Source organism: Nycticebus coucang, chromosome 6, assembly GCF_027406575.1.
Source record: "Nycticebus coucang isolate mNycCou1 chromosome 6, mNycCou1.pri, whole genome shotgun sequence".
Classification (NCBI taxonomy): Eukaryota; Metazoa; Chordata; class Mammalia; order Primates; family Lorisidae; genus Nycticebus; species Nycticebus coucang.
This window is the reverse complement of record NC_069785.1, coordinates 81,297,901-81,586,258: the sequence shown is the minus strand read 5'-3', so window position 1 is coordinate 81,586,258 and position 288,358 is coordinate 81,297,901. Positions and strand designations below refer to the sequence as shown.

The following is a 288,358-nucleotide window of genomic DNA, read 5'->3' as shown; positions in this document are numbered from 1 at the left end:
CACAAACACCACCAGGAACCAGTTGAACGTTATGAGGGTGTAGTCGACTTTGTACTGCTCGAAGTGGGCGTGCAGTCGGGGCAGCTTCTCGCTCATGAGGTCTCGGAATACCCGCTGGTCTACCTGGAGAGAGAACGGGGAGAGGTGTGCAGGGTCTGCTGTGGCCTTGGGCAAGCAAACAAGCACAGATACTCAACCAAAGAGCAGTGTGCACCACAGCATGGCTGTCCCACGCAGCTGCTCTGTGTCCCAGAAGCGGCTGATTTCATGCACAGGAGGTACAACACAGGGCATGGGGGTGTGGGTGTCAGTGGCCTGAAACCAACTCCTCTACTCAAAATGCCCCGTGAAATAGTCATTTTCACAAGGAGCTGGCAGGACAGAGCTAGCCCTGCCAGTCTGCCTGTCCTCACTGGAGATGCTGGTACAGATGGCAAGCACCAGAGCCCTGTGTGGGTATGAGTCTCAAGCCAGGGAGGAAGTGTGCCATTTCCATGTCCATCCAACAGATATTTGGTGGCCCGTATGGGGCAGTGAGCCCCACAATGCTGAATCTGAATCTTAGCTCTACTGCTTAACAGCTGGGCAGCTTTCAGCAAACTCTATTTTAAACAAATCTGTGCCTCACATAGAAAATAGCTAATAATCTGTCTTCTACCAGCAGTGGAGGACTAAACCAGACTTCTGTGAGGCGCCAATGGTACAACAAACAAGCCATGTGGCTGCCCCTGGCTAGGCATGGCCGGTTCTAGGCAAAGGGTTAAATGAAGCTCAGTCCTGCCCTGGAGGACAGTAGGGGAAGCTGCACACATGGACCATCAGAGTAACTGTACTCAGACCCAGGGACAGGCCAGCCAAGTCCAGAGGACAGGCAGCTCCTGTGGCCAGAGCCCTGGCTTCCAGGTGGTGAGATGGCACAGCCTGGCTAAGCTAGTCACAGAGGTCCCTGTGTAGGAGTCAGATAGCATCCTACAGGCTAGAGCCTCTCTGGCCTCTGCCTATGACCCAGAAGAAAACACATCTCCTACTACTGCTCAGATAGCATGCTACTGTGCTCATGTGCATAAAACAGAAGCAGACGCTTCACGGAACAGTGCTTAACCTCACAAAGAAGATCATACTCTGATGCTTTCTAGTCTCATCAACTGGATTTAATGGGGAAGGGGAGCTGGTATCAACCCCTAAACCAATTTCTCTACTCAAAGTTTGAGAAACAACTACTATTGCCCATAGTTATATGTAGGGAACTTGTTCCAGAATGAACCCCCCTTGAGTATAACAAAATCTGAATGCTCAAGTCCCACAGTCCACCCTGCAGGGTCCACAGATACAAAGTCAGCCCTCCACACACCCAGGTTTATGTGCCAAGAATACTGTATTTTCGATTAGGTGGGAAAATTTTTTGTTTAGTTGGAACAAATTAGTATATGGTGGACCCATGCGGTTCACACCATGCTGCTCATACTTCCTGCCTGGCCTGCTGGGGATCGGAGACGACAGAAACCAGGTGCTGCCTTTAAGCAGCTGTAAGCGACTAAGGAGATGGACAGTTGACTGTAAGACATGATGACAATGACGACAATGGGACTCACTCTGCTGGGGGGTCTAACTGAAGGCACCTGAGAGGAAGGAACACACCAGCTGGCCTTGAAGTGGGAGAAGGTCCATGTACACGTCTCTTCTCCCAACCACGTGGTAGACTGTGGCTTCTTCTTGAGGCTGCCAGGGAGTACCCAGGCTTCTGTGTGAGCTGGGGAGGACACGGGAGGGCTGCCTTGTTCATCTTTGTGTCTTCAGTGCCCCACAAGGTCCTGGCACACAGGGTGCACTTGAAGGATTGAACAAACGGGAATGCAGGCAAGCACCTAGACCACAGGAGCCACAGGCGAGGGGCTGGGGCTGGTTCTGGCAGGGGCAGCCTGACGGTGGCCTGCATAGCATGGCACAAAGCTGTTCTCATTTTTGGAGCAGCCTTACACAGCGTTCACCAATAATTGGGAAAATGATTACATACATTACATGCACCCATGTGATGGAACAGTACAGCCACCAAAAATGATGGTTTGAAAAGTGTGTAATGATTATAGGATGGTGTGGTGGTCCATGTCTGTAATCCCAGCACTCTGGGAGGCCAAGGCAGGTAGATTGTCTGAGTTCAGGAGTTCCAGACCAGCCTGAGCAAGAGCAAGACCCCATCTCTACTAAAAATAGAAAAAATTAGCCAGGCGTTGTGGTGGGCACCTATAGTCCCAGCTCGGGAGGCTGAGGGAAGAGGATCACCTGAGCCCAAGAGTTTGAGGTTGCTGTGAGTTATGACGCCACGACACTCTACTGAGGGGAACAGAGTGAGACTCTATCTCAAAAAGAAAAATATATATACAATGAGAAAAAAGGTATGTACTGACATGGGGGAAGACCCATGCTGGACAACTCCATGCTCTCAGCCTGTACACTGCGTGTTCGGGGGAAGAGCATGAGGAAATCAAAATGCTGACTGTGGCTCTTTAGTTGGTGGGATGACAGGAGGCCTTCACCTTTGTCTTTCCGTACTGCTGGACTTTTCTTTGTGAGCATCTATTACTTGTACAGTAAGGGGGAAAGTCTCCTTAGAATTTATGTTTATGTAATAATACGATGCAAATTTTATCTTAAATCCACACAATTAAAATAGTTCTTCTCCTTTGGTCTATAATCACAATATTAGCCACTTTTATTGTCTTTGTAAAAATAAAAAAAATAAATGTTTTGAGCATTACTCTTTTGATGCACCATCTGAACTCAACCTCAAACAATCTGCATGACAGAGGCATTACCCTCACCTTACACATGGCAGCACAGACGTTATATGAAGTGTCCAAGCTCCACAGCTCATAGGAGGAAGGGCCTGGTTCTGACCCAACTGTAAGACCTCAGCCCAATCTCCTAACCAATGTGCTCAACTCCACCTCAGTGGAGTTAAGAAAGATCAATGCCCGGTGTTCTTTATTTGGAAACACTGACCACCTGAGAGTATGCATTGAGTCTTTAGAGCTGTTGGCTTCCAGGTACCCAGGGGTACACAGAACTTTCCCCAGTGACCCACCTGCTGTGACAGCTGCCTCCTCCCACCACAGCTCATTTTCTAGTGTACACACTGATACCACAGAAGAAGAGATGTCTTGGTTACTGAGCACATGAAGTGACTACAGGGAGGTCAGAAGAGCTTCTCCTGGGACACACTGACACCCATGACATTGTGAGGGTCATGGAGGAGGTGGCTGTGGGGAAGGCCTGCCCCTCACATCCACCTGCCATGCCTTGGGAGGTAGCAGAAAGAGAAGGGTGAGCTTGGGTCCAGAGCTGTGGAGGCCGCAGTCCAAGCCCTAGCTAGGCCCCTCAGCCATGGCCCCTCAGGTAAGGTGCTCATTAGTGTCCTTGAACCCAGTTTTCTCCCAAGCCACATGGGGATAATGGAGCCTCTGCCTTCCAGCTGCTGGCTGGGAGCTGGGGCTTGTTAAGTGCCCACTCCCTCTCCATAGTCAGAGTGGCTCATGCAGGTTCAAGCAATGGCTGTGTGGGGCCCTGAGCACACTCAACAGCAAGACAGGTCCTGTGGCCAGCCGCAGGACAAGCAGGCATGCAAGGACAATCCAGCTGGATGAGCACTGTCCTAGACGCCTGTTCTGTGTCTGAGTGGGGCAGCTCGCAGAGGGGACAAGGGTGTGTGTGTGCTGAGGCTGCTGAGCGGGAGCTTCCTGGGAGGGGGGCAGGGGATGGTGTCCTAGGTGGGGGCCTGCGTGTGTGGAAGTGCACAGGGGACGGGCAGATCATAGGACCGGCATCCTTTCAAAGACATGCCATGCTTTCAGGTGCCCAGTGGGAGACGGGCCATCTGGGCTCTACCTAGGACACCAGCAACAAAGAGACGTGACCGAACCCTGGGTGGAATGGAGGCAGAAGTGGAGAGCCAGTCAAGTGATGGCAGAAGGAAGGAGAGGAGGCAACTGCTATGAGGGAGGAGCAGGATGGCCAGCTGACAGCAGTGAGGAGACACATGGGGCACAGACGCAGCCTTCAGGCAGATGGCAGTGATAGAAATGGTAGTGATAAGACTGCAGGGAAAGGAGGTAAAAGTCCAAGGTAGCTTGATCTCTGGCCTGGGGAGCTAGAGCAGTGAGCTGGACAGGGGGACATAGGAGGCAGGAGTGAGCCTGTTCCCTCTGGGGCAGAAAAGCAAAATAAAGGAAAACTCAGTCAGGGCCCAACCAGTAAAACGGAAATCACTGTAGATATTTGTAACAGAAGGGATTTTATCCTGAGGGGTTACACCGGTGTTGAAAAGGCTGAGAAGCCAGACAGCTGGTAAGGCAGCCCACAGAGCATCAGGGCAAGAAGCTGATGGAGAGAGAAGGAAGAGGTGAGGCTGCCTGCCGGCACTGAGACCACCAGCTAGGAGCGGGCACCACACAGGAGACAGAGCCCCTGACAGAGGCAGAGCCTATGAGCAGAGAGGGGCAAATCTCAACCCCCACCCCCGCCATCCTCTAGCCTCCTGCCAGTGCCTCCGCACACGGGCAGATCATAGGACCGGCATCAGGTGGGGATAGGCTTCGTGACACTGAGCAGACTGGCAGAGGGCTCTGAGCAGGTAGAACAGGCATGGTGTGAACCAGAGAAGAGGCCTGTGTTGGAGCAGGCACACTGGGCACATATGCAGAAGGTGCTGAGGGTAGGACTGAGAGGGCCACCACAAAGCCAGGGTCAGCAGCAGCCTAGTCTGGCCTAAGGAGAGGCTGGCCACAGGGGCAAGGGCTGGGTCCAGAGTCGAACTGTCCCATGTGGAGACAGACACTCTGGGCTCTCTCAGGCATGTCATCCTCCCTAGATTGCTGGTGTCAGATTCCTGTAGAGGAGGGGAGCTGATCCTCTGGGTCCATCACTGCATTCAGTCCCAGATGCCAGTGGGCAAGCATGGTTAAACTTAATGCAGCCCTCTTCTGTGGGAGGCAGTGCCTCTAACAGCTGACCTTGGCCTGAGGAATCCCCTCTGGCCTGGCCAAAACTTTTGCACTGCACCATAGTCTAAGACACTTCCTCCCCATCCCTCCTTCCTTCCTCTGGGCTGGAGTTTCTCCCAGCCTTCCTCAGCTCCTGCCTCTGTCCCCAGAAGTCCCTGGCATATCTAGTCCTGCCTTGGCATCTGTTTCTTGAGGACCTGAGCTAACACACCAGGCATCCCATGCACCCTTGGATTACAAATTAGCCCCCTGGAAGGCCTGTGCCCAGGGGAGAGCAGGCAGAGTTGCGAACATGATGTCAGGTCCCCGGACGGCCACTTCAGCTGGTTTCCAGTGTCCTAAATGAGCCCAGCCCCACCTTGCTCACCAGCAGTGTGGTCTGGTCCAGTCTCTGAGACATGCCCTGCCACATCCAGGAAGCAACTGCTCAAGTCACCTACACAAAGTAGCCTCCCCTGACAAAGATTTAAATTGGTGCATATTTCAGCTTGGATTCTACAAATTGGTGACTGAAGCACAGAATTTTTAGAAGTACCTGGGATCCTAAAAGAGTCTTTGTGTAATAGTCTCGAGGCATGAAAACTTCCACTATGGTAACCAGACACCAGAAGGCATCTTCCTGTTCCAGGTACAGGAGGGCCACTGCCACCAACCTACAAGCAGATGGAGAACAAAGTGAATGAATTACTGCTACCACAGCCTCCATGGAGACATCTGCTTTCAACTGTCTTCTCTCTCATAGCTAAAACAATTTCTAGTTCTCTGATAAAGAGCAATAAATGTTTCTTTGCAAATGAGGCATTTCCTACCATCTGAGAAGCAAAGCTATACCCCTTCCCTTCATTTGGCTTTTGTTCAAAGATGTAATCATTTTCCAACGATCAGCCAATCTCACTTAAAAGAAATGTTTTCACTGTAAGATTTTTGCTAATTCAGTGAATTCTTTGAGTTCACTGTTGAAGAAGTTCCAACTAATCCTTTTATGCACACACACAAAAAAATCCAGATGTGAATATAAGTAACAAAGAAGACAAGATAGTTTAAAAGCAGCTTTCCTGATATCGTCCTACTTTCAGGCTGAAGGAATAAGATGGGGCTGCAGACAAGGACCTCTCTGAGGCCCTTCTTAACAGCGCCAGGCACCAGTGCACAGGGATGGGAAAGGAGTGTCACCCCTATGGCTCATAACAGAAGCCTGGGCTGACTACTCACATGCTGTCAGCCACCAAGAGGCTGCCTATCAGCAGCTCTAGGGATGGCTCAGAGGGGGCATTTGGAAGCAAGATAGGAAGGAAGAGGCAGAGAATTGTCCTGTGCTTGGCTGAAATCCAAAATCACTGAAAGCCTATGAGCATCATTCACGGGGAGCCCTGAAGCCCTTTCTCAGAATTTGCTTTTTTTTTTCTTGTCTTTCCTAGATAAAATAGTAATGAACTCATCTCAAATTAACAGAAAAAAAAAAAAAAAAGACCTGGGACAGGTGGGAAGGGGAGGCCTCAAGTAGGCATGAACAGGATGGAGAGGAGAAAGGTGACCAGAGGCAGAGGAGAGAAAAACAGAACCATCTAGAAAAGGGTAAATTTCTTCTAGTAAAGTTCTGGGTACTCTGAAGGCATGGGCATGCTCCAAATTTGAGAAAAGAATTCAATTAAAAGTTAAAATGCAGAGGATTACATGGTGATGGGGGGGTGGAGGTGCAGAGAAAAAGCTTCAATTTTCTGGAAGTGTCACTTGTATGGAAGAAATGATTTCATGACAATGCCAGAAAAACAGGGTGTCACTATATCCTAAACAGGCACTCTCAAGTCCTCACCCGACTCCTTTCATATCAGAGGTTTCTAGCCTCCAGGAATTTGTAGATTAAGTATACAATGTGAACTATGAATTTAAGCAAAACAAGACTCCTTTATTAAGCAAGTATCCTATTTGTAGGCATTATTTTTTTTAAGACAGAGTCTCACTATGCCACCCCCGTATAGTGCCATCGTGTCACAGCTCACAGCAACCTCAAACTCTTGGGCTTAAGCAGTCCTCTTGCCTCAACCTCCCAAGTAGCTGGGACTACAGGCACCAGCCACAATGCCCAGCTATTTTTTTTGTTGTTGTTGCAATTGTCATTGTTTAGCCAGCCTCAGTGCATATGGCTGGCACCGAAACCGCTGTGCTACAGGCACCAAGCCTGTAGGCATTTTCTTTTTTAATGGAGACTGCCTAGGAGTGGCTAAAGTCCTTCACACCTTCTGAGGGCACAGATAGCAGCTGCCCCAGGCTCACCACAGAGACAATGACTTCCTGGAGATCATTTGGTGACTTGGTCTTGACCAAGTAACATTCCAGTTTAAGAAGCTTTCCTCTTGCAATACTATAATTTCAGAGGCAATTAGCCCTTAAACTGGATCCTCGTGTCTGACAAATTTGGTTACATACTCTCACTACATGGACAGCAATGTGAATGGATGACACAATGACAGCAGTGAGCAGAAGGTGTGTCAGCCAGGTAAGCCACCATCACAAACTCAAGGCCCAAGAAGAGCCTCAGAGAGAGTGGACCTCTGTGTGTCCTGAGGCCTTAGCGTCCTCTGCACAGCTCAGAGAATGTACTTGCATCACTAAGAAAGGTGACAGGTTCTACCTGCGTCCTCCCTGTGGCAGCAAGAAGGTATGCAAGACCTGCTAGAAGATTCCAGTCCAAGGGCGGTGCCTGTGGCTCAGTGAGTAGGGCGCTGGCCCCATATACCGAGGATGGTGGGTTCGAAACTGGCCCCTGCCAAAATGCAACAAAAAATAGCCAGGAGTTGTGGGGAGCGCCTATAGTCCCAGCTACTCAGGAGACTGAGGCAAGAGGATCGCCTAAGCCCAGCAGTTGGAGGTTGCTGTGAGTTGACACCACAGCACTCTACCGAGGGGGACAGAGTGAAACTCTATCTCTAAAAAAAAAAGAAAAAAAGGATTCCAGGGTCTCATCAGCTGAAGAATTGTTTGGGACCAACTTCTTGACTCATAAAGATCTTGTGTCATGCGCAACAAGGAACAACCACCAGTTTTCACTCTGCATTATACACTAATGAAATCTAACTTCCTGCCAGTGTGGTGGCTCACACCTGTAATCCTAGTGCTCTGGGAGGCTAAGGTAGATGGACTGCTTGAGCTCAGGAGTTCAAGATCATGCTGAGCAAGAGTCAGACCCGGTCTCTAAAAATAGCCAGGTGTTGTGGTGGGCTCCTATAGTCCCACCTACTCAGGAGGCTGAGGCCAGAGGATCACTTGAGCCCAAAAGTTTGAGGTTGCTGTGAGCTATGACACTACAGCACTCTACACAGGGCAACACAGTGAGACTCTGTCTCAATAAAAAAGAAATCTAACTTCTGATCAAAACATGAGTACAATGAGAACAAAGAAAACAAAAAGAGAGAATCCAAGCCATTTCAAATGAATTTAACTTTCATGTTTTTAAAAGTTTCTGAAAGCATGTTTGTTTCCCTGTTATTCTAGAATTAGGAATGCTATGGCATTAAAACTACCTTGCTGCAATTACTTTTTTCCCTTAAAATATTAGCTTTTCTTGGCCAACCAGGAAGAGAGGAAGCAGCCAGGCAGAGCTGGTGCCAGGGAGCTCTCTAACGTTAGCTGTGGCTGAGCACCCACCTATTCAGGCCTTGGCAGTAGCCAATGTCTGGGTTGCGCCAGGAGAAGGCAAGCAGGACATTGCGCAGTTTCTGTATGCCTTCAGAGGTGGGGCAGGAGTAGTGCTTGTTGTTGGGTAGAGTCCGCAGCAGGTCCAGCTCAATCTGCTTGGAGGCCGGGTTCTGTTTCTCCAGTGCCTTTTGAAGCAAGGTCTGGAAGTGGCCAGGCTCGGTGCTATCTCTGAACTTCCTGGTGTGAAGGTCCACGCACCACTTCCATACCTTGGAGCGGTACTCATGAGGAATGCCTGCGCGGATCAGGTTTTTTAACTCCGGAGAGCACACCATCTCCCTGTTCACTGTGCTTGCAAAGTAGTTCTCCCACTTGACCCCTGTGGAGACCTCCTGGCTTTCTGTGAGGTGGAGCGTCTTCAGGTCCAACGCGCGGACCCTGGCGACCAGCTTCTCCTCCTCATCGTCCTCAGGTACAGTCCTAAATCCATAAATATCATATTCACTGTTGATTAAAACAAAAGGAAGAATTTAAATGACATGGTCTTGGCAAAAAAGGCCAACAAAACAGACTAGAGCACCTAGAAACCAACCATCTGTTGTGACACTTTGAAATATGGCCAGCCACTTCGGATCACTGAGAAAATAATACATTTTTCAGTATATAAAGCTGGGACAACTGGCTATCTATATGGAAAAATCAAATTAAATTATCATGCAGAAAAAAAGTCAACTCCAGATGATTTAAAACCCTGAAATGTGAAATGCACAGAAGAAAATGCATAGGAACACCTGAAACACAAGGTGGCAAATATGGCTACATAAATGTGTGTATATCATGTGCATGCTCATACATACAACTTCATGCTTCAAAAACCATCATTTTAAAAGAGAAGGAGGAAAGTATTTGTGAGATAGGTGTCCATGCCCCAATCCCTGGGACCTATGACCAAGTTATGTTAATGTGGCAAAAGGAACATGGTAGGTGGAGTTAAGACTACAGAATCTAAGACAAGATGATGTGGGTTACCCGAGTGGGCCTGGGTACCCACATGAGCCCTTCAAAGTGGAAGCAGAGGGCAAAAGATCTGGGGGCGAAATGGACGATGGAAGAAGAGGAGGCAGGAAAAATTTGAATGGTGAGAGAGGCTGGACCTGCGGCTGCCGCCTTAGAAGATGGGAGAAGGTGCCATGGCCAAGGAAGCTGGCAGCCTCCAAGCACTGGGAACGGCCACATCTGATAGCCGGCAAGGAAATGGGGGCCCAGTCCTACAACTGTTATATTCTTGAACTTGAAGAAGCAAGGAAAAGTACTGTCCCCTAGAAGATCAGAGGAATGCAGCCCTTGATTAACCTAAGGAGACTGGAGCAGGGCTAGCCCTACCTTAACTATAAGGTAATAAATCTCCATGTTTCAAGCCATTAAGTATGTGATAGTTTGTTAAGGCAGCAACAGAAACTAATAGAAAGAGGTCTTTCACACACTGCTGCTGAGGGTGTGAACATGTTCGAGCACTTTGGAAACTGGATCTAGCAGAGCTAAAAACAAACAATCCCACATGCCAGAATTATACTGACGGTCTGAACCCTGGAGAAACTCACTCTCATGTGTAACCTGCCCAGGATCACATGGCCTATTGGTGACAAGGACCAGATCCTGGCCGGGGCGGCAGATTTCCCAGGATGGTAAAGAGGCAGGAACAAGAGGAAGCTGGGAAGAGTGAATCTGCAGGTTTCGCTTAGTTCCAGTCATTTCTCGAGTCTCCTTTTTCACAAAACAGCTTGAGGACTCTTAATCCAAGATCTTAATTCCAGATTCATGGGCTTAGTGATTCCCCCAAAGATACACAGTATATGCAATATTTGTGTGCACATGTATGTTCACATGTATTTGGAGACAGTGTGCCCATGGTTTGTATCAGATCCTTAGTGGGTTCCAGACCACTGATTCGGGTTACCCAGGCACCTTCCCCTACAAAGGAAGCCCAGGTCCTGCTTAGGAGCTCCCTTTGCTTTTAAAACACCTGGGGGTACAATTATGACTCAAGAGAGGGCTCCTGTTCTTTGGAAGACTGGAAGTAAGGCCACCTTACCTGCACGAGAACAAGGCCTCACAATCAGAAGTTCTATCACTTGATTACTGGGGTGAAAGACAACACTTTCTCTCTGCTGACCTGACTGCACTCAACACAAGCATCAAATGAGACACACAGAGTTGTGTACAGTTCTGAGTGGCTGCGGCAACTGAAAAGGGGACTTCAAGAGTGGGATGCTCCCCCTCCGCCAGTCACTGGCACCTTTACCTCACAAGATGCGGCTTCACAAATGCTTGCTCTGGCTGCTCTTGGCTCTCTACCTGCAGAGCGTCTTCCAGCAACTGGGCTATGACCTCACGGGCAGGCCCCTGTTCTTCTGAGCACACTGGGGTCTTCATTTCTTGGAGCAGTATCAAGTATTTACTCTCTATCTGGCACAGCTTGGCTTCCAGGCTAGAATACTGCAGAGAATGTGGGGGTTACCTCCCCAACTCCAGAGACACAGGAAAGCAATCCTTAGGTACCTCAAATAATCACCAAATGACAAGCCCAAACCTATTAGGAAGTGAGGCAGAGACAGACTGTATCAAAGACAAGAGATTAATTTATGCCACAGGCCACCACATACTGTGTTTAAAATGTCTTGCCATGGGGTCTGGCAGAGAAGGGATGCTGATAATCAGACCTATGGGTGCCACTTCTTGTTGTGCCATCACCTCGACAGGTTAGGTGAGCAGCAAAAACCAGGCCACATCCCAGTTACTTAAGTCAAGCTTGGTGCCACTTAGAACAAGGGCCACTGAGTCACCACCTAGGACACTATGATGCTAGATTAGCTCCCACCTGCTACCTTATCACACAAATCAAATCCACCCTGGAAAACATGCAGGAATGCAGTTTGGGGAGATGCTTTGAGGTCTGTTCAAAAAAGTATATAAGGTACATAACCTATTCACAGTGTCATTTGATTGTAGCTCATTTAATTATAACCAAAATGTTTGAGGTCTCTTTATGGCTTGCAAATCCCTTTCTATCCACAATCATATCTGACTCTCACACAAGTCCTAGTGGGTTTACAGAGGAGGCACTAACCTCACCGTCCTCATTTTACAGATAGGAAACTCAATAGCATAAATCAAAATCCAAATAAACCTTAATTTAGGGGACCTTATAATTGTATAAGGTATAACAATTATGTAATTAGTTTTCCTGAAAACGACATTAAAAGTGCTTACGCACAAATGAAGCCACATCTCAGGGCATTTCTCTTTGTCTTCAACACAGACAAAGTGAAACTAAGTACACAGTTCCATGTACTATTTATACTTTGAATGTATTTTGATATCAGTAACCACAGATCTCCAAGACCAGGAGTTAAACCATTTTTAAAACATGTTCATTTTTAAGTGGTTTCCCAATCTTACATCCCACCAGGTAATAGAATACCACCATCCTGACTCACCTTTGCCATCAGATCCCTCTCTCTCCTTTCTGCATTTCTTCGTAGAGCTGAGAGTTCCAAAATCTCCTTATTTAGAAATTTGTTTTGGGCTTTGTACCCCTGTAGACTATCCTGTTAGAAAAAAAATCCATCAATTCAATTGCTGAACATTTACTAATTATCCTATATAATTAGCATCTTGCTGTCCTACAAATCAAATAGCCCTTCTAATTGTTAGAGCAGGTTCTAAGGGATTGAAGTTGTAACTTTCTGATTGTTTTGGCCACCTGTGGCAGCAGAAGGCAGGCAAAACTGCTGTAAAGGAGATAGAGAAGATACTTACTTAATGGTAGTGATTTTTCTCAACTGATGATAGGAGAAATAGTGTTTGTGTCATAAATACATACAAATATTTTATCTACCCATATTCATTGAGGTGGTACCAAAAAAAAAAAAGCAATACCTTACATTCACTTTTTTCTTTTTGTTTAGAGACAAGATCTCAATCTATTGCCCAAGCTACAGCAGTGTTGCCATCACAGCTCACTGCAATTCTGAACTCCTAGGCTCAAGTGATCCTGCTGCCTCAGCCTCATGAGTAGCTAGGACTAATGATGCGTACCCAGTTAATTTTTTTTTTTTTGTAGAGACAGAGTCTTGCTATGTTGCTCAGGCTAGTCTCAAACTCTTAGACTCAAGATGTCCTTTCACCTTAGCCTCCCGAAGTGCTGGGATTACAAATAGGGGCCACTGTGCTTGGCCCCCTTTTTTTTTAACCAGAGAAACTGAACACATTTTCTGTAAGTTGTAAGTTTTACTTATCCAGATTATATTTAAAAGGCTACATAGAGGTCTGATGATTAAGTTCATAAACTTGCCACTGTGCACTTATGCTGGCAGCACTGTACAAATAATTCAGTAAGGTTCGACAACCTTGGTATATTAGTGTCTCACAGCTGTGTTCATGTCAAAGTGTGGTGGTGTCTTGCTGAGCGGCATTCATTAGTGTTGCATGCTTTTGTGTGCCATCGTGAGAATGTCAGAGCTTAAATTAGAGCAGCGAACAAACATTACATTTCTTGTTAAACTTGGCAAGAGTAGAAGTGAAATCAGGGACATGTTAGTTCAAATTTACGGGGATAATCATGAAAAAAACATGCAGCGTACAAATGGATTAAACAGTCTTCTGAGGGGAGATAACCTGTCACTAATGCAGAGAGGTTAGGGCAGCCAGTAACAAGGAGACCGATGAAAACATTGCAAAAGCTTGTCAAATTATGTGTAAAACTCATCGGCTGACTGTGAGAAGCGCAGCAGACCAAGTAAATATTGACAGACAAATAGGAGAATCTTAACAGAAAACCTTGGCATGAGGAAGGTGTGTGCAAGAAGTGTTCTGAAGGACCTCACTGATAAACAAAAGCAAAGGAGAGTTGAAGTCTGCCAAGACCTTTTGAAGAGGCAGGATAATGTTTGGGGCCATGTTATCACTGGTGATGAAACATGGGTATACCAATATGACCCTGAAACAAATTGTCAAAGTGCACAATGGAAGTCAGCCAATTCTCCACAACCAAAAATCGAGAATCAGTCCAAATCAAGAATCAAAATGATGTTGCTAACCTCATTACCTCAAAAGTTGAATGCATTCTCTTAAGTGCCTCATACATTGTACTTTATAAATATTCTTTATTAAGTGTGATCTTAAGTGCTTTTGTATGAGTTTTAGCAGTTAAGTTTGTGAACTCATCCTAGAAAAGGTGCTATATACCCCATTGCTGAGTATCACTATGGTCACCTTTGAAGTGCTCCCTGTGGAAAGCTGTACACCAAAGCGAGTGCCTAATCCACCCTTCAAAGCAATTTTAGAATTCTTTTTCTGGAATGGCCATAGGGGCTGTCATCATACTACCCTTGATGTCTGGAGTGTCATCAAAATATCTTCTTTTCTGATATTGATATCTGAGTGATAATTCATTATGCATTTGTACCAACTGGAGAAGCCATTAACCAAGTTTACAGTTTGGAAGTGCTGAAAAGGCTGTGTGAAAAAGATGAAAACAACTTAAACTTTCACCATGGCTCTTGCATCACAACAATGCACCAGCTCACACAGCACTGTATGTGAGGGACTTTTTAGCCAGTAAACAAAAACTGTGTTAGAATACCCTTCCCACTCACCTGATCTGGCTCCCAGTGAATTTTTTCTTTACCCACAGATAAAGGAAAATATTGAAAAGAAGATATTTTGATGACACTCCAGACATCAAGGGTAGTATGATGACAGCCCCTATGGCCATTCCAGAAAAAAAATTCTAAAATTGCTTTGAAGGGTGGATTAGGCACTGGCTTTGGTGTACAGCTTTCCACAGGGAGCACTTCAAAGGTGACCATAGTGATACTCAGCAATGGGGTATATAGCACCTTTTCTAGGATGAGTTCACAAACTTAACTGCTAAAACTCATACAAAAGCACTTAAGATCACACTTAATAAAGAATATTTATAAAGTACAATGTATGAGGCACTTAAGAGAATGCATTCAACTTTTTTATATTGAAAAATTTCAGACTTATGAAAAAGTTGAAAGAAAGGTACAAGGAATATAGCCTTCACTTGAATTTGCCAAGTGTTAACTTTCGCCACATATGCTTTATGTCTTTAAGAGAACATAATAAGCCAGTGATAAGTTCTGCCAAGCCCAACCTAAAGTGCAGATCTGACGAGGCAGATGTCCTGCGTTAGCTTCAGTCTTGGAGCTCTGAACAAGAAAGGCGATAGGAGCCAACAACAACGGACAAGATAAAATGCTGGGAAAAGAAATTTCAGGCAACTTCTTTAGACCATCCTATTAATAAGAACAAACAATGAACTGAAGAAGATCCTAAAGATACTGATCAGAACCACATGTGAGGCAGTGATTTCTAAATGTTCTTTACCAAATTCAGTCTTTTATAAATGTGCCCTCTCCCCCGTTTTTCTTTATTTCTTTTATAACCTGACAGGCTGGTGCATGAGGTTCCTGAGAAATTTTTGATCCCCCCTCAATCACAGAAGAAATCAGTCTAAGACAGCGCAAAGGGCAGGCCAGTGTGGTCAAGACAGACTCAGGAAGGAGACCACTGCCACTCCCTAGAGATGAGCCTACAGATACCCCCCAATCTCCAATTCAGAAACCACCTGGGATTGTACAATTTCCCCACAAAATGCAGAAGAACTGATAATGTTTCAGTGTTTAATCACTAACATTTATGAAGCCCCTTCTATGGGGTTACAAGTGCCCCATGCTAGGCAGTGAGAGTCTTAATGCAATTGTTTTTTGAGACAGAGATGCACTGTTCCCCAGGCTAGAGTGCCATGGTGTCATAGCTCACAATGACCTCAAATTCCCACCTGGGCTCAAACAATCCTCCTCCCTCATCCTCCTGAGTTGCTGAGATTACAGGCATCTGCCACAATGCTCAGCTAACTTGTGTATTTTTGAGTAAAGATGGAGTCTCGCTCTTGCTCAGGCTGGTCTTGAACTCCTGACCTCAAGGGATCCCCTGCCTTGGCCTCCCAGAGTGCTAGGATTACAGGTGTGACCCACAGGGCCCATCTAGCAGTGGGATTCTTGATCTCATTTAAAACTCACAACTCTCATGTGGCCAATCTTGTCAATTCTATTTCATAAGTGAAGAGCAGTCACAGAGAGGCTGCCCAGCTACTAAGTGTCCAGGCTGTGAATCAGGCTCTGAAAGTCAGGCCTGGGGAGCTCTGAGCCCCTCCATTCCTACCAGAGGTCTGACGTGCATCACACCTACTCAGCCTCAGCAAGACCACACATCACAACAAATACTCGAAATGCAAATGTCAAACCCCAAAGGAGGCCCACAAACTTCTTTCTCTTTCCCGACCAAAGGCTTCTTCTTTCTCTCCTTTCTCCTGGCACCTCAAAGCTCTCGTATTTGGAAACAATGAACAAACCATGACTAGAAGTCAGATCAGCCAAAGGAAGGTGGGCTGGAGGGCAACTAGAGAATGTCCTTGGCAGTAATGGACTGAGACTGGGCGGTAAAAAGTGGGTTGGTAAAAGCAAGTAACTACCATCTACCAGGTCCACGACTTTAACTTTTGATTGTTTATCATAAGGATACTACTCAGGAATGACAGTATCAGCAAAAACAGCACCCAACAGTTAAGACCTCATGAGGTGCCAGGCACAGCACGAGGGCCTTATAACACCCCAAGAAGACAAGAACACTACTTCCCAGATGAGCAAGCTGGGGTAGAGAAGTGAAGGGCCCCTGCCCAAGTCTGAGTTTATAAGTTGGAAGGTGAGTTTGGACCCAGCCAGATCTGGCTGCAGGGTCCACGCTGAGTCTAAACCACCACCCCATACTATTCCACACACCCCCTCCTTCCAGGTGTTTGTGATAGCTGTGACTCTGCTTTTGCGTCTGTGCTCTCCAAATGAAACCGTGACCCCCAGGGGTGCATCCTGTATTCCTCCTGCAAAGTACAATGCCCAGTGCATAGCTGAATGCCAAAGAAGGAAAAGCTGTGTGCATGAAGATATCAAGAAATAGCAAGAGACAGAAAGGAGACAAACATGAAGTATAAAGTAAATAATAACATAAAGGACAGACAATTCTGAAAACATCAATGCTAGCCACATGGGAAGTGCTTAGGCTTTAATGGCTGAAAGAAACAGCCTGGATATCTGTATACTTCAACAATGGAAGGATTACATGAATGTGGAAAAATACAGGACTTAAATCACTGGGTGGCAAAATCCTAGGACCTGTTTCTTTAGTATTCTATTATGGGAATATTAGAATAAATAGCAACCATGTATTAGAATGACTCACACAAGAAAAGAAGATAGCAAATTCCAAAAAGCAGAAATCTTTATTGGCTACTCCACTAACAAGCAAGAAAACTAGTTAGTAAAAGCAGTAATAGAAAAGATACATGAACATATCTTTAAAATACAAAAGACATGGGGCGGCGCCTGTGGCTCAGTCGGTAAGGCACCGGCCCCATATACCGAGGGGGGCGGGTTCAAACCCAGCCCTGGCCAAACTGCAACCAAAAAATAGCCGGGCATTGTGGCGGGCGCCTGTGGTCCCAGCTACTTGGGAGGCTGAGGCAAGAGAATCGCTTAAGCCCAGGAGTTGGAGGTTGCTGTGAGGTGTGTGAGGCCACGGCACTCTACCGAGGGCCATAAAGTGAGACTCTGTCTCTACAAAAAAAAAAAAGAAAAAAAAGAAAAAGGAAAAAAATACAAAAGACACATAAGAATATTTTTAAGGATATATTTATTTTTATTTACATATAAAAATATAGGCCAGGGGTTCAGTGCCTGTAGCTCAGCGGCTAGGGTGCCAGCCACATACACGGGAGCCGGCAGGTTCGAATCCAGCCTGGGCCTGCCAAACGACAGTGACAACTATAACCAAAAAAAAAAAAAAAAAGAAAATAGCCAGGTGTTGTGGTGGGTACCTGTAGTCCTGCTACTTGGGAGGCTGAGGCAAGAGAATTGCTTAAGCTCAAGAGTTTGAGGTTGCTGTGAGCTGTGACGCCATAGCACTCTACAGAGGGCGACATAGTGAGACTCTGTCTCAGAAAAACAAAAAAAAAATGTAGGCCAGGCACAGTGGCTCATGCCTGTAGTCCTAGCAACTTGGGAAGTTGAGGTAGGAGGATAGATTAAGCCCAGGAGTTCAAGGCTGCAGTGAGCTAGGATCATGCCACTATACTCCAGCCTAGGTGACATAGCAAGACCTTATCTCTTAAAAAAAAAAAAAAAGTGTATGTATTTATATATAAAAATATATACACATATAGATTTATAAATACAAATATGTATTTATAAATGTATGTATGTAAAAAAATGTATATATGCATTTATATATAAATATAAATGTATTTTATATATGCATTTATATGTAAATATATACATACAATTTTGTAAATATGTAAATATTTACATATAAATATGTATTTATGTATATATATTTATATAAATAAAAAAGGACTTCTACTTGACAACACTAACCAAGACTTCTTTTTTTTTTAAAGACTATAGTTTATAGTATATAAGCATAAACTAATGAGATTGGGGGTTTTGTTGTTTGGGCTTTTTTCATTATTAAATCCTTTGGCTGACATATCCAGTGAGTACTGCCAATGAGAAGTCACTCTGGGAGACTGTGCTGCCATCATTCAGGTGATTTTATTTCTGTTTGGGGATTATCTTCAAGGTCACTATCACGCCCCTCTTTCCTTCACTCAGTTCACTGACAGTGCACGAAAGGTACTTCTAGGCATGAAGCAAACAGTAACAATGCCAGCAGTAGCAAACCTTTACCTTTCAAGGACAAACATCATTTGGGGAACCAAACACCCTTGGAGATAAATTATTTGCAAGAAGAAGGTGGCAAGCCGACGAACACTTTGGGGCTAGGTGGGACAGTAGCTCAGACTTGAAGGTTGCTGGCATCCCAATGCCCCGTGTCCACCTGAAACCTCTCCAATCGGTGGCAGTAAGAATTTTATGATCTTCTCTATGGCCTTACTGATATTGCCCAAGACCATCCAGCTCTCCCCTCTGGAGCTCCTCTACAGGCAGAGTCAGACTGCCCTTGCTCCCTGCAAATGCTGTGTGCTTCTCCTACTTCATCCACTGATCACTGCCCCAGGTACGACTGAGAGAGTCACTTCTCTTCAGGAACCAGCCTCCCCCGCCCCCACAGGGCTGGCCCACAGGGACACTTCTACTTTCTACTTTCATCAGGACCCTCTCCCAGGCCTGCTTGGAAGCTGGGCTCCACTTCCCCAGCCAACCTTATACTAGCTGCTGGAAACGACGCTCCCACCCAGGCCTGCACGGGGTCCTGCACCAGGGCGTGCAAAATAAGTACATTTGTACACAGAAACACTCACATACACAGGAGGGGTGAGAAACAGCTCTGTCTGCTATGTGGGGTAGTGAAGTCCTCTGGGTGGTATAAATAAAGAAGTCTCAGCTGCCCGAAAGTGACGGAAGGGGAAAGATTGGAAAGTGTTGTAGGCAATGGCAACATCTTTGGAGTAAGAATCTCATTTTCTAAGAAATCTCCTTTGAAGAATAAGAATTATCTCACTATATGTCCTATTATATTTGTCAAAAAAGGGGGGGTGCTCTGCTGTCACCAAATTAGCTCAGGGAGCCCAGAACCTCTAAGGTAACCTCAGCAAAGCTCATGGTTTGGGGTCTCTCATCCCAGGCCTCAGAGCCCACAGACTGTGCTTACTCTCAGCCTGTCCAGCTCCAGCTGGTCCCTGCTGGCGGGGGTGGCTGAGGGGGAGCTGGGCACCATGGTGGGGGAAGATGCAGTGCCCTCGCACTCGCTCAGCTTGATGATGACCTCGTCCTTGGCCTGGATGGTCTCCATCAGCATCCCCAGCTGCTCATTGAGCTCGCCCACTTTGCCCTTCAGTGTCCTCACTTCCTGCTGAAGACTCTCCTTTTCCAGGCTGACCCTCTCCAGCTGACTGGTGAGGCCCAGAATCTGGTCATCCTTCTGGTGCAGAAGCTCGAGCGTGTCCTTCGGGACCCCATCGCAGAGCCGGCTGCTCGTGAAGTACTTGTCATACTGGGATGACCGGACTGTCTGCTGGAGCAGTCGGACAAGCTCCTGGGAGCCAAAAGGAGGGTGGAGTAAGGGTGAGGAAAGCGAGGAAGAAGAGAAGCGGCAATCATGACAATACTGCATGGAGCAACCATCGGCATTTGAGGAAATGCAGAATCTTTACTGAAAACATTTTAATACTGAACTTCTTCTTGAATGATCTCGAAAATAGAGAGGAAAAATATTTTCTCTATTAGGACTATCTGCAGAGAACAATAACAGGAAACAGGAAATAACAGACATGTACATGGTAGCCTACCAGGAGTTACAAGCAGACGTTCATCGTATTAAAAAAATCTGTGCTCTGAGATTGACTGAACTTCTGAGCAATTAAGTGTAATCAGGTCTTGCTAGCTGAGAAGGAAACTGCTTAACAGGATGTAGAAACTCTTTTTAAACAACTGATAAAGAACTCTATGCTGAAGCTGTGTTTACAAGAGATTCAATCTGAGGGGCAGGACTGGGTGTGGGTACAGACAGCATCCTCTTCTGACCTTCCTTAAGAGATCTTCCAAATCCTGAAAAAAACAACCACACAGGGCAGCAGTGCCCAGGACAGAGGCTGTGACAACACTAAAGTTTTAAGGGGAAAAGCACATCCTGGGAAACAAAACTGTCCTCAGAAAGATTCAGGGAAACATACACCAGGCTTCAATCCTCTGGTCTTTAGCTGCTCATGTGGGATAAGACAGAAGTCAGGAGAAGAAAAATTACCTTCTGACTGGACAGGTCTTTCTTCAACCGTTCCAACTCTTCCTGCTGGCTCTGCACCTGCAGCTGCATTTCGGAGGCCAGCTTGTTGGTGCTGCCACTGCCTGATGTTCCCTCGATTGCAGGGTCACCACTGCTGTGACGGTTTTTGTACGATCCAATTATATCTTTCAAAGGGCGTTTTCCTTTGTAGGGGTTGCGTCCAAAATCAAAGGGGAATCCTGAGCCAGTTACTCCTACATAAAAAAAAGAACTTGTTTTTTCTTAAGTGCAGGTCTACATCTTCCCTTTGGAAACATCAATACGATAAAGCATTCTCACAAATCTTCCTCCAAAGAGCTCTGCCTTCATCACCTAGAGAATGCAGGGAGACACAGACGACTCTTTGCCCCTACCACATTCTAAACAAAACACTTACAACCAAACTTGATCCCCCCCGCCCCCCAGATCTTTCCTTGGAAGCTTCTATCCTGTAACCACTTTAAAGGAAAAGAAAAGCTGGGGAGCGGTGGCTCATGCCTGTAATCCTAGCACTCTGGGAGGCCGAGGCAGGTGGATTGCCTGAGCTCACAAGTTCGAGACCAGCCTGAACCAGAGCGAGACCCCATCTCTAAAAATAGCCAGGCATTGTGGCAGGTGCCTGTAGTCCCAGCTACACAGGAAGCTGAGGCAAGAGAATCACTTGAACCCAAGACTTTGAGATTGCTGTGAGCTATGACGCCATGGCACTCTACAAGGGTGACTAAGTGAGACTCTATCTCTAAATAAAGAAAGAAAGAAAAACAAAAAACTAAAATATGCCATCTTTGGCTTCCTATTCTTTTTTTTTTTTTTTTTTTTGTAGAGACAGAGTCTCACTTTACCGCCTTCAGTAGAGTGCCATGATGTCACAGGACTCACAGCAACCTCTAGCTCTTGGGCTTCAGCAATTCTCCTGCCTCAGCCTCCCGAGCAGCTGGGACTACAGGCACCCGCCACAATGCCCAGCTATGGCTTCCTATTCTTAAAAGCTAACCTGTCCTCAGTTAAAAAAAAATACTCAACTATATCTTTGTTCTTGTTTTTTTTAAATGTATGTAAACACATTGCTATAGTTTGAATGTGTCCTGCAAAGTTCATGTGTTGAAAACTAAATCCCCAGTGTAATAGTGTCAGGAGGTGGGGTCTAAAAAGAGGTGATTAGGTCAGCTGGCAGGGTGGCTCACATTGTAATCCTAGCACCCCAGAGGCTGAGGCAGGCAGATTGCTTGAGCTCACAAGGTCCAGACCAGCCTGAGCAAGAGTGAAATCCTTGTCTCTACCAAAAATTTAAAAAAAAAGTTACTAGGGCGTTGTGGCAGGTACCTGTACTCCTAGCTACTCAGAGGCAGAGGCAAGAGGATTGCTTCAACCCAAGAGTTTGATGTTGCTGTGAGCTACGATGATGCCATGGCACTCCACCCAGGGTGACAGAATGAGACTCAGTCTCAAAAAAACAAGAGGTGATTTGGTCAAGAGGGCTCTGCCCTAGCAAACAGACGAATGTCATTATCACCACAGTGGGTTAGTTATAAAAGCAAGTTCAGCCCTCTCTTGCTTTCCTGCCTTCCACCACAGGATGACACAACCTGAAGCTCTCACCAGATGCCAGTGCTGGCCTCTTGAACTCCCCAGGCTCCAGAACCGTGAGCCAGATAAATTTCTATTCACTATAATTGCTCAGTCTGTGGGATTCTGTTATAACAGAACTACAACACACATGTTTTGAAGCATGACTATATTCTCTTCCTTAAAAATGGGTATTCAAAAATATTCGTGTGGGATCCAGATAAGTTTTAGTGTGGATGAATTCAGATATATATTCAAAATACAAAGAGGAGACACAAAGGAGTATATCCCCAAACAGGAAAACGTCATCTACACTATTGGGAGCCAGCACCCTGCTCTCCTGGGGAGGAGACATTCACTGTGAGGGGCAAGGGAGAGCAGCTGCTTCCAGGGTGCTGGCGTTGTCTTCCTTCTTGACATGAGTGGGTGCTTGTTACCATCGGTGTGTTCACTTTGACAATTCCTTGAGCTATATATTCTGCATCTGGGGACTTTCTGAAGGTTATACTTCGATAAAATTTACTTAAAAATAGGGGGAAAAAATAAGAGGAAGGTAAGTTTACTTCCTGTGAATAACATGGAAACAAGCTGATAGGCTGAATCTTAGAGCAAGTTCAAGAAATACCCATGAATACCCATGAATCAAGCAAAATCTCCATGTCTTTCATATAAAGACACGGGGATAAGGGGTTGAGCAAAGGCTGAGAGGGCTGTTATCATTTAAGAAAATACTCTCTGGTGTTTCTAGGAGTTTCTCTCCCCCTCCCAGCTCACCAGGCCCTACTGATTCTTCCTTCCCAATATTGCCCACATTCACCCCTTCCATCTCATACTCTGTGTCTACTGAAGTCAGAGCCACCAGTGCTCACTTCCAATAATCCAACACCCTTTCCTTCCAGGAAGTCTTCCCAACTCACATTGAGCCCCTCTCCTTGGTATTACCATTGGCCACACCACTCACTTGGTGATTAAGCACACCCAGCCTGGCCACACTTCACATCACATCACATTGGACCAGTGGATTCCCACCATTATCCTATGGAACATAGGTCAGCTCCCTTTCAAAACCAATCATGACAGTCCTTTTCCAGGGGACAGAAAATATCTCCTTTACTAAGTATGTGATCTCCCAATAAAGATTTCCTAAAATCCTGCCTTCTATTGCTACTGGTCCATGCTAGAGTCAATTTTTAGGGTGGAATATTGAAATTCTTTGTTATTTTCAGTTTAAAACATCAATATTCCCTAGATGAATGAATGAATCTGGGATTGTTAATGATTGTTTAAAGCATTATGCAAAAGGCTGGAGAATTTTATGAATGCATCCGGCTGACAAACCTAACCTCATCAATCTGAACACACTTTGACCAGCAATTTTTGTACAGAAGCTACCCCATGCTACCAGCTATTATTCTGATTGAATATGAAAGTGAAACGAAGTTCTCTATGGCACCATTGCTTCATTGAGGGATAACTTCTGCTTAGGTATATACAAAGACTGAAATTATGGAATAAAGTAATCCAAAAGAGGCCTGATTTTATAAAACTTCACTTTCTGGAGCTTGTGAATTATCACTAAGATGAAGTAAGGATTTGCTCGAACCTCATTCTGGTCATAGTTTTAGGAAATGCTGGTGTTTAGAGCAAAGGGTCCGCTGACCAGTAATCTCTGCAATGTGGTATTTTCTTTGTCCCATCAATATCAACAAACCAAGTAACTTCTTTTTATCACTATTCGTAACTTCCAGCCACAATAAAGTTTTAGTAGACTTTTTATAAAATCGTTCCATTTGGTGAGGGTATAAATTAGTTTGAGAACCAACTAAATCAAAAACACATTATCAAAACGTGCTCGCTTCAGCAGAATATATACTAAAATTGTAACAATACAGAAAAAATTAGCATGGCCTCTATGCAAGGATGACACCCAAATTCATGAAGAGTTCCGTATTTTTTTTTTTTTATCTAAGGACATTTGCACCACACTGTTTATTACAGCTTAATTTACAATTGCCAAAATGTGGAAACAACCTAAATGGCCATCAACCCAGGAATAGATTAAAATGCTGTGGTATATGTATACCATGGCCATTAAAAAAAGATGGAGACTTACATCTTTTGTATGAACCTGGATGGAGGTGGAACATATAAAGCATCACAAAAATGGAGAAGCAAGAACCCAATGTACTCTATTCTAATATAAAGGCAGTAGATGAGCTAATACAAGGTGGGGGATAGAGGAATGAAGGAATGGGGGAAAGGGGAGTGGGGTCACAGTGTATGGCACGCCCCTTAGGGGCAGGACACAAGTATAAGAGGGACTTATTATCTAACAGATGCAATCAATGTAACCTAATTCTTTGTACCTTCAATGAATCCCAAACAATAAAAAAAAAGTAAATCCATCACTTCACTGATACTCTGTGTATCACTAAATTCAACAGTTTTACCCGAAATATTTGTACAATCCTCCAAAGTTGGTGTAATATTTTCAATCACTCTTCTTCAAAATCATTTTCACTTGAAACACATTCTTCTTGTTAATGTATCACAAGAATGGAAAAGCAAGTATCCAATGTACTCAATACCAACAAGGAAGCCAGTAGACGATCTAATACAGACCCACACAAGAGAAAAACTCAAGTCAGTTCAAGATGTGGGTAAAAGTGAGGAAGGAGGAGGAAGATTGGTATGTTCCCACTTAATGGGCACAATGTGGAGTATATGGCACATTTCCAGGGTGTGGGACACAATTACAACAGGGACCTCACCTAACAAATGCAAACACTGTAACCTAATTATTTATACCCTCATATTAATCTGAAGTAAAAAAAGTCACATACATATGAAAAAAACTAGAAACTATCTCTGTATAGTATGATTTATATACAACTCTTTAAAAATAAATCTCTTTTAAAAATTTTCCACAATATTCTTTGTGGAAAAGTATAAATGCTATTTTTAAAAATTAAAATATGAAATGTATTGTGAGGTGGCAGGTATCTCCTTTAAGATAGCTTGGGCAAGAGCCATAACCTACATGACCAATAAACTAAAAATTGGCTCAGACCTTACATTAATGGCTCAATAAAACTACTCAATCTACTGCACCAAAGTCCTCACAAACCAGCTCACCCCTAGATAACATCTGACAAGCCATGCGTTCCTGAGTCACCACTCATTCTAATCAGATGGCTTCTGTAGAAATCAAAATGCCTGGATACATTTCTGTTTGCTACTAGATTCTCACTAGTCCTCAAAAAGATAATTATTTTTAAAGTACAATGAACAGCAAATTCACTGAGTTTAAAAAACAAACAAACTCATTTTCACTATCAGATCCCATTACATTTCTTTTTTGGAATTTTGGTGGTCTAATATCAGTTTCATAACTGTCTTTCGATAAACTATCATTTTCTGGGTCACTACAAAACATTTCAAAATCACTCAGACAATCCGAGAAAGCAGGGGTCCTTAAACTTTTTAAACAGGGGCCAGTTCACTGTCCCTCAGACCGTTGGAGGGCCGGATTATAGTTTAAAAAAAACAACTATGAACAAATTCCTATGCACACTGCATATATCTTATTTCGAAGTAAAAAAACAAAACGGGAACAAATACAATCACATCGCTGCATGTGGCCCGCAGGCCGTAGTTTGAGGACCCCTGCCATAGATAGATGGCATAGATATAATTCTTTGAAAAATTCTTCGCCATCACAATCCATCACGGTTGAAATTTTTACAATACTAGAACTGTGATTAAAATCTTGAATATCTAAAAGATAATTTTTTTATTTTTTTTTGCAGTTTTTGGCTGGGGCTAGGTTTGAACCCGCCACCTCAGTGATATGGGGCCGGCGCCCTACCTCTTTGAGCCATAGGCACTGCCCCTGAAAGATAATTTTTTTATAATAAAGTGAACACAACTGAATATGATCAAGAAAGCTTTTACAATCTCCTATATTACACTGTGTTATAAACACTGCAATAGCTAACACAAGGGCAAACGCAAGTGAACTTGTGACTGGTCAACAACATGTTAAAACTGTAAGAGAGAACGACTGCCATGATGTGGCTCAGATGCGATGCAAAAGAATGTACAGCACCTCCCCTGACAAAAAGTATCCTTGTCAAACTTAACAGTCGGCGCTGAATCTAGGTAGCCTGAGAATCTAACTGCCATACACAGGAAACACAGTACAGGGAGGAAGTGCTAAATGACCCCACAGAAACACAATTAGCAAAATCCTGATGTGGGGAATTCCTCAGCATGAAGAGCTGGTTTGTTCAACACAGGTGGCAAGGGAAAGGGAAGGAAAAAACACAGGGAAGGGTCAGACTAAAGACCTAAGACGATTATCAATTAAATCCAATGTGTGGCCTTGTCTGGCTCTCTTCCGTTAACAAACTGACTATAAACAGACATCTATGAAACAATTAGGGAATTTAATGATACAAGAATTTAATGTCAACCAGTGTGATGAAAATGTGTCAAACTGTTTATAAAACCAGCGTATGGTGCTCCATGATCGCATTAATGTACACAGCTATGATTTAATATTAATAAAAAAAAGAATTTATTGTAACTGTTATTAGATATAATAATGAAGTTATGGCTAGTAAAAAAGAGTCATTATCTCTTAGAGACACATCATACAGCATTTGCAGAAGCAAAGAACTAATGTCTAGAATTTACTTTAAAATAATCCAGAGGATATTAAGTCCAGGGAGGGGTAGGCAATTAGAGGCGATACAGAGGGAAAAACTTCAACCATAAGTTCAAATTTGTGGAAGGAGGATGAGGTACAACAGAACTTATAGTACTATATTCTCTTTTGGGGGGTACATTTCAGATATCTATAAATAAAGTTTTCTTAAATCAGTATTTCCATGAAGAGGACTGTGACTTCTAGGTTCTCAATCTCCCAAGAAGGCTTATAAAATACCTATTAATAAAGAGACTCCCACTTCCTGATGTTAACAGATGGCAATGAAGAGAATGCAGATAAAAGGAACTACGTTTATACCTTTGTTTCCTTCAGGTGTTGGTTTCTTCTTTTCTTCCTGTACCATGGACTCTTCCAGGTCCTTCGGGGTTGGATCTAACAGTTCCCACTCTTCACTGGTATAAAACACAGTCCTTCGACTATCATTATGTCCTCTCCCAGGACGGAAAGAAGACATTGAATTTCTATTGGGAAAAAACATACATGTTATTTTCTTTTAAAAAACAGTAAAAATGTATATATATTTCATGTGTATAACATTGGCAAAAATTAACAGCACTGATAATATCAAATGTTGGTTGAGGATATGAAGAAATGAGAACTCTGCTGGTGGGGTACCATTACCAAGGAGAGAAATTCAGCAATGTAGTGTTAAGCTAAAGGGCTGTCTACCCAGAGAAGCAGCATTTCCTAAATGTAAACAAGTACACATGTACACAAGGAAACCCTCACAAGAACACTCACTACAGCCAAGAACTCCGCCTAAAGTACAACAGCCTAAACATCACCAAAGCAAGAATGTAGCACATCCACCCAATCAAGTACTAGATGGCCCTTAAAATGATTAATTTGTTCAACAAATATTTACTGAGTGCCTACTGTGCGCCAGACACTATTCCTAGATGCTTGAGATATCATGGTGAATGAAATCCACCAAGACCCTTGTCATTGTAGAACATATATTTCAGCTGAACTCCATGTATCATAGGAGTAAGTGTTAAATGTCAAATCAAAAAAGACAATTAAAGAATAACAGGTAAAGCATGATATTGTTTTAAATCTTCAAATGAAGATTAATAGAGATTATTTATGAATACACACATATACAGTAGAACTTTTTAAAAATACACACATGAATGATAATTGTTAAATATAGAATACTGGCTATCTCTATAAAGGGAAAGAGACATGGTGAGTTTGGGGAGGTAAGACTCCAGACATCTCTGGCTGGTGGGATCTGCCTATAATCATCCCCCTGAGAATACAGGAAGTCAGCAAGGGACTTCTGGACCCCAAGAGGAGGACAAAACCAGTGGGAAACTGGCAAGTGGTTGCGTGTGTTTGATCGACCTATCACTCCAGCAGCTGTAAGTACAAGCAGCAGCGAGACTGCAAACCGGAAAGGCCTTTCCTGTGAACTGTTTCAGTGTTTTTGGACATGGCACTCGGTTGAACTGCCTTGGGGAGAGCTTGAGCAGGAGTGTGGAGAACTTTGGGCATTGTCTGGGGCCCCGGACAGAGCTACTGAGCTGGGCTGCAGGGAGCCATTGTGTGAGAGAACTGCCCCAGCAAACTCTGTCCTTGGGGTCCCTGAGCAAGGATGGGGTGGGACCTAGTAACCTAGCGACTGAGCAGCCTAAAGGCGGGGACTGAGGTGCCTTACAGCCTTAACCCTTAGGGGCAGAGTGAGATGGTTTTGGGACACTGGAGGCTCGGGCTGTTGCCCTGGGTAGAGTGCCGTGGTGTCATAGCTCATAGCAACCTCAAATTCCTGGGCTTAGCACTGCCCAGACCTCTATAAGATCTGTGCCGTGACCAGGCACCAACCGGGCCTCCACATGACTGACCAGGAACTGCGGGAGCCGTGCAACCCTGCGTCCTCCCTCCTGTGTCCTCCCAACCTACACACAGGCCCACTCGTCTGGCCAGGAATACTGGTAGCTGTGTGCCTCTGCAGCCCTCCCTGCCCCTACACAGAGCCCTTCTCCTGGCCAAAGACTACTGGAGCCGTGAGCTCTCTGTGCCAAAGTCACTGGGTGCCAGGCACTCCCAGAACCATGCACACCACCTCCCACCCTATTGCTGGATCCGGGTGTGTCACACGCCAGAGCTGCTTCCACAACCAGAACTCCCTAGCAGGAGCAGCCCAAGAGGAACTACACAGGGTCACTCCCTACAAAGACCAAGCAATAATAGAGTGATCCCGCTGGGATCTAATCTTGGAAAGACACCTCCCCAACTCTGAGGACGGCCAGAAGTAACGGTGAAAAACAATCATGAGGTGAAATCAACACAGAAACTCTGGCAATATGAATAGTCAGAGTAGATCAACTCCCCCAAGGATCAATGGGGCAGACACAGCACAAGATCCCATGCACAAACAAATAGCTGAGACGTCAGAAATCGAATTCAGAATCTGGATAGTAAATAAGATTGAACTAGAACTCCAAGCAGTAAGCCAAAACATATCTCAAGAATTCAACAAATTCAAAGACCAAATGATCAAAGATTTTGACACATTGAGACAAGAAGTTGCATCCCTCAAAGACCTGAGAAACACAGTAGAATCCCTCAGTAACAGAAAGGAGCAAGCAGAACAAAGGATTTCTGACATTGAAGAAAAAGTTTTCAAACACTCCCAAACTGTCAAAGAGGATGAGAAATGGAGGTAAAAAGCAGATCACTCTCTCAGAGAGCTCTGGGATTCGAAGAAAACAAATATTCGTCTTATAGGAATCCCCGAAAGCAATGAAGTGGCTTCACAAGGTACAAGAGTCTCTTGTCCATGAGATTATGAAGAAGAACTTTCCAGACATGCCAAGAGATTCTGAAATTCAGATAGCAGACACTTTCAGAACTCCAGCACGACTCAACCCAAATAAGACATCCCTCAGACACATCATAATCAATTTCACTAAAGTTAATATGAAGGAGAAAATTCTGAAAGCTGCCAGACAAAAGAAAACCATTACCTACAAGGGGAAGAATATTAGAATAACTGCAGATCTCTCTGCTGAAACCTTTCAAGCTAGAAGAGGATGGTCATCGACTTTTAATCTCCTAAACCAAAATAACTTTCAACCCAGGATCCTATACCCAGCTAAACTGAGTTTCATTTATGACGGAGAAATTAAATGCTTCAATGACATTCACATGTTGGAGAAATTTGCCATAACTAAACCAGCTCCCTAGGATATTCTCAGAACTATCCTCCATAACCAGTGTAATCCTTCACCACAAAAGTAAACTCCCCCAGAAAATTTTGATCAAATTCGAACTTCCACAGTCGCAAAAGGATTAAAAATGTCCACTGGACTCTCAAAAGGCTTATCAATATTCTCAATTAATGTGAATGGTTTAAACTGTCCTCTAAAGAGGTACAAGGTTGGCTGACCAGATACAAAAACTCAAGCCAGATATCTGCTACATACAAGAATCGCATCTTACATTAAAAGACAAATGTAGACTCAAGTAAAGTGATGGTCATCTATATTCCAGGCAAATGGAAAGCAGAAAAAAGCAGGCGTTGCAATCCTGTTCACAGACGCAATAGGCTTTAAACCAACCAAAATAATTAACGATAAGGATGGACACTTCATAATACTCAATATGATGAGATCTCTATTATTAATATTTATGCACCCAACCACAACGCACCTCAATTTATAAGAGAAACTCTAACAGACATGAGCAACTCGATTTCCTCCACTTCCATAGTAGTTGGAGATTTTAACACCCTTTTAGCAGTGCTGGATAGATCCTCCAAAAAGAAGCTAAGCAAAGAAATTTTAGATTTAAACTTAACCATTCAACATCTGGACTTAACAGACATCTACAGAACATTTCATCCCAACAAAACTGAATACACATTCTTCTCATATGCCCACGGAACATACTCCAAAATTGACCACATCCTAGGCCACAAATCTAACCTCAGCAAATTTAAAAAAATAGAAATTATTCCTTGTATCTTCTCAATCACGGAATAAAAGTTGAACTCAATAACAACAGGAACCTGCATACCCATACAAAAGCATGGAAGCTAAACAACCTTATGCTGAAGGATAGATGGGTTATAGACGAGATTAAGAAGGAAATCATCAAATTTTTGGAACAAAACAACAATCAAGACACAAATTACCAGAACCTCTGTGATACTGCAAAGCCAGTCCTAAGAGGGAAATTTATAGCACAGCAAGCCTTCCTCAAGAAAACGGAAAGAGAGGAAGTTAATAACTTAATGGAACATCTCAAGCAACTGGAGAAGGAAGAACACTCCAACCCCAAACCCAGAGGAAGAAAAGAAATAACCAAAATCGAAGCAGAACTAAATGAAATTGAAAACAAAAGAATTATACAACAGATCAATAAATCCAAAAGTTGGTTTTTTGAAAAGATCAATAAAACAGATAAACCTTTGACCAACCTAACCAGGAAAAAAAGAGTTAAATCTCTAATTTCATCAATCAGAAATGGTAAAGATAAAATAACAACAGACCCCTCAGAAATTCAAAAAATCCTTAACGAATACTACAAGAAACTCTACTCTCAGAAATATGAAAATCTGAAAGAAAGTGATCAATACCTAGAAGTACGCCACCTACCAAGACTTAGCCAGAATGAAGTGGAAATGTTAAACAGGCCTGTATCAAGTTCTGAAATAGCATCAACTATACAAAATCTCCCTAAAAAGAAAAGCCCCAGGACCAGATTGCTTTACGTCAGAATTCTACCAAACGTTTAAAGAAGAACTAGTACCTATACTACTAAACCGTTTCCAAAATATAGAAAAAGAAGGAATATTGCCCAACACATTCTACAGCAAATATCACCTTGATCCTCAAACCAGGGAAAGACCCAACAAGAAAATTATAGACCAATATCACTAATGAATATTGATGCTAAAATACTCAATAAGATCCTAACAAACAGAATCCAACAACACATCAAAAAAATTATACACCATGACCCAGTGGGATTTATCCCAGGGTCTCAAGGCTGGTTCAATATACGTAAATCTATAAATGTAATTCAACACATAAACAAACTAAAAAGTAAGGACCATATGATTCTTTCAATTCATGCAGAAAAAGCTTTTAATATCCAACATCCCTTCATGATCAGAACACTTAAGAAAATTGGTATACAAGGGATATTTCTTAAACTAATAGAGGCCATCTACAGCAAACCCACAGCCAGTATCATATTGAATGGAGTTAAATTGAAATCATTTCCACTTAGATCAGGAACCAGGCAAGGTTGCCCATTGTCTCCATTGCTCTTTAACATTGTAATGGAAGTTTTAGCCATTGCAATCAGGGAAGAAAAGGCAATCAAGGGTATCCACATAGGTTAGAAGAGATCAAACTTTCACTCTTCGCAGATGATACGATCGTATATCTGGAAAACACTAAGGATTCTACTACAAAACTTTTAGAAGTGATCAAGGAATATAGCAATGTCTCAGGCTACAAAATCAACACCCATAAATCTGTAGCCTTTATATATACCAACAATAACCAAGCTGAAAAAACAGTCATGGACTCTATTCCCTTCACAGTAGTGCCAAAGAAGATGAAATATTTGGGAGTATACCTAACAAAGGATGTGAAAGATCTCTACAAAGAAAACTATGAAACTTTAAGAAAACAAATAGCTGAAGATGTTAACAGATGGAAAAACATACCATGCTCATGGCTGGGAAGAATCAACATTGTTAAAATGTCTATACCACCCAAAGCAATATATAATTTTAATGCAATTCCTATTAAAGATCCATTGTCATACTTTAAAGATTTGGAAAAAATAATACTTCGTTTTATATGGAATCAGAAAAAGCCTCGAATAGCCAAAACATTACTGAGCAATAAAAACAAAGCAGGAGGAATCACGCTACCAGACCTGAGACTGTACTATAAATTGATAGTGATCAAAACAGCATGGTACTGGCACAAAAGCAGAGTAGATGTCTGGAACAGAATAGAGAACCAAGAGATGAATCCAGCTACTTACCATTATCTGATCTTTGACAGGCCAATTAAAAACATTCAGTGGGGAAAAGATTCCCTATTTAACAAATGGTGCTGGATAAACGGCTGGCAACCTGTAGAAGATTGAAACTGGACCCACACCTTTCACCATTAACTAAGATAGACTCTCACTGGATAAAAGATTTAAACTTAAGACATGAAACTATAAAAATACTTGAAGAAAGTGCAGGGAAAACTCTTGAAGGAATCGGCCTAGGTGAATATTTTATGAGGAGGACTCCCCAGGCAATTGATGCAGTATCAAAAATACACTACTGGGACCCGATCAAACTAAAAAGCTTCTGCACAGCCAAGAGCATAGTAAGTAAAGCAAGCAGACAGCCCTCAGAATGGGAGAAAATATTTGCAGGTTATACCTCCAATAAAGGTTTAATAACCAGAATCCACAGAGAACTCAAACGTATTAGCAAGAAAACAATACGTGATCCCATCTCAGGGTGGGAAAGGGACTTGAAAAGAAACTTCTCTAAAGAAGACAGACACACAATCTACAAACACATAAAAAAAAGCTCATCATCCTTAATCATCGAGAAGTGCAAATCAAAACTACTTTGAGATATCACCTAACCCCAGTAAGAGTACTCCACATAACAAAATCCCAAAACCAGAGATGTTGGCGTCGATGTGGAGAAAAGGGCACACTTCTACACTGCTGGTGGGAATGCACACTAATACGTTCCTTCTGGAAGGATGTTTGGAGAATACTTAGAGACCTAAAAATAGACCTGCCATTCGATCCTATAATTCCTTTACTAGGTTTATACCCAGAAGACCAAAAGTCACAATATAACAAAGTCATCTGTACCAGAATATTTATTGCAGCCCAATTCATAATCGCTAAGTCATGGAAGAAGCCCAAGTGTCCATCGACCCACGAATGGACTAGCAAATTGTGGTTCATGTATACCATGGAATATTATGCAGCCTTAAAGAAAGATGGAGACTTTACCTCTTTCATGTTTACATGGATGGAGCTGGAACATATCCTTCTTAGCAAAGTATCTCAGGAGTGGAAGAAAAAGTATCCAATGTACTCAGCTCTACTATGAAGCTAAATTATAGCTTTCACATGAAGGCTATAACCCAACTATAGCACAAGACTATGGGGAAAGGGCCAAGGAAGGGGGCGGGAGGCAGGAGGTTTTGGTGGAGAGAGGGTAATGGGTGGGGCCACATCTACCGTGCATCTTAGAATGGGTACAGGCAAAACTTACTAAATGCAGAATACAAATGCCTACATACGGTAACTAAGAAAATGCCATGAAGGCTACGTTGAACAGTTTGATGAGAATATTTCAGATTGTATATAAAACCCGCACATTGTACCCCTTGATTGCACTAATGTACACAGCCATTTTATTTTAACAATAAAAATAAATAAATTTAAAAAAATAAAAAATAAAATAATAATAAAAAGAAATACAGGTTATAAAAAAAAAGGGAAAGAGAATATTAGGACCAAGATGAGAGGATTTTAACTGCATCTGTGATATTTTAAATTGTTTTTTTTTTTTTTTTTTTTTTTTTTTTCTGTAGAGACATAGTCTCACCTTATCACCCTTGGTAGAGTGTCGTGGCGTCACACAGCTCACAGGAACCTCCAAATCCTTGGGCTTAGGCAATTCTCTTGACTCAGCCTCCCAAGTAGCTGGGACTACGGGTGCCTGCCACAACACCCGGCTATTTTTTTGTTGCAGTTTGGCAGGGGTTGGGTTTGAACCCGCCACCCTCGGCATATGGGGCCAGCACCCTACCCGTTGAGCCACAGGCAGCAGAAATATTACAAAACTATAAAAATCAGCAGTCACTATCTGAGTAATGAATATACTACATAATTCCCTATGTGCTTAAGTATTTCATCACAAGTTTTAACAACAAGGTTGGGATTTCTGTTTCCAGTGAAGATGGAATAATAAACTTGGTTTACTTCCTCCTGAAAAGTAGGATACAGAAAACTGAATATATAGGAAACAATAGTTTTCAGATACTGCCCTCCAGGCAGCACAGGATAGCAATCCTGAGGGAGGGAAAGTAAATGCGCAGAGCCCCGTACTGACTAGAGGCAATTTCTAGGCCATAGGGAAGCAGAGGCAGCCAGAGGAGCCTGGCATCTCCTTGAGTTGAAAAGACAGAGCAAGGAGCCCCAGGTAGCTGCAGTCCACAGGACAGAGCAGTAGACAGCTGGGCAGAGAGGAGCTGCAGAGATCTCAGGTGGTCCCCCATGTCTGCAGGTAAGTACTGACCAGGGCTTGAATGTAGAAAAGCTACCTGAGAATGAGGAAAGAACCACTGAGAGAAGCAAAGGGAATAATCCCTGATGCTCACATAGAGCTAAGTATAGTGTTAGTCTCATTAATCAAGAGAGGTAAACCTGATAGCTCACAAGGCATCAGAAAGAATATTCAGAAAGGTTACTGACATTATCCCTAAAGTCTGCTCTCATCCTACCTAAAAAGCTTACAATCAAACTTCAAAAGGATCAAACTGTTTCTGAGTAATTTAACTACATCCAAGAATAAACCTCAAGAGTTTTATAGCAATACAAAAAAATTTAGCACACACAAAAATTTAGCGCACAAAAAGGTGAATCTGGTATCCAATAAAAAAATTACCAGTCATGTAAAAATTACTCATAATGAGGAGAAAAAACAATCAATAGAAAAAGGCCCAGAAATGACAAATGATAAAACCAGTAGACAAGGACTTTAAAAGTTATAACTGGAATTGGAGCAGTAGCTCACACCTATAATCCTCACACTTTGGACAGGCCAAGGCAGGAGGTTCACTTAAGCCCAGGAGATGGAGTTTGCAGTGAGCTAGGCTGATGCCAGCGTAATAGCCCAGGCAACAGAGCAAGATGTTCTCTGTCTCTCAAAAAAAAAGTTATAACTACATTCCTCATGTTCTAAAAGCTGGAAGAAGGAATGAACATGTTAGAGGTATAGACGGTGTTTAAAAAAAAGAATGCAAATCAAATTTCTAGAGATAAAAACAATAGTATCTGTGATGAAAAATACACTAAATGGGAATAAGAGAAGACTAAAGATTGTAGGAGGAAAAATGAATGAACTTAATGACACTACAATAGAAACAACTTACAATGAAACAAAAGAAAGAAAGGAAGGAAAGTCGGATGGATCAGGGAGCAATGAGACAATGTCAAGTGGTCTAATAGACATGTAAGGGAGTCCTCAAAGGAGAGAAGGGGAAGAGACGAAATAAAAGTATGTGAAGAAATAATGGCCTCAAGATTTGCAAATTTGATGAAAACTATAAACCCACAGATAAAAGAAGCTTAACAAACTTTAAGTACAAGAATCATGAAGAAAACTGTGTCAAGGCCCATCACAACCAAATTGTTTAAAAGAAAGAATTTAAAATAATTTAACTACAAACCTAATTTGCAAAAGAAAGGCATAATCAGATTTTTATTGCTAAACTGTCAAAAGTTAATAATGTGGCTGGGCACAGTGGCTCACACCTGTAATCCTAGCACTCTGGGGGTTTGAGGTGGGAGGATCAATTGAGCTCAGGAGTTCAAGATCAGCCTGAGCAAGAGTGAAACCCCATTTCCACTAAAAATAGAAAAACTAGCCAGGCATTTTGGTGGGCACCTATTGTCCCAACTAATCAGGAGACTGAGGCAGGAGGATTACTTGAACCTTGAGTTTGAGGTTGCTGTAAGCTAGTCTAAGGGCACAGCACAGCACTCTAGCCTGGGCAACAGAGTGAGACTCTGTCTCAAAAAAAAAAAAAAAAGTTAAGATGTATGTGTTTTTTATGAAAACACATCTCACAATAATTCAACTTTTAAACTAAAAATCATTTGAGTTGACATGAATCACCTTACTTATAGAGACATGTATTACTTAATATAGCCATACTTACTGAAGACCATAAAAGAAATGAAATATGAAATCACTCAATAATATAGAGAGGTCTCCAAAAGATCATGTTTAAGACAAATACAGAAGACTACATACAGCATGGCTTCATTTATGTGAAATTCTATTTTTTTTGAGATGGGGGGTCTCACTTTGTTGCCCACATTGGTCTCATTCTCCTTGTGGTCTTAAGTGATCCTTCCCTCTCAATCCCCTGACTAGCTGGAATTACAGGCACACTCTATTGTGTCTGGTTTATAGGATGAAATTCTTAAAAAGACAACACTACAGTCACAGAAATCATCAGATGGGAAGCTGGCCAGGGGCAGGGATTCAGAGGCGATGGGCTGCAAACGAACATGAGGGAAATTTTTAGGGTGATGAAAATGTTCATGTATTTTGATTATGGAGGTGTTTACACCATTGTGTATAATTCCTAAGATTCATCAACCTGTTCACCAAAAATAAGTGACTTCCTGTAGGTAAATTATACCTCAACAAGGTTGTTAAAATAAAGATGTGGACAAATACATAGCAGAGGGGGACATGTGCCCCATTTGGGGCCTCAGAGGGAGATTAACACTAAGTGGGATTAAGGTGGTTTCATCTCTAGTCTGAATCAGAATGATGATATTCTTTTGTAAAACAGTCATTTCTTGATGTTTGCATTTGCAGAAGCATGATCTTTTTGCCTTGTTTGAATTTCTTAAAGTACTTTAAAATTCAAAAGAGTGCCAAGAAATCCAACACCCTTATATCTCATCACGCTATCATAATGTGTGAATGCATGACCTTCTGCTAACTGCTTTACTAAGGAGTCACTACCAGGAACTCGGCAATCATCCCCATTCAGGCCTGATAATGTTTTCTCATAGTTTACTTGCTTAGAACTCAGAAGAAGCTGGTGGGGAAGCTGTACAAAGCAGCTAACGGGAGCTGTTCATTCCCTGAGTCCTAGCTCCTGGCATGCCGCTGCACATCTTTGGACAATCTCATGGAGGAATTCTAGTCAATTTCCCACAGTAAGCAAGACATTATGTAAAATCTACTTTGATAAAAATTACAAAATTTCACAACAGCTGCTTAGGAAGAAAAAGGAAATTCTTGATGTACTTCTGCTTATTTTCTGACACATCTGGTTCTTCACCTCACAGGGCAGTGGTACCTGGACCTACAACTCTATAAGATCCTATGGCAAGAATCACAGCAAGCAGCCTTCTCTTAGGTGGTTTGTTACTACTATATGGTTCTAGGAGCAGAATCTCCTTGCCTTTAACCCAGCCTTCCCTCTGTGCTCCTCAGCTCTTTGTAAAGGGGGAACACCGGAAAGAGGATGAAAGCAGGAACACCCACACTGCTCTGGGGGGAAAAGACAGAAATTTCGATGATTTCCACACATCCTCTTTCCCCCACTATGATTCTGCGTTCTTAGCCTATTGTAAGGCCCACTTGCAAAAAGCTATGCTTTCACCTGCAGCTGTAGGACAGCCTGTGGTGCCACCTGCCAGGCCTGGTAATGGAGAAATAGAATCAGGCTCAAAGTAAAAGTCTCTTGAAGCTGAAACTCTATAGCCAATCCTTGTTTTCACTCATATGTGATGAAACCCAATTCTGTGATTGTGCAACAAAGGGGTCATTACAGTACAGGCTTCTCAGACGCACTTGTCCTGTCCATGCTGGCCAACAGAGGCCTTGGCAACAGCCATGCATCCCACCTGTGCACCCTACCACAGGGCACATGGCCAGTTTCTTTCTTTCTTTTTTTTTTTTTTTTTTGGTTTAGCAGGCCTGGGCTGGGTTCAAATCGGCCACCCCTAGTGCCCTAACCATCGAGCAATGGGTGCCCAGCCACGGTCAGTTTCCATTGAGCAATGGGTGCCCAGCCACGGTCAGTTTCCATTGAGCAATGGGTGCCCAGCCACGGCCAGTTTCAATGAGGTTCTTTTGGCCAGTGTCAGAAGTTGTTCTTTGACACAACCTGCTGTTTAAAGAGCCCACTGCCATCTAACCTATCTTTAGGTGGGTTCTTCTGTGTTCCTACAGGCATTGTGCTAGGTGGCTGCTGCATTTCTAAATAAGCACTCAGCTGCTCAGTCATGCATGAAGTGGAAAGTCAGGCTCCACCACGTACCTGCACAGCTGTGGCCTTTAGCCTGAGTGCTTTTTAAACAAATACCAGCAATGTGCATCATCATTCCGAACACCTCTTTCCAAGTTTACATATTTCAGATGGAATTCTACACAGTTTAAAATACTCAGCTAAAACAGGAATAATTTATTCAACATTCTTTTGAATTCTGATAAGTTGGGAAATGTGCCATCAGATCTATCCACAGCTAATAGATCCACACACTCCCTGCATGTCAAATTTTGGGCAGCACCATGAGCTCTTCAGTAGCAGGATGCCACTGAGCCAGAATTTTGGGCTTGCTAGGACTTTGTGGGCACTGGGACTGCCTATCAGCTCCCTCCCTCCAGACGACAGACCACACTAGGAAAACAAAAGGGGAGTCTCTTTGATTGGCAATGGCTGCCCCAAGAAAGACCATTCAGCATTCCTTCCTTTGAGGAAGGAATATACTTCTTGTGGCCAGGCCAGTGGCTCATGCCTATAATCCTGGTGCTCTGTGAGGCTAAGGTGGATGGACTGCTTCAGCTCAGGAGCTGGAGACCAGCCTGACCAAGAGAGAGACCCTGTCTCTAAAAAACAAACACACAGGGGAGGGAGACAAGATGGTGGACTGAAGCCAGTTTTCAACAGAGGCTCCCGTCCAGAAGGAGAGTTAAGGAACAGGAATTTAGTAAGTATTCTGGTGGACTTGAGCCTCACCAAGAGAGAAGGTTGAAGAATGCACATCAACACCGCTGAGGCAAGCTGTGATCACAAGGACGCAAACAAAAGGTACAAAATCCACCACCAAGCGGATGGGAGTCCCCCTCCCCCATGAGACCGGCTCAAGAGCCCCACAATTAAACAAACGGGCAGAAATTAAAGGCCCTCCCACTACACTCCACGGGAGAGACCTTCTAAAAACTGGACCTACCTCCCCTACTGGGGTGCCGTGGCGTTCTCCTGCCGGGCATAAAACTGAATAAAACTTTAAAAATCCTTTGCCGGCAACCCTGAATCCCCAACACTCCCCTCCCGCCCACTGAGGTCTGGAGGCCTGTCCCCCAGGAGTTCGGATTCTTGAGTGATTTCTCAAGGGGAGTGGACAGTCCCCGAGTTGCGACTGGTCAGCATTGACTCTGAGGCATGCGAGTGAGGAGAGGGCACCGGGCTGAGGGGGAGTCACGCCTCGGTGGCACTTCCCTGTGGTGCGGTGCAGCAGCCCTCCCCATGCATCAATACGGCCAGGCATAAAACTGAATGAAACTCTAGCATCCACCCCACTCTCACTCAGGGTCTGGGAGCCTGTCCCCCAGGAGTTCGGATCCTTCGGTGATTGCTTGAGGGGAGCGCACAGTGCCCGAGCCACGACTGGTCAGCGCTGACTCTGAGACACGCGAGCGAGGAGAGGGCACCGGGCTGAGGGGGAGTCACGCCTCGGCAGCACTTCCCCGCGGTGCGGTGCAGCAGCCCTCCCCGGGCAACATTACTGCCGGGCACAAAACTGAATAAAACTCTAGCTTCCCCGCTGAGCGCCCCTACTCTCACTTGGGGTCTGGAGGCCTATCCCCCAGGAGTTCGGATCCTTGGGTGATTTCTCGAGGGGAGTGCACAGTGCCCGAGCTGCGTCAGGTCAGCGCTGACTCTGAGACACGTGAGCGAGGAGAGGGCATTCTGCTGAGGGGAAATCAAGCCTTGGTGGCACTTCCCTGCGGTGCGGTGCAGCAGCCCTCCCCGGGTGGGCAACAATACGGCCGGGCATAAAACTGAATGAAACTCTAGCTTCCCCCCACTCCCACTCGGGGTCTGGGGGCCTGTCCCCCAAGAGTTCGGATTCTTGGGGGATCTCTCGAGGGGTGTGGACCCAGCATAAACTGCGGCTGATCAGTGCTGACTCTGGGGCGCGAGACAGAGGAGAAAAGGGTCGGCTGAGTGCCCACACCAGAGAGGCAGTTCCCTGGAGGCAGAGCAACAGCCGTTTTTTCTTTAATGGCAGAACGGCTCACTTCTGGATATTCTGAGGCCACACCCCCTGTCACCCTGGGCAACCAGAGGAGGCCACCGGTGAGCGGGGGATTTCCTGACACTGCTCACAAACCCAGGAAGCTTCCAGGGCAGGGCCGACCCAGAGAGGTGATCGGACGCAAACCTCCAGTAGCAAAGAGGACACAAACCTCCAGCAGCAAAGACGTTTGAACTCAGAACAGCCCGTCTTCTGTAGGCGATTTCAGCAGGAACAGAGACAGAACCCCGCAAAGTTGTCCTGTTCTGTTCTGTTAGCAGCATCCATCAGGGACGGGGCTAAGCCTGAGTGAACACCCCGTTCCCATCACCTGCATCAAGCACTCAAAGATGTCAGGCCCCATCTCCTCCTGCTAAATAGCGGCAGTCTTCGGGGGCCTGGCAGACTTCCTTGCGATTCAGGCAGGTGCAAACCCCTGGAGTGTCTGTTCACTGCAGGCAACTGGGTTAGCCATCTGCAGAGATACCAGTGACTGGGTCCGACAGAGGGGCAAAGTGGGGAAGGAGACATCAACCTTCCCAGACTGCTCTGTTTGCTGGGTGGCTCCTGCTGACTCCACGCTGCACTGGGATGAGCCTGTCAGAGGAGTCACCAGGCTCCTGTGATCCAGTTCCCAGAGACCTCTTGAACTCTCCCACCCGAGACAGGTGCCAATTGAGACAGTTGATTTGGCCCTTTTGAACTGGGCTAATAGACTGAGGACTTTTCAGGCGGTGCCCTGGGTGTGCGGTTGTACGAAGGTTTGATTCTCCTTTTCCAACTGGGGCCAGAGGGGGGCAGGCAGAGTGACTTAATTGCTTATTTTTCCACACAGCTGAGACTTCAAGCCAGAGTAGAAGTTGCAATAGGATCGAACAGAAACCAGCTGAAAACAAGACAGAACCACTTAGCTCCACCACACAAGACAGGGCCCCAGTTTCTCAGGCCACAACACTGTACGGGCCCTTGATAAAGCCCCAGGGGAAAAATCAAAGGGAGTAAAATAACCATGGGGCGAAATCAGCGGAAAAACTCTGGTAACATGAATAACCAGAATAGATCAACCCCCCCCCCCCAAGAAAAGATACGGCAGATGTGATTGAAGATCCCATTCATAAACAACTGGCTGAGATGTCAGAAATCGAATTCAGAATTTGGATTGCAGACAAGATTAATAAAATGGAATTAGGAATTCGAGGAGAAATTCAAAAGTTGTCTCAAGAATTTAATGACTTTAAAGACAAAACCACCAAAGACTTAGACACACTGAAGCAAGAATTTACAGCCCTCAAAGATATGAAAAATACAGTAGAATCAGCAACAGAATGGAGCAAGCAGAAGAAAGGATTTCTGACATTGAAGATAAAGTCTTCGACCTCTCCCAATCTCTCAAAGAGGAAGAGAAATGGAGAGCAAAAACAGATCACTCACTCAGAGAGCTCTCAGATAATTCAAAAAAAAGCAATATAAGAATTATAGGGATTTCTGAGAATGATGAAGTGGCCTCGAAGGGCACAGAGGCCCTTCTGCATGAAATTATGAAAGAAAATTTTCCAGACATGCCTAGAGAATCTGAAATTCAGATAGCAGACAGCTTCAGAACCCCAGCACGATTCAACCCCAATAAGCCATCCCCCAGACATATCATAATTAGCTTCACTAAAGTTAACATGAAAGAGAAGATTCTCAAAGCAGCCCGGCGAAAGAAAACTATTACATACAAAGGTAAGAATATTAGAATAACTGCAGATCTCTCTGCTGAAACTTTTCAAGCCAGAAGAGAGTAGTCATCAACTTTTAATCTCCTAAAGCAAAATAACTTTCAACCCAGGATCTTGTATCCAGCTAAACTGAGTTTCATCTATGATGGAGAAATTAAATACTTCAATGACATTCATATGTTGAAAAAATTTGCCATAAGTAAACCAGCTCTTCAGGATGTTCTCAGACCTATCCTCCACAATGACCAACCCAATCCTATACCACAAAAGTAAACTCACTCAGAAACTGCGGATCAAACTCCAACTTCCACACTGGCGAAAGGATTAAAAATGTCCACTGGACCTTTGAAAAACTCGATACCCAAAATTCCACCAGACTTATCAATACTCTCCATCAATGTGAATGGCTTAAACTGTCCTCTAAAGAGGCATAGGTTAGCTGACTGGATACAAAAACTCAAGCCAGATATTTGTTGCATACAAGAGTCACATCTCAACTTAAAAGACAAATACAGACTCAGGGTGAAAGGATGGTCATCCATATTTCAGGCAAATGGTAATCAGAAAAAAGCAGGTGTTGCAATTTTATTTGCAGATACAGTAGGCTTTAAACAATCAAAAGTAAGGAAGGACAAGAATGGTCACTTCATATTTGTTAAGGGTAATACTCAACATGATGAGATCTCAATTATTAATATCTATGCACCCAACCAGAATGCACCTCAATTTATAAGAGAAACTCTAACAGACATGAGTAACTTGATTTCTTCCAGCTCCATAATCGTCGGAGATCTCAACACTCCTTTGGCAGTGTTGGATCGATCCTCCAGCAAGAAGCTGAGCAAAGAAGTCTTAGATTTAAACCTAACCATCCAATATTTAGATTTAGCAGACATCTACAGAACATTTCATCCCAACAAAACTGAATACACATATTTCTCATCAGCCCACGGAACTTACTCTAAAATTGACCACATTTTAGGTCACAAGTCTAACCTCAGTAAATTTAAAGGAATAGAAATTATTCCATGCATCTTCTCGGACCATCATGGAATAAAACTTGAATTGAGTAACAACAGGAATCTGCATACTCATACAAAAACATGGAAGTTAAATAACCTTATGCTGAATGATAGCTGGGTCAGAGATGAGATTAAGAAAGAAATCGCCAATTTTTTGGAACAAAACGACAATGAAGACACAAACTATCAGAACCTCTGGGACACTGCAAAGGCAGTTCTAAGAGGGAAATTTATAGCACTGCAAGCCTTCCTCAAGAGAACGGAAAGAGAGGAAGTTAACAACTTAATGGGACATCTCAAGCAACTGGAAAAGGAAGAACATTCCAACCCCAAACCCAGTAGAAGAAAAGAAATAACCAAAATTAGAGCAGAATTAAATGAAACTGAAAACAAAAGAATAATACAACAGAGCAATAAATCAAAAAGCTGGTTTTTTGAAAAGGTCAATAAAATAGATAAACCTCTGGCCAACCTAATCAGGAAAAAAAGAGTAAAATCTCTAATATCATCAATCAGAAACAACAAAGATGAAATAACAACAGACTCATCAGAAATCCAAAAAATCCTTAATGAATATTACAAGAAACTTTATTCTCAGAAATATGAAAATCTGAAGGAAATTGACCGATACTTGGAAGCACGCCACCTTCCAAGACTTAACCAGAATCAAGTGGAAATGTTGAACAGACCCATATCAAGTTCAGAAATAGCATCAACTATACAAAACCTCCCTAAAAAGAAAAGCCCGGGACCAGATGGTTTCACGTCAGAATTCTACCAAACCTTTAAAGAGGAATTAGTACCTATATTACTCAACCTGTTCCAAAAGGTAGAAAAAGAAGGAAGACTACCCAACATGTTCTATGAAGCAAACATCACCCTGATCCCCAAACCAGGAAAAGACCCAACAAGAAAAGAAAATTATAGACCAGTATCACTAATGAATATAGATGCAAAAATATTCAACAAGATCCTAACAAACAGAATCCAGCAACACATCAAACAAATTATACATCATGACCAAGTTGGTTTTATCCCAGGGTCTCAAGGCTGGTTCAATATATGTAAATCTATAAATGTAATCCAGCACATAAACAAATTAAAAAACAAAGACCATATGATTCTCTCAATTGATGCAGAAAAAGCTTTTGATAATATCCAGCATCCCTTCATGATCAGAACACTTACGAAAATCGGTATAGAAGGGACATTTCTTAAACTGATAGAGACCATCTACAGCAAACCCACAGCCAATATCATATTGAATGGAGTTAAATTGGAATCATTTCCACTCAGATCAGGAACCAGACAAGGCTGCCCATTGTCTCCATTGCTTTTTAACATTGTAATGGAAGTTTTAGCCACTGCAATTAGGGAAGAAAAGGCGATCAAGGGTATCTATATAGGGTCAGAAGAGATCAAACTTTCACTCTTCACAGATGATATGATAGTATATCTGGAAAACACTAGGGACTCTACTACAAAACTCTTAGAAGTGATCAAGGAATACGGCAACGTCTCAGGTTACAAAATCAACATTCATAAATCGGTAGTCTTTATATTGACCAACAATAGTCAAGTTGAAAAAACAGTTAAGGACTCTATCCCATTCACAGTAGTGCCAAAGAAGATGAAATATTTGGGAGTTTATCTAACAAAAGAACATGAAAGATCTATATAAAGAGAACTATGAAACTCTAAGAAAAGAAATAGCTGAAAATATTAACAAATGGAAAAACATACCATGCTCATGGCTGGGAAGAATCAACATTGTTAAAACGTCCATACTACCCAAAGCAATATATAATTTCAATGCAATCCCTATTAAAGCTCCACTGTCATACTTTAAAGATCTTGAAAAAACAATACTTCGTTTTATATGGAATGAGAAAAAACCTCGAATAGCCAAGACATCACTCAGAAATAAAAACAAAGCAGGAGAAATTATGCTACCAGACCTCAGACTACACTACAAATCAATAGTGATCAAAACAGCATGGTATTGGCACAAAAACAGAGAAGTAGATGTCTGGAACAGAACAGAGAACCAAGAGATGAATCCAGCTACTTACCGTTATTTAATCTTTGACAAGCCAATTAAAAACATTCAGTGGGGAAAAGATTCCCTATTTAACAAATGGTGCTGGGTGAACTGGCTGGCAACCTGTAGAAGACTCAAACTGGACCCACACCTTTCACCATTAACTAAGATAGACTCTCACTGGATCAAAGATTTAAACTTAAGACATGAAACTATAAAAATACTAGAGGAGAGTACAGGGAAAACCCTTGAAAAATTGGTCTGGGCGAGTATTTTATGAGGAGGACCCCCGGGGCAATTGAAGCAGCTTCAAAAATACACTACTGGGACTTGATCAAACTAAAAAGCTTCTGCACAGCTAAGAACACAGTAAGTAAAGCAAGCAAACAGCCCTCAGAATGGGAGAAGATATTTGCAGGTTATGTCTCCGACAAAGGTTTAATAACCAGAATCCACAGAGAACTCAAACGCATTAGCAAGAATAGAACAAGGGATCCCATCGCAGGCTGGGCAAGGGATTTGAAGAGAAACTTCTCTGAAGAAGACAGGCGCACAGCTTTCAGACATATAAAAAATGCTCATCATCTTTAATCATCAGAGAAATGCAAATCAAAACTACTCTGAGATACCATCTAACTCCAGTGAGACTAGACTATATCACAAAATACCAAGACCAGAGATGTTGGCGCAGATGTGGAGAAAAGGGAACACTTTTGCACTGCTGGTGGGAATGCAAATTAATACATTCCTTTTGGAAAGAGATATGGAGAACACTTAGAGATCTAAAAATAGATCTGCCATTCAATCCTGTAATCCCTCTACTGGGCATATACCCAGAAGACCAAAAATCACATCATAACAAAGATATTTGTACCAGAATGTTTACTGCAGCCCAATTCATAATTGCTAAGTCATGGAAAAAGCCCAAGTGCCCATCGATCCACAAATGGATTAATAAATTATGGTATATGTACACCATGGAATATTATACAGCCTTAAAGAAAGATGGAGACTTTACCTCTTTCATGTTTACATGGATGGAGCTGGAACATATTCTTCTTAGTAAAGTATCTCAAGAATGGAAGAAAAAGTACCCAATGTACTCAGCCCTACTATGAAACTAATTTAGGGTTTTCACATGAAAGCTATAACCCAGTTACAACCTAAGAATAGGGGGAAGGGGAAAAGGGAGGGGGGGGAGGTGGGTAGAGGGAAGGGAATTGGTGGGATTACACCTGCGGTGCATCTTACAAGGGTATATGTGAAACTTGGTAAACGGTCTGTGAAGCTAGTGAATGATGCCCCATGATTATATCAATGTACACAGCTATGATTTAATTAAAAAAAAAAAGACTTGATTTCTCTATCAATTTTAAAGCTTATCTTAGCAGGATATAGAATTCTGGGCTCAAAATTGTTTTGTTTAAGAAGGCTAAAGGTAGATAACCATTCTCTTCTGGCTTGAGAAGTTTCAGTTGAGAAGCCTGCAGTCACCCTGATGGATCTGCCCCAGTAAGTCAACTGGTGCTTACTCCTGACTTCTTGCAGAATTTTCTCTTTCGTCTTGACTTTGGACAAGTTCATGACAATGTCTCGGAGAAGCTCTGAGTTGACATGACTAGTTCACTATCCCTCTGAAAGGAGTGTATCAGAATCTTTGGTGATATTTGGGTGAAGGGGCACAGTCCCCGGCACCTTGTAAGGTGAATCAGTCTCATTTATGCTCCTTGAGGTATGAGGCTCTGAGAAGGAACATTTCCAGTACTTGGGCTAGATATGAGTTTTGGATGATATTCTCCTCCAGCTCACATAAGCAGCTTTGCTCAAAAATGCAGGCAGTCACGCCTTAAAGGAAAGAGTGTGCCGGAGGGCCCTCACCAAGTTGTAGCTAGAGATAGATCATCTGCCTGGGGAAATAGACCGCTGCACTTAATCCCCTACCTCTATTTACACAATAAATTTCAGTTAATCATATAGCGAAGTAGGCAAATAGAACAGACAACCCAGCCCTTTGTGGTTCTTCTCCATTGTTGTTTATCTCCAAACAGGATATTCTTGGTTTAGAAAGGTGTGTCCGTACTTTGCTGTATTAACGCTGATAAGGAATCTTTACCTTTTGTCTTCTTTATTTTTGGATTATTTTTATCTGATTATTTTGGGTATATAAGAAAGTGAATAAAGACAGCTGATTGCTGTTGTGCCTGAGAGAGCACCAGCCATCCCTTTAAATCAATCATTTCATCTGCGGTGCTGCCTCTGCATCATCGACTAGAAGCCCAGTGGACAGCAACACTTGGGAAATTATCATTTGTCATATCCTCTAGTAGGGCTTCCATTCCTCTGGGGCATTCTTCCCCTTCTGGGATACCTATAATTCATATATTAGAAGACTCTATGAAGTGCCATAATTCTCTGAGTGAATGTTCTGCTTTTTCTCTCTTCTTTTCTGTCTGTGTTAGCTCAAAAGCTTTATCTTCTACCTCTGAGATTCTTTCTTTTGCATAGTCTAATCTGTTACTGATATTTTCTACAGCATCTCTAAGTTCCCTGACTGACTGTTTTGATTCCTTAAGTTCTGCTATATCCTTTCTATATTCTTCATATCTTTCATCAGTTATTTGGTTCTGTTCTTGGATTTCCTTTTGGTTACTTTCTATTTTCTCAGCAATCTCCTTCATTGTTTTTACCATCCATATTTTAAATTCCCTGTCATTTCTATCATTTCTTTATTAGCGGAATCCTCTGTGGTAGCTGCCTCATGATCCCTTGGTGGAAGGGGGGTTTGCTCTGTTCTGGTTTTTCATGTTGCCAGGACTTTTCTGTTGGTTCCTTCTCATGAGTGTTTTCTTCTTGCCTGCTTCCTTATCCTACTTTTTCCGTCTACTTCTTCTTTCTCTTTAAATTACTTTGTCTCTATGGTTAGGTACTGAGGTGTCCTTTTGGTATAGGGCCAAAAGGAAGAGAAGAGTGAAGAGCAAGAAGGGAGAAAAGAAAAAAAAAGAAGAAAAAAGTAAAAGGGGGAGAAGGAAAGACTGACGGAAAGAAGAGAAGAAGAACAGAAAGAGATGGGAATAACAGTGGTGTCCAGTAGGGTGGACATACCCACAATTCCCAGTCTCTGGGGGGTTGGAATGGATGAGTCCCTCGAGGTCAGGAGCTCCTTACCTGCTTGAGCAAAAACAGGACCCCACCTCCACCAAATAGGGGAAAAAGAACTCAGCAGTATGTTGCAGTGGGGACCTACTAATAGTATCCTTCCAAAGGCCAAAGCTAAAAGGACCCCTCGACCAGGGTATCAAGGTTTCCTTGAGCTAGGCCAATGTTATGGGCCCCCAGCCCAGGCCTCAGAGTGAGGCTCTGTCCCATAAATAGAATATAGATTGACAAAGAATAAAACAGATCAGAAAAAAGAAACAACAATCATAACAGTATAAACTTATATAAGATGTTTAAAAATGGGGTTATATCTTAGTTGTTATTTGAGAAATTGATGTGGAAAAGATAAGCAGAAAATTCTTAATAAAAGAGAGAGAAAGGGCAAGAAATGGAAAGGAAAGAAAAAATAAAAGGAGCAGAAAAACCATAGCAAAAATGGAGCCCTATTATTGAAAAAAGTAAAAATGAAAAAATAAAAATACAACAAAATAAAACAAACAAAAAATCTTAAGGGAAAAAAATTAGAAAAGGAGCAGAAAAACTGTAGCAAAAATGGAGTTCTTACTATTTAAGAAACAATGAAAAATTATAAATACAAAAAAACTAGAGACAAAATTGAAAAAAAGGAAAAAATATAGATATTGCAATATATTGCCTTGACAACAGGTGACATTCCAGGGTTAGGAGATGCTAATCATGATGCCGATGTGGCTGGCTGTATAAGATGGGGGCTGGAAACTACTATCTAGTTGGTCAGGCGACCTGGTCTATCTTCCTGATTTAGTGGCCTTCAATCCCTGCAGGATTGAGAGCCCGAAGTTCTTGTCAGTCTACTTAAGAGACAGGCCTTGACATTTCCCAACAGTGTCCCTTGGCCATGAAATGGCTTTCTCAGGAAAGCAAGTTTCACTCATCTCCTCACAGGTGGCTGCCCAGTTCAGCAAGCGCACCAAAACCAGCCTCACAGCAGAACCCTGTAGGCTGTTCCTCCCAGGTAGCTCTCCCACAATGACAGCACCTCACCAGCAGTTGAATGATGAGAGCTCTGCTCCACCCAGTAACTCAATCATAGCCCCTGGGTGCTGTTGAAGATCATTTGCTCACCCGAGCTCTCCCAAGGTAACTCTAACAAGTACCTATGTTCAAAACAAACAAACAATAACAAAAAAACCCAAAACAACAGCCATAAAAAAAAAAAGACAGGACAGGCCTTCTCTGTCTGTAACCTGCTATTAAACCAGCTGGACTCTGCTGGCACATAAGCACCTGCTTTCTTTGCAGGTTCTCCACTGCTCTCAACCTCTTTGTTGGCTCCTGGAGTCTCCTGCTGCCTCCCTATGCCCCAAAGTGATGTTTCTGGGCAGGCTCACAAGCCAGAGGCATCTGGAGTTTTCTCACCCTGATCTCGTCATAAGTGGCTGCAAAAGAGATGTCTCTAGTCTGCCATCTTCTTCTGCTCCCCTTGCTTCTAACCTAATTTTTCTATTTTTAGTAGAGATTGGGCCTCACTCCTGCTCAAGTTGGTCTTAAACTCCTGAGCTCAAGTGATCCTGCTGCTGTGGCCTCCCAGAGTGATAGGATCATAGGCATGAGCCATTGTGCCCAGCCAGGAACTTTCACTTTTAACTGTGCACCCCTCACCGCTTTTTTTGTCTTTTTACAAGCATGCACACCTTTTACAATTAAGTTGTGTGCAAACACAAGCAGGAGGGCAGGCCACATGAGGCTGTCAGGTGGCAAGAACACCAGGCCACAGGTTGCTTGCTATAGTTTCAATGTGCCCTCCAAAATGCATGTTGAAATTTAACTGCCATTGTGATGGTATCAAGAGATGTAACCATTAAGAGGTGGTCAGTAGCCGGGCATTGTGGTGGGCACCTATAGTCCCAGCTACTTGGGAGGCTGAGGCAAGAAAATCGCTTAAGCACAAGAGTTTGAGGTTGGTGTGAGCTGTGATGCCAAGGGTAACATAAAAAAAAGGGGGGGGCCATCAGGTCACGTGGTTTCTGTCCACATGGATCTATTAATCTAAACCCTGGGAGTGGATTCCTAATGAACAGTGTGCCCTCTTCTCTTCCATCTTCCACCATATGATGATTCCACACAAAGGCCATTGCCAGATGTTACTACCCTCACATTGGACTTCCCACCCTCCAGAACCACAAGACAACAGATTTCTTTTCTTCATAAATTATCCAGTCTGTGTTATTCTGTTACAGCAACATAAAATGAATTAAAACATCACCCCTTACGTCTCTATACCTGATGGAGTATAAGTCTAAGAATCTAACTAAAAAGAATGGGAGGAGACAAAAGTCCTTGAGGCCAGAGGCTGTTTTCCTCCTCTGTGCCTATCCAACATGCCACCAGGGCAGCGGTTCTCAACCTGTGGGTTGCAATCTACAGGAACTATTTTAAAGGGCTGTGGCATCAGGAAGGTTGAGAACTACTGCACTAGGGGATCAAAAAAAAAAAAAATAGCTAAGGAGGCAGGAAGGAAAAAAGACAGGGAAGGACGAAGAGAGCGAGAAAGGAATGCTGTGGCAAGCTGAATCATGGCCACTGCCCAAACGTCCACATTCAAACCATGGAACCTATGACTGTTAGCTCATGTGGTAAAAGGGACTCTGTAGATGTGATTGAACTAAGGATCCTGAGATTATCTGAGCGGGCCCTAAATGTAATCACATGAGTCTTTGTAAAAGGGAGATCTGACTACAGCAGAGGAGAAGGCAGTGTAACCAGAGAAGCACAGATAAAAGTATTCACAGGCCAAGGAATGTTAGCAGCCACCAGCAGGTGGAGGAGGCAGGGAATGAATGATGCCCTGGAGCCTCCAGAAGAAACCAGTCCTGCTGATGCCTGAATTTAGGCTCGGTGAAACTGATCTTGAATTTTTCGTCTCCTGAACTGTAAGGAAATAAATGTTGTTTTAAGCCACCAAGTTTATGGTAATTTGTTATAGCAGTGAGAATAAACTAACACAGTCATTCTCTAATAGGCTATCACCCTTCTAACCAAGGACCGTGGGAGGCTGCTTTTTGTTACGGTGAAAAACTTCAGCAGGCATTCAAGTTTGGACCATTTATGTCTAAAGTTAGAATATATTTACTTCTGATATGATGTCTTTTGTTTCTGAGTATCTGGAAAAGTACTGTCATCAGAAAGACCTTCTCCAGAATACTCTATACATTAAACATAGACAGATGGGTTACATTATCCTTCTAATTATAAAGACATTAGTGGAAACACCTTATAAAATGTACACTGCCTCAAGAAAACCAAACACCTAAGTAAAAGGTGTAAGAACTTTCAGACAGGCATAGCTCCACCATTTCACACTGCCTTACTTCTCTCTGATGGCTCCCTCTTGCTGACTTCCTCACCTCTGCAAGAGTGTCCTTGCACTTGCTTTTCCCTTTGGCAGGTCCCTTGCCCTCTCTCAAGTCCGAAGGCAAAACACATTTGACAGAAAACCTTCTGTCACCAGCCTTTCCCCCAAGGCACATGCCCCAAAGAATAATCCATTTCCTCCTGGCATGCGAAGAGAGGCGGTAACACGCTGCTGTCTGCCTTGATCTGCACCCTACAGCACCTCTGACAGAAGACTCCCAAGCCTTCCTGACCATCTGCCTGAGGACAGTAAACATGAGAGAGGGATCACCTCTTACCCAAAGCATATCCTCAGGGCCTGTCCCATAGTGGAAGGGGAGAAGAAATGGCAAAGTGGCAGGAGGGAGCACCAGGCCACACAGGGGGGCGGTCCTTCAGATCTAGCTTGGCTATGGGTGGTGACACACTGGAGGCCTGACAGCAAATGAAGGAGTCCTGAGATCAATTTTGAGGGTCATTACAAGCATTTAAAAAAATTTCTCAACCTATTTTTTAAAATGTCAGATTAATAGGAGGGTGTAAATGATTATGTTACCATGTTTGCATTTATTAAGTAAGGTCCCTTATTGTAGTTATGCCCTGCCCCTAGGAGGTGCTGGATGCCCGCCTGGGCCAGGCACTGGGTGAGGTATTAGGGATGCCCCAGGGACAAGACAGACCAGGTACCTGCCCCCACAAAGCTCCCAGCCTTGTAAGGGGTGCACAGACAGGTATGCAGAGATATGGTAATCACAATGGCAGTGAGGGCCATGAAGGAGAAACTCAGCAGTGAGGACTAAGAGGAGCCAGGAGCCTTCTCTGAAGGAAAGAGAAACTCAGCAGTGAGGACTGAGAGGAGCCAGGAGCCTTCTCTGAAGGATCAGCAGGAGGAACCGAAGAGGAGAGGAACAACCTGAGGCAGGGCCCTGTCTAGAGGTGATGCATCTAAAGAACTGAAAGACGACCGTGGGCTTGCAACAGAGGAGGAAACAGGAGCCAGAACCCACTGGAGCTGAAGGCCACCTTTCCCAGCCAGCCCTCAGCCTGAAGCAATGAGAAGCCTCTGTAAAAGCTGAGTAAGTATGATGAATGATTCAGGCCACTAAGAACAGTCTGCAAAAGGCAGATTCAGGACTAGCAGAGGATGCAGACACCCCTCCTCGCACCCAACTCTAAATACAATAGAGACTTGGGTCACTTGCTCCCTTGGCGGTTCTAGACAAGGCACAGTTTTCCTATGTCAAGGCAGATGACCACACATCCTAGCCACAGCTGAAGGCCTCCAAGTCTATGGGCCAACACCATCACTTCTCTCGTGACTGCAGCGATTTCCATGAATGGTATCATGCAGCAGGGGCCATTCTGATGTGTGCGCTACTGGAAGTGCACGGACAGATGGAGACTGAGAGGACAGAACTGCTAAGCACAACCTCATGCTCCCGGGAGCTGTCAGAGAAGTGGGTGCCCATGCAGCAACACACACACAGTAACACAGACACATGCAGCAACTCACACATGCACGCACAGCAACACACACACAGTAACACAGACACATGCAGCAACTCACACATGCATGCACAGCAACATACACAGTAACAGACACATGCAGCAACTCACACATGCACGCGCAGCAACTCACACATGCACGCACAGCAACACACACAGTAACAGACACATGCAGCAACTCACACATGCACGCACAGCAACACACACAGTAACAGACACATGCAGCAACTCACACATGCACGCAAAGCAACACACACAGTAACAGACACATGCAGCAACTCACACATGCAGTCACATACACGCAGCAACACATACACACCACACACACATACAGCCCTGCCAACTCCTGCAACCACCCATATGCCCTGGGGCAAGTCACCTTCCTCCCTGCTTCCCACTCCAGAAGGCCTGGCTTCAGAATGTCAGTGTGAGACTATAACACGGTGACTACACTCCTTGTCCTTCTTAGCAAAGATAGAGGAATAACAAGGAAAATCACAAGTAAATACCATGTTAAGGCCATCAGATTTAAACAATTTTCTCAGACATCTCAGTGGGGTGGGCCCTCTGCTACAACCAGGGCTAAACAGATGTGTCACCAGGCAGGCTCCTAGACAGCAAAATGTAACAGATCCCTGGGAACACAAGCCATGTGTACAAATAACTTTCTTCCAGGCTTGAGAGGGTCGAGAAAAGAAGCAAAAAACAAAAGGTCAAAGAGGGCCAACTGCAAGGCCAGCAGAAGACAGGCAGAAGGCAAGCCTGGGTGGCTGAGCACATGTTCCTAGCCAGGTCCGCCTTCACACACACCCTTGAGAGAAGGAAGTACAACCCACATCACCTATTGCCTCAGAGGAGTCTGAGGAATGACAGCAGCAGCAATGCCTGCAGGACTGAGCTGTGTGGCCAGCATTTACCAAGGACTCACAATGAGCCAGACCCTATGCTAGGCAGTTCTTAGTGTGAACCTAAATAAAATCTTAAGCTGCCCCTGAGCTGACTGAATGGACCCCTCTAGGCCAAGGAGACCCAAAAATAACGTAAAGCCAATGTGCTGGCCATGAGACAAGAGGTCATCGTGCCTCCCCTTCCCTTCTTGGAAATGTCCTTTGTAACTCATCAACAGGCCTAAAGCCATACATGACAAAGCTTAATCACACCTGCAGGTCATCTGTTTACTTAACAGATCTCTTATGTCTGGGTATGTCTCTTATCTTAAAAAACTCCAAGCCTTCAGATCAAGCTTCATTTCTTTAACCAATTCCAAATCAAAGATTCTAAAACTCACCTAGAGACTATAAGCCTTTTGCGACCAAACCAATATACTCCTTCACCTTCCATGTACTGATTCATGATTTATAGGTAATTCTTTCCTCCCTGAAACGTATAAAACCAGATTGTAACCCCAACCAAAGTGATTCCACTAGTTCAAGGCTTCTTGGGTGTGCCTCCAGACCACGGTTCTCAAATTTAGTTCAGAATAAACCCCTTTAAATTATTTTATAGAATTTGGCCTTTTTTCCATGGACATTATTTGCTGTTTTATTAACATGCACACTCATTATTAACATGCACACTCACCCAGTAGGGACAAAGTCACCCATATACCAATAAAGAAAATAAAACTCAGAAAAATTCAGTCACTGGCTCAACATCATACAGCCAGCTAAGCAGCAGGGCTAGGATTCTAAAGTCTAGGCTGACTGCAAGAGCACTGGCCATGACAGAACCGCACTCTGGAAGTCACCAGTCACAAATCAGCCCCAGCCCAGCAACCAGAGATGGAGGCACAGTCCAGCCCCACAGAGCTACAAAGCTCTGCCTGCTGCCACTGGCACAGCTACAACCGCAGCATACCTCCCACGCACACGGGGTGCACCCGTGACACTTGTGCTTTCTTACCCGCCCCCAAACTTCCCACCCTGAGCATGTGCCCACACACATGGACTGGCAAAATTTCACAAAAGTCCTCGTTCTTTTACCTGATGTGATCTGGCTAAGTGAAAAGGCTAAGTGAAAAAGTCAGTTAACAACAATAGCAGGGCGTTGTGGCGGGCGCCTATAGTCCCAGCTACTTGGGAGGCTGAGGCAAGAGAATCGCTTAAGCCCAGGAGTTGGAGGTTGCTGTGAGCTGGGATGCCACAGCCCTCTATCCAGGGCAACAGTTGAGGCTCTGTCTCAAAAAATTAAAATTAAAAAATAAAATAAAGTAAATAAAATGACAATGTAACTAAAAATGGGCAAAGGTTCTGAGTAACTGTGGCTCCAAAGTTATTCGAATGGCCACTAAGCACACGAAAAGATGCTCAACATCATTAGTCAATAGGGAAATGCAAATCAAAACCACAGTGAGATCCCACTTCATACCCACTAAGATAATGAAGATCAAAAAGATCATAACAAGTGTTGGAGAGGATGTGGAGAAATTGGGACCCTCATACACTGCTAATGGGACTGTCACATGATGCAGCTGGAAAACAGTCTGGTGGTTCCTTTAGAGGTTATGCGTGGAGTTAGCATGTCACCCAGCAATTCCACCCCCAGTATATACCCAAGAGAAATGAAAACGTGTCCACAAAAAACCTGTACACCAGTGTTCATAGCAGCATTATTTATAAATGGTTAAAAAGCAGAAAAAAACCAACTACCCACCAACTAATGAACAGAAAAACAAAATACCACACATTCATACTAGGGAATTTATTTATACTTGGCCATAAACAGAAATGAAATACTGATACATGATACAACATGAATGAACCTTGAAAGCATTATGCTGAGTGAAAGAAGCCAGCACAAACCACTCACACTGTTTGGTGCCATTTATATGAAATGTCAAGAATATACCAGTTCATAGAGACAGAAAGCAGATTTAGTGGTTACTGGGGAGAATGGCATAGATATAGTTTCTCTTTGGGGTGATGGAAACGTTCAAAAATTGATTGTAGTGAAGGCTGCAAAACTATGGATATACTAAAAACCATGAACTGTACATTTTAAATGAGTGAATTACACCTCAATAAAGCTTTCCTTTAAGACAACAAAAAAGGCTGTGTGCAGTAGCTAACACCTACAATCCTCAGGCTCAGCGCCTGTGGCTCAAACAGCTAAGGCACCAGCCACACACACCTGAGCTGGTGGGTTTGAATCCAGCCCGGGCCGGCCAAACAACAATAATGGCTGCAACCAAAAACAAAAGCCGGGCACTGTGGCAAGTGCCTGTAGTCCCAGCTACTTGGGAGGCGGAGGCAGGAGACTTGCTTGAGCCCAGGAGTTGAAGGTTGCTATGAGCTGTGATGCCACAGCACTCTACCCAGGGCAACAGCTTCAGGCTCTGTCTCAAAAAAAAAAAAAAAAAAAAAATCCCCAGACTTTGGGAAGCCTAGGTGAGAGATTATTTGAGTTCAGGCATTTGAGACAGCCTGAGCAAGAGCGATACCCCTGTCTCTACAAAAATAGAAAAATTAGCCAGGCGTTGAGGCACCTGTAGTCCCAGCTACTCAGGAGGCTGAGCTGGGAGGCTGAGCCAGAAGCATCACTTGAGCCCAGGAGTTTGAGGTTGCTGTGAGCTAGGCTAAGGTCACAGCACTCTAGCCTGGGAGACGGAGAGAGACTCTGTCTCAAAAACAGCAAACCCCCCCACCCCTATTCTCACAAGCCCATAGACAAGCACAGCACAGATGTCCAGAGCATGGGACAGTCAGTCCCAGTGTTGAGGAGGCAGGGACACAGGGAAGCCTGAGCTCTGGAGCCTTGTGACCTTAGATACATATGCTCCCTCAGCCAGTTTCGGTCTCTGTAAAATGGCAACCATATGGCCTACCTCAGAGTCAAGCAATTAAGCCATGAGTGTGAAAATGTCTGGCACAGGGTCAGACACAGAACGAACAGGTACACGGTGCATGACACAAGCTAGTCATCTATGGGAAAGTACACAGTAAATGACAGAGACCTTTACAAAACCACTAGAGGTGGTTTTATAACTTCACCTACAAAATGATAAATACATTATCAGAAATGATACAATTTCAATTTCATATGCTGCTTTCCAGAGACTTACCTGAGCTCATTGCCCCACTGTTTCAAAGAGTAAAAGTTGATAGCATTTGGGTGCCCAGGGGCGGGCTGGCTGGCAGCTTGTTCTCCCACCAGCTCTCCAGGAGCAGTCTCCACAGCCAAGACATTTCTGGCTGTTTCTGCAGAAGCATTAGGGTGCTGATAAATTAAATCTGAAAGAAAGACAAACAAATGTCAGTTACTCCAGTTACTCAATGTTTCCACACAAATTTTCACAACCTACATAAGACAATGACGCAATATACTATATAAAAATCTAAGCTAGGCTGGGCACAGTAGCTCACACCTGTAATCCTAGCACTCTGGGAGGCCAAGGCAGGAGGACGGCTGGAGATCAGGAATTTGAGACCAGCCTAAGCAACATAGTGAGATTCTATCTCTACATAAATTAGAAAAACTAGCCAGGCAGTGCATCTGCAGTTTACTCAGGAGGCTGAGGTAAAATGATTAGTTGAGCCTAGGAATTTGAGGTTTGTCGTGAGTTATGAGCAAGACCCTGTCTCAAAAGAAAGAAAGAAAAGGGAGGGAGGGGAGGGGAGGGGAGAGGAGAGGAGGGGAAGGGAGAGGAAGGAGGGGAGAGGAGGAGGAGGAGGAAGAAAAGAAAAGAGGAAGGAAGGAAGGGAGGGAGGGAGGGAGGGGAAAGAAATCTAAACTATACCAATATATAGCTATTTATATTTAATAGTATATTTTTAATATATACTATATAAATATATAATGTGAGTAGCTTTGGTGCTCTGAAACTATTGTCACATAAAGAGATCTATATTTCTCAAAAAAAAAAAAAACATAGGTTTTGATATGCTTTAAACCACCACGCATTAACAGTGCTGGCCCAGGCAGAGAAGAGGGTAGAATTTTCCTCTAGTCTTGTAAATCAGTAAAACTTGCAAAAACCTGGGATCAAGGTCCACTCACCAGTACTGATAATGAACAATTTCCAGGATAAACTGTTAGGTTAAAAAAAAAAAAACCAAAGTGAAGATCAGATTATTCTACGCTCCCATTTTTCTAAGTAAGTGGGAGGAATATAAACATGAGAAAATTAAGTCTGCATATCACAGAAAAGCATTACAATAAATTTACAGGCAAACACACTGAATCTAAAGTACAATCAATCAAATTTTAGAGTATCTTTAAAATGTAAACTGAAATACTTAAGGTTGAAACAACATGATGTTCAGATAACATGTATTTGCTTCAAAATAACAAAATTAAGTGGGTAGGAGTATCAATGAAACAAGAAAGGATGTGAAATAGTAATTGTTGAGACTGCCTAATAAACATGGAGGCAGTATTATGTGTTCTCTTTCCACCTATGTTTAAAATTTCTCATAATAAAAACTACTGTGAAAAACATGTTTTGACAAAAACATTTCCAACAACAATACTTCCAACTGATGTAATCTGAGAAGAGGGTACACTGGCAAACAAGATGTAGTAATAATCAGTGTGACCTACATCTCTTTTTAATAAAACATCCCTGTATCAAGAAGATCAATGACCACTCTTTCTGCGAAAAAAAATCAGAATTGAACTGCTAACTACCAATGTTCTAGAAAAAGTTAGTTTCTAATCAGACGAGCACACACTCAGAGTCAGTGGTATCAGGTCCCCGTAAAGGTAACTGAGCCCTGGTAAAGACACAGCACAAGGCATCCTGGGCTGTCCAGGCCTTGGGAGCACTGTCCTGAACAGGAACTCTTGACAACAGGTTGCACTTGGTAGGCAGGTTACTACCTTGAACATGGTCAGTGTGAGGAAGGCTCTGAGAACACACTGGAAAGGTGTCTTGGGTGTAACACAAAAAAGTGATAGCTGTGCATCTGTCAGGGAACTTGGCTATGGCCAGAAAAGTCAGTACACAGCTTCCAAGCAGAGTTCTGACTAGGAGAAGCAAGACAGTATCCTGGGGACAGAAGAATCATAAGCTCAGGAATGGAATACAAGACTGTGAAGCAAGAAGTTGGGAGGCTGAGGCAGGAGGATCACTCAAGCCCAGGAGTGTAAGGCTATAGTGAGCTATGGTGACACCACTGCACTCTAGGCTGGGCAGCAAAATGAGACCTTGTCTCAAAAAAAAAAAAAAAAGAAAGAGAAAGAGTTCATTTGGGAAAGGGGTTCCAATAAACAAAAGGAACAAAAGTTCAACCACCTGTAATCCAGTCCAGTCTCTCTATCTACTGTGTCTGGAGACAGAAGCCCAGAACCAGGCCAGAGCCCAGTCAGTCACCTCGCCTGTGGCACACAAATGTCACATGGACAGTATAAACCACTGGACCTGTTGTTGAAAAGGTCCAACTGGTGCTCAGTTTCTGAAGGCTGGTCTTCACAGACCTGTCACCAGTAAAGCGTTGCAATTCTAAGCCCGGTTGGGACATTAACTCAACAACTGTCCTCATTCCTATTACAGCAAGTCCAGCTTCTCCTTCCTGTGTGGGCTGGCAGCAAGGTGACAAATGGCTTCTTGGCGGGCCTGGGTAACCTCAGGCCTCGCAGGAACCCACGGCCCACACTGGAAACACTTCCTATGCAGTTCAGTGCCCTGGGGGTGGGGTGGAGAAAGGGGACCAGAGACCAGGGTAGAACATGTTGGAGAAACAATTTCTAACTTAACTTGAAAAAGAAGCTATTCCCCAGCTTAGTGCATGTCTGCTGTGATTGTTATTTTTGTCTGGTTTTTGGTGCTTAGAAGACTATGTGAGTTTTACTTAATTAAAAGCAGAGTTGCTGGCTTCTCCTCAACATGTGTCCTAACATTAGCATTCAGAGGCTGCCTCAGGAAAGACATTCAGGGAACACAAACTAGGACATGGCAACATTTTAAGAGGATGGACCTGTGTTCATGAACATGGCCTTTGTCTTGCAGCCTCAGTGGGGAGCAAAACTCTGTGCTTGATGGTCCTGGTGTTCACACCTTCTCTGTTCTTTTTAAACATTTTCAAATGCTTATGTGACAACTCTTAATTCCAGTCTCAGCTTCCCTTCCCACCTAACAGTGCCAAGCACTGGGACTCTCCTGCATGGGGTGGTTTCTGCTCACATCTTGATGACCTCGGCCAATCTCCCTCTCCTGTCTTGCTCCTTGCCTGCAGAGTAGAGCTCAGGCTGTGGGAGAACTCCCACAAGACCCAACCCAGGCCTGCAGCAGGTGCCAGAGAAAAGTTCCCACCTGCCTCACAAGACACTGCAAATGAGTCTGGAAGTCACCAGCAGGAAGTGGGGGAGGACAGGGTGAGGCTATTCTGAAAAACCTGTTTTTTATCAAGTGAGTTTTAATCCAGACTGTGAGGAATGATCAGGGGACACAGCAACAGCTAAGCGTCAAAAACTTTGGGCATCGAGTCAGGATTCTGATAGCCCCCAGGTGCATCAGTCCACGAGTCTAGTTAATTCCTCGGCTGTCTGTCCTCTACCCATCACCAAGGACACAAATCTGTGACACTGAACCTGTCTGATTTGCTAACCTAACCTGGTATGGAGGAGGGACCCAATAAATGTTGGTAAGTGGCTGAATGAACAAGTAAAAAGTCACTCCCTCACACGGCACGGCAGGAAAGCCTGGGCTGAGGAAACAGGGCAGGAGCCAGCAGAGGCCTCTGCAGTTCTTCAATGGGTTTATACCCATCAACACTCCTACTTCCCTCTCTCCTGCCACCTCACCTGACAGAGTCCCTGAATAAGGGGCGGGAGGTTCACACCGACTCCCTCCTCTCTCTCTCCACTCCTCCTTGCTCGTCCTGCAGTCTGGCTCAGCTGCCATCCCCACCCCATCCACAGTCACGGTGACCCTAAGTTCACTTGGACCAAGTCCCACCAGGTCTAGGCTGAGGATGTCTCTGCTGGCACCAAACTCCAGGGCTGTTCTCAAGGGTCCCCTTTCAGACCTTCTCTGTGAGCTTCCAGCAGGGTCCTCCCAGACAGAACTGGACCTAACCCCTACTCAGCACCTCCTGCTGGGCTTCCCTCCCATGCAGCTGTGCCCTTTCATGGCCAGGTTTTCACAGAACCTTCAAACAGGAGGAAGCTGGCTCACAGATGGGGCAACCATGATGTGCTCAAGGTCCCATAAACCTCCTCCACCAAATCATGCTGCCTCTTAGATACACAGCTGATAATGATCACAACAGACACTTTGAAATAAGGCACATCGCTCTGCACAAAGATACAGCTTTGATCACTTCATGGGACCAGACATCAAACAACACGTGACTCGGTGGCACTGCCAACCTTTGTGTTCATACCACCCTGTAGTTTTCCTTCTGGCAGCCCAGAACCCCACACAAGCTGCTTTGGGAACAGAAGGAGCAGCCAACCACCCTACCCCTCACTCACACATAAGCTGTTAAGAGTGTGACAGTTAAATGATTTGATGCAGCTGTTTCAGAGGAGGAATTGTGTGGTCACCCCGCGGGGTGACTTCACAATATAATATTCTGCAGAAACACCATCCATATTCAAACAGGTACTTAGGCACTCAAGCTGGCTAAGATTGTGAGTGCTTCCATGCTCCTGAACCCTCAGGAAGTCTTAAGAAGAACAGGGTCTCACTATCCCTGGCTTCTTTTGGTACTACTTTATGTGGGGAATGAACCAGACAGACTGTGCTAGACATACATCCTGGAATGAGGCTATTAGCTATTTATCAATACCTCCTTGGGTTCTGCCACCTCATTCTCAGCTACAAAAGTCTGTGCACCCTTGATTTTATCTTCACAAATTATTATTATTTTTGAGACAGAGTCTCACTCTGTCGCCCTGGGTTGAGTACTGTGGCACCATCATAGCTCATAGCAACCTGAAACTCTTGGGGTCAAGAGATTCTCCTGCCTCAACTTCCCAAGTAGCTGGGACTACAGGCACCTGCCATGACACCCAGCTACTTTTTCTATTTTAGTAGAGATGAGGGTCTCATTCTTTCTCAGGCTAGTCTTGATCTCAAGAGCTCCAGGGATCCACCTGCCTCAGCCTCCCAGAGTGCTGGGATTACGGGCTTGAGCCACCATTGCCAGGCTCACAAATTATTCTTTTGTGTTAAAAGTAGGCCTTTACCTATCCCAACAGGGAAGATAACGTAGAATGGCACTTGAGGGAAGGCCTGCTTCAGACTGGGCTGCAGAATGGAAGGCAGACATAAAAGATTGGCAGACTACAAATTTATCCCATTCTCTGATTCTTGATTATTACTAACACAAAGCTGCAGGTTATAGTCAAACAGTTAACAATGTCCATCTCAGAAGACATGGATTCTAAAAAAAAAAAAAAAAAAAAAAAAACGATAGGCAATTATGTGACAGTACCCTATTGAGGTTTCTGGGAAAGCATTCTCCTCTTGATATAGGTGCCACCCAGAGGGCAACTGGCATGAGTTGGAAAAAATACTCTTAAGGATGGAGAACAGAAAGTTTAGAAACAGCTAGGATTCCCTCAATGGCACAGTGAGTAGCTGAACCAGCCACAAGCTACCTATCATATGAGACAGCAAGTGCCTATTTGTAAGTCCCTATGATCCAGGTTTCCTGTTAATTATAGCTGAACATAATCCTAACCTATTTTATACATAACAATGTAGTTTCCCATGTGACTCTCATAACAGAACCGAGGTAGACCAATTTCATTTCCATGGGGCATAGTGCACCACCCCTGGACCAGAGGACAAGCAATGTACTCAGACTCTGACAACTACTACAGTAGACATCAGAGCCGAGACTCTCAGCTGCCTTCTAAGATACACAACCGGCTTTTAAAGCAAAATGGTCATTCTCTATGTCTTTCCCCCCAGTGGTTTTAGGAGCCAGGAAGATCCTGATGGGTGACAGCATATGCAATGAAAATGTTCTAAACTACAAATGAAAATGTTCCAAAACTGCATGACTAGGAAACAACAGTAGGAAAATATTTTATTTTTTTAATGCAAATCAAGAGTTATAAAAACATTCATTTTCAATTCTTTTTTCTTTTTTTTTTTTGAAAGAGAGCCTCACTCCAATGTCCTAGGTAGAGCACCATGGCGTCAGAGCTCACAGCAACCTCAAACTCCTGGTCTCAAGCCATCATCTTGCTTTAGCCTCCCAAGTAGCTGGGACTACAGGCATCCACCACAATTCCTGGCAAATTTTTTTTGGTAGAGATGGGGGCGTCTCACTCTTGCTCAGGCTGGTCTTGTACTCCTGAGCTCAAGCCTCCCAGAGCAAAGGATTACAGGCGCTGGCCTCACCTCCAATTCTGGCTGGAGTTAGCAATGTTAGCTAACAGGCTGAGCAGATAACTACAGGCTCAGCTTCAGAAACCTCCCCCACACTGCCACACAACACAGCACTGTTACCTCTTAACCAGTTTTTATCTGATGAAGAAACAAAAGGAGCTGAAACACAGTCTGTTCTTGACTTCCTGTGTTAGACTTTTGACTTCCTGAACTATTACAGTTCTCACAGATTGCTCAGTGGTCCAAAGTTTCATTATTTGTTCTTAGAAGCTATCTAAAACTTTGGTAGATGTCAAAAGTCATTCCTATCCATAAAATCTTCAAGGCACTGTACCGCTGAGATGGCTGAGGCTCTCATGGCTCTGGCTCCAGGCCTGGGTGTGCCTCCAGGCCCAGCACTTCCCCCAGTGGCTTTCTAGTGGCAGTCCTGGCTAACTCCTGGTCATCCTCCAGGCCCCAGCTTAGATGTCACTTCCTCAGAGAGGTCCCCAATCAGCAGGAGCCTCACTCAGCCCACTGACAGCCTGGTATCCTGCACTTCCTCTTCCCTCACTTATCTTACTTTGTCCCTTCTAGACCACCTGCTAGACTAGGAATTCTAGAGGGAAAGGACCAAGCCCACTGTGGGTGCCTACTGTGCTGAATGAATGAACGTCAGATGGCAAGACCCCAAACCGAAGCAAGAGAACCAAACAGAAGCTTCCGATGCTTTCTCTGGCTCCCTAGCCAGCACAATCTGGCTTAAAAGAAGGATAAGTGTCACAGACAGACCACAGGACTAGGTGCTACTTCTTTGCCCTCCTTTCAGTTTAACATCAAACTTGAGCCTTATTAACTATAGAACGCTGCTCGCTCTTAAGGGCTCATCAGAATAAAGCATCTCTGTCCTCAGAATAAAGCATCTTCTGTGCCAAAGGCACTAGCCACCATCATGGAGACTGCTGGTTCCCCTACAGCAGTGGTTCTTAACCTTCTTAATGCCGCAACACTTTAGTACAGTACAATCAATCATGAAAAGATCACAGGGTTTTAACCATTTATATTGAAATATTAAACTACATCGTCTCCACACTGCAAATGTCACAACCGACAGGTTGAGAACCGCTACTCTACAGGGTTTCCAAATGCTCCAGATGACTTAGCTACTGAGTCATGGAGCTTCTTCTAATGAAAAGCCACTATAATAGCAGCTTTAAAAAAAAAAAAAACTTGGTCAGCAATGACTAAGAATCCTGAACTAAACATAGAGGGTACATACACTTGAAAAAAGGGCCTCTGTTCAGCCCTTATTCAGAAGACCAAAATAGCCACAAAAATGACTTGAGAACTCTTACAGGAGAACATATCAACAGGTACAGAGTATACACAATAACTTCTCACTGACCAGAGAATTAAGCTGCTGAAAAATACAGCGACTAGTAAAAACAAAATTGGCAAATTTGGATAAGAAAAACTAAAGTCTAGGAGGGCATTTGTTCCTGGAACAAATCAGTTGCATATCTGCCAATACCCTCTTGGTGTGACTGGGAACTCAGACGTATGCCTGTGTACTGCTGAGCAGAGGGTCCCAAGGGTTTTCTGATGTGCAGACTATATCTCTCTATGGAACAGTTAGAACCAACCCCAATTGGCTTAAATTTTAGTGTGTACCCTTGAAGTCCTTAACAAATGCTAGTATAATAGCCTGGTCTTTTTAGGCCTTCCTGCGGGGCTCAAAAGCCTGTTTCTTTCTGGACCTCTTCTCCCTGCATGAAGTGGGGAGGGGGGGGATGTCACAGAAACAGTCCCAGCCCCACAGTCTGTGAGGGCAGAGTGGTCAGCAAATAATTGTTGTCTTGTTCTTTCTAAAGGGCTCTACACAATCAATCATGAAAAGATCATAGGGTTTTAACTTTTTATATTGAAATATTAAACTACATCGTCTCCACACTGCAAATGGCCAGGGACTGACTACCTCAAGTTACAGAAATGCCACAGATCCAGAAGAGAATGAAATCAGTGTTTGAGGACTAAAGTCCTCCTCAGAAACACTAGAGAATCACAAGTAGAATGTTTCAAGAACACCTTCCCAATGTACACCTGTCAGTGTGCCCACATATGAATGTGCAGGTAGGTGTGTGGAGAGCAGGCTGGCCCTGCAGCCAGAACTGGAGTCACAACACCACAGTCGACATCAGTCTGCACTGGTCTGACTTGACTGACCTCAGTCTGCACTGGTCTGACTTGACTCCAAGGTCATGGCTGGAATTGAATGTGATTCATACATGGAAGCACTTGATAACTATGGAAAGCTGCTCGCTCTTAAGGGCTCATCATTATTTCCTTCTGAATTGATTTCCATCACTGCTAAGGTGACTTACTGTGTCGAGTGGCAATACACAAAGAGGTGACACAGTTCTACTCCTTTTCTGACTCACCTGTGTTATCTCTAGCTACCAGACCCTTAGGAAAATCCCCAGGAGTTGGGGACGTCTTGCTGTCCCACTTGACCATGTCGAGATTGTTGCAATATTCCCATCTCTTCTGCTGAAGCTCCTGTAGCCAGTAAGTCATGAGCTGACGATTGGGAGCCTAGAAAGAGGGAGGGGAAAAACATATTATGGCCACCAATAAAATGAAGAGTTCAAAAAATATTATGTTTCACGAATGCAGACTGTACAGCCTGCCATAGAAAAGGGAGAATTAAGATGAACAGATCGGGTGGCGCCTGTGGCTCAATGGGTAGGGCGCTGGCCCCATACACTAAGGGTGGCAGGTTCGAACCCAGCCCTGGCCAAACTGCAACAAAAAAATAGCCGGGCGCTCTGGCAGGCGCCTACAGTCCCAGCTACGCAGGAGGTCGTGGCAAGAGAATTGCCTAAGCCCAGGAGTTGGAGGTTTCTGTGAGCTGTGACGCCACAGCACTCTACCGAGGGTGATAAAGCAAGACTCTGTCTCTAAAAAAAAAACAAGGAGACAAGATGGCGGACTGAACCCAGCTTTCAACAGAGGCTCCCGTCCAGAAGGAGAGTTAAGGGACAGGAATTTAGTAAGTATTCTGGTGGACTTGAGCCTCACCAAGAGAGAAGGATGAAGAACGCTCATCAACACAGCTGAGGCAGGCTGTGATCACAAGGACGCAAACAAAAGGTACAAAATCCACCACCAAGCGGACGGGAGTCCCCCTCCCCCATGGGACCGGCTCAAGAGCCCCACAATTAAACAAGCAGGCAGAAATTAAAGGCCTTCCCACTACACTCCACGGGAGAGACCTTCTAAAAACTGGACCTACCTCCCCTACTGGGGTGCCGTGGCGTTCTCCTGCCGGGCATAAAACTGAATAAAACTTTAAAAATCCTTTGCCGGCAACCCTGAATCCCCAACACTCCCCTCCCGCCCACTGAGGTCTGGAGGCCTATCCCCCAGGAGTTCGGATCCTTGAGTGATTTCTCAAGGGGAGTGGACAGTCCCCGAGTTGCGACTGGTCAGCATTGACTCTGAGGCACGCGAGTGAGGAGAGGGCACCGGGCTGAGGGGGAGTCACGCCTCGGCGGCACTTCCCTGTGGTGCGGTGCATCAATACAGCCAGACATAAAACTGAATGAAACTCTAGCTTCCCCCCCACTCTCACTCGGGGTCTGGGGACCTGTCCCCCAGGAGTTCGGATCCTTGGGTGATTTCTCGAGGGGAGTGCACAGTGCCCGAGCTGCGTCAGGTCAGCACTGACTCTGAAACACGTGAGCAAGGAGAGGGCACTCTGCTGAGGGGAAATCAAGCCTTGGCGGCACTTCCCTGTGGTGCGGTGCAACAGTCCTCCCCAGGCGGGCATAAAACTGAATGAAACTCTAGCTTCCCCCCCACTCCCAATCAGGGTCTGGGGGCCTATCCCCCAAGAGTTCGGATTCTTGGGGGATCTCTTGAGGGGTGTGGACCCAGCATAAACTGCGGCCGCCCAGTGCTGACTCTGGGGCATGAGACAGAGGAGAAAAGGGTCAGCTGAGTACCCACACCAGAGCAGCAGTTCCCTGGAGGTAGATCAACAGCCGTTTTTTCTTTAACGGAAGAACGCTCACTTCTGGATATTCTGAGGCCACACCCCCTGTCTCCCTGGGCAACCAGAGGAGGCCACCGGTGAGCGGGGGATTTCCTGACACTGCTCACAAACCCGGGAAACTTCCAGGGCAGGGCCGACCCAGAGAGGTGATCGGACGTAAACCTCCAGTAGCAAAGAGGACACAAACCTCCAGCAGCAAAGACGTTTGAACTCAGAACAGCCCGTCTTCTGTAGGCGATTTCGGCAGGAACAGAGACAGAACCCCGCAAAGTTGTCTGTTCTGTTCTGTTCTGTTAGCAGCATCCATCAGGGACGGGGCTAAGCCTGAGTGAACACCTCCTTCCCATCACCTACATCAAGCACTCAAAGATGTCAGGCCCCATCTCCTCCTGCTAGATAGCGGCAGTCTGCGGGGGCCTGGCAGACTTCCTTGCGATTCAGGCAGGTGCAAACCCCTGGAGTGTCTGTTCACTGCAGGCAACTGGGTTAGCCATCTGCAGAGATACCAGTGACTGGGTCCGACGGAGGGGCAAAGTGGGGAAGGAGACGTCAACCTTCCCAGACTGCTCTGTTTGCTAGGTGGCTCCTCCTGACTCCATGCTGCACTGGGGTGAGCCGTGTCAGAGGAGTCACCAGGCTCCTGTGATCCAGTTCCCAGAGACCTCTTGAACTCTCCCACCCGAGACAGGTGCCAATTGAGACAGTTGATTTGGCCCTTTTGAACTGGGCTAATAGACTGAGGACTTTTCAGGCGGTGCCCTGGGTGTGCGGTTGTAGGAAGGTTTGATTCTCCTTTTCCAACTGGGGCCAGAGGTGGGCGGGCGGGGTGACTTAATTGCTGATTTTTCCACACAGCTGAGACTTCAAGCCAGAGTAGAAGTTGCAATGGGATCGAACAGAAACCAGCTGAAAACAAGACAGAACCACTTTGCTCCACCACACCAGACAGGGCCCCAGTTTCTCAGGCCACAACACTGTACGGCCCCTCGATAAAGCCCCAGGGGAAAAACCAAAGGGAGTAAAATAACCATGGGGCGGAATCAGCGAAAAAACTCTGGTAACATGAATAACCAGAATAGATCAACCCCCCCAAAAAAAGATACGGCAGATGTGATTGAAGATCCCATTCATAAACAACTGGCTGAGATGTCAGAAATCGAATTCAGAATTTGGATTGCAGACAAGATTAATAAAATGGAATTAGGAATTCGAGGAGAAATTCAAAAGTTGTCTCAAGAATTTAACGAATTTAAAGACAAAACCACCAAAGACTTAGACACACTGAAGCAAGAATTTACAGCCCTCAAAGATATAAAAAACACAGTAGAATCCCTCAGCAACAGAATGGAGCAAGCAGAAGAAAGGATTTCTGACATTGAAGATAAAGTCTTCGAACGCTCCCATTTCTCTTAAAGAGGAAGAGAAATGAAGAGCAAAAACGGATCACTCACTCAGAGAGCTCTCAGATAATTCGAAAAAAAAGCAATATAAGAATTATAGGGATTTCTGAAAACGATGAAATGGCCTCCAAGGGCACAGAGGCCCTTCTGCATGAAATTATGAAAGAAAATTTTCCAGACATGCCTAGAGAATCTGAAATTCAGATAGCAGACAGCTTCAGAACCCCAGCAAGATTCAACCCCAATAAGTCATCCCCCAGACATATCATAATAGCTTCACTTAGTTAACATGAAAGAGAAGATTCTCAAAGCAGCCCGGCGAAAGAAAACTATTACGTACAAAGGTAAGAATATTAGAATAACTGCAGATCTCTCTGCTGAAACTTTTCAAGCCAGAAGAGGGTGGTCATCAACTTTTAATCTCCTAAAGCAAAATAACTTTCAATCCAGGATCTTGTATCCAGCTAAACTGAGTTTCATCTATGATGGAGAAATTAAATACTTCAATGACATTCATATGTTGAAAAAATTTGCCATAAGTAAACCAGCTCTTCAGGATGTTCTCAGACCTATCCTCCACAATGACCAACCCAATCCTATACCACAAAAGTAAACTCAATCAGAAACTTCGGATCAAACTCCAACTTCCACACTGGCGAAAGGATTAAAAATGTCCACTGGACCTTTGAAAAACTCGATACCCAAAATTCCACCAGACTTATCAATACTCTCCATCAATGTGAATGGCTTAAACTGTCCTCTAAAGAGGCATAGGTTAGCTGACTGGATACAAAAACTCAAGCCAGATATTTGTTGCATACAAGAGTCACATCTCAACTTAAAAGAAAATACAGACTCAGGGTGAAAGGATGGTCATCCATATTTCAGGCAAATGGTAATCAGAAAAAAGCAGGTGTTGCAATTTTATTTGCAGGTACAGTAGGCTTTAAACCATCAAAAGTAAGGAAGGACAAGAATGGTCACTTCATATTTGTTAAGGGTAATACTCAATATGACGAGATCTCAATTATTAATATCTATGCACCCAACCAGAATGCACCTCAATTTATAAGAGAAACTCTAACAGACATGAGTAACTTGATTTCCTCCAGCTCCATAATCGTTGGAGATTTCAACACTCCTTTGGCAGTGTTGGATCGATCCTCCAGCAAGAAGCTGAGCAAAGAAATCTTAGATTTAAACCTAACCATCCAATATTTAGATTTAGCAGACATCTACAAAACATTTCATCCCAACAAAACTGAATACACATACTTCTCACCAGCCCACGGAACTTATTCCAAAATTGACCACATTTTAGGTCACAAGTCTAACCTCAGTAAATTTAAAGGAATAGAAATTATTCCATGCATCTTCTCGGACCATCATGGAATAAAACTTGAATTGAGTAACAACAGGAATCTGCATACTCATACAAAAACATGGAAGTTAAATAACCTTATGCTGAACGATAGCTGGGTCAGAGATGAGATTAAGAAAGAAATCGCCAATTTTTTGGAACAAAACGACAATGAAGACACAAACTATCAGAACCTCTGGGACACCGCAAAGGCAGTTCCAAGAGGGAAATTTATAGCACTGCAAGCCTTCCTCAAGAGAACGGAAAGAGAGGAAGTTAACAACTTAATGGGACATCTCAAGCAACTGGAAAAGGAAGAACATTCCAACCCCAAACCCAGTAGAAGAAAAGAAATAACCAAAATTAGAGCAGAATTAAATGAAACTGAAAACAAAAGAATAATACAACAGAGCAATAAATCAAAAAGTTGGTTTTTTGAAAAGGTCAATAAAATAGATAAACCTCTGGCCAACCTAATCAGGAAAAAAAGAGTAAAATCTCTAATATCATCAATCAGAAACAACAAAGACGAAATAACAACAGACTCCTCAGAAATCCAAAAAATCCTTAATGAATATTACAAGAAACTTTATTCTCAGAAATAGGAAAATCTGAAGGAAATTGACCGATACTTGGAAGCACGCCACCTTCCAAGACTTAACCAGAATCAAGTGGAAATGTTGAACAGACCCATATCAGGTTCAGATAGCATCAACTATACAAAACCTCCCTAAAAAGAAAAGCCCGGGACCAGATGGTTTCACGTCAGAATTCTACCAAACCTTTAAAGAGGAATTAGTACCTATATTACTCAACCTGTTCCAAAAGGTAGAAAAAGAAGGAAGACTACCCAACACGTTCTATGAAGCAAACATCACCCTGATCCCCAAACCAGGAAAAGACCCAACAAGAAAAGAAAATTATAGACCAATATCACTAATGAATATAGATGCAAAAATATTCAACAAGATCCTAACACACAGAATCCAGCAACACATCAAACAAATTATACATCATGACCAAGTTGGTTTTATCCCAGGGTCTCAAGGCTTGTTCAATATACGTAAATCTATAAATGTAATTCAGCACATAAACAAATTAAAAAACAAAGACCATATGATTCTCTCAATTGATGCAGAAAAAGCTTTTGATAATATCCAGCATCCCTTCATGATCAGAACACTCAAGAAAATTGGTCTAGAAGGGACTTTCCTTAAACTGATAGAGGCCATCTACAGCAAACCCACAGCCAATATCATATTGAACGGAGTTAAATTGGAATCATTTCCACTCAGATCAGGAACCAGACAAGGCTGCCCATTGTCTCCATTGCTTTTCAACATTGTAATGGAAGTTTTAGCCACCACAATTAGGGAAGAAAAGGCGATCAAGGGTATCCATATAGGGTCAGAAGAGATCAAACTTTCGCTCTTCGCAGATGATATGATTGTGTATCTGGAAAACACTAGGGACTCTACTACAAAACTCCTAGAAGTGATCAAGGAATACAGCAGCGTCTCAGGTTACAAAATCAACATCCATAAATCGGTAGCCTTTATATACACCAACAACAGTCAAGTTGAAAAAGCAGTTAAGGACGCTATCCCATTCACAGTAGTGCCAAAGAAGATGAAATATTTGGGAATTTACCTAACAAAAGACGTGAAAAATCTCTATAAAGACAACTATGAAACTCTAAAAAAAGAAATAGCTGAAAATGTTAACGAATGGAAAAACATACCATGCTCATGGCTAAGAAGAATCAACATTATCAAAATGTCCATACTACCCAAAGCAATATATAATTTCAACGCACTCCCTATTAAAGCTCCATTGTCATATTTTAAAGATCTTGAAAAAACATTACTTCGTTTTATATGGAATCAGAAAAAACCTCGAATAGCCAAGACATTACTCAGAAATAAAAACAAAACAGGAGGAATCACACTACCAGACCTCAGACTTTACTACAAATCGATAGTGATCAAAACAGCATGGTATTGGCACAAAAACAGAGAAGTAGATATCTGGAACAGAATAGAGAACCAAGAGATGAATCCAGCTACTTACCGCTATTTGATTTTTGACAAGCCAATTAAAAACATTCAGTGGGGAAAAGATTCCCTATTTAACAAATGGTGCTGGGTGAACTGGCTGGCAACCTGCAGAAGACTGAAATTGGACCCACACCTTTCACCATTAACTAAGATAGACTCTCATTGGATTAAAGATTTAAACTTAAGACATGAAACTATAAAAATACTAGAGGAGAATGCAGGGAAAGCCCTTGAAGAAATTGGTCTGGGTGAGTATTTCATGAGGAGAACCCCCCGGGCAATTGAAGCAGCTTCAAAAATACACTACTGGGACTTGATCAAACTAAAAAGCTTCTGCACAGCTAAGAACACAGTAAGCAGAGCAAGCAGACAGCCCTCAGAATGGGAGAAGATATTTGCAGGGTATATCTCTGACAAAGGTTTAATAACCAGAATCCACAGAGAACTCAAACGCATCAGCAAGAAAAAAACAAGGGATCCCATCGCAGGCTGGGCAAGGGATTTGAAGAGAAACTTCTCTGAAGAAGACAGGCGCACGGCCTTCAGACATATGAAAAAATGCTCATCATCTTTAATCATCAGAGAAATGCAAATCAAAACTACTTTGAGATATCATCTAACTCCAATGAGACTAGGCTATATCACAAAATCTCAAGACCAGAGATGTCGGCGTGGATGCGGAGAGAAGGGAACACTTCTGCACTGCTGGTGGGAACGCAAATTAATACTTTCCTTTTGGAAAGATATATGGAGAACACTCAGAGATCTAAAAATAGATCTGCCATTCAATCCTGTAATTCCTCTGCTGGGCATATACCCAGAAGACCAAAAATCACAACATAACAAAGATATTTGTACCAGAATGTTTGTTGCAGCCCAATACATAATAGCTAAGTCATGGAAAAAGCCCAAGTACCCATCGATCCACGAATGGATTAATAAATTGTGGTATATGTATACCATGGAATACTATGCAGCCTTAAGGAAAGATGGAGACTTTACCTCTTTCATGTTTACATGGATGGAGCTGGAACATATTCTTCTTAGTAAAGTATCTCAAGAATGGAAGAAAAAGTACCCAATGTACTCAGCCCTACTATGAAACTAATTTGGGGCTCTCACATGAAAGCTATAACCCAGTTATAACTTAACAATAGGGGAAGTGGGAAGGGGGGGGTGGTAGAGGGAGGGGGATCGGTGGGATCACACCTGTGGTGCATCTTACAGGGGTATTTGCGAAACTTGGTAGATGTAGAATGTAAAGGTTTTGGCACAGTAACTGAGATAACGCCGGAAAGGCTATGTTAACCACTGTGATAAAAATGTGTCAAATGGTCTATGAAGCGAGTGTATGATGCCCCATGATCATATCAATGTATACAGTTATGATTTAATAATAAAAAAAAAACAGATGAACAGATCAAGGAAATTTTAATTAAGATTAGCAGTGTCTGTGACTACAATTTGGGTTAAGCAGGTAGCAATTCTTTTTCTTTTTTAATTTCAGATTAATATGAGGGTACAAACATTTATGTTACATTGTTTTCATTTCTAAGGTGAAGTTCAAGTTATAGTTGAGGGGGCATGCTGAATACCCTCACATTGTGCACATTAGGGGATATCCAGCCAATTACCCTCCCTCCTCTCCCTGCCCCCTCACTAGACTATACTTGCGGTTTTCCTTCATATGGGCATGTAGTTGGCAAACGGCAATTCTAACACAAAGAATTTAACCAAATTAATAGCTAATCTTTTTAAATTCTAAAATTAGTAAACGAAATAGTATAACATTTTCTTCAGAAATTTTTAAGGGATAGGCCTGGTGGCTCATGCCTGTAATCCTAACACTCTGGGAGGCCAAGGTGAGAGGAACACTTGGGGCTAGAAGTTCAAGACCAGCCAGAGCAAGAGTAAGACCCTGCCTCTACTAAAAATAGAAAAACTAGCTGGGCATTGTGGCAGGCGCCCATAGCCCCAGGTACTCAGGAGACTGAGGCAGGAGGATCACATGAGTCTAAGTTCCTGAGAGCTAGGCTGATGCCACAGCACTAGCCCTGGGCAACAGAGTGAGAGTCTGTCTCAAAATACATAAATAAACAAACAAACAAAAACGAAAAGAAAAAAAGTTTAGAAAGGTTTGATTATTCTGTTGCTCTTTAACTCTAAGCACCCACAAATGCCACCTCAAGAAATCAATTCTCACATGGGGTATGGATAACAGCCTTGCCAAATCATATCCAATGATATTTAAACTCTGTCAGAATCTGAGAAGTCAGACAGAAAACTGCAGATTAAAAGCTAGATGAGGGCGGCGCCTATGGCTCAAGGAGTAGGGCGCCGGTCCCATATGCCAGAGGTGGTGGGTTCAAACCCAGCCCCGGCCAAAAAAATAAATAAATAAAAATAAAATAAAAACTAGATGACATGCCTCATTAGAATGGCTAATATTTTTAAAAGTTGGCTCGGTGCCTTAGCTCGGTTACTAAGACGCCAGCCACATACACTGGAGCTGGCGGGTTCAAATCCAGCCTGGGCCGGCCAAACAACAATGACAACTACGACCAAAAAATAGCCTGGCGTTGTGGTGGGCACCTGTAGTCTCAGCTACTTGGGAGGCTGAGGCAAGAGAATTGCTTAAACCCAAGAGTTTGAGTTTGCTGTGAGCTATGACACCATGGCACTCTACCCAGGGTGACACAGTCAGATTCTGTCTTAAAAACAAATTAATTAATAAATAAATAAAAGTTGACAATATCAAGTGCTGACAAGGCTGTAGAGCAATGAGAGCATTCATAAGCTGCTGGTGGGATACAGTTTGGCGCAGCTGCCTTAGAAAACAGTCTGGCAGTTCCTTATAAAGTTAAATGTACACCCATTGAGTGACCCAGCAACCCAAAGCCTATACTGTCCCCTAAAAGGAATAAAAATATTCACATAAAAACCTGTGCGTGAATATTTACAGAGGCTTTATTTGTAATTTTAAAAAGTGAAAACAACACAAAACATACTTCAACTGCGGAAAGGATGGACAAACTGGCATGTCCACACACAGCGATGCTACTCAGCCGCGTAAAGGGGCACACTGATCCCCACAACACAGACGGATGCGGAACGCACGCTGCCAAGGGAAAGGAGCCAGACCCAAAAGGCTATGTGCCATACGACTCCATGTATGTGACATTCTGAAAAGGCATAACACTTTAGGAACAGAAAACAAATGTGTGGCGCCCAGGGCCAGAGGATAAGGGGAGCAGCTGACTTCAAAGGGGCAGTACCAGAGAATTTTGGTGTGACAGAACTGTTCTGTATCATAACTTTAGTGGTGGATTCTTGATTCAATACATTTGTCCAAACTCATAGAACTATATATAGCAGAGTTAATTTCATTTAAAAAAAAATTGACCAAGATGGTGGGGGAGAACCCAAAACAACAAATCTAGCTATGAACAAACCAGACAACAGGTGTGGGTCACAGGTCTCCCAGCTGCCCCCTGCAAAGGAGCCCCAAGAAGAAGGAAGCTGCCATGGACAGCTACAGGAACTCATCAATATTGGCATCTGGTGACATGTGGCTCCTGGAACCAGAGGCAATGAAGAAAACTGCTCTGCAGGCCTGACAGCAAGTGACAGGCCTAGAGACCAACCTGCTACTCTCTACAAGCAAAGAAGGACCTCCAGGTGCTGTGGCTATACTTGGAATCTTTCTAGTGAAACTTGCACACTGGGTCCCAGGTAAGGAAAATGCTTTATTATAGGATTTGGGGAGTATTTTACAGAAAATTCTTCCATCTATCAACCAAACCACCATTTCATCCATTCATTCAACCAACATTGACTGAGTACCTACCTGATGCCTGGAATATGGGTGTGGCCTAGTGAAAAAGACAGGAAAAACAAACCAGCCCTTCCCATAACCCATCATGTGCTGTGACAGTGCAGCAGGTGGCCTGGCTGACAGGAGAACACCGCAGAAGGACACCTGGCCAAGCAGGGATGGGGCAGTGAGGGGTACTCCAAGTTTAAGACACTTGCAACCTGCGGTTTCAAATGCTTCGAAGTATTGATTTAATGTCTGTCTTCTCCAACAAAACTTGAAGATGTCCCCACTTCTCTAACATCTAGCTCAGGGCCGGGTTCATAGTAGGTCAGAACTTATCGAATAAATAAGCGAAGGGATAAATGAACAAATAATCAAGCCATCATGACACAGCTTGGCCTTTAAGGAGAAGCAGGCAGAGCCAGAAGAAAAAAGAAGGGGCTGCAGGGAGAGAAGGAGTGTTTGCAAAAGTCCCCTGGCCAGACAGTCTGAGTGAGGGGAGGCTGAAGGAGCCACCAGAGTGGGAGGGATCAGGCCCCAGAGGGACTTGCATTCTTTCCTAAAAGAGGTGGGATAGGACCAGGAACTCAGCAGGGCAACAACAGGAAGATGAAATAGTGAGTGGGGAAGAGAGGCACAGGGTTTAGGTAAGAGGACATAGCAGAGGCTCCATCCCTACTTGCAAGAACCATTAATCTCATCCTGGGGTTTGGGCCATGGGTTGGTCTGAGGGTGAAGGGCAGGGGCTCGCATCACCTGGAGCTCAGCAAAGAGAACAGAGCATTTCCATGTGAGGGAAGAGGAGGGTCACAGGGAGAGTCAGGGACTGCCAGACACAATCACAGATAAATTCAGAGCCCAAAGCCCATCCAGACTTCCTCCCTCCTTTTCCAGGTAGGGGGGACTGAGGCCCAGGAAGGGAAGTGACTTGGCTAGGTCACACAGGAAGTCAACACTGAGACCCCCGTCTGCTGACCCCCCAGGCTGGCAGCAAGTGCGCGTTTGGGTGGGGGAGGTGTGTGTTTGGGTCCTTCCACCAGCTCCCCATCCCCGACTAGGAAGAAGAACAGACAGGGTGGGCTCAGCACCCAGAGGTGCCCAGGCACCTGCTCTACTGCCCCTCTTGCTGCCAGCAAGAACCAGCTGCTCAGAAAACCTGGCACACATTCCTGGGTCAGCTCAGTCACTAGCCTCTCAGCTGTCTCCCTCAAGGCAGACACCGTGAACTATCTGCTCTTTACAAGAAAGCTTTTCCCTTCCAATCTTTCAGAGTTATATCTAACGGAAGAACAATTAGTAACCTCTTAGTCATTTCTCACTAAATTCCTGGAGCAATAAACCTTTCAGATCCCATGCTTTCAATATCTGACATCATCATGTTGTCAAAATCTGGTCAAGGCAGGAAAAACTACCTCAAGACACTGGTTAACTGGGTTTGTTTTCTTTCAATGACAACAAAAAAGTCTAGAAGCTCCATGCCTGTAGCTCAGTGCATAGGCGCCAGCCACATATACCAAGGCTGGCAGGTTCAAGCCCAGCCCAGGCCAGCTAAACAACAATGACAACTGCAACCAAAAAATAGCCGGGCATTGTTTTGGTTGACTGTAATCCCAGCTACTTGGGAGGCTGAGGCAAGAGAATCACTTAAGCTCAAAAGTTTAATGTTGCTGTGAGCTGTGATGTCATAGTACACTACCAAGGGTGACAAAGTGAGACTCTGCCTCAAAAAAAAAATCTAGAAATCACCAGAAGAATCTTGACTTCAATCCCCAATTAGCTAGTAAAAGTCTTCCAGGAGCTATTTGCAATGGCTCTAGGAGCAGGTGCTTTGAGAGGCAGAAGAGCCCCCCAAAAGGCCTTCTCTTTAGAGAGCTGAAACCCAAAGACAGAAACTCACACAGGGCAGGGCCTAAGACAGAACACGACAAAAACTGACCCGAACAAAATCAGCAGAAACCCAGAAAACCACTGTGTTTTCCATCAGGGATCTTTTATACAGAGAACTGGTTTGAGAGTTGGCCTTGTCCAGTCCTAATTAGATGTGTGATCACAATCATACCTCTTCACCAGCCCCAGGGCCTAGATATGCCCTGTCCAACACAGTAACCACTAGCCACAGGTGGCTATCAGGCCCGTTTAATGTGTCAGTGCCACAAGGATAAAATCTTTTAAAACCTTGGATTAAATAAAATATATTATTAAAAGGATTTTCACCTGTTGATAAATTTTATTTATGTGGCTCACACTGTGTCTTTATTGAACAATGCTGGTCTACATCATGATGGCAAAGAGACTACACTTTGAGAGCTGAAGTTGGTGGGAGACTAGCTTGGGAGGGAACAGAGCCTTAGGATTGTAACACAGACCAAGGGCATGGGATCTATGGAGGGTGGGACAGCCAACACCATTCCCTTTCCACAGTACTTTGAGACTTGAGATAATTTCTCTCTTATTTCTATAGGTACCTCTGTGTCTCCAACCACCCTGTGCTCTGCTAATGCTCATAGAGAGGCCAACATTTTCTAAGGACACAACTTCCACTGGACTGGTTGATGGCTCCCAGTGTCAGTATCTTTATTGCCCTTCCCAAAGTGGGGCTAGGAGGATCCTTCAATAATCTCCTTCACAGACAGCAGTTTGATGAGAATCACCAGGAATTCCCTCCTCTGAGCCTCAGTGAGCCAGGGAGTGCTGAAACCTGCCACCATTATCACACGTTCTCATAAGCACCCACAGGCCAGGGGTAAGGAGCACGACTGGGAGAGGATGGATACCTGCCCCCACTCCTCAGATTGACCATTTAAAGTGCTGTGGTCCTGAGTTCTGCAGCACCAGACAGGCATTCCGATCACACCAGAAGGAACAGTGACAAGGCAAAGTGCCCAGAGCAGCAGAGAATTGAGAGCCATTGCCAGGAGGAGGCCAGATGTCAGCACCTGCTGTCTGACAGCTCACCAGGCCATAGCCTGAGTCTCCCAATTCCTACTCATCCTACAAGGCTCAATGCAAATGCCCCCTCTTCAGAGGTGGTTTCCCTGCCATGAGCATGCATCGTCTGTCCAACCTCTGAATGGGGGTGTCACAACACCTTGTAGCCCAAGTAAACCTTCCCACGGGCGTGGGGTGCACCCCCTGTGTGTTCCTCATTAATCAATCTAAGTTCCTTGAAGGCAAAGGCCAGGCTGGCTGGTCTCAGGATGATCCAAGATGCCCAGCACAGGGCCTTGAATATAGTTAAGCACTCGAATATCTGACTCATTCTCCCCTTATGTTCAGTTATCACTGATGCCTCGAGACTGCTAAAATCCCAGTTCAAATTTAACACTAATCCCAATATAAAAGACCAAGCCAAACCTCTGGAAAGCCATTTTGATTGTCTCCTACACAACTGCGTGAAGGTCCTGGGAGAGAGAGAGAAGCAGAGAAGGGCTGACTAGGCACAGTCCTGACACAGCAACCATCTGCTACTATTGGGTGCCATGCCAGGGAATAAGGGCAGGCTACCCCTCATTCTGCTTGAGGTGGGAACAGTCCTTGAGACCTGGCTGGGAAGTACTACATGCTGCCTAAGCTGCTCCCACAAGCCTCCATTCTCAGGTCTCCAGAAGCTCACTGTTGTCTGAGGCGACCCTTGCCACCTGTTTCTTCTTTCAGGTCCCAGGGACTCTCTCCCCACCCTTACTCCCTAAAACTTGGTGCTCAAACAAGTCTCACTATTGGGACCAAGCCATTTGGTTACAAGTGTGATTTCAACACACACATACTGTGGGCCCACTGTGCACAGGAAGTGCTTTACTTGGGGGCGAGGGGCTGGAGTAGCATGAACCAGCCTACACTAAACAACAAATTTATCTTAGCTGCTTATTCCCTAGGTCTCTGATCCTTTGGTAAAGAATCTCCACCTATCAAAATTTAGTACATTTTATTTTATTTTTATTTATTTATTTTTTTTATTAAACCATAGCTGTGTACATTAGTATGATCGTGGGGCACCATACACTTGGTTCATAGATCGTTTGACACATTTTCATCACATTAGTTAACATAGCTTTTGTAGCATTTTCTTAGTTATTTTGCTAAGACCTTTACATTCCACATTTACTAGGATTCACATATACCCTTGTAAGATGCACCGCAGGTGTAATCCCATTAATCCCCCTCCTTCCCCCTCCCTCCCAAAATTTAGTACATTTTAGAAGCTATAATAATGCTTATATCCTTTGACCTGCAATCCCATGCCTGGGAATCCAGCTAAAGTAATCCAAAAGGGGAAAATACCATGTACAAAAAATGTTTGTTCATTCACTCGACAACATATGTTGAATAAGCTCCTAACTTGGGCCCAGTCCAGCAGTTAGCAGTGGGGGGACAAAACTGATGATGAGTCCAGCTTAATTCCTCCCTCTGAAACCCTGCCCTCCTGCAATAAACAGTGAGAAACGGGGTCATGATTATAATCAATATAAAATGCCTAGGTATACGATTAGGAAATACTTGTTTAGGCTCAGCACCTGTGGCTCAAGCGGCTAAGGCACCAGCCACATACACCTGAGCTGGCAGGTTTGAATCCAGCTTGGGCCCGCCAAACAACAATGATGAATGTAACCAAAAAATAGCCGGGCGTCCCAGCTACTTGGGAGGCGGAGGCAGGAGAATTGCTTGAGCCCAGGAATTGAAGGCTGCTGTGAGCTGTGATGCCATGGCACAGGGGGACAGCTTGAGAATGTGTCTCAAAAAAAAAAAGAAAGAAATCTTTGGGTATTAAACTTTCAAAGAATTTAGTAAAAATTCCAAAAGTTCTACAAAGCATGGCGAAGAGATCATAAAATCTGTCTAAAGTTCAATCCTTGAAAATTCTAAATAAATAAATAAATTTTTAACCATTTGCCCTACCAAATGGTTAAAAACATTATAAAGCCACAATCAATACTGTATTGCCAAAACTACAAAATACAAGACCAAGTATATATAAAGACATTTACTCTGCATCATAGATCAAATCAATTGGGAAAGTGTTAATTATTAAACAATAGCATAGGGACAAGTCAATACCTGAAAAAAATTTATGAATTATGACCTACGTGAAAAACCTATCATAAAATAAAAATAAATTCAAGTTTGATTCAACATTTAATAAATTTAATTAAAAACCATTAAATGACTAGAAGAAAATGCCTTTTTTTTTTCTTTTTTGAGACAGAGTCTCACTTTGTTGCCCTGGGAAGAGTGCGGTGGTTTCATAGATCACAGCAACCTCAAACTCCTGGGTTTGAGCAATTCTCTTGCCTCAGCCTATAGCTGGGCCTACAGGTAACCGCCACAACAGGGTCTTAGTAGAAACAAGGTTTCTACTCACTCTTGTTCAGGCTAGTCTCCAACTCCTGCCTTAAGTAATCCACATGCCTTAGCCTCCTGGAGTGCTGGGATTACAGGTATGAGCCACTGCACTCCACCAGAGAATTCTTACACTATTAAAATTAAGTTTCTCTTTCTGCCTCTTACAACAAGAGTTGTGTAGATTTCCACCAACTTTTAAAGGTATTAATGATCTGACTTAAAATTAAGCAATGTGCACTGCAGAAATTCACATGGGAAAGTCTTAGCATGTATCTCCGGAACAGCTAAAACTGAAGGACCATCAGCCACCATCAGACAAACAAATCCCATGTACTCCATGATATTGTGGACCAGGAAAACAAGCCATTCTTTTAAGACAGAGTCCAAAACTGAAAACCAGGAAGACAGACACTTCAAACTGTGAGTCCTGAGCTGCTTCTCCCACCCAATTGGGGGAACTGGCTGCAGGCCTAGGAACAGCAGGGAGTCACTAATTTTAACAGGGTTGATTATTCTCCCCTGCAACAAAAGAAATTGAAAGGTAAAGGCCCTTCTAAACTCACAAAGTAAGCAAAGAAAATGTCTGTCTGTCTAAAAGCACTGGAAGTAAAATGAAAGAGAAAGAGACTAAAGGACTCCAGAGTCACTGGGCAGGGTGTGGAGTTTCCACTCCGTAGCTTTGCAGGCCTCTTCCCTTGGCCTGGCTGAGGGAAGTCTCATTTACTGGTGTGCTCTTACTCGTCTTTATTTTGTAAAAAAACAAATTTTAGCCTTTTATTTCAAATAACAACAACTCACATTTGCTCACACAACTCACACAGAAAAACAAAGAAGAAAATGAAATGAACACAACTGCATCATCAGGAAAAACCTCCATCAACACTTTGGCATACTTCCTTCTGAACATTTTCCTACCCATAAATACATGTAAACATTTCCTTTATAAAACTGGAATAAAATTATAGGCTCTTCCACAATCTGTATTCAAGATTATTATTAAACATCAGAAATTAAACAATTATTATGTGCCAGATGCTGTGCTTTCACTTTATAAACACTGTCATTTCACCCTAACAACAATCTTCCAAAATGGTACCTACCTTGCCCATAGACCTGGAGCCTACCTGCCTGAGTTAGAATCCCAGCTCTCGCACTTGCTAGCTGTGTTAGGCAAACTACTTAACTTGCTAGCTGTGTTAGGCAAACTACTTAACTTGTCCGGCCTCAGATTCCTTGATGGTAAGATTGAAATGACAATAATAATAAGCTACTTCATGGTGTCGTTATAAGGATCAAAAGTGTTAAGCTCAGAACAGTGCTCAGCACTTAGTAAGCTCTCAACTATCCACACTGTCATGTTACCCAAGATCTCACAGCCACGTGGCACAGCCAAAATTCAAACCTTGGGTCTGTATTACTTGCTGTATCAAGGGAAAGGATGGGAGTGCATGTCCAAGACAAAAATCCACCCTCAGCAATTCAGCAGGAATCAGAAGTTCCTCTATGCTTTTTTTCAAATATTGAAATGCTGAAGATCTTAATCAGTGAAAACCTTATATTGATACAGTGGCTCATGCCTGTAACCACAGCATACTGAGAGGCTTAGGCAGAAGGACTGCTTTAGGCCAAGAGTTTGAGACAGCCTGAGCAAGAGTGAGCCCCTATCTCTACTAAAAAAATTAGCTGGTACATGCCTGTAGTCCCAGTGGAAGGAGGACTGCCTAAACCCAGGAGTGTAAGGTTGCAGTGAGCTATGATGACACCGCTGTACTCTATCCAGGAAAACAGAATGATATCCTTTCTGGAGAAAAAAAAAAGAAAGAAAGGGGAAAAAAAGAAAAAGGAAAAGAGAGAAAGAGAAAAAGAAAATGACAACCTGGTATTGGATTCAGGGGCAAAGACAACTCCCACAACAGAGGCTGGTCACCCCAGCAGGGCTCTAGACATCAGATCTAGAGGGGGTGGGCACAGTATCACTGCCAGAGAGAACGACATCAGTCCGTAAGCTGCTTTTCCTTAGATCAGCAGTTCTCAACCTGCGGGTCGCAACCCACAGAAACTGTATTAAAGGGTTGCAGCATTAGGAAAGTTGAAAGCCACTGCCCTAGATGCTCTAGCCACAATAATACCCTGAGGATATTTCTTTTTCTTTTTATTTATTTGGTTTCTTTTGAGATAGAGTCTCACTCTGTTCTTGTCCTGGGTAGAGAACAGCGGTGTCAGAGCTCATAGCAACCTCAAACTCTTCAGCTCAAGTGATCCTCTTACCTCAGCCTCCTGAGAAGTTGGGACTACAGGCACCGGCTACATCACCTAGCTAGTTTTTCTATTTTTAGTACAGACATGGTGTCACTTTGCTCAGGCTGGTCTCAAACTGCTGAGCTCAGGGTATCCAGCCGTTTTGGCCTCCCAGAGTGCTAGGATTATAGGTGTGAGGCCACCATGCCAAGGCCCTACGAATATTTCTTAAAAATAGACTGCTGTGAGTAATAACAAAATCATACATAAACAAATATGGAGAGGAAGAGAAACAGTTCTCCAACCTAATAGAATGGCCAGGTCTCCTATTCCTAGGAACTCCCTTGTCAGTCTCTCAGATCCATGCACCCGTGGGCCTCTGCAATAGCCTCCTAACTAAACGTACTGTCCTTGCCCACTCCCTAATAACCTCTCCAGACACCTAAACAACGAAGTCATCCATACCACACACTTAGAACTCTCTGACAGCTTCCAAGTGCCAAATAACTAGGCATGGTACCCAGGCCCAGACTGCCTCATGGTCTGTAGGGCATACACAGCACAAGCCAGTTCTGCTTCCACAATCCCTGTTCCCACCACAGTAACACCTTCCTAACAAACTCCTACTTGCTCAAGGCCCAGTTCAAACATTCCGTCTAAAGGCCACCTGACACCCCTTACAGCACCACTCACTCAATCCTCTAGCGTGCCACAAGTGATGATGTACCACCTTGGTCACCCACCTAGGGTGGTTCCTACCTCTGGATTCCTTCCCAAAGGGTCAAGTCCTACCATGTGTACAAGCTGGAAGAACAACATGAACAACAGTCACTAAGGAGCAACAGAAAAAAGAATGTAACATACAGATGGTGATCGGGTATGGTGGCTCATGCCTGTAATTCCAGCACTCTGGAAGGCCGAGGCAAGAATTGCTTGAGCTCAGGAGCTCGAGACCAGCCTGAGCAAGAGCAAGACTCTGTGTCTAAAAACAGCCAGGTGTTGTGGCGAGTGCCTGTAGTCCCAGCTACTTGGGAGGCTGAGGCAAGAAAATCGATGGAGCCAAGAGTTTGAGGTTGCTATGAGCTATGATGCCACGGCATTCTACCCAGAGTTGACAAAGTGAGACTCTGTCTCAAAAAAAAAAAAAAATACAGATGGGTTAAGTGTGCACACCTCACAGAAAACAATTTAAATTGCACAATAGTTTTACATACCCATATTTCTTAAAAGAATGCAACAGCTGTTCACAATGAAGGAATTTTTGCTTCTTAAACTTAATGAAGGATATCTGGATTTATAAGAAATGTCTAAGTTAATTTCTTCCATAAGCAACAGAAAGCACAAGGCTATTGTAAGCAGCCTGAGAATACAGAACAAAATTCAAATGGAAAACAGACCACAACCCAAATCTGATAAATAGCTTTAGATTCCAAATTTTCTCCTATTTCAAAATCATGAGCCTGGAAACAATCTCAAGGGATCTGGCCCAGGACCAGTGGAAAAAAAAATGTATTTTTTCCCTGGGAAGGTTTTGAAATCTTCTGTTTCAGCCGAGTAACAGAGACTGACGCAAAAAATCCAGGCTGCTCTGCTCTTTCAAAAATGGAATTCAATTTCACAACCTCTATTCCTCTAAAGAACACAATAAATTCTCTTGTACCATTTAAAACTGCTGTCTCAAAATTAACATTTTTATACACCTTATCAAAATACTCATGTCTTATTAAAATAATTCTAATCTAAATTCTTTTCAAAGGTTGAGCATAAACTCAGAGCCCACACTCCACTCCCTGAATAGTCTGGGTGGAGTGCACAGCCGTCCAGTCCCGGGAAGTGCTGACTCCTCACTGCACTGGGCGGGGGGGCAGTAGTCTGAGTTTTGCCATCTCTGATACTCAAGCATCCCCTTTTACAAAGCAAACACCTTGAGAGGAAATTCATTTCTTAAACCCATCTTCAGCTAATACTTTTTCATGCTGTTCTCCTGTTAACAGAGGCTAACAATGAGAGCAGTTGTCTGGGGGAAGAGACCTACAGACAGAGCAAAGTGCAAACCTGAGTTCAACAGAAAGGGAGCAATAAAGACAGCCAGGCTGGTGAGGGCCTGGCTGCCCACCATGGCCAGACGGCAGATTTCATCAGGACAAAGGCCGCTCTCTGAGCCTGCTCTTTCCTACAGGAAATGTTAAAATGCTTTCTGTTTCAGAGAGAAAGGGAACACGTGTCCTCCAAGTGACCACAGGGCTACATTCCTATGACTCCCTATCAGCTTTGCCATTGCACAATACGGGAGAACCAGGGAGAGAACAGGATAAATACAAACTCCTGCAGCTACACCAGTGGCCTACGAGACAGCCCTGTTCCACCTCTGCCCACAGTGGCTTCCATGCACCATGCAACACTGCACTGTCTGCTCTGATGTTTTCCTAATTAAAACTAAGACACAGGAATGACTGACTTAAGACAATGTTTTAGAAACTGAAGATGGGGGGCAGGTTCCCAGGTTCCACCCAGCAGAGATCTGAGGAAAGTGAGCGTGGTCCAGAACCCACCTCACCTTCCAGTGATTTCCACAAGAGTATTTGGGACCCACAGTGATTTCTAACAGTCTTTTAAGGTAGAGTTGGTGTCTCAGAGAGTGTCAGATAGTTCTCTGACATCACTGGTTACCTGCCCCTCTGCAGGTGAAAGCTGGGGGTTCTAAAAGTATTCCCAGCTGGCTTGGTGCCTATAGCTCAAGTGGCTAAGGTGCCAGCCACACACACCAGAGCTGACGGGTTCGAATCCAGCCCGGGCCCACCAAACTACAATGACAACTACAACCAAAAAATAGCCAGGCATTGTGGCGGGCACTGTAGTCCCAGCTACTTGGGAGGCTGAGGCAAGAGAATCACTTGAGCCCAGGAGTTAGAGGTTGCTGTGAGCTGTGATGCCACAGCACTCTACCCAGGGCAACAGCTTGAGACTCTGTCTCAAAAAAAAAAAAAAAAAGAAAAGAAAAAAGTATTGCCAGCAATTTGGTGGTAGCATCAGTAAAACTCAACCTCTCAGCGGCCCCTGAAGATGCTGAGTGGAACTGGAACTTTCCTCTGAATGTCATGGAGCAGGCTGAGCATATGGTACCTGCCAGCCACTAACATGGGCACAGGAGACAGAGTTCACACAGCCTGTGGAGAACTAGGCCAAAAACCATTGCTCCAGAGCATAGAAACTCAGAATGCAAAGAAGATACACAGCCATAAACCACAGAGTGTTAATGTAAGGAAAAGGGCTCACACTCCACTAGGTCCCCACCCAGCAGTTTGGTGATTTCTAGTCCACCTGGAAAGCCACCATCAAACAGAGCTGCCTTTTCTTTGCAGTCAAATAGTCATTCATGATCTGAAGGAGAGCCCTGTTTCTCAAAGAGAAGCCACAGAGAGGTGCAGGATAAAAATGCAGATCCTGAGACTCACCTGGCCTACCAACCAAATCACAGTCTCTAGGGGAGGAGCCCCACAACCTGCATTTTCACAGGATGAGGGGTGCTTCTTCCCCACACTCAAGTTCTGAGAGAGATGCTTCTCTTTGAAAGACAGAAATGAAAAAAGTCTTTAATAGCACGTCGCTTCAGGGGCAATAAGTATGACAGAGCCCTGTAAACTGTGAAGCTTAAAGCTGGCTCACTTCCAAGGCCAGAGGGCACAGCCCACTGCCCAGGACCTACTGCCCTGGTAAACAAAGAGATGACAAAAGTCACCTCCCAAGAGGGATGGGCCAGGTCTCGCCTCTGTCAGGGAACATCATTAGTGTTTCCTTCCTGCTGGATGTTTACAGCCTATGCTGTTATAATAATTTCCAGCCTTCATGACACTAAACTTCATAAAATCTGTGCTGTGCCTCAACACAAAATAGTTAATTTTACAACTAGAATACTTGTATACAACTAAAAAGAGAATATCCATGATTTTCTACTCATCGATCAAGATGGACATACGAAGGAAGTATCATCAAACTGCTGCACTTAAAATAGCAAAATATTGTTTATGTGTCTGGAGAAGGGTTAGGGTTGCCACTAATTAGCTGTGAGACTCAGTGTCCTCACTGTATCATTTGGGGCAGGGCAGGCAGATCCCTAAAGGCCTCTTCAAATGACTTCCTCCAGCTCACAGAGCCTACTACTGACAATGGCCTAATCACATCCTAGCATAGGCCCAGGACAAGCTCTGAGGCCACAGGCAGCTAGATCCCATCAGGGCCTTGCTCAACAAAGCATGTTAGGCAGACAGGTAACTACACTCATTTAGAAAGTTGGGCCACCTTCTCTGCAAGCACAGCCTCCCCTGAACATTAGAGGGCTACAGAGGGAAATGAACACTAGGCTTGCTGTCTAGAAATAATTCCTATAATCCAAGATCAACATCTCTGATAACACTGGCCTGCCCACCTCCAGGCCAGAGCCAGGCCTGCCACGCAACACTTGGATGGACAAGTTCTCGCCTGGGGGCAGTCTGCTCCTTCAGTAGCACAAACTCAGGAAAGGGGCAGAGGGAAGAAGCCCAAAAGATCTCAGCTTCCAAATTCCCCCTTCTCACACCAGACTGCAGTTTTCCCACAAACTCTACAAAAGTTAAGAAAACAGCCAAGTGTACAAACTCATGAATAGAGGGTTCCCATCTCACTGGGAACACATCCTGCTGACCCAAGAGGAATGAAGTCTGAGTACTGAAATTTACCAACTTCCCTGCTCCATCCTCTCCAGGGAGTTTTTTCATGATAATCAGTCATACAAATCTCTCCAATTATATCATGCTCTAAGAAATTGTTTCACAAAACACAGATTTCTGGCCCTGGGCCACATCCAAATTAGTATTTTCTATACAGATGTCTCTTCCCCTTCATTTACTACGGAGAGGTGCCAGACTCTCTCAGAATCAAAAAATTTGCAGACATTTGTTACTTACCTTCCAATGCTGAGGACTACAAAGTTTTTTTCAAAGTTGTTGCACTTCTTTGTTATATCTTGTGCTAAACTTATTTTTAAAGTCTTAACATTCTAGTTTCTTAAATCAATGGGGAATTGTCCCTGCTATATCTGCAGCAAGAGGCACAGTGCTTGAATATGGTGGATGCTCAAAAACACTTGCTAAATAAATGGACACTGAAAATCTCCCTTTGACCATGAAATAAGAACACCACTCCCCCTCCCTCAACACACACAGGAAGAGGGGATAAGGACTTGCAGCATTTTTTTAGCCCACACGTATATGTTGAGCATATACATTGTGCCTGGCATTCCTCTAAGCCAGGCGTCCTGAAACTTTTTAAACAGGGGGCCAATTCACTGTCCCTCAGACCGTTGGAGGGCCAGCTATAGTTTAAAAAAAAAAAAAAAAAAAACTATGAACAGATTCCTATGCACACTGCACATATCTTATTTTGAAGTAAAAAAACAAAAGGGGAACAAATACAATCACACCGCCTCATGTGGCCCGCAGGCCGCAGTTTGAGGACCCCTGCTCTAAGCACTAAAGCTACACTGGTAAACTGCAAAGAAAACTCTGCCCTTTTGGAGTTTCTGCTCTAGTTGAACACAACATTAGATGCTCAAAGACAAGATCGGAGAACCTACTCTTGACCTTCCTGTTGATTCAGGGTTTCCAGGGCCTGAGCTACTGCTTATTGGATGATCATGGAAACTGCAGTCTCCAGGGACCCTGTCAGCTTCTTGCCCCTCAGAAAGCCTCACACATAAAACTGCCAGGGTGTTTGCTGAACTGAGAGGTCCAGGTACAGTATTTAATAGAACATTAATTAGAAGCATCACTATTCCCCAGTTCCCCACTGCCATATTGCATTTACTCTATTAAAGCAAACAAAACCCAGCTGAGGATTGTTCTGATAGGACTTAGGTAAACACTCACTCAAATAATGACGTTACCATGTACGTCTCTCTACTGTCAGAACGAAAAATTCGTCAACAATACTCCCTGCTCCATCTTCTCCAGGGAGTTTTTTCTCTCTCCCAGTCTAAGAGTCACTTCTATAATGTCAGGGATCTTTTCTTTCTCTGAGAGGGAGAAGGTCACTGTTAGTATTCTGTTCTGACTGGAGGTGGGAAGTCTACAACCCAGGACCTAATGGGTAAAAGGGTCTGACTGAAGACAACTGTCCCTCCTATCCCCACCCGCAAGAAACCTCATGGAGGTGGGAGTTGGTACATCTCTACCCGGAATACATGACACCTCCCTCAATCAACAGTTACCGTCAAAGAAGAAGGAAATTGACAATGCTCATGTGAGCACAGCAAGTGGAATGTGAGGTAAGTCAACAAGGCAGCCATAGGCTGGGACATGGCTCACAGCTGGGATCCCAGCACTCTGGGAGGCTCAGGCCAGAATATTGATTGAAGTTAGGAATTTGAGACCAGCCTAACCAAGAATAAGACGTCATTTCTACAAAAAACAGAAAAATTAGCTGGGTGTGGTGGTGGGCACCTGTAGTGTCAGCTACTCAGGAGGCTGAGGCAGAAAGATGTTTGCGCCCAGGACCATGAGGTTGCTGTGAGCTATAATGATGTAGTGATGCCATGGCACGCTAGACAGGATGATGACAGAGTGAGACTGAGTCTCAAAAAAAAAAGGAAAAGGGAAAAAAGATAATAAGGTAGCCATTAGGATTGCTTCAGGAAAGGAAGTCCACTGGGATGGGGCAGACCCCAGCCATACATAACCCACAAAGCCAGCTTTTTTGAACAGATCCCTCCCTACTCATTAACAATGGTGCTCAATTATTTAAAGGATCTTTAACTTTGCATTTGCCAGTTTTTAAACCTGTTTGCCGGTATGCAACATATACATACTTTAACCCTTCATACACAGACAAGATAATCCTCCAACACAGTTCAATAAAAATACTATGTATGACCAAACCATTAGTGCTGTGGTCTGAATGTGTCCTAACAGAATTCTTACGTTGAAACCAAATCCCCAATGTGACAATATTAAGAGGTGAAGCTTTCTGGGAAGTTGTTAAGGCATGAGAGCAGAGCCCTCAGAAACAAGATTAGTGCCCTTATAAAAGGCTGAGGAAGCCTGTTTGCTCCTTTCTACCATGTGAGGACACAGCTACAAGGCACTATCTCGAAAGCAGAGAATGAGACCTCACCAGACACTGAATCTGCTAATGCCTTGATCTTGGACTTCCCAACCTCCAGAACTGTGAGAAAAACATTTATTGTTTATAAGCTATTTAGTCTATGGTATTTGGTTATAGCAGCCTACATTGGCTAAGACAAGCAGTTTGGGAGAAGTGAAAAAAAAAAAAAAAAAAGCCACTTGTCAAGCCCCATTTACACCACCACCACCCCCCCCCCCCCACTGACTCTATAGCTCTTACAACAAAGAGCAAAATCTTGCCTTGACCTCAAGGCCTGCACAGAGGCCAGGCCTGCCTCTTTCAAAGTCTATGCCCGCTTCATCCCCAGCTGCCACCTGGTGTTCCTTGAGTCCCACATGCAACTAGCCCTCCTAAGAACCTCTGCTTATACCATTTCCTCTCCCTATAACACTCTTCCTCCCCTTCTCCACTCCCCTCACCAAGGTTAATCACAACTCATCTTCTATATCTCAGCTCAAATGTCACTTCGTTGGGGAAGCCTTGCGCAGCCCTCCCTCCTCCTAAAAATTAGATCAAGATCCCCTATTATACATGCATTGCATCTATCTCTTTTCTCTCAAATCTTCTAGCACTGGTTGGTGTTTGCTATTTTGTTTTTGCTATATTTTTATTAATGTCTCTCTCTCCACTACACTGAACACTCTGCAAGGACAGGAATTGTGTTTTTCCTGTTCAGTCTACATCCTCAGTGCTCAAGCACACACAGTGAGGGAGTGAATGAGTAAGTCCCAGAGGGCAATGAACTATGGTGCAAGGCTCATGTAGGCAGCCCCCTGCCTACTTCTGTATAGCCTGCAAGCCAAGAATTGTTTTAACAAGTTTCAATGGTTAAAAAAAATCAAAATAAAAATATTTTGTGAAACATGAGAATTACATGAAATTCAGAGTCCACAAATAAATATTAGAACACAGGTATACTCATTCTATGATTTGTTTCTGTACTACAACAGCACAGTAATGATAGATGGCATGGACTGCAAAACCTGCAAAAATATTTACTTTATGACCCTTTACATTTAACATTAACTGCTGCTGTTACTCTGTCCTCAGAGTCCTGCCTATGGGCATGAAATATAAGAAACCTAAAAATACAGGTGCTGCCTATAATCTCCCTCCTCTAGGGAAGGATGAATCATAACCTCTTTTGGATTTCCAGTACATTCAGTGGGCATTCACTGAACGGCTGCCACCTCCCAGACATGAGGCAAGAATGGCATTTAATACAACCTTACATTTGGGAGTTCTGGCTGATCACTTCTAAAAGTTAACAGTTCATACCAAAAGCAGTGCTTACTGGGTAACCCCTTCTACTTATTCATTACAAATGTCTACCTGGGTGCCTTCTCTTAGTTCAGGTTACTATAACAAATACCATAGGCTAGGTAGATTAAACAACAGAAATTTATTCCTTAGTTCTGAAGTCTAAGACATCCAAAATCAGGGTGCTGGCCAATGCAGTTCTTGTTAAGGACCTCTTCCCGGTTTGCAGAGGATACACCTTTTTGCTGTATCCTCAAAGGTGGAGACAGAGAAAGCATCTCTCTGGAATATCTTTTTCAAGGGCACTAATCCCATTCATGAAGCCTTTACCCTCATGACCTAATTACTTCCCAAAGGCCTTGCTTCCAAGTACTATTACACTGGAAGTAAGAGTTTCAAATATGAATTTTGCAGGGACACAACAGTCAGTCCGTAGCATCCCCATTTTGTGCCAGATGGGGCTCTGGAGCTGAGAACACAAAGAGCAGTCCTCAGAGAGCTTACAACCGTCTGGTGGGTAGAAAATAGAGTGGAGACTCCCCTATAATGAAAACCTTGAGAGAGGCCATGGGAGAAGAAAAGCCACTGTGATATAAGGAGCATGACCTTGTACTGGCCTTTGAAGAACTTACTGATTGGGAAGGCAGGAAAAGCTAAGTCCCCATAATTAAAAAAGTTAAATAATGCCTCAAGACTCCTGAGCAGATGCCCCAGGACAGAATGATTTAGCAGAACTACTGTATATAGCAAGGAAGGTTGGTTCACCACATATATTTTGTCGTGAACACACCATGATTACCCAAGCTAACAAATGTTTGCCATTAAGCTACAAGCAGTTTCAACACCAGAGAATGTGCATCCTTCCCACAAATGAGGGTTAAGAATAGAGCTGTACAGCTGCTCAGTCATGTGTGACGTGGAAACCAACACACGTGTCCATTTGAGAGCCAAATGCCTACAAGAGAGGGGGGATGAGGGAGGGAAATTCATGTGCTAACAATCTGACAATGCTCCCTGCACCAGAGACTGTAAAGGTCTGAAAGAGCAGGGTTATTCAAGCTTTACCCTCAGTCAGTCACACACTCTCCTCCCCCTAAAGGCCTCAATCCCAGAAAGGTTCCCACCACACCTCTGGCACTCTACACATACACAGGAAGCATCATCCTCTACCAGATCCTTACAGCACTTTCCAATGCCCAGAAAAGGTACTATCCATCCTGGTAAAGAATTGGGCAGTAAAATGTCCCTGGTGCTGACTTAATGCATGAAAAGGACAGTCATCCTGCATTAAAAGGAAAAATCACTATATCATATCTAATCCAAAATAACTGCTATTCAAAGGCAAAAAAGGTGGACTTGTCAGAACAGACAAAACAAATTAGATAGTTCACAACAAGTTAAATACTTCACCTTCTGAACACCCACTGTTCCCAGAGTCTCTGCTCTCTAAGAAGGCAGTCTAGTTTCACGCTCTCAGGCAAATCACACACCCTCTCTGGCTTCCAGTCCCTCATCTGTAAAATTCAGCACTAGACCAGATCCCTGACTTTAGGATAGAGTTTACACAGAAATTCCAATATCAGCTTTCATTAAGACTCAAGCAGTAAAATGTTTTGAAAAAACCCAACAATACCACAGCTTCTCCAGAGAAGGCTGAAAGACGCTTTAAAACAAGAAACACATGATGATGGAAGAAGCAAACTGCTGATTTTCCTTTACTTTTTAACCCATCTGCCAAAAAAAAAAAAAAAAAAGTATCTGTACAATTATATCCAATTGGCTGGATTCTGAACAGGGCTAAATACTCACTAATATATAATCCTGGGGAATCAGGGGCTCCACTGTGACTGGGTAGCCCTAAAGTGAAGCAAGCACGAAAGCTTATGGCAATCAGTTCTTAGACTGGAAAGGTGAAAAGAAAGATAAAGTGCTAATTTCTACTTTTACTACCATAAAATTTTTACTTCTACAGATCAAAATGAATTACCGTATACTGAAATTTATCTCCTAAAACCCACCCTTACTCTGATACCCCACTCCCTTGAAAGTGTTGCCCATGCTTTTATTCTTTTTATGTGGCCAACATTTGGCCCCAGATATTCTGTCTTATTCTGCAACCAATTTAATTTTACATAGTAAACTATTCCTGCATAGTCAGTAACCCACAGGAAAATGTATTTTCTTTTTTTAAAGAAATATTCTGAATATACAGAAACATCGATAGCCCAACAAAACTCTGCAAAACAGTGGAAGCCCTGAGGTACCCACTCCCAGTCCATCCTCTCTTCCCATCATATGACCACTACCGAGAAAGCAAGGCTCTTCACCATGCAGCTCTCCTCTTACACAGCATGTATCTTCATGATCTGTAGCATTGTGTACATGATCTTCTTAGTCTTTACATAAATGCATCATTCTAAACATACTTTTTATGTTTGTAAGAGCAATCCACACTGACACATATAGGGCTAATTCCTTTATGTTCACTACTGCATAAGACTCCATTACCTGAATATATTACATATTTGGCCAAAGACATTGCTTGATGCTTCTTCCTTTCTTTCCTTTTTTTTTTTTTTTTTTGCCCTGGTTAGAGTACTGTGGCGTCACAGCTCACACCAACCTCAAAATCCTGAGCTCAAGCAATCCACCATCTTGGCACCGAGAGTGCTGGGATTACAGATATGAGCCATCCCGCTTGGCCGTTGCTATAGGTGTTTTACCTACTATGTGCCAGCCATTTTCTATAACACTTTCCAGAATCCTCACAGCTACCCAATAAGGAAGGTAAGATTCCCACTAGACCAAAAGAGAAAACTGGGACAAAGAGGTGGTGTAACTTGCCCAACGTATGTCAGCAGTGGACTGTGGCTGCGAGTTCAAGCCCACTTGAGTTTTTTTAAAGCCACATTCCTGACATTATACCTTATAACCCTATTTATGCAGAAACCTCCATTATTCACATTTTTTAAATGGAAAACTGATAGAAGACTCTGAAGTTCTGAAAAAACCTGAAACAGATGCTCTATTTTCTTTGTTAATGAACAGTTCCACAGGAAATTCATCTGACACTAGGACAATCCATATGTACACTGAGAACAAGCCTCTGCCTTTGGCAAAAGTCCCTCACTGGGTTCCTCCCCCAGTTTATGCACACACTCTCTAAGAGCTAGCAGATGTGCAACCCTGCTTGGCTTCCTTCAGAAAAACAACCCTGCTGGAATTGGCAAAAGCTCAGTCAACGAAGTTTAAGGATTACTTTGGGGAGAAGCTCCAGCTGCTAGGGGCTCTGGAGGCTCCAGGGAACAGTCCTGTGCTCACAAGGCCAGGCGCTTGCCCACTCTGCTCTCCTCTTGGCCAGTTCTGAGTACTTTCACACATCCCAGCCCAACCCGGCTGCTCTAGAGAAAGCCAGCTTGCAACATGGAAGAAACGGAAGAGAAGCGAGAAAGGCAGTGAGGGTTGAGACACAGGAACCAAGCAGGGAGCAAAGCCGGGAGAGAGGCAGCCCAGCACTAGGCCTGGGCCCAGACCCCTCCCGGTGCTCAAAGCCGAAGGGCTCCTAGGAGATGATGGGGTCTAGCACCCCAGCCAACGGAAGAATAGGAAGGCCTCTCACCACCAGAACTGACTCTAGTCCCATGTTCCTACACCGTATCACCCACATGTGTGTCTACGTTGGAAGAGTGAGGAAGCCTCAAATAAGCAAGGCACAAGAGAATGAAGTAACTCCGTCCCACCTTTCATAGCCAAAACAAAGAGCAAGAAAACAGGCTCTGCCACTAACTGGCTGCGTGACCTTGACTGAAGCATCCCTGCCCACTCTGGAGGGGACTGTAGTAGATTACTTCTAAGAACCCTCCCACCTCTGTCTCTTTCTGTATATAAATGTAAGCAGCATTCAAAGCGTTAACATACCAGCCTATGACGTAGCTACTACTTGCTATATCCATTTACAGAAAAGACAGCTGAAGCTCAGAAAGGTTAAATAACGTACCGAGGTCACAGGGGGAGTTATAACGCAAGTCCTGGGGGGCAGAAGCCTCCAGTTACAGAAGCCTGGGAGGTTTACACAGTACAGCCACGGAATAGTAAGGGTGGGAGGACACGAGAGAGGGGCCCTAGGGAAGGGGCAGAGAGAAATAATGGGTCAAAGTGTTTGGGTAACAGAGACGGAAATGGGTAGCCCCAATCACACTGGCCTACATTCAGGTAAAAGGTATGAGCCTGGAACCGGGACGGAACTAGAGAAGTGGGGAAAGGAAGACAGACTAGGGCAGGATGTGAGGCGCTGGAAAAAGAAGGGAGGACCGAGCAAGTCCGCAGGCTAATAAGCAAGGGGAGCCGAGGCGCGTAGTCCCACCTTGAGCACCGTGACGGCTCCCGCGCTGTGCACCTGGAAGTGCGTGGGTGGCTCGGCGCCCGGCTCCGCCACCTCGTCGGGGCCCTGGTAGCTGAAGCAGGCGTCCGCGATGTCCAGGTGGCCGAGAGGCAGCGCGTCCTGCGGGCTCTTGAAGTAGTAGAGGTAGCAGCGGCGCGCGTCAAACACGAACCAGCGGCTGCGGTAGCCGCGCAGCGGGCCCTTGCCCGACAGCTTCTGGAGGTAGCCGCAAAGCCGCGCCGGTTCCCGCCCGGGACCTGCCGCGGGCTCAGCTGCCGCCCCCGGGGCCGCGCCCTCGCCGCAGCCGCCGCCCTCCTCCGCCCCGGCCCCAGCCCCCGGCATCGTCCGTCCGCGCGCCAACCCAGGCGCTCGCGCCCCGCGCCCCGCGCCTCCGCCGCCGCCGCCGCGCCCCCTGCCCGCGGCGGAGTCGCTCCGCACGGCGGGCGGGCGCGCAAGGCAGCCTGGGACATGTAGTCCTGCCCTCGCCTACCGGCCGAGGCCCCCACGACGAGGGTTGTCTGTGCCTCAGTTGCCTTAGTGTGACGTGGGCTCCAGTCCCTGGTGATGGGAGTGCTGGGACTAGGGAGTGTGCACTTCTCAAAACCCATCAAAGTGGCCCCTTAAAACTGCATTTCACTCTGTGCGCCTCGGTACCTCAATGCAAAACTTAGGCTTGTCAATCTCCGCCCTATCGGGGTCACAGCTAATGCTGCAAAAAACGAGAACGCCTGTTGCCTGGTGCTGAGTGGGTGCTCAGTAAATATTTGTAGAATTCATGAAAGAAAGCCAAAGCACTTCCCGCCTCTCTAGACCTCCGTCCATTCATTGAATTCAGCACATTTTTATTGAGTGCCTTCTGTATGTCTGTGTGCCAGGCCCTCGTGGATACAGCAGTGAACACTACAGCGTTTCCCTGCCCTCACTGAAAGTAGGTTGTAGTAAGGAAGGGAGATACACATACTAAAAAAGAGAGGAATACAGTATATGCTCCGCTGTGTAAATCCCATGAGGACATTTAAATGAGCATCATTTAGCACTTAAAATTTACCAGTGCTTCATATGTTAACTCAAGTTAACTCATTTGGAGGCTTACAACAGTCTCAAAAGGGCAACACTATTGTTTTGTAATAAAGCGAAGTGAGAGGACTGGTGAGGGAGGAGTGGCAAGCTGCTCCCACTGGGCAGTCAGGGAGGCCTTGCTGAGCCTGTGAGGTTGGGTGGGGGAGGGATATGGGTGAGAGACAAGGGAAACCAGGGCTAGGGGCAAAGCATTCCAGGCAGAGGGAACAGTGAGTGCAAAAAACTCACTTTATTCAAAGAAAAAAGACCCAGGTAGGAAACCAAGCTTTCTGAACTGGACAAGGGCACCAAATTAGTCTGCCTGCTTAAAGCCCCATAGGTGGAAGGGCAGGCTCTGCCTCACCCAGGCAGCCAGCCCCATACAGGCCGATCAGAGGCTGCCCACCTTGGCCCTCTTGGTCTGGCTTTGAGCACAGTGAGCACAGTGTCAAGGACAGAACTCTCAAGTTAAACTGTCAGAATTTGTCTCTGAACTGGACAAGGGCACCAAATTATGTTGCCTGTTTAAAGCCCCACAGGTGGGAAGGCAGCTTGGCTGCTTAGCAGAGATGTGACTTTGGCCAAGTTATTACCTTCTGTAAGCCTCAGTCTCTTCATTTATAAAATGAGGGTAATACAAGTAGTTATCTTGTGCTGTTGTAATTTATAAGGGTTACATGAGAAATGCATGTGAAATTTCTTAGCATGGTGCCTCACACGTAATGAGCGCCTAGTATGTATCAGCTGTTGTTATTATTCTTGTACAGGTAACATTGATGTCTTCCTCATCAGTCAGCAGATTCTGAGAGAAGGATCTAGGGAGGCCAGAGGCTGTGATGCTCCAGGATGGAATGAGCTGTCCTTTGGAGTGAGGGGACCAAGTTCAATTTGGACCTAGCCAAGTGGGTAAGAGGGACTGTGACTAATTGGCTTGTAGAGGAGGCAGTCAGGGTGGAGTATGACCTTGAAATATTGTGGAAAGGGGAAGAGCTGGGAGAATTGAGTCTGTATAGTTGTGGTACTGGGAGGCCACAGGGTAGGGCAGGGTAGCCTGTCTCTCTTCGGCTCTATCAATAAATTGTGAAAAAGCAGAGTGGCCATGGCCCGTCATCCCAGAGGACAGAACCAAGCCCCATAGGAGGTCACATGGAGGCAGATGTCACTAGACATAGGAGGCATCCTTACCAGGCAATGGGAGTAAGCCCCCTTCCCTGGATGGCAGATGCTACTAGACAAAGGACTTCTACATCCTCTCCTAGAGGCTCTCAGTAGCCAAGCAGAACCTCAGCCTGACTCTCCTATGCCTGAGCCCCCATGCCCTCCCTGGTCACCCACCACGGAGGAGCTAGGGCCATTGTAAAATGCTTGCAGGTCCCTGCCCTCTTCTTTTTTGGAGGCCACACCTCGCATCATATCAAATATATTAAAATGCCTCCACACACAAAAAAAAATAATGCCCCCACATCCCATGGAAAACATACATAATTTTTGCTATAAAAATGTTTGAAGGTGGCTTGGCACCTGTAGCTCAAGCGGCTAGGGCGCCAGCCACATACACTGGAGCTGGCGGGTTTGAATCCAGGCCAGGCCTGCCAAACAATGACAACTGCAATCAAAAAATAGCTGGGCATTGTGGCAGGCACCTGTAGTCCCAGCTACTTGGGAGGCTAAGGCAAAAGAATTGCTTAAACATAAGAGTTTGAGGTTGCTATAAGCTCTGATGCTATGGCATTCTACCCAGGGTACCAGTTTGAGACTCTGTCTCAAAAAAAAAAAAAATGTTTGAAGGAATGTCTAGAATTATGCCCTTAATATCATAGGACTATAAGTTATTCATTTTAATTTATGATTGGCTGTGGTTTTATGATTGGCAATCATCATGTCTACATAAGGATTCTGACCAAAAGGATTCTGAGAAACCCAATCTACAATTTTTTTCTAATGATAATGTCATTTTTATGATTACTATAAAGTTGACATAATGTTATACTTTGTAGACATTTAATTAATTATTTCTTTACCCCAAGGTAAAGTGCCGTGGCCTCAACCTAGCTCACTACAACCTCAAACTCCTGGGTTCAAGCATTCCTCCTGCCTCAGCCTCCCAAGTAGCTGGAACTACAGATGCCCTCCACAATGCCCAGCAAATTTTTCTACTTTTAGTAGAGACAGGATCTGGCTCTTGCTCAGGCTGATCTTGAACTTCTGAGCTCAGGGGATCCTCCCACCTCAGCCTCCCAGATTCCTAGGATTACAGGCATGAGCCACTGTACCCAGCCTAACTAGATGTTGTTAATTTTGATTGTGCTCTTGCTCTTTTTCTTGGGTTTTGGAGTCGATACATTCTTCTTAGGCCACAAACATTTCATAGGTCCTTGAAAGCAAGCAAGTCTAGGTTCAGAGTCTATTAGTATCCCAAGGGATAAATTGCCCCAGCCCCTGCCTGGCTCTGGCCAGACCCAGAATGTGGCCCTCTGAGGAGGAGGCTGGGTAGTCACAGGCACTGAGTCCCCAGTAAAAGTACTAAAGTATGGAGCTTCAAGGCCAAAGCCTGCAGGTCCCTGAGTCTCTGCCTACTTGACTGAACCATGGTTCCCTATATAGAGCCACCAGAATCAACCCCAATACCCTTTAGAGGTCTGTAGACCTCCCCAAGGCCTCTCTAACCACAAATTCTCTCAAGGCCACTCTGAAATGCTGGTTATTTCATGAACAAACCCTTCACCCTCTCATCCTAGGGCCATGGAGCTTTATCTCGTTTCTCTCAGCACCTCCCCATCTTCAATTTAGACAATTTTTATAGTTTGTATAAGTAAACACAGCTTTATTCCCTTCCCCTCCCCTAGCCCTCGTACATGGAAATTTTGGAGCAGTCTCTGGTGGCTCATAATTCCTTAGAACCCTTCTTAAATGGATTTTTGACATCATTTGCAGTCCTTGAGACCTCTTAGATTAAACATCAATGTGCTGTGGTCAGGGGCCAGCCTCTCATAGCCCATGCACCGGTGTGGGCATGCTTGGTATTCAGGGGTCTGCCCTGCATGCTCATGTAAGCGTCTGCCTCTTTGAGCCTCCCAGGAACCCAGTGACCAGAGGGAAGTGGCCAGTCCAGGAGGAAGTAGCCTATTTACTGAAAAGGGGAAATTTGGGCAGTGAACTTGCTCCCACATGGCCAGCCTCTGGGCAAACCCCAAGGGAACACAGAAGCAGTGACTCACCCTAGGCCAGTTTCCCCAGAGAGAGGCAGAGTGTGCCCAGAGGCCTCCAAAGGAACACCTGATACATACTGCCTTTGTGTCTATCACACCCCAGGAAGACCAAACTGGCCAAGAAGCCAACCTACCAGAGGACGGGCTCACAGTCATATGGGAGGCCCAGAGGGGAAACAGCCTTACCAAGCCTGCATGCTGTGTGTCCTTGGGCATGTCCCTGTCCTCTCTGGGCTGTAGTTTCTTACCTGTGCAACAAGGAGATGGATGCTAAATGATCACCAGGGGCCTGCCCCTGCCTGCTTTGAAATTCTGAAATATAACAGTGGTGGAGACACAGCCATGAAGCCTTGGGTCACTCTTTCCACAGCTCCCTGGGTGAGTGGAAGCTCTGCTCTTTCACGTCTCTGGGTTCAAGGCCCCCAAACTCCAACTTCCCAGCCAACACAAGCGAGCTCTCCCTGCCCCTCAGGGCTCCACTCCATCTGTGGGACTGGCTGCCCCCATAGTTAGGCATGACCACTTTGGGGTAGCATTTTGCATCATTTCTGGGTCCTGCTGGTGGAGCTGCCCTAACAACCACCACCAGCACTACCACCATCTCAAGACATAAATGGAGGCCTTTTGTCCCTGAGGCAAAGAGAAGCAGAGATGGCTCAGTTATTTGGGGTGGAGCATCCAAGGCAATCCTAGTAGAACCTTGCTCCACCCAGAGCACATCCAAAGGAAGTTGGCCTGCTGGGGGGAATTAGAGGTAAGGGGAAGAGGAGGTCAGGGGACTGGAGCAAGACTGTCCTCAGAGCAAGGCTGCTTTGATGAGAGGCAGCAGCTCCCACAGACCCAAGGCCAGGGAGGGGGCTTTGCCATGTATGTCTGCATGGCTCTGAAAGGCGGCACCCTGTACCAACATACCTGTTGTCCTGATGGTGAAGTCAGTAAGGTGACTGGGCAGGGGTAGAGAGGGTTTCAAAAAAGGAAGGGGCTATGTGAGCTTTAGCAGATCACCCAGCCTCCCTGTGCCTTAGCTTCCCCATCTGTACAATAGAGAATAATAATAGTATCTGCTTCCTAGAGCCATTGCAAGGCTTAAATGAGCTAATAAATGCACACCATGAGTCTCACTATGGTAGCTAATGCATCCAACAAACATTGTAGTCCTTACTTTTTGCACCTGGCTGGTATTGCGTGGTGCTGAGAACTTGCAGCAGAGCTGGGCTTGGCCCCTGCTTCCAGAAGCTCTCACAGCTGGCAGGTGGGGGGGGGGGCTTCAGAGAGAAGAGCCCACCAGGGGGGCCAAGGAGCTCTCAGACCCTCTCAGATCATGGACTCTGGCCTCCAGTAGGCCTCATTTCCCTACCAAATTGGCAGGCAAATCTGCACACCTCGTGTTTCTCTTTCCAAGAGGGAAGGCAACAGAGGGGCTGGCCTAGCTCCCAGCTTTGGTGCCAGGGAAACAGGGCTTGGATGGGTAGAGGCCTGGGTGTCCCTGGGAGCTAATGGAGGGTAGGGGGTGGGTAGGGGCTGGATGCCAGGCAGGCAAGACCAACACAGGAGTTAGAGCCATACTGCCCAAGAAGTGGTGAGGACTAGACCCCAGGGAAGAAATGGGCTGCAGCTGTAGAGGGCCTGTGTCCTTCCTGTTCACTGCCCTATTCCCAGCCTGGCACTGTGCTCAGACCCCATGGTTCCTCTGCCTTTACCATGCCCTGTTCCTAGAGGCTCTCATGCTCCTCTCCTAGCACCCCACACCCAGCCAAACCTGAACTCAGATTCTTCCTCCCTTCTCTCCAGGAGGCCTAGTCTGGGGGTGGAGGGCAGAGGCATTTTAACTGGAAGCTTGAAGGGTGCCATTCTGATGGCAGAAATTCAGGCATTTTCTAGTCGAGTGAAGGGGTCCACAAAAGGAGTTTAAAATGTGCTTATGCCAGCAAAGCAATAAGGAGGGAAGACCCCAGAAGGCAGCCAGGCACATGGTAACAGCCAGAGAAAGAACCCAGAAGGAGCAGATACTGGAGTGGGGGCAATGTTTTTAAATTTGTTTTTTCTTTTGGAGTTTGACTTTACAGACTAGTTATTAATCTTGAATTAATGCATTTTTTTTTTTTTTGAGGAGTCTCTCTCTGTCACCGGGAGTAGAATTCGGAGGCATCATCATAGCTCATTGCAACCCCCAACTCCTGGGCTTCCCCAGTAGTTGGGACTACAGACGCCTGCCATAACACCCACCTAGTTTTTCTATTTTTAGTGGAGATGAAATCTTGTTCTTGCTCAGATTGGTCTCAAACTCTTGAGCTCAAGGGATCCTCTCGCCTCAGCCTTCCAGAGTGCTGGGATTACAGGCTCAGCTGAATCAATGCATTTTTGAAGTACTTACAGAATTGGAGCTGCAGGGACAATAGAGGAAGCAAGGGTGCGGAAGGTAGTGACAACATGTGTGGGAGGCAGGGTAGGGTTCCAGGCTCTGGTCTTATTCCCACTGCAGACTTACTCTTTGTCCTGGACAGGCCATTTCCAGCCCTGAATCTCTGCTTCCCTATCTTTATAGTGGCAACAAAATGGGGACAGTAAATGCTTACTTGTGTGTCAGCTATAAAATGAAAGGAAATCATATATGCAAGTATTTAAAGTGCGTGGCATGTAGTAAGGGCTCAAAAATCATTAGAGATCTGCTGTGAGCCTCCTCTTTAAAAGCTTTGGAGTGAGGGGAGAGGAGATGTCGATAGGCCTAAATGAGGGGCAACCCCGGGGACCCCAGCTGTGCTAACTGCCAGGTGCTCCATGCCAGCCATCTGGCCTCTAAAAGTCTGTAGAACAAGGGTTCTCAAGGGATGGGGCTTGGCCCCTCATCTTCACAATGGGCCCTAAATTGACTCTAAAATGCTTGTTCCTTCTCTGTCATAAGCAAGTAGCATGCAACTCGGCAGAATTTCATTTTTACATGAGACTCAGAACTTATACCAGATTATCTATAGAAAATTAATTTCTGTCTTGTTCTTGCTGCTACAACTGAAAGGTACCTCAGTTGTAGAAGAGCCTCTCTGATCTAAGGGGTGGTTTCCCTCTCCTTTGGGTTGTCAGGGGCCCATAGGCCCTAAGCACCCCACAATGCATGCTTCATGGGGCAGGTGGGGCTGGCAAGGTTTTGGGGGGGTGGTTAAGACAGAGTCCCACTATGTCATCCTCAGTAGAGTGCTGTGGTGTCATAGCTCACAGCAACCTCAAACTCTTGGGCTTATGCTATTCTCTTGCCTCAGCCTCCCAAGTAGCTGGGACTACAGGTGCCTGCCACAATGCCCGGCTATTTTTTGTTGCAGTTGTCATTGTTGTTTTAGCTGGCCCAGGCTGGATTCAAATCATCCTGCCTCAGTGTATGTGGCAGGCGCCGTAACCACTGTGCTAAGGGCGCCAAGCCGCTGGCAAGGTTTTTAAGACAATGGTAGGTCCAGGGCACTCTTACCTTTGGAGTCTTCATCTCATTACATATCAAACATAAATATTTTTAAATGACATGGCCCATTTTACATTTAAAAAATTTGTTTTGCTTTAAGCTTTTTGGAAAGGATTTTTACGATTTTCCTTTCGGAATGATTTGGTTTGGAGGACTTCGTTTAATTTACAATCAGTAATGATTTCTTGGCAGTCTTTCTGCACACTTGGGGATAGTTGTGAGGTAAGATAATCTGACCTCCAAACCATTTTCAGATGTGATGAAACTTTTATGAATACTAAATGAAGCTGATGCAATATTACATTGTATGGACATTTGCTTACATTTATTCATTGTGATTCTGCAGTTTTCTACTTTCGGATTTTGGAGCCAATATTGGAGGGCGACATTGTGTTTTTTTCTACCAGGTCTCAGACATTTTTATAGGCTCTTGGAAATTTTCCAGTACCTGGCTGTTGTTCTATGAATAAAACAGAGCAGCCTGTGTTTGGTGGGAGGAGGCCATGGGGACATCTCTGGATACAGCCACACTTGAAAGATGACAAAGTCTCCCAGTGGCCTTGAGGGGCCAAAAGAGTCACAGTAAAATTGGTGATCTCTGGCCATGCATGGTGGCTTGCACCTATAATCCTAGAACTCTGGGGGCCAAGATGGGTGTATTGCTTGGGCTCAGGAGTTCAAGATCAGCTTGAGCAAGAGTGAGGCCCTATCTCTAATAAATATAGAAAAATTAACCAGGCATTGTGGCAGGCACCTGTAGTCCCAGCTATATGGAAGGCTCAGGCAAGAAGAACTCTTGGGCCACCCAAAAGTTTGAGATTGCTGTGAGCTATGATGCCAGAGCACTCTACCCAGGACAATAGGGTGAGACTCTGTGTCAAAAAAAAAAAAAAAAAATTGATGACCTTTCTGGACCACAGTCAACTCCTTCACCTGGTTTTCCTTGCATGCTGAGGGTCCCAAAATGACTGAACTTGAAAACATTATTCATTAATTTATTAATTCATTCAACGTTTACTAAGCATAAAGCAATAAAACCCCTAAAGAAGGCAATCTGGCAATATCTACCAAAACGACAAATGTAAAAAACTTCTGAATTGCATTCTGAGAATGTGTTTCATAGATGCATTCATTTTTATGCTTAATCAAATCTGTATAAGGTTTTCTGGCACCAGTCACACATACCAGAGTTGGTGAGTATGAACCAGGCCCAGGCCTGCTAAGCAACTATGACAACAACAACAAAAACAAAAAAATAGCCAGGCGTTGTGGCGGGCGCCGGTAGTCCCAGCTACTTGGGAGGCAGCGGCAAGAGAATTGCTTAAACCCAAGAGTTTGAGGTTGCTGTGAGCTGTGACACCACGGCACTCTACCCAGGGCGACATAGTGAGACTCTGTCTCAAAAAAAAAAATGTTGAAAACAGCCCAGATAAACATCAGTAGTGGACTGGTTATAGAGTGAGCTGCTGCCATGTGATAGAATGACACGCAGCTATGAGAAGGGCACCCGCTCTGCGCTCTTGTGGCAGGAGCTTGAAGACATGTTGTTAAATTTGTCTTATAAGGCAAAGTGTAGAGTAGGTAGTACTCCACCTTTACATAAGAAAGGGAGGGGGGAAAAGAATATACATATTTATTTGGATATGCATAAAGAAACCCAGGAAGGACACTCAAGAAACAAGTAACAGTGGTTACCTGTGGGAGTGACATGGGGTCAGCAACTGGGTAGATGGGGCTTAATGCTTAGAGGGAGTATATTTTAACTGAAATAGATTTATATTTAATCTTTGTAAAAAAAGAAAAAAAGCTATGTGGATGTATCATCCATTTGAATATTAATTGAAAATATGCCCATTGAGCAGCTCCCTGGGCCAAGCACTGCTCTAGGCACAGAACATGGTGGGAAACCAAGGCAATTTGAGAAAAAAAGAAATAGGATTGTCCATTCTCTGCTCCCCAGTATTATGGAACAAACTCATACCTACCAATGGAATAACTTGGGGATACGAAAATGTGTTCATAGACTAAAACAAGCTCACAACAAGCATTTACTGAAAAGCCCACTTTGGCATTCAACCCGGGCAGCTGGCTGCCAGCAGCACTTGGCAATGCTCATGGCTGCTGCTGCATAGCCTCAAGAAAGGAGAAACTAGAGTTATTCCTGGGTTTGGCCACACTTGGTGAGCCTCAGTCAAGATGGCTGGGGAGACCCTCTCTCTTGGCTAAGTGTCTTCCCAGAGAAACCTCAGCTTGCTTCCTGACAGGCAAGCCAAGATGAACACTTTCAGGTGAGGGCTATTTGCTGAATAAACCACTACCATTTGTCCTATAGAAAAAGCAGGCCCCTGAGAGGAGAATCCAGGACAGGGAAGTTTTCATAGGGTCTGGGATGTTGAATTCTAGGGACTTCCCAGCCCAGGGATGACTTGCCACTGGGGTGTGAATCACTCTTGCCAGCTAATGTTTATTTCGTGTGCACCTGTGCCTCCCAGCCACTGCACTGTGTGGATTAGTTCAGAGAATCACCAAACCCTCCCAAATGGGTACTCTTGCTCCTCTTTATTTTTAGAGATGAAGAAACCAAGATACAGTGAAGTCACAGAGCCAGCAAATGGGAGAACTGGGACTCTAAGCCAATTCATCTAACTCCGCATCCAGAAGCCTCTCAATCCCTCTCCCTACATCTCTGGGCCCCCAGAGCAGGACTACCTGGGTGTCTTCTCTATGGCCAGCACCCAGCACCCTGGGTAGCTGTTCACAAGTATTGAACTGAACAATAACATGTGGAGTACTGTCAGGGACAACATTTTCTTTCCTCCCACTTTGCAGAGCTCACCTGATCCCTTCCAAACCTGAGCCTTGTCCCTGCCCAGCACCACATTTTCTCTGAGTATAAATAGACTCCCCTAATTTGCCTGATCTCGGAATCTTTGCCTCTGGTCTGTACCCACCCTGGGCTCTACCTCCTCTTATACACAATGTCTTTGTCTTCTTATGAAAATGACCTGGTTCTGCCCATTAAAGTATCCAGCCTAAAAGGAGGTGGAGAGAGAATGCCTTATGGAAAATTAGAGAAACGCATTTCTTTGTATTTGAATACTTCCAGGACCTCACTCTGGCAGCAAACCAACACTGGCTTGGACCCCAGCCTTTTCATGCCATGGACTGTTCTGGTATCTGATGAAACCTGTAGACTTCTCAGAAGACATTTTTTTTAAGTGCACAAAATAAAATACTTAGAAGCACAATGGAAATAAATTATATTAAAAAAAGGTTTATCAGGCGGTGCCTGTGGCTCAGTCGGTAAGGTGCCGGCCCCATATACCGAGGGTGGCGGGTTCAAACCCGGCCCCAGCTGAACTGCAAACCAAAAAATAGCCGGGCGTTGTGGCGGGCGCCTGTAGTCCCAGCTACTCGGGAGGCTGAGGCAAGAGAATCGCTTAAGCCCAGGAGTTGGAGGTTGCTGTGAGCTGTGTGATGCCATGACACTCTACCGAGGGCCATAAAGTAAGACTCTGTCTCTACGAAAAAAACAGGTCTATCAAAATGTTTGAGATGCAGTAACATGATGTACTTCTTTACTAGCATCTTAAATAACAAGATCCAACATTGGGTGTAATTGCCATAATTTTATCTCAAGATATGTGCAACAGCTGTAATGTAATATAAAAATATCTGTGATCTCTATAGATGACAGAGTAACAGGTGCTACTAACAGTAATGGAGTTTGCGCCTCAAATCTACCATGAAAGGAAAGGCTTGAATTTCAGTTCAAGGTTGGGGGAAAAAAAATGTAATCTCCCTCTTCCACCACCTTTCCCTTTTAGAGAGCTCTCATCTTTGTCAGCTCACGGCTGGAATTTCTTTTCTGATCTCATAATATACCTGACTTACGTCTGTGGTGGGGAAGACCAATTAGCATGTGCATGAATGATGGTTCCCCCCTAGTGTTCCAGTGTCAGAGCTGGACATTAATTACTTTTTTTTTTTTTTTTTTTTTTGTCGTTTTTGGCCGGGGCTGGGTTTGAACCTGCCACCTACGGCATATGGGACCAGCGCCCTACTCCTTGAGCCACAGGCGCTGCCCTAATTACTTTTAAAAGTGATGTTCCCAGTAGCTGACTCTCTGAGAATACTTACCAGTGCCTATATGCTTGCCTGTGTTGGGAGAGCATTACTTACAGTGTTTCACCCTGTCCCTACTCTCACAAATGGGAAAACACAGGACAGAGATGAGGAATGAGCTTCCCAGGCTGAGGTCACAGATTTGACTCAACCCCTCGCCCATCCTCATGCACCCACCCAGGCATTTATATCTTGATTTGAGATGACCCATGACAAAGTGTAGTGACAATAATAATGATAATAGTTACGGAAAGGGACAGACCAGACCCTCTGTACTTCACAGTTTTTACATCACCACCACCACCACCATCATCATCATAGCAATGGCTAATCACAGTCACTTACATTATTCCAAATGCTGTTCAAAGAGCTTAGCTCACTTCACCTTCCTAACAACAGATCGTGGGGTCACGTTATTGTCCCATTTCAAAGATGAAGATAATGAAGCCAGGAAGCCAGAACAGTTAGGTCATCTCATGAAGGTCATATAGCCAGTAACCTGGAATTTGAATCAAGAAATCTGGCTGTACACCCTTATTTTCTTTGTTATTTCTTCTTTTTTTTCCTTTTTTCTGTTTTTTTTTCCTCTTAACCTCTACGAGACAGCTTTGAACATCTTCTTTTTTTTTTTTAAGTAAACTGTTTTATTGAAAACAGTGCATGAGCCACAAGTGCAGAGCCCGTTTCTTCCCACAATGAGCACACCCGTCCAGCCTAAGCCCCAGTCAAGAACTGGAATGTTGTCAACTCCCAGCAGCTCCTCACCCTATCTCAGTCCCCAAGGTAACCACTGTCCTTACTTTTATCACTTGTTTTTGAATTTATATAAATGTTACTTCATTCCTAACCACTATGCTGCTATCTCAGTCCTCATGATGACCCAAGAGCAGGGACAGTAGCTTCTTCTTACACCACTTTACAGATGAGGAATTTGAGGTGTCTGCAACAAGGTAGAGATGTCCCTGAGACCCTATCCAAGTACACGATGGAAGAAAGATTCTGACCCAGATCCTTGGGACTGGGTATTTGTGACATCTGCTGCCTTCCTTTCTGCCCAGCCTGGATTTCTGCTATGAAACTCGGAAGCACATTAGAGATTCAGGAACATTTGCATGAGCAAATGGTCCCATTGCCCTGTCTATTCCAAAGCTTCTTATCTGAGGCTTATCCTAGGCTTTCTAGGGAACCTCTCTACTCCAAAGTCCTTCCTCTGTTGCTGCTACACAATCTTCTGGTTGTTTTTTGGGATCTGCAGCAAAGTCCTACATCCCCTCTGCTGACAATAGCATCTATGTCCCCAGCACCTACTTGGCTTCCTCTTTCATTGTTCCAGGGTCACCTCTGGGCCAAAGCTGACTCTGACCCTTGGCCCTCTCTCTAAATAATGTGGCCTATGCACTACTTTTTCCCACTCCCCTTTTCTTGGAGTGTTTATTACATCTGACACTATACACATATATTTGTTTATTTTCTGCCTCTCTCCACTATAACGTATGTGCCATGAGGGCAAAGTTTGCTGCTTGATGTCCAGGGCACAGATTTACATGGCTTACTACAGGTAGTCAATACCGCTTGAGTGTAAGGGGGTATTAGCACAGAACTTCTGCACCAAAATACAAATAGCCTCCATGAGGGAAGGATACATAAAACTTAAATCTGCTGCTTTGCTAACAAGGGCAGTTCTGTGGATGTTAGCCAGGGTCTGGTCTTTGGCTGTGACAAAGATGGGGGGTTGTAGGGAAAGAGGCCAAACCCAGTGAGGCAGCTCAACTGCTGACTGGGAGGCAGAGAAGACCTTCCCTACCCCTCTCAGGCTGCTAGGTGACCCTCCAAACAATGCCTCCAGCCAGCCAAGGTTCCTGCCCCAAAGCAACAGAAAACAAGCCACCAGCCCAAAGGTGGCCCATGGGCTGCTGTGTGCTGGGGCAATTGGGGAGGGCATGGGCTTAGGCAAATGAGCCAGATCACACACACATATAGCAACTGGCTGGGCTCTCTACCTCCGTGCTTGCTGGGATGGAGGGCAGTCTAAAGCCGCTCAGCCTGGGGAGGGGACCACCAGGTCTGAGAGATAGCCACGCCCTGGCTGAGCTCCAAGAGCTGGCCCTAAGGTGGTTCATGGAGACGCAGGCCCCCTTCATTCTGCAGAATGGGGCCTTGCCCCCCTGGTTTCATGGATTCATCACCCGCAAGTAAGGCTACCCCTATCCATGTGCCCTGTGGGGCCCATGACCCTTTGGGGTTGAGAAAATAGCCTGGGGACTGTGGGACTGCTGGACTAAGCAGAGCCCCAGAGTGCTGTGGACTCTGGTGGTGGCTTCTGTGGGCAGGGTAGAGGAGCGTGGCAGCCCCCACTCTGATACAAGTTGAGGGTGGATGGGGCTGCCAGAGAGCAGACAGAGGGCCAGGCCCTGACTTGATGAGTAATTTGGGAACTGTGTCATTTATTATCTAAACCAGATACTATTGGTAACTAAGGGCTGTCTCAGCAAACCTAGACATAAGGTCATCCTAGGAATAAAGTCCAGGGGATTTGGCTTTCTGATTGGGCTCTATCAACAAGCTGCCAAAGCACTAGATGAAGGACTGACAGATCCAGCCAGTCCTGCCCTGGCATGGCACCTGCTTAGGGCCAACTTTATGAGCATGGACGTGCAGATGCACGGGGACTGTGCGCAGAAGGGCCCCACCCTTGGCGTTGTGCTCTGTTGTCACTGCCTTGGAATTCTTAATAAGTTTTGAAGAAGGGCCCCCCCCGTTTTCATTTGGCACCAGACCCTGCTCACTATATAGCTGGTCTTGCATACAGCAAGCACTCAGTAAGTATTTGGCAAGTAAGTCAGTAAGGGAATATGTATCTGGCTTGTGTACTGCCAAACCAGAAGACAGCTGGAATTTTCCACCATGCCTCCAAAATACTTGGCACCATCTACAAATATCCTAGCTGCCTGGGGTTGAAAGGGATGTGAAGCAGAGTGAGTCCTTGTAAGCTGTATATGACCAAGCTTCAGACATAATAGCATCACCTTCCTGCAGAAATTTTTGTTTAGTGTACATCCTGCACAACTGTACACAGAAGTCCTGAGGGAAGGATCTCCCCACAACACTGTATGAGATTTATTCTTGCCGTCCAGCCACCAGACAGGGAGTAGGCTCATCTAGGGTCAGTGGCTAGTGTGCCGATTGATGAGGCCACAGTGGGGAGTAGTGGGTGCTTGTGGACTTATATCCCCAACCCAGCCCAGACTGAGTCTTAAATTTGTTCAATGAGGTCTGGAGAGACCACAGACTGAGCCCTAATAGGCCACAGACCCAGCCAACAGGCTCTGAGATTCTTCTTTAAAGGATTGGAGGTATGTGTTGCAAGGGCATGGCCTTGGGGAGCCTGAGGCAGCCCGGAGTGAAGCTGCTTTTGCCACTGCACAGGCCCCAACTAACGGCATGTCCTCTGTCCAGGCAGACGGAGCAGCTACTCAGGGACAAAGGTCTTGGTTCCTTCCTCATCCGCCTCAGTGACCGGTCTACTGGCTACATCTTATCCTACAGGTAAGAGGGGAAGCCTTCTGCAAGAGGCAAGCAAGCTCAGGTTCCCATGACCAGCCTTGCAGATTATTAGCACAGGAACCCCACTGACCTGCCCCGCCTGGCTTTCCCAGGCCTGACTCCCTCTCTGCCTCCCTCAGCCGTTCTGCTCAGCAGACACATTCTGAGCAGCACTGGCCATATGCCAGAGATGAAGCCACAGCCTACGCGAAGGGGGTGAGTGGGGCCAGAGAAAAATATCCTCCTGATAGGAGGCTGGGGAAGGCATCACAGAAGTGAAATTTGAGCCCAGGATAGAAGGAAGAAGATAATTTTCCAGGCAGAAAGGAGGGTGTGGCTAGGGTTAGGAGGAGACTTCTGATAGATGGAACTGCACAGAAAAAGTAGAGGCATGTTAGGCAAGGGGGTTGGAGGGCAGGGAAGCCATGAGTCAAAGTCTGGGTGCAGCATGGTTCCTAGTAAGGAATGCATGGAGTGGGGTGGGGAGGGCGGGGCAGCCTTGGATGCCTGGCAGTCCACAGATCTTGAAGGGTAATCTTGGCAGACTTACATTGTGCAAGGATCCTTCAGGTAGCCTGGGGAGGGAGGACTAGAAATCAGAGGTTATTGGTGTGGGACCTGTGCATTTGGCTAATGGTGAGATGATGAGGTCTGGGCTGGGGTGGGGCAGTGGGGATGGAGAGGCGGAGACAGGTGGCTGAGACAAAAGCAGAAATGATGTGGGATCCTGTCCTGAGAGTAGGTTGGGTGGGCTGAGGCAGACGGTGGGGGAAGGCTCCCAGTGTAGGGAGGGAGGTCAGGCAGACTAAACTTCAATGTAGTGATTCTTAACCTTCCTAATGCTGCAACCCTTTAGTACAGTTCCTGTGGGTCGCAACCCACAGGTTGAGGACTGCTGCTTAAATGGCTTCAGATTCTGGGTTTGTTTGTTTGTTTGAGACAGAGTCTCAGTTTATCGCACTAGGTAGAGTGTTGCGGCATCATAGCTCACAGCAACCTCAAACTCTTAAACTCAAGTGATCCTATTGCCTCAGTCTCCCAAGTAGCTGGGACCACAGAGGACTGCCATAACTTCTGACTAGTTTTTAGAGATGAGGTCTTGCTTTTGCTCAGGCTGGTCTAGAACCTGTAAACTCAGGCAATACAACAGCCTCGGCCTCCCAGAGTGCTAGGATTACAGGCGTGAGCTACTACACCCACCTTCAAATTCTGATCCCAAAGTATCACCTGCCCAGGCTGTCCCATTTCAAATCTTTTTTTTTGAGACAGAGTCTCAAGCTGTTGCCTTGGGTAGAGTGCTGTGGTGTCACAGCTCACTGCAACCTCAAACTCTTAGGCTTAAGCAATTCTCTTGCTTCAGTCTCCTGACTTGCTGGGACTACAGGCGTCTGCCACAATGCCAGGCTATTTTTCTGTGGAAGTTGTCATTGTTGCTTTAGCTGGCCTGGGCTGGGTTTGAACCTGCCAGCCTTGGTGTATGTGGCTGGCGCCCTACCCACTGAACTATGGGCACTGCCCCCATTTCAAATCTTAACCTTGACCAAGTTACTTTGCTTCTCTTTTTCCTTTTTCTTTTCTTCTTCTTTCTTTCTTTTATTTATTTTTTTTTTTGGAGACAAGAATTACAGATAAATATTTTGCTTCTCTGTTACTCCATTTTCTCATCTGTAATGTGGAAATATTGTAGTACCTACTTCATAGGATTGTTGAAAGAATTCAAACAATGCTCATAGGAACGTATCATATTTTTGGTTCGGCGCCTGTGGCTCAAGTGGCTAAGGCGCCAGCCACATACACCTAAACTTGCAGGTTCGAATCCAGCCCAGGCCCACCCCCACAATGATGGCTGCAACCAAAAAATAGCCGGGGCGTTGTGGCAGGCGCCTGTGGTCCCAGCTACTTGGGAGGTGGAGGCAGGAGACTCACTTGAACCTAGGAGTTGGAGGTTGCTGTGAGCTGTGATGCCACAGCACTCTACCCAGGGGGACAGCTTGAGGCTTTGTCTCAAAAAAAAAGAATGTATCATATTTTAAAGTGCTTGTCACAGTGCATGAAGCATAGAAAGGGCCAAATAAATTTTGGCTATTGTTAAAAAAAATTGTTTTGGGGGACAACATTTCACTTTGTTGCTCCTGGTAGGTCATAGCTCACAGCAATCTCAATCTCTTGGGTTCAAGCAATCCTCTTGTCTTAGCCTCCCTAGTAATGGGACTATAGGTGCCCACCACATGCCTGGCTATTGTTTTAGAGACGGGGTCTTGCTCTTGCTCTTGCTCAGGCTGGTCTTGAACTCCTGAACTCAAGGAATCCACCTGCCTCCCAGAGTGCTAGAATAACAGGCGTGAACCACCATGCCTGGCCTGTTAAAATACTTTTAATCTACGTGCCATACCCTGAGCTAGGCACTTTGAAATATACTAACTCAGCAGTTTTCAAATATCTTTTTGGCTTCAGGGTTTGCGGCTTTGTTGTTGTTCTTTGATTTTGGGTTTTGGTTTGTTTTTTTTTTTTCCCCAGATGAGATCTTAGGCAGAATGTCAATTCATAAAAGAGACCAAAATGGGGCTATTTAAAGATATACAAAAACGCAAATGGAACAGAATAGAGTCCAAAAACACTCCCCCTGTTTGTTTACCTGATTTACAACACAGCAGCACTGCAGTTCTGGTGGGAGGAGGTTTTTTTCAATAATTAATGTGGGAATAATATCCAATTTGGAAAAATGACCACTACCTCACACCATACACACAAACTAATTACAGATGGAGCATAAATCCAAGGGAGAAAAGCAAAACAATAATACTTCTAGAAGAAAAAGATTTTCACAGGTAAATGAAAATGCCTTTAAAAATGGGATAGGCAAAAATTTCTTAAACAGACACAAAAGCTCCAATGAAAGAAAATATTGATAAATTGGATTTCCTTTAAATTAAAATTTTTCGTTAATCAAAAGATACCATTAAGAGAAGGAAAGGTCAACACACAGTCTCAGAGAAGTTATATACTGCTACCTATGTATCTAACAAAGGACTTGTATTTGGAATACATAAGAAAAACTCCTACAAATAAATAAAACAAAAACATATAACTCAAAAAATAAAAGCAAAAGACTTCAGCAGGCACTTCACCAAAAAGAAATATTCAAAAGGCCCACAAGCATATAAAAATGTGTTCAGCATCACTAGTTATCAGGGAAACCCAAACTCAAGCCACAACGAATGGCTAAAACGGGAAGACAGATGACACCAAATATTTGTTAAGGATGTGGACCAACTGGAGCTCTCCCACATTGCAACAATTTTAGAAAACAACGTGGCATAATCTATTAACACGTTACATAAGGTCCCCGTGACCCATTAGTTCTACTCCTTGGAATATTCTCAAAGGAAATGAGTATGTAGGCTGGGTGTGGTGGCTCATGCCTGTGATCCTAGTACTCTGGAAGGCCGAGATGGGAGGATCCCTTGAGCTTAGGAGTTCAAGACCAGCCTGAACAAGAGGAAAATCTGTCTCTACTAAAAATAGAAAAACTAGACTGAGCTAAGTGGCTTGTGCCTATAATCCTAGCACTCTGGGAGGTCAAAGTGGGTGGATTGCCTGAGCTCAGGAGTTCGAGACCAGCCTGAGCAAGGTGAGACTCCATCTCTAAAAACTAGCCGGGCATGGTGGCAGGCACTTGTAGTCCCTGCTACCAGAGAGACTGACATAAGAGAATCGCTTGGACCCAATCTCAGGTGGGTTGTTGTGAGCTCTGATGCCACAGCATTCTACTGGGGGTGACAAAGTGAGACTCTATCTCAAAAGTAAATAAATAAATAAATAAATAAATAAATAAATACAGAAAAACTAGCCAAGTGTTGTAGCAGGCACCGGTAGTCCCAGCTACTCAGAAGGCTGAGGTAGGAGGATCACTTAAGTCCAAGAGTTTGAGGTTGCTGTGAGTTATGCTGCTGCTGTTGCACTCTAGCCTGGGTGACAGACAGTAAGACTCTGTTAAAAAAAAAAAAGAAAAAAGGCAAGAAAAAAAGAAATGAGTATATATTCACCAAAAGATATGTGCAAGAATGTTCACAACAGCTTTATTTATAACAACTCAAATCCAGAAGTAACCTAAATGTCCATTAACAGAATAAATTGTGGATTTTTCATTAAATGGAACACTACTTACAAATGAGAAAAAAATGAAACTAATTCTACATGGACGTGAATCAATCTTAAAGATGTAATGCTGAGTCAAAGAAGCTGGAGCAAGAGTGTGTAATTTCATTTATATGAAATTCCCTAATGGGCGAAATTAATCTATGGTGATAGGGTCCAGAATGGCGGGTGCCTTTGAGGGGCACAGACAGGCCCGGGGGTCTTCTGAGGGCTGGAATGGTTTCATATCTTGATCTGAGTGGTGATAATATGGAAGAGTTCACAGGTTGAAACTCCATCAAGTTGCCCATTTATGAGGTGTGAACTTCACTGCATGTAAGGTTTTCTTCCAGAAAAAAGGAAAATGAAAAGGGTGTGCCTTTATAGGCTGAAGTTGGGTGGAAGGAGCAAGAACACCATCATCTCAGCAGGGTGGGGATTAGGGAGAGGCTGAATTGCAAAGATTGCAAAGATCCTGAATTGCAGGATTAGATCCTGTCTCTATGTAGAACTTTGATATTTTGTTCATCGTGGGTTTTTTTGCCTTCATTTTGATTTTCTTTTTCTTTCTTTTTTTTGAGCCAGAGTCTCACTTTGTCACCCTGGATAGAGTGCCATGGCATTATAGATCATAGGAACCTGAAACTCTTAGGCTCAAGTGATCCTCTTGCCTCTGCCTCCAGAGTAGCTGGGACTACAGGCACGTGCACAATGCCCAGTTATATTTTAGAGACGGGGTCTCACTCTCGCTCTTGCTCAGACTGGTCTTGAACTTGAGAGCCTAAGCAATCCACCAGCCTCAGCCTCCTAGAGTGCTAGGATTACAGGCATAACCCACCATGCCTGGCCTCCGTTTTGATTTTCTAAAGCATTGCAGTATTAGTTATCTTGATGTCTTTTTTGGTACCCCTTTAAATCTCACTTGTTTCACCTTCGTCCTGACCCACCCTCTCTAACTCTGCCTGAGCAGGCTTAGAGGGCTTGCTTCCCAGGACCTCAGAGGCGCGTGATCTGAAAACCTCTCCCCTAGCTTCCATGGCTCCAAGTGGGACAGGTGCCCCCAGGGGAGGTGATTTTGGAGCTCAGCTCCCTCTATACAGAGCGTGGATCAAGGCCAAGGCTGCTGCCTGTGACTGCAGCTCCAGACCACAAGTGCTTGTGTTGCAGGGGCAGTGATCGCTGCCGGCATTTTGTCATCAACCAGCTCCCAAATCGACGCTACCTCATCTCAGGAGACACCCACAGCCATGGCACTCTGGCTGAGCTCGTGTGCTATTACCAGGAGATGCAGCTGGAGCCCTTTGGGGAGACGCTGGCTGCTGCCTGCCCTCGGGTAGGCATACCCTTCCCCAGGGTGAGAGTGATAGAGGGAGCCGGGGGCCCAGGCCTGACATGTCCATCACTCGTGCACATGCCCTTCCTTGTCTTCCCTATTTACTATCACAGAGGGTTACCCAGTGTAGCCTATTGGAATAGGGGGGACCATGGCAGCATCTTACCCAAGGTCAGGGACCTGGTGGGAATGTTTCAGTCCCTTACCAGCAGTCTCTGGTAGGCAGCTGGAGGCCACACATGCCTACCGTGTCCCCACTACCCCCAGCCAGAGGACAATGATCTGTATGATACCATCACTCTGGGCCTCCACCAGACCAGCCTGAGCATGGAACATCCACCTGCTATGGCACAGCCTGCAGTGGTCCCTGCCAAGGCCACCAGTCACTGCCTTTCTCCAAAGCCCCAGGTCTCCTTCCTTCATGCACAGAAGAGCCTGGATATGAGTCCCTGTAACTCCGAGGAGGAAAGCATGGAGGTGAGGAGGAGTCAGGGCTCTAGACCAGTGGTGTGGGTGTTTCACCCACATCAGGCCCTGAGTGACCATGCTGGACACTCCCTTCAGGCTGCAGAGAGTGAGCTAGGGCTAGAGAGGTACAGGCCCAGCTTGGGGTCACTATGCAGTTCAACTATGGCATAGCCTGCCTGTGGCCAGCTGGATTTGATTCAAGCCTTGGCTTGGCCATTTTCTAGTCATATGGCTTTGGGCAAATCATGCAATATCTCTGAGCCTCAGTTTACCCTTCCTGAAGTTCTTGTGAGCCTTGAATGAGAGAATGGGTATGAAATGCCTGAAAATTCCTTAGTAAACTGTAGAGCAGAATGCTCGTGAGTTAATACTTTATTCTTCTCCATAGCACCCTGTGGGAGGGACTCAGATTTTTCTTAATATATGACAGCACACCAAAGGCTCTCTTCATGTTTAGAATAAAATCTAAAATCTTCACCTCACCAGTTGCCCTGCTACCTCTCCCCCCACCCCCTCACTTTTCTCTGCCCTCATTGGCCTTCTAGATGTTCCTTGAACACACCAAGCTTGTTCCTACCTCAGGGCCTTTGCACAGCCTATACCCGCTGCCTCAAATGCTCTTCCTTCCAGATTACTGCATGGCTCACACTCTCACTGTATTTCACTCTCTCATCTCCTCAGAAAGTCCCACTTAAACTACTGAAAAACTCCCTTTCACACCAGTCATTCCCTCATCCCATTACCCTACTTTGTTCTTCATTGCACTGATCATGCCCTGACACTGCTTATCTTGTGGCACAGTTTATCATATAGCACATAAAACTATGCTATAATGTAGCAGACCAGCATGTTGCCCATCTTTCAGATTAGAGTAAAACTTCCAAGAGGTAGTCTTGTTCACCACTGAGTGCTTGGCACCTAGGACAGTGTAAATGAGTACATGAGTGATGGACTTGGGAGTGGACATTCCAAAGGGCCACGGAATAGCAAGTGGTTGGTTCAGGGGCTCTGAGGACCAGGGGACCACACCAGAGGTGGGAGGAGTAGGGTGAGTGAACTTGGGTAGGAGGTAGAGCTGGTGATCCAAGGCCATGAATGCCAAAGTGAGGATTGTACTCAGAGTTCCAGAGCATGAGAGCTGGTGAGACCCTGAATGTCATGTGTCTAATCTTTGTATGTACAAAGCAGGTTAACTGCGGCCAAGCCAGGGGACCTCAGCTTATGTGAGAGAGCAGTTTACCTGAGGGCATCTCAGCGATGGCGTGCCCTTTAAGAGGTTCTCTCCATCCGTTACTCTCCAGGCCCCCTTCAGAGTGCCCCCCCTCCCTGAGAGGAGGGCCTCTCTCCTGGATGAGTCTTTTGGAGGCCCCAGTGACATCATCTACACAGACCTGAGGAAGATCAACCAGGCACGGCTGGGCCTAGGCACAGAGGTGTCTGGCAGGCACGGGCCAGTTCCAGCTGGCAGCCAGGCCTGCTCCCCAGGCAAGGAGACCCAGAGGAGACTCTCAGATGGAGACCAGAATAAACCTGATGGCCCAGGTCCTGCCCTCTCTGGAGGGAGCCCAGTCCAGGGTCCTGCTGGGTCTCCCACTTCCTGGGGACTCCTTGGGTCCCCCACTTCTTATGTCCTGGGATCTCTGACTGCGACCTGGAGGCAAGGGTTTATGAAGCTAAGCCAAGGGGCTCAGCTCTGTCCCCAGAGCATCTCTGAAGATACTTATGAGCTTGTGGGGAAAGCAGGCCTAGCGGAAGCCAGGGATGCACCAAACCATGAAGGCAGTACCTACAAGCAGATCCCAGCCTGCTGGGGTGGCCCAGCCTGGCCCCCATACCCTGAGGCCAGTCTCACATGTAGCAAATTGTCAGGGCCCATGGACTATGGCTATGAGAGGATCCTGGAGACCCCAGAGCGCCCAGAGCCTGGAAACACTTACGAGCCAATCCCAGCAGCCAAGAGCAAGGAGATGGAACAGACACACAAGGTGAGCTCTGTAGTTGGGTGGCCCAGCTAGCAGCCCTTAGGGAGCACCCAGTGGTGGGAGGGGACCTGTGGCTCTCAGGCATGGGTAGGTCAGGTCACCACTGCCTCAAAGTGCCCAGAAACTTCCAGCCCTAACTTATGCCTGGAGGTGGTGGTGGTGGAGAGGCAGCTGCTAGACTTGGGTGTCCTTTCAAGGACCTTGTCTGCCGCAAACCTGGGCTCCTTTCCCCTTCCTCTGAGAGGTGGAGAGGGGGCCATAAGCCCCAGTATGGGTAAGCCACTTCCTACCCTTGTGGCTTTGGGTAAGACAGTTTTCTCCCAGTTTTCCTGACAACCAGGGTTGCTAGATTTTTATCAAGCAAGATAATTGACTTTGAATTTCAGATAAACAACACATCCTTTTTTAGTGTGTCTCAAATACTGCAATTATTCTTTGTTTCTCTGAAATTCAAATTTAACTGGGCATATATATTCTTATTTGGCACTCCTAGCCAGGAACTCCAACTCTTCATCTATAAAATGGGCTGATCATCTGGTTATGTCCAGGGCTGGCTGCCCAGAGGATAATGGTAGATATCCTCTTATGTTCAGGACATAGCCCAGAGATGGCTCTTGCTGAATAGAGCTTGTGTTTCTGAGAATTCCTGACAAGGAAGAAGAGGGGATGAGGATGGCAGAGGAAGGGTGGCAGACAGAGGATCCCTGCTGAGCCCTCAGTCCCACCCGAACTCTGCCTATACCTGGAGACTGGACAGTCCCCTCTCCATGGGCACAGCCCATCTCGGGCACACACAGAGCTCCTCCCAGCCTGTACGGCAACTCCCAGGAAGCACTGCTAGCTCCTCTCTCAGGGCAGGGCTGTGGCCACACCCCATGCACAGTAGCCTCTAAGATCCTATCCCAGGGCCACAGACTCCGGCAGTGGACAGGCCTAAGGACCTCAAAAGTCACATCTCATGTCTGTTCTTCCCCTGCTGCTGTCCCACGTCCTCTCCCGATCCTGGTGATACAACCCCACCCCACCCTCTCTGACTGCTGTGCACTCTGAGGCCCCAGCCAGGGTGTGGAGACCAGGGCACTCAGTGCAGTAAGGTGGGGTTTGCATTTATCATCCACCCCTTTCTACACTCCACCTTCCCCTTCCTGTCCTCAGCTGGAAGAGGGAAAACTCTTCAACCAAACTTGGAAGGTGGAATGTCAGGCATTTGTGAGATGGAATTTCAGGCAGTGGAAGCAACCATCAATATTCCAGCCTGGCCTCATTTCCTGGGGTTGGGCTCCCAACCCCAGGTCAACAATGGGCCCTCTAGGCCTGGGTCTTGCCTTCCCTACCCAGGGATGCAGGCCCCAGTATCTTCTCCTTCCTTTGCAGCCTGACAAGTTCCGGAGACTCTTCTTCACGGACAAGAAGCACAAATTCTGAGGAGGGCCTGGCATCCAGCCGCCACCAATGGGTTTCCTGGTACCTAGGCCATGGTAGGAGTGACAGTAAAGCCCTCCACTCACCCAAAGGCAGGCCTTTGATCCTCAGACCCAGCTGGCCGACTGGGGAACCACGCTCAAAGACATAGCCTAGAGCTTGCCTACAGAGGACCTCCCAGCCTCCTGGAGCTCCTGGTTGCATCCTGCTTCCCCAGGGCCTCCCATCCATGCAGAAGACAAATCAAGGCCGAGAGGAATGGGGACCAGATGAGGGCAGAGGTTAGCAGCTCCATGTCCCAGATGAACATTCTGAAGCCCAGACTTATGGAGCCTGCCTCCCACCCTGAACTTGTACTGAGCATGTGGCAGGCCTTGTGCCAGCACACACATTGTCCTGACTGGCTGACATCATGCAATTGCTATTGAGAACAAAACCAGTTCCCCTCCTGTGATCCCATCAGTGGGAAGGAGGGAGGACCATGAGCCACATACGGTGCTTCTGCACCCTGGGGATCAGAGCAAGAGGCCAGGAAGCAACAGCGAAGGCCCAGCCTCAGGGGCCATGGCTCTGACCCTGGGGTAGACGAGGCTTCCAGAAACAGGCCCCTCAGGTCCTCTTTGCCCCTGCCTTTCATCCCGGCCTCATGGTGCAAGCTGGGCAGACACTAAGGGGCATCCAGCCCAGCTCCCTGTGCTGCAGAGAGGAAACTGAGGTCCAGAGAGGAGGAGCTGCCATTTTGGAGCCACATAGCTGGTCAGCACCTGGCAGATAGCCTCAGTGAGGCAGGCCCAAGCCAAGTTGGCTGCTTGGGATGACTGCTGTATCATATCTGGAGCCAGCCAGCGGGCAGCTGGTGGCTGTCCCTGTATGACCAGTCACCCTCATCTGCCTTTTGGCTCCAGCCAGTCCTGACCCTCAGTAATGGCTCTTGGATCCTGCCCACAAGAACTGGCCCTAACCCAGTGTGGCCTTGCCCACCAAGAAGCCCTCAGGGCCTTGCCAAGGCACCAGCTTTGCAGGCTCAGGCCTCTGCTCCTGCCCCCTACATCAGGCTGGCTCCCTGATCTTCCGTCAGGACCTTTCCTGTTTTCACCCATGTGTCCTCCCAGCCTTGCCCCATAGTGGTGAACAGTTGGTCAGCTGCCCCACTCCCCAGGCCCAGAAGGCAGAAAGCAGAGCTCACATCCCCAAGAGAACATCACAGATGCCCTGCTCCCCAGCCTGACCCTGGGCAGAACTGGACCAGGTCACATCTGTGTGAAATCTGCCCTACTGGCCGCCTGGCTATGCAGCTTCTCTCTCTGAAAAGCGGGCCTACACTTTCTTCTTTGGGCCTGTAAGGATTAAGAGCAGGGCACCAATCCTGTGCCTGACACGTGGGTAGTACTTTATGAGCACTGACCAGAATTACTATGGTTATGAGGAAAATGGAAATGATTTTCACCCAGTGCCCTCTGTGGGGCTTGCTGGAAGATTTGAGGCCCAGATGTATCTTCTTCCCAAAGGCACACTCACTGAAATCAAAGTTAGCACCTAAAGCGGGAGGGCAATGCTTAACCTGGGAGGGGACACACCAATGGTGTGACTTCAAGGACCAGAAGCAAAGATATCGATGTGGAACATTTTCTAACATTGGTAGACATGGAAATGCAGGGACACAAAAGTGTTTTACTACCAAGAGTTCACAAACCTGTGGACAGCACACACCAGTGAAGATTCCACAGCACAGGAAGGGCAGGCAAGTGGTACTTGTGACTGCAAGGCAGAGAGATGGGGCAGAGCCCTTAGAACCCTTGCTCACACAGCTTCACATTGGGAAGGGGGCGGGAGAGGGCAACAGGCAGCTGGTAGGGCACAGCCCAGCCTGGAGTAGGGGGAAAAGATTGCATAGCTCCTTAAAACTCTGAAACTCTTGACTTTTTTTTTTTTTTTTCATTCCTCCTTGGGCAACTGTGGTATCTGTCCAGCACTTGGACAAGTCATACCCCACCACCTCTTGTTAGGTTTTCTGCCTTCCCCCCAGGGGCGAGAGGTACTAGGATTTGGGGGAGTCTGGGGAGAGGCTGGAGAAGAGCTGTGAGTCCTAAGGGTGGACCACAGGGGCCCTGAGAAGGGCCCTACTCCTCACACTCCACTTCCCTGGTTAAGGACTTTTTTGCTGAAAGGGCCACAGGAAATGTGAACCCAGATGCCACAGGTCCTTTCCTGGGGACCCTGAAGGCCACATCTGTGTAGATAGCAGGGCTGGCTGGATAGTGGGCTTCCCGGCCCTTGTAGCCTCAGCAGTGTCCTCAGATCCGGATGTGGAATGTGCTGGAAAGAGAGAAGGGCAAGAGAGGGTGAGAGGCCCTGGGCTGGGTAGGTAAAGGCTCTTCAGGCAAAAGCAAACCAGGTCCCTGGCCCAACCCTGAACAGACTCTTTGGAGTGCTGCATAGAAGGTGCAGCCCTGAGGGAAAGAACACTTAGAGGGGCAGCTGTCCCCAGGGATTCCAGGTCTTTTCCTTCACATGAGATTCTGGCCCTGGAGGGGACAAGGGCCAGTCACACATCGAGGGGAGCTGGGCATTGAACCTGACCTGTGTCCTGGCCTGTACACCACCCATCATAGACAGTACAGGACAGGGGCCCCACATTGGCAGCAGCCCCATGGGTGGCAGCACCTGAGGAAGTCAGGGGCCTTGGCGATCATGTCCTCAAAGTCTGCAAAGCCCAGCTTGCCGTCACCATCCAGGTCAGCCTCCTCAATGACCTTTTCACACACGAGCACCACCTCGTCCTCATCCAGCTCTGACTTGGTGAGCTTGGCCAGTGTCAGCTCCAGGTCCTCCTTGCAGATGAAATTGTCAGTGTTGAAGTCTGGGGGGTGGGGGGGACATGTCTGAGCCAGTGCTGGACCCACCCAGGGATGCCAAGGGTCCTACCCCATATCACCTGTTCCTCTCAGCTTGTCACACTCATATGTCCACCAGTCTCCAACATCCCTAGGGCATCTCTGTGCACAAACTCTGGGGATGCTAGGTCCTTGTCCCCAACTGAAAGGCACAGCTTGAACACCCCCATTCATAGCACTCACAATGACTATACACTTGACTCTCTGAGACAGCTCACAATTCCAAATCTGAGGCTCCCTGGGAACTTCAGGCTCAGGCCAAATGGCCCTTCTAGCCTCAACCCACAGTGGGCCCTGTATTTTTTTTTTTTGAGGTTTTTGGCTGGGGCTGGGTTTGAACCCACCACCTCCAGCATATGGGGCCAGTACCCTAGTCCTTTGAGCCACAGGCGCCACCTCCCTGGACAATTCTAAAGCTAAGGAAATCAAGGTCCAGAAAGCTGTGTGATTGGCATCAAGGAGCAGGGATTCTGGTTTGGGGCCTATTTGACTCAGACCTGTACCTTCTAAGCTGTTTCACGTGGCTGAAGACAGGCTCTGAGTCGGACATGAAGGGTCAGGAGGCTCAGAAGCCCTTATCCCATGACCAGCCTTTTTACATCCAGAGCAGGGAACATAGCCTCCTCCTGCCTACCAGGCAAACTCCATTACTGGCAATGATAAAGACAATAACCACGGGTGGCACCTGTAGTTCAGTGGGTAGGGTGCCGGCCACATACACAGAGGCTGGCGGGTTTGAGCCCAGCCTGGGCTAACTAAAGTAATAATGACAACTGCAACAAAAAAGTAGCTGGGCATTGTGGCAGGTGCCCATAGTCCCAGCTACTAGGGAGGCTGAGGCAAGAGAATAGCTTAAGCCCAGGAGTTTGAGGTTGCTGTGAGGTAAGACACCCCGGCACTCTACCAAGGGCAACAAAATGAGGCTCTTTTTGTAGTAACTGACCCAGCAAAAAGACCCCTAAAGGCCCCTAACTGTTTCAGCCTGAGTCCCCGCCTGTCTCAAACCCCCCTTATTAGTTTAACTCTGATCACAGGTTACAAGGAAGTTCTAAGTTCCCTGGCTCCCTTGCCAAACAATGGTAAAAACTCACTCAAGCAGAGTTTTCCAGGTTCTGCAACCTCCCTGAACTTACTCCAACCCCTTAACAGTGGCTAAACAATGGTGGAAAGCTTACTCAAGCAAAATTTCCCAAGCCAAGTTTGTCCCCATGTCAGCTGCCTTGATGTAACCCCCTGACTCCCTGTAACTGGTGCCAACCCCCCTGAATTGCTGTAACCCTGCCCTCGTGCCAACTGCCACGCTGTAGCCCCCCTGAGCCAACTCTGTAACCCTGCCCCTGAGCTAACCAACCGCCACATTCTGCTTCTGTTTTTGCTTGGCTCACCATGTAGCACAGAAAGGGTATAAAAATCACCCTGCCTTTCTCTTCAGGGCCGTTTGCCTTTGGGTGGTGGCCTGCCTGTGTAGGTGTAATAATCACCATCTGATTTATACCTGAAGTGGGGTCTGAGTCTTTCTTATAGGTGGCAAATGAGTACAACGTTTTGAGACCCATCTCAAAAAAAAAAAAAAAAAAAAAAAGGCCATAACTGCTAATACAAACATTTGGTGCTTTTCTCATTTAGTTTTCAAAACAAGCCTCAAAGTTTTGATTGGGTAGGCACTGAAAGCTATAACCCAATTATAACCTAAGAATATGGGGAAGGGGGAATGGGAGGGGAAGGGAGGGGGGAGAATGGGCGGAGGGAGGGTACATTGGTGGAACCACACCTGCAGTGCATCTTACAAGGGTACATGTGAAACTTACTAAATGTAGAATGTAAATGTCTCAAAACAATAACTAAGAAAATGCCAGGAAGGCTATGTTAACCAGTGTGATGAAAACATGTTGAATGGCATATAAAACCAGTGTATGGTGCCCCATGATTGCATTAATGTACACAGCTATGATTTAATAGTAAATAAATAAATAAAAACAAATGGAGGAACAGAGAAGGTGGCAAGGACAAGTCACCTTGTCCTTGTACCAGCTCTTGGCGGGTACCCTTGCACTGTCCCTCCCTGACTTGCCTGTGGATGACTCTGGGGCAGGCAGACACACTGGGCTTTCTGCAGACATGTTCTGGCTGGCAAGCTGGCAGGCTGGATTCCTGTGACGACTTTATTTAAAGGAAACTGAGGCCCAGTGTGATCCTCACTACAAATGAGACCCCAAGACCCCAGGGCAGCAAGTGATCCACAATTCTCCCTTCCATGTCCCTGAGTCTGCTGGCCCACATGCTCTGCAGTTCCCTGCACATAGACCACAGCCACCACCCCCCTACCCCCAGCAATGCCATGGCATTCCAGACTGGGGGGTGCTGGGTAGAATTTGAGCTTTTTACATGAACCACATGAGCATAGTTTGTGGAGGGTAGACCAGCAGGCACCATCTTTCTGATATACAAGGACAACATGGGTGTGCAGTTGCAAACCAGACTCCTTTGAAATAAACACGACACTACAAAAGGAAAAGATATCCCCGACAGGCCCTGCTGCCTGGGGATCAGGCTGATCAAAGGTGCTGAGGACGGAGGTCTGCCCTTGACTCCTGGTCCAGGATGGGTCACAGCCTTGCCCTGAGCCTCAGTGTCCCCATTTGAGCACTGTGACCTGTCAGTGCCTGGGTCCTGTCAGGCCCCACGGCGGGTGAGCTCTGTGGATGTGACCTTGTCTCCCTTTGGCTGCACCATCATGATTCCTGGATGGTGAACACCTGCTCCCTCTGGTGGCTAGTGAGACGGCAGGAAGGAGGGTTGGGCAGGGGTGAAACAGGGTGGCCCTGCCTCTAGAGCACTGGGGGCTTTGGGGAGCCACCCTCCAAACCACCTCATCATCATGCCCGAGACCTCCTCTCTGGCTCCTCCATTTCATACCTCAAAACTGCTGAAGCATTGTTCTAGAACACAGAACAGCTGCTTTTCGCCACCTGAAACCCTGCAGTGGCCTCAAATGCCCTGAGCACTAGGTCCTACCTCCTTGGTAGGCTCCTCACAGCCTGGCCCCTGCCCCGTCTTGTCTGAACCCCTCTGGTCTCCACATCAAGCCCAGTGCTTCCTCAGCTCCCTCAGTCTTTGTTGTTTGGCAGGCCTGGGCTGGACTTGAATCCACCAGCTCTGGTGTATGTGACTGGCACCTAGCTGCAGGCACCGAGCCAACACCTCCCTCAGTCTTCACAGGCCATTCAGTCTAGTGGGTCTGCCTGCCCCATGTCTCTAGTCCGCAAGCCACCACTGGACTCCCCAGTGCCTATGTCACCACCTATAAATGCACTCACACTAACCACCCCACTGAAGTGGGTGCTTCCCTTCCTTCTCTGCTCTCATGGCCCCACAGACGTCTCTTGGGCATTCTGTGTCCCCTGTGGCCACCCTACTGGACAGGCAATCTTCAGAGACAGGTCGACTCGACTCCCGTGTTACCGTAGATCTTGAAGGCATAGTTTGCTTTAAGCTCCCGGGGCGCCGACTCGCAGAGCACAGAAAACATGTCCACAAAGTCATTGAAGGTGAGGTTCCCCTCGCCATCCTCAGAAAAAGCTTCCACGATCCTTTCTTTGAAGGGATTCTCCTGAAATAATCATACCAATCTCCATGAGTGTAGGTTAAGAAGGAGGACCCTAGAGCCTGACTGCTTACAGCTTACATGACCTTGGACAAGTAAGAGGCCTACTGCCTCTGAGCCTGTTTCCCCATCTGTAAAATTGCAATGACGGCAACTACCTCACTGGGTTGTGAGGGGATTCAAGTAGGAAGGTGCTGGCATGTGTAAGAGCTCAGCATGTGTTCTGTTGGTTCACGTCACACCATTCACAGCAGCACTTCAAGGGGAGCACAGCCAGCACATGCTCCTTATCTGAAGCAGGAGCACACACAGGTCCCACTGCCCAGAGAGCACACGGAAGCTCCACCTGACATGCAGGGCTCTGTCCCCAGCAAGAAGAGACAAGGACATGGGCAGCTCTCAACTCAGGCCATGTCAGGCCAGGGTATGGCAGGCAGAGGTAGGGGCCCAAAGAGTGGGGAAGCTGGGCTAAGACAAACACCAAGAGTGGGACAGAGTTCAGGGCCCAGGCCCCAATCATTCTGCCTAAGACCCCCCGAATTCACCCAGACTACCCTGGATACTGCCTCCCCTGGGGAGCTGTACACTGATTCTTTCTTCTGGCCCCACATCACTTGGGCCCACCTCTCCTGTAGACCTCACCCCAGCTGACTAGCACTTGGCTGGCCCCATTCTGTGCCCAATCCAGGCCAGCAAAGGAGACTCAGACACAAACTATATAGCTTCTGCCCATGGGTGCCTCACACCCTCCTGTGACCCTCTGAGCCTGGTTTCCAGGCCAGGCTGGGTGCCTGTCCATGGCCCGGGGCTTGCTGTCTGTCAGGACTGAGGCTTTAACCAGGGTGCAGGCCTCAAGTAAATGCCATGCAACACTCTGACCTGGCCTCCAGCCATACATTGCAGGCCTGGGGCAGGGGGCGATTTGCAAAGTCCTGCAGCAGTGCAAGCTTATGCCCAAGTGCCTTCTCGACACTGGTGTGCACTTTACATATTACAGGTAAGCAGCACCACCAGCGTCAGCCTCACCTGGGAGCTTGTTAGAAAAACAACCTTGACCCTACCCCCAGACATATTGAACCTGAATCAGCATTTTGACACAGTCCCCAGGGAGTCATGTGTATGTTCCAGTCTGAGAGGCAGTGCCACAGATGCTGACCTCAGTGAGAAGGCACGACCAGACAAGAGGGAGACAAAAAAATCACCTAAAATGGGAAACACAATTCTGCCAAGAATAGCAGGTTGAGACCACTTCAAGGCACAAGCAGGGCAGCACAGGCAACAGCAGGCAGAGGCAGCCACTGCTGGACAACACTCTCACGGAGGCGTGCACACACTGCATTTATTCACAGAGAGTAGATGAGGAAACTGAGGCACAGAGCAGTGCAGTGATTTGCTCAGGGCGGGACAGCCACAAAGGGTGAAGCCAGCCAGGTTCAGCCAACCTGGGTAACCTGCCACCCAGCCCAAGGCACAGAGCCCCCCATTGCCCTGCCACAGCAGAGGCCTCCCCCACGCACCCGGAGCTCTGGCATCTGGATGATGAGGCTCATAGGCACATGGACAATAGGGCTTTTCCTGTAGTCCAGTGGCACGAGATTGGGCGCCAGCTCATAGAACCGTGCGTGGAGCCTTCAAAGGAAGCAGAGGAAAAGCGCTGGAGGGGCACCAGCCCTGGACCCCTGAGCAGCTCAATGGCCGCTAGCCAGGCCTTAGCCTCTGCAGACCCACCTCAGCCAGGACCAGGTGAGGGATCTGTGTGAGGCCATCTGCTCTGCCCACAGGGGGAGGTTCTGTACTGATAACCCGTGTCCAGGCCCTCCCTGCTCCTCCCCCAACACACACCAGCCACACCACTATCACCCCTCCCCCACCCTCCACTCCTGGGCCCACAATCAGATCTTTTTGTTTGTCTCCCTTCTGGCTCTCATGGGGTCTTCTGTGCTCTAGGCACTGTGCTACACACTTAACTTTCAACACCTTATTTAATCCCCCAACCTTTACTGTGCAGACAGGCAACTTAGAACCCCAGTGTATAGCCCAGCAAATTGAGGCTTAAGAAATCATGAGTATTTCGTCCAAGGTCACACAGTAGGAAGTATTCACGGCCATGGTTAGAACCCAGGACTGGAAATCCAGAGGAGAAACTCTTAGCCACTCTCCTCTTGCCACTCCTGAGGGTCCATCAAAGCTGGGGCCCCACAACCCCAATTCAGGCCAAGAGTTGGGTCTCCAGAAGTACTCTCAGCAGCCCTGACATCCTCAGGAAGCCCCTGTGAACAGGCCACCCACACCTCTCTCTAGTAGGAGGCCACTAAAACCCAGCCTGCTGCCTGGGCCTGGCCTTCCTCAACGATGGTTTGTGTGCCCAGCTCCTGTCCCATCCTCCTGCATAAGCCCATCTCAGTGTGCTGGGTATGAGGCACCCTGACCACATCTCACCTCTGGGAGGCCCCTTCCCCATTATTCAGTCCTCCTTTCTCCAGTGTCCCCACATTCAGTGTCCCCAAGACAGGCCCAAGGTGTGTTCAGACGAAACTGTGTCCATAAAGTGCTTCCAGAAGAGGGAAACAAGTGTAGGGGTATCGGTGAGGTGTCAAAGAAGCCTAGCTTCCCGATGAGGTCACAGTATGATCCCACATCTCCTGGGCCCACGCCTCCCCTCCTACCCCCAGAACCACATCACCCTGTGTCTTCTTCTAAGTGACACAGCCCCAAGGCCCACCCTTAGCAAGCCCTTCAGCACAGCCTCCCAAGCCTCTCTTAGGTCCTAAGAATTCCAGGGGTCTGCTGCCTAGCCCTCTCTAGTAGGCCTGACCACCTACCTAGCTCACACAAGATAATGATGCCAGAGTAGCAAGTATGATCTGTGCTAGGCCCTGGCTGATGCTCCGTGTGGATTACTGTGCTCACTTTAATCCCCAAACCACCCTGAGAGGTAGATATTAGTCTCCCATTTTTCAGGGGGGGAAACTGAGGCTCAAGGATTAAGTGCCTGCCCCAGCTTACACAGCCGTGGGGACAGGACTTGAACCCAGGACCTCAATTCTAGTTGTTTGGTTCCTTGGCAGGCATGTCATCACCTGGTTCAGAGCCCATCAGGGCAGATAAAAAGCAAAATGCCATAGGCCCACTTTCACAGCCACACATCCCTGTAAAAGGGTCTGAAATCACAAGGAAGCACCATGGCTTGGAGATACAGCACAGGGGCGAAAGTCCCCAAACCTGTCCCTTGCATAGGAGGGGGTCAGCAAATATCAGGGTGGTCAGGGTAGCAGAATCAAACTGGAACTGTCCACAAGAGGGTACTTGAGGACCTTCTTTGCTCCTATTTCCTGCGTTGAAGAAATTTTTTTTACACTTTCCCTAAATACAGAACCAAAATGTATCAAAATTCATGCATCTGGTTACATGTTCCTTTGATAGATCCACAGTGTTTCCAACCTTACTCACTGTAACCTTGGCCCTCACCTCACATATTGAGAGTAATGTTGGGTACTTCTGGGATTGGCTTGCACTTCCGAAGTTACAAAGTTACACGGTGCAGCTGCAGGAAAGCCCTGACGTCAGGCTGAGGTTGGAGCCCTGCCCATACTGCACTTGCTGTGTGGCCTTGGGTAAGTGGGTTAACCCACTGGAGAATAAATTTCCCTATCAGAAAAGTGGGGCTTGTCCTATCTATTGTTCTCACACGCGTGAGGATTAAATAGGATGATGTTAGTAAAACCACCCAGCCTTCAGCTGGTAGCTGTTAACAGGATGCTTGCCATGGCAGGGCTCCTGATATGGGTGGATTTGGGAGAGGAGCTGTGGGTGCTTGGTGGGGTTGAGGAGGTGTCCTCTGGTGGATGTGGGAGGGCAGGCCAGCTTCTGCCTTGGTAGACAAATCTGTTCCAGAATTAAGTTGACAGTTTTTGTTTTTGTTTTTGAGATAGAATCTCACTGTGCCACCCTGGGTAGAGTGCCATGGTTTCATAGCTCACAGCAACCTCAAACTCTTGGACTTGAGCAATCTTCTGGCCTGAGCCTCCCAAATAACTGGGACTACAAGCATGCACCACCATGCCCTGCTAGTTTTTCTATTTTTTAGTAGATATGGAATCTCACTCTTGCTTAGGCTGGTCTCAAACTCCTGAGCCCAAGTAATCCACCTGTCTCAGCCTCCCTGAGTGCTAGGACTACAGGCATGAGCCACAGTACCCAGCCTTATAGAATTTTTTTTTTTTTTTGGGAAGCTAATCCAAGGAAATTTGAAAACCCAAATCACTCTGGGAAAAACTCTAAAAACTTTCAAATAACTATCTCCCTGTCATCTCCCCACAATAAAGGGCACAGAGTTCAAAATTTACATACTAGTTTTAACATCCAGGACCACAAATAATGCTACCTCAACTACTCCAGAGCATGGGGCAAAAAAGGGAAAAGCCTCCCAGTTTATTTTAGAAAGTTAGTAAGAACCCTGACACACAACCCACTGGGTAGCATTCAGCATGGCCTGATGGCACATCCACATACAGAAGCACAGGTCTAATGAAAGGTCACACTGGTGCCTCACGTCCAACAGTATTTTAAAGAGAAATACCTTAGGACCAAGCAGGACTTACTCCAGGCTGCAAGGAAAGTTCAATGTTTGGAAATCTGTGACTATAAATCATATTACTAGGTAAAACATGTTTGAATCTATTTGATGATACATTTGTGACTATATGGTTGTATAGATACAGAAAAATATCTGAAAAGTTATATACCACATGTTTACACTTTGTGTGAAGTAAGAATGGAGATAAGTGATAAAAGGAAAATGGATTTTTATTTATTATTTTACCTACTTCTCAATTGTTTGGATTTTTAAAAGTACTTATGAATGAGCAAAAATTTTAAAAGTATGTATTATTTTTGTCCATAAAAAATTTTTAAATTCTTAATAAAACAGAAACAAAAGGCGTTTACACTCAGGGGCAAAAACAAAATGGTATTTCCTTATCTCAGACTAACAAACAACATCGTATGTAAGTGATAAGACACTGGAGATATCCCCATAAAGGGGGGGTGCCTAAAATCACCACTGTTATGGACCATATCCATAACAAGAGCACGTGGCCCAGGATTCAGTCATCTGAGGACCGAAAGTACTGGGGGAAATGAATAGCATGTCTATTGAACATGTACAAATTTTTGATTTTTCTTTTTATTGATGCCTTGAGTAAAGGAAATGTACATTTTTTCTTGCCATTATTCCCTAAATAATATGGTATAACGACTCTTTTTATAGCATTTATGTTGTATTAGGTATTATGAGGAATCTAGAGATGATTTGAAGTATACAGGAGGATATACACAGGTTATATGCAAATACTACACCATTTTACAGCAGGGACGTGAACATCCTCCGTTTGTGGCATTCTCTGGAGGTCCTGGAACAAATCCTCCACGTATACTGATGGACAATGGTAATTAGTTAAGACAATAAAATAGTATATTTAAATATTGGAAGCTGGGCATGGTCACCCACACCTATAATCCCACCTCCTTGGGAGGCCAAGGCAGGAAGATTGTTTGAGCCCAAGAGTTAAAGACCAGCCTGGGCATCTAAGCAAAACCAAATCTCTACAAAAAAATAGAATAAAATAAATTAACTGGGCATGGGGGCACATGCCTACAGTCCCAGCTACTCAGGAGGCTGAGGCAGAAGGATTGCATGAACCCAGGAGTTTGAGGTTGCAGTGAGCTATGATTCTACCACTGCCATTCCGCTTGAGTGCTACCTGGTCTCTTAAAAAAAAAAAATTGAAAATGGGCGGCACCTGTGGCTCAAAGGAGTAGGGCGCTGGCCCCATATGCTGGAGATGGCAGATTCAAACCCAGCCCTGGCCAAAAACTGCAAAAAACAAAAAAACAAAAACAAACAAAAAAAAAAATTGAAAAGGAGGATGCAAGTTATTATTTGTTGGAAGAACAAAAATAATCGGCTTAAAAAACTATTTGAATCATTAATAGGGAGCACTCAGAGGTTTTCTAAATATATATATATATCACCATTAGCCTATTCAAAAATATGATTTAAAAGATATAATCCACAATTTAAAAGAACCAAAAAAATCACACCCAGGGAGAACATCATGTGATGAAGGAGGTGGAGATTGTAGCGATGTATCTAAGGCCAAGGAACCGACAAATGCCAGCAAACACCAGAAGCTAAGGAGAGGCAAGGGAGAGTCTTAGAACTGTCAGAAGGATCATGGTGCTGCTAACACCTTGATTTTAGATTTCTAGCCTCTAGAGCTGTAAAAATAAACTTCTAGGGTGGCACCTGTGGCTCAGTGAGTAGGGCACGGGGCCCATATGCTGAGGGTGGCGGGTTCAAACCCAGCCCCGGCCAAACTGCAACAAAAAAATAGCCGGGTGTTGTGGTGGGCGCCTGTAGTCCCAGCTGCTTGGGAGGCTGAGGCAAGAGAATCGCGTAAGCCCAAGAGTTAGAGGTTGCTGTGAGCCGTGTGACGCCACAGCACTCTACCCGAGGGCGGTACAGTGAGACTCTGTCTCTACAAAAAAATAAATAAATAAATAAATAAATAAACTTCTATTGCTCTAAGTAAAAAAACCCAAAACATCAAAAACTGTGTGTAGAATTAGTATAAAATGTACTAATTTTGAAGTATGAAGAAAATCATGGAACTTAACCAAAGGATATCAAATATTATAGGTAGCTAACTATTGCATATTTCTGATTAGAAAGGCTTAATACACGGGCGGCGCCTGTGGCTCAGTCGGTAAGGCGCCAGCCCCATATACCGAGGGTGGTGGGTTCAAACCCGGCCCCGGCCAAACTGCAACCAAAAAATAGCCGGGCGTTGTGGCGGGCGCCTGTAGTCCCAGCTACTTGGGAGGCTGAGGCAAGAGAATCGCTTAAGCCCAGGAGTTGGAGGTTGCTGTGAGCTGTGTGAGGCCACGGCACTCTACCGAGGGCCATAAAGTGAGACTCTGTCTCTACAAAAAAAAAAAAGAAAGGCTTAATACTGTAAGTCTCCATTTTTCTGTAAAATAATTATAATCCTAATCAAAATATGCAAAAGATCTATAATATCTTTTAGATATCTATAATATCTTTTAGATATCTATAATATCTTTTAGATATCAGAACTTGCCAGCCTGATCCAAAAATATGTTTGGAAGAATAAATGTAGAGAAGTTGGGGGGAGGATTCAAAAAAGAGAAACTGGGGAAATATTTGTCCTATCGGATGTTGAAACAAGGTTTAAAGTGACATAAGTAAAACAGTACAAAATGGACATTGGCATTGACAAGGCAGATTGGTGGAAGAGACAGACCCAAACATAAATCAGAATTAGTCCATGATAAGTAACATTTAAAATTAATGGGAAAAAGTCTCGGCGCTTGTAGCTCAGTGGTTAGGGTGCCAGCCACATACGCTGAGGCAGGCAGGTATGAACCCAGCCCAGGCCCACTAGACAACAATGACAATTGCAACAAAAAAATAGCCAGGCACTGTGGCAGATGCCTGTAGTCCCAGCTCCTTGGGAGGCTGAGGCCAGAGAATCACTTAAGCCCAAGAGTTGGAGGTTGCTGTGAGCTGTGATACCATAGCACTCTACCCAGGGTGACACAGTGAGACTCTGTCTCAAAAAAAAAAAAAAAAAAATTAGTGGGGAAAAGATGGATTTTCCTGAAAGACACAAACTTGTGGCCAATAATCACACTTGGCTTTCACATACTTAAATTAAAATAATGAATTAAAATTTATAGTTTACTTGCCACATTTGCAAATTAAAAGATTTTATATTATATATTTGGATTTCCTGATCAAGCTGGGCCTAGATTCCCCTTAGCTTTTAGCTTGGGGCAAAGGAGCACCTGTTTTTGTAGGTACCAGCTCTAAAGAGATGCCACTGCACTGGACAGCTTCACTTATATAATTACAGTGCATACTGGGCCCTACAGGCAGCTGAGTTTCAGACCTAATAAATGACAAGGATATAACAGGAATGTGGGCAAAAATCAAAAGTCTTATTCACTGTAGTACTAATTGAAATGGTGAAAAGTCAGAAATCTAAATGTCCAGCTGAATGAATTAAGGCACATCTATTAAATTCAACAACTTAAAATATTATAGACTATCTATTAGTATTGAAAGTTGTCACAAGATACTAAGTGAAAAAAGTAGAGTGTACAGTATAATCCCATTTTTAAAAAGCTTGAATATATTTATATACCTAAGACAAGACTAAAAGGAAGGTCGGTCACTAAAATGTAACCAAGTGATTATTTTAAGAAATTAAAAAAAAAAAAATTTTTCCCCCTGTCTGGCCCAAAGTCCTTCCCTCCCTCCCTTCCTATTATTTCAAGTGGTGAGGTGGCAGTAAGAAAAATTTTTTTTCTTTTTTAATATTTTTTTTCCCCCGTCTGGCCCAAAGTGCATGCCTGCCTGTCTGCCTTCCTTCCTTCCTCCCTCCCTCCTTCAAGTGCCTTCCTTCCTTCCATCCTTCCTTCCTCCCTCCCTCCCCTCCTCCCTCCCTCCCTCCTTCCTTCCCTCTTTCCTTTTTTCCTCTCTTTCTTTCTTTTATTGCTGGGGATTCATTGATGGTATAAGATTTGTCACACACTGAGACCCCACTCTTTCTTTTTTAATTTTTAAAAGCTGAGCAGCTGGGTGTAGTGGCTCATGTTTGTAACCCCAGCATTTTAGAAGGCCAAGGCAGAAGAGTTGTTTCAGAGCCCAGGAGTTCAAGATCACTCTGGGCAACAAGTGAGACCCGTCTCCGTCTCTCTAAAACAAAAATGTGTCCCCAGGCAGGGTGGCTCATCCCTGTAATCCTAGCACTCTGGGAGGCTGAGATGGATAGATTGCCTGAGCTCAGGAGTTTGAGACCAGCCTGAGCAAGGGCGAGACCCCATCTCTATAAAAATAGAAAACTTAGCCAGGCATAGTGGTGGGTGCCTATAGTCCCAGCACTTGGGAAAGTGAGGCAGGAGAATGGCTTGAAACCAGGAGTCTGAGGTTGCTGTGCACTATGACGACGCCATGGCACTCAACCCCAGGGCGACAGAGTAAGACTCTGTCTCAAAAGAAAATAAAAAGGCTGTGATAACATAACATAAAATTTACCATCTTAACCATTAAAAAATTTTCTTAAATTGTAGTAAAATGACATGACATAAAATTTACCATCCTAACTCTTTATAAGTAGATATTCAGTGTTGTACAATCCATCTCCAGAAATCTCTTCCTCTTGGAAAACAGAAACTCCGTACCCATTAAAGACTTAATTCCCTATTTCCCCCAACTTCCCAGCCCCTGAGAACCACCAGTCCTTCTGTCTCTACAGATTTGACTGCCCTAGGTACCTCATGTAAGCGGGATAGTACAGTGTTTGCCTTTTTGTGACTTGTTTATTTCACTTAGCACAATGTCCTCAAGGTTCTTCCACATTGTAGAAGGTGCCCGACATTCCTTTCTTTTTAAACCTGAATAATATTCCATTTTTTAGATCAAATAAACATTTTGTTTATCCATTATCTGCTGATGGACGCTTGGGTAGCTTGCATTTTTTGGCTATTATGAATAATGCCACTAAGAACATGAGTGTACACATGTATCTTCAAGACCCTGCTTTCAATTCTTTTGGGTGTATCTCCAGAGGTAGAATTGCTGGACCATATGGTGATCTTAAGTTTTTTGAGGAACTACCATACTGTTTTCCATTGCTTTCTTATCTATTTTTCCATGCCTAAGGAAAAATAATTTAAAGCATATTATAAGATAACACGATCTGGGGTGGCACCTGTGGCTCAAGGAGTAGGGCACTGGCCCCATATGCCATGGGTAGTTGATTCGAGCCCAGCCCCGGCCAAAAAAATTAAAAAAAAAGATAATACGATCTGACTTTTTTGATAAACACATACAAAAGATAAATACTGGTACAACACACACCAAAAGATAAGTGGTCATTATTTCTCCACAGTAGGATTTTAGGTAATTTTTTTTTCTTTTGACTGGCTTTACTTCTAATTTTTCTACAGTCATCATGTATATGTTTAAGAAAAAAACTAAAACTAATCAAAATGGGGGGAGATGAAAAAATAAAAGTAATCGAAATGGATTATACAAAATGTTTAAAAGGTTAAGAAAATAAACAATAAAGTAACAAACAGACAAATGCCTTGGGGTGCAGGCTGGGTGAGCCTCCCACTGCACTGAGGGGACAAGGACCCTGTTCCATTTGTATAGCCTCTTGGGGTAAGAGGAGTTGGGTGCTGAGCAGGGCCCTATAGAAAGGAAGGTGGCTGAATCGGGGGGTGGCCTGGTGAGGTGGGCTGCCCACCCAGCTCAGTGTAGAGTGGAGGATTTGGTGTCAAGGCAGCAAGTAGATCTACCTGGGTGGGGCAGAGTGGGAGGAAGGAGGGGAGGACCAAAGGAGAATTGTCGGTGACTCGGTATCGTTTCCCCAAGGCTGCCAGCTGGTTCCCAAGCTGCAAAGGAAAACCTCCTACTCAAGTTTCCTCCTCACCATCTGGTCAATACTCAGGGTGCAGCTTACCAAGGAAGCCTCCAGGTGGGGGTGGGGAAACAGCATGAAAGGCCCTTGAGAGTAGGGCCAGCCAGCAGAGGCCAGGGTTTGGCCAGCCGGGCTTTGCTGCTGACCTGCGGTGTACTGCTGGGCAGCTCTGTGGCCCTTGCCCTCTCTGGCTCTGGGCCTCAGGTATGCTGCCTGGACCTGAGTGAACAGAAGAAAGAGCTGGCCTAGCAGAGATGGCCAGTCACACTAGCCTCCACTGAAGCCCAGAGAGAAAAGCAAAGGGGCCCAAACTGGAACCATGCTACTGTGGCCATGCTTGGTCCCTCAGGGACAGACAGTCTCCACACCCCGCCTTGTCTCATACCCTTCCCTGTGGTGGGCCAGAGGGCAACAAAAGTTTAGGCAGCCCTTTGTTGTATTTAACAAGACTGTCACTGGCCCTCTAGCCACAAGGGCCTGTGAGGAAAGAACTCCAGGGAACACTGTCGTCCCCACACTGCAGATGTGCCATGAGACACAGATGCCACACGGTGGGGACCAGATCCCAGGGAGACTCTCCCCTCCTCACATGACCGCTTGGCAGAAAAAGCACCAGGTCTAACCCCTTGGGTCTCCAGAGAGGCTAATCCAGAGATGCAACCTGAACAAACCAGTGGCAGAACAGGCAGAGGGGGCCCAGGAAGAGGTGTCCCACTGGCTGGAGGGTCCTTTATGGCTTTTGGGACCTCAGGTGTGGCCTCTGCTCTAGTGTGCAGAGCTGGGCAGGCCAATGCAGTGGAGAGCGAGGTCCCCCCCTCCCCACCAAGTCATCTTACCTGCTTGGAGTTTGCTAACGTGCTAGGGACACCCCTGAAGGCCTCAGGGTCATACTGGACTCAGTTCCTGGCCTGCTTTGAGCCACTCTTCCCTCTTGCCCTGACAGCAACTTTGCTGTTCTCAGCAAGAATACCAGAGGCTGGAGGTGGGGGAAGCAGGTTTGTGTCCTTGTCCCTGCTGCTCCCCAGTCTAAAATGTCCTCTCCTAGCCAACTTATTCTTCACTCACATATTCTTCAAGTGCTTCCTGGTGGCTAACAGGAAGCCATGCGTAATGGCAGGTCTAGGGGGCTGAGCACTTAAGCCCATGAGCCCACAGAGCCCCTACCAGGCCATGAGAACAGCTGGGTGAGCACTAGTGAGGCGGGGAGATGGTTCTGGAAGGATGCAGAGCAATACCAGGGCAAGAGGAGGAAAGGCACTCCAGGCAGTGAGACAGTCAGGGAGAAGGCTGGGGTTGGCAGCATGGAAATTTCTGTGGGCCTCAGAAGCCAAGCAGCCTGGGCTGGGCCTCTACAATAGCAGGGACAGGGCAGGCGGAACTCCCTGGCCAGGCTTAACAGATGTCTATGCCAAGAATTCTGAAAGGTAAGAGGTGTGTGAGAATGCTGGGATGACACTTGTATTAGCACAGTTCTGAGAGCCATCCTGCCCAAATGAGGACCTCACCTGTCACATCTCTCAAGCTAAAGACCAGATCTCCTTACCAAACATCACACCTGGTGTTAGTGTCCCCAGCAGTGCTCTGAGGGTGGGTAGCATTATCCCTATCTCACAGAAGGCACTGAAGCTTGGCAATGGCCCAAGGCTACGGAGCTAGGATGCTGGGAGTACAGTCTGGATCTGCTGATGCCAGACCTCTCTGGGTGACAGAAGTGGGGTGTCCCCTGCCCATTCAGGGACAGATTGCAGTGGCAACTTCGGCAGAGGGAAGGCCGAGGGGTACTGCCTGTCTGAGCAGTGTGGTCTGGGCAGTGACAAACTGCTCTAGTCCCAGTCTGTCCATCGATTGCCAGGGAAAGTGATCTTGAGACTTTTCTGGCTTTTAGTGCCACCTGATAGCCCGGGCAGAGGGGCCCGGCTAGGCCCGAGAGGCAGGTTTCCCAGCATTTTGCAATTTCTGCTCACTGTCTGGTTCTGGGGATTTGAGGCTGCCAGTCCCCTTTGTCTTTCTTATCTGGGTCTACCCTTCAAACTCCCAAGGAGAGGGGCTTTCCTGGGAAGGAAGGAGACCCCTGACGAACCACTCTGGGTAGTAGGCTAATTTTTAGATATCCAGGAGTGCAAGGACATCAAATCTGGAGCCAGTGGGCCCTCAGTGACCCCTAGTCCAGCAGGTAGGGACTCTCTGTAGCAGCCCCAGGATGCAGTGAGACTGCAAGGGACCTGCAGCCAGAGGCTGGGTCCTCGATTCCTGGCTGTGTGACTTTGGCCAAGTTGCTAAGCCCCATGTATAAAACGAGGTTACAAAGATTCTCTTGTTACAATGCCACAGTGAGGACTAAGTAAAAACATGCCCCCAAACCACCCACCCTGGAATCCAACATGCAGTGAACATTCAATCCTGGCAGAAGGATCTGGATCTATAAAGCAGCTCAGGGGTGGAGCAGAGGCCTGAACTTGGCTCCTGATGGAGGTCAGGGCTCCCCCCAGTGAGACATCCAGCCCACACTGGTACCCCAGCCCCAAGGGGGTGAACAAGAAGCCACACTTACTTGAGGATGTCCTTCTTATTGAAGAAGGTGCAGTCCTGTGGGGGGAAGCACACACAGTCGGCCTGCAGCTCCCAGGCTCCTCTCTCCCTCAGAGCTCTCGATGCTGCAGGGCCTCATACGAGCAGCCCAGGACTGGGGTACGAGAGACACTGCTGCCATTGCCCGCTCCCTTTTCTAAGGGGCCCAGAAAATGCAGCCCGAAGGCTTTGTCCATTCTGAGCCAGGCCTGGGGAGCTATGGGCATAGGAGGAGGTACATATCCCACCTCCAGGAGGGAGATGGAGAACTGACAGGTGGATGTGCCTGAAGGGAGGGCAGGGGGATGGTATAACGGGGAGCTGGCTGGGAGACAACTCCAGACTGAGGACTCAGGTCCCCACAGTGTGCCCCACAGCTGCAGAGGGCACCATCCCCATGGCAGCCCTGATAATGGCCCTGGCGGGGTTGTGCGATGTGCATCCTAGGTGGCCACAGGCAGCAGCCCCAGGCTCAGAGGCCAAGAGTTCTAGGCACATAGACCAGGGAAGAAATATCAGTGTGTGCCTGGTGTCTGAGCCACATAGAGAAGGGTTGAGGCCACATAGAGAAGGGAGTGGAAAGGCTCTGGGTACAGGGAAGAGGAAGGTGGCCAGGGAGGAGCTAGTGCTGCTGAGGCCCCCATGTAGGCATTCCTCAGGGAGGAACAGCACTGGACTGTGACCCCTCATCTCAGGGGTCAGGTCAGGCCTGCCCAAGGTGTCAACCCCAGGAGTCTGTGATGATGGCTGCTGTGTCAGTGCTTTGTGAGTGGCACAGAGGTGAAAAGGACCCTGCACCTCATAAAATGCCCAGCTGCAGAGATTTTTTATGCTTCTCTCCACCGCTGTTTAGTTCCTCCACCTTCCCCACTGCTCCAGCATGAAGGGAGAAGGTCTTGTAGGTTCTGCAGAGCCCAAAGCCCATGGGGCTTGCTAGGACCAAATGCTGACCTGAGCTGGCTCTGAAGAGGGGCTGTGGCACACAGCCAGGCCTGCCCTGGATGACAACTGAAGTCACTAGCCAGAAGGACAACTGGACTGTGAGTTGAGGAGGGCCAGAGAGAGGACGCCCACAGGATGCACACAACATCTAGGGCTTCCACTGGGCTCCTCAGGAGAGCTGAAGAAGGGAGAATCAGTGGGAATTTCCAGGGCCCATCTGGCCCAACAAGTCTTCTAAGCTACCTGCTGCTCCCCAGGAAACACAGGGGCTTTGCTGACAGGGACCTTCTAAGCCACTTATTGATCCTCAGGAAATGTTGGGGCTTTGCCGATGGGGCTCCTCTACAGAAGCCAGGAAAGGTGCAGGCTGATGAAGCAGCCCACCACTCCCCACCCAGCACAGACAGAAAACTCCTCGCCTCCCAGGCCTAAGATAGACAGGCTGGGGACATGTGGGCTGACTCCTTAGCAGACTCCAGAAACCTGGAGCAGGCAGCCAGGGAAGCCTGGCCGAGTCTAGGCACAGAATTCCCTTTACCCCAGAGCTGTTCCCATGGTCTGGAGGGGCCCCGTAGAAGGACCAGGCCCTCCCAACTAGCCCAGAGGGGGCTGTCAGTAAAACTGGGAATGAGGATAGATCTTGGCTTCTGCTTTCTTCTGCCCAATCTGTCCTTTTCCCCTTACTGTCTCCTCTCTCCTATCCCCTAGTTTAGAAAGGAAGTGCCCAGGTCCTGACCTGAGGGTTCTACTGGCAAAAGATGCAAAAGTGTCCCATAGAACCCTACTCCCTAGCCACAGTTCTTTAGAGCTCTATGCCAATACAAGTTCTCAGGCTCTAGGGGTGGGACCTAGGAATGTGCATTTAAAAAAAAGCCCTCCCAGTGATGCTAAAGTGTGCTGAAGTGTAAGAATGCCTGCTCTAGAGCAGAATCATGGGGAGAGCTGTTTAAAATACCTTTGGCCCCTACCTCTTAGCAGACTCCTGAGCCATGAAATAGGAATCCCTGAGGATGGATCTAGGTATCAGTGGTTTCCAAAGCCACAGGGCACAGCAGCTCACACCTGTAATCCTAGCACTTAAGGGCTGAAGCAGGAGGATCTCTTGAGCCCAGGAGTTCAAAACCAGCCTGGATAACATAGCAAGACTTTGACTCTACAAAAAATTCAAAAATTAACTGACATGGGCTGGGTGCAGTGGCTCAGACCTGTAATCTTAGCACTTGGAGGCCAAGGTAGATGGATTGTAAGAGCAAGACCCCATCTCTAAAAATAGCCAGGTGTTGTGGCAGGCGCCTATAGTCCCAGTTACTTGGGAAGCTGAGGCAAGAGAACTGCTTGAGCCCAAGAGTTTGAGGATGCTGTGAGCTATGACGCCATGGCACCCTACCAACACCAACAAAGTGAGACTCTGTCTCAAAAAAAAAAAAAAAAAAAAAAATTAGCTGATGTGGTAGTACAAATCTGTAGTCCCAGCTCCTTGGGAGGCTGAGACAGGGGGATTGCTTGAGCATAGGAATTCAAGGTTACAGTGAAATACGACTGGGTCACTGCACTTCAGCCTGGGCAACATAGCAAGCCTTTGTTTCTAAAAAAATTTTAAAACTAGGGTGGCACCTGTGGCTCAAAGCGGTAGGGCGCCAGCCCCATATGCTGGAGGTGGCAGGTTCAAACCCAGCCCCGGCCGAAAACTGCAAAAAAAAAAAAAAGAAAAGAAAAAGAAAGCCACTTGATTGGTTCCAATATGCAGCCCAGGCTGAGAACCACATCAGAGCCAGTAGATGATCAACATGAACTTGGCACATATGATTCTGAATAGCCAATTTTGTTCAATCCTCATCATCAGTCTATGGAGTAGGCATTATCTCCCCACTTTACAGATGGGAAAACTGAGACTCAGCAAAGTTGAATAGCTTGCCCTAAGCTATAGGGCTGATGGGGCTCCTCTATAGAAGCCACGAAAGGTGCAGGCTGATGAAGGAGCCTACCACTCCCCACCCAGCACAGACAGAAAACTCCTCACCTCCCAGGCCTAAGATAGACAGGCTGGGGACAGCAGTAGATGGAGCTGTTCTGATGGCAGCTGTTCTGATCCCAGGAGGGCTGGGAATGGAACTGAGGCCTGTAAATTTCTTGACCACTGTCTATGACTACAGAGCTGCAGTCTACTTGTGACTGCTATATACCAGCCACTCGCTGGTCCTGCACCCACTGTATATCCCTATACCCGGCACACTAGAATGACTGACCAGATATTTCCATATATAGATCTTCCATGGCAGTTATTTTATCATCTCAATGGTCACAGAACATCTCACTGAAGGCATTGCCTCTGCTTAGCTTAAGCTTTCTCATTATAAACATTTAGTAATAGATGTTTCTCCATTTCAACATTACTGATAAATCTGCCATGAACCTGCTCATTGACTGATGTTTTCTGTTTCTTCTGTTGGCTTGTTTCCCTGGGATGAGTCCCAGAGAGGTACCTCACAGGGGGTAAATAAGGCAGGTGTCCTTGAAAGCTTCTTAGGGCTCTGAGTAGCCTGGTGGTGTGGCAGTGGAAAGGTTAGGTAGTCAGATTCAAATTACAGTCTTGCTTCAGACACTTAGGCAAGTCATTCTCCTTTTTGAGCCTCAGTTTCTATATCTGTAAAGTGGGAATAGTGCCTCTCTATTTGGGACAGTATGAGGAGCAAATGAGATAAGGTGAGGAAGTCTCTATATGCCACAGGTGACAGGGCTTCTCCACATCAAAACAGCTCCATCTACTGCCCCATGTCCCAGAGGCATCTCCCCAGAGTCTGCAGCTGTACCACTGTGAGTCACCAAAAAGCCCACCTACCTCCACATACTCAGCTGCCGAGGGAGCTGAGGCCACACATCTGTGGGGACCCTTTCTTATACTCCTCTGAAGGAAAAAGACTCCATTATTGCTTGGCACCTGACAGTTCATAGGGACATAGAGAACAGGTGTTCAGGCAAAGGTACCAGCTCAGGTAGGGTCATGAGGAGTGGGAGGGAGAAAAAGAGGAAGGAAGAGAGGAAGGTGGCCCTCAGGACTCAGGCAGCAGGAGACAGGATGACCCAGGCTTTTATAGTAGAAGCCTCCAAGTCTGTACTCACTCCACTGTCCCACCTGGAGATCTCCCCTCCTTTGCCAGCAACTCCAAATCTTCTCCATTCTCCAAAATTAAACTCAAGGACTACTTGATCCAGGCAGCACCCCCTGCCTCCCACCTCCTATGTGCCTGGTCTACCTCTGCCAGCAGTCAGGCATAGCCCTGCCAGCTGGAATAGAAGTGGTGCTGCCCAGCTGACCAACACATGGCTCATGGCCAGGCTCCAGAGGGCTCTCAGTAGATCCCCAAGAGAGCTCTGTGACATGAAACCCAAAGCTGGGTTAATACTCCCATTTTAGAGGTGGGAACAGTGAGACCCAGAAGGGGACAGTGGCTTGCTAAGGTCTACAGCCTCCCTGCCCAGATGACCTAAATCTAGGATTTCAGAATCCTTGTCTGGAGTTCTTTGCCTGTCTACAGCCAGGCCTTACCAAATATCTATTTATTCATTTTATAACATCCTCCAAGTGCCTCTCTCTACCAGGGCAGGGGCCACATAGGAAGGATGGAGTGTAAAGAGACAGTGGCATGCCCAGAGGGATGAGTGTGTGTATGTTATGAGACTGTCTCAAAAAACGAAAAGAAAGATGAGCCAGACTAGGTTAGCCAAGAGGTGAGAGGAAGGCACCAGGAGAACAAGGCCAGAGGTGAGGGTGTGCCTGGATAGAAGCCCTTCAATATGCTTGGAATTGGGGTAGCAAGCCCTGTCTTAAGGTTTGAGGATCTGGGGGATGGATGTGCAATGCAGAGGAGTATTTTGGGCAGAGCTAGGCATTGTGGCTCATTGCCTGTAATCCTAGCACTCTAGGAGGTCGAGGTGGGTGGATTGCCACACGGGTTCAAGACCAGCCTGAGCCAAGAGTGAGACCCTGTTTCTAAAAATAGCCTGGCACTGTGGCGGGGGCCTGTAGTCCCAGCTACTCAGGAGGCTGAGGCAAGAGAATCACTTGAGCCCAAGAGTTGGAGGTTGCTGTGAGCTATGATGCCACGGCATTCTACTGAGGGCAACAAAGAGAGACTCTGTCTCAATAAAAAAAAAAGAAGCTTAAACTTCAAGAATCACCAGTGGGCTGAGCATGGTGGCTCACATCTGTAATCCTAGCACTCTGGAGGGCCAAGGAGGGAGGATCCCTTGAGCTGAGGAGTTGTAGACCAGCCTGAGCAAGAATGGTTTCTATTTTCTACTAAAAATAGAAAAATTAGCTGGATGCAGTGGTGGGCAGGTGTAGTCCCAGCTACTCAGGGAAGAGGATCACTTGAGCCTAGGAGTCTGAAATTGCTGTGAGCTACCAATGCCACAGCACTCTACTCCAGGGCAACAGAATGAGACTGTCTCAAACAAAGAAAAAAAAAAGGAGAATCACTAGGTTTGGGATCCAGGGAGGGGTGGGTACCCGCCTTGAGAAGGCAAGACTACCAGGAGAGACTCTCATGAAACCCTAAGGGTCACTTGGGAAGCAGGTGCTATAAGTTAGGGCCACCCCCAGCTGGGACCTGGCTGGCTGGAGAGCAGAGGGAAGGCGATGTGGGGCTCTCAGTTTGCATAGCTCTTATTTTTTCCACCCTGCCTGGCTGGGTCCAGCCGGGCTCTGGCAGAGGATCAGAACTCAGCACTGGACTGGCTCCAAGAGGTAACCCAATGCCAGGCCAAGCTGAGAGGAATGCAGGCTCCCACCCCCATGAAGCAACTCTTTACTTCTCAGCATGTTTTGCGGCTCACCTGAGCCCACTCCCACCTGGAATGCCTCCTTCTAGGCCCTGCTTGGCAAAATCCTACCCTTCTTCCAAGGGCCTGCCCAAGTGCTACACCGTATCTGCACCTTCCACACACAGCAGAAGCACCCTCCCTGTTGGCCTCCCACTGCCCACTGCACCTCCCTGGGAACATACTCCACCACCTGCCTCTGTCAAGGGCCACCTTGGAGGTGAGAGTCTATCTCACTTGACTGTAGTGCCTTGAGGACAATAAGCACATATGCCCACCCTAGCCCACTCCCAACTAAAGGAGTGAGCCTCGTTTTCAGGACTCAAATTCCTGTGTGAGCCCTGATTGGCAAGGGTACCAAATGGCTCCTCAGCCTCTGTTTACTTTTCTGTAAAATGGGGCTAATAATCCACTTTGATATGATAATCAAGTGAGTTAATGACTAGAGGGCATGAACTACAGCCCAGGAACACAGCAGAGGCCCCACAATTGTGGCCCCCTCTTCCTTCCCACAGCCTGATATAGGAGCTGAGAAATCCATGTTATTGACAACTACGTATTCCAGGAGGGGGAGGAGCCTGTGTTTTGTCTTGAACCACATCTGAGGACCCACACCTCAAGCCTGCTTTCCTGCATCTCCACAGATCCTCAGAAAGGCAGAGGCATGTCCAGGGACCCTGCTGGTGTTCTTCTCCCCCAGTTACACAGGTGACAACACAGTCTTGCCCCACTACCTGGGGGAGTCAGGAAGGGCGTCAGAGATCACCTGGAGAGAGAAGGGGAGAGACATCCCAAGCCCAGGAAACAGCATGGGCAGAGGCAGGGATGGAGGAAAGAGCCTGGTGAATAGGGGGCCTGCAGATTGCTCTGAGGTGGCTTCAGTGCAGAGGGCAGGGAAGGGGCTTGGGGAGACAGGCTGCAGAGGAAGTCAGGAGGTCAGAGGAGCTGGCCAGGTCTCCAGGCAAGCCAGAGGGTTGGGTTTCTTTCTGTAATCATGGGGAAGTTTTTACATGGGTAGGAAAGCATTGGGACACCAGACCTGGACAGCTGGTTCTGGAGGCAGGGAAACCTCCACGGGGCTAAGCTGGTGGCCATGTAGGATGTAAGATGGGTACCTGACTTGCCTTTTTTTTTTTGGAGACAGTCTGACTCCATCATCCTGGGGTTGAGTACCTTAGCATCATCATAGCTCACAGCAACCTCAAACTCTTGGGTTCAAGAGAGTCTTTTTGTTTCAGCCTCCCAAATAGCTGGGACTACAGGCCCGGCCACAACACCCGTCTAGTTTTTCTATTTTTAATAGAGATGGGGTCTCACTCTTGCTCAACTCAAGCGATCCACCCGCCTTGGCCTCCCAGAGTGCTGGGATTACAGCCCTGAGCCACCGCCCCCGGCCTGACTCGCAAGGAGAGATCCCAACAAACAGGTCGTCCCCAATTTAAGGCTGTATTGGAGACGGATACACCCACTCCCAGCCCAGACAGGACCTCAGCTCTCATTTCTGCTATTCCTTGGCTATTTCCTGAGACTGGGGCAGGGAGGAGGGAAGGGCGGTCCTGGTCCAGCTCAGCTTACTGACTCTCTCCTCTGTGCCAGGGTGGTGGGGTGAATTATGGGCCGGGGAGTAAGAAGCAGTTGTAGCTGTACGGAGGGGCGCCTGGGAGAATCCTCATACTGGAAAGCTCTCATGTTCTCCAGGTGGGGAAACTGAAGCTTGGCGAGAAGGAGTCATCAGCACAAGGTCAGGCTGCGAGCTGAAGGCAGAGGCAGGGTTTGCATTCCGGTGACCTGGCTTTCGAGAGGCCGCGGCAAGTGCGAGGGGTGGAGGGAGCCGCTTCTCGGGTCGGAGCGCGCCGGCTCACCTGGTAGTTGTCTAGCTGCTCTTCGGTGAAGATGGTCTGCTTGTTTCCCATGGTGGCCGCCACGCTGTCGGGCCCGCCCGGGCGCCGCCTCCCATCAGCGGCCGCTTGAGCCCGGAGCCTGCGCCCAGCGCCGGCGGCCCTAGCCCCCAGCGCGGCGGACAGCTTCTCCCAGACGCCGGACCGCCGCCTCGCCTCGCCCCGCCCCCTCGGGGGCGGGGCGCGGACCTCGAGCGCCAGCGACTCCTCCCCGGGGCGGGGAGAGGGCCGGGCACCCGGCTCCGCGGCCGCAGCGCGCCCGGGGCCAGCCAGGGGGCGCTCTGGCTGCGGGAGGTGCCGTCTTGCGCTCTAGGTCCCCGGTGTCCGCGCTGTTGTCTGCTCAGGACCCACCAGGACTCCGGCCGCTGGAGGCCAGGTCGTGTGCAGGGAGCGTGCAAGCCTGGGAAGATCCCTTCCAGGGCTGCGGTGGGCAAGTAACGTGATCATGGCGCCCCTTGCTCCGGGGCGGGAGACCCTGGACTGTGATTGCAGGCATCTGGCTAGGCCCCAGCTCTGCCAACGTCTTGCGTCGCCACCTTGAGCAGCCTCTCCTGGCTGCGTCTCTAGCTGACCTCCAAGGCCTTCCCTGGCAGCCCCGGCGAAGCCTGTCTGTCCTTTGACCGCCTCCTGGGCAGGGCATCTCAGGACTCTGGGTTCCTTAGGGAGTGGGACGGGATTTGGTTGGGTTTCTTTGAGTTCTTGATTACAGACAAGTAAGTTTTGAGAACATTTAAAGGACTTGACAATGGAGAAGTGACAAAAACCGGGACGTTTTCTGGGGCTTTTAAGCAAATACCATTGTAAGGGAGGCAACACTTTACCTTTCCTTCTGAAGGTCTCTGGCTGGGCCTAAGGATTAATTTGGCACAAAATAGATTAACAGAATAGCATACAGATTTGTTTAATACAAGTTTCACATGACATGAAAGCTCTTGTGAGGAAATGACGACCCAAAGATCTGGTAAAACCTAAATACTTCATACTAGGTTGAACAGAGAGATGCACTTGTGGAAAAGTAACTAAAATACTATATGGGGAGGCTAAAGGGAGGTAAGAATTATTGTAACAAGGTCCGTTCGCATAGAGTTCTCTGGGTCTCAGCTTCTTGTCCATGATGGTAAGAATATTTCTTTTCTCCTGGGATAGGGCTGGTAGCTCTCACGAGGGAATTTCATCATCTGTTTTTAAGAAATAGAAGGAAGGGCAGTGCCTGTGGCTCAAGGAGGAGGGCACCGGTCTCATATGCCGAAGGTGGTGGGTTCAAACCTAGCCCTGGCCAAAAACCACCAAAAAAAGAAATAGAAGGAATATGTATATATATATATATATATATATATAGATATATATATTTTTTTTTTTTTTTGAGACAGAGCCTCAAGCTGTCACCCTGGGTAGAGTGCCGTGGCATCACAACTCACAGCAACCTCCAACTCCTGGATTCAAGCGATTCTCCTGCCTCAGCCTCCCAAGTAGCTGGAACTACAGGCGCCTGCCACAAGGCTGGGCTATTTTTTGGTTGCAGCCCTCATTGTTGTTTGGCGGGCCCCAGCTGGATTCGAACCTGCTAGCTCAGGTGTATGTGGCTGGCGCCTTAGCCGCTTGAGCCATAGGCACCGAGCCTAGGAGGAATATTTTGGACAATTAAGGAAATTTGCACAAAATTGTTTATTGCAGCTCAATTTACAATTGCCAAGATATGGAAACAACCTAAATGCCCATTATCCTAGGAATACATCAATAACTGTGGTATATGTATACCATAGAGTACTATGCAGCCATAGAAAAAGATGAAGACCTTACATCTTGTGTATTAACCTGGATGGAGTTGAAACACATTCTTCTGAGTAAAGTATCACAAGAATGGAAAGGCAATAATTTTTGGGCGGCGCCTGTGGCTCAGTCGGTAGGGCGCTGGCCCCATATGCTGAGGGTGGCAGGTTCAAACCCGGCCCCGGCCAAACTGCAACCAAAAGATGGCCAGGCGTTATGGTGGGTGCCTGTAGTCCCAGCTACTCGGGAGGGTGAGGCAGGAGAATCACTTAAGCCCAGGAGTTGGAGGTTGCTGTGAGCTGTGTGAGGCCACAGCACTCTACCGAGGGCCATGGAGTGAGACTCTGTCTCTACAAAAAAAAAAAAAAGGCAATAATTATTAAAATATGTATGAAAGCTTAAAAAAAAAAAAGAATGGAAAGGCGTGTATCCAATGTACTCCATATTAATATGAAGCCAGTAGACAATCTGATACATGCCCACACAAGAGAAAAACTCAATTCAATTCAAGATGGAGTGAGGGGGAAGAAGGGAGGGGAGAGGGAGAGGGGAGAGGTCAGGATATGTCTTCAGAAATTCAGAGAATGAAAAATTTTAGAGCAGAGATAGGCACCTTTAAAGGTTTTAATTGGCACTTTTCCTTTCTCCAGTGTTAGAGTTGGGGAAACGGAAGCCTTTTCCAAACCACATAACCACTATTACAGACGTTTTCCTTCTTCCCATGGTAGGTTGGTTCTACATCACCCACAGAGAGGCCAGAAGTCCGTGTATTCAGATCCTGCTCTGGTACATTCTTGTGTAATTACTAACACACTGCTTATTTGCATAGGGGGTATTCTAGGTAAAAAAGCCAGACCTCTTTGAAGAGGAATGTGCTTTCAGTCCTGGGAGCCCTTTCCTCTCCCAGGAGATTAATGAGACAACCTGCCTGACTAGAACATTTGCTTGAAAAGTCCTTCCTTTAGTTTTGGGGTATAAAAATCCCAAAAGTACAGATGTTGGCATGGGTGCAGAGAGAAGGGAACACTTCTATACTGCTGGTGGGAATGCAAGCTAATACGGCCTTTTTGGAAAGACGTTTGGACAATATTCAAAGAACTAAAAGTAGACCTACTGTTGCATCCTACAATTCCTGTATATACCCAGATGACCAAAAACTATTTTACAACAAAGACATTTGTATCAGAATGTTTATTGCAGCCCAATTCATAATTGCCAAGTCATGGAAGCAGCCCAAGTGGCCATCGACTCATGAGTGGATTGACAAATTGTGGTATATGTATACCATGGAATACTATGCAACCATAAAAAGATGGTGACTTCACGTCTTTTATGTTTACCTGGATGGAGCTGGAACATATTCTTCTTACTAAAGTATCTCAAGAACGGAAGGAAAAGTATCCAATGTACTCAATACTACTATGAAACCTATATATAATCACCTACACATTCATACAAATGGTAAAACATAATTATAATCCAGAAAGAAGGAGAGAAGAGAAGGTAGAAGGGATGGGAGGGGGGAGATTATTTGTTGAGACCTTATGTAATGTGCACAATGCAATGGCACATTTCAAAACTATTAAGAATAGAGTATAGATGTCTTTCCATAACAAATAAGTAAGGGAGGTGATGGTTATGTTAATCAGTTAGATGTAAGCATTCCACATTGTATATTAAATCTATACATCGTACCCCATAAATGCATTAATATACGCAGTTGTGATTTAATAAAAAAAAAAAAGAAGAAAAAAATCCTTCCTAATCACTATTGTCACTGCCCTCATTGAAGTTCTGTCCCTCAGTGCTGTGGAGAGGGGCCAGGTATACGATTTCTGTGTTACAGATGAGAAACCCTGAGCTCAGAAAGTGACTTGCATGATGGCTGGAGAAGTGTCAAAGCAAAGCTCTAACCTCATTCTCTCATTCCACATCCTGTGCTTTAGCAGCTCCCAAATGTTTGGCATAGTCCCTGAGGAAGATAATGTGTGTGTGTGCATGTGTGTGTAGGGACAGTGGACAGAGGGAGAAGAGAGAAGCGTTACTGATTACCTGTCTAGTGTCATGATTGTATTAGAAGCTTTGTATTTACTGAATGTGATTATTCCACAAACACCTCCTACGTTTGTAGAGATTAACATTATTATCCCATTTCACAGGTGAAGAAATAGTCTCAGAGAAGGTGACTTGTCCAAGGTCACACGGCTGATGGCTGGATTTAAACCTGGGCTCGGACTCTCTCTCCTCTTTTTTTTTTTTTTTTCTTAACAGAGTGGGAATGGTGGGAAATGGCTCTCTCTCTCTTGATCACCTGATCGCATTGTCTAGGGTAAGGGCAATGTGGATGTGGGATTACCTTTGTTAAAAGGGGTGGACCCCTAGGCTATTGCAGTTTTGTAAATGACATAACAGGGAATGGCAGCCGGGCCATGGTACTGCTGGTGTTCATTACATGTTTGCTTTTTTTGTTTGTTTTTGACTCAGATGATGAAGGTTATTTTAAGATTTGGGAGGAAAACAGGAGTAAGTGCTACCAAGTGCCCCAGTAGTGAATTTGACAGGAAAAGGGTTTCAGTAAACACAATATTAATTTCTTTCCTTCTTTCCACAATCCTTCCAACTTATCCAGCTGCTGGTCTTTGTGATGAAATGTCACTGATTGCAAGTTATTTACCTGACACTTGGAATCCAAGTGGATCTTTTTTTTTTTTGAGACAGAGTCTAACTTTGTCATCCTCGGTAGAGTGCCATGGTGTCATAGCTCACAGCAACCTCAAACTCTTGGGCTCAAGTGATCCTCTTGCCTCAGCCTCCTGAGTAGCTGGGACTATGGGTGCTCACCACAACTCCTGGCTATTTTTAGAGACGGGGGTCTTGCTCTTGCTCAGGCTGGTCTTGAGCTCGTGAGCTCCAGCAATCCACCCACTCAGCTTCCCAGAGTGCTAGGATTACAGGCGTAGCCACCGCACCGGCCCCAAGTGAATCTTAATGGTACAGATGGAGAACCCTGGGCCTGGAGCCTGGGTGGGGACATCTCCTAAAGGAAATGAGCAAATCTGCCTGCCAGCAGAGCAGCCAGGGGCTGGGTAAGTCACCTCCTCCAGTACTCCCCAGTCCCTTACTGTGCCACCTCTAACCATCAGCTTCAGGGCCCCTCTCAGCATGGCCTGCCTGCTACCCTGGCTTGTGGGGTCTTCTCTGTCTTATAAGCTATTCAAACTTCATTTTGCCCTGAAGTCTTGTCTTCAAGTTCAAATCTCATTTCTCCTGAAGTCTTGTCTTCATCACAGTGCATTGTTACCTTGGCCTTTCCCCTACAGGGTTGCTATTCATAGTCTGTGAGCACATGCCTTGCAGCTCCTTATTTAACCTGACCTCTGTCCTAGCACAGAACAGCTTGTCTTGTATCTCCCGAATTTTGCACATAGTAAGTCTTCAATGATTATTTGCTGGATGAATGAATACATGGCCTAGGACTATCTCCTTTTTGTGTGATGGGGGAATTATTTTTCCCTCTCAAACACTAAAAAACAAGAGGACTGAGACCACATTTTTGGTCTCTATTCCCAGGGTCTAGGATAGGGTCTTAGTCAATCTAAAATTAGCATGCTGGCCAGGTGAGGTTGCTCATGCCTGTAATTCTAGCAATCTGGGAGGACGAGGTGGGTGGATTGCCTGAGATCATGAGTTTGAGACCAGCCTTAGCAAGAGCAAGACCTCATCTCTAAAAATAGCTGGGCATTGCAGTGGGCCACGGTAATCCCAGCTACCAGGGAGGCTGAAGGCAAGAGAATTGCTTAAGCCCAAGAGTTTGAGGTTGATGTGAGGTGTGATGCCACAGTACTCTACCAAGGACAACAAAGTGAGACTCTTTCTCAAAAAATAAATAAATAAATAAAATCAGCATGCTATAAACGAATACACTTTCCTGGACCTGTTCATATATTGAATCAACTAGAAAACTTGGAAAAGAGTTTTCTGCTGGAATACCAAGTGACCATCCCTTTACTGCACAGCAAATAAAGTGAAACCATGTACTCCCTGAATGACACCTACTGGCCTGTTCTAAAGCCTCCTCTAGAAGCCACTCTGGCTATGAGAAGTTCTCAGATTAGCACAAATGGAACCCCAAGCTGATGGTGACTGTTCTGTTGTTGAGGAAGGAAGGATCAATCTCTCCCACAAGCCTGCTTCTCTTGCTACCGACCCCATCCACCCCTTCAGGTGTTTTTAACGTCCTTGGAAATATCCCAGATTCCCCTCTTATCCTACATCTCATGCCTGATCTGTTAGCACTGCCTGTCATATCTAGAAGCCAACCATTTCATGGCTCTTCTGCTATCACTGTGGTGTACTCCGCCACCTCTCCTGGATTAACAGTGTCCTCAGGAGATGCCCTAAGTCAATGCATATACAACTGGGTTCCTTTTGCTGCAATGGGCTCCAGGTAGATAAGGATTGCGGGTTTCCTGCCTTACACCTCGCTATAAGGGGGGCTGAGGCAATGCAAGCAAAGTCTCAGACAGAATTCCATACACTGTACTCTCATTTATTAGCATGTAGGTCCTCAGCAGTCATCGGACCAGCTCTGTGACATCAAGAAAGGCCTGGAACTTTGTCCTTTTGGCTGTTTCAATAAGCCTCCTTCTTGAAAGATTAAATCTAAGGCAGATGAAAACACTATTTGAGGAACAATATTTGGACAGCCTTCTATTTGGAATCAGGCCACTGCATCTTTCCTCAGCAGCTGAAACCTGAAACCACATGGACTTCTAAGCCCTGCTACCCACTGGCACTTACTAGCCTTTTATGCCCCATCTGTGCAAGGGCACTTGGACAGCACTTTACATGTCTGGAGCACCATGTATTTGACTACTGAACAATTATTTCAGCCGTCCGTTTTGCTATTGAACAGACCCTCACTGCTGGAATGGCATTGGAACAATTTAAGTCCTTGTGGAGGAGTCTCTGGAGAATGGGCTTCTGGATAAAGTCCCTACTGCTTCTGGAGCAGCAGTTCTTGAACTGTGGTCTTGGGTTTCCTCATGACCCTGGGATATTTTCTGAGGGTGTGCGAGGTCAACGCTATTTTCATAATAATACCAAGATATTATTTGCCTTTTTTATTCTTTTTTCTTTTTTGAGACAGAACTCTGTTGCCCCGTGCTAGAGTGCTATGGTGTCATCAAAGCTCACAGTAATCTCAAATTCCTGGGCTCAAGTGATCCTCCTGCCTCATCTTCTCAAGTAGTTGGGACTACAGGTGCCCACCACAAAGCCTGGCTAGTTTTTCTGTTTTTAGTAGAGACGGGGGTCTCACTTTCACTCAGGCTTTGTTTGCAACTCCTGAGCTCAAGGAATCCACCTGCCTCAGCCTCCCAGAGCGCTGGGATTACAGGAGTGAGCCACTGTACCCAGCCCATATACAAGTTTTTGATGGATTTATGTTTTTATTTCCAGAGGGAATTGCTGGATCATCTGTTAACTCTGTGTTTAACCTTTTGTGGAAATGCCGAGCTGTTTTCCAAAGTGGCTGCACCATTTTATATTCCTCCCAGCAGTGAATGAGGGTTCCAATTATCCACATCTTCTCCAATATTTGTTATCTGACTTTCTGATTGCCATAATCTTAGAGGGGATGAAATGGTATCTCCTTATGGTTTTGATTTGCATTTTCTTGATGTCCAATGATAAGCCTTTTTTGGCCACTGTATTTTAAATGACAGCCCTTCTTCCCTGTTCTCCATGGCCCTTTCCTGCTTCATTTTTCTATCTACTTATCACTACCTGACATACCGTGTATATTTCCTTTCTTTATTTATTGCCTGTCTCCTCCCCCAGAGGGTAAACTCTGGAGGGCACAGATTTTTGTCTTTTCTGTCCTCTGTTCTCAAGGCTTAAAGAAGCTCTTAGACTTTTCAATAGCCCCATATTAAAAAGTAAAAAGAAAAGGTGAAATTAATTTTAATGATAGTTTTATTTAACCAGAATGTCCAAAACATTATCATTTGAATGAGTAATCACTATAAAATATTAATAAGGAGCCATGTTGTATTCTTTTGTTCAGACTAAGTCTTTTGAATTTGGTGTGCGTGTCACACTAAGCACATGTCTCACTTTGAACTAATCAGACTTTCAGGTGCTCAGAAGCTACATGTGGCTTGGCTGGTGTGCTTTAGCACAGCCTAGAACATTGACCTGATGAATGTACATATTTACATGTGGCCTCAGGTGTAAGTGATAATCCTGGGCTTGGCCTTATCAATATTTTATAGTGATTACTATAAAGGAGTGATTTACTAAAAGAGAGGTGACCTCTCTCCTAAAGACAGGTCACCGCCCTGGAGATAGGAGGACTTTCATATGCATATTTACATGTGGCCTCAGATCTAAGTGATAATCCTGGGCTTGGGTTTCCAATCTCAACTTGCTCACTGTGACCTTGGGCAAGTCATTATCTCTCTCTAAGCATCCACTTTCCACTTCTTTAACTGTGAAATAATCTTCATGGTCCTTCTTAACCTTTCAGTATCAGAGTGTGTCTGTAGGGGTGAAAATAGCCCCCCAAATGCCTTAGATCTTCATACTTTGAAGAGCAGGTTGCTTTCATCCTGGATGAGACGAGCTCTTAATCATACAGAAAGGTGGTTCCAGAAGGCCTCTGGGAGAACCCAGTGATCTGGGGTTCCTGAAGCTGTAGAGAGTCCCTAGCATCATAATTTACACAAAAGGAACCAAATAATCTATTTGGGAATCCTTCCCAGGCTCCACCATTGAGTGCAGCATCAATGCCTCTAAAGAATCCATCCTAACTCCCTTCCAGAATTATCTTTGGAGGCTCTTCCAGGTGACCATAGGTTCCTCAAAAACAGAGTCTGAATGATTAGATATTCATTACTGTGTTTGGAGAATTGTTTGGAAGTCTGTGTTGAGAAGATTCTGATGTCATTCATTTCCCTGCATCTTTCTGATTAACCCAGGAGATCAGGGGATTCAGCAGGTTATTTGGCTTCTGCGTTTAAGCATTTTAAGGATGTCAGAAGGTGTTACTTGTATTAATCACAGACTCTTCAGAATATTTCTGCAGAGTGTTAAGTCCATTTTACAGGTGAGGAAATGGAAGTTCAAGTTCACACATGTAGAGAATTTCAAAAGAATGAGGATGGGGACCCAAGTTTCCCTGTGGACCTCCCACTGTTGCCCTGGCACCTTCCTTGAGAATGGGTGATTATCCTTTTTAAAGTGGCAGTGAGTTTCTTTGAGGTAGTCTCTCAGATGTTCACTCAGTTAACCTTGCAGCCTGGAGCTCGGCTGCTCCAGGAAGGGGCTGGTGGACATCTTTACCTGTTTTGAGGGAGGCTTTATCACTGTTTATATAGTATTCACTGAACTTGACCTGTGGACTCAGGCAGATGGTGCCCCAGACACTCCAAGTGGCCCACTGTGATAGGTGTGATAGACTTCCTGAGGAGTGGGGAGCTGGGTATGGCTCCACATTTCTCCAGCCTCTTCCCACCCAGGCCTTTGCTCTCCAGCTCTTTGTTTCCTCACATGCTACATGATTGTCATTCACCTCCAAGCTTTGTTCATGCTATCCCTTCTACTTGGCACCCCTTTTTCTTCCCTTCATTCTGACTGGAAAATTGGCCTCCATCAAGTCTTGTCTGCTTGTAATGATCTCTGTCTTCTTCAAGCCCCATGTTATTCTGTCTCGTCACCCCGAGTTCTTCAGGTACCCCATGCTTACAGCACCTACACACCCTGGGGTCCACCTTACTAGCCCAATGTCCCTATGGAAGGGATACTGCTGTCTAAGGAATACTTTGAATGATATCTGGCAGGGGTTTCCAACATTTTTTCTTTTCTGTTGCACATTGGAAGAAGAGTTGTCTTGAGCCACATATTAAATACACAAACGCTAATTAAAGCTGATTAGCAAAAAAAAGTCTGTGCATACTTTTTTTTGATACTGGACACCACAGATAAGCAAAGCAGTCCTTAAAAAAATCAGCTTGTGGCCTGAGGGCTGCATGTTAGACACCCATAGTAGGGTGCTTTGTGGATGCAATGATAGGAATGCTATTTCCATTTAGTGAACAGAGGCTGAGATGCTGGGACAGTCCTGCCTGATGGAGAACGTTTCATGTTCTGCAGGACTTTGTGAAGTTCAACCAGCTACTCATGCAGGTAACAGACCTGTTTATGATGGTCTGAGTTTGGAACCTAACTGTTTTACAAACGAACTCAGCATTTTTTGCATGATTTTTACCTATGCTGAATTTTCCAGGAATAAAAATACTGGGTAAATCATGGGAAAACTATACTTTGTTCAAAATTTAGGATTTCCAAAAGGGTTGACCACCATTTCTCCATACTTCCTTCCAAAATGGTTGTATTTAGTTTGCAGTCCCACCAGCAGTGTCAAAGTGTTCCTTTCTCTTCATATCCATGCCAGCATCTGCAGTTTTGAGATTTTGTGATGTGGGCTATTCTCACTGGGCTTAGATGATATCTCAGGGTGGTTTTGATTTGCATTTCTCTAATAATTAGGGACAATGAGCATTTTTTCATGTTTGCTAGCCATTCGTCTGTCTTCTTTAGAGAAGGTTCTATTCATGTCTCTTGCCCATTGATATATGGGATTGTTGGCTTTTTTAATGTGGATTAATTTGAGTTCTCTATAGATCCTAGTTATCAAGCTTTTGTCTGATTCAAAATATGCAAATATCCCTTCCCGTTGTGTAGGTTGTCTATTTGCTTTGGTTGTTGTCTCCTTAGCTGTACAGAAGCTTTTCAGTTTAATTAAGTCCCATTTGTTTATTTTTGTTGTTGCAATCGCCATGGAAGTCTTCTTCATAAAGTCTTTCCCTAGGCCGATATCTTCCAGTATTTTCCTATGCTTTCATTGAGGATTTTTATCATTTCATGCCTTAAATTTAAGTCCTTTATCCATCTTGAATCAATTTTTGTGAGTGGAGAAAGGTGTGGGTCCAGTTTCAGTCTTTTACATGTGGATATCCAGTTCTCCCAGCACCCTTTATTGAATAGGGATTCTTTCCCCCAAGGTATGTTCTTGTTTGGTTTATTGAAGATTAGGTGGTTGTAAGATGTTAGTTTCATTTCTTGGTTTTCTATTCAATTCCAAATGTCTATGTTTCTATTTTTGTGCCAGTACCATGCTGTCTTGACCACTATGGCTTTGTAGTACAGCCTAAAATCTGGCATGCTGATGCCCCCGGCTTTGTTTTTGTTACTAAGAACTGCCTTAGCTATATGGGGTTTTTCTGGTTCCATACAAAACAAAGAATCATTTTTTCCAAGTCTTGAAAGTACAGTGTTGGTATTTTTTAGGGATAGCATTGAATCAGTAGATGGCTTGGGAAGTATAGACATTTTAACAGTGTTGATTCTTCCCAGCCATGAGCATGGTATGTTCTTTCATTTGTTAAAGTCCTCTGCTATATCCTTTCTTAGGGTTTCATAATTTTCTTTATAGAGGTCCTTCACCTCTTTTGTTAGGTATATTTCTAGGTATTTCATTTTCTTTGAAGCTATGGTGAAGGGAGTTGTGTCCTTAATTAGCCTCTCTTCTTGGCTGTTAGTGGCTTATACATAGGCTATTGACTTGTGGACATTGATTTTATATCTTGAGACATTACTGTATTTTTTGATGACTTCCAGGAGTCTTGTGGTTGAGTCTTTGGGGTTCTCTAAGTATAAGATCATATCATCAGCAAAGAGGGAGAGTTTGACCTCCTCTGCTCCCATTTGGATTCCCTTTATTTCCTTGTCTTGCCTAATTGTATTGGCTAGAACTTCCAGCACTATGTTGAATAGTAAAGGTGACAGAGGAGAACCTTGTCTGGTTCCAGTTCTAAGAGGAAAAGCTTTCAGTTTTACTCCATTCAGTAAAATATTAGCTGTGGGTTTGTCACCGATAGCTTCCATCAGTTTAAGGAATGTGCCACCTATGCCTATACTCTTCAATGTGCTAATTAGAAAAGGATGCTGGATTTTATCGAATGCCTTTTCTGCATTTATTGAGAGGATCATATGGTTTTTGGTTTTGCTTCTGTTGATACAGTGAATAATGTTTATGGACTTGTGTATGTTAAACCAGCCTTGCATCCCTGGGATGAAACCTACTTGATCATGATGTATGACTTTTTTGATGATAAGCTGTAATCTATGGGCTAGGATTTTGTTAAGAATTTTTGCATCTATATTCATTAGTGAAATTGGTCTGAAATTCTCCTTTTTAGTTGGGTCTTTTCCTGGTTTGGTATCAGGGTGATGTTTGCTTCATAGACAAACCTTAGAACGTGTTGGGAAAGATTACTTCCTCCTCAATTTTTTGGAATAATTTCTGCAGTACAGGAATAAGCTCTTCCTTGAAGGTTTGATAGAATTCTGGTGTGAAGCCATCTGGACCAGGGCACTTTTTTTTTTTTTTTGGAAGCTTTTTAATTGTTTCTTTAATCTCAGTGCTTGAAATTGGTCTGTTCAGGAGCTCTATTTCTTCCTGCCTAAGTCTAGGGAGAGACTCTTCCTCTATCAAGCTCTTCCTTGAAGGTTTGATAGAATTCTGGTTTGAAGCCATCTGGACCAGGGCATTTTTTTTTTTTTTTGGAAGATTTTAAATTGTTTCTTTAATCTCAGTGCTTGAAATTGGTCTGTTCAGGAGCTCTATTTCTTCCTGCCTAAGTCTAGGGTGTGATTCCAAATATTGATTCATTTCCTTCACATTGTCAAATTTCTGGGCATAGAGTTTCTGGTAATATTCAGAGATGATCTCTTGTATCTCTGTGGCATCGGTTGTTATTTCCCCATTTATCGTTTCTGATTGAGGTTACTAGAGATTTTACTTTTCTTTTTCTAGTTAGTCTGGCCAAAGGTTTGTCTATTTTATTTATTTTTTAAAAAACCCAGCTCTTTATTTCATTAATTTTCTGAATGATTCTTTTGTTTTCAATTTCATTGATCTCTGATTCAATTTTGGATATTTCTTTTCTTCTGCTGGGTTTCTGCTTAGATTGTCCTTTTTTCCTCCAGTTCCATAAGATAGCTTGTGAGTTTGTTGATGAGCTCTCTTTTTGTTTTTCAAATGTAGGCATCTAATGCAATAAATTTTCCTCTCAGGACTGCTTTTGCTGTATCCCACAGGTTATGGTAGTTTGTGTCTTCATTATTGTTATGATCATGGAAGTTAATGATTTCCTCTTTTATTTCTTTCTGCACTAACTGTCATTCAGCACAAGGTTGTTTAATTTCCATGCCTTTGTGTGGGGTTGAGCATTTTTGTTGGAGTTGAGTTCCACCTTTAGTGCCTTGTGGGCTGAGAAGGTAAAATTTCAATTTTTTTTGAGTCTGTTGAGGTTTGTTTTGTGTCCTGGGATATGATCAATTTTGAAGAATGTTCCATGGGCCAATGAGAAGAATGTATATTCATTATCTTTGGGATGAAGTGTTCTATATACATCTATCAAGCACAGTTGTTCTAGGGTCTCATTTATGTCCCTTATATCTTCATTTAATTTCTGTTTAGAGGATCTGTTCAGCTCTGTAAGAGGAGTGTTAAAGTCCCCTGTTATTATGGTGTTGTAGTATATCATATTGCTCAGACTGATAAAGGTCCGTTTCAAGAATCTGGAGCATTTAACTTGGGTGCATAAATATTAATTTTTTTATTTTTTATTTATTTATTGATATGATCATGGGGCATCATTCACTAGCTTCACAGACTGTTTACCAAGTTTCACATATACCCTTCTAAGATGCACTGCTGGTGTAATCCCACCAATCACCTTCCCTCTACCCACCTCCCCCCTCCCTCCCCTCCCTTTCCCCCTTCCCCCTATTCTTAGGTTGTAACTGGGTTATAGCTTTCATGTGAAAACCCTAAATTAGTTTCATAGTAGGTCTGAGTACATTGGGTACTTTTTCTTCCATTCTTGAGATACTTTACTAAGAAGACTATGTTCCAGCTCCATCCATGTAAACATGAAAGAGGTAAAGTCTCCATCTTTCTTTAAGGCAGCATAATATTCCATGGTGTACATGTGCCACAATTTATTAATCCACTTGTGGATTGATGGGCACTTGGGCTTCTTCCATGACTTAGCAATTATGAATTGAGCTGCAATAAACATTCTGGTACAAATATCTTTGTTATGATGTGCTTTTTGGTCTTCTGGGTATATGCCCAGTAGAGGGATTACAAGATTGAATGGCAGATCTAGTTTTAGATCTCTAAGTGTTCTCCATATGTCTTTCCAAAAGGAATGTATTAATTTGCATTCCCACCAGCAGTGCAAAAGTGTTCCCTTTTCTCCACATCCATGCCAACATCTCAAGTCTTGGGATTTTGTGATGTAGGTTAGTCTCACTGGAGTTAGATGGTATCTCAAAGTAGTTTTGATTTGCATTTCTATGATGATTAAAGATGATGAGCATTTTTTCATATGTCTGAAGGCTGCGCGCCTGTCTTCTTCAGAGAAGTTTCTCTTCAAATCCCTTGCCCAGCCTGCGATGGGATCCCTTGTTCTATTCTTGCTAATGTGTTTGAGTTCTCTGTGGATTCTGGTTATTAAACCTTTGTCAGAGACATAATCTGCAAATATCTTTTCCCATTCTGAGGGCTGTTTGCTTGCTTTACTTACTGTGTTCTTGGCTGTGCAGAAGCTTTTTAGTTTGATCAAGTCCCAGTAGTGTATTTTTGAAGCTGCTTCAATTGCCCAGGGGGTCCTCCTCATAAAATACTCGCCCAGCCCGATTTCTTCAAGGGTTTTCCCTGCACTCTCCTCTAGTATTTTTATAGTTTCATGTCTTAAGTTTAAATCTTTGATCCAGTGAGAGTCTATCTTAGTTAATGGTGAAAGGTGTGGGTCCAGTTTCAGTCTTTTACAGGTTGCCAGCCAGTTCACTCAGCACCATTTGTTAAATAGGGAATCTTTTCCCCACTGAATGTTTTTAATTGGCTTGTCAAAGATTAAATAACGGTAAGTAGCTGGGTTCATCTCTTCATTCTCTATTCTGTTCCAGACATCTACCACTCTGTTTTTGTGCCAGTACCATGCTGTTTTGATCACTATCGATTTATAGTATAGTCTGAGGTCCGGTAGCATGATTCCTCCTGCTTTGTTTTCATTTCTGAGTAATGTCTTGGCTATTCGAGGTTTTTTCTCATTCCATATAAAACGAAGTATTGTTTTTTCAAGATCTTTAAAGTATGACAGTGGAGCTTTAATAGGGATTGCATTGAAATTATATATTGCTTTGGGTAGTATAGACATTTTAACAATGTTGATTCTTCCCAGCCATGAGCATGGTATGTTTTTCTTTTGTTAATATTTTCAGCTATTTCTTTTCTTAGAGTTTCATAGTTCTCTTTATAGAGATCTTTCACATCCTTTGTTAGATAAATTCCCAAATATTTCATCTTCTTTGGCACTACTGTGAATGGGATAGAGTCCTTAACTGTTTTTCAACTTGACTGTTGTTGGTATATATAAAGGCTACCGATTTATGAATGTTGATTTTGTAACCTGAGACGCTGCTGTATTCCTTGATCACTTCTAAGAGTTTTGTAGTAGAGTCCCTGGTGTTTTCCAGATATACTTTCATATCATCTGCGAAGAGCGAAAGTTCGATCTCTTCTGACCCTATATAGATACCCTTGATCGCCTTTTCTTCCCTAATTGCAGTGGCTAAAACTTCCATTACAATGTTAAAAAGCAATGGAGACAATGGGCAGCCTTGTCTGGTTCCTGATCTGAGTGGAAATGATTCCAATTTAACTCCATTCAATATGATATTGGCTGTGGGTTTGCTGTAGATGGTCTCTATCAGTTTAAGAAATGTCCCTTCTATACTGATTTTCTTAAGTGTTCTGATCATGAATGGATGCTGGATATTATCAAAAGCTTTTTCTGCATCGATTGAGAGAATCATATGGTCTTCATTTTTTAATTTGTTTATGTGCTGAATTACATTTATAGATTTTCGTATATTGAACCAGCCTTGAGATCCTGGGATAAAACCGACTTGGTCATTAGGTATAATTTTTTTGATGTGTTGCTGGATTCTGTTTGTTAGGATCTTGTTGAATATTTTTGCATCTATATTCATTAATGATATCGGTCTATAATTTTCTTTTCTTGTTGGGTCATTTCCTGGTTTGGGGATCAGGGTGAAGTTTGCTTCATAGAACGTGTTGGGTAGTCTTCCTTCTTTTTCTACCTTTTGGAACAGGTTGAGTAATATAGGTACTAATTCCTCTTTAAAGGTTTGGTAGAATTCTGACGTGAAACCATCTGGTCCCGGGCTTTTCTTTTTAGGGAGGTTTTGTATAGTTGATGCTATTTCTGAACTTGATATGGGCCTGTTCAACATTTCCACTTGATTCTGGCTAAGTTTTGGAAGGTGACATGCTTCCAAGTATTGGTCAATTTCCTTCAGATTTTCATATTTCTGAGAATAAAGTTTCTTGTATATTCATTAAGGATTTTTTGGATTTCTGAGGAGTCTGTTGTTATTTCATCTTTGTTGTTTCTGATTGATGAGATTAGAGATTTTAATCTTTTTTTCCTGATTAGGTTGGCCAAAGGTTCATCTATTTTATTGACCTTTTCGAAAAACCAGCTTTTTGATTTATTGATCTGTTGTATTGTTTTTTGTTTTCAATTTCATTTAATTCTGCTCTAATTTTGGTTATTTCTTTTCTTCTACTGGGTTTGTGGTTGGAATATTCTTCCTTTTCCAGTTGCTTGAGATGTCCCATTAAGTTGTTAACATCCTCTCTTTCCATTCTTTTGAAGAAGGCTTGCAGTGCTATAAATTTCCCTCTTAGAACTGCCTTTGCGGTGTCCCAGAGGGTCTGATAGTTCGTGTCTTCATTGTTGTTTTGTTCCAAAAAATTGGCAATTTCTTTCTTAATCTCATCTCTGACCCAGCTATTATTCAGCATAAGGTTATTTAACTTCCATGTTTTTGTATGAGTATGCAGATTCCTGTTGTTACTCAGCTCCAGTTTATTCCATGGTGGTCCGAGAAGATGCATGGAATAATTTCTATTCCTTTAAATTTACTGAGGTTAGACTTGGGACCTAAGATGTGATCGATTTTGGAGTAAGTTCCATGGGCTGGTGAGAAATATGTGTATTCAGTTTTGTTGGGATGAAATGTTCTGTAGATGTCTGCTAAATCCAAACGTTGGATGGTTAGGTTTAAATCTAAGATTTCTTTGCTCAGCTTCTTGTCGGAGGATCCATCCAACACTGCCAAAGGAGTGTTGAAATTTCCGACTATTATGGAAGTGGAGGAAATCAAGTTGCTGATGTCTGTTAGAGTTTCTCTTATAAATTGAGGTGCATTCTGATTGGGTGCATAGATATTAATAATTGAGATCTCATCATATTGAGTCTTACCCTTAACAAATATGAAGTGACCATTCTTGTCCTTCCTTACTTTTGTTGGTTTAAAGCCTATTGTATCTGCAAATAAAATTGCAACACCTGCTTTTTTCTGATTACCATTAGCCTGAAATATGGACGACCATCCTTTCACCCTGAGTCTGTATTTGTCTTTTAAGTTAAGATGTGACTCTTGTATGCAACAAATATCTGGCCTGAGTTTTTGTATCCAATCAGCTAATCTATGCCTCTTTAGAGGACAGTTTAAGCTGTTCACATTAATGGAGAATATTGATAAGTCTGGTGAAGTTTTGGGTATCGAGTTTTTCTAAAGTCCAGTGGGCATTTTTAATCCTTTCGCCAGTGTGGAAATTGGAGTTTGATCCGAAGTTTCTGAGTGAGTTTACTTTTATGGTATAGGATTGGGTTGGTCATTATGGAGGATAGATCTGAGAATATCCTGAAGAGCTGGTTTGGTTATGGCAAATTTCTTCAGCATCTGAATGTCATTAAAGTATTTAATTTCTCCATCATAAATGAAACTCAGTTTAGCTGGATACAAGATCTGGGGTTGAAAGTTATTTTGCTTTAGGAGATTAAAAGTCGGTGACCACCATCTTCTGGCTTGAAAAGTTTCAGCAGATAGATCTGCAGTCATTCTAATATTCTTCCCTTTGAAGGTAATGGTTTTCTTTCTCCTGGGAGCTTTGAGGATTTTGTCCTTCATATTAACTTTAGTGAAATTAATTATGATATGCCTGGGTATGTCTTATTGGGGTTGAGTTGTGCTGGGGTTCGGAAGCTGTCCGCTGTCTGAATTTCAGAATCTCTAGGCATGTCTGGAAAATTCTCTTTCATAATTTCATGCAGAAGGGCCTCTGTGCCGAGAGAGGCCACTTCATCTGTTTCTGGAACTCCTATGATTCGGATATTTGCCTTCTTCAAATTATCCCAGAGCTCTCTGAGAGAATGATCCGTTTTTGCTCTCCATTTCTCTTCCTCTTTGAGAGTTTGGGAGCGTTCAAAGGCTTTATTTCGATGTCAGAAATCCTTTCTTCTGCTTGCTCCATTCTGTTGCTGAGGGATTCTACTGTATTTTTCATATCTTTAAGGGCTGCAAATTCTTGCTTCAGTGTGTCTAAGTCTTTGGTGGTTTTGTCTTTAAATTCGTCAAATTCTGGAGACAACTTTTGAATTTCTCCTTGAATTCCTAATTCCACTTTGTTAATCTTGTCTGCAATCCAAATTCTGAATTCGATTTCTGACCCTCAGCCAGTTGTTTATGAATGGGATCTTCAATTGCATCTGCCATATCTTTCCTTGGGGGGGTTGATCTATTCTGGTTATTCATGTTACCAGAGTTTTTCTGCTGATTCCACCCCATAGTTGTTTTACTCCCTTTGATTTTTTCCCCGGGGGCTTTGTCGAGGGCCTGTACAGTGTTATGGCCTGAGAAACTGGGGCCCTGTCTGGTGTGGTGGGGCTAAGTGGTTCTGTCTTGTTTTCAGCTGGTTTCTGTTCCACCCTAGTGAAACAGATACTTTGGATTGAAGTCTCAGCTGTGGAGAAATATCAGCAATTAAGTCACCCCGCCCCCCACCGGCAAACCATTGGAAAAGAAAAATCAAACCTTCCTACCACCGTGCACCCAGGGCACCACCTGATTTGTCCTCAGGCGATTGGTTCAGTTTAAAAAGGTCCAAATCAATTGTCTCAGTCAGCTCCTGTCTCGGGTGAGAGAGTTTAAGAGGTCTCTGGGAACTGGATCACAGGGGTCTGGTGACTACTCTGGTGTGGCTTGCTCCAGTGCTGCATGGAGTCAGGAGAAGCCACCCAGCCAAGAAATCAGTCCGGGAAGGTTGCTGCCTCCTTCCCCACCTTTCACCACTTCACACCCAGTCACTGATAGCCCTGCAGTTGGCTGACCCAGTTGCCTATAGTGATTCGGTACTCCAGGAGTTTGTACCTGCCTGAATCACAAGAAGTCTGCCAGGCCAGTGCACTTTGCCTCTCTCAAGCAGGAGGAGGTGAGGCCTGACAACCTCGGGTGCTTGATGAAGGTTGAGGTGTTTTCACTCAGGTTCAGTCTCCCCCCTGATTAATGTTACTGACAGAACAGAACAGAACAACTCTGCGGTTCCCCTGCAGAAGAGAAGCTGAATTGAGTTCCAAATCAGCTTGTCTTTTCTCTTGTATTGTCTATAGGCTGACGATCCCCTGAGGGCCAGGTGCGTCTTAGGTTTAGTAAAGCGGACCTCTGGGTCAGCCCTGCCCTGGGATTTTCCCTGGCTTGCAAGTTGGAGTTGCCTCAGGCAAACCCAGAGTCTCTGGTTGCCCAGGGAGACAGGGGGTGTGGCTTCAGAATACGGTAGTGAGCCGTATTGCTAGCAAAAGAGGGCTGCTGCTTTATGGCTCAGGCAACTGCCACTCTGGAGTAGCTCCCCTCTCGCCAACAGTCCTTTCTCTGCTCCCGTACCCCAGAGTACGGCTGCAGCACAGCACTGTCTACACCCCTCGAGCAATCGCCCAAGAGTCTGGACCCCTGGGGTACAGGCCTCCAGACCTTGGAGTGAGAGCAGAGGGGAGTTTGGGGAGTGCTTGGAGCCTGGGGTTGCAGGCAGAGAACACACACAGCTTTACACAGTTTTATGTCTGGCCGTATTGTCACCAAATGACGGCTGTTGCACTGTGCCTCAGGGAACTGCCACTCCGGTGCAGTCCCCTCTCTGCCGACCGACCGGGACTGATCTCCAGACCCCAGTGTGAGTGAAGGGGAGCACTGGGAGCTCAGAATTCCAGGTAGAGACTATATACAGTTTATACAGTTTTATGCCTGGCAGGAGGATGCCGTGGCACCCTAGTAGGGGAGGTCCAGTTTTTAGAGGGTCTCTCCCGTGGAGTGTAGTGCGAGGAGCTTTGAACTCTGCCCGGTTGTTTGTGGGGTACTCTGAGCTGTTCTAATGGGGGAGGGGACTCCCGCCCGCTTGGTGATTGATTTTGTACCTTTTGTTTGTATCCTTGTGGTCGCAGCTCACCTCAGCGGGGTTGACGTGCATTCTACAACCTTCTCTCTTTGTGCAGCTCAAATCCACCAGGTTACTTGCTGAATTTTTGTCCTTTAACTCTCCTTCTGGACGGGAGCCTCTGTGGAAAGCTGGCTTCAGTCAGCCATCTTGTCTCCTCCCCTGCATAAATATTTAGAATTGAAATGTCTTCTTGTTATATTTTTCCCTTGACCAATATGAAGTGACCATCTTTGTCTTTTTTGACTTTAATTGCTGTAAGTTCACATGTATCTGAAAATAAGATTGCAACCCCTCTTTTCTTCTGAATTCCTTTTGCCTGAAAAACTGTCTTCCAAACCTTAACTCTGAGTTTTAATTTGTCTTTTGAAGCTAGGTATGTTTCCTGCAGATAGCAAATGGGTGGCTTGTGTTTTATAATCCATTCAGCCAATCTATGCCTCTTCAGTGGGGAATTAAGCTATTAATATTTATTGACATAATTGATAGGTGTGGTAGCATTCTATTCATCATATTTTGTGAAAGTCTATTGCTTAGTTTTGTCTTTTGCATCATTGAGGAAACTAGGTTCTGTCCTTTAATTTCTCAGTGGTGGTCCACTTTGATGGTCAGAGTGTAGAACAGGCTGAAGTATTTCCTGTAGAGCTGGTCTTTTGGCAAATTTCCTCAGTGTTTGCATATCAGTAAAAGATTTGATTTCTCTTTCAATTTTAAAGCTTAGCTTAGTGGGATATAGAATTCTGGGCTGGAAATTGTTCTGTTTAAGTAGATTAAAGGTAGATGACCTTTGTCTTATGGCTTGAAAAGTTTCATTAGAGAAGTCTGTGGTCACCCTGATGGATTTGCCCCTGTAGGTCAATTGATGCTTATTACTGGCCTCTTGAAGGATCTTTTCCTTTGTCGTGACTCTGGACAGATTCATCACAATGTGTCTTGGAGAAGCTCTATTAGAATTGAGTGACCTGGGGTTCGATATCCCTCTGCAAGCAGTGTGTCAGAATCTTTGGTGATATTTGGGAAATTTTCATTTATAATATTGTCTAGTATGGCTTCCATTCCTCTGGGGCATTCTTCTTCCCCTTCTGGGATACCTATAACTCGGATGCTTCATAAAGTCCCATAATTCTGTCAGTGAACGTTGTGCTCTCTCTCTTCTTTTTGCCTATTTAACTACTGAGTTATCTCAAGAGCTTTGTCTTCTACCTCTGAGATTCTTTCTTCTGCATGGTCCAATCTATTGTTGATACTTTCTATTGCATCTTAAAGTTCCCTAATTGCTTCAATTCCTTCAGCTCTGCTATATCCTTTCTATATTCTTCATACCATTCTTCTCTTATTTGATTCTGTTTTTGGATTTCCTTTTGTTTTATTCTACTTCATTAGCAATTTCCTTCATTGTTTTCATCATATGTATTTTCAATTCTCCTTTTGTCATTTCTAAAATTTCTTTTTATTTTATTTTATTTATTGTATTTTTTTATTGTTAAATCATAGCTGTGCACATTAGTGCAATCAAGGGGTACAATGTGGTGGTTTCGTATACACTCTGAAATATTCTCATCAAACTATTCAACGTAGCCTTCATGGCATTTTCTTAGTTATTGTATGTAGACATTTGTATTATGCATTTAGTAAGTTTCACCTATACCCATTCTTTGATGCACTGTAGATGTGGCCCATCCATTACCCTCCCTCCACCTTCACCTCCCCCCTCCCTTCTCCTTCCTTGGCCCTTTCCCCATAGTCTTGTGCTTGGGTTATAGCCTTCATGTGAGGGTTCAGCTTCATAGTAGAGCTGAGTACATTGGATTCTTTTTCTTCCATTCCTGAGATACTTTGCTAAGAAGAATATGTTCTAGCTCCATCCATGTAAACATGAAAGAGGTAAAGTCTCCATCTTTCTTTAAGGCTGCATAATATTCCATGGTATATATGTACCACAATTTGCTAGTCCATTCATGGGTTAATGGACACTTGGGCTTCTTCCATAACTTAGCAATATGAATTGGGCTGCAATAAACATTCTGGTACAGATGTCTTTTTTATATTGTGATTTTTGGTCTTCTGGGTATAAACCCAGTCAAGGAATTATAGGATAGAATGGCAGGTCTATTTTTAGGTCTCTAAGTATTCTCCAAACATCCTTTCAGAAGGAACGTATTAGTGTGCATTCCCACCAGCAGCATAGAAGTGTGCCCTTTTCTCCACATCCACGCCAACATCTCTGGTTTTAGGATTTTGTTATGTGGGCTTCTCTTACTGGGGTTAGGTGATATCTCAAAGTAGTTTTGATTTGCATTTCTCTGACGGTTAAGGATGATGAGCTTTTTTTCATGTGTTTGTAGATTGTGCATCTGTCTTCTATAGAGAAGTTTCTCTTCAAGTCCCTTGCCCACCCTGAGATGGGATCACGTGTTCTTTTCTTGCTAATACATTTGAGTTCTCTGTGGATTCTGGTTATTAGACCTTTATCGGAGGTATAACCTGCAAATATTTTCTCCCATTCTGAGGGCTGTCTGCTTGCTTTACTTACTATGCTCTTGGCTGTGCAGAAGCTTTTTAGTTTGATCAGGTCCCAGTAGTATATTTTTGATACTGCTTCAATTGCCTGGGGAGTCCTCCTCATAAAATATTCACCCGGGCCCATACCTTCAAGAGTTTTCCCTGCACTTTCTTCAAGTACTTTTATAGTTTCATGTCTGAAGTTTAAATTTTTTATCCAGTGATAGTCTAAGTTAATGGTGAAAGGTATGGGTCCGGTTTCAATCTTCTACAGGTTGCCAGCCAGTTCACCCAGCACCATTTGTTAAATAGGGAATCTTTTCCCCACTGAATGTTTTTAATAGGCTTGTCAAAGATCAAATAACGATAAGTAGCTGGACTCATCTCTTGGTTCTCTATTCTGTTCTAGACATCTACTTCTCTGTTTTTGTGCCGTGTTGTTTTGGTCATTATCGATTTATAATACAGTCTCAGGTCTGGTAGCGTGATTCCTCCTGCTGTGTTTTTATTGCTGAGTAATGTTTTGGCTATTCGAGGTTTTTTCTGATTCCATATAAAATGAAGTATTATTTTTTTCATGATCTTTAAAATATGACAATGGAACTTTAATAGGAATTGCATTAAAATTATATATTGCTTTGGGTAGTATAGACATTTTAACAATGTTGATTCTTCCCAGCCATGAGCATGGTATGTTTTTCCGTATGTTAACATCTTCAGGTATTTCTTTTCTTAACGTTTCATAGTTCTCTTTGTAGAGATCTTTCATGTCCTTGTTAGGTATACTCCCAAATATTACATCTTCTTTGGCACTACTGTAAAATGAATAGAGTCCTTGGCTGTTTTTTTGGCTTGGTTATTGTTGGTATATATAAAGGCTACAGATTTATGGGTGTTGATTTTGTAGCCTGAGACATTGCTGTATTCCTTGATCACTTTTTTTTAATTTTATTTTTTTTATTAGTATTAGATCATAGCTGTGTACAGTAATATGATCACTTCCAAAAGTATCATAGTAGAATACCTAGTGTTTTCTGGATATGTGATCATATCATCTGCGAAGAGTGAAAGTTTGATCTCTTCTTACCCTATGTGGATACCCTTGATCGCCTTTTCTTCCCTAATTGCAATGGCTAAAACTTCCATTACAATGTTAAAAAGCAATGGAGACAATGGGGAACCTTGCCTGGTTCCTTATCTAAGTAGAAATGATTTCAATTTAACTCCATTCAATACAATATTGGCTGTGGGTTTGCTGTAGATGGCCTCTATCAGTTTAAGCAATGTCCCTTCTATACCAATTTTCTTAAGTGCTCTGATCATGAAGGGATGCTGGATATTATCAAAAGCTTTTTCTGCATCAATTGAAAGAATCATGTGGTCCTTATTTTTTAGTTTGTTTATGTGTTGAATTACATTTATAGTTTTATGTATATTGAACCAGCCTTGAGACACTGGGATAAATCCCATTTGGTCGTGGTGTATAATTTTTTTGATGTGTTGTTGGATTCTGTTTGTTATTATCTTATTGAGTAATTTAGCATCAATATTCATTAGTGATATTGGTGTATAATTTTCTTTTCTTGTTGGGTCTTTCCCTGGTTTGGGGATCAAGGTGATGTTTGCTTCGTAGAATGTGTTGGGTAATATTCCTTCTTTTTCTATATTTTGGAAGAAGTTTAGTAATATAGGTACTAGTTCTTCTTTAAAGGTTTGGTAGATTTCTGACGTAAAGCCATCTGATCCTGGGCTTTTCTTTTTAGAGTGATTTTGTATAGTTGATGCTATTCAGAACTTGATATAGGCCTGTTCAACATTTCCACTTCATTGTGGCTAAGTCTTTGTAGGTGGCATACTTCCAGGTATTTGTCAATTTTCATATTACTGAGAATAGTGTTTCTTGTAGTATTTGTTAAGTATTTTTTGAATTTCTGAGGGGTCTGTTGTTATTTCATCATTACCATTTCTGATTGATGAAATGGTTTGGTTGGCAAAAAGTTTATCTATTTTATTGATCTTTTCAAAAAACCAACTTTTGGATTTATTGATCTGTTGTATAATTCTTTTGTTCTCAATTTCATTTAATTCTGCTCTGATTTTGGTTATTTCTTTTCTTCTTCTAGGATTGGGGTTGGAGTGTTCTTCCTTCTCCAGTTGCTTGAGATGTCCCATTAAGTTATTAACTTCTCTCTTTCCGTTTTCTTGAGGAAGGCTTGCAGTACTATAAATTTCCCTCTTCAGACTGCCTTTGCAGTATCCCAGAGGTTCTGATGATTCATGTCTTGATTGTTGTTTTGTTCCAAAAATTTGGTGATTTCCTTCTTAATCTCGTCTATAACCCATCTATCCTTCAGCATAAGGTTATTTACCTTCCATGTTCTTGTATGAGTGTGCATATTCCTGTTGTTATTGAGTTCAATTTTTGTTCCATGATGGTTTGAGAAGATGCAAGGAATAATTTCTACTTTTTTAAATTTCCTGAGTTGAGATTTGTGGCCTATCTCATGAGGATGTGGTCGATTTTGGAGTATGTTCTGTGGGCTGATGAGAAGAATGTGTATTTAGTTTTGTTTGGATGAAACATGTCTGTTAAGTCCAGATGTTGAATGGTTAAGTTTAAATCTAAAATTTCTTTGCTTAGCTTCTTTTAGGAGGATCTATCCAGCACTGCTAAAGAGGTGTTAAAATCTCCAACTACTATGGAACTGGAGGAAATCGAGTTGCTCATGTCTGTTAGAGTTTTTCTTATAAATTGAGGTGCGTTCTGGTTGCGTGCATAAATATTAATAATTGAGATTTCATCTTATTGAGTATTGCCTTTAACAAATATGAAGTGTCCATCCTTATCCTTCCTTATTTTGGTTGGTTTAAAGCCTATTGTGTCTGCAAATAGGATTGCAACACCTGCTTTTTTCTGCTTTCCATTTGCCTGGAATTTAGATGACCATCCCTTCACCTTGAGTCTATATTTGTCTTTTAATGTAAGATGCGATTCTTGCATGCAGCAGATATCTGGCTTGAGTTTTTGTATCCAGTCAGCCAACCTGTGCCTCTTTAGAGGACGATTTAAACCATTCACATTAATTGAGAATATTGATAAGCCTTTTGAGAGTCTGGTGGACATTTTTAATCCTTTTGCGAGTGTGGAAGTTGGAATTTGATCAAAATTTTCTGGTTGGGTTTACTTTTGTGGTGGAGGATTATGCTGGTCTTTATAGAGGATAGGTCTGAGAATATCCTAGGGAGCTGGTTTAGTTATGGCAAATTTCTTCAACATGTGAATGTCATTAAAATATTTAATTTCTCCATCATAAATGAAACTCAGTTTAGCTTGGTACAGGATCCTGGGTTGAAAGTTATTTTGTTTTAGGAGATTAAAAGTCGATGACCATCCTCTTCTAGCTTGAAAGGTTTCAGCAGAGAGATCTGCAGTTATTCTAATATTCTTGCCCTTGTAGGTGATGGTTTTCTTTCATCTGGCTGCTTTCAGAATTTTCTCCTTGATATTAACTTTAGTGAAATTGATTATGATGTGTCTGGGGGATGTCTTATTTGGGTTGAGTCATGCTGGAGTTCTGAAAGTGTCTGCTATCTGAATTTCAGAATCTCTTGGCATGTCTGGAAAGTTCTACTTCATAATCTCATGGAGAAGAGACTGTGCCTTTTGAAGCCACTTCACCGCTTTCAATGATCCGTATGAGACGAATATTAGTTTTCTTTGAATTATCTCAGAGATCTCTGAGAGAGTGATCTGTTTTTGCCCTCCATTTCTCTTCCTCTTTGAGAGTTTGGGAGCATTTGAAAGCTTTGTCTTCAATGTCAGAAATCCTTTCTTCTGCTTGCTCCATTCTGTTACTGAGGGATTCTACTGTGTTTCTCAGATCTTTGAGGGCTGTTAATGTGTCAAAATATTTGGTCTTTTGGTCTTTGAATTCGTTGTATTGTCTCAATGTGTCAAAATCTTTGGTCATTTGGTCTTTGAATTCGTTGAATTCTTGAGATATCTTTTGGGTTACTGCTTGGAATTCTAATTCAATCTTATTTGCTATCCAGATTCTGAATTCAATTTCTGACATCTCAGCTATTTGTTTGTGCATGGGATCTTGTGATGTGTCTGCCCCATTGATCCTTCAGGGACTTGATCTACTCTGATTATTTATATTGCCAGAGTTTTTTTGTTGATTTCATCTCATGATTGTTTTTTGCTGTTGTCTCTGGCCGTCCTCAGAGTTGGGAAGGTGTCTGTCCAAGATTAGACCCCCGTGGGATCACTCTATTGTTGCTGGATCTTTGTAGGGAGTGACCCTGTGCAGTTCCTCTGGGGCTGCCCCAGCTAGGGAGTTCTGGTTGTGGAAGCACCTCTGGAGTGTGACACACCCGGATCCAGCAATAGGGTGGGAGGTGTGCGCACTGTTCTGGGAGTGCCTGGCGCCCAGTGACTTTAGCACAGAGAGCCCAAGGCTCCAGCAGTCTGTGCCAGGAGAAGGGTTCTGTGCAGAGGCAGGGAGGGCTCCAGAGGGCATGCAGTTACCAGTGTCCCTGGTCAGATGAGCGGGGCAGTGTGGAGGCAGGGAGGGTACAGGAGGGAGGATGCAGGCTTGTGTGGCTCCCTCAGTTCCTGGTCACGGCATGTGAAGGCCTGGCGGGCACAGGTTCGGGTCTGGGTTCACGGCACAGCTCTTATGGAGGTCTGGGTGGTGCCAAACCCAGGAGTGTGAGGTTGCTAGGAGCTGTGACGCCATGGCCCTCTACCCAGGGCAACAGCCCGAGGCTCCATTGTGCCAAAACCGGTCTCACTCTGTCCCTGAGGGTTAAGGCTGTAAGGCAGCTCAGTCCCTGCCTTTAGGTTGCTCAGTCAGTAGGTTACTAGCTCCTGCCCGATCCTTGCTCTGCGACCCTCTGGGTGGAGCTTGCCAAGGCAGTTCTCTCACAATGGCTCCCTGCGGCCCACAGCTGAATACTATTAGCTCTGTCCAGTTCAGCAGCTTAGTCTGGAGCCCTAGACAGTGCCCAAAGTTCTCCGCACTCCTGCTCAAGCTCTCCCCAAGGCAGTTCAACTGAGTGCCAAGTCCAAAAACACCGAAATAGTTCACAGGTAAGGCCTTTCCAGTTTGCATTCTCACTGCTGCTTGTACTTACGGTTGCTGGTGGGATTAGGTAGATCAAACACACAAAACTACTTGCCAGTTTTCCACTGTTTTTGTCCTCCTCTTGGGGTCCAGTAGTCCCTTGCTGACTCCCTGTATCCTCAAAGGGATGATTACAGGCAGATCCCACAAGCCAGAGATGCCTGGAGTCTTATCTCCCCAGACTCACTGTGCCCAGTTGCAGGGAAGCTGTTACTCGGCTGCCATCTTGTTCCTAGCTCTCCTAAAATTTCTTTATAAGTGGAATCCTCTGCACTATCTACCTCATGGTCCCTTGGAAGGGTGGGGTTGCTCTGGACTGTTTTTTCATGTTGCCAGGAATTTTCTGCTGATTCTTCCTCATGAGTGTTTTCTTTTATCTGTTTCCTTGCCCTAATTTTCCTTTCACTTCCTCTTGCTCTTTAAGTTAACATGCCTCTGGCCTAAGGTTTCAATGAGTCCTTTTGGTACAGACCTAAAGGATGAGAAGATTGAAGAACAAGAAAGGAAAAAAAGATTTAAAAAAAAGAAAAAAGAGAAAGGAGAGGGGGTGAGTAAACGACAATATTGACAAAAAGAAGAGAGCACAGAAAAAGTTATACAGGAGTAATAAATGTGTACAGTAGGGTACTTTGACCCAACCTTAAAACCCCCCATTGTCTGGGGGTACTGGGTTGGGTGGTTCCCTTGAGGTCAGCAGCTCTTTTCCAGCCTGAGCAGACATGGTATCCCCCCTCCACCAAATAGAGAGGAAAAACAAAAATACTATAAATCAAACCAAAACAAACAGAAAACCTTATGGGATAAAATTGGGGGAAAAAACCAAGTAATAGGGGCAGAAACACTAGCAAAAATGAAGTTCTTATTATTAAAGAAGGCAACAACAATTATATTTAAACTAGAAAAATGAAGAAAGAAAAGAAAAAAAGAAAAATCTAAAGGCAGCGCCTGTGGCTCAGTGAATAGAGTGCCAGCCCCATATGCCAGAGGTGGCAGGTTCAAACCTGGCAGGGAAAATGTTGAAATAAAAAAAAAAAACCAAAACCAAAAACAAAGCAGTATATATATATTGCTGAATATTGTTTGGGCAACAGGGGATCTTCTGGGGTATGAGATGTTAATTACAATGCTGATACAGCTGTATGAAATGGAGACTGGAGGCCTCTGCTGATTTCTCAAACCCTGCAGCGTTGAGAGCATAACTCTCTCCTCAGTCCACTTAAAAGACACTTTAAACCAGGTGTCCTCAAACTTTTTCAACAGGGGGCCAATTCACTGTCCCTCAGACTGTTGGAGGGCCAGACTGTAGTTTAAAAAAAAAACAAAACTGTGAACAAATTCCTATGCACACTGCACATATCTTATTTTGAAGTAAAAAACAAAATGGGAACAAATACAATTCACACCTCTTCATGTGGCCCGCAGGCCACAGTTTGAGGATGCCTGCTTTAAATCATTAACCTTGGCTAAGCTTTCCCAGGAAACCACTTGTTGCTGGGATCTCTCCTGAAGTGGCTGCCCACTTATCCAGTGCGCCAAAACCAGGCTCACTCTATGCCCATGAGGGCCAATGGTGCAAGGCAGCCCTTCTACTGCCAACCACTGAAATCTATACTCTTCCCCAGCATCTCAGTTCTGGCCTTTGGCACTGCTCAGTCACTAGATTACTTGCCCAAGATCTCCCAGCCCAAGCCTCACTCTGCGACCCTGAGGGAGGAGTCTGCAGGGCCAGTTCTCCCACAATGGCTGCACGCTGCCCACAACTGAACAATATTAGCTAAGTTCTGGCTCAGCGGCTCAGTCCGGGCCCTAGGCAACGCTTAAAGTCATCCACACACTCACCCAACTTCTCCCAAGGTAGTTCAACCAAGTGTCCAAGTCCAAAAAAACAAAACAGTCCATAGGGAAGGCCTTTCCTATTTGCAATTTCACTGTTCTTGGAATTACAGCTGTGGCAGCTATGGCCTCAGACCAAACAAAGGCAACCACTTGCTAGTTCTCCACTACTTTTGTCCTCCTCCTGGGGTCCAGAAGTCTCTCACTGTCTCCCTGTGTCCCCAAAGGGATGTTTCTGAGCAGAGCCCACAATCCAGGGATGCCTGGAGTCTTCTCTCCCTGATCTCAACATGCCCGGTGCAAAGAAGCTGTTACTTGGCTGCCATCTTGCGCTCTCCCTGTGTTTAGTTTTTATTTTTAAATGCCAGAACCAGGCATAGTGGCTCACACCTGTAATCCAAGTGACTTAAGAGATGAAGGGGAGAAGATCACTTGAAGCTAGGAGTTTAAGAACAGCTTGGGCAACATAGCAAGAACCTATCTCTACAAAAAAAATTTCTTTTTAATTATCGCAGGTCACAGTGGCTCATGCCTGTAATCTCAGCCCTTTGGGAGGTCAAGAGTTTGAGATAAGCCTGAGCAAGAGTGAGACTCTATCTCTACAAAAATACAAAAAGTACCCCGTTTCCCCAAAAATAAGACCTACTTATGGGAAAGATAAGACATCCCCTGAAAATAAGACCTAGCGCATCTTTGGGAGCATACCTTAAAATAAGACACTGTCTTATTTTCGGGAAAACAGGGTAGCTGGATTCTCCTAGGCAGGAGAATCTCTTGAGCCTAGGAGTTTGAAGTTGCTTTGAGCTATGATAACACCACTGTACTTAAGCTTAGGTAACATAGCAAGATACTATCTCAAAAAAAAAAAATTAGCTGAGAATTGTTGGTGCACACCTGTAGTCCCAGCTGCTTGGGAGGCTGAGGCAGAAGGATCACTTGAGCCCAGCAGTTTGAGGTTACAGTGAGCTATGATTGCACCATTCCATTTCAGCCTGTGTAATACAGTGAGACACTGTCTCAAAAAATACATATATCAAAAATAAAAAATGTGGCCTGAATATTATCTTACATCTCCTAAATTAAAATAATTAGGATAATTAATAATTAATAAATTTTATTATTAATTAATTAATAATTAATAATTAATAAAATAATTAATATTAATAATAATTAATATTATCTTACATCTCCTAATTAAAATTTATTTGTTGTATTTACAAGCATGGGGCTGCTTCATTTTGTATTTTACAGTATTAGGCCTGAGCATTTATATAGTGAAGCATGTGTGATTCTATTGTAGTTCTCTCTCCTGTTACAGTTGCAGCTTTATAGTTTGTTTTTTTCATTATGTGTACAAGTGACTTATACTATTCATGAGTTTCATTTTAGGATGGTAAAGAGGACATTCAAAATGTGTAATATAAAAAGGGGGCATCTGACAGCATTCTAAAGTGTTACTGCTTTCTCCTCTGTGACTTGCATAGGGCTTGGACTGTGGTAAATGCACAGAGGATCTTTCTGAATGAATGATGAATTGAGAGTGCTATCCTGGCTTTAGTTTTGGGCAACCAACTAGATAGGTGATGAGGCCCTTTGCTGAGAGGGGAACACAGGAGAGAAGTGAAGGTGCATGGTTTTCTGCACCTCAGAAAGGTGGCTTTGTCTCATATGTACTCCTCAAGGTACAAGAACCTAAGACGGGAAAATTCCATTCTCAGCTATAAGCGAGACTCGGGGGTTAATTCCTCCCTACTTGCTAAAACTGCAGAGATGCAGGGGTTAATTCCTCCCTGCTTGCTGAAAAGGCCTTGAGAAATGATTCCCTGAGGTCCCCGCCAAGTCGTAGCTGGAGATTTAGCACCTGTCTGGAGCTAAACTGTTGCTCTTCATTCCCTAACTTCAAATTACACAAAAGCTTCATTTAACCTGTTAGGGAGGTGGGTGAACAGAAACAGACAGCCTGGTGTCCTTGTAGTTTATCTTTAAGTTATATGCTCCAGACTTAGAAATGTTGCTTTACAACATTTATGCTGAGGAGAACTTTTTTGTGGCAGTCTCAATTAATGCTTTTGTTCTTTATTCTTACTTATTCTTATCCGATGAGTTTGGATATATAATACAGTGAATAAAGATGTACGATTGCTGTAGGCCTGAGCGAGCCTCAGTCTTCTCTTAATAAATCATTCTGTCTGCAGTGATACCTCTGTGTTGTTGATTGGGCTGGTGGACAGCAACAGAGAAGGCAGTTGTGGAGGAAAGTGATGAGTTAGTTTTCAGTATGCACAATTGGAGAGGCTTGGACCCTCCCAGTGGAACAGCCCAAGGAACATGGCTCTGCAGGCCTTCATTCCTCTCTAAATGCCAGGGAGAGGAGGCAGTGCAAAGTCACAGTAGCAATTCACCTCTTGGATCAATAAACATTGCCAAGTCTCTGTGTGGTATGAACAGACCACTGGGGATTGCCCACAAGGGGCTCACAGTATAAGTTTGTGTCTCCTCCTGTGGTGACTTGTGTGCCTCCTCAGACCTTCAGCAAGTAGGGGCTCCCGGGTCTCTAGCCTTCATGGTTTCCAACCCCAGCCTGATACAGTACATGCTCAGCAGCGGTTGCTGGAGGGACCCACATGGCTGGAAATGCAGGGATTCCGGGCAACTTTGACCTGAAGTCAGTGCAGTGGGGCAGTTGGGGGCAAGTTTGCCCAGGGCCTAGCTTCTTGTCACTAGGCTCTGTTGTGCAAGCTCCATGGGTGGCCTCCTATTTACTAACCAAAGGTGTGACAAAGGGAAAAATCTGGGAATTGAAAATTCATCTCAGGCATCTTTTCATTGCTACAAGGAAGGGTGGTCTAATTCCAGGTTTCAATTTCATCTGGGCTGTGTACGTCTGCACATTCTTTGGGATTACATGTACTGCTGGAAGGTCAGGTACATGGATTTTCTTAGAACACTTAGTTTTTTTTTTTAATTAAATCATAGCTGTGTACATTAATGCAAACATGGGGTACAATGTGCTGGTTTTATATACCATTTGAAATATTTTCATCAAATTGGTTAACATAGCCTTCACAGCATTTTCTTAGTTATTATGTTGAGACATTTATATTCTACACTTAGTAAATTTCACATGTACCCTTGTAAGATGCATTGTAAGTGTGGTCCCATCAATTACCCTCCCTCCACCCATTCTCTCCCCTCCCCTTCCCTCCCTCTCTCCTTTCCCCTTCTTCTTGGGCTATAATTGGGTTAATAAATTCATATGAAAAGCTATGAATTTGTTTCATAGTAGGGCTGAGTACATTGGATACTTTTTCTTCCATTCTTGAGATTCTTTGCTAAGAAGAATATGTTCCAGATCCATCCATGTAAACATGAAAGAGGTAAAGTCGCCATCTTTCTTTAAGGCTGCATAATATTCCATGGTGTACATATACCACAATTTATTAATCCGTTCATGGGTTGATGGGCACTTGGCCTTCTTGCATGACTTAGCAATTATGAATTGGGCTGCAATAAACATTCTGGTACAAATATTTTTGTTGTAATGTGATTTTTGGTTTTCTGGATATATACCTAATGGAGGAAGTGTCGTATCGAATGGCAGGTCTATTTTTAGGTCCCTAAGTGAGAACATTTAGTTTTTATTGCACAAGTAACATTTCAGGAATAATAAAGGAAATAAAAAGAAAAGCACAGGTTCATAGCAGCATTACTCATAATAGCCAAAAAGTGGAAATAACTCAGATGTCCATCACCTGATTAATGAATAAACAAAATGTGGCTTCTCCATGCAGTGGAATGTAGGTTGACAATAATGAGGAATGAAGTGCTGATACATGCTAAGGCATGGATAGGTCAAGCCAGTCATAAAGACCACACATTGTATGATTCCATGTGTATGAAACGCCCAGAGTAGCCAAATGCATAGAGACACAAAGTAGATTGGTGGCCACTAGGGACTGGGGAGAGGGGATAGGGAGTGGCTGAGGGATCAAGCCATACTGAAGAACATTCCAAGGATTGGGAATAGCAGGTGCAAAGCCCTGAGGTAGGAGAAAATGTGGTCTTATCAAAGAACAGCAAAGAGGTAGGTATACGTCCAGGGAGACAGTGGTGGGAGATGACTTCTGAGGGGAGGTTGCTGGACCAGCCCATTTAGGGTCTTATGAACCATTGTCTGGGCCTTGTCTTTTATGTAGTGAGAGACAGGATGCCACTGGCAGCTTTGAGCAGAAAAGAGTATATTTGTCTTATGTTTTTAACAGGATCCCTCTGGCAGGAGATAAGGGCTGAAGGTAGAAGCAGGGAAGCCAGTTTGGAGGCTACTTCATTGGTTTAGACAAGAGACGACTCTAACTTGGACCTACGTGACAGCAGTGGAGGTGGGAAGAAATGTCCAGTTTGGGATCCATTTTGAAAATAGAGCTGATCTTCAAGCTTTTATCCTGAGCAACTAGGGGATTGGGGTTGGATTTTATGGACTGTGGGAGGGAGCAGGTTCTCTTCTATTCCTTGTTCACATATGGAAGAAAGTTACAGCAGAGCATAGATAATATATTAAACTGCGATGTTCTCTTTTTTTTTAGAGACAGAGTCTCACTTTATCGCCCACAGTAGAGTGCCGTGGTGTCACACAGCTCACAGCAACCTCCAGCTTTTTAGGCTTAGGTGATTCTCTTGCCTCAGCCTCCTGAGTAGCTGGGACTACAGGTGCCAGCCACAATGCCCGGCTATTTTTGTTGTTGTTGTTGTTGCAGTTTGGCGGGAGCTGGGTTTGAACCCACCACCCTCAGTATATGGGGCCAGCGCTCTACTCACTGAGCCACAGGACCTACCCAAAACTGCGATGTTCTTTTCTGAACATTAAACCATAAATATTTTCATCCTCTTTGAGAGGTTGGGAGCGTTCAAAGGCTTTGTCTTCAATGTCAGAGATCCTGTATTTTTCAGATCTTTGAGGGCTGCAAATTCTTGCTTCAGTGCGTCAAAATCTTTGGTGGTTTTGTCTTTAAATTTGCATCTTACAAGGGTATATATACAACTTATTAAATGTAGAATGTAAACGTCTTCACACAATAACTAAGAAAATGCCAGGAAGGCTATGTTAACCAGTGTGATGAAAATGTGTCAAACAGTCTATAAAACCAGTGTATGGTGCCCCATGATCGCATTAATGTACACGGCTATGATTTAATAAAAAAAAAACCATAAATATTTACCAAGATACTAACATCCTCATAATGATCACTTTTGAGAGTTGTGTGGTCATCCATTAAATTCATTTACCCTAAATTATATAACCATTTCCTTTGTTAATCATTTAGACTTTTAAAAAATATTCGAAATTATAGTTAATCTTATAATGAAAATCTTTGTGTTTGTGGCTTTTTCTTCTTTCTGAATTTTTTGGGAAGAAATTAATTCTGAGGAATGGATTTACTGGGTGAAAGAGTAAGCACATTTTCTTTCTCCTGACACATATTGCTGATGTGTTTTCCAAAATGACTGTAGTAATTTATAAGACCGGCCAAAATTTAGAGTGTTCTAGTTTCACCATAAATTCAATGGTATAGGGCATTAGAATATTATTAATATTTTCTATTAAAAGGAGTAAAAAGGTAATTTTTACAAATTTACATGCATCTAATTACCCTTAAGTTTGAACTTATTTTCTTTTTCAGTTTCTTTGAGTTTCTTTGGGTGTGAATCAATTGTTGAGGTCCTTTACCCTTTTGTTTACTAAAATTCTAATGTCTTCCTTACCAATTTGTTGTGGATCTTTTCCTAAAATGGAGATAAGGATGAACCCAATCAAATCTTTAAAAAAAAATAAGATTTTAAATAAAAACCACTGTTGAATTTGTGTTCCTTTTATTTAAGAAAAGCATTAATATATAAATAATTATATTCTATTTTGCTTATTTGTTCATTTAAAAGTTTCTATCTTTGGCTGGACGTGGTGGCTCTTACCGGTATTCCCAACACTTTGAGAGGTTCATGTGGGAGGATCACTTGAGGCCAAGAAGTTGAGAGTAGTTTGGGTAACATACCAAGATCCCTGTCTCTACCAAAAAAAAATTAGCTGGATATGGTGGCACTCTGGCATTCTAGCTCCTCAGGAAGTTGAGGCAGGAGGATCATTTGAGTGCAGGAGTTTGAGGCTATAGTGAGCTATGATTGTGCTACTGTATTCTATTCTGGGCAACAGAGTAAGACTCTATCTTTATTTATTTATTTTTTTGATGGAGAACCTCACTCTATTGCTCTGGGTAAAGTGTCCTGACATCATGATAGCTCACAGCAACCTCAAATTCTTGGGCTCAAGCAATCTTCCTTCCTCAGCTTCCTGAGTAGCAGGGACTATAGGTGTCTGTCACAATGCCTAGCTAATTTTTCTATTTTTAGTAGACAGGGTTTTACTTTAGCTCAGGCTGCCATGGCCTCCCAGAGTGCTAGGATTACAGGTGTGAGCCACCATACCTGGCCATAGATCTCATTCATTTCTTTCTTCTCACAGTGGACTTGACAGACTTAATTTGGAAAGACTTTGTAGAATTTGGTTCCATGAACAAATAAAAAATGATCCATCTATGTATGTTTTCCTTGTGACTTTTTTTTTTTTTTTAGACAGGGTTTCTCTGTGGCCTGGGCTAGAGTGCAATGGCATCATCAAAGCTCACTGTAGCCTCAAACTCCTGGGCTCAAGCCATCCTCCAGCCTTAGCTTCCCAAGTAGCTGAGACTCCAGGGGCCTGCCACAAAGCCTAGCATATATATTTTTTGAGACAGAGTCTCACATTGTCACCCTTGGTAGAGTGCTTCTGTGGTGTCATAGCTCACAGCAACCTCAAACTCTTAGGTTCACTGTGACCTATAATTAGAAAAAAAACATTTTTAATAGAAGTACAGTCTTCTCTGTTGCCCAAACTGTTCTCAACTCTTGGCCTCAAATGATCTTCTGGCCTCTGCCTCCCAAGACACTGAGATGAGCCACTGTGCCTGGCTTTGGCATTTAAAAATAAGAGCTAAAAAAGTAAATTTTAATATACTATGAATCACAGTGGTGGTGACATCCACAAATGCAGATGAATATTAATATATTGCATAGGCCCTCATACCATGAACAAAATTCTCAGTTGCCTGCAGGGATCCGGGTTAATTTCTTCTTTCTCAGTCACAAGTTATGCTGCCACACTGATGTAATTTTCCATGAGCTCAGGGTGGTTTTAAGCTCCTAGCCTCAAGGAATCCTCCTGCCTTGGCCTCCCAAAGTGTCAAGTAGGATTACAGGTGTGAGCCATGGAGCCCAGCCCAACTTGTGATTTACGGATTAGACTCCTACATGTGTTGATTTCAACACTACTTGCCCCAATGGTCAAAGTGATGGATTCAAGGCAGTTCTTCAGTCTTCCTGCTGATGTCATTTATAATAAATTCCCTTTCTTCCTTGGTAATCCTAGTTATCACAGTAACGAGCTTTCTGTGTGGTGAGCAACTGGATCCAGGCCAGAACCCTCTTGTGGGTTTGGTAACAGCTGTGCCTCAGTTTCCTTATAGGAGTGTTATGAGGATTAAATGGAGATTGGATAGTCAATGTTTAGTTTATAATCACTGAGCAGCAAGTATTCTTTAGTATTCAAGTATTGAAATATTCTCTGTTCCAGAAATAAAGACATAAGAGATCATCTCTGAGCTTGAGGACTATTTTCTCAGTGGCACACAGCAAGGGGGAATATGAAAAGATTCCCATGAGAGATGGGAGCTAAGTGCTAGGGGGCTCTGAGTAGGGAGAGAGGACACATGGATGGGCCTTGGGGGCTTCCTTAGAAAATCAACATCTGACCTGAGTCTTGACATGTGGCTGGGAATACAACCAATAGAAATGAAGCAAAAGGGCATTCGGGCTGAGGGAAAGGCATGAGCATAGCTGCAGAGGGGTAAAATATAGGAAGCATTTTGATGCTGGCCCTAGTTGGCTGTAGCTACAGGCCTTTGGGGCTGGAGTGGTGGGAAATAAAATTGAAAAAAGACAGGAGCGTGACAGAACAATGCAAGGGAGATCCAGGGGAAAGCCCTGGTCAAAGCTGTGGCTGAAGGAAAGGGAGGACTGCAGGAATGAGAGGGGCAGGCTGGCAAATGAGGAGGCTGTTGTGAGAGTCTGAGCATGAGGTGGTCAGGCCTAAAGGAGGGCAGAGGTGACAGTGGGGGTGGAGGGACTGTGGAAGAGCACTTCACGGTGACACTGCTGCAGCCTGATGAGGGGAAGGGCCCCAACAGGAAGGGGGTTGATGAAAGCACCCCTTGCTGAGAAGGCTATATGCTTGGTGCAGTTTATTTTCTTAAATAAAAGCCCTTGGCATCACTTCTCCATTGCACTGAGCTCAGAAGTGGGCAGCTCCTCTCTGGATAGAGCCCTTTCCAGGGTGGGGTGGGAGACTCCTGATCCAAATCAGGCAACCTCCCATGGCACCCAGCTAAGGGTCTAACAATCAGTAGGAGCTCAGGACAGTTTGTGATTGATAGGGACAGGATGAGGGGAAGGTTGAGTATGGTTGTTATTACCTCAGAGAAGCCTTTCATGGTCTCCAGATTGAATTTGAATTAGGTTACCTGATTTTGCCTTGCCAAAGGCCTTTGCTCTTCTTGTTTCTTGACAGTTTTAATGACATATTCGTATTATACTTGATTGGTGCTTGTCTTTTCCTACTGCACCATAAGCCCAAGCACTTAGAACAGTGCCTGGCATATAGCTGGCACTCACATATATATATTTGTAGAACGACAAAAACCAATAGTTGCCTGGGATTGAGGATAGGAGCAGGATTGAAAACAGGCACAGGGAATATTTTTGTGAACATTTTCCTATGTTCAAAAACTGAATTGTGGGCCAGGCACGGTGGCTCACTCTGTAATCCTAGCACTCTGGGGGAACAAGGCAGGAGGATTCCTTGAGCTCAGGATTTGGAGACCATCCTGAACAAGAGTGACACCCCATATCCACTAAAAATAGAAAAACTAGCCCAGTGTGATAGCAGGTGCCTGTAGTTCCAGCTACTCTGGAGGCTGAGGCAGGAGGATCATCTGTGCCCATGAGTTTAAGGTTGCTGTGAGCTAGGCTGTTGCCACTGCACTGTAGCCTGGGTGACAGAGTGGGATTCTGTCTCAAAAAAAGAAACAAACCTGAATTGTGTTAATGGCTGTGTACTGCTTACATTTACTGAAAGTTATCTAACTGTACACTTACAGTGAGTGAGTTTTATGCTATGCATCAATAAAGGTGTTATAAAATATAAGTCGGATTTCGTAAGGCCAGATCAAAAATTTTTAAATCAATATTTGTGGAATGAGAAAATTGTGACTTTCTCCACGGTACTGAAAGCTGCGTGAGAAGCGCTATACCCTCAAATTTAGAAAATTAATTGGCACTTTGTAGGCGCAGAGCAAATCTTATCTAAACAGAGAATGAATGAATGGAGGAGCGGAAGGAAGTTTCCCGGAGTTCCAGGCCAGGCTGCTTCCGGGTTGCAGCTGGTAGCCCAGCTCTGCCGGTTCCTTAGAGGCGAGCCCTGCGATTGGCTAGCAGAGTCGGCGAGCTGGTAGGGGCGGGGCTTTCAGGAGGCGTGACCAGGGGAGGGCGGGCTCCGGGTGGCGCCTGCGTAGACTGCCATAGCTGTCGTCGCAGTGAGAGGTGGGGACGCAATGGCCGGGTCCGCGTGGATCTCCAAGGTGAGCGCTGGCAAGCCGGTGTGGCGGGCGGCTCTGGCCGATAAGCCGGCAGTGTGCTGGACAGGGCTGGGCGCGCAGGCTCAGTGGGCAGGCGGCGGCATGCGGCCCGCGGGGACAGTTTGCGAGCCTGTCTTGGGCGCCCATGCGCCGCACTCGGTGACCCGCACGGAGCTCTGTCCCGAGATAGCAGCTCCTAAGACGGGGACGGAGTCAAGGTCAAGACTGGGGGCCCCGGCCCTGCTCCTAGTGAGACCCGAGCTCACCACCCACATTCGCCCGGGCCAAGGGCTGGGCCTCGCGCGGAGCCGGGAACGGGCCCGGGAGCCTCTGCCCGTCTCCGCCACCAGGGCCACTCCCGAGCCTGCGGCCCTGCCGCCGAGCTGATAGCGCGCAGACCCCAGCGCCACTCGGGCCTCCCCGTCAGCGTCTGACCCCGCAGCTGCAGGGACCCCGCAGCTGCAGGGACCGCGGGTATGGGCGTTGGGCTTGGGAGGATTCCCCGGCTGGGGGAGTCTCTGGGCCCCTCTTCCTGCAGGACTTTTTTTTCCCCTTGGAAATCTTCCCAATGTGACCTCTGGTACTCTTGTAGCTATTTCCTCTTCGAAGGACATAGGGCATCTTACACCTTGGAATTAACCATCCGAACCCTCGGAGAGGGAGACGAGCGGCGCCTGCCTTTTTCCTTGCACTGGGGGGAATCCTGCGATCTGGAGAGCTTTGGCTCCCCTCGACAGCTCAAATAACTGGAGCTGGAAAGGGTTTCATATCATCTGTTCAGTATCTTGGTTTCTCAGAGGAGTTAACCTGTGCTTGTAGACCACCTTGTTCAAAGTCACACAAGAAGTCAGTGTGAGTGGTGGGAGAGGAACCTACATGTCTTGGTTCTCAGTTCTTTATTCCATTCTGCGTGCTCTATGGCCAAGGTCACATAGCAAATTACCGGTACAGGGGAAAATAGGCCTCAGGTCTCCTGTTGCTGTAACCTACTATAAGCAATTTAGTTTGTTTTCTATAAAGTTTCATACTACTTTTCTCCATTTCAATTTAAAGAGAGGTCCAGAGATGCATCGTTATTTAGTGAAAAGATCTCTATACTGGATTTTAGGAGTCTCGAGTTCAAATCCTGGCAGCACCACTGATGAGCTGTGTGACCCTGGGCAAATTACTTAACATCTCTGATACTCAATATTGCTCATCTGTGAAATCTGTATACTTGTGTCACAGAGTTATTTGAGTATTACATAAAATAATGTATGTGGGCTGGGTGCAGAAGCTCGTGCTTGTAATCTTAGCACTTTGAGAGGCCAAAGCAAGAGGATTGCTTGAGTACAGAACTTTGAGACCAACCTGGGCAACATAGTGAGAACCCCTCTCTTAAAAAAGTAAGAAAAATAAGCTGGTGTGAGGGTATGCACCTGTAATCCCAGAGCTTTGAAAAGCTGAACCAGGAGAATCATTTGAGCTCAGGTTGCAGTGACCTATGATCTCACCCTTGCACTTAAGTCTGAGCAACTGAGTGAGACCCTGTCACATACATACAAAAAGCAATGTGTGCAGAAGGAACATAAAAATCTGAAGTTTTCTTAGTCATTAAGCAGGCAGTGATTCTTGGGCATCAATAACTGGATATTTTGCCCAGTAACTAGATTCTGCTTTGTTAGTTTCTTTGTCCAGATTTGCATATATAGTAACTATGTCACATTAGCTCCTAAAAGTAAAGCAACTTCTATGTCACTGTGAAAACAGAAGTCAATCCTTTAATCATTGAGCTTACACTTAACACCTCATTCTTAGTAGGTACCTTAACATTTCAGAATGAGGGACTAAAGCAACATTGTTTATGAATGTGCTGGTAAATTGTTTTGCCTTCAGTATGTTCTCCAATACCACCTCATAGGAGGGGTTCAGAAAGGGTTGGGCTCTGGAGTCAGAAGATGAGGTTCTTTTCTGACATGGACTTCTCGTGTGACCTTTGGCAGAATCATTTGACTTCTGGGATGGTTTTATAACTTTAGAGCAGGGGTGTCCAACCTGTGGGCCCACAGGCTGCATGTTCATTTGTGTGGACTTTTTTTGCTTATCTGTGGTGTCAGATACTACATATCATGAAAAGTATACAGGGACTTTGTTTTGCTAATCAGCTTATTAGTGTTTGTTTATTTACTGTGTGCTCCAAGACAATTCTTATTCTTCAAATGTGTGGCAGAGAAAAAAAAGATTGGACAGGTCAGGTACTGTGGCTCATGCTTGTAATCCTAGCACTCTGGGAGGCTGAGGTGAGAGGATCACTTTAGGCAGGAGTTCAAGACAAGCCTGAGTAAGAGCGAGATCCTATCTTGAGGCAGGCAGCTGTAGTCCCAGCTAATGGTGAGGCTGAGCAGAGAGGATTGCTTGAACCCAGGAGTTTGAGTTTGAAGTGAGCTATGCTGACACCATGGCACTTTAGCCTTGGCAACAGAGCAAGACTTTGTCTCAAAAAAAAAAGAAAAGTTGGACACCACTGCTGTAGAGGTTGGAGTGGAAGGTGCCTGGGAAGTTGAGTCCAGGATGTTGGGGGTGTTGAGCCCATGTCAGGGCGGTTTTTCTATTGGGCTTCCATTTAAGTTTTATTTGAGGAGGGGGGAAGGATCTGCAGCTTTAAAAAGTTTTTCACATAGGGCAGCACCTGTGGATCAAGGAGTAGGGCGCCGGTCGCATATGCCGGAGGTGGCGGGTTCAAACCCAGCCCCGGCTGAAAACCACACACAAAAAAAAGTTTTTCACATAGAGAAAATAGTGAGTTTCTAAAGACTTCCAGCTCTAAAAAACAATAATTATAATGAGCCCATTTCCCATCTGCAAGCATGTACTGATTCCTTCCATACTTCCAACACTGTATTTATATGTTTTTAATTGGAGTCTGAAGGTAGAAAGGGAAATGAGGAACTATGGATTAAGATGGCCCAGGAACTGAAGTCAGAAGTTCAAGGCTTTGGTCCAGGCTCTGTGAGCTTGACTTTAGTTTCCTCATACAAAAAAGGCCACTAAATACCTCTCTCTCCAAGTTTTATATGACATATACATAAGTATATTATAAAGTAGAAGACAGTCTGTGCATTAACAAATTTTGCTTAAAATTCTGGGTCATTCTAATGACTTAGATGTAATTCTACTTAATTCGAAGGCCGTGGAGGAGAGATGACAAATATGGAAAAATCTGACTGTTAAAGAAAATCATTGCCGATATTAAGGCTGTTTGCTGGGGTGGGAATGCTTCAGGTAGAGATATGTTTGAGGCTGGACTCAGTTTTTTCAAAAAATGTTGTATGTCTACTATGAGGCTAGGCACTGCGGTGGGCACTGGAGTCGCAGCAGTGAACAGAACTCTTGGGCTTGCATCTTAAATCATGTGTTTTGGTCAGGTCTTCCGTCACAAGGACACGAGCCTGTTTTGTGTGAATGTCTTTTTCCTGTTTTGGGGGGCGGTTAGGAGAAGGACTCCTGTCAATTTTATATTCCGCTTGTGACAAAGTAGCCATTCAAGGGCCTCCCTTCCAGAGCCCACTTGCTAGTGGATGGATCATGTCCTAGCATTAAGATTTTGGCCAGTGGTTTTGCCATAGAATATTATTTCGTGTCTGGCCTGTCTTTTATGTTCAGTCCAGGGACATGACTATAGATAACAGAAGATCAGAGAGCATCATTTGTTCGTATATTTCTTGGTTATAGGTTGGTATCTCATCATTAGTAGTAGCCGCTACATAGGTCATTACAAAAGTTTTGAGATATACAAAAATCAAGAAATATAAAATCTACATTGATGGAAATAAATGAAGCTCTCTCAGCAACACTAGTCAGCTGAGCAAGTTGAAACTTGCACGGGTGAATCAAAAAGGATGCTGTCAACTATGTTTCTTGGAAGTGAAATAATGGACTTTAATACAGCCTGTCTCAAAACTTTTGTAGTGACCATGTTTCAGCAAAGGTTCAGGCCCCAGAAAGGAAGACAGACAGGGTATATAACAAATGTATCTTGGCTTATGTATCTAGCATGAAAATTACCTTTAAAATTTTCAATGAATGTCAATACTTGTGGTCTATACACCCAATTTTTTTCATATTATTATGATGTAACATGACTTTAATGTAATATCACTTTGTACCAATTTTCAAGAACTGAGTTAAGAATTCAAAATAACCTTTTAAAATTTACAATTCTGGAGCTGTGCCTGTGGCTCAGTGAGTAGGATGCCAGGCCCATGTACTGAGGGTGGTTGGTACCCAGCCCCGGCCAAACCGCAAGAAAAAAATAGCTGGGGTGTTATGGCGGGCACTTGTAGTCCCAGCTACTCGGGAGGCTGAGACAAGAGAATCATCTAAGCCCAAGAGCTGGAGGTTGCCGTGAGCTGTGACGCCATGGCACTCTACCGAGGGCGACAAAGTAAGACTCTGTCTCTAAAAAAAAAAAAAGAAAACATTTACAATTCCGTTATATGATATTGTTCACTGGGGAAAAAATATACTAAAATATATTATCTTGGGGTGGTGGGATTACTGGGTAATTTTTATTTTATTTTTTATATCTTTCCCCAGTTGCAGCAAACTGACAATAATGGCCATGATATATATATTATCAGAGGAAATAATTCATTTAAAATCTTTTCTTTTTTTGAGACATAATTTTACTTTGTCACCCTCGGTAGAGGATAGAGGGCCATGGCATCATACCTCACAGCAACCTCAAACTCTTGAACTTAGTCTATCCTCTTGCCTCAACCTCTCAAGTAGCTGATGCTATAGGCACCCACCACAATGCCTGGCTAGTTTTTCTATTTTTAGTAGAGACAGGGTCTTGCTCTTGGTCAGGCTGGTCTTGAACTCCTGAGCTCAGGCAATCCACCTGTCTTGGGCTCCCAGAGTGCTGGGATACAAACTGTGCCTGGCCTAAAATTTTTATTCTGAATAGCACAGAATCAAATGGTTTAAATGACCTTTATTAGATTTTAGGAGAAAGGGTAATTTCACATTTCTTCTCTCACATTCATGGGAGAAGAAAAGATATGATGACACAGTATATCATTAAAGGAGCACTGGACTAGAAGTCAGAAGACCTGGATTCTGGTTTCCATTTTGTCGGTTACTCACTGTCTGACCTTATTATGCAAATCCTTACTCCTTGGGCCCAGTGTCTCTACTTACAAAATAAGTGACTTGCATGTGCTCTGTATTTTATAAGGACCCTCGTAGCTCTACAATTAGCGATAATTTTCTTAGAGTATGTGTTACCTCCAAATTGACCTGGTAGTCAAGAATGTTGATGTAAAACCTTCTAGATCACCTGAGAAAAATCTAACATTTGAGCTAAAAGAGTATCTTTTGTTTGACAACTTATTTTCATATTTGTAAAATTTGAAAATATATAGTACTGAAATTCTTAGATCAAAAGTTAAAAACTGAAATATTTAGATTTTCAAATCTGAAGCAGCTTGCCACTAATATGTGAGAAAGGTATTCTGGGAATGTTTCAGAATATGTCTGTGCAGATTTGCAGCATGACCAGACATCAGCATGGTTTCATCTTCATCTCTGCCGTTTAGTGTCTGGGTTTTAATTCTGTGCGTGACATTTCTCTGTTGGTATTAATTTAGGTCTCTCGGCTGCTGGGGGCATTCCACAACCCAAAACAGGTGACCAGATGTTTTGCTGGTGGTGTGAGTATAATTATGTCTTTTTTTTTTTCCCTTTTAGAAGTTTCTCAAGAAACATGCTCTAATATTTATTATATAGCAGTTTATCTCCATTTATTTAAAACTAGGGGAAATTGGCCTTATAATGTCTATTGAAATTATTGGCTCACATTCACACTTCTATTAAGATCCCTTGTATCTGTAAATATTACAACTGGCTATAGAGGCTTGTTACATTAATATCTTAAGGGAGCTTTATTAAAAATAGACAGAAATTACCCTTGAGGCTGTTATTTTATTTCACAATCTCATTTTGGTGAGATAGTTTTTTTTCAAAACAAGTACAAGTTGAGAGAAAATTGTTGAGAAGCTTCAAAACCTGCTTCACATTTTTATTTGAGTTATCCTAAAAGCAGTAGATTGATTGTCAATTAGGAATGCTTTGAACATCTTTAAGCCCTGTAGGTTTATACTTTCTCTTATCTAGTCTTTATAGACCAGTGTTTTTCAACCTTCCTAATGCCACGACCCTTTAATACAGTTCCTGTGGGTCGCGACCCACACGTTGAGAACCGCTGTTGTAGACGATCACATGAGTGGGTCATCTCTTGCTCATTAAATCTGCTGCTTTTAGAATCCCCAGCATTGGATTCCTGTGCTTGAAAGCTGATAACCACATTTTTAGAACATTCTAAGACTGTGGGCCAATGACTTTCTGGTTTTTTTTTTTGTTTGTTTGTTTTTACTCCCCTTTTATGGAATCTGATTTGGATTTCATGTAATACCTATAGTCCCACATAACAAACATCTTAGGCTAGGAGGGATTTGTTAGCCCATGATACATATTTTTTCCCCATTTACTTTCCATACTGTGGAAGAAAAGTAGATTTTCTGGTGGCCTGATGACATTTATTATTACTTGTTGAGAGAACAGGTAGGCATAACCAAAGGGTTCTTTTGGTTCTGCTTATGCAAAAAATGTGCAATGAGGCTTACACTTCAACGCCAAGGATGGCAAAGGTAGCATTTCAAACACATTCCTAAAGCTGATGAAATGGTCATTGTGCTTTGCTGGAATTTAATTTATAACATTTTAAATTAACCTGATAGAAGGGATTATTTTTGAAGAAGTAAGAAGAAATACTAATCTGTAAAATAATTTTTTCAGTTGTACAGAAAAATTCAGAAATAATTAATTCAAGGGATATCATTGGAAGGGAGAGGACCAGGAAACTTGAATTAGTGATTTTTTTTTTAAATGTGGCTCAAGCGACTGATGGTAAAAAACAAAGGCCAGGAACCATTGTCTGGGCCAAACCCCTAGATGTGGGAAAGTCTGCAAATAATGAAGGAGCCGGTCTGAATATTACCTTACCTCCTGTAAATCCTCTGATCTTTCCCCCCCATACGCATTTTTATTTCTATGTTTGAAATGGTACCCTGTTTCCTGGAAAATAAGACAGTGTCTTATTTTAAGGTGTGCTCCCAAAGATGCGCTAGGTCTTATTTTCAGGGGATGTCTTATCTTTCCTATAAGTAGGTCTTATTTTCGGAGGATGTCTTATTTTCGGGGAAATGGGGTAGTTTCATTTTGCCTGAAGGCTTTGGAAGAAATCATTGATGTTACATTATAAATGTACTCATTGTCATTCTAAATGTAACTCAGGCTTTGCTGCTGTGATCACATAAGCCGTTCTTACAAATCAGATTTGCTGGGCTTATTTAGATTACTCTTAACTTTAAGAAGTCAGTAAAATGAGAGCTCTTTCTTGATTTGAAGTTTGCTTTTCTCTGAGTACCAAAGCAGACCTCAGTGGTATTCTGGAAATGTATCTCGAAGCCTTTTTTTGTTTTGTTTTGTTTTTTGTTTTCTTTTGAGAGTTTCACTCTGTTGCCCAGGCTAGAGTGCTGTGGTGTCATAGTTCACAGCAACCTCAAACTCCTGGGCTCAAGCATTCCCCCGCCTCACCCTCCCAAGTAGCCAGGAGTACAGGTACCCACCACAATGCCCAGCTAGTTTTTTGTAGAGATGGGGTCTTGCTCTTGCTCAGGCTAGCCTTAAACTTCCTGAGCTCAAGCCATCTTCTGGCCTCAGCCTCCCAGAATGGTGGGGTTATAGACCTGAGCCACCACCCAGCCTATCTGAAAGTGTTTTCTAAGACTGAAGAAGCTGCAAGAGAAACTTCAGGATCAAATGGAAAGGAAAGCACTTGCCTGTAAGAGAAACCCTCTAAATTTTAGTGAGAGAACAGGGGAACGTTGTTAACATTTCTTTACTATCTTTACCTTTAACAATTTGAATTAATTGGTTTCTGTAGCTTCTCTGAAAAGAAATACCAGTTGGGAAGTCTAGTTGATAGTCTAATTTGTTTTTGTTTTATGTAAAGAGCATCACTTGAGTTCTTTTTAAACCTCTGAACTCAGATAAAAGAGTAGAATTGAAGAGTCTCTTATTGTGGATTCCTGCCTTCCCTTTGATGATCCTGGGGAAGGTGTGTCTGTTTTCTTAACAGCATTGAATCTTTTTGAGATACCCCACATAAAACGGATTTCTCTGTCAATAATATTCTTTTTTCCAAACCTTCAAAAATAAGTTCTTACTGTCTCCTTTGGTGATTTCTTATATTCAGGTTCAGACAGTAACTTTAATTCCAGGAGATGGTATTGGCCCAGAAATTTCAGCTGCAGTTATGAAGATTTTTGATGCTGCCAAAGTAAGTGGGCTTAAAAAATATGTTTAATAATAATTCCTTGAAAAGTTTGCTATGTTTAATAATAATTCATCAGAAAGTTCTCCTAGCCAGTTGGAGTCTGTGAGCTCTTAGGATGAATTATACCCATTTCTGTGAATGTTGGTAAGGTCTGTTGTTCATACCCACAGATTGTCACTTTAGCAGTGTGTGTCTCTGTGCCGTCCGCTACTGCCATTGTTAGTAGTGTAAGCTATTACATTGACACCAATTGCATATAAAGGAATCAAAGAAGTACTGCAGCATTTACACCCTCCCAATCACGTGTGAAAAGGGAATAGAATTAAACATCAATGTAAGAGCTTTTGAGAGAATCTTCAAAAAAAATTTTCTGATGTGTTATCAAGTAGGAGGTATTATTACTTCTTTTTTTTTTTTTTTTTTTTTTTGTAGAGACAGAGTCTCACTTTATGGCCCTCGGGTAGAGTGCGTGGCCTCACACAGCTCACAGCAACCTCCAACTCTTGGGCTTAAGCGATTCTCTTGCCTCAGCCTCCCGAGTAGCTGGGACTACAGGCGCCCGCCACAACGCCCGGCTATTTTTTGGTTGCAGTTTGGCCGGGGCCCGGTTTGAACCCGCCACCCTCAGTATATGGGGCCGGCGCCTTACCGACTGAGCCACAGGCGCCGCCCGGAGGTATTATTACTTCTAATAGCCCATCCTTTAATATTTTTGTTTTTAGGATTTAGGGCCTTTGCTTGACATGGTACTTCTTTATTGTTATTTGCAGCTGGTAGGTGAAATAACATGTAGGATTAAACCACTCATGGTTATGATATCAACAGCTGTAAACTGAAGAACAAAATTTATTTAAGCTATATGAACTTTTTTTTTCTAGGAGTTTCTAATTAGACGTGTTGTTTGTCAAGTGGCAAATTTTGCATGTGAACTGTCATTAATTGATCACTTAAGCTCCTTGTGAAGGAGACCATGTCTTACTCAGTACTTCTGTCTCAGGATGTATGCAGCCAGCATGTGGGCTGGCACATAGGTGTGTACAAATGAAGGGTATGGGTAGAAAGAAAGGGAACACTGGCTTATACCTCAAACTGGTACCTTCAGAGGTTATGTAATATTTGGTTTTTAAAAATAGCTTTATTGAGATATAATTGACATACCATAAAATTCACTCACTTAAACTATATGTTTCAATTCAGTGTTTTTTAGTACATTCACAGAGTTATATGATCATTACCACGATCTAATTTTAGAACATTTTTTATTTTATTTATTTTTTTCCTTTTTGAGATAGAGTTTTCTCTTTGTTACCTGGGTAGAGTGCTGTGGCATCATAGCTCATAGCTACCTCAAACCCTTGGGCTTAAGCGATCCTTTTGTCTCAGCTTCCCAAATAGCTGGGACTACAGGTGCCCTCCATGACACCTGGCTAGTTTTTCAGTTTTTTGTTTTTTTTTTTTAGTAGAGACCGGGTTTCACTCTTGCTCAAGCTGCTCTTAAACTCTTGAGCTCAGTCTATCCACCCACCTTAGCCTCCCAGAGCACTACGATTACAAGCGTGAGCCACCATGCTCGGCCTAATTTTAGAACATTTTTACCACCCAAAATGAAACTCTGTACCCCATAGCAGTCACTCCCTATTCCTCCTCATACTCCCACCCCACAACCTCTCACCGTTTTCCCTGCCCAGTCCTAGACAACCAGCCACTCTTCTGCTTTTTGTCTCTGTAGATTTGCCTGTCCTGGGCATTTCACATGAATTAATCTTATATGAGCTAATTGACTTACTGTTTTGAGACAGAATCTCACTTTCTTGTCCTGAGTAGAGTGCTGTGGTGTCAGCCTAGCTCACAGCAACCTCAAACTCTTGGGCTCAAGTGATCCTCCTGCCTCAGCCTTGTAAGTAGCTGGGACTATAGGTGCCTGCCACCATGTCTAGCTAATTTTTCTATTTTTAGTAGAGATGGGGTTTTACTCTTCCTCAGAGTGGTCTCAAAATCCTGAGCTCAAGCAATCCACCCACCTCAGCCTCCCAGAGTGCTAGGATTACAGGTGTGAGTGAGTCACTGCATTTGGCCTATGATTGGTTTCTTACACTTAGCATCCATAGATCAGTACTGTATAATGTTTTCTATGAACCACATTCTCTATGGTTTTCTAATTGTAGTCTCCTTCAGAGTCCTTGTGAAAAAAATAAGTGGGCACGTGGTGGCTAGGAGTGATGGTCCTAGAGACTGTCCTAGAGACCTTGTGAGGGTAATGCTGCAGAATGACACTCTTTACATGCTGAGGACTTACTGGACCTTTAGTGTCCAAAGTTGAGGAAGTTTGTGTATCATTTCAGCCTGAATGTCAGTCTCACTTAAGTCTTTCCAGCTCACTGTGCTCTGTGTGTGGCATTTAGGCACCGATTCAGTGGGAAGAGCGGAATGTCACGGCCATTCAAGGACCCGGAGGAAAGTGGATGATCCCTTCAGAAGCCAAAGAGTCCATGGATAAGAACAAGATGGGCTTGAAAGGTTAGCACTGAAGGGGAAATGGTGGTTATGATTGATTTCTGCCACAGGTGGTGTGTTTTTGAAAGTTTATGCATTTCAGCTAAATAAGGCCTATCTCTAGGATATGGTGAGGATTAGATAATGTCAAAGGCATGATATAATGCCTGGTCCTCAGGAAGTTCTCAAAATGAGAAATGCAGTTCATGTTCCAGAAAGCTTCCATGAGGAAATTTTCCTCCTTTATTTGAATCTGACAGAGAGGGTGAGTTTGAGGCAGAACACATTTTGCAGGCTGGCCCAGGTGGGTTAGTAGGTCACAGGTGAGATCTGAGCACGTTCTGTCATCATCCGGTTGTTCTTCTTTACTACAGGCCCTTTAAAGACCCCAATAGCCGCCGGTCACCCGTCTATGAATTTATTGCTGCGTAAAACATTTGACCTTTATGCAAATGTCCGACCATGTGTCTCAATTGAAGGCTATAAAACTCCTTACACTGATGTAAATATTGTCACCATTCGAGAGAACACGGAAGGAGAATACAGTGGAATTGAGCATGTGGTATGTTCTTCTTTTATTCCTAGCTGGGCTGCTTTCTGTAAAGTTGGGACAGTTGTTCAAACTCCCATTGGAAAATAGCTGCTAAAGACAGATCAGTTTCCTTCTGTGAGGAGTTGTGGGTATTCGTCTTGGTGCTGAGTCTCTGGCCAACTGTGCTCCAGGGGCTCCCAGGAGGAGTGGGGCCTGGTGACTCAGGATGCAGGCTTGGGGACATCCTTTCTCAGTTCTCAGTCCCTCACTTCACAGGTGTACTCTTGGGCTGGTGGCCATCCTTGCACCTCAGTTTTCCTTATTTGTGCAGTGGGACTTATAACCCTACCCTCACAGGGGTAGGTTAACACAAACCCTGTGATGTACTGTGTGGGTGACTCCAGCCATGGTCGATGGTGCTGTGCAGATGTGCCACAATGACACTGTATGCACATCGCCTGCTGTCTCAGGCCAAGCTATTGCCATCCCCTTTCCTGTTAGGTGGCTCTTCCTCTTTCAGATTGTTGACGGAGTAGTGCAGAGTATCAAGCTCATCACGGAGGCAGCGAGCAAGCGTATAGCCGAGTTTGCCTTTGAGTATGCCCGGAACAACCACCGGAGCAACGTCACGGCTGTGCACAAAGCTAACATCATGTGAGTCCCTGCATGGCGGCACCCTGCCTTGTTTTGTGGCGGGGACAACAGTGACAGAGCCTCCTTTTCTCTCACCAGCTTGCTCACTGGTTGCTGATGTCTCTGAGAAAAAGCCTTTAGCAGTCCCAGTCTGGCATTTGTCTTTTGTCATAATCTTACTGTGCCTCCCTGGGTGTGTGACAGGAGCAAATGAGTGGGGCAGGAATTCAGGTCCTGAAAATTTGAGGAGGGACTGAGAGTTATAAGCAATGGAAGCTGGAGACACTGGATTCCCAGATGCTGTGACAGTCAGCAGAGGCCATGCACTTTATGTTTTAGAACTGGAGTAGTGGGAGTGTTTCTGAAGTGGCCATGTGCTCAGGGGCTTAAATAGTCAGTGCTAACAGTGCTGATAATGCCGATGTGTTATGCTAGCGGTTTGAATTCTCCTCATCCAGAGACTATTAAAGGCTATCTCTGAAAATATAAAGAAATACTTTTCCTAATCTAAGGAAAGTACTGAACATGCAAAATAGTAAAACTATTTAAGTTAACCTTTTAAGGCAATTTTAATAATATTAATGAATATTCCTTAGTTCTTGCTAAACACTATAAAAATATAGTCTTCTCTATTATGATCAAACTGCAAGTTGAAAATGTTTTGGGAACTTTTGTGCTTCAAGAAAGGTCCCAAAACATTTTCAACTTGCAGTTTATTAACTGCCGAAGAAATCATTACTGTATTCGAATTCAGACATCTTGGCTTCTGGGACTTAAATTTCTTGAACTTAACTTTACATCTTTAATTTGATTTTTTTCTTCCTGCAAGTCTTTGTTTTCAGCAGTTTTTATTTGATTAAATACAGGCGGATGTCAGATGGGCTTTTTCTGCAAAAGTGCAGGGAAGTTGCAGAGAACTGTAAAGATATTAAATTTAATGAGATGTACCTTGATACAGTGTGTTTGAATGTAAGTATATATTCACTTACCTGCTACCGTTTATGGTGAATGGTGTGTATGTGTGGTATGCAGTGTTTGATTGCTAAATATACAAACGTATTCCTTGCAGATGGTTCAAGATCCTTCCCAATTTGATGTTCTTGTTATGCCAAATTTGTATGGAGACATCCTTAGGTGAGTCTGAATGTACCCTTTGTACTTTAAGGCAATTTTAATAATATTTTAATTATATGTATGGTTTATTTTATTTATTTTTTATCTATAAAGGTTTTATTTTTATTTTATTTTATTTATTTATTTTTTTGAGATAGAGTCTCTCTTTGTTCCCCTGGATAGATTGCCATGTCATCATAGCTCACAGCAACCACAAACTCTTGGGCTCAAGTAATCCTCTTGCTTCAGCCTTTCTGAGTAGCTGAGACTGCAGGCGCTTACCACAATGCCTGGCTGGTTTTTAGAGATGGGGTCTTACTCTTGTTCAGCCTGGTCTTGAACTCCTGAACTCAGGTGATCCACCCACTTCGGCCTCCCAGAGGGCTAGGATTACAGGCATGAGCCACCACCCTGGCCTCTATAAAGGTTTTATTGTGCACAGAGGGGAGGGTATCTCAGTCCTTCTTGGCTGCCACTTTCCTCATGGCAGCAAGGACATTGCTCAGCTCCTCCCACTTCCTATTAGCGTGGATGTGTGTCCCTATCTTTTTGCTGATGAACTTGAGGGTCCATTTGTCCTTGGAGACCTTGAGCCAACTCCATAGCACACCACTCACAGGGGCAAAGCCACACACCTCTCAGATCATATCCCATACAAATGTAGTGTGTTTGGGAGATGCCCACAGCAACAACTGTCCTTTGGCTTGCTTACACTCTTGGCCACTTTGTGGTCCTTGGTGAGACCCATGGCCATGGGGTGGAATCTCCAACGGCTGTCCTGGCAGAAGCTTATCTATGGTTTATTTGTAAATATTGCTAAAATAAATTGTAGCTTAAAATCCTCAGTCAAGTATTATAAAATATAGCATTTATTATAAGATGTGAGTTGAGTTCTAACAATTCAGGTGATATCAATGATTACATGCTGGGTGAGCTGTTCATTTATTTGCAAATCAGTGCTGGGCTATTTCTCCCCATAACCATTAGTTTACTCTTCCCATTGTTCAGATGTTTTATTAATTGCTTGATTAATTTAGTGTTTTGTTTGTATAGCTAGGTGGATGGGTGGTCATTTGTACAATTTCAGATTAACAAGAAAAGCTGTAAGAATGGTACAAAGGATTTCCTTACATTCAGCATCTAGATTTCCCAGATGTTAACATTTCACAGTGTTTACTTTGTTACTTCTTTTTTTTTTTTTTTGCAGTTTTTGGCCAGGGCTGTGTTTGAACCCGCCACCTCCGGTATATGGGCCTGGCACCCTACTCCTTTGAGTCACAGGCGCCGCCCAACTTTTTTTTTTTTTAATTGTTTGGGATTCATTGTACTTCGTTACTTCCAACTTTCTTTCTTTTCTCTTTCTCTCCCCTCCTTTTTCCTTCCTCTTCTTCCTCTTCCTCCTTTGTCTCTCTTTCTCTTCTCCTCCCTCTCCTCGGACAAAATATCAGCTAAATGGTGATTTTTCTAAGCGTATTATTCCTTCTACATTTATCAGTTGGCAGTCTACTGTAAGGATAAGCTTTTCTTCTTGTTTATTTATATTTATTTGTTTACTTACTTATCTGTATCGGTAGTAGGCTCATGGTTTTCTGTTTTATTCCGTGCTGAATCCATCACTGTCAAGCTGTCCCACCCTGGCCAGTGGGGATCCCTTCCTTTGCCCTTCTGGCACAACTCTTTTTTCTTTGAGCCTTGCCGTGTGTCCTTGCCCTTCTGGCACGACTCTTTTTTCTTTGAGCCTTGCTGTGCTTTCTGGCCCAGTGCAATGCTCCAAGCTCCTGCATTGCCTAATCTTGACCCTGGAATCAGCCATGTCTGCAGGGACCCCTGGATCCTTTTAGTGAAGAACTGTATTTAAAAACTAAAATCTGGGTGCTGGATGAGATATTTTATTTCTCAAAATATCCTTTGAAATGTTTTTTTGCCCCTAGTGACCTCTGTGCAGGATTGATTGGTGGTCTTGGTGTGACTCCAAGTGGCAACATTGGAGCTAATGGGGTTGCGATCTTCGAATCGGTAAGGACCCTGAGACCTAAAGAGGAGTTTGGGTCAGAAAAGCATGAGAACTCGGGAGGACTTACCTGTATAAATGTGTTTTAACTCTGAGTTTTTCAAATTGTGAAAAGAAAATGAGACTTTGTAAGTGAGGCTTTGTTTACATATGTAAGCTTGGTTTCTTCCTTTGTTTCCCTTCACATATTTCTTTATTGTGTATCTTTCCTCCTTAAGACATTTTTACCACAAATTGACTGGAAAAGATCGTTGGTCCATATTTTTGTATTTCTCCTAGGCTTCATTTCTAAGGTCTGTGTCAGATGAATTGTACACGGTAGCTTTCAGTAAATATGTTTTCTTAGTGAGGCAAGATAATGAAGACCCCATCTTCCCCAGAAGAGAGCTGTTAGTTCTTGACTTCTTCCTGCTGACGTGACTTTTCCTGATGTGCAGGTTCATGGCACTGCCCCGGACATTGCGGGCAAGGACATGGCCAATCCCACAGCCCTCCTGCTCAGCGCCGTGATGATGCTGCGCCACATGGGCCTGTTTGACCATGCCGCGCGCATCGAGACCGCCTGCTTTGCCACAATTAAGGATGGAAAGGTAACCAATACGCTTACCTTCCTCATGCTGGGTGAAATGCGATTCTTCCATGTGTTTTATCTGTGTGATGGGGATGGACAATAGTGCTCAAGACAGCCACAGGATTGGACGTCGAACTAGGATTCTTACTGGGGGCTCCCTGATTGAACTGGATGTGTGTACTTTCTGGGATGAGGATCAAGTGTTTCATCCAAAAAGCTTGAAGAGGCAATAATTAGAGCCATCCGTGTGCAGTGGAAAAAGCAGTGGTTTGGAAACCCGAGTCAGATGCAGGTCCAGTCACCCTGTTAGCTGTGGGATCTTGGCCAAGTTCATTAATTTTTATAGACAACCATATGGTATGAAAAGTAGTATTAACAATGGCTGGATAGGGTGATGCCTGTAGGCTCAGTGGCTAGGGCACCGGCCCCATATACTGAGGATGGTGGGTTTGAACCCGGCCCTGGCCAAACTGCAACAAAAAAATAGCCAAATGTTGTGGCAGGTGCCTGTAGTCCCAGCTACTCGGGAGGCTGAGGCAAGAGAATTACCTAGGCCCAAGAGCTGGAGGTTGCTGTGAGCTGTGACGCCACAGCACTCTACTGAGGGTGACTGAGACTCTGTCTCTAAAAAAAGAAACAAACAAAAAAACAATGGCTGGATACTTTTCAGACAGGCTTCATGTAATACAAAAGCAATAAAGAAGTTGTATAAAAGTAGTAATAATGGCTAATGTTAATTGAATATTTACAGATTTTAAGTTCCATGTAGATAGTATATATTTACATATGCATATATATCTCAGCAAATCTTTTCTACTACTCTGTGAAGTAGATACTATAATTAATCCCATTTTATTGATGAGGAAACTGAGGCACAAAGTCATTAAGTGATTTGTCCAAGGTCTTGTAGCTCCTAATGGCAGGATTAGTGTTCACACTCAGTGTGACTCTTTTTTTTTTTTTTTTTTGAGACAGAGCCTCAAGCTGTTGCCCTGGGTAGAGTGCCGTGGATCATAGCTCACAGCAACCTCAAACTCCTGGGCTCAAGCGAGTCTCCTGTCTGCGCCTCCCAAGTAGCTGGGACTATGGGCGCCCGCCACAACGCCCGGCTATTTTTTGGTTGCAGCCATCATTGTTGTTTGGAGGCCCGGGCTGGATTCGAACCCGCCAGCTCAGGTGCATGTGGCTGGTGCCTTAGCTGCTTGAGCCACAGGCGCCGAGCCCTCAGTATGAGTCTTACCCAGCACGCGTCACTGCCAGTGGAAGGGGCCTGATGGGTCATTCTGAAAGTGAGAGGAGGGCAGAAGGAGGTAGTGACTTCACAATGTAATTTTGGTAAAATATATATAACATATAGTTTATCATTTTAAGGTGTACAGTTCAGTAATATTAAGTATATTCACATTATTGTGTAACCCACCACCACCATCCTCTTCGTATTTTTTATCTTCCCTAACTGAACTGTGTTCCCGTTACACAGCTCCCCTTTTGCCTCCTCCTAGCCTGGCAGCCGCCACTCTTTCTGTCTCAGAATCTGACTATTCTAGGGGCCTCATCTAAGTGGAGTCATACAGTATTTGGTTTTTATGTCTGGGTTATTTCACTTGGCATAATATCTTCAAAATTGACCCCTTGTTTTAAAAAAAAATTCTGTAATTTGAAATTACATCTGTGGCCAAAATGCAAGGAATCTGGGCTTGTTTTTAACAGTCTCCTACTCACATTAGAGGGCATTAAGAACTTGTTTTTTTATTCTGAAGCTATACTCGGAAAGTTAGTCTCTAGAGCCCAGCAAGGTACTGAATTACACAGTGGGTCCTTTTAATTAATTATGTAGGATGGGAAAATAAAGACAATTAAATATATTGAGGCCTGTATGCAGTAAAGAGAGGATATGCTAGCAGAACAAATTGGTTATATGGGAGACTTTATTTCCTAAAGAAGGAGGCTTGAGAGTTAGTGATTTAAGTAGTTTTTTGGTATTTGTTTCTCAGCCTTCAAAAATAGATCAGAACATGTCTGAAGTTTTTAACCTTTAAAAATTCCCCAAGGACTTTATGAAACTTTGGTTTAGAATTGCTTTCATTTAAACGTCCATGATCAACCAGTATTTCTTGGGGCCTATTCTATTGTATGAATAAGGAGAAAATTTTGGAAAACTTTGCTGCTTTCCTTTGCATCCAGAATGCCTGCTCTTTTCTGTGTTTTTGTATACCCTGTCTTACTGGGTTTTCCTAGTCCTAGTGGGGTGGATATATGGTGGTACCTCACTTTGAAATGAGCCACTGAATGGAAGAGCAACCAAGTAACTTGCTCAGCTGGCATCTCATTGAGGGCTTTAAATGAAATTCACCTTGGTTTAGTTAAGTGTGTGAATACATTTTTATTTTTGCTTTTGTCATTTCTCAGAGCTTAACAAAAGATTTGGGAGGTAATGCAAAATGCTCGGACTTCACGGAAGAAATCTGTCGCCGAGTAAAGGATTTAGACTAATGCTTCTGCAAATGGTATTCGCACCAGTCACTCCAAATGGACACCACATAGACCTCTGTGGAGGATACCTGCTATTACGTACGCATTCGGTTTGCTTGTTTCTTGACAGAGTACATTTTTAGATCTAGCCTTTTCTTAAGAAAATCTGAGCAAAGGATGCAGGCGATGTCCATAGATCTGTTTTCAAAGGACTTTTTCCAAGTGCTGTTTTATTTATTAAATGTCTATCTGGTAAACATTTTTTTGTAAATTCCAAGTGGACTGTATCATTTGCCATTCTTAACCATTTTACACTTCAGTTAAAATAGTTTTTTTCTCAGCTGTAAATATCATATGGAATTAATAAGAAAAAATATCTAACTTTTTAAAGAAAAACCCTATTTTCCTTGGTTTATAAATAAAATAGGATATTGATGTGATAGTATAAGATGATATTCTTATAAAACTAAACAGGCACAAAAGAAGTTTCCTGGGAAAGTGCAAATCGAAAACAATGATTGTGGTACATTTCTTAGTGATATGGAAAAGAGAGACAAATTTGTCCTCTACACGAATTACTGAGTGTGAATAAAAACTTCAGAGCCAAGAAATACATAATGAAAAATATAATTTTTGCTAATAAGATATAGATAATATATTACATACAAAGACACAATGCATTGTGTATGCAATTATTTTGTTATTTTGAGATTAATATTCCCTCAATAGCTTAGCTTTTTATAAAGCAAGGAGCAGTACCTCCTTTTCAGTGGACACATGTTAAGCACCCTGAGTTGTCAGAGCCCCGAAGCCCTGTACTGACAGTTTGTGTCTGCCGGGGAGCTGGCCACGTTGTGCATTTATTCTTTTATGTTTGCTGCCTGGAAGTGGACCCCACTCCAGCTGGCACTGCTAGCTGCCTACTGCTGAAAGACCTGATCACGTGTATTTTGTCTCAGTCGAGGAACTTGGGATCTGGCTATTAATTTTACATTTCAACGACAGCCTCTTTACCACCCCTAAAGCACCAAACACTGCCCTCTGCCTCAGCAGTACTAGTAGAGAATAACTTCGCAGAGACTGGAGCTGACCCAGCCCAAGGTGATCACAAATTGTGCTCTCTTGAGGCAGGGGCTGGAGCTTGGTCTCAGCTTTTGACCCTCAGGCACCTCTTGTGCACCCTCCCCTCCCCTCTGCCACAGCATGGTTTTTCTTAATCTTCAGATACTAAGTCCGTTAACATTTTAGCCCACACCAAAGGCATCTCATGGCCTCCCTTAGCCCTTGTGTGACATTGCAAACCTGTGGCTTTGCATCTTACCCAGGTGTCAGGGGCATTTCTAAACAACAACAAATATTCCTGTATGGGTAATTTTTAAAGCTTGTAACCAGACTTATAATCTTATATGTATTTTACTTTAAGTTGCTGCTTCCTGTCTTTTATTGGACTGTACTAATTATCAGTGGTTCTTGGGTTCAAAATAATAAAAAATTCCAAAACTGCCTTTCTACCTGTTTTCCTTAGTTCATTCTGGCTTGGCTTACTGCTAAGAATGGCTGCTTCTGGTATTCAGAGTGGAAGGAGTGGCCTGGTGGCTACAGGTTAACTCCAGAGTTGGCTGCTTTACTAGAACTCTGTACGCGACCCCATCCTGCACCTTTGTTTATTCCAGGGCACTCACTGATGGTTGTTATGCGTGTCCATTGCACACAGTCCTGTGGGTTAAATGCCCACTACTCTCCAGACTGGACCCACCTGCTCAATTGACAAAAAAATATCAGGTCTTTGTTGACAGTTCTGTTAAAAAGTTTAATATTCAGATTATACATTAAATAGAATCAAATAGGTGGCAGCAGTTTTTATTAAGCATGAAGTCAGTTGGCATGCATGTGGAGGAGGAGTGCTGTAATGTGTCTACAGCTGGCAGTGTCCAACAAGATTCTGAAGTGGTCAGGCTGTTAGGCAAGTTATTACTGTGGGCTTTGCCTATACACACACTGGTGATCCAGTCATCTCCCTCCCACCTCCCTTCACAGCCTGCCGCTGTCTGGCCTGTTAGGTGTGCTAGCAGCTTGTTAATCTACCTGGAACTAAGGCCAAGAATTTTCTCCCCTTTATTTCTGGAAGGAGGGCTGATCTCATTTGCTGCCTGAACAAAAAGCAGTACTTAAATAGAACTAAAACTCCCCACATCTGAAGCTTCTCAGAACTGTCAGCTATTGTTGGTGTAAGACTGGCACATGAGGTGCTGGTGCTACACTCTCACCTGGAGACATAACAGACTTGCCTAGAAGAGTGCCCGTGCCCAGACCGAAGAGACCAGGGCTCAGAAAGACTCCCGGAAGGCCTGCCATCTGTCCCCGAAGGAACTTAAAGCATGGCCACTGGTTACATTTTATCCTCTTTATAAAAAGAGTCAATGATATCTTTGTACTTCTCCAAAACTGTGAGCCGCTTCAGTTTCATTGTGGGACCTAAAAGAGAAATTGGTAGAAATGAGTAAGGCCCAACCTCTGTGAACACTTAAGAAGGTATGTGGTAAAGATCCGGATTCAGGCCAGTGCAGAGGCTCATGCCTATAATCCTAGCACTCTGGGAGGCCACAGCGGGTAGATGGCTTGAGCTCAAGAGTTTGAGACCAGCCTGAGAAAGAGGAAGACCCCGCTTCTACTAAAAATAGAAAAAAAACTAGCCAGCCATTGTGGGCACCTGTGGTCCCATCCTCCTGGGAGGCTGAGGGAGGAAGACCACTTGAGCCCAAGAGTTTGAGGTTGCTGTGAGCTATGATGCCACAGCACTCTACCTAGGATGACAGAGTAAGACTCTTTCAAAAAGAAAAAAACAGATCCGTATCCAGCGAGTCCTATGACTCCAGGATGAAGCTGGATGATTTGGACAGACAGTAGCTGGCCTCCAAGATAGGGAGTAGTCCCCTCCTCACTGTTGTCTCTGTTGCTGTGTGTGGCTCGCAGAATGTAGAGGAAGTGATGGTGTGCCACTCCGGACAGCAGGTTACAAAGGACTGCTGTTTCTTTCACGTACACAATAAAGTGGTGGAAGCCACATTCACCTTATCCTTGACCTGCACCCATTCTTAATCCTTGGTCCATTTTCTATTATGCCCCTTGAATGAATAAATGATTCAAGCAATTAAAAATAAAAGACTATAGTTTCTGTCTCATGCTCCCTCTTGGATCATTTGGGGGTAAGCCAGCTACCATGTTTGAGGACACGCTGGCAGCCTATGGAGAGGTACCCTGTTTCCCTGAAAATAAGACTGTCTTATATTAAGGTTTGTTCCCAAAGATGCGCTAGGTCTTATTTTCAGGGGACGTCTTATCTTTCCTGTAAGTAGGTCTTATTTTAGGAGGATGTCTTATTTTCAGGGAAACAGGGTAGTGGACAGCCAGTCAGGAGCTGAAGCCTGCCAGCAATCACGCACGTAGGCACAGAGGTGGACCCTCCAGCTCTGGGTGCCAGCCCAGCTCTGGGTGCCAGCCTCCCTGGCCCAGCTGCTCCTGGTTTCCTGACCTACAGAAATGTGGATAATAAATATTTTAAGCTGTTGCATTTGGGGATAATTTGTTACACAGCATAAATAATACATCATCTCTGAGTTTTTGTGATAGTTCAGAAAAAAAAACGTTGGACATTATGCTTTTTTTCCTTTCTTTTTTTTTTAAAGAGAAGGGGCCTTGTGCTATTGCTTTGGTTAGAGTGCAGTGGTGTGATCACTCCTGGGCTCAAGTGATCCTCCTGCTTCAGCCTCTCGAGTAGCTGGGACTACAGGCACCCACCATCATGCCTGGCCAGTTTAAAAAAAAAATTTTTTTTTTAAACTTTTTATTGTTGGGGATTCATTGAGGGTACAATAAGCCAGGTTACACTGATTGCATTTGTTAGGTAAAGTCCCTCTTGCAATCACGTCTTGCCCCCAGAAGCTGTGTAGAAACAAAGTCTTGCTGTATTTCCCAAGCTGGTGTCCAACTCCTGACCTCAAGCAGTCCTCCAGCTCAGCCCCCTAGATGCTGGGATTGCAGGTGTGAGCATCAGCACCTGGCTTACATCATGCTTTGATGGACTGTGACAGGGCAGGGCTCCCCCTAGTTGGGGGCTGGGGAAGCCTCTGCTGTGGTCTTTACGAATGCTTTTCCCTAAATCTCTCTTCTTGCCCTTGGTTTCCCATCTCTACAGCAAAGTTGAAAAGACTCTGATTTGAGGTCCTGCATAGCTTAAAGTCATTTTTGTGTCTAGCTCACTTTTGACTTTGTAACTGGAAACTTCAGAATCAAAGTCATTTCTATTAACTTCGTAGAGATGACACCTTCTGTCTGCATTCAGCAAGTTGGTACCAGACAACCAAATAAGTTCAAGGTCTGTGGGTGCAGCTCAGCATTACTGTAGATAGTTGCATCTGGGTTCAGCCTTGATGGGCTTGAGGGAATCTCACCACAGAAGCCATTTTCACTTCTCCATGCCTTGAACATACCAAGATGCTAGAGCCAAGAACCACCTCATCCAGCCAACTGAGGCTACACCAGAGCCCTTTTCTGGTCCTGTTTGCTGTGGTCCAGAATGGCCTCATCCCCTTATTGTCAAATGAGCTGACTTGCTGAAGATAACAGTAATCTCAACCCTAGAGCCAGTGACTCCTGCTCCAACATTAGCAGCTCCTTGGTGTTTCCCTGATAGTGCCACTGATTTTAGGGTCCCATAGTAGAGGCAAAGTTAAAAATGTGTTCAAATTGTTAAGTTCTAGCACATACACATCCAACAGGCTCTATACAACCAAGGCCATGTACCAGGCTCCCACAGGAAGGAGACAGCTGTCTCCCAAAGCCTGTGACCTTTTTTGCTGTTGGCTGCTTCAGAAGATACCTCCAGGCCCTTCTGCACGGCCCCATGATCATATTGATGTACACAGCTATGATTTAAAAAAAAAAAGAATAGTGAAAAGAAAAATACCTACCAAACTCTCCACCTGAAATGGAGAAGTCACGCTCGAGAATGGCCCACTTCTGGATGTGGTAGGGTCGGGCCGCGGCATTCATGTTGACCCTCTGGATCCCCTCTTCAATGGCCTGATACACAGCGTCATCCCTCTTCCCCACGATCTCGGACACTGTGGTGGCTTTGCTGCCCACCCTCTGGCAGAACTCCATAGCTTGTTCAGTGAGGTTATCAGTCGGGTCAGAGGTGTCTGGGTCCAGAGTGCACTGAAAAGCCAGAGGTAGATGAGGATGAGGCCTCACCTTGGGGGACACAGGCCCTGGTCTAGTGAGCATCTATGCTGTAGACAGTGACTTCATGATGAGGATCTTCTAATTCTCAAACCACTGCTCCCTCTGCCACACCATGGGGCCCAGCACAGCAGCACCCTACTCCTTCTAGAACCATCTCTTTGAAACAGAGTCCATGTGGTTGACCTGCTTGCCATTAGCTGCAGCAAGACCTGTGTGGGCAAGGGGGTGGGGGCAGCTCTTTGTGAGCTGGAGTGTGCTGGTGACGTGTCAAGGACCATCACAGCCACATACCGGGGACAGGAGGAGTCTCCATGTGCTGTAGCTGCCCTATGGTGAGGGCAGCACTGACTACTCTTAATCCAGAGTAAAACTATGAGCTCCAGGTGTGCCCTGGGCTGAGCATGGCTTCTATGGGGCCAGATCCACAGACCCCAGCCCACTGTAGCTCCTCCAGAGCCAGAGTCCCCTGGACACACCTTCAAAGTAAGCAGCATGGACAGGAACTTCCTCTGGTCCCCGATCAGCATGGCATTGCTGACGATGGGCAGCTCCATTTTCACGGCCTCCTCGATGGGTACAGGGGGCACGTTCTCCCCACCGGCCGTGATGATTAGTTCTGGGGAGGCAAGGCCAGGCCCACCAAACTGTAGTCCTAGTGCCCAGGCTGGACCACAACCCAGCCTCAGCCACAGCATGGGAGCTCAGGACAGCAGGTGGGGCTGCCAGGATGGCCCCTGTCTGGGAGCCAAGAAGCAGTACCAGGCCCCTTTGAAGCCTCTCACAGCTACTGGGGGACAGAGGCAGTCCCCAAGGACAAATGCTCCACCAGGGATCCCTCTCTTTGGTTCATCATCTGACACTCTGGCTGCTCAGACATCTTTTCTGGCCCTTCTGTCAGCCCAGTGCCTCAGTGGACCTCTCAACCTGGCCTCTAGACAGCCTCTGTCATGTCCCCTCCCTGCCTCTGCTGAGTAACCAACATGGTCACCACTCACTTCACATGCAGCCACTTGTTTACTCCCCACAGGAATCCCACAAAGACACAGGCACTCATCATTTTGTTTACCCACATCTTTTGCTACCAGTAAAAGAAAGAAAAAAAAATCCTTAGCAAACAAGATCTAGAAAGGAACTTACTTAGTCTGATAAAGAATATCTATAGAAAATTCACAGCAAACATATTGAAGGATAAAATATTTAAAGCGTTCCCTGAGATTGGACACAAAACAAGGATGAGCACTATGACCACTTCTTTTCAACAGTCTTCTAGAGCATGGCTTTCTTTCTAGGCAAGAAATAAGAAATAAGGCAAGAAAAAAAAATCATAGGAAATGGAAAGGAGGAAGTGAAACTGTCATTATTTGCAGATGATATGATTGTGCCCATAGAAAGTTCAAAACAATGTATATACTACTAAAAGGTGGACTAAGCAAGGTAATTTGATACAAAGGCCCCTCTTTTGTATTGATACAAAGCCAATATGCAAAAACAATTGCATTTCTATATATTAGGAAAACATGTAAAACAAGATTTTTTTTTTTTCTGAGACAGTCTTACTCTGTCGCCCTGGGGAGAGTGCTATGGCATCAGAGCTCACAGCAACCTCAAACTCTTAGGCTCAAGAGATCCTCTTGCCTCAGCCTCCTGAGTAGCTGGGACTATAGGTATCTGCCACAATGTCTGGCTACTTTTAGAGACGGGGTCTTGCCCTTCCTCAGGGTGGTCTTGAACTCTTGAGCTCAAACAATTCACTTGCTTCAGCCTCCCAGAGTGCTGGGATTACAGATGTGAGCCACCGTGACCAGCCAAGAATTTTTTTTTTTTTGAGACAGAATCTTACTATGTCATCCTCGGTAGAGTGCCTTGGTGTCATAGCTCACAGCAACCTCAAACTCTTGGGCTTAAATGATTCTCTTACCTCAGCCTCCCAAGTAGCTGGGACTACAGGTGCCTGCCACAGCGCCTGGCTACTTTTTTGTTGCAATTGTCATTGTTGATTTTAACTGGCCCTGGCTGAGTTTGAATCCACGAGCCTCAGTGTATGTGGCTGAGGCCCTACCCACTGAGCTAAGGGCACTGCCAGCCAAGAATTTTTTAGTGACACTATTTACAATAGCATAAAAAATTTTTAGAAGTAAAATATGAGGGAAGATATGCAAAAATCTCTATACTAAAAACTATATACTATACTATTGAGAGAAATTTAAAAAGAACTAAGTAAATACAGGGAAGAATATACCATGTCTATGGATTGGAAGACTTAATGTTGTAAAGATGCACTTCCTCACCAAATTAATCTACAAATTCAGTGGAATCAAAATCAGAATTCCAGCCAATGTTTTTGTGGAAATTGATGCAATGATTCTAAAATTCATGGTGAAATGCAAATAGCTAAGGATAGCCAAATTATTTTGAAGATGAAGACCAAGGATGTGGGACTTACAGAGTCTTGTATCTAGCCCTGTCATAAGCTACAGGAATAAAGACACTGGGGTACTGGTGTAAGGATAGGCAAACAGGCCAATGGAACAGAACAGAGTCCCAAGAATAGACCTCTCACTGGCTGTCACTTCATGAATGACACAGATGGCAAAGTAATGGTGAAAGGATGGTCTTTTCTAGAAGTGATGCTGGGTCACTTGGATATATATTTGGAGAAAAGGTATCTGGACCCCTACCTCTTATCATACTAGTTCTAAGAGGAGGACTAACTCTGGATGCACTTGGTTTTCTGCCTACTATCCTTCCCTGTTCTGGGATCCCGATACCCTCACTTGCTGTTACAAAGGGGAACACTAGGTGGCATCCCCGCACCCACAAGCAGCTATCTGTTGCTTCTGAGCAAAGGTTTTTTTTACCCAAGAGTACTGGCCAGGGCTCACTGGCCTGCATCCCTGGGCCCAAACAACGTTAGGACCTCCTGTTCCTCCATGGAGTGTCAGAGCCTCCATGGCCACCAGTTGGAACCTGGGCATGGTCACACTTCTGCCTGAGTGGTATCCAGAAAGTTGTTAGCCACTCACCAAACTTCATTTTCCCCTGGGGAACCCAGTGTCTGATTCCCATGTGGGTGCGTAAACATCTTTCCATGGAGGAATCCACATTTATTTCACTGACTGTGCAGAAAATTTATTTAAAGTCTCATGTTTTTTTTGTTTTGTTTTTGGAGACAGAGTCTCATTGTGTTGCCAGGGATAGAGTACTCTGGTGTCATAGCTCACAGCAACCTTAAACTTTTGGGCTTAAGTGATCCTCTTGCCTCAGCCTCTCGAGTGGCTGGGACTATAGGCATGCACTACCATGCTTGGCTAATTTTTATATTTTTAGTAGAGATAAGGGTCTCCTTCTTGCTCAGGTTGGTCTTGAACTCCTGAGCTGAAGCAATCCACCTGTCTCGGCCTCTCAGAGTGCTAGGATTATAGGAGTGAGTCACCACATCTGGCCTGAACTCTTACTTTTAATTTTATATCCAATTTGCATTCTGTTCTCTATATCTATGTTTACATATACAAACACATATTTATGCCCTCAAGTCTTTTAGAAAAATTTGCTTTGTTTGTCTAGGAGGTTTGAATTCTAGCTTCATCATTTTCTAGCTGGGTGAGCTTACACAAGTTACTTATCCTCTCTGGAGATCCTCCTTGGTAAGCCAGGGTAATACCAGTACCTGTCCCCAGGACAGTAGAGTAAGTAAAATGCTCTCAGTAAAGGTGTGTGATACTGGCAGCAAGTATAAATAGTGGTGGGATGAGAATCCCTCCCATGCCCCACCATAGCCTTGAACCCCACCAGCAGGCCAGGGTACTCACCTTTGAGGCGCCCTGTGATATAGAGGAAGCCATCAGCATCCAGGTGGCCAGCATCACCTGTGTGCAGCCAGCCATCTTCATCGATGGCCTCACGTGTCTTGTCCTCCATGTTGAGGTAGCCCATGAAGATGGTGCGGCCCCACAGGCAGATCTCCCCGATGCCCTCTGCATCCTGGTTCACCAGCCTCACCCGGCAGCCTGGCACCACTTTGCCTGAGCTGATCACCAGGGGCCAGAGATGTGGTCAGAGAGGCTGCCGCCTCCAAGCCCAGGATGAGGGCCCACTGGGGAGCTGGGTTCCCAGCCCAGTCTACTGATGACTAGACAGTGTCCCCTCCAAGGGTTTTCACATTTTAATAGGGGATTTAGAGTGTAAAGGTAGCTCTAATTAAAGGGTTCTAGGTGAATGGATGAGTGAAATGTTAATGGCAGAATGTGGAGAATGTGACGGGCTGGGAGGGAGGGCATGTATTTGAGCACAACAGATGACCCTTCAATGCCTGGAGCTGGCTGCCCTGCTCACCTACTAGATGTCTGGCCCAGTTCCTCCACTCCCACCCCAAATGGCCCGTAGGCCATCAGCTATCCTGGAACACCTCCAAATATACCCCACGTGAACGAGGGATGGGATCGAGGAAAATCGCTCCATCAGGAGTCAGAGGCTTTCTAGGTAGTTCAGGCTATTTTCAATCACAGACTATTGTGACAGAGACCACCCCATCAAGATGACAGTGTTGGCATTTGGGATCCCACCACCCACTGGCCAGGTCTCTGGGACCCAATCCATGTGTGAAGTAGGGGGTTGCCAAGGCATTTAGCATGGGAGCACAGGGCTTGTCAGCAAGGGTACGTGGGTGTGCACAGATGTGGCAGCCTTGGACCTCACCTGTAGAGCCGGTAGTTGTAGGGGCTGGACATGAAGTGGGGGCCTGAAGTCTCACTAAGGCCATAGCCCGCGTACAAGCGAATGTTGAGGCCCAGGAAGAAGTGCTGAGTCTCTGTGGTCATGGGTGCTGCTCCGTAGAAGCTCTTCTGACACTTGGCAAAGCCCAGTGCCTGGCGGACCTTGGCTAGCACCAGGTAATCCGCCAGTCTGGTTGTGAAGGGCTTCAGGTCACTGGTGGGAGAGGGATAATGGTCCATGGAAGAAAACACACAAACACACACATGACATTAAAACAGCGGTCCCAACATTCTTGGCCCCAGGAACCGGTTTCACAGAAGACAATATTTCCATGTATAGAATTGGAGAAGGGAATGGTTTGGGGTTAGTTGAAGCACGTTACATCTCCACCTCAGATCATCAGGCATTAGATTCTTTTTTTTTTTTTTTTGTAGAGATGGAGTCTCACCTTATTGCCCTCAGTAGAGTGCCATGGCATCACACGGCTCACAGCAACCCCCAACTCCTGGGCTTAAGCGATTCTCTTGACTCAGCCTCCCAAGTAGCTGGGACTACAGGCGCCCGCCACAACGCCCGGCTATTTTTTTGTTGCAGTTTGGCCAGGGCTGGGTTTGAACCCGCCACCCTCGGCATATGGGGCCAGCGCCCTACCCGCTGAGCCACAGGTGCCGCCCAGGCATTAGATTCTTATAGGGAGGCACAAGCTAGGTCCCTTTTATGTGCAGTAGAATCTAATGCTGCTGCTTATCTGTTCAGGCAGAGCACAGTGGTTTATGCCTATAATCCCAGCACTCTGGGAGGCCGAGGTGCGAAGATCACTACTTGAGCTCAGGAGGTGGAGACCAGCCTGAGCAAGAGCAAGACCCTGTCTCTACTAAAAATAGAAAAAAATAGCTGGGTGTTGTAGCAGGTACCTGTAGTTACAGCTACTTGGGAGGCTGAGGCAAGAGGATCACTTGAGCTCAGGAGTTTAAGGTTGCAGTGAGCTATGATAAGGAAACGGCACTCTGGCCTGGGCAACAGAGTGACATTCTGTTTCACACACACACACACAAATAGGCTGAGCTCAGGCAGTGATGCAAGTGATGGGGAGCAGCTGTAAATACAGATGAGGACGTTTTGCTCAATCACTGGCCACTTACCTCCTGCTGTGTGGCCTGGTTGCTAACAGGCCATGGACCAATACTGGTGTGTGGCTGGGGGATGACACCACAGCATTAAAAAAGTGGGTGTTAAGGGCTGGGCATGGTGGCTTATGCCTATAATCCCAGCACTTGGGAGGTGAGGTGGATGAATTGCCTGAGCTCATGAGTTTGAGTCCAGCCTGAGCAAGAGTGAGATCCTGTCTCTAAAAAATAGCTGGGCATTGTGGGGGGCACCTGTAGTCCCAGCTACTTGGGAGGCTAAGAGTTTGTGGTTGCAATATTTAAATTGCACACAAACTTTATGTCCACCCTGTACATGTTTACACATGTGTGTCTGAATGTATGCTTCAAGTCTCTGAACATATGTGTGACTGCATGTGCAAACTGGTATGTGTCTGTGTTGTTACCTACGCACCTGCACTCTAATTACTAGTAAACGGATTTAAATTGCACATGAACTTTATGTCCACCCTGTATGATCCCACTGAAGCCCACAAATGTTTTGTTCATGCATATTCACCTTTCACATCTGTGCAAACGACACTGTGGGTGCACAGATGTGTACACCTCTCAAGAAACATACTGTTTTACAGACACACTGGGAATGGAGGCAACTTCTAAATTGAAACCAGGCCAGATTTGTGTCACTGACCCTCCCCCAGCACTACGGGGGAGCTTGAAAAGCTGTCAGAAGGGTATGGGGAGGTACGTAAGTGGGATGCTAGAGAGGCTGGGGAGGCTCGGTCCCATCCCCTAGCTGGTCCTTGATACTCACTGAAGTCAGGAGACCTCAGAAGACTGTGGCAGGACCTGCCCTTAGAGGTGAATTCCACCTCAGAGGAAGCATACAGTTCTGCCAGTCAGAGCCCAAAGATGGAGTGACTGTCTTCAGCAGGGTCCGGGAGGAGGAGAGGAGAGCAAGCCTGGGCACTGATGGGGCCTCTGCACTGGGCTCCCTGTAACTGACAGGTCCCTGGAGCAGTGACAAGCCTGGCCTGTCAGATTGGTAGTGTGTACAGGGCAAGACCCAGCCCTGCTGCCCCCCCAGTGTGTGGCCCTGGGTCACCCCTACCCCGTACCTGCCGGGGCAGGTGAGGTTCTGCTCCAAGGTCACTGACATGGCCCACAGCAGCATCTTGCGCCGGATGAAGCCAGACTGAGCTGCCACCTCCTGGATTCGCTCCATGATCTTCTCCCACACCCGTGGCACCCCCATGTGGGATGTGGGCTCCACCTCTCGCAGAGTGTTCACCAGGGTCCCCTGCGAGTGCCGGGAGAGGCAGGCCTGCTGGTCAGGGCCGTTCCTGAGATCCCAGAGTTGGTGTGCACACAGGCACAGGTGTGTACACACACTCACACACGTGCGTGAGATGGGCACCACATGCTGTCTGCTCAACGGCCACTGCCTCACTCTTCTTTACTAACAGAGCCCTGGTGGCTGGCGGTCAGCTATCAGGTGCCTGATGCTTCAGAGCCCTCTGTCCCTTCCCAGCCCTAGGCATGGTGACTCTTCATTATTAGTCTAAATCAAATATGACCATTCCATTCCACTAAGCAGCATTTCGTTTAGGAATAGACAAGTGACATTGCTTGGGCCACTGAGATACAGGGTGGAGGAAGATCACTGGGGGGTTTCTTGGAAAGTTTTTCTTCCAGTTAAAATAAGGACCCAAAGAATATGTATAGTCTATGAGACTGGAATGCAGGGAGGGGCTGTGGCCACCTAACCATCTTGTGTTCCTACTCTGAGGATGCTGCAAACCCAGCAAACCACTCAGACTTGACTTTATGTTACGCCAACAGTTTCCCTTCTTGTTTGGTCATTTGAGTCGCTGGACAAATGGCACCTGGCAGAATTCTGACTGATAAATGCATAGAAAACCAGCACACACATGGCTGCACAAGTAGGGTCTACAGACGTGGGTGCACGCTTGGGATGGGTACACATAGAGCCCTTGCACTGCGCCAGCCACACAGCAGAGAGGTAGACTGACCTTTAGGGCATCAGGCTCAGCAAAGCAGACCTGGGCCCCCCACTGGATGCCAGTCCACAAGTCGTAGATCTGAGCAGCAATGTGGCTGAGGGGCAGGTAGCTGACTACCACCTCCTGCTGCACTTCTGCTGGCTGGATGTCGCCGGCCTGGCTGCCGTACCGTGCTGTCCACGTGATCTGGAGGACATGTAAGCAGCGTCCACAAGCCAATTCTGGCAGTATTCACAACTGCCATCACCCTGGTCACTTGTGGTTTTTCTTTGGGGATGTCCAGAGTGAGTGAGTACCATCCCTGGTGTCTGTTCAGGCCCTGGGAATCCCCAGGATAGGCCTGCTCTCTCCTCACCCTTCCCTTTTGATGGCTCAGTCTGGACCAAAGACTGATGGGCTGCTCTGCTTATCTCAGCTCCCTGAGTCGAGGGGCTGAGGGGGAAGGACCATGGCCCAGATCCACCCATAGCCGCCCCCACCCTGGGCCTCTGTCCTACATTGTCTTGGCTGAGCATCACCCCCTTGGGGGGTCCGGTGGTGCCTGACGTATACACCAGCACACAGCACTGGTTGGGCTGCTGGTCATCAATGATGGCGTCCAGGGTCTCCTCCGGCACTTCATTCCCCAGCTCCATGAATTCCTCCATCTGTAGCCAGGTGAGGGACAGTGAGCTGCTTAGCTCAATGGGGTGGGCCCAGACAGGCCCCACCTAGTGCCCAGGGTCCAGTGATCATACCGTGTACACGTTGGCTGTGTTCTCTGGGGGAGGCTCTTTATACATCACTACTGCCTTTAGATGTGGCAACTGCTTCCAGATCTGCATTGGTGGGAAAAATGAATTCGTTTCAGCAAGAAAAATGTCACCTCCTAAAAAGAATCCCATTTGTGGTAAAGGGTTCTGGAGTCTGCACCTCTGACCTTTGACCCTAGCAGGACAATTAACCTCCTTCATGAGAAGACGGGAGCAATAGAGGTGGGGATAGGAAAGGGGCAAGGAATGAGTTTCTGCTAAAGGAAAACTACTGAACAAACTATGTATGATCCATCCACACAGCAGAGTAGTACTAATACCACGTCACTGCAGACATGTACAGAGTTCTACATACAAGTATAGAGTGAGTGGTTTCTTAGAATATAACAGTAGTGGAAAAAGGAATGTGCAAAGTATGTGTACAGTATGCTGGCTTTGTGTAAGAAGGGGATACAGTGTGAATATAGGTAAATATAGGTAAATCGTGTATATATGGAAGCACGTATTTATTTATATTTAAAAAAAGAACCCTGAAAAATGATTACATTGAGCATCTGTAGGCAGAGAAAGGGAATAAAGGTAAGAAGAAAGGGATGGAAGCAAAAATTCCTTGAGTATATCATGTAATTTTGACTTTGGACTCATGTATAGGTTATAATCATTTGAAACATAAAGTTATATGAAAAAGAGAAAGAAAAAATTTTAAAACATGAAAATAATCCGAAGGAAATAAATTAGATTGTATATCCAATTGGTGTTACACAAACACAAAAAGAATTACATCAAGGGATTTTATAGGGGTGCACTTTGATTCCTTTTTATTAGTGACACATACTCAAGGGGCAAAAAGGAATTCCAAACTTTATTCAGTAGTCTTATTGTTATAACTCCCTGTCATCCGGAACCCAAGCACCTGGCAGGTGACCCAGAGTTAAGTGTGGTGCTTGGTGCATCACTCCTGCAGCTCCCACTTGTCCTACTGTAACAGTTTTAAGTGTTAATGTGCATTACCTGAACCTAAAATACATAGTAGTGAAATTGAAAAGTGCATTGCTTGCCATTAAACTAAAATTGTACACTGTTTACAAAGTTGTTTTGTAACACCAGTGAAACTGTGTTATAGTAAGCGAAGTCTGTCTTTGTCTTAATTTTCTTTTGATTAGTGTATTTCAATATTAATATCAAGTCAATACAGTGTTTATGGTGTGGTGTGGTGTAGTATGGGATAATAATAATTGGAGATTTTAACACCCTTTTTTCTCAGTTAGTTAAGCCTATTTTTTTTTTTGAGACAGAGTCTCACTATGTCGCCCTCAGTAGAGTGCTGTAGCGTCACAGCTCACAGCAACCTCAAACTCTTGGGTTTAAGTGATTCTCTTGCCTCAGCCTCCCAAGCAGCTGGGACTACAGGTGCCCGCCACAATGCCCAGATATTTTTTGTTGCAGTTGTCATTGTTGTTTAGTTAGCCCGGGCTGGGTTCAAACCCTCCAGCCTTGGTGTATGTGGCTGATGCTGTAAGCACTGTGCTATGGGCACCAAGCCAAGCTTATTTTTCTTAGCAACTCTCAAGTAACCAGAAACTACATTTATTTAGAATCTACCAATCCCTATGGGTGCTGGATTATGGGGAGATTACTGCATTACTATTTTAAAATTACTTGATGTGTATTATAGGATTAGGTTAATATTACTATGAATTAAGTTTTATGGTAAGATAAAAGAAATGCAAGAAGAAATCAAATAAATCAAAAACCCCCACAATGTATCACTTGAATCAAATATCAGAGTGAACTTGCAATTTTTTGTTAAAATACATATTGCTGAGACTTTTCATTCTGGGCACAAGGAAGTAACACTATCCTTCCACTGTAAAGCTAGGAGACTGGACAAAACTTACAAAACAATCGATTTCAGACTACAGGACTGCCATCCTGAGAGAGGGCAGGTGAATTGGATAAACCTCTGAGTGCCCCAGGCTTCTCCCTGCAGGAGATTCAGGCTATGGCAAAGAGAAAGAGAAGACAACTTGATTGTCACACTGAGTTGAGGTTACGAAGATAAGAACTTAGGAAACTGAGGTGGTAGAATTTGTGGGACCATATAATAGAGAGTATATCGTCTGACTGAGACCTTGCAGGTGGGTTGTTTTGAGACCAGAGTTAATTAAGACCCTGGGAGAATCCAAGAAGCAGCTGATACTCCTCAAAGTTGTGTATAAAACTCAAACTGCACTTCTCATGGAGCCTGCAGTCACTAGGCTGGGGCCCAACTTGCTGTGCAAGTTGTCAATACATTTTGCTAAAAACTTTACAATTATTTTGGTGACTATCTTGAGCCACCCACCATGCCACTCTAACAAATTCATTCTAGAATTATTCTAGAATAAGTGCCATATCTCTCATTGCTGAGTAACATTACGGTTATCTTTGAAGTACTCCCCTAGGGAAGCTATGTACCGAAGTCAGCACCTTGTCCGCCCTTCAAAGCAACTTTGGAACTCTTTTTCTGGAATGACCAAAGGATGGGAGGGGAAGGACGTGTACTGCTCCACATTTCATGTGAAGTGGTCTGATAGTTGAGAGCGATTGCGATAAGTTAAATATGCAAACAGTAAAGTCTAAGGCAAACACCGATATAGTAACAAAGGATAGCTAATAAGCCTGTGAGAATTAAATGCACTACCAAAACGAAACAAAACTCAACCCAAAGAAGTCTAGAAGAAGAAGAAAAGGAATTGAGAACTGATGAGACAAGTGGGAAACAAATAATCAAATGGTGGACTTATAGACAATTTTGTCAGATTGGATAAATGGCAAGATGTAGCTATATGCTGTCTGTCACAAACTCACTGTAAAGACACAAGTTAAAAGTAAAAGAATACAAAATATATACATGCAAATATTAATCATAAGAAGTCTGGAATGACTATAATAATTTGAGGCAATGGAACAATAACTCTTACTTGGAACAATAACTTTTACCAGGAATAAAGAGGGATACTTCATAATGATAAAGGATTAATTCATCAAGATAACATAATAATTTAAATATGTATATGCCTAATGATTTAAAATATATGAAGCAAAAATGGATAGAACTGCAATAAAAAAATTGATAAGTGCAAAATAATAATTGGAGATTTTAACACCCTTTTTTCTCAGTATTTGATAGAATGAGTAGACTGAAGATCCAGTAGAGATATGGAAGATTTAAACAACATTATAGAACTACCAACAAACTTGACATAATTAACATCTATAAAACATTTTGCTCGACAACGGCAGAATGCACATTTTAAAAAAATATACATGGAACATTCACCAAAATTGACCATTATTCTATCATACCTGCTCCCTACAAATAGGTACCAAAGAGCCCCAGATAATAAGGGAAAATTTTCCCTTTGAAGAAGAATTCTAGCCACTGAATTAGAAAACCAACATTTTCCCATCCCTCATAAAATAACTAATTCAGACAAAGATCATCAATAAATGTTGAAACCATGAGGAAAAAGCCAACAGGGAAGGTGACAGTGGAGGAGCAGGTGAGCACCATCTGAGTCCACTGTTGAGTCCACTGTCACCACAGAGAGTGTTACTCCCTGCCATCATGAGCCTCTGTCAGCCCTGTGCCATGAAGCACACAGGACCACTTAGGAAAAGGTCCTGTGTGCTTAGGAAGAGGTCCTTTTTCTCCCAAAAACTTTATTCTGAAATCTATCAAACCTTTAGATCTAACAGGAAAACACAGAGGTTAGAGGAACAAGCTCAACGACAGCAAGAAGCAGCAGATAAATCTCGAACATGAGAACTGGTTCAAGACCGCTGACCTAGTTTCTGCAGAGTCTGTGGGGGAGGCTGTCATACCAGAATGTGCATCAGAGTCACTAGAGGGCTTGTTAGACACTGGGTGCTGGGCTCACATCCTGAATACTTTTTTAGAAAGTAGAATGGTGGTTGCCAGGAGGGAATGAGGAGTTCTTGTTTAACAAGTACAGACAGAGTTTCAGTTTTGTGAGATGAGAAGAGTTCTGGAGATAGATCATGGTGATGGTTGTACAACAATGTGAGTGCTCTTAACCCCACTGTGCCCTTAAAAATGATTAAGCGCTAGGCGCACTGGCTCACGCTTGTAATCCTAGCACTCTAGGAGGCTGAGGCAGTTGTATTGCTTCAGCTCTGAAGTTTGAGACCAGCCTGAACAAGAGTGAGAACCCGTCTCTACTAAAATAGAAACACTAGCTGGGTGTTGTGGCAGACACCTACAGTCCCAGCTACTTGGGAGGCTGAGGCAGGAGGATGTATTGAGCTCAGGAGTTTGAAATTGTTGTAAACTATAACATCATGGCACTCTAGCCTAGGCAACACAGTGAGACTATGTCTCCAAAAAATAAATAAGTAAATAAATAAATAAATAGTTAAAAGGTAAATTTTATGTTACATATATTTTACCACAATTAAAAAATTGGAAAAATGAGGTCTCTCTCACCTTTTCTCCTTCATAAGAGGGACCCATTTCTAACTCTCTTTGAAAGTGCTCTAAATTTCTCTTGTTCTTCTTTAAAAAAAAAATAAAAAATTGGAAAAATGCCATTGTGTGTACACGAGATGATATGAAAGAATTCTTTCATTTGTGCTACATGTGATAAAGTTACAGAGATTCTTTGAGGAAGATTTCACAGTTTTTTAGAGATGAACATTGAAGTATTCAGACAATAAAATGACATTATTTCAGAGATTTTGCCTTCAAGTACTTCAGCAAACAGGTAAATGGAAGAAGCAAGTGTGATGCAAACACACTGATAGTTAATGAATCTGATGATAGATAGGAAGCATATAAGGATTCTCTTCATTTTTGTTTTGAAAATTTATATAACACAAATTTTATCTAAAATAATGACCTAGGGAGGTCATTTCCAAACTCTGGGCCTCAGTTTCTTTAGCCTCAAAATGAGGATGGGTTGAAATTTGGATTAGATCAACAGCCTATGCAGGGACCTCCCTGAAGGGCCTGGCAAAGTTTACTGGGAGGACTTCCAGGTTTCCTAGTGATCCTCATCCCAGATTCTGATATGAGCAAGACTACTGGGGACCATCTAACTTCAAGGAAGGCTGAGGAGAAGGGCTCACCACCAGGAACTGGGCAGCTCAGGCCCTTACCAGCTTGTCTGTCATGAAAATCTTAACCTATCAAGGCCCTGGGCTTTGGCTGGGGCTTCTGGAGGGGGCCCAATGACCCATTTGCCTCTGAGGCCACTGGGATCTATAAAGCCTCCAAACCTGAAGAAATCAGGGCCACACCAAGTACCGGGTGCCCGGGGAAAGCCAGCAAGGGGACATCCCTACTAAGGCTGGCTCAGGCTCTCCTAGGCCTCTCCAAGCAGTTCACTGGAGGTTGCAAGATCTGCACCCTCCTGTCCTTTCCCAGTCTGGAGCATTTGTCCAAGTCAGAATGCAGACATTCATAATGACAGATGCTGAAAACATGGGATTCAAAAGGAGCCAAGAGAGAAAAGGGCCCCATAAGGAGGCAAGACTGCCCCTCGTTGGTAAAATGAGCCCATTTGATACACTCTCATAGGAAGACAGCATCGGCCCAAAATGCCGGTGAAAGAGAAGGCTTTCAAAGTAATCCGACGTACTCACCCTTACTATGAAACTAATTTAGGGCTTTCACATGAAAACTATAACCCAGTTACAACCTAAGAATAGGGGGAGGGGGGAAAGAGGGGGGAGGGGGGTAGAGGGAGGGGGACAGGCGGGATCACACCTGCGGTGCATCTGACAAAGATATATGTGAAACTTAGTAAATGTAGACTGTAAATGTCTTAGCACAATAACTAAAAAAATGCCAGGAAGGCTATGTCAACCAGTGTGATGAAAATGTGTCAAACGGTTTATGAAGCTAATGTATGATGCCCCATGATCATATCAATGTACACAGCTATGATTTAATAAAAAAAAAAAAAAACAACAAAGTAACCCGAAAATGGCATAAAAGAGGGTGTCACATGGATTAGAGAAACCCTCCAAAATGCCTGGAATCAGAGGCTGGAACGGGCCAAGTGCAAAATGGAGATATGGGGTCCCTTGCCGACATCTTTTTGAGAATTTCAAGATGTGACAGCTGAGCATGAAACTAAGCTCAGGCCCTATGTGAGGTGAAGGATTGGGGGCTGGGGTGTGCCTCCACCCCTCTCCCACAGTGGTTCTGAGCTCCAAGGGCTATAAGGTTGTCCACTTCCTTCCTGTCCTGCCAGGGCACACTGAGCCCCTCCCTGTGGAGGAGGGGGCATGGTCTGGCTTAGCGGTTGTAGGGGGGTGTTCAGAGTAGACCCTGCACTCCTATGTTCTCTGTGTGTGATGTCCCATGGAGAGATGTAACCCATGCTCACAAATGTCCTCAGGCTCCCCATAAGGACCTGCAGTACAAAGAGCGTGAGCTGGAGTCTGTCTACCGGCCCTGCAAAGGACGGGGTTCAAGTGAGCCACACGTCCATTCTCTGGCCCTTGGCCTCGGGCTGCTGAGAGATACAGGAAGTGAGGTGGGGTCGGGCCCCTGTGAGCAGCATCTGCAACTGTTATTGCCGCCAAGCTGTGGTGCTGCCTCCTTGGACCCTCCTTGTCCACCCTGGGTCTGTTTCCTCATGTCACATGGAGAGGGCAGGTGTTGGAGAGATGCCTTTGCCAGTCCCTCAAACTCCCCCAAGTTCCCTCAGTTTTACAAAGAACCCCTTTCTTTCTTCTCTTGCAATTCAAGACTTTTACCAACCTAACAGTTTAAAAGCATTTATGTGGTACTGCTATGGGATGAATTGTGCCACCCCAAGTCCCAACCCCGGTACCTTGGAATGTGATCTTATTTGGACACAGAGTCTTCACAGAGGTAACCAAGTTAAAATGAACTCATTAGTGTGGGCCCTGATCCATTATGTTGAGAGTCCTTGTAAAAAGGAGACATTTGGTTACAGAGACATGGCAGAGAAGACAATGGAAACATACGGGGGACACTGAGTGAAGATGAAGGCAGAGATCTGGGTGATGTGTCTGCAGGCCAAGGGACATAAAGACTGCCACCCACCACCAGGAACCACGCGGCTGGCAGTACTCTGTTACAGCAGCCTTGGAAAATTCATGCAAGTGCCGACCAAGGGCCAGGCACTGTGCCAAGAATTACCCTCATCACAGTCCCTTGAGGTGACTACTGTGAAAGTTAGGTTGCCAACTTTCTCCCAGCCCCAGGCTACGCAGAATCTGAGCTCTGAAAGTCCAGCCTCAGAACCCATGTGTCCAACCCTTCCTCACACCCCATCCCAGGTTAGACCCTGACATGGCACCTTTGTGCCTCTAGCCTGAGCAGTTCTGAGGTTTTCCCAGGGATTCTTTTTCTTGGCTGTGTGCTCACAGACTCATCCAAGGGAGCTGTTGTAAAACTTACTCTGATTTGGGGTATGCCCTCTGAGAGATTCTGCCTCAGGGGTCCAGGCTGCAACCAGGGTCTGCCCCAGGGGTTCTGGTGTGACTTGCTTTTGTCTTTCAGTCTAAAGGAGACTTCTCCACTACAGACCAGAGAAGGCACCTGCTCTGGCCCCTCTGGGGATCAAGATTCCACAGTCCTTGAAGGTTGGAGACCACTTGTCCCACCCTCAGGTCCAGGAGGGGAGGCTGAGTCCCCCTGCCCTGTCAGACAGGTTGATACCACAGCCCTATGTGCTTGTGTGTGGGGGGGCAGGGGTTGCTGCTGGGAAGGACAAGAGACTGCGTGGAGAGGTGGAAAGGCCCCCTACAAGCTAGGTGGAGGTCTTTGAGGATGTGCCATCTCTGATCCCATGCCTGCTTTGCCCAAACCTTCAAGATCTTTTCCAGCTGCTTCTGCGTGTCCATGACGATGACATTGGCGCGGCAGTCATGAGCAATGTACTGGCAGGCCTCAGGGGAGCTGGTTGTGTAGATGCCGGTGACGATGCCACTGCAGGAGACCCCAGAGGATTCACATCAAGACAGGTGCAGAGGGGCCAGCCCTCACCCCTGGACCCACCCCTGCAGACTCTGCCTCAGAGGTCTCATGGCCCCAACAGGCAGGGCTTCCTGCCTCCTAGGCACTGTCACCCAGATAGAAGTGGGGCAAAGGCAGGTATGTGAGAAGGCCCCAGGGAAGTGGTGGGATGCTGGGGAGTGGGTAGGGACCTCCAGAAAGAGGTCACAACCCTCTCCTACTCTGTCCTCCACCAACTGTCCCATCCCCACCCCCACCCAGCCACTCACCCTGCAAACACGGTGCCCACCGCAGAGAAGAACCACTCTGGGGAGTTGAAGCCAAGGATGGCCACGCTGTGGGCCCGCTCCAAGCCAAGCTCCAGGGCAAAGGCAGACAGGTCCAGTCAGCCGCGCAGGAAAGGGGTCTCTCATGCCCTGCGTACCCCTGCTAACCTGCAGGGCACTCCCTCCCAGGGCCCACCCAGAGAATCCGCTGAGAGAGTCACTCACTCAGTAGCCCTTGGTGCCCCTCCGGGCCCTCCCAGAAAGCCCATCCCCTCAGCCCAGCACACCAGGTATCCCAGTGCATCTGAGTGTGACAGCAAATGAAAAGCTTGTGTCAGGTACAGGGCATGGGGGTAAGGGCTTGCTGGCATGTAGCATGAGCTGCATGAATGGGGGTGGTATTCATAGCCAGCCAGTGGGCAGTGGGGGAGGAGACCCGTAGGGCCCCTAAGCTGGGGAGGGGAAGGCTAAAGCCGGAGAGCTCCTTACCTTCAGGAAGCTTTTGGCGGCTCTGCGGGCGAGCAGGTAGTACTGGGAGTAAGAGATGTGTTCCCACTTGTCCTGGCGCTTGAAGCCCAGAGCGCTGAGATCCCCGTACTTGTCCAAGGTGTCATAGAACATCCGATGCACAGTGTAGGGAAGCTGTGGGCAGCTGGGGTCTCTGCGCAGGCGTACTCGCCCATCGGCCCGAGTTGTCCACAGGGCCTCCTCTGTGGGGGAACCACAGCTGATCATGCCAGCCTGGGGCTGCCCCAGGGGATCCCAGTCCTACCCTGGGCAGAACTCTCAGCCGTGCAGGTACTGACCATGCCTTGGGCCCTGGGCCATGGGGATGGCAGGCAAGCCAAAAACTGGAATGGTCTTGGAGCCTACCTTCAGGAGGAGGTCCAACTCAGCCTTGAAGGATTAGCAAAGCTTTGAGATCCAGTAAGGAAGAGGAGAGGAAAAGATGGAGGAAAGGTGGAAGGTCTAGACCTGGTCTTGCTTCATCACAGCTGGAATCTGCCTCCCAAGGTTGGGCAGTGGAGCTGGGTCAGATCTTTAGCTGCCTTCAGGGTTTCTGCCTCCCTGCCTCCTGTGAATGGACTGGGATGGAACTAACTAAACAGAAGGTCAAGGCATCAAAGGTAGTGACCCTCCCAAAGATTTGGAGGAGACCAAAGCCCAGCAGACCCTGATAGCCAGCTGAATAGTCTCCATCCCAAGAAACAACATCAGCAACAGTCTGTTGATTCTCTTTCATGCGGGGTGTCTTGCTTAGTGTTCACAGCATGGGTGTGGACAGCCCCATTTCACCGATGGGGTGGCTGGAGCTCAGAGAAGTTTGGTCATTTTCCCAAAGCCACATATCGGGGAAGCGCAGAGTCAGGATAGAACTCAAGTGGATCTGACGCGCAGCTCACGCTCCAGACACTGGCCAGAGTACCACCTGGCCTTTAAGGCTTTCTCCATGTGTAGTGGATAGGTTCAGAGACCTACCACCTAGTATGTGAGAGTTGGGGCAAGTAATCGTACTGGGTCTGCTGCCTCAGGAAAAGATGAGGATTCAGTTCTCAGGGTGGCTATGAGGACCAAAAGAAATGCTGTATATGAAAAACCCTTAGCATATAGTTGGTGCTCAATAAGTGCATACTTTTCTCCTTTCTCCCTTTCCCAAGTTCTCTAAATTGTTTGCAAAGGAAGCTTGGAAGGACTCTTTGGGCACCCTGGGGCTTCCTTCCCCTGGAGCTAAAGTGGTCATTCTAAAATGACCTTGGGGGTTCGGCAGGCAATGGAGCTGGCCAGGACAAGTGTGGCTGCACTGCCACCTGCTGGCCAGACCCACCTCTTCTGCTGTCCTGTCACTGGTCCCTCTCTGAACAGGGCAGATGGACTAGATGACCCTTATTCCTTCCTCCCTGTTGGCATTCTTGGTTCCATTCAGACTCTGAGATTGGCAGAAAGAGGCAAAGGTGCTGGGGCTGGACAGGAGAGCCCATTCCTCTCTTGGGGAGGGCTGGGGGTGGGGGATGAGAACATGTAACCAGGTCCAAACCAAAGGAGAGATATGAGGCGGGCAACATAGAAGTCTGCAGAAATGAAGGCTGGGGCAGGAGAGGGCGCCAGGGAAGATCTTATGTACTGGTGGAGTCCAAGACCATGCAGGCACCCCTCCCAGGACAGAGACCCCCACCACAAAGCCATGCTGGAGCCCTGTGCTCCTGGGTGGAGGCATGACCTCCTCCACTCACTCCTCAGGCTTCTCCAAGCCCTGCCTCATATCCTGGGATAGACGCACCTCTTCAGAGTTCCCGACCTCTGCATTTTGCTAGAATTCAAACGTGGAACAGGACATCAGGCATACCTGGGTTCAAACCCTCAGTTATGTCCCTGCCCGCCGGGTGATCTGACATGCCACTCTCCTCTCAGCTGCTAATCTAACCTAATCTAATCTAACCTAATCATCAGCAAGTGTGAGGGGTCGAAGGAGATGTGGGGACACTGGAGCTGGTGGTGAGAAGGTAACATGGTAATGTGAGAAGGTACAGCCACGTTGGAAAACAGTTATCAGTTTCTTAAAGTGTTAAATGTGAATTTACCATACAACCTGGCAATGCCACTCTGAGCTGTCTCCTCAAGAGGAATGAACACACGTCCCCACACAGACTTGCATTATTTATAACAGCTAAAAGCAGAAGCATCACCATGAACTGGTGAATGAAAACCACATGGTGTCCACCCCACAATGGACATTATTCCTCTCCTAAAGGGAACAGAGCATGGAAACAGCCTGTGACAGAGATGAAACTCAAAACACGTTCAGTGAAGGGAGCCAGATGCCAAACATCACACCCTGTGTGATTCCCTTCACATGAAGTACCCAGAGAAGGCAGAAAAGATGGCAAGTGGGAGGTGGGAGTGGGGAGTGCCCACAAAATGTGCACAAGGGATGTTTTGGAGGTGACAAGAACATTCTAAAAATGGATTGTGATGATATTTGTGCAACTCCATAAATGTGCCAAAATTATTGAATTGTGCTCTTAACAATATATAACACATAACAAATTATACTTCAATAAAGCGGATTTTAAAAGAATAGGAGGAAGAAAGTTGACCTCCCAAAGCGGTGCAGGAATCCTGTATGGTGGCGCATACAGCATGCCCGGGACTGGGTGTGCAACCACTGCTCAGGGGCTGTTATCTTTCCTCCCCCACAAACAGATTCCCCCAGGGGCTAGACAGAAAGGTGGCTGTCTCCTGTGAGCACTTCTCTTTTTGAACAACAAAAATATGCATACTTGTTCTAAGAAATATGGAAAAATTTAGAAGTCTATGCTGTAAAAATAAATAGGCCCTCCTTATATAAATATACGTGAAGGAGTTAGGTTTTGTTTTGTTGTTGCTGCTGTTGCTTTTTATTTTAAAAAGGGAGGGAAGGTGGGGAAATCATGTTATTAATGTATTAATCAAGGGTAGCAAACCCCAAATGCCCATGGGACCACATGGGTAATGTATTAGTATCATAATAAATAATGCATAATAATAAATAATAAATGAATAAAGCATGCCAGGATTTGCAAGTAAAATCCAGAGATACGGTCTTCTTTTCCACAGAGAAATAGCCTCCCTCTCATTTTCCTTGAAACACAGTGGTGCTCAGGGTAGCTCTTTGTTCTCCGTGCTTCTGATGGGCACATGGAATAGTGCAATGTTTCTCTATTATAACAAAAGCTACAAAGTTCCACAGATCTATTGTGCAACATGGTGATTATAGTTAATGACAATGTATTGTATACTTTTCTTTTCTTTTTCCTTTTTAGAGAAACAGTCTCTGTTGCCCTGGGTGCCCTAGGGTCACAGCTCACAGCAACCTCAAACTCCTGGGCTCCTGGGTTTGAGCCATCCTCCTGCCTCAGCCTCCCAGAGTGCTAGGATTACAGGCATGAGCCACTGAGCCCAGACAAATGTATTGCATCCTAGAAAATTGCTAAGAGTAGATTTTTTTTGTGCTCAGCACACAAATATATTACATGAAGTGGTGCATATGTTAATTTTCTCCATTTAGCCATTCCACAGCTTCTATGAATTTTCAAACACTGTATTGTACACAAGAGATATATACAATTTTAGGTGGTCAATTAAAAAATTAATTAAGGCTTGGTGCTTGTAGCTCAAGTGGCTAAGATGCCAGCCACATAAACCAGAGCTGGCGAGTTCGAATCCAGCCCAGGCCTGCCAAACAACAATGACAAGTACAACCAGAAAATGGGCATTGAGGCAGGTGCCTGTAGTCCCAGCTACTTGGGAGGATGAGGTAAGAGAATCGCTTAAGCGATTTAAGAGTTGGAGGTTGCTGTGAGCTGTGATGCCATGGCACTCTACCGAGGGCAACAGCTTGAGGCTCCGTCTCAAAAAAAAAAATTAATTAAAATAAAAAGAAAAGCTAAAATACAAGGGCAATGACAACAGGATGGGTTCTGGGTTCGGTGTCAGGGCGGCAGCAGGGAGTGGTGGGGCTGCTGGGGCAGAGAGAGCATTTCCTCACCCCCAAAAGTAGGACCTGTGCCCAGCAGGAGTGGAGACCAGGAGTTCCCAGAAATCTGCATGTTTATGTTTAAAAAAATATTATGTAGACCAAATGAAACACAGCCATTAGCCAAGTAGTGCGTCTTTCACTTTTGCAGCATTAAGAAGTCCCTGTCATGGTGTGTGGGTGTCGTGTGACTCACAGTGTTCCTTTGTCTTGGTCATATCACAGTTTACTGGGCCACTCCCCTACTGAAGGACACTCTGTGAGTTCCAGCTTTCAGCCCTCATTCTATCCCTTAGGCTTTCTAAGGGATAGATTTGTAGAAAGAAATAAGTTTACTGAATCAGAAGAGAAAAACTATTCAGAATCTTGATAGAATTTCTGGACAGAGTTCCTCAACTAATTTTTCCTTTCCCTTTAGCTATATGGTTTTGCCTTTTTTCCTGATTTTTTTTTTCTCTCATGGTGCCTATGCACCTGTTAGGTCATCTCACATCCTTCTCGGAAGGAGAGAAAAAAGAACAGGTAGAAAAGGATAGTCGGTGGGTCTGCATGGTCAGTCTGTTCCTAGCCCAGCTGCTTCATGATGGGGACAGGAGACGTGGCCCTGGAGAACCCTACGCCCTTTGGGAAGGGCAGCAAGGTCCACTGGCCAACAGATGGCCATACCTTTCTCCCCACAGATTCAGCTGAACCAGCAGGGCCTATCTGAGCCCCGCCACGAACCAGAACAGACCCTGGTGGGAAAGGGACCATCCTGCCCAGCCTGAGGCTCTGATCATTCCTGCCTGCTGAGCACCCATGTGCCAGCATCACCTCCTACCCAATGCTCTAGGACTCGGGGAGGCTGAGTGAGTGCTGGCAGAGCTGAGCGGCAGAGCAAGGATGCAAACCCACATAGTGTGATGCCCAGTCCACGCTGTCCCCACTGGGCATGTGGCCTCTTGAAGTTGGTTTCACAACAGACCCGATACCATATCCCTTCTGGAAAGGACCAGCAAGCCTCCCTCCCAGATCCTGTGCAGGGGCTTAACCTGGGTGACCTTGAGAGCCCTGACCTCTAGTTACTGGTCTTTTCCCCAAGTTTCCTGGGCTCCCAGAGTTTGTTTTCTAACCCCAAATTTGACCTGCCTCCAAGGGCTCTCCCTAACCACAGGGCAATATCAACACCATGATTTCCCCCAGGGGCTCATGTACCTTTCCCAACCTCAGAACACATCCTTCCTTGCAGGCAGCCAGAGCTGTGCCCAGTGTCCCTTGGTCCCCTGGTCCCCTGCCACTACATCTCTGCCCATTCTGGGATCTACTGGAAGAGTGCTCTTCTCTTGCCACATACCACATTTGGCTGCACTACAAGGCCCATGCGACATTTCCTCACTGAAGACTTCTGTGGCCAAGCCTGAGGGTTGTGGCATGGTCAGGGCTGCCTCTCCCACCAGGCTGGAAGCTCCTGAAGCAGCAGCCTGGCCTGGCTGACAAGTTGGCCCTTATCCTATCTCAATCCCTGTGGGGCTGGACAGAGTGTGGTTCTAGGGGACCCAGGCCTTCCTCTCTCCTCACTCTCATCCGGGTTCCCACAATGCCTGATGATGAGGCAGGGCAGGTTACTGCCCAAGTGCAGCGTGAGATGAGCCCACAGAACAGGTGCTTCACAAGCAGGATGTGTCAGGGTGCACCCCAACCTGCATCCCTGAAAGCTCTGCCCTGCTCAAGGTCCTCTCAGCCTGTGGGGCCAGCTGCCGAGCCCACTCCTGGACTTGAGAACAGAAAGAAGATGGACCATCTCCCAGTCGTCCCCACTCTTTCCACACCCCTGCATTCCTTCCTCTGGGTCCTCACTCACACTGTGCCCTCTCTCAGCCCCTATCTCTGGATGAGTTAAAGGCCTGGTGAGGTGTGCCAAATGCAGAAGGGGTCCCTCCCCACAGGCCCTGCAAAGCTGAACACCTGAGGCCCACGAGGGCCCAGAGGCCTTCGATGTTACTGTGTAGGAGCACTGCCCAGCAAGGCACTCTTCCTAGGTGGTGGCAGACAATTTAGAGCCCTTTTCCTACAGAGTTCAGAGGTGATTTGCAGAAGTGTAGAAGCAGATGGGGAGAAGCAGGCAGGGGCAGCAGGGCAGAGAGGGGCTGAGTCTGAGCGATGCTGGTTGCCACCGGCTGGCAGTCCCCAACCTTTTGGGTACCAGAGACTGGTTTCATGGAAGACACTTTTTTCCCATGGGCTGGTGGGAGAGAGTGCAGTTTCAGGATGATTCAAGTGCATTATATTTATTGTGCACTTTACTTCTGTTACTATGACATAATATGTAACGAAACAATTATACAACTCTCCTAATGCAGAATCAGTGGGTACCCCGAGCTTGTTTTCCTGTAATTAGATGGTTGCATCTGGGGATGATGGGATATGGAAAGTGTGTTGCTTATGTCCTGTATACTCTGTGATCTGGCGTGGGTTGCTGTCACTGCAGAAAACCCTGCTTCACAAAGACAGGATGTTGGAAATGCAAGAGGCTTTTCAGCACTTTTGTGCAATCTCAGGATATTCCACCTTTTTATTTATTTATTTTTTTATTAAATCATAGCTGTGTACATTAATGCGATCATGGGGCACCAGGGATATTCCACCTTGATGTTAATCCAGAACCTGTGGAGATGTGATGTTGTCTCGAACATACTTTTACGTATGTTTAAAAGCAGATCAACTGCTTGAGATTGCATTCTCATTTGCGATCTCAAGCAGTTGATCCTCTTCTAGCACAAAGTCGATTAACCTGGCTTATTCATGAGTGAGTTCCAAGTAGATCCATTCCTTCCCAGTTCTGGAGTCTTTTGTGGTTGGGAAGGTGATGATCAAACTCTTTTCAAAGTTGAGATAAGTGATCACGAACCAGCTGGGAGAAAAAGGCCCTGGTACAGTCTCTCAAAATCTCTTCTGGCATTTTTTTTTTCTTCTTCTCTTCTTCTGGCATTTGAAACGTCAAAAATCCCAGTGTTCACTTGTTGCCCTCATAATCAGTTTGGCTTTGAATGTAGCAATTTTATCTGCCAACTTGAACACAGCTGTCACTTCTCCTGAAGTGACAGATTGAGCTTGGTGATCAGGTTAAACCATGCTGCACAAGCAAGCACATTTTGCAACACATTCTATGTCATTGAAATGTGCTGCCAGTGGTGACCATTCCTCTAAAAGAGATCTCCGAAGTGGCTCTCATAACTCAGAAACTCCGGCTGGTGATCTACCTTTAGAAAGCTGTCTCACTTCTGTGTGTGAGAAGATGTGTGCACTCTGTGCCTATCTCCTCACAGAGCTGCACTAACAGGTGTGAGTTAAGGGTATGTACTTCAATGTGGTTGATAATTTCAATCACATCCTGCAAAACATTCTTCAGTTCAGGTGATATTTTTTGGCTAGCCAGCATTTCTCTATAGATGACACAGTGCACAGACTCACATTCAGAAGTGAACTCCTTGACCCAAGTAGTGAAACGAGACAGCCAATCATGGCAGCTTCTCTACTGTACACTTACTGACATAAAACAACGGATTCAGTCTTCCTGACACGTAATCATTCAAAGCCTTGAATAGCTCTCCAGCTGTGGTGTTGGTTGGCAACGGAAGTGCACATACCATATTCTCCTGCACATCCTCCTGAAAATATATTGCACAAAAACAACATGTTGCCTTGTTAATGTTGGTAGACTTGTCAGCCTGGACTGTGTGCCATGGTGACTCATTAATCCTCTCTAACAATTGTTCCTCGATATCCTCTATTTCATCAAGTTATAGAACTAGATGAAAGAGGAATGTGTGCCACCTTTGGAACTGCAGCCTCTCCTAAAAGTTCAAGGTGAATGACCACAGCAGCAGGTGGGATCAACTGTCCACCAACAGTAAAGGGCTTTTCAGCTTTAGCAGAGTGGTTAGCCACTGACAATTATGCTCTCAGTGCAGACACATTTGATGAGGTGGTGGCCTGCAATAACTGTTTCTGTTCTTCCTGTTCATATTGTTGTATTTTGAAAAACTCCAAAGGCTTGTATTTTAATGCAGGTGCTTGGTCTCCATGTGACAAAGCAGTTTTGAAGGTTTCATGGTTTTGTTGGATAGGCGGTTGCTACATGTACACAGCAGGCTTGAAGAGTATGAATCACCTGTTGCAATGAACCTGTAATTTAAGTAGGACTATTGGTATTTTCTTCTAAATGTGGTTTTAATATTGTTGGCAGTCCTAGAGTCTTCTGCTGTTTTAGCATTGGGTCTTTCCCCCTTTTCAGAGATGCTCTCCAGAGATGTTTGTTTTTTGCTCAATTTCAGTAGGGTTAGGTGTGGGGTTCCCAAAACTGTGCGCAGTGTGGGAAAGAGGCACAGATGAAAATGATACATAAAATAATGGGCGGGCCACGTGCATACAAAAATAAGTGTTAGATTCTGAATTAAAGCCTGCCACCAGATGCAACTGTATAATTGAAGTATATCAACTCACTTGCCACTATAAAGCCTGCCACAGATGCAGTTTAATTGTCACTTATACAGTAATTGTCACTTACTGTAAAGATATGAGTCTGCCATTTATATGGTGTCTGTGCAGGGCAAATCTCTCTGCTAATAACAATCTGTATTGCAGGTACAAATACAGCATCACCAGCTCAGCTCCACCTCAGATAATCAGGTGTTAGATTCTCAAGGAGCACAACCTGGACCCCTGGCATGTGTTTAACAGTAGCGTTACTGCTCCTAAAAGTCTAATGCTGCCACTGATCTGACAGGAGGCAGAGTGCCGGCAGTGATGCTAATGATGGAGAGCAGCTGTAAACACAGATGAGACTTTGTTTGCTGGCTGCTGATCACCTCCTGCTGTGTATAAGCCACAGTCTGGTACTGGTTCTCAACTCAGGAATTGGGGACCACAGGAATAGGAATCTGTGCAGGTTTATTTCTTCTCATTCCCACTGACCACTTTTTTTTTTTTTTTTTTTGCTGGGGCTGGGTTTGAACCCACCACCTCCAGTATACAGGGCTGGTGCCACAGGCACCACCCCCCACTGACCACTTTTTAAGATTCTTCTCTTCCCTGCTGGTCCTCACAATGACCCACATCTCCTGAAGTCATCTGAATTCACCTACTCACTTCCCTGCCTCCCTGGGTATTTCCTAAAATGTCAGAAGCCGAAGCAGCAAAGCTATAACCAGGCAAACAGGCAATGCCCACTGCTGAGGAGGTGCTGTGTGATGAGGAATATGACTTTGTGCAACCCACCTGTGGGCAATGGCATAATATATTAAGGGCTTGCAAAATGAACATCCTTTGACCCATCAATCACATGTACACAGTTACTCATGGTAAACAATCTCGTATGGAAAGATGTGGAGATACGTATCTTTAGAAAGCAAAGTCACTGGAAACCACCCAGATGTCCAAAAGGCAACTCTTCAAGTTCATTATTGTAGAGCCATATCATAGATTCCTATGCAGCCACTAAAATACATGTCTTTAATGACACAAAGAAATGTTCACAGAATAACATCAAGCTTAAAAAGGAATAAATGTACATATAAAAATGTACAGAGATGATGTCACTGCCCTCTAGCCTGGGATACAGAGCAAGACTCTGTCTCAAAAAAAAAAAAAAGCACAGATAAAATCGAAAAGATCTATATCAACATATTATTAAAAGACTTAGCACCTGGTGCATGCTTAAGACATCTCTCTCTATCCTTTCTAACCAGGAAAGCTGAGCATCCTACTTAGAAGCCAGTGAGTTTCTGGTGCGAGCATGGCACTTGCCAAAAGAATGAATTAAATTAAGAATATGATGCCTCTACAGGCAGACCTCAGCCTGATGGGTCATCCTTGGGGAGCAGGGCAGGGAGTTCCTACACACAGTATATCAGAGGGAGAGGGTGCTTTTGCAGACAGGGAAACTGAGTTCCAGCAGGGGCAGGGACCTGAGACCAACAAGACCTCAGTTAGCCCTAACAGCTACTAATTGGGGGGCTGGGTGGTTGCTCAGTGAATGGCATGCAAGCTTGAGGGTCTTTTCTCTCAGAGTTGGTTTTGGGGTGAAGGAGAGTGGTGCCAGGGACCTCTGACTGCCACATGTGGGGCTGTCTAGAACCAAGCAGAAGGGAGGGATTTGAGCGGCCCAGGTTTGCTTGGCACCTCTCAGCTGGCCTCTCTGTTGATAGTCCCCTAGTCCCCTGTGGGTAGGGGACACTTAAGAAATAAGTGAGTCCCAGTTCTTAGAGTAGTCCCCATGCCCGGTTTCAAGGTTCAACAGAGGCACAGCCATCCATTCTGTCCCATGTCTAAACTGAGATCATGGCTGCAATAATAGCCAAGAACACAGCCAGGACCCAATAGTGGTTCCTATCCCCCAGCAGGGCACCCAGATCCTGGCTCAAACTGACTCTGAAAGGCAACCAGGCTGGATCTACTGTGTGCAGAGTCCAGCCAGTGGCAGTCCCAGTACACAGCTGCCTGGAGCCAAGTCAGTTGAGCATGGAGGTTGGGGGCGGGCTTTCCCAGGGCCTGTCTTGCTCTTTCTGCTGCTTCCCCATCCCTCTGCCTGCCTCTCTGTTGCCTCCTCTTGGCCTGACTCCTTTTGGCCTAACCCTGGCCTGGTCTTATCAATCCACCCATTATGCTGGGGGTGGCTGAGCAGGCAGGGGCTGTATCCTCAGGGGTCTGGAATAAAGACATCTGAACAGCAGAGGAAGTCACTCAATTAGCTGGGAAGGAGGAAAACATGAGGGCAGGGGGTGGGAAGATGGGGGTGTTTTCTGCAGTTATAGGAAATGCTGTGGGAAAGAAGCCATTGTGCAGATGGAGAGCTGTTTTGGCCCTGAGGAAAAGGTAGTCCTCAGGCCCAGGACTCTGTCCAAGACACTCCCTCAGGGCACTCAACCTGCAGCCCCTCCTCCAAAGTTTGGTCAGGGAGTGGCTCTGGGAAGGTCCCCTGCTCCATACAGGACCAGTGCTGAGGGCCAAGCCTGAGCCAGGCACTCCTGGGGACACAGAAGAGGGAGAGGCCACACTGGCCTCAGGATACAATGAGAGACAAAAACAAGGTCTAGGACAGACCCTTCTGTTAGCACATTGGCCACGTGGTGCAGAGCATGCGTGCCAGTGACCTCTGCTGCCCTGAGGGCTGTGCCTCTGTTGAACCTTGAAATGGGTATGGGGACTACCCTAAGGACTGGGACTCAACGTTTTGTCTTAAGTGTCCCCTATCCACAAGGGATTATCCACAGAGAGGCCAGCTGAGAGATGCCAAGCATACCCAGGCCGCTCATATCCCTCCTCCTGCTTGGTTATGGGCAGCCCACCATGTGGCAGAGTCAGGGGACCCAGGTACCGCTCTCCATCCAAAAACTGTCCCTCTCTCCTAAGGGGAGAGGGCTCTTGCACTGCCAGCCACTCTCTAGCCTTCCCACTGGATATTCAGGAGCTCTGAGCTCTGACCACTATGGCTGATTGACCCTGGGAAGACCCCTCCCCTCTCTGGGCCTCAGTTTCCCCATCTGATTTACAATGGGATGGACAAGATTGTCTCTATAAAGCCTTCCATGGTCACTGTTTTAGATTTTTGGTCCTGCCTCAAGGATTTCCCCTGTCCAGGCCTGAACCACTGAGGTGAGGGAGCTGAGATGCTCAAGAGATTGGGCCTGGTCTCCACCTGCTGTAGAGAAGTCAGGTCTGGGAAAGTCGTGGGTGTCCTACCCCAGAGTCCCAGGGCTGACTTTCCTCCTACAGCAGGACCCTGAGTGGACAGTGAGCAGCGACCTCCAAGCAGAGTCTGAACAATGAATGTCCAGGCAGGGGTGGGGAGTGCCTTTGCTCAGGTAAAAAAGATTTCTCCAGGGACCTTGGAGGCACCCTTGCTTTGTCTGGCAGGGCTGGGATCACCACCTGTTCCCATTTCATAGATAAGGACCCATCTGTACTCATTTTTTCTCACTCTTGGGAGACTTTTCTACTTTCCCCTAGCCCTGCCAGAGCTGAAACGACAGCATGTTCCCTGCCTCCCACTGTTCTTTGGGCCCTTTCCTGCTCTCCAGCCTCAGGCCATGGGTGCCCTAAGGTCAAGGGTAATATGCAACCACTTTTTGGCTTCCTAGCTCACAGCTCCAGCCTAAAACACCACCCATGTCCTTGGAACATTTGGCAAGAGTGGGAGCAAGCAAATCCTTTGATGGAGATCAAACTGGGCTGAGCACCCAACTTCCCAGTCTTCGGTGAAAAGCCTCCCAGCAGGTGTGGGGGTTTCCTGGAGAAAGTGGGGTGGGGAAGGTGGGACTAGCCCTGGCAGAACCTCCAGCTGTGCCATTCAGCAGCTGCCCTCTCCCTGTCTGTGGTCTCAGTGCTGCCCTTCTCTGGCTGGAGTTCATGCTCAGTCTACAAAGAGCTATAAAGAAATGTGTCTCCTGGGCCCAGCACAAGGCTGCCTTTGTGTGGCCATCACATTCCAGCAGCTCTGTGGCCTAACTTGATGGGGTTGCCCCCTTGGGGTATAGCCATTGGGGCCGCTTGGAGTTTCAAGCTTCATGGAACTCAAGGAGAGCAGGGAGCTCCTGAGGGCTCTGCGGTGGCCCCTATTCCTACATGCAAGACTCCAGAGCCCCTAGGAGAGCTGACATCTCAACAGACAGGCGGGTGGAAGGCAGGGCGGCCAGGCCTGGAGGGGACCAGACTACCCACCATGCTGTGTAGGTTCCAAAGAGCCAGGTGATTAAGAGTTCTGCCTTTTCCTAGCTGTGTGACTAAGAAAATCACTAAACCTCTCTGAGCTCCATAAGCACGGCTTTCCCTGCTGCTATGAGATAAAGTGGAGGAGTACAAGAAAGATCCTCAGTCCAGGGCCTGGCACGTGGTGGATGTTCAGCAAGTCTCCCTTGTATTGAGGGGACAGCTGCCCCTCAGCCCCCCAGACCCCATACCAGGAGTCCTCCTCATGGACAGTTGCTCATTCTCAGTCTAGGGAAGGGGCAGCTTCCAGACCCCTCCTGACCTGTGACAGCCCCAGTCTCCTCCCTCACACTGAGTCTGGAGCCCAGGGCCCCTCGAGCTTCTGTGGAGTCAAGAAGATGAGGGATTCCAGACCCCGATGCAAGGCCCAGCACACAGAGGACCTGCACTCTGTTCAATCTGGGTCTCACTGCAGCTGCCTCCAGGGGCAGCAGGGGCTGCACGAGGCAGAGCTGGGCAGAGCACAGCCTGCCAGCTGGGCCTGTGGGAGCCAGTGAAGCCTGCTCCATACTGTCCAGGTAGCACTTCTGGGACCTCTGCTGTGGTGCTTGCTGATAGCCCAGGTGCCAAAAGCCCCTTGCCCCCATACTGTCCCTTCCTCCTCATCACCTAGGAGCTGAGCTCTCAAGGGCAGCTCACTCAGCTAAGACTCAGGCCCAGAGGAAGCTATGGTTCTAAAGGCAGTTGGAGGTCCCTGCACCCAGGAAGCTCACCCTAATCCCTGTCCAAGACAGCAGGCCTTCCTCCTTAGCCTCCCCATGCCCTCTACCGAGGGAACCATCTGGCCTCAGACTGGTGCTCTCTAAGGGCAGGAAAGGAGACTTGCCCATCCTAGTATCCTCAACAGCTCCACACACAGGATGGAGGAGTCTTGTGGACATCTAGCCTGGCTGTCACTAGCAGCTTCCCAAAGTCCCAAAAAACTAGACTGTGCTGGCCTTTGCCATCTTGCCCAGTCCCCACCCCTCAATTAAATCCACTGCCCTCCCCTGTACCCCTGGCTGCTCAGATGGCCCTACTCTATCCCCCTCTGATGGGACCCTCTCTGGGAGTCCCTACTCTGTTTAAAACCTACCCATTCTGTGAGCCCTACTGTCACAGGGCTGCCAGATGACAGGTGCGGATTGCTCATTCCTCCCGGGGAATGCCAGATGCTTTTCTGGGGCTCCAGGGGACAAGGAGCTTCCCTCAGATGGGCTCCTTTCCTACTCCTCAAGGGCAGGAATTGGGAATGCTGTGGGCCATGCCCGGGACTTCCTCATTTCCAGGCTTAACTGAACTCAAGTTCCTCGATGCTGATGTCTGAAGACAGCAGCAAGCCCAGCCTGGGGAACGGGATTGGCATTTGATCCCCAGGGAGGCCAGTGGCCTGGGGAATGACATGCCCAGAGCTCTGGTGTCATGTTTCCCCTTATTACATTTCTTTAGGCCTCAGTTTCCCCATTGAAAATGGGCATAGCGTCCTCTGGCCTGCCTCCTGCCTTCTTGCCCGTGACCATGCTGCAACACAGCAGAGATCTGGGCTCTGTATCCTGTCCTCTGGCTCCCTTCTGGGTCCCAGGAAACTCCAAGTGAAGGGAAACAGGTAGCCCCAGATGGAAGGCCATGCTACAGGCCAGTTCAGATGCTGCTGGCCAGCCTCCTACCACCTACACCTACCCAGATGCCCCCAGAGGGTGGGGTGCTCCTGGGGATGGTGGCCTGCCTGGCCCTCTCCACCACCTACACTACAACTGGGAAAATCACAGCAGGGAAGACCAGCAACTCAGGGAAGTGAGCCTGAGACCATGAGCGAGCAGAGACCAAGGCTGGGGACAGCAGTGTAACAGCAGTGTAACGTCCTACTGATTTCAATTGCCAAGGCTCAGCAACTGTTATTTCCTTTTGTTTTTTAACTGTTGCTACAGTTTTGTGCAGCCAATAAAAGTAAACAAAATATGTGTTATCATCATCATCATTGTGGTAACTCGTCAGAGTTAAGTGATAACTCTACCTTCTCTAAGGCACAATTATCTAAAGATGAAGATCAATAAAAGAGCAGCCCTGAAAGGTTGTAGCTGGCTCCCGGTCTCTGGCCTGTCTCCTTCCCAACCTTCTTGAAGAAGAAATCTCCCCCTATTGCCTTCCACCATGCCTGGCCCTGATGGTGGCCCTGGTGGCCCTGAGGGAAGAGCTTAGCGGGACTCCTGAGAGTGTGTAGACCAGGAGGATCTCACCTGCTTCTCCTCAAGGCCCTGGTTCTGTGCCTCCAGAATGCCAGCACAGAGCAGCTCCCCATACTCACCCCCATCCAGCAGCCCCCAGCTGGCTCACCTGCAGTGTCCACCTGGCCATCCTTTGCCTTCTCTGGGGCCGAGAGCTCAAGAGCATGGCTTAGGGACTCTTTGGAGAGTGTCTGCCCATCAGTCAGGGAGCTGGCGGGGACCAGAGAAAACATTCATTAGAACATACCCCAGGGTGATGCCGGTATCTTGGCTTCCAGATATATATCCCCTTGCAGAGGATAACCCTGTTCCCCCAGCCTCTCCCTACAGGTTCAGAGGGCTCAGGAGAAAAAGAAATCGAGTCTGGGTGTGCTCTAATTTGCTGTGTGACTCTGTGCAAGTTCAGGCCTCTCTCTGAGTCTCAGTGTCCCCATCTGGAAAAGGAAGGGGTTAGGGACTGGTGCTTCAGGATTCTAGGTACCAGTCCCTCAGAGAGCAGGCTTTCAGGGTGGGGAGGAGCCCCAACTCCTTACCCCTCCCCCACCAGTCTTCCAGCATATGTAGAAACTCAAAATGGAGCTGTGGGTGTCCCAGGGCTTTCAGGGGTCCTAAGCTGGCCCCCAGATGAGAGTCTTTCCTTTCCCACAGTGCCTATAGGGTGCACCTCATGTCTGTTCACCACATGGAGAGAAGGGGCATGCGACCAGGGAGACTTGGGGTCAGTGCCATCTACTTTCACCCATGGCACAGATCCCCTTGCTTCCTAGGCTTGTGACCCTGCATAAAGGGTCTCTTCTTTTGGTCAGCCCAGGGGTTACTGGGATTCCATTATTATCTCAGCCTGACTTGCCCCTCAGCACCACTTTTCCTCAGTGTTCATCTGTCCAAACTCAACCTCCTGGGTGGCTGAGCAGATGGATTTAAGTACACACTCAGGACAGTACAGGGCTGTAGGATCACACAAGCCAGGGACACCTTTCACAGTTATCAGCTACGTAAACAGAGCCCACTAGAGTGGCTCAGTGGGCAACCTATGCAGTGGGTCATGGCAGCCCTGAGGGGGAGGACCCTGGTTCCAGGGAGTTCTGCTTTCTGTCAGGTGGGGCTAGCCCCATCCTGCCCAGTCGGCAGGAAGCCGGGCCAATTACCTGCTTCTCACATTCAGCCTTACTCCTTGCCAGCACTGCAGGTTCCGAACAAAACTAAGTTTGTAAACACACCCAGGCCCACTTGGCAGCCATCTGCTTAAGAACCTGGGATAGGTTTTAAAGCAAAAGACATGAAGAAGTTATAAAGGGAGAGGGATGAAGAGAAGGCAAATGAGTGGGGAGTGGAGCTGGTCCCCATTTTGGGAATTTTGTGAGCAAGTCCTGGGCCACAGGGCTGGAGCAGTCCTTCTGCTGCTACAGCAACTTGTTTGGGGAGGTTGTGGAAGGACTAAAAAGATGACAAAGCATGATTCTGGGGTGAGGTTTACTGTCCCAGGCAGGGGGAAACAGAGGTTCCTGAATGCTGTGGAACGTGTCCTGCTGACCTTGGGTCATGAGTTACAGCCACTATTCTCTGTAGGTGTTGGGTAGAAACTGCTGACATTTTGGGACAAAGAAGACTGTGATGTTATATTTGGCCCCTGAGCCTGGACTTAGGCAGTGAGAGGGCAAACAAGGGGACTTGAACACGAGGTTCAGGATCCTGCACTGTTACTGTCCAGGGGAGGAGTGTGAACATGTCAGCCTGCAGCCTCGGACAGTGGGGCTGACAGCAGGGCAGACTCAGTGCTCAGAGCTGACCGGCCTTTGCAGTCCCCAGCTGGTCATCCACCCACACACGAGGCAGGGCCATTCTTGGCTGTAATCTCCCCACAACTTAACTGCTCCTTCGCAAACAAGTCTGTTTATAAATCCTCACCATCAAAAGGAACAGGCAGCATTTTTCCCCGCTAATAAAATCTGTGTAAACTGGCTCTGGTTTTAAAATAGCTAAACAAAGACTAAATGAAAAGACAGCACCTAAGGAAGTCGAGGGCCAAGCGTCCTCACCATGAGGACACCATGAAACAGAACTTTCTGTTTATAGGGAGGATGATGCTGCTGGAAGCACTTTCCCCCTCTGGGAAAGGTGGGTGCCTTCTCTGGAGAGTTGGCATCCAGTGCAGCGTGGGGGTTCTTGTTGCTCAGTGTTCTCATCCAGTGACCCTGTTCTCTCCTCCTGCCTTCCTTCAGTGAGAGAGTGGCACAGGCCCCTTGCCAGCCCTCGTTTGACCGGCACACCTCACTGTCTTTGTGGCTGGCCCACAGGGGCTTATTGAACTCTCTATGGCCCCTGCTTACAGATTCTTTTTTTTTTTTTTTTTTTTTGCAGCTTTTGGCCGGGGCTGGGTTTGAATCCACCACCTCCCACATATGGAGCTGGTGCTCCACTCCTTTGAGCCACAGGTGCCACCTGCTTACAGATTTTTGAGCACCTGATTAAGAGGATGTCCAAACCCAAGTGAGTTAAGCTTGCTCTTTTCCCTTGCTAATCCTTTGAGATTTAGTCCCTCTAAGGAGCTGTCATCTGAAATAGAATATCCTAAGCCTCCCTGCAACTTTTGTCCTGCTCACTCAGGGTTGTTAATAGTAACACATTACCAGTCTGGCTTGTAATGTGAAAGAGAGTCAAACTGCATCACTGTGTGGGCCGTCTGCTGTCTTCCTCACAGCAGTTGCCTTACACCTTATTGTTGTAGGTAATCCTCTCCTGTATTACTAATGGTTACGTCTTGCCACTGTCAGTGTGCTGGCTTCTAGCAACTTCCTACTACTCTGCTATTTCTTTTTTGGGTGGAATCTAAAACAAAACATCCAAGCTTGATAGAATTATAGGTCCAATCAGACAAGATGTCCCCAAATGGAAACTATCATGTTTTGCTCAAAGAAAGATACCTGAGGTTTGGGGAACAAACTCTACTCTGATTCCTGAAAGGCTTCTTGGGCCCTTTTGATTCTTGCTGTTATTCTGGGCAACAAAGGTGGCTGGTGAATGATCCCAACAGGTGAGATGATACTACTGTCGAGTCTGTGGATCCACAGTAGTCTGTGGATTAGACTACTGTCATGATCACAACATATTATTCCTGTAATTCTAGAAAAATGGTACTTGTCCTGGAATGCAATGCTCCAGAAGTTGGTAGAAACAGAGGTGGAAGTCACCTAACATAAGAGAATGACAATAATGGTGGGAGAATGGCCAGGGGAGGCTGAAGTGCTTCTGCCTGTAATTCAGATTCATAGGAGGAACACAAAAGGGCCTTCACATGAGCACATGGTAAGTGCACTGCCTTTCTGTTCTTTCACAAGACGCAAGCACAACTCCATTAGCACCTACCCAATAGCATGGGAGCAAGAGAACAAAAGGCAGTTTGAGAGCAAACACGATGTGTGGGGGCTGAGGAGCCTGGAGAGTCTGCATGGTGTCCTTCCCTGAACTGGTAACTTTCGGAGGGACCCGTCTGAGCAAAGAGCCTCCTCCCAAGCCTCCTTTAACACCCACTTCAGGAAGTCCTTGATTTCTGAACACCCTCTCACCCTCTCACTCTCCACACCCTCTCACTCACAGCCCTTGGACACTCAGGCCACATGTGGCTTGGGAAACTGACAATGTCACACCTGATTCAGCCTAGTTCTCTGACCCCAAGTATTCACCACTGGAGCTCAGAAAATATTGGTTGGACCTCACCCTTCTCAAGTTGTCACTATGTGTATGACACATAAGTTGAAGGGGGTTCTCATTTCCTGGCTGTGAATCCCTCATAGAGGAGGATTTGTTTCTTATTTATTTCTGTTGCCCTCAGCAGCCAAGACACAGTTCTGTACGCAGCAGGTGCTCACTGAATGCTTTCTTCAAATGGCACAGCATTGAAGCTCACCAGAGTGTCTGTCTGCCTGGGTTCGACTCACACTTTCCTAGCTTTGTGACTGTGGCCAAGTTGCTGTACCTCTCTGAGCCTCAGTTTTCTGCCTGTGTCCTAACTATGGAGGAGAAAATGACACATGAAAGTGCTTAGTACATGCGTAGTTAATGCTCATCATTACTGTGGGTGGGTTCTCATGAGTCTTTTGGGGAGTAAGAAGATCCTTTCTTGAGATGGGGAGGGTGACTGAGTGGGTAAAACCCTAAGCCCCAGCTGTGGGCCCAGCTGCTATACCAACTACTCTCCTTAGGAGCTGGGCTGGGGGCCGGGAGGTGGGAGGAGGTGGGAGGAGATGGGATCCTTGTTCCTTACACGGTCCTCAGGATGCAGCTGGCAGACCTGAGCAGAAGCACCTTTGGCATGGTACGTGTGGGGTGGCTGCACCCCAAGAGCTCACCCGGGAGTAAGCAAGAGCCTCAGAGGACGTGTCACGGCGTCCCCCCAGGAGAGCCACAGCAGGCCCAGCAAGGCCTAGCTCCACCAAACCACCCTGCAACAGAGACACAGCATGAGTCACAGCCCTGCAGCATGGCGGGGTGAGGGGACAGCAGCCCTTCTTCCTGACCATGACTCATCAGCCCCTGGAGCTGGCACCTGACTATAATCTGCTGCCTGTCAGTTCACACCCTCAGAGGGAATAGGCAGCGACATACCTCACAGGAGGCAGCTGCTCTGGGGCCCTAGTCTCTGTGCTTTAGAGCCATTCACTCACCAGGATGAGCAAATACATCAAGTTTCCAGAACTCTTGCTTTGCAAAGACTTCTGACCACCCTCACCATCCTCTCTAGAAGAACTTTCTTCCAGAAGGATGGAGAATGTTCTTAATGAGGGTGTTACCTAAATGTTTCCCCATATTCTAAAACCCCAAACAAGGAGAAGAGTCAGTGCCCTCTCCAGACCCCATGGTGCTGGTCACTCAGGCCTGTCCCTGTGCACAGCCTGTGCTCCTGATGATTTCAACATCGCCTGCAGCACTGATTTCATGCTGGCCTGTGTTACCCCACACACGAACCCCACACCCCTGCTTCTTTTTAGTCTCCTTGGCCTGCCTCATCTCAGAAACCAGGCCCCTGGCAACTCCCTCCTGACTCCTAGTTCTCTGCCCAAAGACCCCCCCAGAGGACCCATGGCAGAGGGCAGCCTAGCAGGACTGGTTGCCCTGGGTGCTCACCGTCCTCCTTGCGACTGGCAGGCATAGGGCTCGGCATCCCCTCTGCTCCTACAGTCCAGCCATGGTGAGTATGGGAACCAGTGGCTGTGGGTGCCCCAGGTACTAGGTGATGAGGCAGTTGGGCTGGGCATAAGTGGGGACCCGCCCCAGCCCGCCCTGGGGCTGCCAGTGAGGTGTGGCCCCAGATACCTCTGACCCACATGGCACAGGCCCCAGCTGCCCACCTGGGTGGCTCTTACATAACAGAGCAGGCGGTAGGAGAGGCACCTTGCCAGTGCGGGTAGGAGAAGCTGTCTGTTGGCTGTTGTCTTTTGGGAGACAGTTCTCCTGACACTGGGCTGAGATAGGAAGTTTGACTTTTTTGTTTTCTTTTGTTTTTATTTTCTTTGCTAAGTGTGTATATTATGCCAAGTGCTTCATCTTCCTAGCTCCTTGCAGCCTTTCCATGGCCCTGCTGTGTAGATTTTCTTCATAGTGGCATTTTCCAGAAGGAGGCCCAGAGGGGTCTGGACTTGCTCAGTGTTACCAGTCCAGTAAGAGGCAGAGCCAGTATTTTAAACCCAGGTCTATGGCTGGCTCTGAAGCCAGGACACCACGAATTCCAGTTTTACCCATTATTTACAGGATGAAGCTCAGCCAGACATACCATCTCCTCTTTGTCCCACCTCTGGAGAGCCCCTGCTCCATGGTAACAAATATCCCTGAACTTTGTCCTCTGCCTCCTAGCATTCCCCACCCACCTTCTCCACCACTGGAGCCTGGCAGCTTAGTGAAAGCCGAATCTTCCTGCTTCCTGGAGAGCCCCTCCCTACCCGCCCTGTGAGCTTCCTGGGGTCCTTTGGTGGTGCTCTGCCCACCTCTCAGCGCCCTTTGCCCCCTTGGGGAGCCCACTGTCCCCTTCACCTTTAATTGTCACCTTTGAGTTGCAGCTCCCAAATCCCAAGCTGCCTCTGGGGTAAGGTGAAAAATTGGAGGCAGCTCTAGCTGTTGTTGGGAGACATTTTAAGTCCCAATTTTAAGGCCAAAAGGCAAGGCACTGAAGCAGTAATGGGGATGGGGTTTGTTTGAAGGCCCTCCGCCTACGCAGATGGCAAATGACTGTGACATTGCTATACTAAGCCAGGAGGTCAATGCCAGCATCCAGCTTAAATAAGCATTCTGCCCTTCAGCAAAGTCCACTTCCACAAAGGGCTCTTCTCCCAGAGATGCTTGCCCAGTGCTGGTCCTAAGCCTCTCATGGGAAAAGAATGCCTTTGAGAATTTGCTGGAAGCCGCCCCTTCCAGGACTCTGGAAGCCCATGCTGTGTCAACAACCCCACCCCAGTGAAAGGAAATCACACCTCTGTCCATAAGAGCTAAAGATGGAGCTGTTTTTCTCCTTGTCCCACTGTCCTGGTGATGGTAAAGATTGGTGGAGTGGACACTGGTGCTTGATGTGGCTGTGGGATGGCAGTTAAAATGCCCCTACTTCAAAGCTAGCAGGAGCCCCATCCCCCCAGCAGCTTCATGGCCACACTCTGGATGTAGAGTTTACAAAGTGATGAAGTTTGAAAACCTCCACAAGGGAAATGCAAACCAAAATCACAACCAGGTATCACTTAACTACAGGAGAAATGACTTTTATCAGAAAGTCCCAAAATAACAAGTGCTGGCATGGATGCAGAGAGAAGGGAACCCTCATGCATAGTTGATGGGAAGCAAACTAGTATAGCCTCTAAGGAAAGTAGTACAGAGATTCCTTAAAGAAATAAAAGTGGACCTACCATTTCATCCAGCAATCCCATTAATGGGTATTTACTTACCCAAAGGAAAAAAGGACATTTTATCTTATATAGACTTGCACTCAACTGTTTACAGCAGCACAGTTCACAACTGCAAGAATGTGAAAACAAACTAAGTGCCCATCAATACATGAGAGAATGGAAAAACGAACACCGCATGTACTCAACACTAAACTGGAACTAGTCAATCCACACTTAAGCACACATAGTTAATCAAGTAGATGGGAGGGGGAGGAGAGGTTGGGTAATTCACACCTCATGGGTATAATGCACATATTCTGGGTGAAGGACACACTTACAATTTTGACCCAAAATTTACAAAGCAAACCATGTAACCAAAATGTGTGTACCCTGTAATATCCTGGAAAAATAAAACAACAAAAAACAAACAAAAAGCCCCCTTCAATAGTCACTCCAGGGTCAGGAGGGCTCGGGAAATGTATTATCTTCCTTTTCTGTCCTTTTGCAAAACCCACCAGCTGACCTGACTTGGCAGAGCCTCCTCCTCCAGGAAGCCCTCTGGGAGAGGCCTTAGCACTCATGCTTCTTCCTAAAGTTGCTTTGGCTGATCTCTCAGGACACTTAGTATTTAGAGTCTGGATAGTGCTTTTTTTTTTTTTTTTTGAGACAGAGTCTCACTATGTCACCTCGGTAGAGTGCTGTGGCATCACAGCTCACAGTAACCTCAAACTCTTAGGCTTAAGCGATTCTCTTGCCTCAGCCTCCCAAGTCGCTGGGACTACAGGTGCCCACCACAATGCCCAGCTATTTTTGTTGCTGTTTTTGCAGTTGTCATTGTTGTTTAGCTGGCCTGGGCTGGATTCGAACCCACCAGCCTCAGCCATAACCACTGTTCTACGGGTGCTGAGCTGGTATTGCTTTTTTTTTTTTTTTAAACCCATAACTCTCTGCCACCAAATAAAAATATTAATTAAATCCTCCCTCCCAGAGTTGGAAATGCTTTCTTTTGACAAGCGTCCTCCTTCCGTCTCTGCACACTGATTTAGCTCCTCCTTGTGCCAGATGCTGCGTGGACGTGGCTTAGGGGTGAGTACAATGGACGTGGTCCCTGCCTCAAAGGCTTACAGATGATGGGAATGATGGTCAATTAACAAAGATGCATTCACCATGGGGCTGCTGGCCCAGGCTGGGGGAGGCAGCACAATGAAGTGAAAGGGAGAGAGTCAGTGAGGAGGAAAGGTCTGACTACGTTATGTGAGGCAAAGGACAGATGCCCAGGGACCGTGGGAGAGGCTGGTGCAGATAGGAGCCGAGGCCCAGGTGACATACCCAGGCTGTGGGATCCCCAGCTTTGGCCCCCAGCTCTTAGGGGTAGGGCCTTGTGCTGAGGCAGAGACCTGCATGGGACCCAGATACTCCTTCAGAAAGAGTGAGGGAAGGACAGGGTGGTTAAGTCATACTCCCCTGGAATCCACCAGAAGAAGCGTATTTGGAGCAGGCACCAGAGTCCTTGACTGAAGCTCTCAGTCCAAGGCCAACAGGGGTGTGTTTGCTGAGAGGCCTCCACCCCTGAAGGCTCGCCACAGCTTCACCTTGGCTCCTGGCTTGGTGGGTGGGACAGTACCACCAGCCAGCTCACTTCTCACCCAATTGGCAGTGCCCAGAGTGTCCAACCCTGCCAAGCCAACTCCAACAGCTTGCCATGAATAAATGTGTCAGACATCCAGTCCCCAGCAAAGACTGAAAGGAGTCTTCAAGCAGCCCAGTCATACCCAAGATAGAATTCTCTGGGCAGTGGAACCTCTGGCTTCTCATCCAACCTTTGTATCTATTGTGTGACTAAGGGCAAGTCTCTAGTACTCTCTGGGACTACATTTCCTCAGAAGTCACAGATAAAGGGCCTTCCAGTTTTTTATTTGCAATTGGTCATCGAGTATGGGGGGTGGGGCTGGGCTGGAACTCTGATGCACCAAGTAGAGACAGGTCTACAAGGTTGGTGGTTGTGAGACTCCTAGGCCTGAGAGGGCAGAGGAAAACCAGACTGGAATAATAAAAGTACTAGCTAGTAACTAACACATACCTAGCACTTACTATGTGCCAGGCAATGTTCTATGTACCTTCTATGTGTATTGAAATGTCCAATCCTCATAACAGTCCAGTGAGGTACTATCCCCATTCCTATTTTACAGTTGAGGAAACTGGGGTTTGGAGATATTACAGAAATTGCTCAAGGTCTTTTGCTTAGCTGAGTCAGGATATAAACTCAGGAAGTAGGCTCCAAAGTTTATGCTCTTAGCCAACTAGCCACACCCCATAGTCTCAGGCCTTTGGGTAATTGGGGTAGGCAGGACAGGGACAAGGAGGGGAAGGTACAGAAAATGAGGTGATCCAAGATCCTCTAAATCCTTGCTTCCCACCATTCATCATTAGATGCTTTTGAAAAATGTTGTATATAAGCAACATAGATACTGATAATTAAGTTTGTAAACTTGCCACTGTGCACTTGCACTGGCAGCACTGTACAAACACTTGGCAATGTTTCATAACCTTGGTATATCAGTGTCTTACAGCTGCATTTGTGTCAATGTGCGATGGTGTCTTGCTTCAGGGGCATTCATTTCTGTTTTTATTTTTACTTTGTGTGTGTGTATGTGCCATTCCAAGAATGTCAGAGGTTGAATTAGAGCAACAAACAAATATTAAATTTCCCGTTTAACTTGGTAAGAGTGGAAGTGAAATCAGGGACCTGTTAGTCCAACTTTATGGGGATAATGCCATGAAGAAAATGGCAGTGTACAAATGGATTAAATGTTTTCCCTTGGGGAGAGAAAGCATCACTGATGAAGAGAGGTCAGGGTGGCCAATAATGAGCACAACTGATGAAAACATTGCAGAAATCTGTCAAATTGTGTGTCAAAATTATTAGCTGACTATGAGATAGCAGATCAAGTAAATATCAATAGAGAAACAGAAAAATCTTAACTGAAAATCTTGGCATGAGAAAGGTGTGTCTCTTGCATTATGACAATGCACCAGCTTAGCTGGCACTATTTGTGAGGGAGTTTTTAGCCAGTTATCAAATAACTGTATTGGCACACCCTCCCTACTCACTTGATCTGACCCCTAATGATTTTTTTATTTACTAGAAGATATGGGAAATAATGAAAGGAAGACATTTTGATGACATTCAGGACATCAAAATTAATAAGACAATAGTTCTGATGGTCATTCCAGAAAGAGTTCCAAAATTGCTTTGAAGGGTGGTGTAGGTGCTGGCATCAGAGCACAGCTTCCTAAGGGGAGCATTTTGAAGGTGGCCATAGTGATATTCAGCAATGAGGTATACAGAACTTTTTCTAGGATGAGTTCACAAACTTAATTGTCAGACCTTATATATTAAATCATAGTTAAGGCATTTTCTTCTGTTGTATTGATGACAAACACAGAGTACTGACAACTGGTGGTTTTGATCATCATGGGGAGGCAGTATAAAGCTCAGAGCTGACATAATTCCAGCCCTAAGCAAACACTACTAGAAAATCACTGTTTTCCCATCTCTCACTATTTTGATTTTGAAGTACCACAAGGATGACTTTGGGCACATTCCTTCTCCTACTAGGGCCTCAGTTACCCCATCTGTGAAATGGAGTGGTGGTATAAAGGATGTCCTCTCCGTCCTGGCTTTGATGAAAGGTAATACTCCCCCTTTGTTCTACAGAGATGAGAAGAAGGATGAAAAAGCCTATACCTCAGGCCCCAGAGGAACTTCATGGGATGGGGTAGGATGAAGCTGCGGGGGAGGCTACCATCAGTGGGGGCACTGTGTCCTTCAGTGTGCTGATTCTGGCTCATGTGGTCCCTGCCTTGGAGGAGCCCAGGGTCTAAAGAGGAGAATGAAGAACAGACACGCACACAATCCACACATGTGAGAGGCATCTGTCACATGGCAGGCAAAGGGGTCATGCATGGGAGCACACAGCAGCAGGAGGCTAGTCTTCTGGGGAACCTTATCTCACTTTGGCACTTAGTATGTGCCAGGCACTGTTTCAATTGCTTTTATATGTTTTAACTCATTTAATTATCAAGTAGTACTGAACTCTAACTCCCATTTTATGAGGAAATGGAAGCATAGAGAGATGAAGTAACTTGCTGAGAGTTATACAGTTAATAAAGAGGACAGCTGAGATTCAAATCTAGGTGTGCTGACTTTAGATTTCATGTTACTAACTACTATACGCACTACCTAAAACTGGGCAAGGCTCTGTGAGGTCTCTGGCACCTGACCACACACCTATGCAACAAAGGATTTCCCAGGGAACAATTTCCTAGAAAGACAGAGCACTGTGGCTAAGACACTAGTTTAATGTGCATATATATTTAAATTCTTCAAATCAGCACACTACTGACACCCTTCAACATATCATTCATGATATCTAGCATACAACAAAGAATAAATAGACATCTGAAACAGTAGGAAAATGTGAGCCAAGATTAAAAAAAAAGCAGTCAATACAAATAAACTTTGATATGAGACAGGTATTAGAATGAGTGTACAAAGAGTTTAAAGAAGCTATTAACATATGTTTAAGAATTTAAAGAAAAAATTAGACCTAATTGATGAACAAATGGAGAATCTCAACATAAAAATGGAAAGTATAAGAAGAGTACAATCTCTAAAATGAAAAATTCACTGGATGGCTTACCAGCAGATTGGAAACTGGACAAAATGTTAGTGAACTTGAAAACAAAATAAGAGAAATTCAAATAGAATTCAAAGGGTAGAGAGAAGAAATATTTTAAAATTGAACAGCACAAAACATTGTTGAAAGAAATTAAGGAAGACCTAAATAAACAAGAAGACATCTCAGGATCCACAGACTCTCCAAATGGTAATACTCTACAAATGTATCCTAGGTCAACATAGCTCCTATCAAAATCTTACCTGGCTTCTTTGCAGAAATTGAAAAGCTAGTCCTAAAATTTATATGAAAATTCAGGAGACCTAGGGTAGCTGAAACAGTATTGAAAAAGAGAAAAGTCGGATTTACACTTTCTGATTTCAAAATGCATTGAAAACTTGCAGTAATTGAGACAAGATACTTGCATGGGGATAGATGTATAGATGATTAGAATGGAGTAGAGAATTCAGAAATCAAATGCACATTAACAGTGAGTTTATATTAAACTGATTTTCAACAAGAGTGCCAAGACAATACAGTGGGGATAATCTTTTCAACTAATGATGTTGGGACAACTGAATATCTACATATAAACAAAATGAAGTCAGACTCCTTCCACACACCACACACAAAATTAATTCAAATGTATCAAAAATATAAATGTAAAAGCTAAAACTGTAAAAATGCCAGAAGAAAGTGTGGGTAAATATTTGTGATTTTTGTCTTGAGCAAAGTTTTATCTTAGCTATGACACTAGAAGCACAAATGATAACAATACCCCAGATATATTGTACTTCATCAAAATTAAAACTTGTTATTCTTCAAGAGACACCATTGAGAAACTGAAAAATTAACCCATAGAATGGGAAAAGATATTTGCAAATTATAGATGTGATGAGGGATTGTATCTAGAATATACAAACAATGCTTAAAACTCAGGAATACTCAATAAGACAATCCATTTAAAACTGGGCAAAGGATTTGAATAGTTTCTTCAAAGAGGATATGGAAATGCAGACCACGAACACTGAAAAATGCTCAACATCCTTAGCCATCAGGAAATGCAAATCAAAACCACAATAACACTTCACGCCTGTTAGGATAGTTGCAATAAAAAAGATAACAATAGTGTTGATTAGGATGTGGAGAAATTGGAACCCTCATACACTGCTTGTGGGAATGTAGACTTTGGAAAACAATCTGGCAGTTCCTGAGAAGGTTATGCCATGAGTTACTATATGACCCAGCAATTCCACTCCTAGGTATATACCTAAGAGAAATGAAAACAGTTTGCACAAAAACTTGCACATAAATGTTCACAACGGCATAATAGCTCCAAGTCAAAGCAACCTAAATGTTCATCAACTAATGAATGGATAAACAGAATGTAGCGTGTATATATATATATATATATATATATATATATGCCAGAAAAGGAATGAAGTACTGATACTGAAGTACTTTATGAGGAACCAAGGCAATTTAACATGAGAAAAAATTATTTTCAACAAATGACACTTGACTAACTGGATAAATATGCAAGAAAAAGAAAATATTAATTTTCGGTGGATCATAGACTTAAATGTAAAAGTTCAAACTATATAGATTCTAGTAGAACACATAGGAAAATTTATTTATGACCCTGGAATAGCAAAGATTTCTTAAAGAGGGCACAATAGCACCATAGAAGAAAAAAGTTTGGTAAATTTGACTTTATTAAGAAAAAAAAAGTTTGCTTATGAAAAACAATTAAGAAAATGAAGATAAGCCACGAAGTGGGAGAAGATATTTATAATATATATCTAACAAAGGGCTGATGTCCATAATATATGAAGAATTCATATCATACCGTAGCAACAGTATAATGAAAGGATTAAGGACCAATTACAAAATGGGCTAAAAGTTTGAATAGATACCTTACAAAATGAGACATAAAAGCGGCCAATATGTTCCACATCACTGATTCTCAGGGAAATGAGAATTGAGACATACGAGATATTACCCTTCACCCAGCAGAATGAAATGAAGAAGAGTAACCATATACACTTGCTGACAGAGATGTGGAGATGATAACTACCACTTTGGCCAACTTCTGGTGATCCCTTTCCACTTACACTTATCTTCTGACCCAGTAATTCTATTCTTAGGGATTTACCCAAGAAAATGAGAATACATGTCTACAAAAAACTTTGTATAGAATTTCATAGTTTTATTCATAAAATCCTTAAACGGGAAACAACTCAAATCCCAGCCAACATGACAGTGGATGAACAAATTGTGGGATAGCCCCCCAGCGAAATTCTGCTCCACAGCACAAAGGATGAACTTCCCAAACACGCAGCAACACAGGTGAATGTCACACACATAATGGTGAGTGCAAGGAGCCAGACACAGAAAAGTATGTTTAAGGCTATTCGTAACAGTGGCTTTTTAAAACAGTGGTTGCTTACAGGACAGTAAGGGTGGAGATGGATACGGGAACCTTCTGGGTGATGAAAATGTTCTGTATTTTGACTTGGTTGTTGATTACATGAATGGAGACCAGTATTTTTCAATCTTTTTTTTTATCTCACAGCACACTTAAACCTGTAATTAAACTTCTGTGGCACACTTAAATTATGTTGATCAAGAAAAAAAAAGAGCAAGAAAAGAATATACTTTGTGCATAGTACAAAGAACATACTGTGCTTTGTACTTTTGAAAATAATTTAATTAATGATCTTTAAAACTTTTCGTAGCACACCTACGATCCTCTCACGGCACACTAGTGTGCCAGAGCACATGGGTTAAAAATCATTGGTGTAGACGTTTGTCAAAAGTTATCAAATTATACTCTTAATATTGGTATGTTACAAGATGTAAAAATTTTGCCTCCATTAATAAAGACCCAGCAATCTATTAAATCCCACAAATGTAAATTCTGCAGATGTCAGTTCTTTTGGAGCCAGAATCTGAGGTGGGCCTAGATGATTACATGATCATGACCTTTACAATTTCCAAGGCGTCTACATAGCCTGGCTCTTTTTTTTTTTTTTCAACATAGCAACAAAGTGAGATTTTTTTTTTCTGTAAATTACTGGTGAACATAAGAAAACAATCTAACGCAACCTCAAGAGGGCTACAAAATTCACTTACATTTCTCTTCCCCTTCACGTTGAAGCTGCCCTCAGTTAAATTGTTGTTGAACAGAACTTATGTTGTTGTTTCATGGTTATGAGAAGCCTCAGAAAAGCAGCCCCTATATTTTTATTATGGGCTCTCTATGGTAAAACAGAACCACTGCAGTTAAGCAAATATGTTCAGCTATGAGGGAGTAATTTTTTAAGCAGTGGCCTCTACAAGTCATGCAATTTTCTTTATTTGCCAAGTTATAGCCACAACTTCTAGGGATTTTTTTAAGTGTTCCTCACACCCTGGCCCCCTTGCAAGGACTCAGGTTTATCTGGGGAAGGCTGAGACCCAGAAGAGAGATAGGACTTCCACCACCACTGTCCTTAAAGGAATCCGTGCCTTTGCAGGGATGAAGAAGAGGTAGGCAGCAAGTTCCCCTTCCCTGGGTCAGAACAGATTGATAATATGTGAAGGTTGTAACAGAATAAATTGGATTTAATGGCCTAACCCCCCCACCCTCCACTGGCCTGGGCATCTCCTGGGGACAGAATTTATGGGCTGTCTGGGGAACAGAATTGAAAGGATGACCTTAATGGTGAAATAACAGAAAAATGTATTTGACGGTCAAGAACAGCCAGAACAGAGGCTTTGATGGCTGCTTATGAAAGACTGGGATGGAGATGAGCTGGAGGGGACACATGGGAACTTTGTGGGGTGATGAAAATGTTCTATATTTCGATTGGGTTGTTATTAATGCTTATTGACTCATAGTTTTTCAGTAAGGGCTAAAATCAGTCATATTTGAGAATCTGTTAGCTTTGGGCCTAGTGCCTTGATTGTAGTCCTGGCCAGATGCAAAGCCAGCTAGGCCCAGGTGCATCCCAGAGGCATTGGGATCTGTATTCAGAGATCTGGGCCAGAGATAGTTTGCCCTAGGTACTCACACTTCTCATGGACTGGTCCTATCCTTTGTTCTGGGGCTTTTGACCCCAGCATCTTGACTTTCTGTGCTACAGTCTCAAATTTACCCTGTTCCCAACAGCCTTTTAGTTTTGTGAACACTGGAAGCTCCTTCCCTCCTCAGGCATATGATTTTTCCTAGAAAGCTCTTGTCCTAACCAACTCTTATTCATGTTTCATGTCTTAATGTAAATGCTGTCTTCTCAGGGAAGTCGTTCCTGGTCCCCAAGACTAAGGCAGATCCCTGTTATGTTACTCCATAATTTAAAAAAAATTACTAACATTTATAAAACATTTTTTATTGTGGTAAGATATACACAACATAAAAAGCCATTTTAACGATTTAAATCATTCACATCATTCAGTAGTATTGATTATTCCCCTCCATATTTTGTGTGTGTGTTTTTTTTTTTTTGAGACAGAGCCTCAAGCTGTCACCCTGGGTAGAGTACCGTGGCATCAGAGCTCACAGTAACCTCAAACTCCTGGGCTCAAGTGATTCTCCGGTCTCCACCTCCCAAGTAGCTGGGACCACAGGTGCCCATCACAATGCCCGGCTATTTTTTGGTTGCAGCTGTCATTGTTGTTTGGCGGGCCCGGGTGTATGTGGCTGGTGCCTTAGCCGCTTGAGCCACACGTGCCGAGCCTCTTTTTTTTTTGAGACAGAGTCTCACTCTGTCATCCTAGGTAGAGTGCTGTGGCATCATAGCTCACAGCAACCTCAAACTCTTAGGCTTAGGTAAGATCCCCTTGCTTCAGCCTCCTGAGTAGCTGGGACTACAGACACCCGCTACAATGCCTGGCTAGTTTTTTTATTTTTATTTTTTATATTTTAGTAGAGACAGGATCTTGCTCTTGCTTAGGCTGGTCTTGAACTCCTGAGCTTAGGAGATCCACCCACCTCAGCTTCCCAGAGTGTTAGGATTACAGCAGGAACTTGTTTTGTTTTCTACGATATTCTCTAGTGCTTAGTACAGTGCTTGAATATTCAACAATGAATAATTTTGAATAAATGAACATATTCTTACAAAAACAATAAAGAAAATAAAACATGAAGGGAAAAAACCACCACCTGTTTCTATATCATGGGGCAGTGGGTGGTGGGAATGGTAAAGAACTTCAGAGCCAGGAGGCCCTGAGGGACGCTTTTGTCTTTTCAGTAGCATTCACATCATCATTTTTAGGGACGCTCGTGTCTTTTCAGTAACATTCACATCATCATTGTTCCAAGGCTAGCATGTTCTGTAGATGGGGCGCTCACTCCTTGTCATCCGTGGATAATTTCTCAGTGAGAATGGCCTTGCTCACGGGGCTTGTAGCAGCCTCCTATGACTATCTCACATTGCTGGGTCTTAGAGAGCTCCTTTCTGTACCTAGTCTTTGGGCAGGCAGTGCTGGGAGAGGCAGCTGGGAGCTACGGTGAGGGTGGTTAACTCAGTCTGTCATCCGTCCCTGGGCCAGAAAGGAACTTGGGGGCTCTGCCTCCTGCCTCCAGCCCACCCCCAGTGCACCCTATATTCGCACTACAAGATTCACCTCCCCAAACCAGACTACACTCAAGCTCCCCTTGGGGCTTCCCTCTGCCTCCTCTTATGGTCCTGGCTGCCCACATGTCTGGCAACCATAGGTCTGGCCTCATCTCCCCTCTAGACCCGGAAGTTGGCCTGGCTCCAACCTGCCCAGTCTGGTGCCACCTATAACTACTCCACAGCCACACCTTTGGTAGATGACCCTTGCCTGCCATCTGAGGCATCTGCAACCTTTCAAACGCAGGTTGAACTGGCTCCTTCTCAGGTTCCTTCTAAGTCCTTCCTCCATAATGGGCTTCCTCAGGCTCAGAGACACTGGTGCTTCTCCTAGTTGGAGGATTTAACAGGGCCAGGATCCAGGCCCTGGGCATGCCCAGTGGGTACTCTTGATGGATGGTGTGGGCTATAGACACAGCCTCAAAGGGCGCAGGATATAGCCAGAGCAGTGCTAGACCCACCCCCTCCAGCCTAGCAAGTTCCGCCTCTCCTGGCCCTGGCCTGGCTGCATCCTTGAGACACTTGCCCATACCACTGGACTTCAGCCCAGCAACTGGTGTAGCACAAATGAGATTCACGTGGGTCAGGCCAGGGTGGAAGCCCTCCTCTGTCTTTCAGCCTCCCCCTTCCTCCACCTCCAGCCTCCCCTCTGCAACACTGGTGGGGAGAGATAAGTCTTCCTCAGGCTATTGGAGGAATGCAGACCTGCCTTTGGCCACAAGGTCAGGGCAGGTAGCAGGCCTGAGATAGAGCCCTTCCCAGCTGGAGTTTACCTGGAAGGGCAGAGAAGTGGAAAAGTGGCATTGCTGTATCAGCAGCAGCAGAGAAGCTGCATCTCTGATTTGAGAATAATGTTTAACAAGGTCTTAACGTTCTTTCCTCACAGCCACTCTGTAAGGCTGACAGAGGAGGTTTATATTCTCATTTGACAGATGAGTAAACTGAGACCCAGAGGTGTCTTGCCCAGGGTCACAGAGTAGGTCAAGAGCAGAGCTGGACTGGAACCCAAGTTATGTGCCTTCTAGCCTGTTGCTACGAGAATCCCAGGATATTGCTATGAGGGTCACTGTGCCACGGTGTGTGAGATCTTGTGCTTTTGGAAGTGTTTTCTTACACACAGTTGATATGATCCCCCTGATGTTAGTGAAGTTCAGGCATTTTATTTTTATGTGCACAGAGGATGATGGTGAGGATCAGAGAGGTTAAACAACTTCTTCAAAATCATGCAGAAAGAAAGTAGTGGAACTGGTACTCCAACTCTAGATTTTCAGCCCTTCTCTTGCGCCACAGCCCTATTTAACTTTCTATAAGTGCCTCCCTGCACCGGGCTGAGGCTCTGCCTTGGGTTCATCCACCTCCTTCCAGTGAGGTCTGCCAAACAGGCCCAGTGCTGTGTGAACCTCGTGGGACCCCCAGGGCCTCCTGCCGCCCCTTCTCACTGTGGACTTCCACTACACTGGGCTCCTGAGCACCATCTGGCCCCTCACTCACAGGGTGGCAAACCTTGGGACCCAGCAACGTTTTTTGCTTTCAATGGCTCCTGAGCCCCAGCTGCCTTCCTGCTGAGTTGCCCCTATTTTGGCTACATTTTTAGGTCTGCCTGTGGGCACCTCGTGGGGCTGGCAGGCCCTATCCAAGGAGCAGGGGAGGTGGTGGTGCAGTGGTGCTCAGAGAAGATCCCAAATGCATCCTTGGGCTGGTTTTCTTCCAGGGCCATGTGGCTCACATCCAGGGATTGCTCCCTTTCTCATCCATCTCCCTTCCTCAAACCTCCCATCAGAGCGATGGCCAAATTCTCTATAGCACAAATGCCACAAAATGACAATCTCTCCCCATTACCACAGACCCTGGCATTTAGGCCCTGTCGTCCCCCATTCTATACTACAGCCTCCCAGACCTCTCCCTCCCCGAACTTTCTGCTTTGCACTGTCAGGCTCTTCCCCAGCCTGTGGCTTCGTCTCCACTCCCTTGATCATCCAAGGTCTGTCTCAAGGGCCCCCAGTTAGAAGCCTCCCCCATCTTCTCCTTGGCCTCTGACCCTCCTGGGGATGGGTTGCCCAGAAGTCTGGGCCCTGGAGCTCTGTGTGGCTTCTTCCCTCCCTCCTGGCAGCATCTAGTCCCTGTGGGACACCTGTGGGGAATCTGAGTGTGGGACCGGGTTCCTTCCTGCCAGGATCACCCTTGGATGGACAGGGCCTAGGTGAGAGGAAATGGGTAAATGCCTGACAAGCTGAATCTGCTTCCTCTGCATTAGAGATTAGTCAAATACACACAGCAAAGGGCTTTGGGGAAACTTCAGTAACTGTTCCCACATACCGACCGGGAAACCACAGCACAGAGAGGGCCAGGGACTTGCCAAGGTCACACAGCAAGCTGGAGCCAAAGCCTCTAGCTCCCCCAGAACTTGTCTCTGTAATTCACCCCTGCCCCTACATGCCTAAGACCCTCTGAGGAGACAGAGAAACAATCCTATTGACGGAAAAGTTTTCCCTCCGTCCAACTGCAGCCCGGGACTCACACTCCCTGTGACTCATTCTTCAGTCCAGCCTCTGTCAGCCACACGGGGAGCAGACTCACAAAGCCGCGCTCCAAGTGGCAACTTCTTATTCCACCTATTCCAAAGGAAGGTCACCCAGACCCTTCCCTTCCTTTCCCAAGCAGAGAAGGTGAGGCTCTGAGAGGTGCTCGCCTAGGCTCACACAGCTGAGACCCGAAGCTCCACAGGGACTAGATGCTGCCCATAGGCTGTGTGCAGAGACCGAACACCTATGACTTACCTGGTTTTTGAGTTTTCTTGGGTGGTGTCCTGCCGGCTGTCCTGCAGGACCTCTCTGCTGTCTGGCATGTTGGGGTTCCTGTGGGGGCAGCTGTATCCAGCTCCAGAACTGCGTGGCATCTGCCTCGGGCATCCGCCAAAGAGCGCTCTGTCACCCACTGTGAGAGGCCGGCCTTGAGTGGGCAGTGGGGGCGGGCAGGGGGAGTGACTACAGTGACCCAAAGAGGCCCATTTCCTCTCTATTTTTAGAAGCTCAAAAAAAAAAAAAAAAATCCCAACCCTCTCCTCCCTGGTGAAGTTGCTCAGAATTAAAACTTTCCTTTTCTTTGTGGCTTTGTTTCACTGGGGATGAGGAGAATTTCAATAAGGACAGAGTTCTTTTTGATGCAAATTCTCTCCAGTTCTCCCAGGAGGTTTGGGCCAATGGGTTGAGGGCTTCTGGGACCCTAGAAAACCTCCTCACTGGCTTTAAAAGGCCACAGCAGAGCAAGAGGGGTTCTTTGCACAAATCCAGACCCAGATCCTGAGGTGACTGCTGATGCTGACTTCATACACTCTGCAACCCTGACCCGCTGTTGGCAGAATGCAGCCCTGGGAGGGCGTCCGCAGGCTCAATCCATCTCCCCCAGGCCCTGTCCTGGAGGCTGGAGACCTGGAGAGGACTCATAGTTCCTGCTCTCAAGGGCGGGATGGAAAGGAGACATTTCCAACACTGAGGATGGTAATATAGTTCACACCTGGAACATCTCTTTGCAGTGAAGAGATATGACGGAGGCGATTTAGGGCCTGACTCCCTAGAAACACCTAAATAGAAACATGGATCTGCCCCTTCCATTGAAGGGAAAAGGTGTGCTGGTGGTGGGTTTTCAGGCAGCCATGAAGAGAGCTGGGCAGGGATTGTCCCTGACCACCAGAACCCTCCTCTTTAGGACTATCTGTGCAATTATTCCCTAGGGCTACCATAACAAAGTACCACAAACTGGACAGCTTGAAATAACACAAATGTTTTCTCTCACAGTTCTGGAGGCTGGAAGTCCAAGATCCATATGTGAGCAAGGCCATTCCCACTCTGCAAATTCTGGGGAAGACTCTGCTTCTCTTCTGGCTTCCAGTGTCACTGGCAGTCCTTGCATTCCCGGCCTGTAGTTGCATCACTTCAGCCTCTGCCTCTCTCTTCACATGGCTGTCTTCCCTCTGTGTGTCTGTCTCACTCTATTTTCTGTTGCTATAATGGAACACTTCAGCCTCAGTAATCTGTGAAGAAAGTTAATTTCTTACAGCTCTGGAGCCTGGGGAAGTCCATTATTAAGGTGCCAGACTCTGGTGAGGGTCTTCTTGCTGTGCTATAACATGGCAGAGGGCACTGCATGGTGAGAGGCAAGATTGTGTTAGCTCAGTCCCTCTTCCTCTGGTCCCATTCTGGAGCACTCCCTCATGACCTTATTAATCCTACTTACCTCTTAAAAGCCCCACCTCTAATCAACATATGAAATTGGGATTAAATTTCAACACATGAAATTTGGGGACACATTCAAACCATAGTAGTCTATTTCCCTATTTTCTTATAAAAGGCACCAGTCATAGGACTGGGGCCCACCCTAATCGCATACGATCTCATCTTAAGTAATTACATCTTCAAAGACCCTATTTCCAAATGAGATCACATTCTGAGGCTCTCAGAGGACATGGATTTGGGGGATCACCATTCACTGCAGTGCACACTGTGCACAGGAGGTGTTTGTGGGGATTCCTAGGGTACACTCCCAAGAGGGGAAGTGGGCCTAGTTGGGTCACAGGTGACGCTGCCTGACTGGTGAAGGCAGGTAACTGAGAAAAGTGAGACTGTCTCCTAGCAAATTCAGGACACAGATCCCTGGATGCTGCCTCCCCAATACTGGAGAAGGAACACTGGGCAGGAAGCCTGAATCTCCCACTGCGCCCCTCCCCCGAGACCTGAAGCAGATCTCCAACTAAAGGGCTCAGTTTTAACTGTTTGGATCATGAGGATGGTGACCTGGAGGCTGGTCAAAGTGGCCAATAGCTGCAAGAAAGTGATGGAGAGACCTTTGCTCACGGCTGACTGAGGAGCCAAGTGGCCAACACTGTTAAGTAATGAGCCAGTACTTCAAGAGAAAAAGACACCAAATTCTCAGCTTTGAATTCCAAATCCTTGGTCCTGATGAAAGCCTGAGATGGTTGGAAACATGTGTGATGAAGCGGAACAAGTTCTTCTCTCCCTTGCTCCCCTTTCCTCTGCACATCCCTCAGATCCTCATGAATCCTGGGAACTGGGAAGGGCAAGCAAGGGAATACAAAGGGAAGGAGGAACCAGGGGAAGGGTCTTCAGAAGGTCTCTGAAGATCTTCTGGGTTGGCATGCAAATCTGAGGTAATGGGGACCTGAGGTCACTCAAGATAGCAACAAGGTTCCAAGGTGCCCAGCAAAGGCCACGGAGTAGAGATGGATGCAGGACACTGGGCCTGGGCAGGCACCTGGGCAGTCCACTGCCTCAGAACTAGCAATGAACCAAGGGTCGGGGACCACATGAGGAGGAGTCTGTGGGCTGGTGAAAGAGGCCAATGGGAGCACAGGTATCCAGAAGTTACTGGCCCCACCAGGACCAAAGATGCATCTGAACAGAAGCTTGAGGCTGGGACACGGTGCTGACAAAGAGGACAGTGAGTGGCGGAGTCTGATCCAGCTTAGCTTTTAAAATGGTTCATTACATTTTTTTCTTTTTTGGGACAGAGTCTCACTATGTCAACCTCAGTAGAGTGCTGTGGTGTCACAGCTCACAGCAACCTCTAACTCTTGGGCTTCAGCGAGTTCATTAAATTTTGAAAAGCAAATACAAATAGCATGCCAGCGAGTGTTTGCTTGCCCCCAGGTTCCCTCTCCACTATTTCCTCCAGCTTTCTCCTTGGAGCTGACCTATATTGTCAGTCGCTCAGTCTCCTGGCCTCTGACCTCTGGTTGAGTGAGGCCAATGGAGGTTGTGGCAGGAGAGCAGAGGGTGTAGAGAAAGTGAGGCTGGGGTGTTTTATTCCTCCTGTCTCCTCCCTGCTGGCCACCCACTGTCAGCAGGCTCTGCTGTGGTTGGGACACCTCCTCGCTGACTGCTACAGGCTGTTGGAGGCACCTGGCTCCTGCTGCTTCCTCACCTCCTTTGTGGCTTCCTTAACACTGTTCTCACCTCTCTCACTGCCCCTCACGAAGAGTGAATTTCCCCTGTCCCTTTCAGCAGGCCATCTTTTTCTTGCAGAACCCTGCATGACACAGCAGAGCATGGAAACTGCACAAAAAGCCTGGCTATTAAATGAGGGCAGGGTCTCCTTTGGGGGTAATAACTGTGTTGAAACTAGATAGAGGTGATAGTTGCACAATATTTTGAACCTACTAAATGCCACTGAATTTTATACTTTGAAATGGTGAATTTCACCTCAATAAAAATAATTTTTTTAGAAAGGTACAAAGGATAGTGAAAAGTAAAATTTCCTCCTACTCTCTGCCCTCCCCTACCCCTTATCCATTTCTTCAGAGCCACCACTGTTAAAAAGTTTCTTTTTGCATCATTCTAGAAATATCCCGGGCATATACAAATGGTAAGATATGGCACACACAGTTTTGTACTTTGCTTCTTACACTATATAATGTTGCCTGGAGAATGTTTCCTTTTGGTGCTTGAATAGCTTTCTGGGTCTCTTTTTTTGGTATGTAGGAATTGTACTCCACAAAGGGCTGACACAAATGCATTTAACTAGTTCTCTGTAATGAATATTTTGGTTGTTTTCTGTCTGTTGTTACAGACAAAATTGCAACAAATAATCTTATTTGGGCAACCTTCTCACTTGAGTTAGTTTATCTTTAGGATAAATTCCTAGAAATGGATCTGCTGGGACTTGAAGTTTAAACTTGAAAATGATGGAATTTCGTGAAATGGACAGATTAAATGTTCTATCCTTAGGAGGAAGGGGAGAGAGCTGTAAAATGTTTTTTGTTTTCCACTGAGTTACAGAGAATAAAGTTGCAGTGTTGCCCACCTGAGTTGTTGACTGCAGAGTTTGTAACTCCTGTGTGTAAGGGCCAAACTCTCTGCCCCAGCTGGGGGCTCTGCTCCTTGCTCTACTACTGCAGGAAGGGTGGAGTGGGAAGGAGGGAAGGATATGCTAGTGGGAAGTAGGATGTCTCTGGGATGCTCCAGGGCCCTGTGGAGGGGCACCAGTTCTCTCTCTGGAGAACCTTATGTATGGTGGGAACTGATGTTAGATTCTAGCAGTGGTGATGGGGATGCCAGTCCTATGATTTAGGTTATGCTACATTTTATAATTAGAAGACTCTGCCTTTGAAGACTGGAGAGAGAGATTCTCCCATTAGTCTGCAAGAAATTGGCTATCATGTTTTGAGAGGTTATGTGAACCTATCCCACAGCAAGGAATTGGTGACTTCTAAGGACCTGAGGATGGCTTCATGTAAAAAATCTAACATGGGGACAATTCCTCAGTCATACAATAAGGATATAAAATGTTATTAACAGTCTACATGAGCTGAGAGGCATATTCTTCCTAGTGAAGACTTCAGATGAAACTGCAGGATGGCTGACACCTTTATTTCAGCCTCCTGAGAGCCTGAGCAGCAGACCTAACAAAGCCAAACCTCAGTTCCAGGTCACAGGAACTGAGGCAATAATGTGAGCTGCTAAATCTTTAAGTTTGTGCTAATCACACAGCAACAGAAAAACTATAGCATTATGTGCAGGCGGCCAGTGTATGAGGTCAGTAAGTCATTTTCCACACAGTCTGACTGACTGTTTTGCTCTACCAGCACTTACTGTTCAAATCAGAAAGTTCAAAGTTACTTTCTTCTTTCTCTTTTAGAAGCAGCAACTTCTTTCATGATAAATCTTAAGTATAACAGGATATTAAACACACTAGAAGTATACACAAAGCTTGCTATTTTTTTTTTTTTTTTTGAGACAGAGTCTCACTCTCTCGCCCTCAGTAGAGTACCATGGGGTCACAGTTCACAGCAATCTCCAACTCTTGGCTTAAGTGAGCCTCTTGCCTCAGCCTCCTGAGTAACTGGGACTATAGGCACCCACCACAATGCCCGGCTATTTTTTGTTGAAATTCTCATTGCTGTTTTAGCTGGCCAGGGCAGGTTAGAAGCTGCCACCCTTGGTATATGGGGCCGGCGCCCTACCCACTAAGCCACAGGCACCACCCAGAGCTTGCTATTATATTTATTTTGTTTTTGGTATAATATAGCAGGTTGAACTGCCTGGTGCCAATGAACCATAATGAGAATTACAAAAATAAGTCATGGTGCAACTGAAAATTGGCTCGTTTGGGTTCTTGCTGACCTTATCCTTCCTGTTGAAGGACATGTAACCTATTTTAAGTTTTTTTTTCAACCCAAGAAACATTGGTTACTATTATCTGAAACTCACATTTAAACTTTAACACTGCTAAATTTAATTAGTAAAATCAATTTCTTTAAAAAGCAAGATAAAATTTCATATATTTACTTTGTACATCATGAGGTTTTGAAGAATATATATGAAGAACGACTACATCTAGCTGATTAACACAGGTATTACCTGTGTCATATTTTTGATGGGAACATTTTATAATCACTGTCTTAATATTTGCTGTAAGTTCAAGAGATCTATTGTATAGCATGGTGACCATCATTACCAAAATTATTTTTTACATTCATTCTTCACTGGAAAACAAAAACAGTTTAAATTATGATGGCTGAGTTTAATGTAGAATAAACACACAAAACATTCTAAATATAGCTCTCTTTGTTTCTTCACAATTGCTAATATATTCATGATCAGTTTGAATTTTAAAACAATTCTAAATAAAGCAAAAATCTTTCAAATAGGTGTAGCAAGATATTGATACACAGTTCTGTTAGGTCAGGCAGTGGGTTGGACATGAGCAGGGTGGATGGTGGGTGCTATTTTGGACTGGCTGGGTCAGGGTGGGCTGGGCTAAACAGGACCTCCCTGGTGCAAGACCTTGCAGGCAGGTTGTTTGGGGGAACTCATCAATGTCCCAGGGACTTTCTGACATGGACAGGCAGATGCGGTCATACTCACTTAGTTATTAGAGGAACATCCTGATTAGGACTCTAGGTAGAAGGCTCCCAATAAAGAATAGATGAAGGCCTCCAAGGACTAATCATCAGAAAGAAGTAAGAAAACCACAATGTAGACATTCTGTTAAGGCCTCGATAGAGGGCTTGGAGCATGGGCACAGTTGAGGTAATAGTATCCCTACATGAACTACTACCTCATTAACATAGTAAAACACCCACCAGCACCCACAAGCACAACAACAGTTTATAAATACCATGGCAACCCCTAGAAATTGCTTTACAAGAATAGAAAAGGGGAGGGTTCTCAATTCCAGGAATTCTCCACCCTTTGCTAAGAAAAATCTCGAGTAGTCCTCCTCCCATTTAACATAAAATTAGAGACTCAGCATAAAAGGAGAAATCTTGTCAAAGTCAATGTCTTCTTCACTTGCAGGGACTGACCCATTTCTTCTTTGGAATATTCTATGCTTCAATCCTTAATAAAACTTTGGAATTTTGCTTGCTTGCACCTCCTTCCTCTGCTCATTCTTTCCATCAATTTGGTACCAGTAACCATTCTTTGGCATCAAGAACCTGGAAACACAGGGATCTGACATCTGGTCCCATCAACACCTAACAATTCCATTAATTTAATATAATAGTATATAAAATTTTATCACAGATTCTAATTTTGACCATTAAAGTTGAGTATAAATCTCAGAAACATGAATGCATTATCTCATGCAGTATTTGAAATAATCAGACTTTGGTATGGTTGGACATAGTGGCTCATACTTGTAATCCTAGCACTATGAGAGGCCAAGGTGGGAGGATTGCCTGAGGTCAGGAGTTCAAGACCAGCCTGATCAAGATAGCTAGACTCTGTCTATACAAAATTAGAAAAATTAGCCAGTCAGGTTGGTGCCTACCTGTAACCTCAGCTACTTGGGAAGCTGAGGTAACAGGATCACCTGAGCCTAGAAATTTGATGTCACAGGGATCTATGATGACACCACTGCACTCTAACCTGGGCAACAGAGTAAGAACTTGTGTCGAAAAAACCCTAAGACTTTGATAGTAAACTAAAAAAAAATGTAGAAAAGATCATTAAAAAAACCAAATCCAGTAGGGTGGAGCAAGATAGTGGTCGAATAACAGCTTCCTTGCAACTGGGCAGGGTGAGACTGGAGAGAGAAGACTTAAGGCATCTCTGGCTGGTGGGATCTGCCTAGAACCATTCCTTTGGGGGCACAGGGAGTCAGCGAGAGACTTCTGGACCCTACAAAGAGGACAAAAGCACTGGAGAACTGGCAAGTGGTTGCATGTATTCGGTCAGTCCAATCCCGCTGGCAGCTGTAAGTACAGCAGCAGTGATATTGCAAACTGGAAAGGCCTTCCCTGTGAGCTGTTTTGTTTGTTTTGGGACTTGGGGACTCAGTTGAACTACCTTGGGAGAGCTTGGGTGAGAGTGCGGAGGACTTTAAGCATTGTCTAGGGCTCCAGACTGAGCCTAGACAGCCCCCTGGAGTGGGCCACGTAGAGCCATTGTGGGAGAACTGCCTGGGCAAGCTCCACCCTCAGGGTTGCAGAGTGAGGATCAGGCGAAAGACCTTGGGTGAGTAATCTAATGACTGAGCAGCCTAAAGGCAGGGACTGAGATGCCTTACAGCCTTGGCCCTCAGGGGCATAGAGTGAGACCAGTTTTGGCACACTGGGTAAGCGGGCAGCCACTTCAGGTGTGATCCCAGAGACAAGTGCTTTTCTGGAAAAGCTTCTGCTTAGCCAAGGTTGACAGTTTAAAGTGCCTTTTAAGCAGGCTGAGGAGAGATTTAGGCTGTCCACCCTGTGGGGTTTGAGAAATCAGAAGACGCCTCCAGTCTCCATCTTCTATAGCTCTATTAGCATTGTGATTAACATCTCATACCACAAAAGATCACCTGTTGCCCAGACAATATTCAACAAGATATATTAACTGCTTTGTTTTTGATTTTGATTTTTTCTTTTTGTTTGTTTTGTTTTGTTTTTAATTTCAACATTTTTCCCTCTAGACTTTTCTTTCTTCATTTTCTAGTTTAAATATAATTTTCCATAGTTGCCTTCTTTAAAAATTAGAACTTCATTTTTTCTAGTGTTTCTACACCTATTATTTGTTTTTTTTCCCCCAATTTTATCCTGTAAGGTTTTCTGTTTGCTTGTTTTGGTTTGATTTACAGCATTTTTGTCTTTCCTTTTTACTTGGTAGAGGTGGGGTACTGTGTCTGAACAGGTTGGCAAACAGCAGCTAACCTCAAGGGAACCACCCAACCCGGAACCCCCAGAGGTTGGAGGTTTTTAAAGTTGGGTCAAAGTACCCTACTGTACACCTGTATTGCTCCTGTCTCCCTCTTGCTGTGCCCCTCTTCTTTGTGCCATTATTCCCTTTTACTCATCCCCTCTCCTTTCTCTTTTTTTTTTTCTTTCTTTCTTTTTTTAAAAATCTTTTTTCCCTTCTTGCTCTTCGATCTTCTCATCTTTCTGGTCCTGTACCAAAAGGACTAATCGAAACCCTGAGCCAGAGGCATGGAAACTTAAAGAGCAAGAGGAAGTGAAAGGAGAAGTAGAGCAAGGAAACAGATAAAAGAAAACATCATGAGGAAGAATCAGCAGAAAACTCTTAACAACATGAAAAACCAGTCCAGAGCAAGCCCCACAAGGGACTGTAAGGTAGCTATTGCAGGGGATTCCACCGATAGAGAAATGTTAGAAATGACAGAAAGGGAATTTAGAATACACATGTAAAAACAATGAAGGAAATGGCTGATAAAGTGGAAAACAACCAAAAGGAAATCCAAAAACAGAATCAAACAAGAGATGAATGATATGAAGAATATAGAAAGGATACAGCAGAGCTGAAGGAACTGAAGCAGTCAATTAGGGAACTTAAAGATGCAACAGAAAGTATCAATAATAGATTAGACCATGCAGAAGAAAGAATCTCAGAGGTAGAGGACAAAGCTCTTGAGATAACTCAGATAGTTAAAGAGGCAGACAAGAAGAGAGAGAAGGCAGAACATTCACTGACAGAATTATGGGACTTTATGAAGTGTTCAAACATACAAGTAATAGGTATTCCAGAAGGAGAATAAGAATGCCCCAGGGGAATGGAAGCCACACTAGAGAATATTATAAACAAAAATTTCCCAAATACCACAAAAGATTCTGACACACTCTTTTCAGAGGCATAATGGATCCCAGGTTCCTTCAACTCTAACAGAGCTTCTCCTAGACACATTGTGATGAAACTGTCCAAAGTGAAGAGATAAGAAAGGATTCTTCAAGCTGCTAGGAGTAAGCTCCAGTTGACCTATAGGGGAAAATCCATCATGGTGACTGCAAACTAATCTAATGAAACTTTTCAAGCCAGAAGACAATGATCATCTACCTTTAACCTACTTAAACAGAACAATTTTCAGCCCAGAATTCTATATCTTGCAATGCTAAGCTAAGCTTTAAAATTGATGGAGAAATAAAATCATTTACTGATATGCAAACATTGGGGACATTCTCCACAACAAGACCAGCTCTATAGGAAATACTTCAACTTGTTCTACACACTGACTATCACAATGGATCGACAGCAAAGTAAGCATCCAGAAATTAAAGGACAGAACCTAACTTCCATAATGATGCAAAAGATAAAACTAAGCAATGGACTGTCACAAAATAAGATGAATAGAATGCTAACACATTTATCAATTATCTCAACAAATGTTAATGGGTTGAATTCCCCACTGAAGAGGCATAGATTGGCTGATCGGATTAAAAAACACAAGCCATCCATTTGCTCTCTGCAGGAAACACACCTAACTTCAAAAGACAAATTAAAATTAAGAGTTAAGACTTGGAGGGAGACAAGATGGCGGACTGAAGCCAGCTTTCAACAGAGGCTCCCATCCAGAAGGAGAGTTAAGGGACAGGAATTTAGTAAGTATCCTGGTGGACTTGAGCCTCACCAAGAGAGAAGGTTGAAGAACGTACATCAACACAGCTGAGGCAAGCTGTGATCACAAGGACGCAAACAAAAGGTACAAAATCCACCACCAAGCGGATGGGAGTCCCCCTCCCCCATGAGACCGGCTCAAGAGCCCCACAATTGAATAAGCGGGCAGAAATTAAAGGCCCTCCCACTACACTCCAGGGAGAGACCTTCTAAAAACTGGACCTACCTCCCCTACTGAGGTGCCGTGGCGTTCTCCTGCCGGGCATAAAAGTGAATAAAACTTTGGGAATCCTTTGCCTGCAACCCTGAATCCCCGGCGCTCCCCTCCCGCCCACTGAGGTCTGGAGGCCTGTCCCCCAGGAGTTCGGATCTTTGGGTGATTTCTCAAGGGGAGTGGACAGTCCCCGAGTTGCGACTGGTCAGCATTGACTCTGAGGCGCGCGAGTGAGGAGAGGGCACCGGGCTGAAGGGGAGTCACGCCTCGGCGGCACTTCCCTGCGGTGCAGTGCAGCAACCCTCCCCAGGCAACATTACGGGGCACAAGACTGAATAAGAGTCTAGCTTCCCTGCTGAGAGCTGAGAGCCCCTACTCTCACTCGGGGTCTGAGGGCCTATCCCCCAGGAGTTCGGATCCCTGGGTGATTTCTCAAGGGGAGTGCACAGTGCCTGAGCTGCGTCAGGTCAGCGCTGACTCTGGGACATGTGAGCGAGGAGAGGGCACTCTGCTGAGGGGAAATCAAGCCTTGGCGGCACTTCCCTGCGGTGCAGTGCAGGAACCCTCCCAGGCCTTAGTGTTGCGTAAAACTGAATGAAACTCTAGCTTCCCCCCCCCACTCCCAATCGGGGTCTGGGGGCCCATCCCCCAAGAGTTCTGATTCTTGGGGGATCTCTTGAGGGGTGTGGACCCAGCACAAACTGCGGCCTCTCAGTGCTGACTCTGGGGTGCGGGACAGAGGAGAAAAGGGTCGCCTGAGTGCCCACACCAGAGCAGCAGTTCCCTGGAGGTAGATCAACAGCCGTTTTTTCTTTAACGGAAGAACGCTCACTTCTGGATATTCTGAGGCCACACCCCCTGTCTCCCTGGGCAACCAGAGGAGGCCACCGGTGAGCGGGGGATTTCCTGACATGGCTCACAAATCCGGGAAGCTTCCAGGGCGGGGCCGACCCAGAGAGTTGTTCAGACGCAAATCTCCAGCAGCAAAGATGTTTGAACTCAAAACAGCCCGTCTTCTGTAGATGATTTCGACAGGAACAGAGACAGAACCCCGCAAAGTTGTCTGTTCTGTTCTGTTCTGTTAGCAGCATCCATCAGGGACGGGGCTAAGCCTGAGTGAACACCTCCTTCCCATCACCTGCATCAAACACTCAAAGATGTCAGGCCCCATCTCCTCCTGCTAGATAGCGGCAGTCTGCGGGTACCTGGCAGACTTCCTTGTGGTTCAGGAAGGTGCAAACCCCTGGAGTGTCTGTTCACTGCAGGCAACTTGGTTAGCCATCTGCAGAGATACCAGTGACTGGGTCCGATGGAGGGGCAAAGTGGGGAAGGAGACGTCAACCTTCCTAGACTGCTCTGTTTGCTGGGTGGCTCCTCCTGACTCCACGCTGCACTGGGGTGAGCCGTGTCAGAGGAGTCACCAGGCCCCTGTGATCCAGTTCCCAGAGACCTCTTGAACTCTCCCACCCGAGACAAGTGCCCATTGAGACAGCTGATTTGGACCTTTTGAACTGGGCTAATAGACTGAGGACTTTTCAGGCGGTGCCCTGGGTGTGCGATTGTAGGAAGGTTTGATTCTCCTTTTCCAATTGGGGCCAGAGGTGGGCAGGGGGGGTGACTTAATTGCTGATTTTTCCACACAGCTGAGACTTCAAGCCAGAGTAGAAGTTGCAATAGGATCGAACAGAAACCAGCTGAAAGCAAGACAGAACCACTTTGCTCCACCACACCAGACAGGGCCCCAGTTTCTCAGGCCGCAACACTGTACGGGCCCTCGATAAAACCCCAGGGGAAAAACCAAAGGGAGTAAAATAACCATGGGGCGGAATCAGCAGAAAAACTCTGGTAACATGAATAACCAGAATAGATCAAACCCCCCAAGAAAAGATACGGCAGATGTGATTGAAGATCCCATTCATAAACAACTGGCTGAGATGTCAGAAATCGAATTCAGAATTTGGATTGCAGACAAGATTAATAAAATGGAATTAGGAATTCGAAGAGAAATTCAAAAATTGTCTCAAGAATTTAACGAATTTAAAGACAAAACCACCAAAGACTTAGACACACTGAAGCAAGAACTTACAGATATGAAAAATACAGTAGAATCCCTCAGTAACAGAATGGAGCAAGCAGAAGAAAGGATTTCTGACATTGAAGATAAAGTCTTCGAACGCTCCCAATCTCTCAAAGAGGAAGAGAAATGGAGAGCAAAAACGGATCACTCACTCAGAGAACTCTCAGATAATTTGAAAAAAAGCAACATAAGGATAATAGGAATTTCTGAGAATGATGAAGTCGCCTCCGAGGGCACAGAGGCCCTTCTGCATGAAATTATGAAAGAAAATTTTCCAGACATGCCTAGAGAATCTGAAATTCAGATAGCAGACAGCTTCAGAACCCCAGCACGATTCAACCCCAATAAGTCATCCCCCAGACATATCATAATTAGCTTCACTAAAGTTAACATGAAAGAGAAGATTTTCAAAGCAGCCCGGCGAAAGAAAACTATAACGTACAAAGGTAAGAATATTAGAATAACTGCAGATCTCTCTGCTGAAACTTTTCAAGCAAGAAGAGGCTGGTCATCAACTTTTAATCTCCTAAACCAAAAAAACTTTCAACCCAGGATCTTGTATCCAGCTAAACTGAGTTTCATCTATGATGGAGAAATTAAATACTTCAATGACATTCATATGTTGAAAAAATTTGCCATAAGTAAACCGCTCTTCAGGATGTTCTCAGACCTATCTTCCACAATGACCAACCCAATCCTATACCACAAAAGTAAACTCACTCAGAAACTTCAGATCAAACTCCAACTTCCACACTGGCAAAAGGATTAAAAATGTCCACTGGACCTTTGAAAAACTCGATACCCAAAATTCCACCAGACTTATCAATACTCTCCATCAATGTGAATGGCTTAAACTGTCCTCTAAAGAGGCATAGGTTAGCTGACTGGATACAAAAACTCAAGCCAGATATTTGTTGCATACAAGAGTCACATCTTAACTTAAAAGACAAATACAGACTCAGGGTGAAAGGATGGTCATCCATATTTCAGGCAAATGGTAATCAGAAAAAAGCAGGTGTTGCAATTTTATTTGCAGATACAGTAGGCTTTAAACCATCAAAAGTAAGGAAGGACAAGAATGGTCACTTCATATTTGTTAAGGGTAATACTCAATATGATGAGATCTCAATGATTAATATCTATGCACCCAACCAGAATGCACCTCAATTTATAAGAGAAACTCTAACAGATATGAGCAACTTGATTTCCTCCAGCTCCATAATCGTCGGAGATTTCAACACTCCCTTGGCAGTGTTGGATCGATCCTCCAGAAAGAAGCTGAGCAAAGAAATCTTAGATTTAAACCTAACCATCCAATATTTAGATTTAGCAGACATCTACAGAACATTTCATCCCAACAAAACTGAATACACATACTTCTCATCAGCCCACGGAACTTACTCCAAAATTGACCACATTTTAGGTCACAAGTCTAACCTCAGTAAATTTAAAGGAATAGAAATTATTCCATGCATCTTCTCGGACCATCATGGAATAAAACTTGAATTGAGTAACAACAGGAATCTGCATACCCATACAAAAACATGGAAGTTAAATAACCTTATGCTGAATGATAGCTGGGTCAGAGATGAGATTAAGAAAGAAATCACCAATTTTTTGGAACAAAACAACAATGAAGACACAAACTATCAGAACCTCTGGGACACTGCAAAGGCAGTCCTAAGAGGGAAAATTATAGCACTGCAAGCCTTCCTCAAGAGAACGGAAAGAGAGGAAGTTAACAACTTAATGGGACACCTCAAGCAACTGGAAAAAGAAGAACATTCCAACCCCAAACCCAGTAGAAGAAAAGAAATAACCAAAATTAGAGCAGAATTAAATGAAATTGAAAACAAAAGAATAATACAACAGATCAATAAATCAAAAAGCTGGTTTTTTGAAAAGGTCAATAAAATAGATAAACCTCTGGCCAACCTAATCAGGAAAAAAAGAGTAAAATCTCTAATATCATCAATCAGAAACAAAAAAGACGAAATAACCACAGACTCATCAGAAATCCAAAAAATCCTTAATGAATATTACAAGAAACTTTATTCTCAGAAATATGAAAATCTGAAGGAAATAGACCGATACTTGGAAGCGCGCCACCTTCCAAGACTTAACCAGAATCAAGTGGAAATGTTGAATAGACCCATATCAAGTTCAGAAATAGCATCAACTATACAAAACCTCCCTAAAAAGAAAAGCCCGGGACCAGATGGTTTCACGTCAGAATTCTACCAAACCTTTAAAGAGGAATTAGTACCTATATTACTCAACCTGTTCCAAAAGGTAGAAAAAGAAGGAAGACTACCCAACACGTTCTATGAAGCAAACATCACCCTGATCCCCAAACCAGGAAAAGACCCAACAAGAAAAGAAAATTATAGACCAATATCACTAATGAATATTGATGCAATAATATTCAACAAGATCCTAACAAACAGAATCCAGCAACACATCAAAAAAATTATACATCATGACCAAGTTGGTTTTATCCCAGGGTCTCAAGGCTGGTTCAATATACGTAAATCTATAAATGTAAACCAGCACATAAACAAATTAAAAAACAAAGACCATATGATTCTCTCAATTGATGCAGAAAAAGCTTTTGATAATATCCAGCATCCCTTCATGATCAGAACACTCAAGAAAATTGGTCTAGAAGGGACTTTTCTTAAACTGATAGAGGCTATCTACAGCAAACCCACAGCCAATATCATATTGAATGGAGTTAAATTGGAATCATTTCCACTCAGATCAGGAACCAGACAAGGCTGCCCATTGTCTCCATTGCTTTTCAACATTGTAATGGAAGTTTTAGCCACCGCAATTAGGGAAGAAAAGGCAATCAAGGGTATCCATATAGGGTCAGAAGAGATCAAACTCTCGCTCTTCGCAGATGATGTGATTGTGTATCTGGAAAACACTAGGGACTCTACTACAAAACTCCTAGAAGTGATCAAGGAATACAGCAGCATCTCAGGTTACAAAATCAACATCCATAAATCGGTAGCCTTTATATACACCAACAACAGTCAAATTGAAAAAGCAGTTAAGGACTCTATCCCATTCACAGTAGTGCCAAAGAAGATGAAATATTTGGGAATTTACCTAACAAAAGACGTGAAAGATCTCTATAAAGAGAACTATGAAACTCTAAGAAAGGAAATAGCTGAAAATGTTAACAAATGGAAAAACATACCATGCTCATGGCTGGGAAGAATCAACATTATCAAAATGTCCATACTACCCAAAGCAACATATAATTTCAACGCACTCCCTATTAAAGCTCCACTGTCATATTTTAAAGATCTTGAAAAAACATTACTTCGTTTTATATGGAATCAGAAAAAACCTCGAATAGCCAAGACATGACTCAGAAATAAAAACAAAACAGGAGGAATCACACTACCAGACCTCAGACTTTACTACAAATCGATAGTGATCAAAACAGCATGGTATTGGCACAAAAACAGAGAAGTAGATATCTGGAACAGAATAGAGAACCAAGAGATGAATCCAGCTACTTACCGCTATTTGATTTTTGACAAGCCAATTAAAAACATTCAGTGGGGAAAAGATTCCCTATTTAACAAATGGTGCTGGGTGAACTGGCTGGCAACCTGCAGAAGACTGAAATTGGACCCACACCTTTCACCATTAACTAAGATAGACTCTCATTGGATTAAAGATTTAAACTTAAGACAAGAAACTATAAAAATACTAGAGGAGAATGCAGGGAAAACCCTTGAAGAAATTGGTCTGGGTGAGTATTTCATGAGGAGAACCCCCTGGGCAATTGAAGCAGCTTCAAAAATACACTACTGGGACTTGATCAAACTAAAAAGCTTCTGCACAGCTAAGAACACAGTAAGCAGAGCAAGCAGACAGCCCTCAGAATGGGAGAAGATATTTGCAGGGTATATCTGACAAAGGTTTAATAACCAGAATCCACAGAGAACTCAAACGCATCAGCAAGAATAAAACAAGGGATCCCATCGCAGGCTGGGCAAGGGATTTGAAGACAAACTTCTCTGAAGAAGACAGGCGCAAGGCCTTCAGACATATGAAAAAATGCTCATCATCTTTAATCATCAGAGAAATGCAAATCAAAACTACTTTGAGATATCATCGAACTCCAATGAGACTAGTCTATATCACAAAATCTCAAGACCAGAGATGTTGGCGTGGATGCGGAGAAAAGGGAACACTTCTGCACTGCTGGTGGGAATGCAAATTAATACATTCCTTTTGGAAAGATATATGGAGAACACTCAGAGATCTAAAAATAGATCTGCCATTCAATCCTGTAATTCCTCTGCTGGGCATATACCCAGAAGACCAAAAATCACAACATAACAAAGATATTTGTACCAGAATGTTTATTGCAGCCCAATTCATAATAGCTAAGTCATGGAAAAAGCCCAAGTGCCCATCGATCCATGAATGGATTAATAAATTGTGGTATATGTATACCATGGAATACTATGCAGCCTTAAAGAAAGATGGAGACTTTACCTCTTTCATGTTTACATGGATGGAGCTGGAACATATTCTTCTTAGTAAAGTATCCCAAGAATGGAAGAAAAGGTACCCAATGTACACAGCCCTACTATGAAACTAATTTGGGGCTCTCACATGAAAGCTATAACCCAGCTACAACTTAACAATAGGGGGAAGTTTGAAGGGGGGATGGGTAGAGGGAGGGGGATCGGTGGGATCACACCTGTGGTGCATCTTACAGGGGTATTTGCGAAACTTGTTAAATGTAGAATGTAAATGTTTTGGCACAGTAACTGAGATAACGCCAGAAAGGCTATGTTAACCGCTGTGATAAAAATGTGTCAAATGGTTTATGAAGCGAGTGTATGATGCCCCATGATCATATCAATGTATACAGTTATGATTTAATAAAGAAAAAAAAAAGAAAAGCCAGAAATACAGTATCCAAAAAAAAAAAAAAAGACTGTGCCCAGAGGAAGTACAGGAGCAGAAGCCTTCCCTAGATTTTGCCAAGATGACACAAAACTGTCAGACTTTCAGCAGCCTCTGCGGCCTGAGCACAGGGCTAGAGGACTGTGGTCCACAGAGACCCTTTGCCCCACAGAGACCCATGCCAGCAGCACCACTGCCTGGACCACCTGGCTCTTGGCCTCTGAGTCTCTTTCCCTCTTCTCTGATAACCAACTCACCTGCCAGGAGGACCTGTACTAAAGTGTCAGAAGGCTGCACCCTGGTCAAGGACTGTAGCAGGAGACTGGCGATACTGTGGGGCCACTGGGAACATCCTCTGTTCCCTGGATCATGAGTTGGACATTGAACAGAGAGAGAACAACTGAGGGCCACATGTCCTTGGTCCAGGCTGGGGCTGCATTGAAATTGATGGGCCTCTGTTGTCATCTGAAGGGGGAGCTCAACTCCTGAGACTGACAGAAGCTTCTTGAGAGGTGCTGGGTCCCAGGGAGGTAGCTTCCCATTTCCCAGGGAGCGGCTGCCTGGCACAGCCTCTTAGAGGTGCTTGGTAGAGGCTGTCCACACTGAGTAGGAGTTTGCTGAATCTGTTGGCAGAAAAGACAGACTCACTTAGTTCTCCATGGCATAGAGAGTCTGACCCTGAGGCCCTGTCACTTTGGGGCTTGCCTTGGTAGGTTTGGCAGATGGCAGACCTTCTCCATGGCTAACCTGTCACTAAGGGATTAGTTTGATTGATTCAGGTGAGGATAGAGATGTCACAATAAGAGGGCAACCTCTTGAAAATGTCCTTAGGTGGTAAGAGCTACAAGTGGTGGCCTGGAATGAGGGGCCCCCCTGCAGTATTCGAAGCACATACATGTTTGCTCTTGGGCGCTGCTGGCTTTAAGGTGCGCCATCTGCCTCAAGATCAGCCCACACCATCTCAGCTGAGGAGGGCCTAGTGCTAAGTGCCACCTCCACGCCCCAGGCCCCACTGGGGGCACAGAGCTCCACTTGCACCTGTAGCCTCCCTTGTATTCCCAGTTTTCTGTATTGAGCATGAATTATTTTCTTTCTTTTCTTTTTTCTTTTCTTTTATTTATTTATTTTTTTATTGTTGGGGATTCATTGAGGGTACAATAAGCCAGGTTACACTGATTGCAATTGTTAGGTAAAGTCCCTCTTGCAATCCTGTCTTGCCCCCATAAAGTTTGACACACACCAAGGCCCCACCCCCCTCCCTCCGTCCCTCTTTCTGCTTTTCCTCCCCCCGCAACCTTAATTGTCATTAATTGTCCTTACGTCAAAATTGAGTATATAGGATTCATGCTTCTCCATTCTTGTCATGCTTTACTAAGAATAATGTCTTCCACTTCCATCCAGGTTAATACGAAGGATGTAAAGTCTCCATTTTTTTTAATAGCTGAATAGTATTCCATGGTATACATATACCACAGCTTGTTAATCCATTCCCAGGTTGGTGGGCATTTAGGCTGTTTCCACATTTTGGCGATTGTAAATTGAGCTGCAATAAACAGTCTAGTACAAGTGTCCTTATGATAAAAGGATTTTTTTCCTTCTGGGTAGATGCCAGTAATGGGATGGCAGGATCAAATGGGAGGTCTAGCTTGAGTGCTTTGAGGTTTCTCCATACTTCCTTCCAGAAAGGTTGTACTAGTTTGCAGTCCCACCAGCAGTGTAAAAGTGTTCCCTTCTCTCCACATCCACGCCAGCATCTGCAGTTTTGAGATTTTGTGATGTGGGCCATTCTCACTGGGGTTAGATGATATCTCAGGGTTGTTTTGATTTGCATTTCTCTAATATATAGAGATGATGAACATTTTTTCATGTGTTTGTTAGCCATTCATCTGTCTTCTTTAGAGAAGGTTCTATTCATGTCTCTTGCCCATTGATATATGGGATTGTTGGCTTTTTTCATGTGGATTAATTTGAGTTCTCTATAGATCCTAGTTATCAAGCTTTTGTCTGATTGAAAATATGCAAATATCCTTTCCCATTGTGTAGGTTGTCTCTTTGCTTTTGTTATTGTGTCCTTAGCTGTACAGAAGCTTTTCAGTTTCATGAAGTCCCATTTGTTTATTTTTGTTGTTGTTGCAATTGCCATGGCAGTCTTCTTCATGAAGTCTTCCCCCAGGCCAATATCTTCCAGTGTTTTTCCTATGCTTTCTTGGAGGATTTTTATTGTTTCGTGCCTTAAATTGAAGTCCTTTATCCATCTTGAATCAATTTTTGTGAGCAGAGAAAGGTGTGGGTCCAGTTTCAGTCTTTTATATGTAGACATCCAGTTCTCCCAACACCATTTATTGAATAGGGAGTCTTTCCCCCAAGGTATGTTCTTGTTTGGTTTATCGAAGATGAGGTGGTTGTAAGATGTTAGTTTCATTTCTTGGTTTTCAATTCGATTCTAAGTGTCTATGTCTCTGTTTTTGTGCCAGTACCATGCTGCCTTGACCACTATGGCTTTGTAGTACAGACTAAAATCTGGTATGCTGATGCCCCCAGCTTTATTTTTATTACTAAGAACTGCCTTAGCTATACGGGGTTTTTTCCGGTTCCATACAAAACGCAGAATCATTTTCTCCAAATCTTGAAAGTACGATGTTGGTATTTTGATAGGAATGGCATTGAATAGGTAGATAGCTTTGGGAAGTATAGACATTTTAACAATGTTGATTCTTCCCATCCATGAGCATGGTATGTTCTTCCATTTGTTAATATCCTCTGCTATTTCCTTTCTGAGGATTTCATAGTTTTCTTTATAGAGGTCCTTCACCTCCTTCGTTAGGTATATTCCTAGGTATTTCATTTTCTTTGAAACTATGGTGAAGGGAGTTGTGTCCTTAATTAGCTTCTCATCTTGACTGTTATTGGTGTATACAAAGGCTACTGACTTGTGGACATTGATTTTATATCCTGAAACATTACTGTATTTTTTGATGACTTCTAGGAGTCTTGTGGTTGAGTCTTTGGCGTTCTCTAAGTATAAGATCATGTCGTCAGCAAAGAGGGAGAGTTTGACCTCCTCTGCTCCCATTTGGATTCCCTTTATTTCTTTGTCTTGCCTAATTGTATTGGCTAGAACTTCCAGCACTATGTTGAATAGTAAAGGTGACAGAGGACAACCTTGTCTGGTTCCAGTTCTAAAAGGAAAAGCTTTCAGTTTTACTCCATTCAGTAAAATATTGGCTGTGGGTTTGTCATAGATAGCTTCAATCAGTTTTAGAAATGTGCCACCTATGCCTATACTCTTCAGTGTTCTAATTAGAAAAGGATGCTGGATTTTATCAAATGCTTTTTCTACATCTATTGAGAGGATCATGTGATCTTTATTTTTGCCTCTGTTAATATGGTGGATAAAGTTTATGGACTTGCGTATGTTAAACCAGCCTTGTATCCCTGGGATGAAGCCTACTTGATCATGATGAATGACTTTTTTGATGATAAGCTGTAATCTATTGGCTAGGATTTTGTTGAGAATTTTTCCATCTATATTCATGAGTGAGATTGGTCTGAAATTCTCCTTTTTGTTTGGGTCTTTTCCTGGTTTTGGTATCAGGGTGGTGTTTGCTTCATAGAATGTGTTAGGGAGGATTCCTTCTTCCTCAATTTTTTGGAATAATTTCTGCAGTACAGGAATAAGCTCTTTCTTGAAGGTTTGATAGAATTCTCGTGTGAAGCCATCTGGACCAGGGCATTTTTTGGTGGGAAGATTTTTTATTGTTTCTTTGATCTCAGTGCTTGAAATTGGTCTGTTCTCGAGCTCTATTTCTTCCTGGCTAAGTCTAGGGAGAGGGTGTGATTCCAAATATTATTCCATTTCCTTCACATTGTCAAATTTCTGGGCATAGAGTTTCTGGTAGTATTCAGAGATGATCTCTTGTATCTCTGTGGGATCAGTTGTTATTTCCCCTTTATCATTTCTGATTGAGGTTACTAGAGATTTTACTTTTCTATTCCTCATTAGTCTGGCCAATGGTTTATCTATTTTATTTATTTTTTAAAAAACCAACTCCTTATTTCATTAATTTTCTGAATGATTCTTTTGTTTTCAATTTCATTGATCTCTGATTTGATTTTGGATATTTCTTTTCTTCTACTGAGTTTAGGCTTAAATTGTTCTTCTTTTTCCAATTCCATAAGATGGCTTGTGAGATTGTTGATGCACTCTCTTTCTGTTTTTCGAATGTAGGCATCTAAAGTGATGAATTTTCCTCTCAAAACTGCTTTTGCAGTATCCCACAGGTTTTGGTAGCTTGTGTCTTCATTGTTATTATGCTCAAGGAAGTTAATGATTTCCTGTTTTATTTCTTCCTTCACCCATCTGTTATTCAACAGAAGATTGTTTAATTTCCATGCCTTTGTGTGGGGTCGAGTGTTTTTGTTAGAGTTGAGTTCCACCTTTAGTGCCTTATGGTCTGAGAAGATACAAGGTAAAATTTCAATTTTTTTATTCTGTTGATATTTGTTTTGTGTCCCAGGATATGATCAATTTTGGAGAATATTCCATGGGGTGATGAGAAGAATGTATATTCTTTATCTTTGGGATGGAGAGCATGAATTATTTTCATAAATAAGAAAAAGAAAAATGCTAGCTGGGCGGGGGGGGGGGGATGGGATTGGTGGAATTACACCTGAGGTGCATCTTACAAGGGTATATGTGAATCTTAGTAAATGTGGAATGTAACTGTCTTAGCACAATAACTAAGAAAATGCCAGGAAGGCTGTGGTAACCAGTGTGATGAAAATGTGTCAAACAGTCTATGAAACTAGTGTATGGTGCCCCATGAACACATTAATGTACACAGCTATGATTTAATAAAAAGAAAAGAAAAGAATAATGCTGTTTAAAAATCATTGTAATTATTCCTGGTTTCTCTATGCAGAGCTCTGCTTGTCTCTGTAGTTAATGATCTCCCTTCCTTCTGAATCAACCCTCAGGGCTCAGCTGTCAGGACCAGGCATGCACAGAGCTCTGCATCTCCCACAGCCTTTGGGTCTGACCTTCTGACTTCTTCACCAGCTCAGTCTCTCCCAATTCTTCAGTCTGACCTGTTCTCAATCTCTCTCCTTCCCTCTGCCTCCCTCAAATATTTCATCCCACTCCTACCACAAAGTGCTATGAGTTCACAAGTAACAGTGACTTCTGCAGTATGGATGGCTTCACACCACAGCCAGCCAGTTCAGGCTGTCTCTGAGGCACCAACCCTAGACACAGACTGATTCCTGACATTTGAATAGGAAGATGCCTGCAGCAGAAGCAGCAATGTAAGCCTCCTTCTAAGGCTATACCTGAGACAGACTAGTACCACTCAGCCTGCCTGTCACATTTTCAATCTCTTCTCCAGGACAGAACTGTGTCTCATGCATTATTATCCCCTGCTCATGCACACAGGGAGTGTCCAGAAGTGCTTACTAAATCATTGAGAAAGGACCCTATTTTCCTTGCATTGAGCTTTCTTCTGAGTGGAAATGGTGTCCAGTGGACAGGCAGCACAAGCCTATTCTTCCAGACTGGACTGTCCTACACTGGGCCCACCTTTCAGATCCAAGCTCCAACATCACTTCTTTTAGTGAAGCCTTCCCTGGCAGACCTTGTCCCTGGTCAGGCCAAATCTTTTGGTTTTATGAGAATATTCTCACAGCATCAAGGCAGTGCCTCGGTGGCACCTATCCAAGTTCACAGTTATTAGTGCCTACTAAATTGTCTGCCTTCCCAATAGGAAACAGGCCACATCTGTTTTGCTTAGCACTCTATCTCCGGAACGTAATTGGGACTCCAAACCGATGCTGAATAAATCAAAACCAAAGGCCTTTCTGTTAACCTGGTGAGTATGCAGTAGGGGGATTTAGGTATTTATCCAGTAGTTGAGCACCACTGCATGCAGTATTCTTTGCTAGGCATTAATCACATGAAGACAAACATATATATCCCTAATATGCAGACCCCCTGAGGGCAAGAACTCCTATTTACTGTAAAATTACCCATGCCTGTCACATGGTAAGCATGAAAATACTTCATGACCAGAAATTTCTAAATCCAAGATTCATTTTGTGCCTCTCTTACTTACAGAAATTGCATTTTAATTGAATTCAGGAAGCAGGGGAAGTGACAGATTCAGCCCTATAGCTCTGAATCACATCCTCTGGTAGCTGATTGTTATCAGAAGACTTTGGAAATCACAGCTTTGTACACGGAGGTTTGCCCTTGAAGAAGATGAAACTTGAAATTTTATCCTTCTTCTGTTTAAATGTGCTTTGAGTGGGAAAAGAAACCTAACAAATTTCTAGGATAAGATTGGATTTGTAATTTAGGTACAACTAATTTTATGCCCAGCTGCAATTAGCACATTTAATTTTTTTTAAGACAAACATTTCTCTTTCATGCAAATATCCAGGAAGGTGGTCCAGGGCTGGTGTGTCTAGTGTCAAAATTAGGTTATTTCTATCTTAAAAAAATTCTATTTCAAGGTGGCGCCTATGGATCAAAGGAGTAGGGTGCTGGTCTCATATGCTGGAGGTGGCAGGTTCAAACCCAGCCCCAGCCAAAAACTGCCAAAAAAAAATCTATTTCAAAATATTAGAGGTACAATTGTTATTGTTACATGTATTAATTATATAATGACAATGTCAGGGTTATTGTTAGGCCTAGGCTAAAGTAGAAAAATACCAGTTAACTCCTCACAAATTTCTAGGCTGCAAGCCCTCAACAAAATGGAGTAAGTCTGGTTCACTCCCAAGATAGTTGGGAAAGTACTCACTAACTTCTTGCTTGACTAACTCCCCTGAAAAACGGACTGGGATGTACCAACTATCCCCAGACTGACCTTTAAGAAAAACCAGGTGGAGAAAATATTAAAACAAAGAGGTATGATGTATGGCTAACTAACCACAAAATTCTGCTTCTGTACAATGATTGCTTGCTACCCTATTTGGATATACCTGGACAGCCTGTGCACCAACCAGGATGCAGACCAAGCCTTTAAAAACTTATCCCCTTAAACACGTGGGGCTGCTCTC

General features: G+C 45.1%; 5 protein-coding genes and 1 non-coding gene across 20 annotated transcripts in view; 3 read left to right on the top strand and 3 right to left on the bottom strand.

Moving 5' to 3' along the window:
- Positions 1 to 97,378, bottom strand: part of TBC1D2B (TBC1 domain family member 2B) — a 107,007-nt gene extending 9,629 nt beyond the window's left edge. Inside the window, exons 1-11 of the mRNA XM_053594433.1 lie at positions 96,960 to 97,378; positions 66,354 to 66,507; positions 57,715 to 57,883; positions 27,091 to 27,254; positions 20,478 to 20,710; positions 19,386 to 19,769; positions 12,131 to 12,241; positions 10,936 to 11,129; positions 8,643 to 9,137; positions 5,533 to 5,650; positions 1 to 123 (exon numbers count right to left, since the gene is read on the bottom strand). The exon at positions 1 to 123 is cut by the window's left edge and continues 63 nt beyond it. Of these exons, the coding sequence (XP_053450408.1) occupies positions 1 to 123; positions 5,533 to 5,650; positions 8,643 to 9,137; positions 10,936 to 11,129; positions 12,131 to 12,241; positions 19,386 to 19,769; positions 20,478 to 20,710; positions 27,091 to 27,254; positions 57,715 to 57,883; positions 66,354 to 66,507; positions 96,960 to 97,319 (2,505 nt within the window). The 5' untranslated portion in view covers positions 97,320 to 97,378. The remainder of the gene's footprint in view (positions 124 to 5,532; positions 5,651 to 8,642; positions 9,138 to 10,935; positions 11,130 to 12,130; positions 12,242 to 19,385; positions 19,770 to 20,477; positions 20,711 to 27,090; positions 27,255 to 57,714; positions 57,884 to 66,353; positions 66,508 to 96,959) is intronic.
- On the top strand, positions 23,910 to 24,016 carry LOC128589395 (U6 spliceosomal RNA). The gene has a single exon (XR_008380987.1). It is a non-coding gene; the product is annotated as a U6 spliceosomal RNA (small nuclear RNA).
- A 13,456-nt stretch (positions 97,379 to 110,834) lies between the features above and the next one.
- On the top strand, positions 110,835 to 121,758 carry SH2D7 (SH2 domain containing 7). Its single transcript, XM_053594954.1, has 6 exons — positions 110,835 to 111,010; positions 112,275 to 112,364; positions 117,666 to 117,831; positions 118,099 to 118,308; positions 119,601 to 120,284; positions 121,656 to 121,758. The coding sequence occupies exons 1-6, from the start codon at positions 110,835 to 110,837 to the stop codon at positions 121,704 to 121,706; spliced, it is 1,377 nt and encodes a 458-aa protein (XP_053450929.1). The 3' UTR covers positions 121,707 to 121,758.
- A 331-nt stretch (positions 121,759 to 122,089) lies between these two features.
- CIB2 (calcium and integrin binding family member 2) lies at positions 122,090 to 149,180 on the bottom strand. Of its 8 annotated transcripts, none has more exons than XR_008380580.1 (7): positions 148,619 to 148,732; positions 145,062 to 145,160; positions 141,264 to 141,298; positions 129,719 to 129,830; positions 128,060 to 128,207; positions 124,368 to 124,534; positions 122,090 to 124,019 (listed from the first exon to the last, which is right to left on the bottom strand). XR_008380580.1 is itself a non-coding variant. In XM_053593424.1 (7 exons), exons 1-7 carry the CDS (start codon positions 148,730 to 148,732, stop codon positions 123,998 to 124,000), a joined length of 726 nt encoding a protein of 241 aa, XP_053449399.1. In that variant the 3' UTR covers positions 122,098 to 123,997. The 8 variants fall into 8 exon arrangements, 7 of the variants coding, with proteins under 7 accessions (XP_053449399.1, XP_053449402.1, XP_053449400.1 ...); XM_053593424.1 differs by having other exon boundaries at positions 122,098 to 124,019; positions 124,368 to 124,563; XM_053593427.1 differs by lacking the exon at positions 148,619 to 148,732 and adding an exon at positions 148,906 to 149,118 and having other exon boundaries at positions 122,099 to 124,019; positions 124,368 to 124,563; positions 145,062 to 145,127.
- On the top strand, positions 148,662 to 208,037 carry IDH3A (isocitrate dehydrogenase (NAD(+)) 3 catalytic subunit alpha). 3 transcript variants are annotated; one of them, XM_053593423.1, is made up of 11 exons: positions 148,662 to 148,784; positions 193,958 to 194,020; positions 196,627 to 196,710; positions 199,110 to 199,224; positions 199,575 to 199,762; positions 200,253 to 200,386; positions 201,232 to 201,334; positions 201,435 to 201,499; positions 203,410 to 203,494; positions 203,927 to 204,079; positions 206,470 to 208,037. In XM_053593423.1, the coding sequence occupies exons 3-11, from the start codon at positions 196,687 to 196,689 to the stop codon at positions 206,551 to 206,553; spliced, it is 951 nt and encodes a 316-aa protein (XP_053449398.1). In that variant the 5' UTR covers positions 148,662 to 148,784; positions 193,958 to 194,020; positions 196,627 to 196,686; the 3' UTR covers positions 206,554 to 208,037. The 3 variants fall into 3 exon arrangements, with proteins under 3 accessions (XP_053449398.1, XP_053449396.1, XP_053449397.1); XM_053593421.1 differs by lacking the exon at positions 148,662 to 148,784 and adding an exon at positions 188,235 to 188,330; XM_053593422.1 differs by lacking the exon at positions 148,662 to 148,784 and adding an exon at positions 188,279 to 188,330 and having other exon boundaries at positions 193,958 to 193,996.
- A 235-nt stretch (positions 208,038 to 208,272) lies between these two features.
- On the bottom strand, positions 208,273 to 264,176 carry ACSBG1 (acyl-CoA synthetase bubblegum family member 1). 6 transcript variants are annotated; one of them, XM_053593415.1, is made up of 16 exons: positions 249,220 to 249,308; positions 248,360 to 248,537; positions 245,244 to 245,348; positions 244,205 to 244,305; positions 229,123 to 229,343; positions 228,637 to 228,725; positions 228,220 to 228,340; positions 220,357 to 220,437; positions 220,117 to 220,266; positions 219,629 to 219,805; positions 218,714 to 218,919; positions 216,472 to 216,702; positions 215,586 to 215,803; positions 212,253 to 212,392; positions 211,503 to 211,749; positions 208,274 to 209,007 (listed from the first exon to the last, which is right to left on the bottom strand). In XM_053593415.1, the coding sequence occupies exons 2-16, from the start codon at positions 248,407 to 248,409 to the stop codon at positions 208,922 to 208,924; spliced, it is 2,223 nt and encodes a 740-aa protein (XP_053449390.1). In that variant the 5' UTR covers positions 248,410 to 248,537; positions 249,220 to 249,308; the 3' UTR covers positions 208,274 to 208,921. The 6 variants fall into 6 exon arrangements, with proteins under 6 accessions (XP_053449394.1, XP_053449390.1, XP_053449395.1 ...); XM_053593416.1 differs by having other exon boundaries at positions 208,276 to 209,007; positions 218,714 to 218,895; XM_053593419.1 differs by lacking the exon at positions 249,220 to 249,308 and having other exon boundaries at positions 208,273 to 209,007; positions 248,445 to 248,516.
- Between the last annotated feature and the right edge of the window lie 24,182 nt (positions 264,177 to 288,358).

Excerpts from the sequence above, each read along its gene's own strand:
- IDH3A (XM_053593421.1), top strand. The coding sequence starts at position 188,304 with ATGGCCGGGTCCGCGTGGATCTCCAAG. Across the intron at positions 196,711-199,109 it reads AGATTTTTGATGCTGCCAAA|GCACCGATTCAGTGGGAAGA; the intron begins GTAAGTGGGCTT and ends TGTGGCATTTAG. Across the intron at positions 201,335-201,434 it reads TTGATACAGTGTGTTTGAAT|ATGGTTCAAGATCCTTCCCA; the intron begins GTAAGTATATAT and ends TATTCCTTGCAG.
- CIB2 (XM_053593424.1), bottom strand. The coding sequence starts at position 148,732 with ATGAGAGCTTTCCAGTATGAGGATTCTCCCAGGCGCCCCTCCGTACAG. Across the intron at positions 141,299-145,061 it reads CGGCAGCTGAGTATGTGGAG|GACTGCACCTTCTTCAATAA; the intron begins GTAGGTGGGCTT and ends TTCCCCCCACAG. Across the intron at positions 124,020-124,367 it reads AAGGCCCCTGACTTCCTCAG|CACATTCCACATCCGGATCT; the intron begins GTGCTGCCACCC and ends CTCTCTTTCCAG.
- ACSBG1 (XM_053593415.1), bottom strand. The coding sequence starts at position 248,409 with ATGCCAAAGGTGCTTCTGCTCAGGTCTGCCAGCTGCATCCTGAGGACC. Across the intron at positions 228,726-229,122 it reads CCGCCAAAAGCTTCCTGAAG|CTTGGCTTGGAGCGGGCCCA; the intron begins GTAAGGAGCTCT and ends TTTGCCCTGGAG. Across the intron at positions 219,806-220,116 it reads TGATGCTCAGCCAAGACAAT|ATCACGTGGACAGCACGGTA; the intron begins GTAGGACAGAGG and ends CATGTCCTCCAG.
- SH2D7 (XM_053594954.1), top strand. The coding sequence starts at position 110,835 with ATGGAGGGCAGTCTAAAGCCGCTCAGCCTGGGGAGGGGACCACCAGGT. Across the intron at positions 117,832-118,098 it reads TGGCTGCTGCCTGCCCTCGG|CCAGAGGACAATGATCTGTA; the intron begins GTAGGCATACCC and ends CACTACCCCCAG. Across the intron at positions 120,285-121,655 it reads AGATGGAACAGACACACAAG|CCTGACAAGTTCCGGAGACT; the intron begins GTGAGCTCTGTA and ends CTTCCTTTGCAG.